Consider the following 259,046-nt stretch of genomic DNA (forward strand, 5'->3'; position numbering starts at 1 on the left):
TACCTGTTAAGAGATAAATATAACAACGTAGGCAGTATAATTTGATAAAAATTGACCATAAATAGGTTACATAAAATTTAATATATGATCTTATTATTAATAAGATAATACATTAAAAAATGTTTATTTTTTTTAAAAAGTAGACAACTGTAATAGTTTAATTTTTAACGTAAAAGAGTTACCAAAATAGAGAACGTTAATAATTTTAAGAGATGCAATTTATATTAAGTTCCTAAACGTTATTTATAATACCTAAGTGTATCATTAAGAACCTAAAATATTTTACATAAAAATAATATAAATATGAATACATTACGAGGGAATAGATTTATAGATGATAAATAAATAGAAAGTAAAAATAGACTTATATGAATAAGACGGTTAAAAATATGTTGAAACTGTAAGAACAGCGATAAGTCCGACTAGACTCTATACGATACAGTTCGATAACTGACCGAATGATAGCTGAAACAGTGATGCTAGTTATGACGATAAATAACATAGCAGTAAATAATAATAAAAAAAAAACAACATGTTTCCAACACACACAATTCATCGGGAAACAATCCAATATTTATAGCTTGCCTCCCGACGCGACATAAAAACAGCTATTGAAAAAATAACGTGATTAACCTTGAACAAAAAAAAAATGTAGTAGTGGGGTGGAAGAGGGTCGGGGGAATATAGGTGGAAAGGTGGTCGAGTCGTTTGATATGAAACGAATCAATAAATCGATAACTCGACTATTTACGTTAGGGTCGATTCATAACGTTATTAAGAGTCGATATTATTGTCGCTCCTTATTCGTTAACTCGTAAGGAAATCGTAAGAAAGACGCGTATAAGGAAACGGTCGGTGGTAGGAGGTACTCCCTTATCAAATCTTTACCCTTTTTTTTATCTGGACTCCCTTCTCTCGTAGCCGGCAGTAAAGGCGTAGAGAAGTGGGGGAGGAAGGGGGTGGTAAAAATAATGAAGGAGAATGGAGTGGGGGGAACGGCGAGGGCGCAGGTCTCCGGTTTTTTCGTGGCGCGTAGCGAGTTTCTCGGACACCACAACGTCTGCAGTACCCTCTGACCCGGCCACCATGCCTTACTGACTCCATGTTCCTTTTCTCCTCGCGCGATGCTTCGTGGCGGCGACCCGTCATGTAACCAAGGAGCACCGCTGGGATCGTCCTTCCCGCCTCGCACGGTAAGTTCTTAAAAAAAATCTCAATTGAATCTTCATGTGCTTCTACGACTACTATCTGCGATTTATTCGTTCTTCGGATCGACTGATAACAGTGATGTGATATGCGGTTATACGTTTTACATTATAACGTAGTGAACACGTGCGCTAGTGTGTGTTATTATTGTGAACGCCGGTAATGTATGCGACCTTCGGCAGGTACTAGTAACACTAGTTGCCTATACGTAACTTATCGGGCGGCAGCACCTGGCTGTTGATGCTAAAGATAGTACACCTGTCTGTTACATACGTGAATTTAAACCGTATATGTGCGTCAACAATAACATATCGTAATCCGAAAAATTAAAGTATTATTTAAGTAATTAAGTGAAAGTTGTTTTCTTAGTGATATATTAATTAATTTTTATTTTATTTATTTTTTTTACTCTTATTTTACAACCGATTAAATGTAATAAACACATCGAGCCTAAAAATAATATTTAATAATCAAAGAAAATTCTACTTACATACTTCTACTTACTTATTTATAAATCTTTTGTTACGTAAACACAAAATAAAATACACTGTCTACTTAATAAATTCATTATCTTAAGTTAATTGTTAAATAATAATGTACGCAAAGATGGAATTAAACAATTCAAAACAATAAACATCGTCACAAAAGATAATTTTCAAATAAAATATTTTTCCTAGAATAAAAATATATACAAATAAAACAAATTTCTTTTAAAAAACAGAAACAAATTTTTTTTTAATTTTAGAAAATATACGTCGTCTCTAGAACTAGAATTCATGAAATTAAATACACAAATAAAAATATTATTTTTCTTTAAAATAATCTTTAAAATTTTAAAGTTTAAAATTGAGCATTAAGACCGAAAAATTTACCTTTAAATTCAAATTTATTAGATAATTTGTAAACTAAGAAATTGCTTATTTCTAGTAATGTATAATGTAAATTTTAATAATTAAAAACAAACAATAATTAAACATATTTACAAGATGTATAAATAAAATAGCTCAACAAAACGTAAACTTTTTACTCGTTGTTCAATAATTTTCTAATAATAATTAATGATAATTCAATTAAACTACGTAAAAACAAACTAAGACAAATTTTTAATTAAATAAATAGTCATTAAATAAACAAAACTGTAATATGTGTAATTAAAAAACCTATATTACAAGGAAAGATTCAATTTTACTTTTAACAAATATTTCATATCTAAATCGTCGGGAATAATAATAAACAACTTTTCTCAAGTCCAAAAAATTACTAAAACATTTTAGTTTTGATTTAAGAGCGTATTTTCGTATATTTTTTAGTATCTAGTGGTAATTTTTTTCTTAAGATTGTAACTTTAAGAAATTTATATTTACTATTTATTGTTTTAATGAAACAAACTAAATATACCGAATTAAACGTATATTTTTTGTAATAAATTCGTAAATGAACTCTTTTTTGTTTTCTTTAATCTTAAGACACCTTTAAGATCAGTAGAATATATTTTTTTTTAAGTAACAGAACATGAAACTAAACCGGTTTTAATGATTATGTTTAGTTTGTTTTTGTAAATAATAAATTTTTTATAATAAATTCATTAAATGAATTAAACAATTTATAAATAGATTATTTTTTTTAACATTTAAGATTCGTAGAATAAAAAACACACGAATTCTATAAAACGAAATGCATTATAAAGAATATAAATTAGAAAATTTTCAATATTTATCTTATTCAAACAAAATAAAAAAAATAAAATAAAGACCTTACGGGAATCAGTACCTTCTTAAATGCCGTTTATCGCAAAGTTCAGTTCAACGGCAATATAACCAAAATTATTACTTTAAGAAATATTTTGAAAAAAAACAGAAATCTAAATATGCTATTTTATATAAAATTATTTAATACTAAGGATATTTAAAAAGTAAATCTACTTAAGAAATGTATTATATCCAAATAAAAATTACTAAATTTTTATTCATCCAGATATTTTTCGATTACACTCAAAATCTATAATTTAAATAATTTGTCAAATACGTAAAAAAACGACAAACTTTAAAAAGGTTAAATTAACAGTATAAACACTAAATTATTGTTTTATTTGTTTATCGTATTTATTTATTTTTTTGTTTATTGATTTTTTATTAAAAAGGTATCATAGTTTTAATAAAATTTATTGTACTTCTATAATTCTCTGTAAAAATAGATGATTGCATGGTTGTTTTGCACGCTATAATTTTCTTTCTAATGTTATTTATTTAAAACCGTATTATTACTTCATGATATGCTTAAAATTTTGTATTCGTAAATAAATATAAATATTACATTTATTATGATCGATGGAGACAGAATAAAACAAAAGGTAGTTTGAAATAAATTTAGGCCAAGATTGAAAAAAAAGCGGAAACAGAGAGATAAACTGATAGATGCTATAGAATTTATGTTAGTGTAACGTTTTCTTTCCGAATAAAATTTTTTAGCAATTAAAATAATCTACAGTAAATAACTATTTAAATATTTAAGAATATAATACATTTTTTACAGGTAAAATTATCATAATTTTTATATCAACGTAGTTTTCATCCGATGATAGATATTATTTATGTCTGTTATTTATTAAACTTACGTAAAAGCTATTCTTTATTTTTAGTATAATTTAATTTCTATCTATAACTATCTGTCGGTTTTTTTTAATGTTATTAGTTTGGCTGTATTTGTTTGTTTGTTTGTTTGTATACATATACATAATTATATATGTATGTACATTTCGCTTAAAAAAGACTAAAAAGAATAACTATTTTATATTATACTTTTATAGAAATAAAGCAAAGGAATTTTTGCCAGAACTTAAATTTTGTGAATTCTACTATCGCATATAATTCTACTATCAGGTATAAGCAATAGCTAATATAAACACTATCGATTAACGAAATACTTACACAAAAGATATTATAGTCTGGATTTTTAGATGGACACGAAGTAACTGTGTATCCACACACACATTTTACCAAAAATCGCGTTAAAACTTTAAAGAAAAAACCTTAATACAGAATAACTCATGAATATTTTTTTTTTTAATATCCAAAAGTTAATCATTGAAAAAATTTTAATAAAATTTATTTTTTGCGAAATTTATTTACTTAATATAATTTTACAAAGAATTTCAATTCTTAATACTACTTCTTCTGATATACTACGTACGATAATGCTACCCATATGTGCTAAATCGAAAGTCATTATTTTTTAAATCTATGGAATTATATTGTTCTGTAATTTATAAAAATAAACGTTTTACTAGAGCATGAAAAATAATTAATCACATTACACACTGAGATCACTTCCGATGTCACTTTGTAAAGCAACCGAACGGTAACCCTTCCATGATTTTCACAACTTTCGATTACAGAACTCAAAAACTATCAGTTATAAAAAAATATTTTTTTATACTTTTCAATTATTTGTATAAATTAAAAGTAGACTATCCCACCGGATTGGTCTAGTTGTAAACTCGTCATCGTAAATCACCTGATTTCGAAGTTGAAGTTCTCAGATTCAAATCCTAATAAAGGTAGTTATTTTTATTCGAATTTGAATACCAGACCGTGGAAAAGGGTGTTTTTTTGTGGTAGGGTTTCAATTAACCACACGTCTGAGTAGTCGACCTGAGTTTATTCAAGACTACAAATTTACCGATAAAATTACATAACACTGATAAATCGCTAATGACCTTAATTGTTGATGCGACTATAAATAAAAGTATTTTAAAAAAAACTACAGTACAATTATTAATTTACCTATTAAAAAATTACATTTTTTTATTTTTTAAGAAAAATCGAGGAAGTTACGAAGAAAATATTTACAATTTTAACAAATACTACCATAAATAACTTTTTTTATCTATTCAGCTTACATTTACGGACATAAAATAGAGAATTAATTAAAAATTTAAAAAATATATATATATACTTATATTTCATTCACATATACCTTATAAACAATATAAAACTAAATTATATATTATAAATATTACAATAAATAAAATTCATAAATATATCTTTGTTTATAAATTTATCGTTATTTTCGAGGTTGTTTTACAACAGAATTACTGAATTTTTTGTGATCGTATATTTCTAATAATTAAGAAGATTCAGTCACAAAATATTTTCGAATAATTTCAAGAATTCAAAAGGAAACAAATTAATTTCATACCTTTATGATTTTAACGCAATATATAATATCGTAAGAGGATATTATTTTTTTATTGATTTCACTTAATACCAATTCATACGCTGATTAATAAAAATCTAATAAATTTTTTTATAAAATATATAATAAAGGAAGTTACACAAATTTGAACATTGTAAAAATAATAATTTAATGATAAATTAAACAATTGTTTATTAACATAATATTAATTGACTTACTTAATGTACGTTGTAATTATCATAAATGCACCATTCATAAATAACCTTACTATTAATTTTAATAGTAATATTACTAATGTGAATACTCTGCTACATCACTATTTGTGTTTGTTTTATTTTCATAAAATGTTTAGTTAAATGTATTTACTACATTATACTCATTGAAAGTATCCTAGTGTATGCAGGCAAACATATTCTAACACTTACATCTGTGTATTCATAAAATTATTTCACTGAAAGCAAGATTCCTGTTTTAGTTTAAAAACATATAGAATTCTGAAGTTTATTTATTATTATTACTTTGATTTTTAATAAAGTGATTTAATAGAAAAATATACACACATTTAAACCTTATAATCTAGGAAAAATTTGTTTTAATCTTTTTTTAGGAGTGATTAAAGGATAAACCTTTAATTTCATATTAGGCGAGCTTGATTTCTCCACCAGGTCTACTGGTAGATTCCTTCCCCATAGATAGCAGATGGATATATGTATTTTTTTAATTTCCACTCATCGAAAATCAAAACCACGACCCTGATATAATAAAAAGTTAAGCGAACTATGTGTAAACTATAATATTATATATAAGAAAAATTCATTAACAGGTACTTTCTTTTGTAGTTCTTAATGAAAATGAAATTAAATTCTCGAAAATTAATAACAGGGTGTACATCCTGTAAATTAAAATTTATCTGATTTTGTCAGCTCAGTGCGGTAAATGAAAAGATACATCGCGTATATAAATTTCAACCTTAGTATTATAGTGGCCTTAATATTATAGTAAAGTAGCAATCACAGATGTTACACAAATATAATACACTCATAGCAATAGTGTAGATTAATAAATTGTTCATTCATAATTGTAAAATTATGTTTCTTATTCAATGAATTTTTACTAAGACGAATTAAAAGTCATTAATGATTTCCCGCATTAAAATTAACCATTTTTCGATGGATCTTCACTGTTTCCACACAGACATCTTCTCTTACTCTCATTAACTCCCTCACGCTAACTCACTCTCACTCTATCTCTCTCCCTCTCTCTATGTGTATATATTAATATGTATTGAAGAGACAGTACCGCACACACTCACATTCAAGTATGCAAATAAATATATATATTTATATACGTGTTATATAGATGTACTAATCATACATAAATACTGTATTCGATTTTGTCATCTTTTTTGTTCTTTTTTTATTTTTTTATTATTTGAATATTTTCTCATTAAAATAAGAAGAGAAAACATTTAGAGATAATTGAGTGGAAGAGAAGAGAAGGCAAGGAGGAAGAAATATAGATGGGGTGTTTTTAGGTGGGTAGTGTAGGAAGGGTTGGCTCGGGAAAATGATTGGTGGGGATGAACGCGGTCGGAGTGTGGCGCAGCCTAGCGAGTGGAGCGCCAGTTGGGGAGCGGACACCGCGCCAACTACAGCCCCCGGGACTGTCGGTTTTTCAATAATAGACGTCCTGCTTGTGGCCTCATACAAAATGCAACGGTGCGTTCATTACGCCACTCAGCCAAAGAATGCACTGTGAATTATGCCATGGCCTAGCTAACATCTCCCTGATGGAACCTGTTTTTATACCCTGGCAAATAGAATTCATCAATTAGTTATTCTTCGCGCGCTACACCCTTCATCCAAACCTCTCAATTTTCTCTCTTCTGTCCACATGTCCCGCTGTCATTGTAGTGTAACCCTACCCACCCGTAGCCTGACAGCTCAAACTTTATTTCACGTTTTGTGCTCCCGGTTCCACAGTGATCATTCGTTTTAAAACTTCCCCCGTATATATCAAACGACTCTCGAATAAAAAAGTTATATAAAGGCAGAATTGCAGCGTTTTAAAACATCCACGAAAAATCAATATACCTAAAAAATCATATTGTCATGAACAGAAGCGCAGAAAAACAGGTAAAAATTATCAAACAAAAATGATTGGATCGCACCAATACAAAACTGATATCGCTAGGAAATTACATTTTACGTAAAAAAAAGGGTTGAATTGTCTTAAATTTTTATACATACGGGAACAAAATACTTTCTCATTTTACATGAATTACATGACACGTTCATTACATTAAAATTACATTTAACGTATGGAAATAACATTTTACATAAAAAAAGAGTTGAATTGTCTTAAATTTTTATGCATAACAGGGATAAAATATTTTTATATATAAAAGAACTGGAGAGGGAAAAAATTATCAGAAACAATTTAAGATAAGCCTCGACTCGATATGAAAACGTTCTTGCACAATTATCATAACATAAATTGTGCAGTATGCTTAAAAATATTACAAGAAATAATAAAAAAATAAATAAATATTTTTTTGAAATAAATACGTCTATTCTAAATACGTCTTAGATGGGAAAAATGTCACATATTTATATGGTTTAAGTAATCTATCATAAATGGAAACAAAATTATTATTTCTTGTTAATTAAATAATTGTTAATGCATATTATAAATTTTCACCCTTCATATTTCTGTTACACTCCCTAGCAGAACATTGTTTTTATTGAAAACTTACCTTAGCAAGCAAAGACCTTACAAGGACCTTACATTTTCTAAGTATAAATTAAAACGGATAAAGAAAAATAGTTTTTTTACAGTAATTTAAAACGTATAAGCTATTTTATTTTATTTTAACGAGTATACAACATGAATGATTATCATCCGAAAAAACAAGTAACAGAAATCTTATTACAATTAAATCGAAAAAATATAACTTAAAATAAAAATTAATAAACAATCGCGATAAAATCTAGAACACGAACAAAGATCTCCTGTTAACAATCGATTAAATAACTTGCGATCGAGTTTATTAGCTTAAAACTAAATTTATAAAAATTAATTTTGTTTATTTTTAGAAAAATTAAGGGTAACACATTTTTTAGATAAATAATGGGTATACTGTTAATAAAAAAGAAAATCCTTATCTATCTTAACGTTACGATATATTTTAGAATTTTCTAAATAAGATTCAGCTCAAAAACCTGAAGTACAAAAAATTACAAGTAAAATAATTTATCTTTTTTTTTTTACCTTCTCCTCGAACCGGATCCTGCAGTACTACACAGCTATACAATTCTTGTCTAATATTTACTTACTTAGCTAATTCCTTGTACTATATGATGCGGTTAATTGAAAAGAAATTAACAGACGTTTTAAGGTTAAATTGTAGCTTATTTATTAAATTTCTATATTTAATATAAAAATGGTCGTCAGACAGTGTAGTTAACTCGTCGCAAATCAGTTGTTTATCAGATGAAGTCTAAGGTTCTGAGGTTCAAATCCTAATAAAAGTTAGTTATTTTTATATGGATTTGAATATTAGACTGTGGATAGCGGTTTACTTTGATGGTTGGGTTCAATTAACCACAGGTCTCAGGAATAGTCGGCCTGAGTCAGTACAAGATTATACCTCATTTACATATACTGTCATACGTATCATTCTCATCTCATTGGGCCGTAGAGCGGAGTTGCTTATTGTTCACTAGTTGAATATACTTCAACGTTCACATTAGGAAGATAGATTTAAGAAATATACATTTAATTATTTTTCTTATTAAAGATTGTACTATAATTTTACATTCTAATCATTTATAATTAATTATTGAAACATTATTTATGGCGATTGATTAAAGCTTTTTTAAGTTTATATAATTTAGGACGTTTCTCGTTTAATATTTCACAAAGACAGACAAAACAATATGTTCTTAAATAATAAGTATGTACATAAGGTTAACACGCATAAAAACCATTTGGCTGTTAACCTATTGGATAAAAGTAAAAATTTGAACGACTGGAAAGGTTGTATGTATTGGATCTTAATACTGTTGTGCGGTGAATATTATCCTTTCTTTATTTTATTAACTATTTAACTATTGTGTTGACCGTTTATCCTTTTTCTCTATTTTATTACTTGTTGATTTGTGAATATTTTGTTACGGACTTAGTGTGGATTATTAGGTATATTTTATTCGTTGTACTTTTAATTGTAATATTGTTTGTTCTGACTTTTATTGTATTGGATTATTAGGTATTTTTTATTCGTTGTACTTTTAATTGTAATATTGTTTGTTCTGACTTTTATTGTATTGTCTTTGGAGGTATAAATTAATACCTCTCTTTCACGACATTGCTGCTTTATTCGATTTACTTATAGATTTGTTATTTGGGAAACTCATTGTAGATAAAAAACGTTTAAAAAACAAATAATTGGATTCAAGAAGAATAAGAGAAGCGGCTTTGGATTTTACAAAACTATTTACATAAGAAAATAACATAATTGATTATACAATTATTATTATATATGTATTGATTATACATTTATAATAACATAATTGAACATACTGCCCGCCAAAAAATCAAGTGATATTTTTATATGTGTTTTTTATCGTGATATGTTTCAGTTACAGTTGAAAAATGTGTTTATAACCAATTCTTTAGTAGTAAAGTTTTGTAATTATCAAAATATTATTTAAATAATCTTGAACCGAATAATTACGTAGAATGTGTAGGCTTTGAAAAATACAATATTGAATTAGATAAGTGGATAGAATAAGTAAACCTATTAGCAACATATTAGTAAATGTATTAATAAATAACCTATTGTTTTTTTGAGAAAACAGGCATCGATTACTATGGTCATTTAGCCCTAATAAAAATGTTTAGCGTATGAAAACTTCCATGCCTGACCGGGATTCGAACCCGGGATAATATAATCTTGAATTGAAAAAATGCGTAGCAGAAGTAAGCCTCGAATAAATATAATCTTTAATTAAATAAGTACGTAGCAAATGTAAACCTTGAACGTATACCTTCTTCTTATACCTTGAACATATATCTTGTAGAAATGGATTTCTTAAATAAGTAATGGATAATTGTATAATTGGATATCTGCAATGGATCAGACGAAACCAGACAAGGATCTATCATACTAAACAGATACCCTTGAATAAAAAAACTGTTAATAAGTACTTATTCAATTCCATGAACTCGTAATTGGTAACAAACATTATGTATTCGTCTTCAAAGTATTTCGATTGGCGTTTTGAAAACCGCAATACGTACTAAATTGTCTGATCCTGTAAATTTTTTACTATTAAATTATGTTTCCGCAATAAAGGAGGAATATTTTCATCTGATGTTAAGTCTCCTTCACAAATGTTTCTTTTAGAAGTTTGTTATTTGTTACGTTGTTGTAATCGATTGAAGTAAGCTTTCGACCGATTATTCCAAATGGATTGTGTACATTTTTGCATTAATTGCCAATGACCTAACAATTACTAGAAATTTCAGTGAAGCAGGGTCAGGGCTTTTAATAAGAGCAGATCCAATAAGAAAGTGTCTGAGTGTTAAAGGTTGTGGATTTCTCGAATCAAAAGATACAGCATATAATGGGCGTGAATTTAAAGAATCTTTACTTTACGTGTGATGTATAATCTTGAAAATTAAGAATGTCCTACGAAACGGCAAAGATGAAAGTTGATACTCTTTATGCCGCTTTCCCATAACCCGTCGAAATGTATGGATGAAGGAAGAGGAATGATCAATCTATTCCTTGTAAAAAGGAAAAGGGCTGAACAGTGTACCGGAAATAATTTTATTTAAATAGCGAAAATAATTCATGGAGAATTTTGTTTTCAGCCTTAAAGTTTGTTTCGATATCGAAAAACTTGTGTTTTCGTAAACATTTAGCGAAATAAAACGCTTCAGTGCGGCAATGAAACCCTCCGAAGTTAAGTTGGATACTAATTCCAAATTTACACAGCCTTAGTTGAAACGCGTATGAATAGGAATATATAGATTTTTGATATGGTCTTTGATCTGTACCCGCTGTGCCGAGTGATTAATGGACCACCATAATTGACAGCGAAGAAGAGAACTATATAGACGGAGTAAATCGAAGAGATATTAATTAATCAAATTGTGATTTAACCTTTTAACACTAAAGCGAAAGCATTTTATACGTTCGAAAGTTGAATTTCCTTACGCTCTTCAATATAAAATTCAGGTGAAGGAGTAAAATCATTAGAGAAAAGATTATTATTGCCATAAAGTATTGCACCAAAAAGGACCATGCCACCATAAATTAAATTTTCGAAACCTTTCAGGGAAACAACCTCAGCGAGACAAAATATCAGGTGGATTGTCCGAAGAATTAATGTGATGCTATTTGGCATTAGATTAAACTGTTGAATTTCAGAAACTTGATTAGCAATAAATACTTTTAACCTTGATGATTCACCATGAACGAAATGAATTGCGATCATGGAATCGAAATATAAATAAATTTCATTGATGTGATAAAGATATAACTACTTGATCAGTCATTCGAGTCAATAATAAACAAGCTCATAATTCCAATCTTGGTAGTGAATTATGTTTGAGTGTTGGAACCCTAGACTTAAGTTCGATGAAATTTTTTCGTTAGAATAAATTATTCTAACATATATATAACTCGTATAACCTTTCAGTGATGCATCCGTAAATGCATGAATTTGAAAAGATTTAATAGAAATATTTTTCTTAATTAGTAATTTATATTAATCCTGTTTACCGTACTTGAAACTGAGTCTAAATCTCTCCATTGGGAGAATATATTATCAGGTAAGATTTCATCCCAGTAAAATTTAATTGACACAATTGTTACATAAAATGTTTTCACAAAATACTATCCGCCCAATTAAGCCTAATGCGTCATAAATACCAGCAACGACAAAGTATTCCGTTTAGACAGCATTTTCCGTTTAATGAATTTAAATTTCCATCTGTCTAAATGGTTGTTTCATAAGATACCTAATGCGGATACATTTTCATCTTTGTTACAATTATCATTTAATCTATTTATATTTCAATCATAAACCGTTTATGTAATGGAAACTCACGTTGGTTTAATGAATACTTACGTCTGTTTTTAACATTTTTAATACATCTAAATTTAATACATCTAAATTATCAAATCCTGTTATAAAATCAATCGACATAGTCATTTAATATAATTTGACAACAGGAAATTGTTATCCTTAGTACTCTGATTAAGGCATCTAGTAGACAGGAAGGAGGGACTATCTGTACTATAACTTACAGTAATTTACAGTACTTACAGTACAGTACATTTTCTATGTTTTAATTCTTTGTCAGGGGAGCCTAGCCATAGAATTCTTTGTAAATTTCTATCTTTAAGAGAGACCATAATTTGGCATTACATTGTTTATGTCAGCAGTAAGAACATAATTATCTAGTCAAAATCTGAGAATTTTTAAGAGATATTGCTGAATAACAGGACCAACTAGTAATGTGTCATTAAGAGATAAATTATTTGAAGATTTAGCGTAACCAACAAAAACGATTCGCAGTTGTTAAACCTGACTTTAAATACAGGATAATATGATAAATAAAAGTCTTAACATATGGAAAATGTGACCTGACTTGATTGATGAATTAGTGAAACTCTTCTTGAGAGACGGAGCTTGCGTGAAAATCTCTGCTTCGCATTGTTTAGAGATTCACCAAGGTTTATTTCTGGTTTGCGTGGGAGTTTCCTGGATTTCTGACATTTAAATCAAAATCTGATTTTTCGATTACAACAACCGTATATCGATAACAACCGTACGTTTACCCTTCAATATCGATAAATCTGATTTGAATCTTCTAAATTATTAGTCAAGTTAACAATAATAATAATAATAAATAATAGCAATTATCTCAAGAAAACTGTAATAATAAAATGTGTTGTGAAAAAATATTAATTTAATCATTACGTGTTGGGATGACGTTTAGATACGCGTTGAATGATAATTTACTAGTATTACTATAATTACTTCAAAATATTAAATATCACAAATACAGGAGTTTTTTTATTTTTTTTAAACAAAGATCCGGTCCTGAGGACCAATTTTCATGTTCAATTCTTGTTTAACACTTACTTGCTTAGCTAATTCCTTGTACAATATGGTGCCGGTTACTTAAAAAAAGAAAGTAAAATATGTTTTAAGGTTAAATTGTAATTTATTTATCATATTATTATATTTATTATTATTCTTTTAGTTATTTTGAAGATTTTTACTGTAATTTACATTCTAATTATTTTATACTTTATTAAAGATTACTCTCATTATTTATAATAACTGAGTAAATTTCATTCTTAAATCTACTTAATTAAAATTAATAGTACTTGTTTACTATTTTAATAACACTGATTTAAAACAATATGTTCTTAAATAATCGGCTTCATGAAGAATAAGAAGCGCTGTAGATATTACAAAACTATTCACATAAGAAAAAAAGTCTATACAATATGTTGAATAAACAATCTGGATTATTTAAATTAAACTGAATATTTTATTAGACGTAAACATAATAAAAATATAATAATATATTTATTACCGTAGCTAAGCAGAATTTTCACTTTTTTATTTGATAGATAAACCTACATATTTCCTAAATTAAAAAATGGTAATTTTTAATAAATAAAGAACTTTTATTTAATTAAGATAGCAGAATATAGTCTTTCTTTGGATTACTGTAAAAGGACTGATAGATAAGGCTTAATCTGAATAAGTCTAGTTGCCAAAGAAATCACGTTTTCACGATATTTTACAACAGTGTAATTTTAACCGTATAAAAATGTAAAAATGATAATTGAAGTTTTAATTCCTTTATGTAATTATGTAAGAGATTACATTTGTTTATAAAACAGGCTCGCATAAAGTAGTTTTATTCAAATGAACACAAAATAAAAGTATTATAATAATAATTGATATGTAAAGAGAGAGCGTGTGTGTGTGGGGGTGTGTGTGTGTGCGCATGTGTGTAAGAACTTCTGCGTCTAAATAAGCAGACAAGTAGAACATATGTTAAAGTAATTTTTTTCTTGCATTACATTAAATTCTAATACAACGATAAGTTTAAGCATGTATTACACAGTTGTAAAGAAATAAAAATATGTTTTTCTTGTATTACACTCTTGCCAAGTTGTTATAATTATGGAAACTAAACGCAGTTAAAGAGTCGAGTTTGTAGGAAGTGCTGCTGTTACTTGTACTAGTTATATTACTATTATAAAACTGTTATTGCTATTACTAGTAGCAGTAGTAGTATACTCGTATGCAAATCAGTACAGACAATCCATGGCAAGTTTTAAGAGCAACGCAACGCAGCCTTAAGTATGAGAAGAGGGAGAAAGAGAGCATGCCTTCCCTTACTAACTGCGCTACTCAAACGTGCCAATAAAATAAGACATTTTCCTCAATGTAAACTACCACAAACTCACACCATCAACGCCAACACTATTATGGGGTACTACTCCTGATAAATACACGGTTTCCCAACCTCCCCCCCCCCCCACGAGCCATAACTAAAATTCAGATATGAAATTACTTAATTTAATCTGTATAAGAAATATTTCCGTATTGTTACTTCCAAAACACACATTTATTATACGTATATATAATACACCCATCATATAAAATTCTCTTACATACTAGTATGCAAGAGAACTTTTGTAAGAGAACACATCATACTTTTTGTATGTGTATTTTTGTAATGTGTATTGTCACCTGAGGAAGCTTAGAGAATTCTAAATGAAACGTAGTGTATTTAATTAATAAGTTTGTACAGTTGATTGGTGAACCCAAGAGATTAATAAAGAAAATATTTTTAAGCAAAGATAAGTCTTTTTATATTTAATTCTATTCAATCAAGTGGAAAATAAAGTTAAATAAATTACATTTAAGTTAATATTTATAAAACGTGTAAAAAAATTACAAGAATTTGTTTTTCCGTATAAATATATAAGATTGGTAGACATAAATACTATTTTCACTCTTATAACAAAATTTTTCAAAAATAGAAAAAAATAACTTTCAAAATAAATTTTTCTTACAATTTACAGAATGTACCTGAAATATTATATCTAAATTCTAAGAGTACTTTTTCTTTAATCTTTTATTTATTTATTTTTATCTGGTAGGACTGTACATATATATATATACTTATTTATTTTTTGTTTATATATAATATTTATCCAACCAGTTTTCCAGCTACTGCTGGGTCTGGGTGTGATAGACAAATGCAATTACCGCTACGGGCTTGCCAGGTCTGATGTAGCTGCAATGTAAGTGTAAATGTACAGTAAACATCTAGTTTGGAACAGACCCAGATCGACCATTCCTGAGACGAGTGGTTAATTGAAACCCAAAGAAATCAAAGGAGGCAGTTTTCCACAGTCTACCATTCAAACCCATATAGAAGGAAATGCCTTTACAAGGACTTCAACCTTAGAACTATCGAATTTTGCGATGACGAGTTTATCCACTAGACTGACACGGCAGACAATATACATATATTCGGATATATATGTATATATATTACTAGATAACTAACGCAAATATGCATGAGTTTATATATATATAAATATATATATTTTTTTTTTAAATAGCTATATCGTGCCAGATATTCACAAAAATAAATTGCTACATCTATTGTTGATTTGTGTGGATGTGTGTCAAAAAATATAAATCTGTGACTTATGTATATTGTATGTATGTATGTACGTGTGAGTGTATTCGTATATGTGTGTCTGTATGTATATATCTTCTTCTAATCACAGTAAAAAAACTTCCAGCAGTAACATATATTTTATTTTTTAATTGAAATAAAAATATAACCTAATCGGTTAAAGAGTTTTTTGTTTTTTAAATATTAGTTCACTGCTTCAGTTATTTTTAACTTTTAATGATTTTTTAAGATGCAATTATTTATTTATAAATAAATAATTAGTTGTGGTGGAAGAAGTTTTCTTTTAAATTTAGATTATCATAATTGATCAAAAATGGACCGTAGAAATGTGGAGGTCCATAGAAATACATTGTTTTTTTTTTCGTAAAATATTCAGGTAAAAAATATCATATAACATAACTGCCAATGGCAATAGAAAAATATTTAGATAAGTGGTTAACTTTTGTTTTTAATCGAAACATAATTTTACTTAAATAATTCATAAAATGAAACCATTATAAGATATTTTGAAATTAAAATTATTATTACAAAAAAAAAAATTGTACTACTATTAAGTTACGTTATTCTATAAATTATATAATTATTAAAGAGATAAAAAAAATGTTTAAGCCAGTAAACGAAATATCGTAATTTATTTATAAGAACTATAAACCTAAACACCAATAATAGTCAACCGGTTTGAACTGACTCCCGTTAAAACACAACTATGATAACTTCGAATTGCTGTAATAGATGAAGGATTGTGGCCTCATCCAGAAAACGTCGCTGTTTTATAATTATTGCTAATATTATTCAGAAAAAATAAACGGAAAAATAATATAATTATTTAAAAGTTTTGATTAGATGCACTGCCTGTTGTTCTTGCTAAAGATGCAAATAAAAAGAAAACGCAGATAATCAGACAATTTTCCAATATATATATATATCTATGTATATAATTATAAAATTAAGAGATTGAAAGATAAACATTTAAATATCTGGGAAATTTTATAACTAATAATAATTACTTTGGAATACTTTTTTTAATTTTTATTATAAAAATATTAAATTAATTTCATTCATTAAACACTGGAAGTATTATTAAAATGGAATAGAAAACTTTTGAGCGAAGTAATACTTTTTTTTTCAAAACAATCTATAAGAACATAAAAAAATAAAGCAATAATTTTTAAATAAATTTAAATATAGCAATAATCTTTTAATCCAATAACCATATAATTTTTATAAATTAGATGTTTTATTTCATACATAATAAATACATTAATTTTTATTGAAAAAATAGATGTACAGGTATTTGAAAGAAACCTTTTTTTTTCAAATTAGATATTTTTTTTTTTTTAAATGATATGGGTTTATTTCCAATTAATACTCTTTTAATTAGTATGTAAAAAATTACATACTAGTTTTTTCAAGAAATTTAAATTGCAAAGTAGAAACGTTTTTAAATAAATAAATCTACTACGTTAGCAAGGTTCAACGAAATTGTAAAAAATAAAAGTATAAAAGAAATTTTTTCAATTAATTTAATAATTATACGTGAATAGTGATATTTAGTTTTCTTAAAACGTATAGTGTAGGATTACATTACAGTAATTAAACAATGGTTTCTAGAAGGGAAGATGTTAACTCGAACTGTCGGTCGAGACATGGCATAAGTAAACAGCCTACTTTGTAGGATACGTACAACTTAAAACAGTAGTGTCATATAAAGATGCGAGTTGTAAAATTAGGCTGTAGTATTATAACATTAGGAAAGCTGTTTAGTAGGATGAACATTGTCATCAACAGAAGTTCTCCAGCTAATATAAGATTATTTGTATTATTATTACTTTTATTACAACTGTTTTTACTGCCTGTAAGTCGTTGGAACACTTAACTGTAAGATGCAACTCGCTACGTGCTCCATTTGAACAACAGCACTTAAACAGATATATTCTGGTGGGTCGAAATTATTTCGTAATATAAGTTATCACATAGTAGAACAGTAAAACTTGTTTAACACAAATATTTTGTACGACAGAAGTATTTTTAAGCCGATTTCTAGAATTATATATTAAAAAAAATACATTAATAACAATAATAATTATATGGTATGCTCAGAATTCTTTAGGACAATACATATTGCAAAATTTAATTTTTAAAAAACAATTAGTTTCGGTGATAAAGCATATCGAAACAATCGATCATTAGTTAAAACGTTTATGCTTCTTATGAGAAAGAAACTGTTCAAGTATTTAACTATATTTGTCTTTTCAATACTATCTCGACATCATACATTTTAGTATTTTTACAAGGGTTTTTAGTATTTCTACGAAGATTTAACTGTTTATTTTTATTGAATGAAATTTTAATTTCTAACTGTAGACCTACAAATAAAGTTATATTATATTCATAACTAAGAAAAAATTATCTAAAATTACACTGCAACTTAGACCATGTAGTTACCAGTTGGTTTGAGTAAGTTGGCAGCTACAATAGGTTTCTACACTAATTTCCAATCATGGAAGGATTTTTTTTATATCTATAAAATATGTGGTCTATTTAGTAAACACTAAGTATTTCAAATGAAGTATATAAAAAATGGAATCCATACATTATCACTTGGATCGTAACATAAATTTCTAATAAGCTGCCTAAAGGTTGGAAAATTTATATAATAATTGATACACAAATTAAAATTATTGATTCATCTGAGTGTTTTAAATATGGTTAAACTTAAAAAATAAGTGACAGATAAAAGTTTGAAAATATCCAGAAGAAAAAGTAGACGGGTGCTTGAATAATTGGCAAATAATTTTTTTTTTAATTATCATTGTCAGATAGGAGAAGAACAAGTGAGCTGATTGAAATTCGTACAAAGAATTTTAAAAAAATTCTGATTTACCAGAAATAAATCAAGTAACTTACAAAAGTGAAAAAACGTTAACTTCAATACAACTATGCCTAACGTCGTGCTTACAGAAAAGAATGGTAATGGTAGGAGGTTCAAAACAAATCCACTGTACTAATAATTTTCAATTATTAAAAAAGAATTTTTGTTTTTGCAACTGAAATATATCACTACCGAAAAGTAAATTTATTGGATATTTTCAAACGTAGATTTATGAATTAATAAAATCATTCTTCAAACTAAAAAAAAATTAACATATTAAGCTTAAAATTATAAAATATTGCAGTAATTATAATAACTCCAAAATATTAAGAACACTTAAATTTATATATTTTTATTTTTCTGTTTACAGCGATAAAAGAAACTGGTTGGCGCCTTACTCCCATTCAACTTACTATAGAGCTTCAAACAAACGTAAGTAAAAAACAAAATTCTATATAGATTCTATTATATTTGAAAACTTTTATGAGAATTATTTTTTTCTCTAAAATTATTAGAATTTACCTGTTTATAATCCCGACTTCCGTGATGGAGTGATAGTATCCGGAAGATTCTCGGTTCAATCCCCGGTTAAGCTTGGCATTTTCTGCCACTGAAAAAATATTCAACTCATATTAACGGTACTGCAATATGTTAGTACTATACGTTGGTACTATAATGCGTTAAAATATTTAATTAATTGGACGAATATATGAATTATTAAATAGCTTCATTTATAAAACCGATTTTAAAACAAATTATTTCCCAGTAAATTATAAAATTTAAATATTACAAAATGTATACACTTAAATTAACTAAGTATTGTAAAATCCCCGTAGCGAAAGAATAATTTTTACATATGAATGAATTTTTTTAGCGCTAAGCCTAAAAGAAGTCTATTTCGTGAATTTATCAACATTACTTTCTTGAAAAGTAAAAAATTTACTTTAATATAAAAATAATAATATTTTAATTAAGAAAAATAAACTACGTAAATGAGTTTCCATATATTTAATATATAAATAAATACATTTATCGAAGCTATCTTTAAATAATACTTTGGACAACTATGTTTAAAATTTAAATCCCTTTAACATATTTTAAGATCATACATGGTATATAATATTCAACAAATGCTCTACATTTTGTCCTTTTAGAATCACCATAATCATGAAACAACCATACAAAATTTTCTTTTAAAAATTACTAATCGTCTAGATAACAGTATCAACAAAATTTTCGATTGCTTAATACGAGTATTTAATCGATATAAAACTTTTTAACTATATAAATATTGTCGAATTGATAACGGTACATAAAACAAATATAGTATTAAATTTACTATAATCTAAAGAAATCAGCATTATTTTTAGTTTCATAATTTCACCGCATAGAAATATTTAACTTGTTTTATTCATTGTTAAATTTTAGGCCATAAAAAAAATTTTAATAAATAAAATTCAACTAATCTACATAATAATCAGTAGTGATAGGAATACAAACACTTCCTTTTTTCCAAATATTTATGAATTTACCATCTTAAAAAAAAAAAAATAATTATTATATATACGAAAACAAAACATTCTCCATTATGTATGCAGGATTAATAAATGATTAGTTTTTAAAATAGATTAAATACACTTTCATAACTTCTACTTAAATTTTTACATAGTTTAATTTATCAATAATAATTCGTTCAGTTTTTATACACAGACTAATTAAAGTTATTAATAAAGAAATTGTTTTGGCATAATTTAATACAATATGAATTTAACAATTTAAAATAGAAAATATATGACCAAAGGTGTAACAACTATTAACCTGAAATAAAAGTTAAACACTACCAAATAGATTAAAAATTAAATAAATGTATCTTTTCTCGTTTATAAACAAGTATTAATTAATTTTTATTTCTACATTATGTAGGATTTTATTTTTATTATATGCCTTTGTACCTGAAAATTTGATAATTATCGATTGAGAGTAAAAAGTTAAGAAGAGGTATGCGAATATAATTTCAATTTGAAAAGTCTAAAGTTAACGTTTTTAAGAGTAGCAAGGCCTATGATAAAAAACTTGATTTTCAATCGAAAAAAGGTAGAATTAAATCACGATTTTAACTATATAAATTGTACACTGATCGTTTTTCTTTGTAAATTCTAAATACGGAAATTATATACGATATGTTTGTACGAGTATTTCAATATTTTAAAATATATTTCATAATTCAACTTTTTATCGATTTTTATTTCAAAAAAAGATTTTAAGTGTAGGACAAGTAATTGTTAGAAAAATAATCTTTCTTTTATGATACTTTCTTGTAATATTAGTTTCTAGCAATTTGGTTTCGAATTAACCAAATTTCTGTCTCCATAAGTTCATTAATATAGATTATAGATGTATGGCCAGTACGTTGCTTTGTGAACAGAGAATTCCAAAAGGGATTAGTGTATTAAGACATTGTATATTTTTTTAAATGAGTCTTTCTGAAGATCTATTTTTCCTTTATCTGTTCCAGCTCGTTTTCCTTATCCTTGATTTCGCCTTTCCCGTTCAAATACTACCATCGTGGTAGGCATTCTATAAATATCCCGAAGTCTAATTACTTCTATAGCTTAAATGACTGGCTACTGTGTAAAGGACTCCTGGTACTTTTTCATCTGCAATAAAAAGAAGCTAATCTAAAATTGTACTAAATTATGTTTCAAATAACTGTTTGTTAGATGTTTACCTAATTGGAACATAATCGAGTATTTTTATCTTTTTGTTTCTTATTATAAAATTTCATCTTTTTATTTAATTTAATTTTACAGTTATTAGATTCACGCTTGAGCGACCGTTATTATTTATTTATTTTTTTTTTTAATCATATATCGCTTTGTTTTAATATTACATCGTTTATTAAGTGTCTCTATCGTAATTTTATTCGCTCATAATGATACGCATCGATGATTCTTAGTTTTTTCTTTTTTATTAGAGAAAAAGAAGAATTGTGACGTAAAACATGATTAATATACCTATACATTCACTTTTCTCTCTTTCTTTATCTTTGAGAAGACCGTCTTTCTTACATTGGTGAATCAAGAGGGGATTGTAAGAAATAATCATGACGAGTTGTGGGGTGTAAGGTTAAGAATAAAGGAGGGAACGTTTTGAAGGATCCTTAGCAATACAACATACTCGTTCCTCATTCCTCATCTACGTATATATATATATATATAAAACCTACGTACAGATAATTCCACGTCTTGCTTTTTTTTCAAGGAAAACATAAAACAGTAAGGGGTCGCAACCCTTCTTCACTCGCAGCAGCATACTTAGACCTCCCACTATTAATTAAGAATCTACGTACTTCTTAATTTCTATGCACCATTGTGATCCTCTGTTTCTCTCCCCCTTCCTCCCTTTCCTCCTAACCCACTCTTCCATATTTCCATTCGTCGTCCCTGTACCCATATACCAGTCATACATAGCTTCCTTAACCGACATTGGATTCAGGCCTCTATAATTTTGTTCCACTTTTTGTTTTTTTCCATAATATTGGAATCCATTCATTGCTCATAATATATCATTCATCAGTCCCCATCTGAATGCAATTTTTTTTTACACTTAACTTCATTTTCAATCTCATGTTAGTAATTATTTTTTTAAATTTTTACTGACGGTATAGAAATTAAAAAAAGTTAATCTTTTCTTAAATAAAAGTAATATGAGATGTCTACTTATTTAACTTTAAATATGTTTTTACTTTTATTTTAGGCTAATAGTTATATTTTTCATTGACTTATTTAAAATTCTGAGTTATTAATTTCGTTTTATATTACACTGTAATAATATGAATTACAGTCAATATATAAACATTTAACTGAAATTTTACAAATTTCAGTTTAAAAAATTGTCGTTGACAATACTGTAAAACCACACTAACTGTTTAATGTTTAATAGATAATCAAATATGTATTTTACTTCAATAAACTAGACGGATGCTTAGATAGTATTATCATTGACTTAATAGTTAATTACACTTGTTTTTAGGTGCTGCAGAATCTTTTTGTTAAAAATTAATTTCAGCTGGATCTGAACCCTTAATTATCTAAAAATTAAAAGGCCTGTTCTGGACAAAAAGTACTAGTTAATTTTTGTTATGTATATATCCTGATGTATGATACTGTACACAACTAAAATTTAATTATTAAAAAAAAAAAGAAAAGTTTAACGCATAATTTATGTATTCCGTAAGAAGATGCTTATCAAAAACACCCTCGTGAATCTAAATCAAAAAATATATTTTAGGGTATATAAAATAACAAAAAATTAGAATTCTAAATAAAAGATACAAAACATATTACGTGACAAATATTAAGTTGTTATATTTATTTTAAAACTGATGAGTCATTTTAACACGTAGACTGTAATAATTAGTCATGTTCTGAATCCTAGTAGATGTAACCAGACTACTCTTGAGATAAAAATTAATAAAAAAAATTTGAAAAAATAGAAAAAATAAGGAAATATATTACTATTACATAAAAGTAGTATTAAACATCAGATAAATAAAAAATTAAATTTTATTTCAATGAAAAATTTGTATTTATATAATTTCATTTACTCATTACATATTTACTAAGTATATATTTTTATTTATAGTAAAGAATCCAATAATATGTAAATTCCATCGTAGTTAGAAACATTTTGATAGTACTATTAATACATTAATATTTCTAAAAGTAACTTTTCGTAGGAAAAAACTGGATTTAAAACTTTTTTTAAAAATATTTAATTATCTTAGAACCTTATCTTCATTATTATTAAACGGCAGTCAACTTAAAAAAAGTTCAGAATAAAAAAAAATTACGTTGTTAAAGAAAAACTTTTAAATGTTATTGTGTAAGAAAAAACAGGCATTAAGACAATCTTTCTTTTGTCAAGAAAAGATTCTGATTAAAGAAGGGGGTTTTATTCTCATCCTTAAAAAATTAAAAGATTTTTAAAAAGATGATAAAAAAATAGAAATTATCATTATTCTTTATAAATAAAACAGTTACGTATTTTTTAAAAAAAAATACTTTAAACACGTTTAATAATTGGATAATTTGCGCCTAAAAATTTTTTAACAATTAAAAAAGACAGCTAGTCAGTAATTTTTTTCAAGACTCCCGTTTGGAAGTCGAGTGATCTCCGACAAAAACCTAAGCGAAAAAAAAAATTAAAACGACAAAATAGGCTTTATTCTTAGTAATTGTATAGCTTGTTATGAAAAATCGCAAATTTTCGTTCACTAAAAGAACATGCACTAAGATGATAACCATTAATACCGCTTATTACGCATTTTTCTTTATACAAAAGTAATTTTCACTATTAAATATTCATTAATTGTCACGATTTTAATTATTTTAATCTTTTTCATCGACCAAAATGAATCTGCCATCTTTATTCTTCTCCAACAGTAAACCAACTTTGTAGACATTATAAAAAAATCAATTATGTTTCGACTTTATTAAATCAGATGGCAAAGGCTACAATTTTTTTTTTATCTCATCAAGAAAAATTGAAACGTCCATTTTTCAGTGTATCAGATGGCGCAGGCTGTCAGGATTCAGAAAATTCTAGGATTATCAAAAGTTTATTATTATTATTGACATAATAATGTATACGTTTCAACTAGTGAACAGTAAGCAACCTCCCTCCATGGACCACTGAGATGAGGATGATAGTATGACATGTAAATGAAATGTAGTCTTTACAGACTCAGGCCGACCGTTCCTGAGATGCGTGGTTAATTGAACCCCAATTACTAAAATCAACCGATATGAACTGTCTAATATTCAAATACGTATAGAAGTAACTAACATTTCTCAAAACCTTCGACTTCGAAAATCAGCTATTAAATAATAATTTGCGATGGCAGGTTTACAATTAGACTGGCACGGTAGGCTAAAGATTATTATGAAAAAAAACTCTTTAATAAATTAAACATATAAATAATAGAATATGAATTAAAAAATTACTAAAGTAAATTAAACATAAAAAATAAAATTAATATAAAACGAAATAAATCTGTATTCTTATATAAAGAGGAAGAAGGTTTTGTTTGTACGAGATAAACAAAAAAACTACTCGATCAACTGCAACCAAATTTTTACTCGTGTTTCTTGACATAACTGAGAAGGTTTTTAGATATATTTTGAACTGTGAGTCTCTACCATTGTGTGAACTGGGTTTAACTAAACGATTTGAATAAATAATATTACAAAAATAATAGAATTAAATTTACGTTAAATAAAACAATAATAAATATTTTTTTTTTTAAATTCTGTTTAACAATAATGTGGGCTTCCCGTGGGGACTACGTGTGAGGCTAGAGTGGTGAGGTGATGCGAGCACCTCGTGCGAGGCTAAACCAATCATCGCCATTAACTGGCAACAAACGGGATGCCCCTTGGGTGCTGTTTTGGGAAGTGCAATGTGGTGCTCTTATAATATCTCTGCAAACAATCGTCCGATTTTAAAAATTCAACGGGATATTTGTTAGTAGGTTTGAGGCTAACTTTTGCATGCATCAAATACATTCTCGATCTAACAGATCACGGTTATTCGGAAGTGTATATATATATATATATATATATAAAATTTTTCTTTGTTTGTTATCGCATAACGTGAGAACCAACCGACCGATTACTTCCACGTTTGCAGGACACATTCGTGTTATCCCAGGGAAGGGTTTTAAGCCATCGACCGAGGCCCTAGCTCCCTTGAAAGTTATGATATTAAAAATATTCATTATTTCTTCGCCCCCAAGCAGGGTGAAGATGTGAATTAAAAATATTCATTAAAATAAAATAGATTAATTCTTTTACTTCATTACTGTATTTCTGCCACCATGAAAAAGAAATAAGTTATGAATTTTTCATCGTCAAAGGTGTGTGTAGCGTAGTTACTATTATTCTATCTTTTGTAATTTGATTTCTTTTTTAGATTTCTATAAAGCCTGAATAGTATAATTATTATTTATCATTGTTATTCTCACAACCATGAGGATAACGTACAGTGCGGAAGTTCAGGGGATGGAGCCCTCTGGGCAGATGGGAGTGGCGACCGAAGAAAGCTGTGCGGGTGACCAGGGCTCCGATCCTCCTGGAAAATTTAGAATGGCGAGCAAAGCGAGCCCTTGGCTCCGAGGAGCCCCTGAGTTGGCTCCGGGATTCAACTGAGCTTACATGAGCCCTGAATGTCCATATTCTAGCTAGACAGGCCGGCTAGTCAATATAAACACATAAATTAAATATAAAATGAAATATAATTAATTTTAAATTAATTAAATTCTAATTTTAACTACATTAAATTTTAATTAATGAATAATTAATTATTGTTAATAGAAATAATAATAATAATAAAGGTCTTTACGCTATATTTTTTGTGTGTTATGATGAAGGGTAAACAGTAAAATTACAACTGAATTATGATCGGCTGATCTACGACAAGATTTAATTACAGCTACGAGTACATGAAACGCAAGAGACCTCCATTTCTTTATGAAGATAGAAATAAAATTATTCTTCAAATTAGATGTATGTAAATAAAATAAAAATAAAACAGTAGAAGAATTATTCATAAATTAAGCAATTAAAAAATTGAATATACAATTATGTCCCTTTTTAAAAAGATTGAAATAAAAACTAAATAATTTAATTTTATATTAAAAAATAACGTATTTCTTCAATTAACATTTAAATAAAGAAATATCATAAGAGGTAGCTTACAATGTTACATAAACATAATAAAAACAACAAATTAATAAAAATTCTAATATCAGTTTGGTTGTAATGAAATATTTTTAAAATAAACAAAAAAGCTTAAAAAAGCTTTATTCTTTTAAAAATCGCCATTGTTATTAAATTCTCACAGTCCTGTTACGCATGACAAGGGGAGACGTTTTTGACAATATTTCATTGCTGCTACTACTACTACCATCCTTATCCCGCCTTACAAACACTCAATCTCTTATCCTTTAACTCCCGCCTATTTTACCTAATTTTACTCTTTAACCCAAAGAAGGAAATTTTTTTTTCCTTTTAACAGACTTAAGCCTAGCTTTACTGATGCCATTGTATATTTTTAAAATAACATTTTAATCTTTAAATGTGGTACATTATCCAACCGATTTAATCGCCCTGAAATTTTATCAAAAGAAAATGTTTTTATAGGACTGAATAATTAATAACTCAATCGGTCAACGTGTAAAAGGATTCGATTAATCCAAAAATAAATAAGTAGGCAATATGTGTAAAAAAATAACATAACCTTAAGGTTTAAATGGCCTTAACCAGTTCAAAGTTAAAATTACAACACTAGATACTGTTTAAAATGTATTAACCAATAGAAAACACGCAGAATTACTAAAAAAGAAACAAACTGGTTAAGGTATGAAGGGTTCTGAATAGAACACATAAACACAGAAAAATTAAAAAATACACACAAATAAAAATTTATAAATAAAACAACTGGTACAAAATAATACACGAATGCATAAAAAATATATACATGAAAAGATAAAAAATTACGAAAAAAATTAATATTCTTATTTTACACTCAAATAATTTATGAGTTGAACAATGCTAAAAAAAAATCATATAAAAGCATAGACAGCAATCTCTATTATACAAAAATTTCTTAAATCCGCCGTCATTCTGCCGCTGACATCGCAAACCATTCTATCTTTCATAAACGTTTAATATGTATTTGACATTTTTGTATTTTATTTTTAATATGTCTTTTAATTTTTCGTTAGTCAGCACAAATTGGTTTATCTCTTACTGTAAGCACGATATAATATTGTGTCCAATTCGTAGTCTTATTAAAATGACTTGCTCTCTTCACATTATTGCGAAGTTAAAAGTATCTACTTTTTAGATAATTTTTTCACAGAATTGCGTTTAGTCGTTAATTCTCTTCGTCTTCCATGCCATTCTTATTTTATTCTCAACAAAGGTATCAGTTCTCTGTTATATGCAAATGCTATAATAAGTAAAACCTTTGAAGAATTTGCTAAAATTAGTAAACGGTTTAACATACAATTCCATCTTTAAAAAAAGTGTAAAACAAAAGTAATAAAGATCTACTTGAATGAGTAAAACGTTTAATTTTGAATATATTTATAATTAAAATCTTAAAAAATTATGTATAATCAAATTAAATAAATTTAGTAACTTATACGGCAAACCATCTACTAGTTATAGTTAATATATAAAAAACCGCTTACCAACAAATGAATTTCATGCGTTTAAACGCTTTCGAAATTAATTTCCAACCTCAGGAACTTACATTATCCGTCGTTAACTTACATATTAACTATAATATATATATATATAATATTAATATATATTAGCTTATTTATATATTAACTATAATTATTAATTACAGTAACGGGCCACGCTTAACAGAATCATCTACTAGTTTCAAAACCTTCATCATTTACAAAATTATTTGATTATTAAAAAAAACTAATAATAATAAAAGTATTAATCAACTTTCCGTAGTAAAATCGGTATTTATTTTATTTTTCTGATTAATTTAATCCAAACGCTGAAAATTTTTAAAAAGTTGAATAAGTAAAAAATGACAGCAACTTTACAATCTGTTCAGCAATATAATTGAAGTAAATAAGATCTATACTTGAACTAACATTAAGCAATCACAGATCCAGCGCTCACGACTTAACTATAACAACGAAATAAGTCACTTAATTGAAACGATAAGGCAAACCAAGAATATTGTTCCTTAGCAATCTTGAAAAATCCCTGATCGTATTATCCAGTAAATTGACCGCCAAATAATTCGGGTGCCGATCCAAACGACTATGATACCGTAGGCTGACCAGAGAGATTTCCTGCCGAGCGGTTTGCAACTCAAGATTGTTATACATGAGGCTATTGCTTATATACAAGGGTATGTTAAGCATTTTTCGCAATATTTTTATCTGGTAGCGTGCAAGTATGTTAATAATGGAGTTGCATGCTGTACCCCACAATTCAAGCCCGTAAGTCCAAACAGATTTCAAAACTGATTTATAAATCAATAATTTACTTTCTGCTGAAAGCCGAGATCTATGTCTAATACATGTTTTTATGGCTAATACATGTTTGTAAACTTGAGATCCAACTGCTTCCATTTAGATTTGATATTCTTAAAATAATAATTTAGAAAAGTTGAACGAATTAAAGAAAAATTTTGTTCTCAATAACTGAATATTTATTTATTTTTGTTTTAACAAAAACAATTAATAAACTATGTTTCTAAATTTATCATTATAAATAGATAAAATTTACAAGAAAATAGCTGTAATAAACAGTTAAAAACAGGGGGAAAAACCGTTTAGAAAAAAAATTAAGTTATAATCTAAAATTAGTTTGTCATTTCGATTATTAAACTATCAGTAAATACAGAGGAAGTGGTAATATGAAAGAAAAAATAAAATAAATATTAAGTATTAGTAACGAATAAACAAAATGTAAAACAATAATAATCAGTAAATCAACGATTATAGCTTCTTTGAATCAGAACTTCCCGTAAAAATCACGCCTTATACTTAAAAAAATAAAAAATAAAGTACGGTATAAACTTTACTTTCATGTGAAAAGAAAGGAATAAATAATAATGCAAGGGTGTAAAGATGGAAGAAATAAGTGAGAAGGGTGTGATATATACAATATAGGGTGAGTTAATGCCTCCCCCTCCTATCCTATACATTATCACATTAGATGAGTGCACCGATATTGCACTCGGGTGCAAGGGGGATGCAATTATGGCACGTGTTGTGTCGCCTGATGCTATCTGTATTTATGTTCATCGACACCCATAAACACATACGCGTAGTTTATGCATAATAATGTACCTCTTCTAAGTCTTCTTAAGATAAAAAATGATCAAACATCACAAATATTACCTTATAGATTATGTTTACATAGTAATTACCAAATTGTATACATATTAAGTTATACGCATTAATGCTAATAATAATTTTTTAATGTATTTATTTCCAAATAATAAAAGAAATGAATTATTAAACAATACGTTTCATGAATTAAATTTAATTTATTAATTCAACGTTTTAATTAACTGTAGTCCTTAATAATATTAGTGATTTTTTACTTCCTTGTACAAAGTAAAGGAAGTATTGTGATCGCGAAAAATTTCGGTTTTCAATTTCAACGGAAATATCCATTTTTATCATCCCTGAATTCATTTTGCCTAGTTTCGGCGTGACGTTTTACGTATGTACGTATGAAAACGATTAGCCGTAGGATGTTGAAATTTTGGATTTAGGGCATTTGTAACATCTAGTTGTGCACCTACCCTTTTGACTGCAATCTACTGAACCAAGTGCCCAAGAAAGCCCAAAATCCAAAATTTGGATTTTGAACTTTTTCTTAACTGCAGTAATAAGCCCTCCATGAGAGATTTTCAACGATATAACATAAGTGGTACTTATTTTCATTAGTTTTAGTTAAATCCAAATAAAATTTGAATTAATGATATATTTGGGCCTTACAAGGGGAAGGCACATCGGTTCGAATTCGACTTTATCTCCTTTTTTTAACTTTTTTTTATTTAAATACGGGTATATTGATTTATTAATAATTAATTATTAAACTCCGATTGTAAAAAAGGTTTTATAATAATTAATAATTCAATAATAACAATAAAAATTTTTAAAAAATATCAGAAGTTATTAATGAAATAAAATGTTACGTACGTTTCATTTTAAAAAAATGTGTGTATGTAATTTAATAGGCGTACAAGGAAGTCATGTAGTGTCCACATCAGATTTTTTTTAGTTGCATTTTATATTAGAATTTTGTAGTTAACTGGTTTGATGTGATTTTTCTCTCCTGTTTGTTATCTGCTATAATTTTAACTTCGACATATTTATTTAAGACATCTCACAAAATTTGTTTTCTGTGCATATACCAATCTTTATCTTTCGCATTTTCCTTTACACCACATAATTATTTAAATACACCAACTAATTAAAAGAATTTCTTTTCTCTTATTAATATTGAGATCCTTCGTTTTGAATTTTATCGACCCAATTGATTTTCTATAACCTTTTCTAAGATGTACGTTTCAAAGGTATATTCTACTCTTCCCCTTTCTGTTTTTCCTGTTGTCTATTTTTCAGTACCATAAAGCGTTGTGCTTCACACGAATACTTTCGAAAATTACTTTCTGATTCTTAAATACATATTTTACCTCTATATAACCATATATAGAGGGAAAAAATTGGATCGGTCATACCTTGAGAAGACACTGTCAGCTGAGGAATATTGTAGAGGATATGGTGAAAGGGCAAGAGGAAAAGGAAGAAGAAATACCAGATCCTAGATAACATCAGGCAAGGATAAGAAGGCTACAGTGAAATGAAGAGAATAACTGAAAATCGAGAGACGTGGAGGCAACTGCAACCGTGACTGGACCTGCCGTAAGGCAGAAGAGCTGATGATAAGATAATCATGTGGATATATATATATATTTATTTGTGTGTGTGTGCGCGCGCGCGCGCGCGTGCAGTTTCTATTATTTATTAATGACTAAAGTCATCTCTCCGTTCACTTATTCCTATATGCAGATGGCTTGAAGTTTTTCAGCCAATCTCCTCATTACAAGATTACGTTTTACTACAGAGGAACATCAACGCCGTTCTGACATGGTGTCGGGATAATTATACGCCGCTTAATAATTATAAAATCCAGGTGATTTATTTTTCAAGGAATACCAATATTTCATTGTTGGTCTTCTACTTGGATTCTCATATCATCTCCTCACAGTTTAAATCTTGAAGTTCTACTCGAGACAAAGTTGTATTTCGTAGATCACGTCGATAATATTGCGAAAAAAGACTAAATGCAATCTCGGCTAATTAAAATGGTTAGGGAGAAATTCTAAATATCTTTTTACCTGTCTGACACTATATAAAACTCATATAGTAGCTAGCCAGCTTAAGTGCGTAGTTAGCTTCATGCATTTCGAACAGAATGCGTATTTGCCCGTCCTGTTTTTCGGTAAAACAGTTATATATACTTTTTTTTTTCCATCACTCAAAACGTATGCTAAGATTACAACTTCGATTATATACACAAACAGTCTCACTCGATAATTAATTTACTTATGGGTGGTAAGTATACAAAATTTTAACTAATTATCATAATTTAATTTCTTCTTTAAAATTTAATTTTGGAGAGAAACATTTTCAGGATTCTTAAGGCAATATTTTTATAGAGTATCACTAATAATAGTTAGTGTAATATTATCATTAAAATTTCATGTAATTTATATGAGATACAATATACTCGTAGATACTAGGAATAACAGAATTAATTTTATATGAACGTATTTTATGAAATGTTAATGCATATAAATATATCAAAATTTAATATAAATTTCCGTAAGTATAACTGTAAAATTGTAAATTATAAAACAAAATAAAAACATGTATACGTAAACACAAATACTAAAAAAGGTAACAAGTTGAAATGTATATTTTCACAGTTTTCACTAGTATTAATAATAAAATTATAACAGTATTTTAAAGTTATTCAAACATGTATTTTAAATTGGAATCACGTATACCAACTGTAACTAATGCATGATCGATACCAAGTCAATATATTATAACGATATTTCATTTATTAATATTACATTTATTTTCATCCGTTTAATATTTATAATAAATAAAATAATAAATCAAAGTTACTCAAATTAAATATAAAACACATGTTGAGGTACAATCAATCGAAGCGTATATCAATCGTAACAATTCCGCTAAATAGAGATAATAATTATTATTATCATCATTATTATTATTATTGAAACAAAAGTTAATTATAATCTTTAAAGTTTATTAATAATCTTTAAAACAGTCGATTATAAATTGAACTTAAAATTTAATTTCTCCATTAACAATAATTCAAATAACATAAAATAATAATCAAGAATATAAGTAACTTTATTTTTATAACAGCTTACATATCAACTAATTCAAATGTTTGTCTATTAATTATTTTATTTCATATTAATTAACTAATTTTTCTGCATTGAAAAATTAAAAATCTTATTAATTTATAATAAATAAGTGATTAAATGAAATCCAGATAAGGAATCAATTCTAAAACTTCAAATGTTTTCACGAGAAAAGATCAAGCGGTAAGTAAAATGAACGGTTCCAAAAAAACATTCCTTTCAACAAAGTCATTATTAATAACTTTTTCTTTAATCGGAGAATAAAAAATTAATTTAGCTATTATACAATCGGGCTCTTTTATAAGATATAGTTTAAAAAAAATTTATTTTAAAATTCACGAATGTTAATCAAATTTTTTATGATTATAAATTCAGGATATAAAAGTAAAATAATAGAAAAGATAATGAAATTTTTTGGTATATAAAATAAATTTGTATTTCTTAAAAACTAACCCCCTCCCAAACCCTCCCCCGCACACACACACACACACACACACACACATATATATATATATATATATATATATATATATATATATTTAAGTAAATTTAATATTTTAACTTCATAAGATAATTGAAAGATTCTTTCTCGGCAAAGAAAAAATGTTAACGACACGGAGGAAAGTGGCAATTATATACAAAATATGTTAAAATACTTAATAGTCGATCTGCTTTTCATCAGAGAGATTCTCAATTCGAATCCCGTCTAGGTTTGATAACTTTCAAACGCTAAAAAAAAATCTATCATTTATTGTCATTAAAAACAGTGACTTCAGTCAAATAAATATGAAAAAGTAATAATTCTGTCAAAATACAGCCATTTAAAAAAATAAAAATGGGAAACACTGAACAAAAATGTTTAATAAAATATATTCTCGTTTTGTATAATCCAAACAGTTTGGATGCCGGCCTCCGTAGTGCCAGAGGTAGCATCTCGGCCTTTCATCCGGAGGTCCCGGGTTCGAATCTTGGTCGAGCATGGCATTTTCACACGCTACAACTCATTCGTCTCATCCTCTGAAGCAGTACCTAACGGTCCGGAGGTTAAAAAGAAAAAAATAGTTTGGATGGAATTTTATTCCGATAAATGCGAAAAATATTCAAAAATTGTTCATCAGAATTTAGCTAGTAGATTGCACGGTAAAAGCCTTTAAAAATGTATGGAAGCCACTGATGATTAAAGAGTAAACAAAATTCTATAATAATCCTTTAAGAATTAGTCGTTCTTGATGGTATTTTTATTACAATTCATTTTTTATTTTTTTATTTTGGAGTTACACTAATTAAATATGTACATACGGTAATTAAATCTTAGTTGGGTAATCATAAATATAAGTTAAAAATATATTAAACGATTTCTTTTTCACTTTTTCGAGGCTGTTTTTTTTTTCTTTTGACTAAAAAATAAAATTTTTTAAATAAGCTATATTAAGAATTAGAATTTAATAATTTTTTTATTCAAAATAAAAACACTTTTTTTATTAAAAATCTATATCAGTAAATTAATTAAAAAATTTTTTTAAATTATATTAAGTGAATATTTATGAATTTCATTAAAATTTCAGTCACGAATTTATTCAATTTAAAAATGATAACATATATTATTTTTTTAAATATATTTAAATAGTATAAAACATAAAAAACAAAAACATGTGAAGAAATGTACCACAAATTTAATATACGAAGAAAGTTCAGCATTAATTATAACGAAAATAATAAAGGCAGGAGTAAACGCGTTGTTTGAAGGTGTGTAGAATGCAATTTCAACCAGAGCAGCAATACTAATGAGGATGCACCCACTAAGATTTCTGCAGTTCAAAAAACACAAGAAGCATCTTCATAAAAAAAGGAAAAAAGAAAATTATTAAATGGAAAGAATCAAACAAACGATTGAGAATTGTAAAAAGATTTCCATTAACTAAGAATCTTTTAAAGTTTTGTAAAACTTAACAATTGCATTAAAATATTACAATTTCTTTTTTATTTGAATAAATTTATAATCTGATAGTAAGGGAAAAATAAAATAAATATATTACACATTATTGTTATAACTTATTATTAAGCATAGTAAGTAATAAAACCAAACATAAACACTTAAAACGTTTAATAAAAATATTTTACAAAATGAAAAACGTAATGTGTAATTAATAAATTCAAAAAAATTTCAATGAAAATGTAAACCGTACGGTAAGCCTCGCAGATATCATTTCTTCTGCTCAATAAACAAAAATTTTTGTAATATAAACAGAACTGTTTTTAACAAAACGATACTGACATCAAAAATTGTAAGACACTACATTTCCATTAACAAAATCTGTTATTAATTTACAATTTTCTTTAAAAAAAAAAAAAAATACATGTTAAATACATTTACTAGACAACAGATATACAATAGCAGTTAATAAACAAAATTTAAGCGTTCCATGTAATAAGAAAAAAATAAATAAAAATTTGTTACAAAACTTTTACCAGCCCGATTTCATTTATTAAACAATGAATAATCATAAGAATTGTATTATTTCTGTAAATGTGATATATATTACATGTAAATGAAATCGGGCCGGTAAGAGTTTTGTAACAAATTTTTCTTTTTTTACTTAAAAAATATATCATTCACTTCATATCATATTTTTGCTTTTTTAATAAAACCAGTATAATGACCTTTACGAATCGAAAACCCGTGATGTAATATTGCACTTACTTTGTAAGTGTAACCCTCGATTTTTATCGTTAAATTTGATTTTCCAACCGAATTTATTTCTATTTTGTTTATTCCTTTTTTTAATAAAACTAGTATTCTAGTAAACTAATCCTTGTATTGAATTTTTTCATCTTCAGTACTTTCATTTACATAACAGCATTTACTATTAAAACAAGCTGCAGTGCATTTTCTTTTAAATTTTATTTCATGTAGTGCATTATCAAGTTTTTGTATCCTAGTACTATCAAGTATTGCTATCTAGCGGTGCAATTCGTAAAAGTACATTTAAAAAAATGAATAAAATGACATATTCGAGTCCCGCGGTTCATCAAATGGGGAAAAAAGTATAACAAAATTCCAGGTATTTTTTGAAAGCATTCTTTATTACTAATCTAATTGAACTGAAATGTAATGTTTTCATGCTTATTTTTTCCCCCATTTTCATTTCACTGTTAGGTTAGGTCACATTTAGAACTGTAAACATAGTTCGTTGATTTCGTCCCCTCTTACCGATGAAGTTCTAACGAACTCCGTGATTATGAGATTTTTTTTCAGAACAATATTTCTTTTTTTAATCTACGATAATTCTCTTATATTTATTTCAATATTTCATAATCTATATTTCTTTTTAAATTAATAACAAATATTAAAATTATGAAATACTAGACAAATATACTCTTTTCAACAAAATATGTACTTCATTTAGAAGAAATCTTTAACCCTTAACCCCTTACAGGATCGGCAAAAGGGAGAAAGGTGCTGTGATAAAAATTGTCTACCTAAAATGTTAGACGGCGTACCTTAATAAGCATACCAGGTATATGTATTGAGCGTAACGGGTCCAGGTGTAGTTACCAACCACCCATTTCTCATTTTAATCGGATACAATTTTAAAATTTTTATTTAGTTTTTATGTAGCAAATACTGTAGATCTGAGAAATTTTTGTAATTATACTTATTTTTGTACTTTTAATTATAATTATTAATAAAATTCTAAACTGGTTAAATGTTAAAACGTAAAATATAATCAAAACCTTGAAAAAATAAATTTTCTATTCTTAAAAACCCAACATTCGTTGTTACGATCAATTTATTAAATTGATTTAGTAATTATATTCAGTGCTATTTACCATATTAAATAGTATATACAAAACGATTAATTATCTACCAGACCTTCTTACAACTTAAAATCAATCCTTCTCTAGTTCGATTCATAAACTTAACTATTTTAATCGCTTTAACGTAATAGTTATTTTATTGTTTTGTACAAATTATCACCTAATATATGAGAATATAAATCATTATCATAATCACATTATTTAACATATTTTTTTTAAGAATTTAGTCTGCACAGTATAATTTCAGGCTACTAACCTATCTTATAATCAAACAATATATTTCATTACCATAGTCTTATCTACAACAATTTGAGTGACTCCTAAGCATGAAGTTAAATCTGTAGCAGACTTATACAAATCCAATTACAAAAATCAATCATGCTGTTACATGAATCTTATTCTGGGTCCTGTAGCAATTAAGAACAGTTGTCATAGAAACTGGTACTAACCGATTTCACCCAGCGATGTTATTTTCTAAATCATTCTCGTTCTAAAATTATTAATATTGTTCTAAAGTACGACAAGCGTACCTCGATTAAGAAAAAATTAAAACGATTATGTTGGTTTACGAATAATATAATTTCAATTTATTAACCAAAATTTAAATTACCATATAATGAAGAATATATTTTGTAATGTGCTTGCAAAAATATCATTTCTCATAATTATATCTGTGATTGTATATAACGTCGATTTCGTTTTAATACAACACATAAAATACAGAATGAAATTTTTGTTGAAAACTTTCTCTTGACCGATGGGATTATATCAGGAAATTTGGACTTAGAAAGATTTATTAGACAGAAATACAGTAAAATAAAAAGCTAGCTGAAGATAATTTTTCTTTTAAATTATGAAAAAAGTGACAGAAATACGTACCTGCTTTCTTAATAGTTCTAGATTTTTTCGAATATTTGTTAATGATATTGTTAGCCATCGAAAAATGAAGTACGTGATAGATTTGATAAATTAATATTTTCTAGAAAACAGTTTCTTAATTCAGAAACCGAATTGCTTCTCTTACTAACTTTTTTAAACTTTAACCACAATTCATCGAGCAGGTCAATATGGTCACTTAATTAAATTTATCACAAAAAAAATTCCCTTCTTTTACATTATTTATATTATACTAAAGACAGTTATTCATCGTTTTTAAATCGATCCTAGCAGCTCTGATTACTTTTTAAAATAGCGCTAATAAATAAAAATGTATGTATACTTTTTAGTAGAGGAATATTTAGTAAAGGAAGTATTGTGATCGCGAAAAATTTCGGTTTTCAGATTTCAACGGAAATATTTTTTTTGACCATCCCTGAATCCATTTCGTTTAGTTTCAGCGTGACGTCTGAACGTACATCGTACATATTATCTCGCATAACTCAAAAACAATTAGCCATAGAATGTTGACATTTTGGATTTAGGACTGTTGTAGCATCTAGTTGTGCGCTTTCCCTTTTGATTGCAATCGACTGAACCAAAAGTGTCCAAAAAGTCCAATTTCCAATTTCCAATTTTTTTTTTTTACTTCTTTACTGCAGCAATAAGCCGTCATTGCGAAATTTTCAAGATATATTATAAGTGGTACTTATTTTTATTGGTTCGACAGTTGTAGCCAAATAAAATTTTAGTTAATAAAATATTTGGATCATACAAGGGGAAGGCACATCGGTTCGAATCCGACTTCATTTCCTTTTTTTTAATTTAAATATATTGATTTATTAATTAACCTGTAATTGTAAAAAAATGTTTATACGTAATTTAATAGGCGTACAAGGAAGTCATGTGGTGTCCATATCAGATTCTTTATGTCAATATTGCTAAACTTTCAATACTTGATTTTATTAGTAGTAAAATAAATATTAAAAAAAGGTAGCTGATAAATAAACTTGATTTATTATTATTTTTTTTTTAAACGTATTATTCTATTCTTTATAGTAAAAATAAAGTGAAAAACAATAAAACAACTTAAAATGACCTTCAATTAACCCACTCTCTGAACTTTCTTTGGATGCACCTCGACAAAACATAACTGCACTTAAAAAAATTAAAAAAACATTTAATAACAATGTAAATTATAAGTATTTCTAACTTTATTTGAGATTATGAAAGTTTAAGTATACAAAATAAAGTAACTCACTACTACTGAATGGCACTAAAATTTATAACAATTTTACTTAGGTGAAAAAGGCAGGGGAGAGACAAAAGTTAGAGAGAGAAAGAATATATCCGACATGAGTCTTAATGACGCACAGTACTCACCGTCTAAAAGATATTGTCCCTTGTGAGATTTATTCCGTAATGATTTATGCGTCGTTGAATTCCTTCAAAGCTGACAAGATTACATGTTCTTAAAATTAAAATAAAAGAGATCACACATATAACTTAGGCCTATGTTTGAATCGAAATAACTTTACAACGGACCAGCAATTTTTTTTTTATTTAATTTTTTTTTTTTTTTCATTTTTAGTATCCACGTCTAATTACTTTAATTATTTTAATAATTTTTAAAATTGTATAAGCTTTTAAAATGAAAATTTTACCATTTTTTATTAGGTCTAGTAAATGTATGTAAATAAAATATCCAATTAATTTCTTAATAAATAATTTATCTCTTTTTAAAATAAGAAACAATAAAATGCTTAAAACAGTTTTGCTTTAAACGATAAATTATCACGTACTTATGATAATTATTAAAAAAATATCGCTAAGGGTAATTTAGATGTAATTTTCACATAATTTTACTTAAAATACCGGAACGTGATAGTTATTGCACAAGAAATTTTAAAATTACATTCAACAACTACAAAAACCCACGATTTCTATGATACTCTCTTTCTCTCGCTATATTTGTGTGTGTACAGAGAAAAAAATCAGAAAGAGCTATGCTAAACGGTTACAGAAATAAAATCGCTTATAGAAAATATTCAAAAAGCGTTTAAAGAAAATAATTACAAATCGGTGATAGATGCACATTTCATATTGTTAATTACTCATCAAAAATAGATACAAAGGGAATTTGTAAAACTAGTTATTAAAGCAAAACTTTAAAAAAATAATAAATATCAAGTTTCTTTTCATTTAATAACTTTGAAATAATTTTATTTATAAAAATGTTCGTACAACTTATTTTTAATATTCTTCCAAATTATTTATTTTTAACCTCTTTTTGTTCTGAAATACAAACATTTAAATAATAATAAATTAATTAATAAATAAAAAAAGATCCTTTCACGGTTTGATCTGTCCAAATATGGATTCAACTGGTTTAAGTTGTAATTATGTTTTCAACTTTGACTTGACTATCTAAAATAATATTGTATCATTTTTATTTGACAATTTAGTTTATTTAAACGTGCACTATTTATTATTCCTTCTTTTATAAAAGTAGACAAAAATACTCCTTTACAGTGTTTGATAAATGTTTTTTAATAATTATTTATTTTTTACGTTTATAGATTTATTCTATTTTTTTCCTTATATAATTTTTTTTTATAGTTTTTATATGAATATAAATTCTTGTTCCAGATTTTAGAAAACAATATTAAACGTAAAAAAATAATTACAAGAACAATAGCAAAACTTATTGAAACAATTTAAAAATGTATTAATAGATTTCGTCGCTATTTATTCAGTTAAAAACAAAATATAAGGAAAAAACAAACGCAACAATATCAGTTGTAATAGACATCGTCCGTCGGATGCTATGACTTCTCCCATCTTGTGATAATGAATAAGCAAACAAGAGGGCCGGGATGTGGAAGAGGAAACTCTTATCAAAATGTTAGACAATACATTAAAATATACATATATATTATAATCAGCGGCCAAGGAAGACGACGAATAAAAAGATAAGTCTTGATAAAAACCGGACAATTCGCAAAATAATTTCTACATAGTATTTACGCTTAGTTTTCTACTTATCTTTAACTTTTACTAAAATAAATAACCATATTATCATATAAAACCCGTTTTAAATTTAAAATTCCATTTATTTGATTATTAATTAAAGAAAACCCAACTGTTCTTTTTTTTTTCATAATGAAAATTTCCAAAAGCTTATAAACTTTCTAACGATATTATTGATTTCTTCTGTAATGTATAATTTTACAAACTGCTTTTCTAAGCAAAGTAAAAACAGTGTAATCACTCAACTGCATTTATATATGAAAGATAAATTAACAAAAACTTGATTAATTTAAAGCTAAATTTTCATTTCAGTCTTAAATAAAAATTTCATTTATAAGATTTACATAAAAACTATTAAAAAATTCAACTACAGGAAGGAGAATTTTTTTTAAATTTCCTATTATAAAATAAATTTTTCTTTAATTAGGATTAAAATTTATTTTTTATCCTTGTAATTCTGTTCTATTATGTATTTTATATCTTCATAATTATTAGATAGATATTATTAATATATAAAAAAATCGGTTGAAAAAAAAATTTGATATTAACGGGTTAGATATTAAAAGAGGAGATATTCCAGAAATGAAAGTTTTCTGTTAGGAATTAATTTCTAATCCCTAAATAATTCGTTGAAAATTATTCGACTATTATTTACAATCAAACTACATTTATGGTTGTATTTATCTTTCTTTTATACATACCAACCATTTTTTGTGTGGAATAAAATGATAAAAAAGACACCGACCACCGATAAAGAAACCGGCTCACTTTTTACCGGTATGATTGTTGACTAATTTTCCTCTAAAGACTTCATTCTTTAAATTTTTAAAAAGTTTCAGAAATCTCACTATTGCACAAAGAGATGTATTTTAATTGGCTGCCGATCACCGCGAAAACTACTGAACCAATCATTACGAAATTTTTATTGTTGCTTACTTATGATCCCCGGAATTTTTACCAAATTTAAGCCTCACCAATTTCGTAAATAAGAACAATGTACAAAAAAGTAACCTAGAACTTCTTTTACTAAACTTAATGTCGTTGTGTATATAGATTGTCGTTGTCTTCATCGTTCGTTGTCTATATATACACAATATAGACTTCTTCAGACAGCTATGCGATTTCTAAATTTAATGTCATCGTCTATAAAAGATCAGTTTGTATTATTATCTTAATAAACTTAAAGCAAAACTAATTTGATAATAAAAATAAGGGAATGACGACTAATTACATATTTATCAACATTTTGATGGTTTGAGGAGTATTAATTTCGATATCGATATTGACTTCAGAAATTTATTATGCGCTTTCCTAAATTTAATGTCATTGTTTAATCTAGCAGTGACCCGCAAAAACACATCTCATCCGAGCAATGTAGTACTGTATAAATTTTTATATCCGGAACAAAAGGTTTCATCATGTTAAGCTGAACACATAATCGGCATACATTCGACTTTAAATTTGGTAGTAATATTTTCATACTGCCTAGGTCAGTGAGGTCACAGGAGGAAGAACTTCTTCGACTACTACAATTTATGATCGTAGACATTGTGAATCTACTCCAAACATTCTCAAAGGCTTCAAGAGCAACGTATACTCACCACTCAAAATCGAAGTTAAACTTCGAGGAATCAAATCATATTAACTTTCGACAATCAAATCCGTTTTTGATTATCAGTCTGAAATTGACTGTCTGAATTTAAATATATTCAAACAAGTTACAATTTGCTGCGCCGGAGGCAAAGTAATTCTTGATCAACTTCAATATTCTCCAGATTTCATTAAAAATTTGATTTTGGAAACATATTTTATTTTATTCGGTAGTTGTGAATAGACGTAACTTTGAGAGCAACAGTACACATATAATTTACTAAATAATATTTTTAGCATTTGAAGTTTTATACGCATGTAGCACGCACGAAGCCGGGATAAAAGTTTATTTATTTATTAATCGGCTGTTCTAATTTTTTGACAGAAAAAACATTGAATTAAATTAAACGGTCAATCTACAAGGGATAACTGCAATAATAGTAATAATAATAACAGTTCAACAAGGTATTAGGACTAACTTTAAAATATTTTCAAAAATTTTTAACAAATTTAGTCGGAGTCTTTGTGCGTGTATTTCCATTTACATAAACTCGCAAAACTGATGATAACTGAATTCTCGATTTAGAATAATTTTATCTCACATTTATAAACATTGAATTTATCCGAAGGTATAGTTTATTAACAAAAATAATAAGATTTTATTACGCTATTATTATTATTGAAACATTTTCTAAATCACAATCGCAACAATTAAGTTGCAATAAAATTTTAAGAAATATTCTACGAAAAACTAATATAATTTATTTTATCTTAGAATAGCAGCCTGGTATATATATTTAAAACAAATGCTTTTGTCGAAGACAAGAAAATATTTTAAACACTTAAAAGATCTTAGGGAGATTTTTTTATAAGTAATAAAGTTAAGCAGCGTTAAAGAAATGGTTGCAGTGTTGCGCTGGTCGATCTCAATGGACCATTCGGTCACGTGGAGTCAATAATATTCATATTATCAGATCAAATAAACGAGTGACTTCTGAAGAATTGTCTGACATCTGCCAAGTAGTTTTCAACTAAGCATTTAACATAAAAGTTAACTAAAATTATACGATGAGTAACAAACAAATTTTACAAATTACTATCTTTCTTATTTTTATTACTTAAACCAATAAATTTACAAGAAATATTACTTTTGAATGTACGTAAATCGTGTATGTAAAAAAATCAACAAAAAGTCTTAGACGATAAAGTTTTTAAATACATGAGTACAGAGATCACATAATTCTTTCTTTTTTTATAAGGCTTCTATTAAGTATAGTCATTTTTAATCTTATTAATTACAACAGACACATTCTACATAAAATAATTTCATATAAGTTACCAGATTTTACGTTTATAGACTTCCTTGTTATAATAAATTTGAATTATGAAAACTATTTATTGTATACAATCCTTTTAAATACTAATAAATATAAAATTCCTAAAAAAACTTCATGTTTTTAGTAGACAAAAACGTTAAATGTCATGTTTACGAATAAAAATGACACTTGACTACTCATAACAAATACATAAATTCCACAATTTAACCCAGATAAAATATTTTAGTCTCCCTTAGACCAACTGCTTAACCCGAATGACGTATATAAGGAAAACGAAACCAATTAAACCATAAGTATAAAACGTATTGAATATTCAACAAAAAATCAAATTGTTACTAAATAACAAATTACTACAAACAAAACAATCCTTAACCCTTTTGAACTAATGGCACACATTTCTGGATACATCAAATCACAGGCAACACTGATGTATTTCAAAAAATGTTTAATTCTTTGAGTCTCAAATTCGAGAAAAATTCACTTCATATTCAAACTGGATACGAAAAAAGAGCGGAAAATCATAAAAGTTTAAAAGCCGTAAACCTCTTTGATAATAGTGAAACACGAAAGAAAGCTGAAATTATTACACCCTACGGACGTATTTTAACGATTAATTACGCAACCACAATTCATTTATAAATAAAAACATTAAAGGAATATCAACCGCATCTTTTCAAAAAATAGCTTTAACTAATCAATATATCCATTTACTGCTCAACGAACAGATTATTAATATATTACCATGTAAAAAAAAAGTATGATGTCAAAAGAAATTAATTCAATTTTACACCGTCTTAATTTTAGAACAAAAACGTATATTATACTTTTAAAATTGACTGATATATATTTATAAATATAATAAATAAATTAGTTTATTTTCAATAAAATAAAATTTGAAAGTAAAAGTTTTTCATAAAATCCTTTCATAATTATAAAAAAAAAAACATTACAAATTAAATAAACAATAATGCAAATAGTATTTTCTTGACATTCATTTTTTTAATAAAAAGTAAATCAATAGAAATATTAAAACATAATTTAAAAAATTTTCATAACGTAATTTAAATAAAAAATGTAATTATATATCTAAATAGTAAATATGTTAGATTTAGAGTTTTAAAAATCATCTTACTAACATTCTTATAAGTACCTTAAATTATCACTAAAATAAAAAATTCAAAAAAGTTAAAACAATATTTTAAATCATTTTGATACCCAGTAGAATATATATATATATATATTTTATTTTTTTTTTGTTTCTACGCTAATAAATGACAGATTTCTTTCTGATTAAGAAATCAAGAATTTAATCTATATAAGCCTACATAAATTACATTTTAAAGAAATAATATTTTGCAAGAAAAAAAAACAATAATTATTATTACCAATACGCTAAACACAGTAAGAGTTATTAGGGTACGATTGACAATTGCCTAAGAATATTTACTTTATTCCAATGGAATATATTCCAAAATACATTTATAAATTAAATTAGATATATTATTCAAGTAATATAGTAGTAATATTTGTTCCTTTTAAGTATAAAATGGAAACCCACCGGTTGGTCTAGTAGTGAACGCGTCTTCGCGAATCAGCTGATAACGAAGTCGAGAATTCTAAGGTTCAAATCCTAGTAAAAGCAGTTACTTTTATACCCATTTGAATCCTAGATCGTGGATACCGGTGTTCTTTGGTAGTTGGGTTTCAATTAACCACACATTTCAGAAATGGTCGACCTGAGACTGTACAAGATTACACTTCATTTACACACGTACATATCCTCTTTCATCCTCTGAAGTAATACCTGACGGTGATTCCCGGAGGTAAAACAGGGAAAAAAGTATAAAAATGGAATCTTAAAAATTCTCTATTGAAAAGGATTTATCAAAATAAAATGTAATATTCAATTTTAACTTTAAAATTTTTGACACTGAAATGCTTTAATTTCAATAGTTGTAATTAGAAAAAAACCTTTGTCATAAAAAAATTAGGAACAGATAATCGAAATATGATACGGCCTACTTTTAACTTCATACAGCCTGTAATACTCTAAATATAATTCAAGTCCTTTATTAAATTTATCAATTTGACCGGGAAAATCTGAATCTAAAATTCTAGTACGTAACAAATATAAAAAAAAAACGGTCAACTGATTTATTAACTAGGAAAACATAATAGGAAATGTAATTTCCTGTTCAAATGCTGACAGCCTGTATCCAGATTAAGCTTGTTAAGAATAAAAATATTCTTAAATACAACCATTTAAAATTTTGTAAAGAAAATAAACCTAAAGTATGACATAGATTAAATTGACATTAAAAACAAACGATGAAACTTGTTGATTATTAAAATATATACATAAGAAAATATTTTTTTTTGGTGGGGGGAGGAAAAATAATAAAATTTAATAAACTACGAAATAAAAAAGAACGATTGATAATAGAACAGGGAAGCAGTATGGAAACAAGTTATTACAATTATATGCCTCAGTATTGTATACATTTAATTTTCCCCTAACCTTATTTCACACAATAGCCGGAAAATAATAACGATTTATAGATAACGATGATTAGATATTTACTGAAATTATTGCATTTTATTGTACTGAAGTGGGTTTATCAAAAGGTAATACAAGTATTGATTAAAAAATGAGAAAGAGACAGTGCGTGTAATTTTATGTACGCTAAAAAAAAGAAGGAAGTAAAGATCATTATGTATGATGTTACATAGAAAAACATACAGGACGGGAAAGTGACTGAAGTTGAGTAATTTTGTTCAAAATGGCGGAAGACAATTTCACCTTGAGTTTGTTTTTAAATAAAAAGTATATAAAAAAAAATCAACTCGCTTACAGAAGCGGCGTAGATCAAACGTAAAAAGAAGAGAAAGAGTTGGGCAAACGATAGCCAATCACAAGTTACCGTATATCCCCACCTGTTTCACCTGCCACAGCTTCCTGCACGTCGCGGTCACCTCCCACGAAACAAGTTCAACCTTCTTATCTTTTTTATATCTGAACTAACAATAGCATAGTATTACAATTTATAAAAGACTTATTCCTGTTTTTAAAACAAGGTCTATAATAAATGTTATTATAAAAAGGAAGTCGTGTTACTGATCCTTATTATTACCATATATATATATATATATATATATATGGTATGTATATATATATATATATATAGTAACGTACATTAAGTGATTAAAGAACATTAAGTTTTAATAATTTGAAATTTAATTTACAAACAATATAAATTTCATTAAAGCAAGCTCTCTACACCATTACAGAGAAATACAACAATCAATATCACTAAATGTTATAATATTTTATAAATTGTACCCCAAAAGAACTGTATACGTAGAAATTAGAAAAAAAATTAATTTTCCCATAAGATTATAAAAAACATGGTTTTCAAAAATAATTGTTTTTTAAATCCAATTTGTTTTAATTGTTAGATAATTTAAAATTTCTTATACGGATTACACATTTAAAGTTCAGTTGAAAACATATATTAATAAATCTAAATAATTAAGAAAAATGTAATTGAATAAGAAAAACGAAAACAAAGCTAAAAGATATATAATTGTAACCAAATATAGGCTGCAATAAAGTATAATTTGTTTTAAAATTAAGAATATGTTAGGTATATTTACTTCCTTGTATAAAGGAAGTATTGACATCGCGAAAAATTTTGGTTTTCAGATTTCAACGGAAATATCCATTTTAACCACCCCTGAATCCATTTTAACTAGTTTCGGCGTCACGTCTGTACGTACGTACGTACGTACGATCTCGCATAACTCAAAAACGATTAGCCGTAGGATGTTGAAATTTTGGATTTAGGGCTGTTGTAACATCTAGTTGTGCACCTCCCCTTTTGATTGCAATCGACCAAAGATGTCCAAAACAGTCCCAAATCCAAAAAAAAAAAATAGATTTTGGACTTTTTCTTAACTGCAGTAATAAGTCCTCATTGAGAGCTTATTAAGTGGTACTTATTTTCATCGGTTCGAGAGTTATAGCTAAATAAAATTTTAATTAATGAAATATTTGGATCTTACAAGGGGAAGGCACATCGGTTCGAATTCGACTTTATATCCTTTTTTTAAATTTAAATATATTGATTTATTAATAATTATTAACCTCTGATTGTAAAAAAACTTTACAATAATTAATAATTCAAAAATAGCAATAAAAATTTGAAAAAAATCGAAATTATTAATGGAATAGAATTTTATGTACTTTTTCATTTAAAAAAAATGTGTATACATAATTTAATAGTCGTAAAAGGAAGTCATGTGGGGTCCACATCAGAATTTTTGTTTAAAATTATTGAAAATAGTCAATTATGCTTCTAATAATTCTATTTTTTTTTTTTAAATCTATGCGTGAAAAAATTTAAAAACCGAAAATTTAGATAAAAAATTAAATCGCTAAAAACAACTAATGATTATTCCGTTAAAAACTATCATAAAAAAGTAAAAAAAAAATATTAAAGAAATGTGCTTAGCTAAATGGCGAAGTGGTAGTGTCTCGGTCTTTCATCCGAAAGTTCCGGATTCAAATCCCGGTAAGGCACGGCAATGGCATTTTTCATACGCTACAAATTTTTATTTCCACATCCCCACGTACATGCTTCTTTGTAAGCTTCTGTGGTGAATTAATCATATATTTAAAAATAAAATAATAATAGTAAGTGATAAGTGGGAGTTTACCATTCAGTGAAAACAATATTCAAATGTTGAAAAAATACCCGTGAAATAATACTTTTTTAAAAATTTTTACTCAGCACAAATTTTAAAACTTTAATTTTTGTCCAAGAGATAAAAGAAAAAGTAAATTGCCCCTTTCGAAGGAAATATATAAATATTTTCTTTTCATTATAAATATTTTGTCATATTTTTACATCGATCTACGTAATAGATCTTATATAAACATATTAGATACTAAACATTTTTTATAAAACATTAACAAATGTGCTTAAAAATTAATAAAATACTGACCAAGATAACAATTAATTTTGCCAGATAATAATAAAACACCGTTAATTTGGTTTCAGTTAAATTTATTTCTTTTTATTTATAATAAAAAAAATAACAGCTGTCACCGGATAATTAAAAAAAGGGCGTAAAAACAAGAAAGACAGTTGATATGGCAACTTAACTGACAACACCAGAATTATTTAAGTAACTTACAGACGGAATGAATCTCTTCAAGGTTTCGTGTAGCACGATCTTATTTGTAGCATAACAAGAAAATAGCGAAAGCAGGTGAAAAGTTTCAGTAACGAAAAAAATTTCCTATTAATTTAGAGTTAACACTTAGATTGACTGCACCATAAACAGACAAGAGTCAACACACTGTCAAGTTTCTGTAGTTACGATTTACTAATATAATAACATTAGACTAAATATTTAGTAACTGTATTGCATAACCCTTGACAGTTATTATACTACTGGAAATTTTTTATCAGATGCCTGTCTAATATTAGGCTATAAAATTTTATTATATATTTTACAAAAAGTTATGAAATTATACATTACTGTAAAACTTTCACTTGAGTTTTATCAACTATCTGTACATTATAACCAATAAAACAATGTCTAGACAGCTTAAAAAGTAATACGTTCCCTTTTAAACATTAAACATTAAAGTCATAAAATAATATTAATTACAAAAAAAAATAAATAGAGAAAATTTATTCTTTATAAAGAAAGAAAATAGAGACAGACAAAAATAAATAACTTTCAGAGATATACAATACAAATATAAAGTCCATAGTCCATATATATCACCGATGAACATAAATAACCGTTTGTTTAATTTAAAGAAAAGAATAATTACCGGTTTTAAATTTTCCTCTCCGGAAAAAAATCATCTGGAGAGTAAATCTACATTATTACAAGGTTTTTTATCCGATTTTAGGAAAAGAACGATGCGGTTCTCAATTCGACCAGGTTAATCGAAATAAGACTAATTCAGGTTAATCGACTACCAGGTTATTTATGTGCCGGCATCCATGGCGCAAGTGGTACCGTCTCGGCCTTTCATTCGGAGGTCCCGGGTTCGATCAGGCGTGGCATTTTCACACGCTATAAAAATTGTCATTCAAATTATCCTTAAAAAATATCATATATTAAAAAAAAGAAGAAAAAATTTATTTATGTACATTTAAACCTTTTTTATAAATACAACGATTTGTTTAATCCATGAACCACATGTTTTTTGGTTTTTTTTTTCATAAAATAGTGATAAACCAAGTAGATAAATGAACGAATGTAAATTAGCGTTAAAATAATAGTAGATATTAAAAAAAAAAATAGTAGCAAGAAATAATTCCCAAAAAATACACGAAAATAAAATATCCTCAACGACCATAACTAAGGTCCAGCACATGAACCCTTTTCAAACGTCTAATGTCATCACCTTTGTCTAGTAGGTTCAAATCAAGGGAATTTACATGTCTATCTAATCATCTATTTTGAACTAAAACGGATAATCTCAACCTGAACATACGAGATCCCTACGTATTTATGTATTTCAAAATTCCTGACAAACCAAGGCGGTTTAATTACTTTAACATACATAAAATTAATACTATTCCATTACTTATGTTTTAAACTCTATAATTAATAAATTAATTTGAATCTTAAATATTTGTAACCAGAAAACAGCATAAAATAAATAGATTCAGGAAGAAAATAAAATTATAAAACATTTTTTTTTTTCAATAATTATAATTTCACTCTTATTTAAACCTTGAGCCATACGATTGGCGAGTATAAGTTGTACCGTTAATCAGTGCACTCTCTCGCCGCCAGGTCGCCAATATGGCAGTTTTAATTGTTTTACATCTAATAATGCACTTTATTTTATTAAGTTAAACTAATCGTTTTATTAATTAAATAGGTTTTTTAAGATTATATAAAAAAAATTAAAAAATCACTTAAGTACACCTAAGGTAATTTACTTTATCAATTAAATTTCTTTGATAAAACACCAAGGGTTACATCTACATCTAAAATACGTAAAATCACTCATACAGAATTCTGCTGAATGTAAATAAAAACCTACGTAAAGCTTGTATAACACAAAAACTACGTAACACTGAAGAATAGAACTCGATCAAGAAATATATTATATGATCTTTAATATAGCAATAATATGCAACAGGATATGATTCTGTGGCACTACAGTCAAAGTGAATGAATAGTTTCAAGATGAATTTTCTACATGAAAAAATTTCAGAATAAGAAACGCAATGCAAATAAGTTTTAAATATAAGTAAGATAAGTGTAATAAAAGTATTAAAAAAGAAATTCAAGGTTGTTTTTTTTTTGCAAACGAGTATAGAAATAAGCAGATTTAACTTGTTCACCGATTAAAAGGAAGTATGAAACTATTCTGTTTGAATTTACCAGAATCCACTATTGTAATGTACGGTCAATTAAGGCAAAGTCCTTGTCTGACAGTGAGAGATATCACCTCATTCGGTTCGTTAATGTATTCATAGCTTGTTGTAGTTTATAGGAGGAGTTCGATCTGGATAGAGACCGGAAGTTGCAATCTGGAACGCGGCGGATGTGCAGACAATACATTCCTCAGGATCTACGGACCATAGCCTCGATACTTCCTGCGCGGACATTGCTCTCACAAAGGAATCATAATTACCGACACAATGGCCGCAACAAGACAGACCAAGGACGTCGGGACGCCACCTCTATGCTACAGATGAACAAGTCGGACGGCCCTTCCGCCAACGACGATATACCGGTTAACCGGCCTATCAAAAAGCCTTCCACCTATCACGTGGTCGAATTCTCATTGGTTAATAGAAAAACACCTGAACTCTTGAACGACTGCGTTTTATTTTCTTGTAACCAAATACATTTATTTCTACAGTCGGCAATAAAATTCAACGCATTCTCCATTTTTTATCTTAAAACAACAACAATCCTACCAAATCACTAAATAAACAATATAATGAACCTAACTTTTTTCAAAATTTCTAAAGTTACAAAGCTTCAAATTATCTAATTGTAAAATAAGAAAGTTATATTTTTCACGTCCTAAAATGATCAAAATGTTAATAGTTCTAAAAATATAGTAAAATATTAAACATATGCTTACATCAATAAAATTAAAAATACAATCGAATTAATGCAGTAATTAAATAATAAAATATTTTATGTGTGGGAGATCAAATAATGAAAGATTTCATTACAATCAAAAAATCAAGAAATAAAAAATCTAGCTAAATCAAAAAGTGATTATTTACCTACAATATCTTAATTTTTAATTTGACTGTTCTAATAAATAGTAAAAGAAAAAGCTTATTTTTCCCGATTTTTGGGTTGAAAACACTGAAAGGGAAGAACATAAATTTTTGTCGTACATTCAGTTCTGGGGATATATTACTTCCAGTTTTAATGTTATTACTCATTCGTGGCGAAGAGACTTTTACACTTTAACGTGAATAACGAATTAAGGCGCATGATTCAACTTCAACAGATTACAATTCCCCCTTAATCATTTTTTTAAAAATAACATAAGAAAATCTCACTTAATATTTCTTTTTTTTTTAAATATAGATAATTCTTAAAAATAACTTTCAAATTTCTAGGTCAAGTACACTTACTTCTAAAAATAAAGAAAGTGATTAATGTATCAAATCTTCAACAACCTTTTCAAAAATAATAATTATAATAGTAATACAAGGATACTAAGGAAAATCCTAGGGCTCAGAAAAACTAATGATGGTTAGAAATTAAGGGGTAATGAGTAAGTTTACCGGAAGTTAGATGGAATCACGGAAGCAATACGTAAGCGTAGACTGGCATTCTACGGCCATCTGAAAAAGAATGTCTTTAAATAGGCTTACCAAGAGATTTTTGACAATTGTAACTGTGACAAGACGAAGGTTAAATGGTTCAAACAAGTTAAATAGGACCTAAGCAAACACAGCGTGTCATAAAGTACCACACGTAAACGTGACAGATTTAAAAGAGAAAAGGATTCTTACGAAAAAATCTTAGAATTTAAAGGGATCCAGAAGGAGAAGAAATAAAAATGCGCTAACCTAATGTGGTCGGGGAAAAAAGGAAGCGGCACAGTGAAAGAATGAAGGAGTATGGGAGAGCTAAAACCTAGAATGAGAGCTAAAAAAACTAGCCAGAAGTTAAATATTCTATGTAGTCCTACTGTGATCGGTGTCGAAAAAAATATTAATACATTTCACATCAAACTGAAGAGACTGTTTCCAGCTAGCCTTGGAAAAATTGGTTTTATATCTGATTTTTTTAATTTTATTTTACTTAAATGTGATTTCATTTAATTTTATTTATTTATTCAACTTTTCTTCAAATAAAAAAATGGTAAGATATCAACATTTTATTTATTTATTCAAAACCTAAGAAAAATAAATTATTATTCTGAAATTACTTTATCACGGCTTAACCAAGCAAAATTTGTAAAACTTCATATCTATTAGATTGGTTTATATGTATATGTATATGTATATATATATGAATGTGTGTGTGGGAGTGGGAAGCGCGTGTTTATGTGTGTGCGCACGCGCGTGTATAGTTTTAATTGTTACGATTATAGCAACAAATTTATAACTTTTTAAATATTTAAACACTGACTGTAACATTTTTCATAAAATAATTATTATAAGATGAGCAAATGTTCTAATCAAGAACGTTCATCACTAAAACCACTAAATTGCAAAACTTTAATTTTTATCCGTTAAACGTAATGATTTCTGTAGTTCACATATATCATAATTATTATTAGTATGCAGTATATACTCGGTCTAGGCTTTTATAATAAAACGCATTTTAGATGATAAATAATTGTGTAACATAATTACCAAGAAACAAACCAGGAAAACTCGATTAAAAAGAAATAAGAGGTCCAGAAAAAGATTATCGCATAAAAATATTAGAAAAATGTGAATTTTCAACAATGAGGTATGAAATAATTACAAATATTAAGAATATAAATCAATACGTGTAACAAATGGAGAGGATAGCGAGAAGGGAGAGAGAGAGAGGAAGTGCGATGGAGAAAGTATATCCGAGAAGAGCCACAAAGCGTTTGAAGGTTAGAATAATATGTACTACTGCATGTAGCTTGTAGGTTTACTATATATGATAGCTTTATAAGCTGCAGTTCAATAATTACAAATGAAAACAACAGTCATTCAGTCATTACAATCGTTTTTTCCTTTCGACAATGTACGTATTATATATCAATTTCACTCTAACACAGGCAATTTTTTTGACATTTCATTTAATTCATATTACCACATTAGCGAAATAAAAGTCTCTAAAGAACAAGATTTTTTTTTTTATTTATAGGCCAAATATTTTTTTTTTTTTTTTTAAATAATTTTGTTATTTTAGACGGAATTTATAATAATTTTATAATCAAAGCTTGAAATAAAATTTTCTGGTAAAAAAATACACAGTTATATGAGTTGTACGAAAATTATTATATTGTTCAACACTAATTTACCGGATATCGATTTAAAAAAAGGTTGCTACATCTGTTGATGATACTGCAATTCCTGATACCGTAAAAATCACTACCATCAGAGACTTCACAGAATATTTCGACGTTTTTTGGAAATGATTAACAAGATGTGGAAAATAAAAATCAACGAAGGAAATCAAATCAACATATGTCACAGTCCATAAGAATTTTCTAAAAAGAAGGTAATTTAGCAAGCAAATATTGCAAGGTATCTCAGACATATATTGTTGGTTTGTATGGAAAACATAATAATAAATCCAAGCGCAAAGAGTTAATTAAAGCAATATAGGAATGTAAATCCAATTTATCCACATCATCAAATACGACGATCTACACGTGAATAAAATCGATTTGGTTTTAACGCTGAATGATTCCGGGTATCTATTGATTTTATTATCAAAATATTTTAACGTTTCCAATCCCAAGATCTTGTAAGTCCGTGATTCATCAATAACAGGTTTACAAATTTCTTTTCGTTCGTTCTCTATATTACGAAATATTAAGAAATAAAATAAGATATAACCAATTGAGTTGGTCTAACGAAAAACCCGTAGTTGTAAATCAGCTGATTTCAAAGACGAAGTTCTCAGGTTCGAATCCTAATAAAGGTAGCTGCTTTCAATCGGATTTGAATACGGTCTTCTTTGTTGATTGGGTTTCAATTAACCAAAAGTCTTAGGAATGATCGGTCTTAGTTTGTTTAAGACTACACATTTACCGGTAGTTACATTACACCGATAAGTCGCTAATAACTTTAATTGTTGATGCGACTATAAATAAAAGTATTTTCCCGTGTTTGCGGCTCGATCAGGAAATGTAGAGATTGACGATTTAGAATGTTTATATAATTATAGTTTATTGGTTTAAAAACTAAAAATAATGACAGTAGTAGTAATAATAATAAGCGACAATAATCAAACAATCCATAATACATAACATAATCAAAACAGAAAACAATCATAATATTACACATCAAATAGATATATATGTCAATAGTAATAATAAACAGAGACACAAGATAGTTTAAAATAAATGTCAGGTAGATAAATAGAAAACCAGAATTCCGACCCATTAACAAAGGATATAACATAACACTTTTAACCACTATTCTTGTATTAACAAAGAATAATACACTAGATAAGACAAATATAAAGTTAACTGCAAATACCTTCGCTGTCCACAAATGAAACTACCCTAACAGTTTATGAATGAAATTATTACATTATTTCTTTCGCTTAGTTTTACAGTAACCCACCAATAGTATTTCTTGTTTACTAGAATTACTCGTGACGTCACCTTAATCGTATCAAACTTAACTCACACTGGAAATTCGTTCCTTCACTGATCTCCCCATAGAATCCTCTTGCTGACTGATGTCTCGCACTTTCACCTCGCAGATTCACATTGCAAACTCTCATCGCTGGACTGACGTCGTAACGTCTCACAGACTCACATCTCGTAGAACTCCTCGCTGGATTGACGTCGTAACGTCTCGTCTCGCAGCCTCTCCAGCGGAACTGATTTCTGGTTTACCTCGTAGTATTTATACTTCTAGCCTCTTTACCTGTCGGATAGGACCCAACTCGAAGCGTGAGAACGATCGACCGAGGCTTTCGTTCCCATGAATTCCATAACCAGGTCCGGTAATTCTCCTCACGGTACTCATGTCATAAGACAGCATTACAAAGACGATTGTCAAGCGACCTGTTACCTTTACTAGAAGAGTTCCTTTTAGTTCCTTTCTGGATTTCTCCAAATATTATATTTTGTACTACTTTCATACTAATTGGTAGGAATCCGTTACTCAGTCCCGCTATATTGGTCTTGTTACAGTATTAAAAAAGAAAATAGAAAGTATTAAGAATCAGCAACAGATATAACGATGGTTCCATAATCTCAGTAAACAAACGTAATAACAATGTACTTTATTTACTTATGTACATATTTCGTAAGTTCATACAAAAATTTTTTTTAAGTCTGTGTGTGTATTTGCATTATTTACTCCAATAATTCGATCAGTAGATGATGACACCAAATATTATATATTTTTTATCTTTACGTTTATTTATTATGAAGTTGTTAGTAATTTAAAAAAAAAAGTGAAATAGTAACCGTTACAAGGGCTTAAAGCCGTATATTTATATAAACATTGACAGATGTATCTTACGTTAACATCTGCTCAAGTAGTATTAACAACTTTTAGCACCTGCTTCTTAAGTCGAATTTTACAGACTTATATTTGATTTTTATATAATTAATATTCTATTAAAAAAAACTCAATCATTAAATATATAATTAATTCATAAACATAAAATGTATATTTACAGTTGTTATACCAATTTAAAATCTTTCTGGTTTTAGACAAATTACCTCGTAAATAGCCTGTACCAAAATTATACAATTTATTCTTTTTTTTTTTTTTTTTTTTTTTTAATAAATGAGCAAGTTATTTCAGAAATAACACTTCTTATAACAGCTCTCAATTCAGTTACTACTGTTTGGGAAGCTTATTTTACAGATTATTTGATAAATTATTTTCATTAATTCAAAAAAGCATAATCAGTTGTTATCGATCTACGTCTTCCGAAATCTTCCTATTAGCCAAACCAAGAAGTTAGGTACATACCTAATTATTTATTATGAAAATTCAAATTAATTCTTTAATAATTAGTTCTGAGGAAGTCGAATGAACAATCTGTCAGATAGACGGTAAGGTCGCCAATCGATGAAAATATTAATAATTTTCTTACATAAAAGTCTCGCATAAAAAGTTAATTTGAAAAAATAACCATACAAATTCAACAGTACTTTCTTTGATTTTGATATTTATAATTATTATAATAATATTTTATGGATATGGAGTTTCGTAAATATAATATTACTTTTATTTTTTACTTCCTTGGACAAAGTAAAGGATGATATATTATAATCGCGAAAAATGTCGGTTTTCAGATTTCAACGGAAATATCCATTTTGATGATCTCTGAATCCATTTTGAATAGTTTTGGCGTGCCGTCTGTACGTACGTATGTATCTCGCACAACTCAATAACGATTAGCCGGAGAATGTTGATATTTTGGATTTAGGACTGTTGCAACAACTGGTTGTACACCTCCCCTTTTGATTTCAATCGACCAAAGATGTCCAAAACAGCCCAAAATCCAAAAAAAAAAATTAGATTTTGAACTTTTTCTTAACTGCAGTAATAAGACCTCATTGAGAGCTTTTCAACGATGTATAATAAATGGTACTTGTTTTCATTGGTTCTAGAGTTATGGCCACATACATTTTTAATTAACGAAATGTTTGGATCTCACAAGGGGAAGGCCGATATTCGAATCCGACTTTATTTCCTTTTATTTTCTGTAACTTTTTTTTTTAATTTAGTCATATTAATTTATTAATAATCATAAACGTTTGATTGTAAAAAAAAGTTTAGCAATAACTAGTAAGTCAGTAATAATAATTAAAAAAAAAGAGAGAAGTTATTAGTGAAATAAAATTTTATATACGTATTTTTGAAAATGTGTATATGTAATTTAATTGGCGTACATGAAAGTCATGTAGTGTCCACATCATATTTTTAAAAAAAATATATTAAAAAAAACAATAAGATCTTAGAAAACATAAAGTAAATTTCATAAAATAAACTTATTTCTGTAATTATGTTATTTTAAACTGAATAAAAAAAGAAACTGTTCGCGTTTTTGTATTATAATAAATAATGCTTACTGAGTGCTTACTGATTAGTAAATCACTCAAATTTTATCACATTTTTAAACGATGACATGAGGTAGAAGAGAACAATTATAGATAAAAATAAATAAATATAAACTGAAATAACGGTTTTTTGGGGATTTCAAAGGAGAAAATTTATTTTCAAACGTATTTTTCTATTTTCTTTAACTATTAGAAAGTTGAAAGTGACATTGATTTTATAAAAAAGTGACTTTTTATTCAGTTTTTAAAAAGTTTAAAAAGAATAACAATAAAACAGTAACGATCGGTTTCTGACATTAGAATAAGGCATATCGTCCAACCAACTGGAAGGAAGTACTTTCTTTGTACAGCTGCTTCGTATACATTTACAGACAAACATAAGTAGTCTCCTAGCCTAAATGCAATAAGAGTCTTGCACCAGGCACAGACGTTTATCTGTTTACATAATCGTAGAATACAACTGTGTCCTCAAAATCGACACCTTGAGTTCCAGTTGTTCTTTCGGGTGAATGATTGCTTAGGATTACTTCTTAAGGTTTCCTTTTTTTTAACAGCTGTAAATCAAACGGTACAAAAGTCAATGAACTCTTCAAATAATTCGAATAAATTTGATTTAAATAGTATAAAAACTAGTAAAATGTATAAATTGGGACTCAAAAAAATAAATTGATTGACGTGATATTTTATTAAAAATTAATAATAAAAAAATTCTTGTCTAAAAAAAATTATCACTTCTTAATGAAAAGTTTTATTAAATTAAATGATTTCATTAATTTTTTTAACGAAACCATAAATTTTAGATAAGAATTTTCAATGAAAAAATTGTCATTTAAAGTTCTTTCCAATAAACTGATACTTTAATTTGATAGGAAAAATAAAAATCAATTTTACTTTTTTTTAGTGAAACCACCATTTTTTTTTTGTATAGTTATCGAATATAACTGTTCGATCAAACAACATGTATTACAAAATCCTTAAAAATCTATTAGTAAGCTCAAAAACTATCTGATATAAATTTAATAACTTAAAACAAAAATGAACTCGCATAACAAACCAAATATCTACGGTCATTGATTTTTCGTGCACATCATGAAAATTTAGCACACTCAAATAATTCAAAAAGTCATCGTAGAAAACTTTTCATGATAAATATTTTTCTTACTTAGGTTTATAGTAAAGCAAATCATAAAGATAGTTAAAGCACTTGAAATATTTTTTCTTATTTACCGATTTTTTCAATTGATTTATAGATTTCCAGTGATTTATACAGTTAAATTTTACTTAATTTATCATCTAAATTTACATGCTTACAAAGTACTGCCTTTATTGAGTAGAGAAAATGGTATCTGTGCACCGTACACTCTCTCATTGTTGTTTTTATGACTGAAAAATATATAAAAGATCTGAGCTAAAGTATTACTTCCAGACCTGCTGAAAGATACCAGATGTTCAATCGGAATTGATTATTTTAAGGGTACTGATGTTTATTATACAATAAGCCTCGGCGGTGAGCAGAATAAATATCACTTACAGGACCGAATATCGTTTCCTTTCGGTGGGCTTAATATGCTAGTGTCCAAATGCTTCAGTGATAAAGGCAAAGTGAAACAATCATCGCTCTCCTTACTCACTCTGGCACAGGATGCTTCTTAACAATGGCTATGGATTTTTTTTTTTGGAAGCGACTTTGTATTGTTGTAGGTCACCTACAAATTTTCTAAATTTAATGTCTGTTTCTTTCAAATAAGTTAATGTTTTATCTTAAATTTTAGAGAAAGTTAACTTAACAAAACAAAAAACAAACACGTACACACAAATCAATGAAACAAATAAGTAACTCGATATATTTCATCGAAGTGGTTTTCTATCGCTAGTCCAGTCGTAACAAGTTCCGGAAGTAATCGGAAGGCAGTAATTAACATAACTGGAGGGAAGTAAAGTTACTTAAAGTTGTGCACGCATTCCTGGCGCGGTCGACTAATCTAAATTAATCGAAGGGGACGCGGACGGTCCGAAGTTATAATGAAGGCAACGCTAATGGAGCGGGGTCTACCGGCGCAACCACGCGCAAGCATTGATAGTGTTACAAGAAGCGGCATAGAACCAGACTGTACCCGATCGCTATATAGCCTACATCGCTTTCACTACTAAAGCACTACCGTAACTAAAACACACGTACGCATATCACCTAAGTTCAGTAACATCGACTGTATCAAACACAGTTTACACTGTTGTCTAACACCGATGAGCCAACCATTTCTATCGCTTCTGCATTTTAGTTAATAAACGGGTAAGCATTTAAATGCTTCGTACATAACACAATTAGACAGCATTTACACAATTTAACATTCACTACTAATCAATCCAACTGAAAAAAAAGATTATATATATTTATAAAGAATGTAACAATACGATACGAGTAGCCATAATTCTACTCTTAATTTTATTATGGCCATTATTTTGCCTACAAAATTTAATGTTAATGATGAACTTAAACAAAAATGCAAAATAGTATTTGAGGTAACCTCGCATAGATAAGTAAAACACTAATCCTTAAATGTTTGTATACAGATCCATAATTTTAAAAAAGATTACCTAAAATAAAAATGTACTAACAATCAATCAATAATTTAATATCAGTATTAATAAATAAATATTTTATGGAAAACAACCAAATATTCAAATAAATTTCATTGGTTTAGTAATTAAAACGTATCATTTAACAAATACATTGTATTGAAAAGATGATTATGAAGATGATGATGACGAATGAAGTTGATAATAATGAGAATAACAATTATAAAAGAAGAAAGATTCATTTTTTAAAATCTGCAGTAAGAACTGATGAAAGTACATACTAATTGCTTTATAGTTGGGGGAAAAAAAAGGAGGGAAAAAGGGAAGAATTATAAAGATGAAGAATCAATGATTAAGAGGAACAGAAAATCTGGTTACAATCAGTGACACGAGACTTACCGCTCTCTCGTTTTTCGGTTTTATCCGCAACATTACACGTTGACATTATCTCTTTCATATCTTTTTATAACTTATCAATACTACAACAATGATTATAATAATCGTATCATTATTGTTATTAGAATACAAAGAAAAAATAATAATCTTTAATAATCATAATTGTTAAATCATTCTTTCAGTTATCAATATAGTAAAATGTCGAATACAATATCAATTAAAGTCCATTATAATATCAATTTAATTTTTACTGGATACTTAAATCTTAAACCATCTGATTATAAATTTAGTGATATAGTATTGAATCACCGATTTCCTTGTAAATAATATAAAATAAATGAATAAATATTTAATAAGCAATTAGATAACCAGTTAAAAAATTTAATACCGGTTAAAATAACCAGTTTTAATTTTTTTTTCCTTTTTTTAAAAAAAAACGAGCTTATATTTAGGTTATAAAATGCTAGAATCTTCCCCAACTTGATTCAATCAAATAAACATTTATCACACCAACCTTATCTTCTTATATGCGTGATTGCGCAACAAATGCTGAACCTCGTAAACTATAACTAGTATAATTATTAATAAAAATATAAAACGTAACTGGATTACGATATTATTAATAATAGTAAATGATTAAAAAAAATTATATATTCTACAAGATTGGTTGTGAAATCGTTTTACTCAAAAAGTTGTTTAACATTAGATATTAGTCAGTTTTGATTAAATTTTTTCTGTAATTGTTACTCTAACAGGGTACTCGTAAGAGTGCTCAAGGGTACTCTAAGGTTCCATCCTTATCTTTAATTGCAAGCAATTCAATTTATGTTTATAATAAAGTTATTTATAAAATTAAATTTTGCATAAAATAGTAAGAATTATGCCAACCTAAGTAATGCGTAACAGAGAGATGTATATCTCTCTGTTACGCATAGAGAAATTTATATATGCAGAATGATTCAGAAGGAAAAGGAGATAATTTGGGAATAGATGAGCTTCAAATACCAAAAACGTTCATATAAACATACTTCCGAGAACGCTTTGTTATCGAGTTAGCTAGTGAAGATTTCGTCGGGATTTCAGTTTCCCCATGAAATGATGTCAAACTGAAACTTTTAAGGCGTTATATAAGAGGCAAACTTAATGGTTTCTTTTGATTTGTGACTTGAATAATCGAATAAAACAGGTCCCATATTGCATCTCCAGTAGTAATGATCCAACACAAAACAAAAAAATTCTGTGACGAAAAACACGTTTTTTAGGTTCGAAATACAACTTTGTTAAATGATTAACAAATGGGTAAATTTTATTATTAAAAATCGTAGAGAATTCAGTTCTATTAAAAGTAATGTAATAAGGTTTATGAAAAAAAAAAGTAAACTACTATTATAAAATCTTGATGTAGACACCACATGACTTCCTTGTACGCCTATTAAATTACATATACGCATTTTTGCTGCACTTCATTTAAACTTATTTCATTTGAAAGTGAGATACGATCCTCCAATTCTTTAATAAAGTAGACAGTTGCACAATTGCTGAAATATTAGTTTTTATTAACATCAAATATTTATACAATTATTAATTCAACAATCTTACATGAAATGTTATAATAGAGTAAAAGTTCATTTATTACTTGTACTACTAGATCAGTATTATTCGTATTTTCATGAGTTGCAGATTAACAAAACTTTCAGATTTCTGGTGTGTCGTATAAATAAAACTTACTAATAATTAAACTATTCCGTTTAGTAAACTCCTGTATACTGTTTACAAATGTTAATTTCGACCTTATGGTGCAAAATATTCAGTTTTTATTATTGGATTATTTTTGAATAATCAAAAATGAAAAAGAAACAATCATACAAGAATAAGAAACAAAAAGAAAAATATCTCAAAAAAAACAAGACGAATATTAAGAGGAAGAAAATGTTAAGAACAAGGAAACAATAAAAACATTAAGAGAAGATGATAAATATGAAGAGGAAGAAAATGTTAAGATCAAGGAAAAAAATAACAAGATTAAGAGAGGATGATGAATATAAAGAAAGAAAAAAATTTAAAACTAGAGAACGTGTACGCAAATTAAGATCAAAAGAATTATATCAAACCAAAGAAACAAATAACAAATTGTCACCAAAAAACAAATAAACGAAATGATGATCAACTCCGACTTACGGAAAATATTGTTTGTATCAGAGGTGTAATGAATTAAAAAATAATTTTTTTTGCAATTTATTAAAGATCGGGGGTGTATGCTTCAGTGTATATGTTGTTCTCGTGAGGGTCTATTTTTCAGTCACTGTGTAGTTAACTTTAATGTAGATAAAATTAAACAGAATTAAACTAGAAAATCCAAAAATAATACGATTCTAAATTATAATTTTCAATTAATATTAAATAATCAGATGTTTTACTAAATCTATTACATATACACATATGAAATAATGCCTATTGAATTACATATATATATTTTTAAAAGTACATAAAATTTTATTACACTAATAACTTCTGATATTTTATCATAAATATATATATATATATATATATATATATATATATATTATTGTTATTTATTGTAATATTTTTTACAATGACAGGTTAATAATTATTAATAAATCAATATATTTAAAACAAAAATAAATTTAAAAAAGCAGATGAAGTCTAATTAAAACTGATGTGCCTTCCCTTGTAAGATCCAAATATTTCATTAATTAAAATTTTATTTTGTATATCTCTGAAACCAATGAAAATAAGTACCACTGATGACGATGATGATGTATCGTTGAAAAGCTCTGAATGCGGGCTTATTACTGCACTTAAGAAAAAGTCCAAAATCCAAACATTTGGGGATTTTGAGCTTTTTGAACACTTTTAGTTCAGTCAATTGCAATCAAAACGGGAGATGCACAACTACATATTACAACAACCCTAAATCCAAAATTTCAACATCCTACGGCTAATCGTTTTTGAGTTATACGATATACGCACATACGTACGTGCAGGCGTCACGCCGAAACTAGCCAAAATGGATTCAAGGATGGTCAAAAAATATATTTACGTAGCAAAAACTGAAATTTTTCGCGATCACAATACATCTTTTACTTTATACAAGAAAGTAAAAACAAAACTTAATAGAAAAATTTCTAAAATCATGGTATGAAAAACAACTCTTTTTAATTTTTACAAACTCATAACAGTTTTCTGTTAAGTTCTCTTCCGAATTTTTCTTTTTTTTTTGTTGGACATCATGAAAATTACGGAAGATACAATACTGGAATCCTTTTTATTCAATTTTTCAGATCAAGAAACATAAGAAGTTATAATCAAGTTTATCCCTCAAATAACGCCTTAAAAGTTTCAGTATGACCTCATTTCACCGGGTAATTAAAATCCGGATGAAATTTTTCGCTACCCGTGACTCGATAATAAAACGTTTACGGACATGAACTTGTTTCCTTATTTCAAGCTCTAGAATCAGTTCCCAAATTATTTTCCTTTCCTTCTGAACCACTCTGTATATAATAATTTTTTGTAATTTTATATAATATCTCCACTTTATCTTAAGACTGCAACACATAGGTACACACCTAGGGACAAGTAATATTGTTCAGAATTGTATTATCTGTAAATAATAATCTTCATTACTGTATTGTAAAAAAAATTAAAAGAAAGTACCAGATTTTTTAATGGGCTCAGTTAGCTGATAAGCAACAATATATTCAGCATTACACTCTTCCCTTTTTTTTCTTTTTTTTTTTTGTAAGCCTACAAAAAAATTGTAATTGTCATTAATCAATTACATAACACAGCGATTATGAACTTATGTAGGAATCGGAATAATATATGTACTCATAACTTCGGTTACTTTTTTAAAACTCTAAAAGTGTAAAAAATAAGGTAATTAATGTTAATTTTTTGTAACATTTTTTTTTTACCATAGTTAAATGAAAAGTTTATTTTTATCAACCTTATATAATATGAATAAAAATTCTTAACCGTTGTACTTAATCCTTAACAAACGATTCCTTAGATTCCTCTTCTTGATATGAAATAGTAATAACGGTTTTACGTTAAGAAAAATTAAACTTACTGAAGATGTACGGTTTATTAACACCCCATCTGGGAGCGTTACGTTTCACAGTTTAAGCCATTCTGATGTAAATCGACCAAATAAAATTTTAAACAAATATTTTAAAAAACAGCATTCTTTAGATAAATTAACAATAACTAATGATACTATTTAAAACTGAATAAATTTCAAAATACATAAACGAACAATATTTTATTACAGATGATATTTTGATAAAAATATATATTATACCACTTAGCAATAATAATAATAATAATAATAGTGATAACAATTATTATATTAACCCTGTCATAAAATTGTAAGCGATTGCATTTACGGCAATAACAGGCAGGATACAGATGCGAGTGAAATTAATCAAATAAAATGTATAATATTAATCTGCAATAATTAATTTAACTATTACGTAATAATAACAATTCAGAAGATAGCCACGTTTAATAGACATACTTGACATAATCATAACTAATCACGAAACTGCTAGTTAAATTAATATTTCTAACTTACAATTACCTAAACATTATTTGTATTAAAATTAAAGTATGAATTTAAAAGTTTACTAAATTAGTTCACACTCTAAATTTCAATCTTACATTTTTTTTAATTCTCAAAAATAAAATCAATGACTTCACTGATTGATTCACGCGTTAATATATTTACCAGCAAAAGAAAAAATAAATAGGATGGTATTCATTATTTTGCAAATCGTATAGACCTAGTGGTGAACGCGTCTTCCCGAATCAGCACATTTGGAAATCGAGAGTTCCAGCATTCAGCCCTAGTAAAGTCAGTTATTTTTACACGGATTTGAATACTAGATCGTGGATACCGGTATTCTTTGGTGGTGGTTGGGTTTTAATTAACCACACATCTCGGAATAGTCGAACTGAGACTGTACAAGACTACACTTCCTTTACACTCATTCATCCTCTGAAGTATTATCTGAACGGTAATTACCGTAGGCTAAACAGAAAAAAGAAAAACCCATTAAACAGAAATCCAAACTTCAGAATATTTAAAACTGGAAAATTTTTGGTAATCAGCCTACTAGCTGTTTTATTATTTGATATTTTAAGTTGGAGTTGATTTAACTCTATCTGTGTACTATTCAAAGCTCTCATTTAGATTTCATATAAATACTTCGTTAATATCTTTCTTCATCTAATTTTTATCAAAATTGTACAAAGCCGGTTTCAAAATGTACTTTATTGCAAAATTTTCAATGATTATGTGTTTTTATTTATATTTTTTAATAGTATCTTTAAAATTAAACATTATTGAAGATGTCATTGATTTTTAATGTAAAAAATAAAAATGTAAATTTAGAATTTAAATTTTATTTAAAATTTAAATGTTTTGTTTTGGAGGAATTATTTTAGCAGACAACTCATTCAGATGTTAATTATGTATTTATAATCATTACAAAAATAATAAAATAACAAGTGTATGTAGATTTAAAACTAGTGTTTGATACATAAACTGGCGTGTTATTCTCAAAGAAATTATGAATGCAAAGAACTCATTATCGTGGTTACCGTAATTAATATTTCAAGCACAGGTTTAATAGTAACCGATTATAAAATATTAATTTGTTACCAGTTAATATCCGCAAATTCCACACCAAGCAATTCGGCAACAAAGATGGTCGTCCAATTTCATTACATGATTTTTTGAAGAATATTTTAATAAAACTAATTTAACAGATCAGATTTGTAGCTGGAATTAAATCTAGAGCCGAATTGCGAATATTTTGTAAAAACTCTATAAGAATTTGTGTACTTTAAGATTACTCTGTATTCTAATTATATAACTGATTTTAATTACGAAAAACGCCTACACATATAAATTTTTAACTTTCTATTTTTTTATTATCAGAAGATTACATACAATATTAAAAATAAAAACAATAGATTTATTGATTATCCATAAATCGTATGTATTCCTTAAGAATTCCACGTACCAACCGCAACAGACTAATTAATTAACTGTAAGGAAAGGAATGCGAAACTGACTTGAAGTGAATTACATTATAAACCACCTAAATGTAATAGAAACATAAAACCAATTATTGCGGGTTCTTGTCTGATATCTGTCTGTCTATATATATATATGTGTGTGTGTGTGTGTGTGTGTGTGTGTGTTTATTATAAGATGTTTAATATCAAACCCACTCGCTATAGAAATTCTCTGTCTTAAATTCATCATCGTTATGCCTAAAAGACAAACGTAAACAAATTCTAAAGAATCAGATATTTTCCTTTTTTTAATGACTTCGGTTTCAAAAATTAAAGTTAAATTACAGACTAACGAGTAGATAAAACATCATGAGTTTTTTTTTCAATTTATTTTCTTAAAGAATTTTTGCTAAAGATTTAAAATTAAAGACTACTATAAAAATATAGAAATAAATATAAAATATAGAAAAAAAAAATTAAATTTATTGTGATTAAAAAAGAAACATTACAGTTGAAGAATTTTTTAAAATAAAAAAATAGGTAAGAATAAATTAATAAACCGGTAAAAATATTTTCAAATATTCTACTCGATTAAAATTCTTAAAAATGCAATTTCAACTAATAAATCACGAAAGAAAGTTTTTTCGTAAAAATCCAGATAGTTCCAGTATCGAACTTAAATCCTTATTTATTGGTTTATACATTACGTTAATCTAACGTAATCATCTTCTCAAGGAATATTATAAAGATTTTCTAAGCTACAACTAGTTAAGTGATCAACAAGATATTTGTTTCCATATTTTTTTTCAAATTACAGGAACATTCTAATTTTAAGATTGTCTATCTTACATCACGTAAAATATTATGATTTTTTTTTATAAATGAAAATACATTCTTTTTAATCACTTTTGTCTAAAATAATACAAAGTAAAACTTGCTTTCAATGTTAGAATCTGAGATTGATTGTATGTAAAATACTTCAGAAGTAGCCCAGCAGCCTAAATTAGGTCCAATATAAAAAACGTTTTCCGTACTGATGAACAATAAAATCTGGAACTGTCATAACATAATACTATATGTGACGGCATCGCTCAAATAGTTATGTCGTGTAAGTGAGAACGTGTCGGTTCCGTAACCATGTACACATCGGTTGGAATATAACTTCACATACATACAGTTTTTTAACTTTTTTTTTAAATTTAAATACATTGATTGATTAATAATTATAGATCTTTGTAAAAAATTTGGAATTAAAATGAAAAGTACATAATATTTATTTCACTAATAACTTCTGATTTATTTTTTCATATTTTTTTTTTTCAATCCGAGGTTAATAATTATTAATAAATCAATATATTTAAATTAAAAAAAAAAGGAAATGAAGTCGGATTCGAACCGATGCGTCTTCTCCTTGCAAGATCAACATATTTCATTAATTAAAATTTTATTTGGCTATAACTCTGGAACCAATGAAAATAAGTACCACTAATGACATATCGTGGAAAAGCTTTATATATCGTGAATGACATATCGTGAAAAAAAATAAGTGCTTATTACTGCTGTTAAGAAAAAGTCCAAAATCAAAAAAAAATTGGATTTTGGGATATTTTGGATACTTTTGGTCCAGTCGATTGCAGTGAAAAAGGAAAGTCACAACTAAATGTAACAACAGTCCTAAATCCAAAATTTCAACATTCTACGGCTAATCGTTTTTTATTTATGCGAGATACATACGCATAAACGTACGCACGTACAGACGTCACCCCAAACTAGTCAAAATGGATTCAATTTTTTTTTTATTTAACCATTTTCAAAAAAATTTCATTTCTATTAAGCCCAGATTTTTATACCAAAAAAATATATTATGATATGTTTTATAATAAAATGTTTATATTAATCCAGAAATCATTAAAACTGGCCCAAAAAATTACAGAAATAATATTCTTTTTTATTAATTTAACAGCTGATTTTCGAAGTGGAAGGTTCTGGGATTAAAATCCTAACAAAAGCTAGTTGGTTTTATACAGATTTTAATATTAGACAGTTGATACCGGTGATTTTAGGTGTTTGGGCTTCAATTAACCACACGTCTCAGGAATGGTCGGCCATGGTCTGTACAAGACTCATTTACATGATACATATCATCTTCATTTGCTCGGTGAGGAAAGTTGCTTATTGTTCGATATTTGAGCAAATTGCAACATACATGTTAGGGGAAGAAGTTTGAAACACTTTAAAATGTTTAATACATTAACAAATATATACAAAAAAAATTAATTTTTAATAATAAAATCATATTTTTTATCCATTTCTGACTAAATTTATGAACATATATTTAATTAATGTTACAGAAAGTAATTGAAAAGCAATTATAATATTAATAAATACAATTTTGAGGATCATACATAGTACATACAGTATTTACGTTTATGTGGCGTTGTATTGATTGTTTGACATAATTGTGTGTGACCCACATACACACAGACAGACAGATAGTGAGGTAGAAAGCTAATGTGTATTACAGGTACACTATAACACGAGTACAAATGCCTGAAGCGATGTTTTATACCCGCAGGTGAACATCTGTGGTTAGGCAGTTATCTTCAGAATAAAGTGGCGCCCGCCTAGTTCAGCAATAGGTAATCCGAGACGGGTTTCTTTATTTCTTCCTTCGTTTCTTTCTATCCTACACATTTATATAATACCTAACCATTAAGGTAATATCAGTTTTACTGAATGATCCTTCGCAAAAACGAAAGAAAAAACTATTCATTGTTGTTTATCCACAAAAAAACAATAATAATAATAATAATAATGAAAGATATAAGTACAAAGTGACTCAAATAATGTAAATTAACATATTGTATAGTTGTTTACAACTTATTTAACTTTGCATAATGTACAAATAAGAGTCAAATAAAAAATAGTATAAATAAGAAAAATAAGATTAATGAAAATGAAGAACCATTCATTCAATTTCACAACGGACAAAAAAAAATCATAACCTTCATATTCTTTTTCATTTAAACAAATATTACACTAATATAGCCTATCGTAGCATCCTAAATCCTAATTCCTAAATCGCATCTATTCTTTTTTCTAATCTCTTCCTTAAGTACTCTATCCATTATAGTACAACCCCCTGATGAGCGAGAAATAACACGTTAATCAAAAGAATTCTGATCTCTTATACTTTGTTTATTATTCACGTTTCTCTTTGTATATAATAACTGTTATTTTCATCACCTGAAAGATTTTTAAATGAATATATTTCAAAGTTGAATTAACTAGTTATTTATTCGGAATACCACATCATGGATACTGCTGTTCTTTGTTTGTTGAGTTTCAATTAACCACAGGTCTCAGGTACGGTCTGCCTAAGTCTTTTTTTCCCGTTTAGCCTCCTAGAATAACCGTCCGATATTACTTCAGAGGATGAATGAGGATGATATGTATGAATGTAAGTGAAGTGTCTTGTAAAGTCTCAGGTCGACAATTTCTGAGATGTGTGGTTAATTGAACCCCAACCACCAAAGAACACCGGTATCCACGATCTAGTATACAAATCCGTATAAAAATAACTGCCTTTACTACGATTTGAACGTTGGAACTCTCGATTTCGGAATCAGCTGATTTACGAAGACGCGTTCACCATTAGACCAACCCGATGGGTTGGTCCGCTTGAGTCTGTACAAGACTCCCCTTACTCACACGTCACGAACAAGGGACGCGGCTGCCTACGGGCCTTGAATCCAAAAAGCTGCATGGGAAATCTGAATACTTATGGAATATTCATAACAGCATTCCAAAATTAAATTTTTAAATAGCAATTAACCGAATATTAACATTTATGTTCTTTAATTTCTTTGTCTTTTTCCAGAATATTTTCATCTACGAGTACTTAAAAATTTACTAATTTTCTTGTAAAACGACTTTTGATCGAACAGGTCATTAATGCAATAATTTTTGTTTTCTGTGAGGACAAGGTATTCATTTCAAGAGCTTTTCTAAATATTGTACTTTTTAAATTGTTAATTGCATTTTGTCTTCCGAGTTAAATAAAAATGGCGATGTGTTATCCGCATAAAGTATATGACAACTGTATCTTCTCCTATACGTAAGTTTGAGTCCTTAACAATTCTTCCTCAGGATTCTGACTCTTCTTTGAACTGACTATAACGGTTATAAGTATTTAAAACGAAAACGATTTTCTACGACAGCCGTTATTAACATAACAATCATTCTGCGTAAGGCTTACTAGGGGAAAATAAGGAGTGAAGTAAATGGTCTTCTGTAATAGTTTTCACTACGTCGAATGTCCTGTGAACGCCAGAAGACCAAGCTTACCTAAATACAAACGATGTAAAAGTGACAGTTCATTCTCTACACTACAGGAACTGACTTACTAGCAAAAAGGTTCATTCTCAGAGAAAGTTATTCTGATTGGTTCATCCTGTATCTCAAGAGAGATGATGGCTTTACATGAGTTATAATCATAAGAATCACTAGTTCAGATATTTTAAAACCAAAGGTTAGTGTATCCCCTTCTGTTATCAAAAATTCCATTATTCATCAGATCAATCATACATGTATTGTACATACATTGTAAGTATTCCTGATAAATTTATCTAGTTTGTTACCCTACCCTACTAAACGGAATACGTATGTGTGTTTGTGTATGCGTCCTCCTTAGCTTCCGGAATATACCGATTACTAGCGGAAAATCCCGATTCGTTAGTACATGAGTCGTGGTGGTCAGGTTTATAGTTGTTATATTATTATATATCGATATACCGTATATATATATTTGCGAAATATATATCGAAGTTTTGGGACAAATTAGTACTTTTTAGACGGATCCGTATTTTCGGAAGAAAATCGCAAATATCTCGAAAACGGTCGGTCTTAGCGCTCAGAAAATTTCTTTCAACCCCCTTCCACGATAAACCGATCTGCTCCCAGCGGTACCCGTCGGTAGATAATATTTTCAAGTTCCCCCGGGGCGCTGTTCGGAAATTGTGGAGGGAGTGCGATGAGGTGCAACCGTAATATCTCGGCAACCGTTCGTCCGATTTTCACGATTAAAACGGCGTATGTATCAGCAGGTCGAGCGCTAGCTATTTAACGCATCGGGTACACTATTGATTGACCGAATCTTGGTTATCCGGAAATTAAATCGTTTAGCCCTATGTTTTGATTGCACTCACCCACTGCAAAACGTACCGATCCGATCTTTTGCTAAGTATTCTCAAACCTGTGCGCCAGCGCAGCTGTAAAGTATAAACGTATGAAGACTAAAATCTAGAAAATAAAAAATATTTTAAAACATGACATTAAATTAAACGCACTAAAATGTAAAAAATAATTTTAGGACGGTAGCTCAGAATAGATTTGACAACAAGCTTTGATGGTAATATATACGATTATGTGAAAGTCATAGCTTCAAATTAAAAATGTTATGTTTTTGCCAATTTTTTCTTATGCGTGATGAATGGCCTAGGAGTGGGATGCAGACACGTTAATTTAAGAGTGATGTTTTAAAAATTTTTTTACATATTTTTTTATTTATTTATGTGATTGTTTTTCTTCATAAAATAATGAACTATAACCAAAAAGTGGGCACCGGAATGTACTGATCACTAGCGGAAAATCCCGATTCGTTAGTATTAACTTCTAGATTTAAATTTCTAATTTAAATTTCGTTATATCAATTGTCATCATTCAAAAAAAAATATATTTTTGCACAAAAGGTAATCAATTTCAAACACCTAATAATCCCATTCCGAGACGTCATCCGCCAGGCAAACTGCCAGGAGGACCTAGCTGCGGAGGCGTGCCGTAGGCGCGCCCAGCAGGTAGACCTATAAAAAAATAATATTTAAAAAATTGTTATATTCAATATATATTTATTTTTAATTATTATGTATATATTAAAGCATCATTACATATAATAAACTTCAGTTATAAAAACTAAAAAACAGATATTTCATAAGAGAGTAATTTTCATAAGTTAATTTCACCTGAAAATGAAATTTATAGAATAAACTTAAATAAAACGACCAAAATATATGTTTTAGAACATTTCTAAATTATTATTTCAAAGCGACTGCAAAACTAGAACTACAGATAAAATCAACTATAAACGTTTCATTTCAATTTTTAATAAAAATTTAAAAAAAATTGATTCCATTTAAAATGTAAAGTAAGTACATACACGTGTATCTATAACTTTTAATAAAATTACATACGGGGTAAAACGCAAACATTATCAGAGTATGCAAATCGGCTGGCTGTCAAGGTTCAAGCACTTCAAAAGAAGAAGGGTTGTCATAATATGTACACAAGAGTAGACCTCGCAATTTCCAAGCCATACAATTATTAATGAACCTAGGTATAATCTTTGTTTGTATTTATATTCTGACGAAAAAATAAAGATGCCGCTAAAAAATAGGGGAAGAAATGAGACAGGATGGTTATCAGTTTTTAAACAAGAAAACACTTCAACAGGATTTCTTGTTTCTTGAATGAGCTCGGATTCCTATCTCTAAATCCTTAGCCTTCAGGAGTACGATGCTATTACACAGGATGTTATAGTATCATCCGTACTACCGTACTACATTCTCCCCCTTGCTTTATACGTTCACAACGAACACATGAGATGGTTCTTCTTATCAGAAGGAAACTCATTATGTCGTATCTTATTATATCATTTCTGTTGAAACAACACTTGAAAAAAATGAATACTTTAGACATCGGTGAAGAAGCGATGTCATGAATATTTAACGAATCGATTCTCTTTTAAAATCGACAATGAACAATTTACCGACGTATCGGCCTAACCGCGTAGGTAAAAACTTTTCTGCGACATTAGAAATAATTTAAAGTAAACTCAACGCAAGCGCAAATACCGAGTAAAACATCTTTTACGTCAACGATTAAAGAATTTTTATGTTTTAAATCTAATTTTCCCTCGATTTTTTTTTAACTTTATGAGAAGTTAATGGCCGAATACCAAACCTCCAGGCAATAACGAGAAAATTGAAAAATATATAATGTAATTAAGTAAATTAACATTCACTATCCGACCATTAATCGTCCTTGAAGTTTTTTGGGGATAAAGTAAAAAATAGATAAATCTACTAAAACGTTTTCTTGAAGTATTTTTTTTATAAAAGCGAATTCGACAATTACATAATTTGTTTTACTTAAATATATTGAGAACTTAATTCTGGAGTTAACTTATAAATAAAAATATGGTATTTTTTACATTAAGTTTCACAGCAATTATAATTTTTTTATAAACATGGATTCAGTAGATAATCGGGAAGAAGGGAACATAAGCCAAAATAAGGGATCAAATGTTTCGATACAATTGTGTCTAAGTTTAAAATAACCTTCTTTAACATGTTACATTTTACAGTTAGCTTTACTCAATAATCAGTTCAGTTGATGATACTGTTTATTACTATTCTTATACACGTGTCTATCAGCTATAAGCTGAATTAACCGTGAAAATAAACTAAATTGAATTCATTATTTTCATAATGGCAGCAGTTTTAGGACCAACCAATAACGAATTTCATTAAAGAAGATAATCCGTTCAGAAATGAATAGACACACTTCCATTTGACAGTAAAAATTTACATGTATACAAATGAAATTAATAGATTATTAAAAAAAAAAAATTATACAGATAAAATTTTATTCGTATATATTTAATCAATACTTTTTAAAGGTAACAAAAAATCAAAGTAGTAGACTCATATTTTATTTTTGCTTTTTATCTCCATCGTTAGACCTCAATTACCACGGTAAAAAAATATTACCAATAAATAAATATATTTAGTCATAATAAATATATAGTAGTTATATACTATTAAATTGTTATTTATCATGTTATTACATAAGTTAGGTCATAATTCAATTCAATAACATCAAGAGGTATTTATTTATAATTTTTTTTTAAACAACTAATCTTAATACAATTAAACAAAGATATTAAATTATGTAATACATCCCACAAATATCATTCAAAAGAAGTCACATCTTTGGTACATCTTCATCTAACCAGTAAGGGTATTAGTTATATAAAAAAAAAAAAGGCAGGGTGGTTGACAAATGGACAATGACAAGAAGGTGTGCCATAAAACCCTCATCTAACAACAATCCAAACCTAAATAATGTCTTACCAGCCAGCCCACATTGTTTCTGATAATAGGCACAAAAAATAGCAATATATATAAAAACAAGACATTATGTCCTTTGTTCCGTTCAAACGGGGGTTGTAACGCACAACTCAGATCAAAACCACCCTCGCCAGGTGTAAGAGGGCTGCGATACGTTTAGGGCTTGGACGTACAGCTAAAGAGAAGCTGTCACGCGCCCTTCAAACGGACCTGAGGCTAGCTGTTCAATTTCTTTTCTACATATCAGCATGTGAGTGTGTGTGTGTGTGTGTGTTTATATATACATGAAAACCGGGGCACATACGCTCTCGGACACATAATTGTGTTGGCATAATAATAGTTTCTAGTCTTTTATCGGCCAAAGGTAGTTTACCTAACTTTTTGTTAACTTTTTGACCGTGAAATTGTATCGGATACGGTTACAAAGCGGAACCTATGTTTTCTTTATCAAGGGTCACTTTTTAAAAAATCCGACTACTGAAAAACAAACACATAAAGCTCGTTGAAATCTAAAGTAAAATCCGATAACGTAATATAAATACCTAATACGTAATTCTACTTGGATTCATAAGACTGATAATAAATTCAGTCAGAATTATGTTTATATATTACAATCAAAGTAAAATAAATGTTAGATTTGTAATTTCGTGAGTACTATCAAGTAATAGAACATGCGTGACAAATAAAATTAAGTAGTTAATAAAATAATTTGTACCAAACAAATTTACAGGAATTAGTTAATAAAAAAACAACACAAATAAATATAAAGCTTAAACAAAGTAATTCAATATCAGTACCGTTAAAGAGCATTGTTATTTTTTTTTTGAACCATTGCAAAAAAAAACATTTACAAAATAATAAAAAAATTAACATTCGTAATTATTTACAGGTTCATTAGAAACAAAAGATAATAGTACAATATTTTTAATTTTCAAGTTTTTTATACATAAGATTTAATCAATTACTGTTCGTTTTAACAGACAAATAATTACAATATAAAAATTGAAAGGTTTATAAATCCATTTATTCGTAATTTTTTGGAATCAAATAAAACAAATGGTTTTGAAACTTGCATACCTTTTTCACCCGTATTGGTAATATTTCAAAATAAAACAAAATTAGGGAAATCAGTAAAAAAAAAAAATTACTTTCAAAAATTTATGCAAAACTATTTCTAAAATCAATGATATTTCTTCTATAAATTACGTTAATTGTGAAGTGTCTCTGAACACGTCTCTGACACATCAGACGTTCTAGTCTATTATCTTAATCAGGTTTGGTATTTTTTTATACACTATTACAATCTATTTATATCAATAAAAAATAAATAAAAATGGAGGAAAAAGTATGTGTAATCGGACGTCAATCTTATAATTACCCTACTGAATAAATAGATATGACTATACAACACAAAATATTGTTTTTTTTTTTAATAAAACGTTTCTTCTTTCGAAACCTATACGTAAGATTCCTATGATTCCTATAAGAAACACAATTCAATACCTATTCCGTTGTTTTTTTTATTTAATAATGAATTTACTTGATTTAATCTTCAAAGATAGATTTAAAGTGGGATCTTCTTTAACCTGAGGATAACATTAATATTATTCGAAACATTTATTAAAGAATTAAAACTTAATGAGGCCTACCAGGCTGATCTAGTGGTTAACTTCTCATCGCAAATCAGCTGATTTCGAAATCGATAAGGTTCAAATTCTAGTAAAAAGCAGTTTACTTTTATATGGATTTAAATACTAGATCGTGGATACCGGTGTTCTTTGGAGGTTGGGTTTCAATTAATCACACTTCTCAGGAGTGGTCGACCTAAGACTGTACAAGGTTACACTTCATTCACATTCCTACATACCATCCTCATAAGTAATACCTTACGGTGCTTCTCTAGGCAGAAAAAGAAAAAACCTTAATGAAATCAATAAAAAAAAAACGAAATAAAAAAGAAGAAAATTCTTACGCTACTAAATAAATATAACATGTGTATCATGTGATAAATTATAATATTACTTGTGAAAACATTTATAATAAGTAGGCTTAAAAGAATAATTTTATATTTGGTTAACATTCAAGTTTAAAAAGAAAGAAGTTCAACGTAATTTATGTAGCTGTATATTTTAAGCAGTAATAATGATGATTTAATTTTTTTTTAAATTAAAATTAAAAAAAATATTCAACGACATTAAACATTAAAATAAATAAATATATATATATATTACGATGAATAGATGAAAGGAGAAGATATAAATTATACACAAGGGTTGCAGTAAATGACGCGACTGTTGAATAGGACTATACTTGTATAGAAAGTAAAATATTTCAAGTCATCCGTTAAGGTTGTAGCTAATTAAAAACAAAATGAAACATTTACATGTTGCATTCAAGAATTACGATTATAAAGAAAAAGAGACTAGTAACAAAAAAATAAAAAGTGCAACTAAAGGTGGTTTTTAAAGAAAATTGGCATCCGAGGAAAAAAAACTGCAGCAATTCTAATTACATTCTGAACAAATGAATATGTGTGCGAACAAAATGGGTCACATTCACTCACTAGTCATTGCAAACTATGCATTTCATACATCTTTATTCATCACGACTTGAGAAGCGTTTTTATGTTGGTTATTTGTAATGTATAAAAGAGTTATTCATCGCCGAGTTCAAGTCCCAATAGGCGTTTTTTATGAATCCGAAGAAAAGCCTTTACAAACATATATAATCCTCTTTTAATTGAAACGAACGCCATTAAAACATAATTAATTTCGTTTCTGTCCGTTAACAAATATAATCTAGAAGTCCGTTTTTGTTATACACAGTAGCCTAATACTAATAGTATGAGCATTACGTTTCTTGGTTTATTGATAAAAAGAATTTTAAATCGTTTGTATAATAAAAAAAAAGAGTGTCTGTTAGGGGTAGATAAAAATCTCCCTCAAGGAGAAAAATTCCTTAAATAAGCTGTTTCCTTAGGGGTGAGAGACCTGTTGCTCCCCTTTCGCTTCCCTATTACAGCGTCTTACAAGAAGTTATACGTCTTCTTAACCATTACTACCACTACTTAACTTTACTCATCCTCATTCCACCGAGATTAAATCGTTTGGAACTGATATTCCTTGACACTTGTTGACAACTTCAATCTAACATTAATCTTACCCTTTTTTTAACACCGATAAAAACCGTAACATTTTTTATTATTTCAAATAATTATCTTAAAAAAAAATGGGTATTAAAAGAAAATCTTCTTCTTTTGTAATTATATTAATACAAATTCAAATTTTAAAATGATTACAAAAGAATTTACTTTAACATGTTAAATAATAAGTAACTTGAAAACGGTTTCTTTTAAAGTTAAATTTCTCAAAAACAATTTAAGTGTTTTATAGAATTTTATGGTATTTATTATCACGAGTAATCAAAATTTGTTAAATTTATTTCAGACACCTTCAGATAATCTTTTAAAAATTATTGTATAAAAATATGTGTTTTTTTGCCTTAAATATCTTTGTAACGTAAAAACTGGGAAAAAAAACATGTTTTTAAAAGTATAATTGAATTTTCATCAGAAAAATCAATTTAAAAATCTGATTTATACATCACATGACTCCTTTGTACGCCTATTAAATTACATTACACATTTTTAAAAGTACATAAAATTTTATTTCACCAATAACTTCTGATTTTTTTCATATTTCTTTTTATTGTTATTATTAATTATTATGTATTGTAAAACTTTTCTACAGTCAGGGGTTAATAATTATTAATAAATTAATACATTTAAATTAAAAAAATAAAATTAAAAAAAGGAAATGAAGTCTGATTCAAACCGATGTTTCTTCCCCTTGTAAGATCAAATATTTCATTAATTAAAACTTTATTTGGCTGTAACCATTGAAAATAATAGATATAATAATATTGTTGAAAATAATAGATATATTGTTGAAAATTTCGCGATGAGGGTTTATTACAGCAGTTAAGAAAATGTCCAAAATCCAAAAAAAATTGGATTTTGGGCTTTTTGGACACTTTTGGTTCAGTCGATTGCAATCAAAAGAGAAACTGCACAACTAGATGTTACAACAATCCTAAATCAAAAATTTCAACATTCTACTGATCATTTTCGGCTAATCGTTTTTTAGTTATGCGAGATACATACGCACGTACTGACATCACGCCGAAACTATTCAAAATGGATTCAGGGATGGTCAAAATGGATATTCCCGTTGAAATCTGAAAACCGAAAAATTTTGCGATCTTCCTTTACTTCGTACAAGAAAGTAAAATATGTAATAAATTAAACCTTTAAAAGACTCTAAAAATTAATACTTTTAAAATCATTAATTTAATTGTAATTTTTTTCAAATCGGCCGCTAAGCTTAAAATAAATAATTACTATTAATTTATAAATCCTCAATTTGATACAACATACAAAAATTCAAAGAAAATTACACTTTTTTTTAATAACTCTATTACGATTACAACAGGACGATGGCTTACGCGCCATCGTCCTGCTTGGTGTGCAAACTGAACTAGTGATTCAAATATTTGGGCTCACTGGTCCAGGAGAAGAAAGGAACTATGGTGGAAATTCACAGTCGAATTGGTCAAACAACCGCAGCATTTGCTTCCCTGATGTGGTGCATGTGGAAACAAAGCACCATCTCGCTGAAGACCATTCTTTTCCGAACCCTGATCGCGTCGATTTTCTTAAGACAGATCTGAGCAATTTTGAAGTGTTCCAAATGCCATCCTACGCCAAATTATCAAAATCTCACTTCGCGATAACATACTGACCCTTGTAGGGGAAGACACCCTCCGCCACGCCCTCCGTTAGTAGCTCTTATGGACTTTACCGAAGGTCATCTACAAAATCTTGGCTTTTGACATATATCAGTCCGCCTCGGCCAACATGCCACCGATGCGAATGCCACGCACTCGTGGTATTCCCATCGGTGTACTACTATTTAATGAACTCAAACAAAACACATCTTACCGAGTCTTAAGAAAGACTGAAAGGACTTAACTAAACAAAGGAACTGAACTACCTGCCCGTAGAAGGTAAAAATGAGGTCAACACAAAACACGAAACATAAGAATATTACGCGGGACAATAACAACACAACAACATTGAAACAAAAGAAAGGACAAAAAGAACAAGAAAAACATAATTTATAAAAATAAATTAAGAAAAGTTATAAATAAAGAAAAAGAAAAAATCAAACATCCAACTGAAAATAAAAAAAATACAAAAACAGAATGCAACAGAAATCCAAGCGGGGCTGTAGACCACCTTTCCCTTGCCAAAGCAATCCTTTCCCTTGCCAAGTGCACTATAACTCTCCACTATTGCCAATTCGGCCTGGCTCCTCCAGTTTACATGAAGATCCAACGCCGACTCGTTAAGATCAAGCCAATAGATGGTCTCTGTGCGCATTAACTCGTACTTCGAGCACTCATAAAGAACACAGCAGGTATCATTCAATTGTCCACACTGAGGACACATCCCAGAATCTACCAGGCCGAATCTCTGCAGTCTGTCCCTAAAAGCACCATGGCCGGAAAAAAATTGTGTCACATATTTATTAGGGTGTACCCCCAAGAGGCGTCCCGAATTTGAAACGAGGATATCCACCATCGCTGCAAACAACAGCTAACACTGTAGGAACAGATTCAAAAACGAAGACTGCGATGGTTTGGCTATGCCTGCAGAATGAGTAGAAAGTCGTTCTGCATTCATGCAGAACCAAACAAACTCTTCTGGCATGAATTACCCACCCAACGGAGAGTCGAAAGAACAACTCCAAAGAAAACGTGGATCAAACAAATTAATGATATAGAAAACCGCAGGCTAATGTACGTACATACATCCTTCGTACAAGGAAGTAAAAAACCACTGTCCGCATGAAAACAACAGTTTGGAAAAACATTTAAAAAAAAATTAAGACACCTCCCTGTTAATAAAAAATAATCCCTTTCGGCACGCCGGAAGGCGGAGGTAGATTTTACCGGTGCTAAGTAGGGGATAAAAAAGATTTCCACCTTAAAGTTAAGAAAACTTCAAACATGCTCAATACAATAGTTGCATGCGAAAAAAATCACATTTTTAGCATACGATACGACACATCTTCTTACAATTCCAGAAAAATTTTTGTCATCCCTTGCGGTAAGGATTGGTCATATAAAAAATTGTTTCAGACAAAAATTTTAAGTGTTATTTAGACGACTAACGACCACTTTAAACCGATTCGATACTGTTCCTATTAAGGGAGATAAGATTTTTTTTTTGCCTTTGAAACCCCATTTTTTCCAGCTCCTGGGTCAATGGTTGGTAATTTCAAAAAACTTTATCTAGAATAAGTTTTAGGCCCTTATCCAAAGAATAGTACGAACTTTAAACGAATTCGATATTTTACTTAATAAGAAAGTTATAGCGATTACTTTGTTTTTAAACAAAACAATTCTAGAAGGTAAATATTCACAAATAAAAAATTTAAATAACTTTATTCGCGTAAAAATTAATGATTATTTTAATTTGGATAATTTATATGACAGATAACTCAATTAAATTTGTCAACAATCGTATGAACACTGCATAATAATCTGTTAATGAATATCTATAAAATATAGAATTCAATAATTAATGTATAATAATTCTGTACAGAAAAAGTTAAAAAGTAACACAACCGGAAAATTGGTTTATGTTTCAATAAGAGTAAAGAATAAACTACCTTTATTTACCTTATTTTTTTTTTTTTTGTTACAATCATTGTAGATTTTTTTTTAATGACAATTATCAATACAATAGAGAAATTTTAACAATACATTAGTGTAGATTATAATATACACAGCGTAATAATGCATTATTTCTTTATATGTTCAGCCTATGTACGTATTAACAAAAACATACTTAATTACAAAGAGCTAACAACAACGAAATAATAATAACAAAATTTATTATAAAATCCACATAGTAGAGATTATTGGAATTAATTGATTGATTAACTATAATTAGATAAATTAAGTCTGTTTCAATTTATATCGTGTAAATGTATTTAGGGATTAGACGGTTCCATTACATATCTGTAATGATGATTAATTTAATCAAAATGTTGTCGGTTGTTGCTTTTAAAGTGCCAACTTACGGGTACAAGCACCACCAGGACGATTAATACGCCTAAATAATTCATAATATTCAAAATCCTCATTTATAAATAAACAAATAAAAATTATCATATCAATCGATTTTTTTTTTTGTTTTATACACGCATATATATATATATACAACATAAATGTACAACGAGCAACACGATATTTTATTATATTCATTTAATGAATTCAACAGGTTGTTGATTAATTAATACAATATAAAAAATGGTATCTGCTTTTGATATTTTGTTTATATCCGAACAGTAAATAAAAGTAATTCTTAGGAATAATATCAAATAAAATAAACATTGAAATAATTTATTTTCCATTAAAATAAATTTATACTTTGTAAAAAAAAAAAAAAAACATTTTTAAAATTATTCTTTCGAACAAAACTTTTATTTCTCTAAAAGTAAAAATAATATATGGATCATTATACAGAATAAGCACACGAAATGACCCAACATTTGGTTTTGTTAAAAAATATTTATTTGAATCACAGTACAGAAACGTAAAATACAACGTGGTTACTACATACGTGGAAATTACGTTCTGCTTATCACATATTCAATATGACCACCATCACGTCTAGCAACTTTAACAAGAATTCCTATTTCTGTTTTTAATTCCTTTTTCTGCTTATCACATATTCAATATGACCACCATCACGTCTAGCAACTTTAACAAGAATTCCTATGTTGTTAACTCGACGACAAATATCCTCGGTTATCTCGTTGCACGCCTCAATGATCAGCTCTCGCAGTTTCATCACTGTACGAGGATGTTAGGGAAAATCTTTTCCTTTAGAAATCCCCAATGAAAAAAATCGCACGAATTCAAATTAGGATTGTTCGGTGGCCAGTTCTGTCCACGTACAAAACGATTAGGAAATCGGTTTGAAATGACATTTGCGTAAAAGGTTTCATGCAGAAAGTCTAAGACAACAAACATTAGCTGTGTGTAGTCTAGCTCCATCCATCATGAACCACTCATTTTCTAAAAGAAACCCTTTTGTAAGAAGCTAAGGAACAAAATTATTACGCAGCATGTTTAGATAAGTTCACTGTTCATTGTCCAAAAAAGAATAGCCCTATTACTCCATGACTTGAGATAACGACTCGTACCGTAATACTTGGAGCGTGATGCACCTTTTCATGAAGCACGTGTGGATTTTCGGGAGCCCAAAAACGCACACTTTGTTTATAAATAACCTTGTCAAGATAAAAATGTGCCTCATCTGAAAACCAACAAATGAAGAGGTCATCTAAGAGGACAAATGAAGAGGAGTTGAGGCAAATAGATGAAAAAAGAAGCATTTAGAAAAATATAGTTAAAAGAAGAGACAGACTTATAGGCCACATACTAAGGCATCCTGAAATAGTCGCTTTAATATTGGAAGGACAGGTAGAAGGAAAAAATTGTGTAGGCAGGCCGGTTTGGAATATGTAAAACAAATTGTTAGGGATGTAGGATGTAGGGGGTATACCGAAATGAAACGACTAGCACTAGATAAGGAATCTTGGAGAGCTGCATCAAACCAGTCAAATGACTGAAGGCAAAAAAAAACTGAAAACCAAATACGGTTCAACAATACGGCTTGGTATACGGCCCGTTCAGGGAATGCCTTTCTTTGATGTTTGTTGTCAACCATTAACTTAGGCGAAACTGTTACATTTTACGGATAAAAATGCAAAATCGGTTTTTAAAATTCACTGCAAAGATCGCCTAGAAATCCCAAGTCGTGCTGCTGCTTTTCTTGTTATTTGCCCGGGCTCCTCAGCAACGCTGCTCTGACAGTTTCGACATTCTGTGGAGAACGAAGATCGGCAGGTCGTTCGCGCATACTCTCAAATACTGAACCATCAGTATTAAATTTTTCGTAACATCAACGTATTGTTTTAAATGACGGTGACCACAGAGTTGGAAAAGGAGAACGAAACCGTGTTTATGTAAGCACCACGTTTTCGTTTCATTTAAAAACAACATAGTTTTTACACGCTGTTCAATAGTCAGTCTTTCTTTTTGCCAGCCATCTTAGAACGATACGCAAATAGTGCACTCGGAAAGAGAATAAATTAATATTCATGAACTGCTGTCACTTCTACCAATATAAAACACATTAATAATTGTTTATTAACCTAAAAAATTATTTCAAAAACAAATGTTGGATCATTTCGTGCGCCACCCTGAATAATAATAAAGATTACACTCCATATTATTCCAACTTCGTTCGATCTGAGTTCGTGTAGGAAAGTAAAATTTAAACAGTGTCACCTTCGTCTTACCAAAAACATAAAAGTATTTTTTAAATCTACTTTTTTTAATTTTTTTTCTTTTTTTGAAGGTCCGAAATATCCTAATGTTACATGCAAATAGTTATTTATTTAAGTAAGTACAACCTCATGTTCAATTATTATAATCAACTTACTCGATGATTCTAATAACAAGAAGAGATTAAAAAAAGTTTACCGTGTAAAGAATATCAAAACCAACCGAATTTGAGTACAACATTATCAATTTTCCAAGAAGTTTGGTTATTTTTTCGTATACGTATTTCTGTTTATATATATATAATTAATAAAACAAAAATATTCAGATGTTTTACCATTCTTGTTTATTTTTTTTTCAAAGTATTCGCGCCACTCATTAAAATAAAATTAATTTAATAGTTCTAATATCTAAAAAAATATTAAATATCTTACAATTAATCTAAACACCTGGTAAAAATCATTATTAAGAATTTTTTTTTATAACCAGTCAAAACTAAATCATCTATTTACACCTTTATGATCTTAACTTTTTTTTTTAAATGCACAAAAACTTATCTCCATCCGTTCTTTGATTTCAAAGTTATGTGAATAAATGGAAAAAGCCGCATTTTTAGAATTAATTTTAAAATAATTATTTTTAACAAAATACAGAGCTATAACTGGTAATAATATTTATATCCAACGCTATTTCATAATGATCAAATGGATATACGTTTTAGATCAGTAATTGATCGGGTTTTGCTTAAATTGAAGCTGAATTTATGGCAGTTAGATTTTTAATATACTTTGTTTCTTCCTTTTAAATGAAATTTTTTAACAATTGATTTTTCAATACCTTACAGTAAAATGTTATTTACGTGACTTTTAATAACCTAAAAATTACTGGATTATAAAAGATAAATAAAATAATTCTTACGAAATTATGTACAAGAAGACTGACTTTTTGTTAATTTATTTTGTATATCTTGTACAAGAAATATACAAAACGTAAATTAAATGTGAAAATTAAAAGAAATATTTTTTAAAAAAGGGTTTTCTTTTATTTACAATTAAAATATATTTTCTGTTTATAAGAAAATTAAATTATTATAAACGTAATTTGATGAAATAATAAAAAAATAAGATTAGAACCCGCACAAAAGCATAAAGTTTAAACTCAGTCTCCATTGTGACTCGCTGCATAAACGCGTATGAAAAATACACAAATCCAAAGTCAACATAACCTTAAATTGAGGTTATGATGCAAAAAACAAACAACGCTCAATTGAGCGTAACTGAAGAACGACTCAACCAATATTTATAAAACTTTCACGTACACGATTTCAGATACACTACTAAATACCAATGAAACAAGAACCCTGTGACGTAAATTTTAAGAAGAGTGGTGAATTGTAAATAATAAGAATAATTTAATTAAAACACAAAGAATTATTTTAAAAAAATGACAACAGTAATCATACAACTTAATTCAAATTTTTCTTAAATTTATTATTAATATTTATCACTTTATTAGTAGAAGATAATTTGGTTCTAAATCCAGATCTACTAAATCCATGTTAATTCCAAAAAAAAAGCTTCTCTTTAACCTTGTCCATCTGAATTGAATTTGACTATTTTTTTCTTTAACAATATATATTTTAAGATATCATTACACTTAATGTAATGACAAACCTTGTTGAAACCTAAAGAAATATTTTTGTGACCTTTTCGCTTAAAGAAACGATAAAATTGATTTTAATAAAAAATAAGGTATTAATCAGTTTTCTCCGTCTACCCCGTCGACTTAGATTAATATCTTATTTTCAGAACAAAATATTAAAAAAAAAAGGTTTTTTAACACGAAATATTTTTAATTTAAATATAGTTTATCAGCCTAATTAATATGGATTATCAGCTCACCGTGCTGATCTACTGCTTAAATCGTCGTCTCAAATCAATTGTTTATCAGCTGATTTTCAAAGCAGAAGTTTCTGAGGTTCAAATCCTTGTAAAGGTTAGTTGATTTTATACGGACTTAAATACTAGATAGTGGTACTTTGGTGGCTGGGGTTCAATTAATCACACGTCTCAGGAATGGTCGGGATGAGTCTACAAGACTACACCTTATTTACATGTCATATACATATCATCCTCATCTCATTAGACCGTGGGGGGGGGGGGTTGCTTATTGTTCACTAGTTAAACAGATTGTGACGTAGTTATTTTGAAAATAAAATAAAAATAGTGCCGCGTGTTTCGTGCGGCTCCATCAGGATATTGAGAGGTTGTTGGCAATTTAGAACGTTTATACAATTACAGTTTATTAATTTAAAATGTTCATAATTACAACCAAACAAATTAATAATAATAATAATGTGACAATAATAAAACAATTAATGAACAGAAATAGTAATATAGTGATTACAACCACCATAATAATCAGGCTAATAGTAGTAAACGATAATAATATTACATGCCAATAACAACAAATAAAACAACAACAAAGTACATGATATAATACATAATCAAAACAGTAAGAATGACAAAAACAGAGCAAAATACATAACGTAACAACTAAGAATAACAATTAAAATATTACACATCAAACAGTGATAGATTGTAAATAGTAAATACAGATTATACACACAAGACGGAGTTCAAAATAAATAATCGTTCGGAATTTATACCAAGTAGATAAATATAAAATAGACTCATTAACAAAAGATACTTTTCCAGTAAGTAATAGAATTTTTAACAACGGAATTGATATAAATTTTAGCAATTACAATTAAAATTCAAGATGATTTTGTTAAAAAAGAGATTATTAATCGAATAAATATTTTATAACGAACTAAATTTAATTATTTTATACATCCGTCCTCCGTGATAGTGAGGTAGTGTCTCAATCTTTATTCTGGGAAGACCCGAGTTCATATCCCGATCAAGCATGAATTTCATTTGCTGAAAAACACCAGTTCTCTCATGTGCAAGCTTTAATGTTATGTATGTAGATTAGTTATGTATGTTAGTATGTTTGTAGATTAATCAATTTACAAACAATAAAAATAATTACTAATAAGTACTTAAGAAATTCTGTTTTACATGAATATCATGTTTATTTATTTGTCCGTAAAGGTTTTTGTTGATATTATATTCTTTCAAACGAAGTTTTGCATTAAAAATTACACCTATTTTGTTAATTATTCTCTTCTTTATATAGTTAACGATAGAGTATTCGAGTATCGATAAATTACATTTCCCTTTTCCTCACGTTTTCTATTACATAGAAACTTAGGAATGAGCCTTTTTGGGGCATATTCATACATTTCTTTTTGCGATGTCAAACTTTAGTTGCAAATATTGAAAGGAGTTTCAATGTACCGCTAATCTAAAAATAAGAAGAAAAGTTAAGGATGTTTGACGAGGGTTAAAATTACTGCTTAGGGAGTTTAGCACCGAGCTATTACGAGAAGACGAAGTTTGTGTAAAGGATTTCTTCAAAGGGGATCTCTTGTTACCGAGAAATCTCAACCGATTCTGTAGATTCCGCTGTAACTATATGAAAGTAACCCTAGTACGTCTTATTTAAAATAGACGGAGAGAAGAGAGTGAGCAGAGTGAGTGAACGACGTGTGGGGGAAAGGAGGTAAAGAGAGAAACCGAGGAGAGAGCGAGAGAGATTGAGAGAGAACGATAGAGTAAGAGAGCTTTCCGTTTAGTATCAAGATATCTCAGTGTCTCAAATAAATGACGATCTAATTAAATTTCAGCCGCTTCAGTTGATGTTCAAGAGAAAGGTGTTAAATGAACCGGTAACATCTGATGCTAATAACGTAAAACATTTCTTATTATAAGCTAATCCTTTGTTATCATCTTCTGCATCTCTCCATTTTGATCGCTGCACCTGTAATGCTTTTTCCACATTTATGACCATCGGTTATACCTTTGTCATTTGTATTAAAATTGCACTAGACTAAGAAAATACAGCCGGCTTTTATAATTTTTTATTAAGTTTTTTATTTTAATTACCAAAATATGAAAATTTAGACTTATAGTAGCTGTAACTAAACAATTTCTACACGGAAATTTACTAATGAAGAAAAATTATGGTAAAAATTAAAACAAAAATACGCAGTATTTAGAGAAACATTTTTTTTAAATTTACAATAAGTAAAAGATGATAATTTAAAAACTGCTCCAAGCTAAATTCGTCGTATATGTACGTCTATGTCATGAAATTACATATGTTGAAAATATATACTTAAGTAAAATTCAACCTCTCACGAAAACAAAATAAAATTTTCTAACCTGCTCATGAAATTATTACTGAAAGAAACAAGATTTTTTTTTAATAATAACTGTAAATATGCACACACCCTTCAACAACATTTCTTACAATTAATTATTTCCCATTCTACTTTTTATTAAAAAAGATGTTATCCTTTCCGAATTTATAATTATTTCACTACTTTCAAAAGCATACTCCATTGTATTAAAAATAATTTCATATAATAATGATTTCCGATCTGTTCATCCTAAGTAGGTATTTTTTAAAGCTAGAGAAAGTCTGTTATAATTCTTTACTCGATAAATTTGGTAAAGATAAGAAATCATAAATTTATTCAATATAATAACTTAACTATCCTTTGAGTGTGGTTTCGATCGTTTTTACGATTAACTGGGAGATTAACTCGTAATCACGGGACTTATCATAATTAAAACTTTGATAAAATGTTATTCTATCCTTAAAAAAAACTCTATTATTCATTTGTAGATATTGTTATTTGTAACTTTTGACTTTCAAATTAAATAATAAAACAAATGTATTACGTACATAAACTTACATTAACATAATTTGTGAATCGAATGTTATAAAATTGAATGTTATGTAAAACAAATAAATTATACAAAAAAAAAATATTTACTTATAAAATTTTAATTTTAAATTATAGTTAGTCCAGGCAGTATCTGTTTTGGATTGGACTTTTTCTACATGATCGCTAATTTTTACTTTAATACCTCCGGAATATCATCAGCAAAGATTATTTTGCTATTCCCCAGTTGAAAAAAATATGCTTAAATTTTTATTAAAATGTAAAAAAATCGCAAAATTATCCATTTTTTGTTTTCTCCTATTTCCCTATATAACTCGATAACTGATCATTTTTAGAGAAAAAAGTTTTTCTTATTAAATGTTATTTAGAATATCAGTTGCACTGTCAAAAAAATGAGAAAAAAGAAAGATTTTTGGGAATTTTTTCGAGTACTTATTCATAGGACCTACAGAACTTGCCTCAAAGAACATTTTGATGTGATAAAGCAACACGCGAAATTTTAACAAGATCGGTCAGACAAATTTTGCATAATAATTATTGCAATCCAGATTTAAAAAAAAAATGGATTTTTCCAAACTAAACTGTGTAGAGCCTGAAAATAAAGTCTCTAGATGTTTGAAAATTAAATCACATATAAAAGAACACTCAAACTTTCAAATTCATTTTGAAAAATTTAAATCGGTTAATTAGGGGAATCTATGAAATTTTTCTGACCTACTTGAATTTTTTTTCTTTTAAACAAATTGAATATCTTCACGAATTTTTATCTAAATTAATTTTAGAAAGCACCGCTGAAAAGTACTCGGAATGGCGCTTCTTTAAAAAAAAAATTTTTCGATTGTTTAAATATCCTCGGAGCAATAACCGATCAAAGTTGACCGCCATTGCGCAACTTTTTAATAAATTATTATCAATAAATGGTATTTTTATACATTGTCTCTTTGGTAGTCAGGATATTAGATTTATAGGGGGTATTTCTAAGCAATGTCCTTATGTAAGTGTAATATTTTTTTGTTTCTTTGATTTGTTTGTGCGGATTTCCATTTTTTTTCTGGGTTTTATTCAAGAGATTTTATTCTGGAGTTTTTCTTTATTTTGATTATAGTTTTTTTTTTGTTTTTTTTGTGGGTGTTACTTTTATTTATAGTTTGCGTTTAATTTTCTTCTGATTCTTTTTTCCCTTACAGTAGTATTTCTAAACCGATATTTATCAATAATTCCGTTTGCTAGTATGATATTTGAGCTTTTTAGCTTACAAGACATCGATATAAAAAGAAAAACAATAATTTTAACAAGTATGTTTGTAAACTTTTTTCTCTTTCTTTTTTCTGAAATGAACAGTTATTGAGTTATCTAGGAAAATAGAGAGAAAAAATAGATATTTTTGCGATTTTTTTACGTTTTGTTTAATGAACATTTAGCACAGATTTTTCAACTGGCGCATTACGAAATAATCATTATGACGGTATCCGAAGGCATTAAACAAAAAATTCGCGATCATATAGAAAAAGTCCAAATATGCCTATTTTAAAACAGATATCGCGTGGACTATATGTATTATGATTATAAATAAACATATTTAATTTTGTCAAGTTATTTATAACTATATCAAATTTTCGTTGTTTATATGAGTGTCATAATAGTTTTTTGTATTATTTTAAAAAATGTTTAACCGGTTATCTTACACAAAAAAAAAATAGAAATACAAAAATATGCTTTCGTATTTATGAAATATTAAATATTTCGTGGAATTAAAACAAGCAAAATTCTAGTCTCTTTGAAATCTACGTAAACATCAGAGAAGCGATACCGGTACAATAAAACAAGAAAATCAAACATAAAAATTAAAAGCTAATTTATATATAAAATAAATAATGCAAATGCTTCAAATTTACTAAATGATAGTGTATTATTTCAAAATAACTAAAACCAGTGAGAGAAATCGTACGAAACCGATGATTTTAACATTCTACGAACGATTGTATCCAACAATGTAATGGAAATTTTAGTCAGGTTAAAATTCATACATATATATACATATATAACAACTAGGAAGAGTTTTTTTTATTGGTTGTATGAAAAGCCTCGTATTCTATTACGGTGAATGTAGCGCCACAAATTTGTGGCCGAAATGTAACAAATAGCTAAAAAGCGGATTAGGGTTTATAACCGCTATACCCGCGACTGCCAAATATACCACAGATAGAACCCCTCCACCGATCACCTCTCACAACGCCGACCCGTGTCATATTGACACCACAATTTTACCGACAGTAGGTAGTACCCTACGAGTTATTTGAAAATTTATTCTACTCTAAACATTATTAGCATTATATTTTAACAACTATTCGTATTTATTATATAGAATCAAATATTCCAAATAACATGTAACTTTAATTTCAATACATAACAGTCACCAATAAATAACTAAATCGCCTGCATGTATATCAACTAGATCTGTATCAATTTTCAGTCAGTCTGCCGTAAAATTAAGATATTTTAAGTAAAATACGTATAATATGAACGATTTCTACAAGACTAAACCATTTTAATATTGTTACAGAATGTACTTTGTAAATTTGAACAGATACATCTCAAATAAAAATAAAAAACATGTTACTCTTTCATCATTTCTGTTTCAGTTCTTAGTTATTTTTCAGTTAATTACAAATACTGGATCTAAAAAATAAACTAATTATTATTAATATTCTGGAAGTTTTTACTGCAACAAAATTCTATACATCGTGCAAATTTTAAAACAGCCAGTTAATTTTTTTTTCTATTTAAAAAAACAGCCTGGATTTAATATAAAATTATAAAAATGGAAAACAATTAATTAAATGAGAAAATCAATAATTTTCTAAATTATGATGTATAAAAAACCCCTTTTAATTTCTCCCGTTTAATATTTTTATTTGTAGTCGCATCAACAATTAAAGTCATTAACGACTTATTAGAGAAATGTAACTGTACCAGTGCATGTGTAGTCTTGAATAAATTCAGGCCGACCCTTCCTGAGACGTGTGGTTACTTGAAATCCAAGCACCAAAGAACACCGGTATCCACAAACTAATATTCAAATCCTAATAAAAGCAACTACCTTTATTAGGATTTGAACGAGATAACTTACGACTTTGAAATCAGCTGAATTACGACGACGAGTTTACCACCAAACTAACCCGGTGGGTTATTTAACATTTTTATTTATAATAATTCACAATTAAAACAACTTAAAAAATTTTAATGAAATATTAAATTTCTTTTTTCTTTCATATTAAAAGTTCTAGATTCGAATCCCCCGATTAGATTTGCTATTTTTTATACGCCGTGAAATTTATCTTTCATTTTCATCGGAAAATCTGAATTTGCGCTAAGTAAATAAATATGTAGTTAATACGAGAGATAATATGATTTTAATGAATAAAATATCTTAATGTTCCTTTCGACCAATTAACAATTTACGCGGTATAAAACTAGTCCAGAGAAAAAACCAGTCAAGAAAAAATTATAAAAAGTATGGAATTATAGAAAAAGAAAGGAAATGAATTCTTAAAAGGATAAAATAATAACTTTGAACAATTACCAACAAAAAATATAAATATAGTATTAAAAAATAAAGGATAACTTCTTTTTTAAAAGCAAATATATTTCTTATAAAAAATGCTTAGTAAATATATTAAAAAAATATTGATTTGTAATGCTTTTTTAAATGTTAAAATTAGGAGATATAAAAGTAAAATTATAATTTCTTATAATTAAGAAAATCACAAATCTTAAGTTATACCTGTATTCTTGCAAAGCTGTTTTCTTTAATAAATATACTGAATTTACGCGAGAAGATAGCGCTTAACCATCAATTATCAAAGTAACCATCCGAATGATCCATTTAAAAACACAACAGTAATCAAAAGTAATAAATCCATCAGTAATAGAAGAATGTTAATACAGAGATTAAAAATTCTTCATTATCAATAATAAATAAAATAGCAAGAGAATCGTTCGAGTAATATAGGTCTACCGATCAATCCTTTACCGATAAAAAAATAATAAGTACACGTCATTCATTCAACCCCTAACAAAGTTTTAGAGAAATAGGGGGAGGGAGAGGTCGAAGAGGTAAAGAAGGAGGAGGAGGTACAATTTTTAAAAGCAACCCTCCTTTTCTGGTTCCAATAACATATAACATCAACGTCCAGAAATGAATCACCCCCTTTTAATCTTTCAAGATTCTAATCACCCTCGATAAGAGCGAGAGAAGAATATAGAATATGGCCTATAGGCCTTTGACAAAAGGAAATGTAATAATAATCCTATAATTTTCCTCGGTACATCACTTATTGTACATAATATTATTAATCGTATTTCCGATCAAATAATTACTTCCTATTATTTTATTTTATCATATAAAATTAAATTTAAGAAATAAATCATAGGAAAATAGAAATAAACTGAAAGAAGTTAAAAAGACCATCATTTAAAAATACAACAGAAAAAGATGCTAAAAATAGACACCTTTAAATCAAAATTATGATATTAGAGGATTTCCAAAAAAAAAGATCAGGAATCAAAATCCGAAAATGAAATGGTCGGAAGAATACAAAAAGCAACATAATTAAAGAATGAAGAGGTACTGGGAAGACAGAAAAGCTGGCAAAGTATTGCATGACTTTCCGGGCTATTAATAATAAAAATTAAAAGAGTCCAAATAAAAAAACTGTATAGATACTTTTTAGAGATGGGGAACAAATCTTAAGAATTGTTTTCTTAAAATATTCGTAATATACATATTCATCTTTAAAGCTCATTTCTCTAAATTTAACACCCCTTTCAATAGATTTTAAAATAAGAAAAAACATCTTTTCAAGGAAACTTTTCAAAAGAATTTTTCCGAATTTTAACTCCGGGGTCTATAATTTTTTTTAAATGTAGACATTGCTTGATAGCGTTATATATGGAGAATAAACCTTCAAATAATTTTTTTAAATATTTAAATCGTAGGTAGATAAGCAAAAGAACAAAAGAAATATATTTTTATTTTATGAGATTGATTTTCTGAAATATTTTTTTTAGATTTTTTAATACATGAATTGTAGGTGACAATTTTGCTTTACTAAACTTTCCTCTAAAATGTCTGACGAAAATCCAAATAGATTTTTTCACGATATTCCCACCCACAAAAAGAATTCTGAAAAAAAATTTTATATGATCAATGCGCACCATATTCGAATCAAATTTGAAAAAGATCGGTTCGGTCAATCTTGAGATATAAGACCAAAAGCAGTGTGATACACAAATACGTTCATACGCGCACACATACTTGCATATGATTTTTTGGTAAAGATGAACTAGTTGGACCCTAAAAAGTAAACGTTTGCAAACAATTTCGATATCCCATTTTTGACGTGATTACGTACTTTCCCCTTTAATATAATTGCTATTCTAGCTATATTTTCTGGGAAAATAAAGGGATTGAAAGACGGTCCTAGAATAGCCAAAAATCGAAAAGAAAGAACGCATAATCTAAAAAATAAAAAGGGGTAGAAGTTGCCTTATTCGTCACGTTAATGTCCATAATTCCTTTCTTTTTCCTGTTTTGCCTTCGGTAATTACCGTTCAGATAATACTTCAGAGGATGATATGTATGAGTGTAAATGAAGTGTAGTCTTCTACAGTCTCAGTTCGATCATTCCTGAGACGTTAATTGAAACCCAACCACCAAATAACACCGGTATCCACGATCTAGTATTCAAATGCGTATAAAAATAACTGATTTTAGGGGACTTGGAACGTTGGAACTCTCGACTTCTAAATCAACTGATTTGGGAAAACGCGTTCACCACTAGATCAACTCGGTGGGTTTAATGTCCATACTTGACTTAAATAAACGATAATTTGACGTAAGAAAAAACGAAAATAATATATTTTATAAATTGTTAATACGTAATTTTTTATTATATAACGTATATTGTATGATTTCAATCAATTTAACTTTCAAAAATGTTTAGTTTAGAAAGCCTAATAACAAATTTAAATAACAAAAAAACTTTTTTTTTCTAAAATAATAGAGCTTCAATACATTAGTTAGCAATTTAAAACATTAAATATGACTAAGAACCGCACATCAGAATCTTAAGTCTATAATATAACAAATAACCACTAATAATTTTATAACCTCTAAAACTGTTTACGATTATAAATAATTTACCAAATGTAAGATAATTTTTTTCTCTGAAAACAATTATTTTATTTCTTTTTTACGTATGAGTTAATTTTTATTGTGAAATTAACAGGAAAAGGATATCAGCCATAATTTAATATTAGGAAAAGAGTTAACTTGTTATTCACAATGTTTCAAATCGTTCTGGAAACTGTAATTTATCTTTATTTTATCTAATTTCTTATTGTAATAGAATAATTTATCATATCTCATTCCATTTGTAATATTGTTGTTATCTACAGAATTACAAGGAATAATAATATAAAATGTATAATTATATTTTTTCAAACATTATAAAATGATCAACTAACGAATAGCGAGTGTTTTAAAAGTACTAGTAAATTTATTAAATTTTTCAAAAATATATATATTTTTTTAATTTAAATTGAAATACGTATTTGTTTTATTTTTTATTTTTAGTACAATGTATTTTTTTCATATATTTATCAATTCAATTCAAATTCAATATAATATATTCAATTTTTTCATAATAAAATTAGTAACAATGTATAAAAATCATTGTTTAATTAAATACAGCTATTGGAAACAATATTTTAACTAAAAACATAAATAATATGAATTTTTATTAAATTAATTTTTATTTTCATTAACCGGTTGATGATTTTGTTGAAGACCGAGGATAACAATGATTAAAATTAAAAAACGTATGTATCTTATGATTTATAATATGAGAGTATAAGTTATTTTAAAGAGTACAGGAATTTTTAAACGACTAAGTTTTACAAACATGAGAATGAAATTAAAATCATAATAATAACAAAAGTAAAAAAGTAAGCCCCATTACATTATTAAAACGTAATAAACTTTTACGATTATTATAAAATAAATAATTAAATAATCTGATAATAAATCGCAATTTGAAGCTAAATAATTTAATATTTTATAAAAAAAGAACAGATACGAGCGATTCAGATGATTAAGAAATAATTTTTCTTACAGACACTTTTTAATCTTTATCCATTTTTAACTACAGATGATATAATAAAAAATTTACGAGTAAAATTACGCATTAAACGAGCTCGTTTACTATTTTATAACAAATATATTTTATTCTATATAATTATTATTAGTGTTATAATTATTACATCGACAGTACATCAAAAATAATCAATAAATCACTAACTTTTTTCTGATAAAACAAAGAATTAATAACAGTGCCTCGAAGCAATATTAGACATTGCTTATTAATATAACAATTTTTTTTTAAAACATTGCTATAAAATTTACATTAAACATTTATATTCACAGATATTGCATTATTTTACTAACTATACAAATAAAATATCTTTTAGAATAATCACTAATTAACTATTTCAACAGGAAAACATCCGTATAAACACGAAATGCATCAATCATTACTGTTATTAAAAAAGAAACAAAAGGTAAGGTTTTTGTAGTTAAAAACCTATAACACATGAAAAATAAAACTCAATTGAAACAATCTCGCATAAAACATTTGAATTAAGATTATAAATGAAAAATCAACATAAAAATTGGTCACCTTAATTCAGTTTTATTTAAAAAATTTTTTTTTTTCATAATATGAAAAAAAAGAATTAAAGAAATTTTAAAAGGAATGAGTCTGTATATAAACTAATTATATTCACATTCATATTATATGAGCGTGTATATAATTAGTTTATATATACACTCATATCTCTGTATGGAAATAAAAAAATATATACATATATTAACGATTAGTTAAAAGCTAGTAAACTAGTTAGAACAAAATATTAAGCTCATATCTATAAATAAAATGAAATAATTTTATGTGCTACTGATAAAGAAATGGTAAGAAATAGAAAAAAGTTTTACGTAAAAAATTCAATTAAAAAAAATATAATTTGCCCGAATCAAAATATATATAAATTTTTATTATTAATAAATACTTTCTACAGAATAAATAGGAATATGCATCAAACGATGATTAATCATACATAAAAATCTATTGTATAACATATGGTTGTTAGTTAAGTATATAACATGAAATAAATTAAAAAAATCCCTTTCGGCACGCCGGAATACAGAGGTACATTTCACCGGTGCTAAGTAGGGAATTAAAAAGATTTCCACCTTAAAGTTAAGAAAACTTCAAATTTACTCATTACGACAACGGTTGCATGTGAAAAAATTTTCACATGTTTAGCATACGACAAGCTCCATCTTCTTACAATTCCAGTAACATTTTGGACCAACATTTTCGGGACCACCGTTAGGTATTGCTTCAGAGGATGAGATGAATGATTTGTAGCGCGTGTGAAAATGCCATGCCTGGCCGAGATTCGAACCTGGGACCTCCGTATGAAAGGCCGAGACGCAACCAATCGCGCCACCGAGGTCGGCTAATTCTTTAAATTACAATTTTCAAACATCTAAAAACTTACAAAAATTGAGAGATTACTAAAATTACAATTTTTTTTTTGCATAATTTGACTTCTTTATAATTCAAATTATTTAAATTTGTATATACGTAAAATCTTAGGGCTAAATTGCAACTACTGATTATCATAGATTAACTAAAAATACTAAAAATATATCTTACGTCTTTTCTCTCCAACAATTTCTACATAACGTCACATAATAACCACTTCTGTTACAAAAGAATACTACATAACAATACATAAGGTAATTTAAAATAATAAATTGTGTATTACCTTTAATTAATTTACAAATGGTTAAATCAATAAGATGATGATGAATAATAAAAAAAATCACTTAAATACTAAAATGGAAGAAACATAAATGTAGATAAAAAAATGCGATTAGAAGTCTTTGTCATAAAATAATGTACTACAGAGGGGAGATTACGTTGTTCATTATTTAATCTATTATTATTGAAGCAGTTCACTTGAGATTTTATTGTTTTCAAAAAAAATAAATATAGAATATGCTTGAGATTTTTTAGAGAAGACAAGAAAAACTATTGCTTAAGGTCCAGTAGTAATCAAGGGGAAGTCATTAATAGACCACTATAACCATATGGCGTTGTTCTCTCTGCGGGGTTGCTGATTGCTCACCTGGATAGATATAATTTATATATATATATATATATATATATAAAATTCTTATTTCTTCCTTTGAGGTAGCCAAAGTAAAATTTAGCACACCTGCTTTACATGAAATGAAATGAAACTAAACATAACTCGTGTACCTTCTTTAATGTGTCCGTTTTAATGCATTAAACCCTCAATTTAAGTTGAAAAGATTTGAGGTTCTGAAGACAGATGTAACCTTCCACTGTTCTTCATATATGTACCAAATAACAATGAGCACACTCCTACTAGTCGGCGATCGGTAAAACATCACTTCCGCTAATGTATCTTCTCTCTTATTCTTCATTTAAAGATCGCTACTGCTTTGTAATAACTAAAAGAAAGTTGTACCCCATACATCCTGATCCCAAAAACTGACACAAGTGGTAGCCCTCGGATAACAATAGTGACACTTACGTATCTATTGAAACGTGTAATCGGAGGGGAATAACAGGAATAGTACTGTTCTTTATATCATATACCTTTTAATAAATACTCCTACAACTTAACAAAAATACACAATGAACCTCCACGAAATGAGACAAGATGTATCACGCCCGTCTCGTAAATCTTAAGAACAAACCACGAGCTACGTATTAGTAAAGACGTATTCTCCGGGCGGCTTTTCCCGCAACAAACTTCCCTCTTCGTGGTCCTACATATAGTTTGCTTATTTTGTGACAAATTGCTATACATTTCTTACCTGCCAACAGCTCATTCGTTTATAATCCTCTTTCCGTTTCTGTTTGTTGCCTTTAGTTGTTGTCCTTTAAATTACCGTGCTAACTTCACTTGCATTCACCGCAATACCCTCGTCTATATATATATATACATAATAGGTTTGTTTGTTTAGGTTTTCTTGGGACATGAGAGAATTCAAAGTTTATAAGTCATATTACAGTTTACTATAACTGAACATCAAATAGCACAAACTAAAAATTTATTATAAATTTATTTACTTCCTATTGTTTCATTAAATCATTATTCATTTAGTATTTTAAAAGAAAAGATATCTTGCAAACTGGTAAAAAGCTTTAATATTTTTACTGGTTTTAATTTATTTAGCATTAACTTATTACTGGTGGTTGGGTTTTTCAATTAACCACACATCTCAGGAGTGGTCGAACTGATACTGTACAAGACTACACTCATACATATTATCCTCTGAAGTATTATCTAAAAGGTAATTACCGGAGACTAAACAGGAAAAACAAAAAAGAAATCAAGTATATAAGAGCCAAAATGGCGAAAAAAACCTAACTTTTTATTAATTGAAAAAAATATATGCCATAAAACCGCGAAATACGAGATAAATAAATAATATTAACTTAACGTAAATAAATAATATTAACTTAACGTAAGTAGAAATTAGAGATAACTCTGTTAAAAATGAATTAATAATGAGAACAGTAATAATAATGGTAATAAAAATATACGGTACTTACGTATTAACGCCACCACAGCTACAGCTTTATTTAAAAACAAAGTAGTCAATCGGATTTCGGTGGAAAATGAACAGTCTCTTTATTAATTATAATAAATGGTTTTATTTATTTTATAAATATAATTTAACCAAACTTAACCTACGCTTGCTTCGCTCGCTAACCTTGACTAATTTACACCGTAATTTTTTGAGTATTTATTTAATAAATTCAGTAATTATTGCAATTATTTATTATTTAAATAATCAAAACACTCCTGTTAATTAGCCAAGATTAACGAGCGAAGCGAGCGTATGTTAAGTTTGGTTAAATTATATTTATAACATAAATAAAACCATTTATTATAATTGATAAAGAGACTGTTCATTTTCTACCGAAATCCGATTGACAAATTTGTTTTTAAATAAAGCTCTAGCTGCGGTGGCGTTAATACGTAAGTACCAAATATACGTTCGGGAAAGTCTTACTAGACTATTTATTAATAGCACACCTGACTGGTCTAGTGGTATACTCGTCATCACAAATCAGCTGATTTCGAAGTTGGGAGTTCTGAGTTTCAAATCCTAGAAGGCAGTTGCTTTTATTCGGATTTGAATGGTAGATAGTGGATACCGGTGTTATTTGGTGGTTGGGTTTCAATTAACCACACCTCTCAGGAATCATCGATGAGACTGTACAAGACTACACTTCATTTACAAACGTAAGGTATTAACCTGACGGTGGTTCCGGAAGCTAAACAGAGAAATAATGAGAGACTGTTTATTGATAACTCGTTTATTTTGGTAATGTTCGGGAAAGGGTTCTTTTAACTTTGTTTTAATGACTAGAATTTGACGCTTACATCACAGATTCTATTCTAAAATATTATTCCTGAAAATTAAAAATTTATATTGGAGTCATCACTATATAAAAAAAATTATATTTTATAATTTTGTTCAAAATAATTTTTTTTTTTTAAGAGAAGCCTGACTTCAGTTATATAGTAAATTAAAATGACTGTCCTATTTCTTGGACAGTCATTCAACTGAAGAAAATGTTTAATTTTGAGGTTTTTTAAAACCATTTTTACTCGTAAAAATGTATTATATTATTAAACTTTAATAACTACGTAATTCAGTTTAATAATTTTGAAACAAGGAAATCAAGATATTATTCGAAATGGATTTACGTGACCTACTTCTTATATGATTGATTTCTAAAATCTACGTGACCTATATAGAGCACATCAATTTTTTTTGCGTAATAATTTTGACACCAAACAAAAACCAAATACAAATAGCATCTTGAAACTTTTCCATTCAGTAATTAAAAAGAGAGGAACACTTACTTAATATTAGTGAAACACTATACAAAAATAGAGTACTTATTTTAAAATGCTAAAATGTGAATACTGAAATATGAACAGTATTAATCGTGGTATGATTTAGAAAAAAAATTGGTAAGAACTCTGGAGGTGGAACAAGAATTAGAAATGGATACAAAGTTATTTTTATTTTGAAGGGCTCCCAGAGATAAATTCAACATTCAAACATCAAAAGGTCAACAGATTTCTTAAACGTAAAGTCCAGATAATCTACACAATATTTAAAAAGAATCGTTAATTTTCAAACTATAGTGATAATAATATCAGTTACGTAATAATAAAATTCATCACAGATATTAAAAAGAAAAATTATTCATTAACAGAAAAAAAATAATAAATCGAAAAAATAATGACAACTTATAAACATAAAACGATATTAAGTAAAAGAAAAAGTCAATTACATATAATATCGTTTTAAAATAAGAAACCGTTAAAGTTGACAGGTTATTTCATTCAAACGGCATTCTTTAATTATTTTTCCGCTAATAAATGTTACAAGAAATTGCTTTTGCCAGATGAGATAAGAATTTTTTCGTTAAGGGATGATAAGTAATAAAACATAACGAGACTATAACGCTGCACATATGTTTGACGAAGATAGTAAGTTACATAACTACTCTTAATAATAATAATAATAACAATAGGAAGAGTGCATCACAAAGGTTAGTTTTTAATAAAATGTCGAGTGGCACGCTTCACTCCTCATGGTATTTCATAACGGTCTGTCACGGATGTTAACTCCACGCGTGCGGTGATGTTTTGCGGCAGCAGCAGAAGCGGCGTCTTTAGGGTGAGTTATGGGGTGCTGCGCCCCGCTCGCTACACGTCTGTTCTTTTCGATATATCGAATTTGCGGTTCTAACTAATTTCCTTTTTCTTGAAAGGTCAAACTAATACGCTCAGTCACGATAGGATAGTTAAGTATCACCCGACCGCCTACACTATTCCATCTTACCTTAAACATCAGTCGTCTTGCAAAAATGATTCTACCTAATCTTTTCTCGCTTTTAAAAAATTTGATTAACGATATGGTTACATTGCAGTAAGGAAGTCGCCGCTTTTTACATCACGTTATTAATACCTTCCTATATATTGTAATTTAAAAAGTGAAATCATCCATTTTCCATTTCATTTAATACGTTAACTAAAAAATGAGAAGAATAAAGGTTCATTCGGTTATTATATCCGCAAATTATTTATTAATTTTGCATCGAGGAGGGAAAAGTAATTAAATCAATAACACACAAAAGACAACAAACCGTACCGAACTAATTAGTCGAAATAAAAAAGTATAACTATACTGACGACTGCAGCTTGATCGGAAAAATTTGAAAATGTTGTTTCCAGCAATCCAGTTAATAAAAATTTGATTTAAACAGCAGTTTTTTTTTTTTTAATAAAAATAATAAGTTCTTTAGTTTTACAGTAATCTCGTAAACTTTTGAATAAACCACCCGTCTGTATATGCAATAAAACTACAAAAAAACCAAAATAATTCAAATTTTTTTGCCATTTCATTTATTTAACTCTAAATAGTCATGACAATATTTCAATTATTTAACGTTCAATATAAGAAAAATTATCGTACATTTTTACCTCTACATAAAAACAACCAAATAAGAAAATAAATAGAAAAAATTGAAAATTTTCAATATTTTATCAAGAAAGTTTATTTCAATTTTACTAAGAGTAAATAAAATAATCCCCTACGCCAAGAGCTATTTATGAATAAAAAAAAACACATTTTCAGAAGATATAAATGAATTTTAATGTTTACACTTCAATTTTTAATAAACACACACACACACACACATACACACACACAACATACACATACCAACACATTTGTTTTATAAAGTTATTTTAATACAAAAGAAAAAAATTGTTTTAAAATCTGACCAACTCTAATCCCAAATAATAAAATTATTTTTTTTATATAATTTAGTGAAGAAAAATTGATATTAAAATTAATTTTATGATGGTTAACTAACATGATGTTTTTATCTGCTATTTTTAAATCGCACTATTAATATTTTAAAGTTGTTAGCTACCACAGTTGGATTGACTCTTTTCAAAGTTTTCAAATCCTACCCGGAAGTCAAACTCGAGCCCTTCAGTATAGAAGTGAAGCATACTAATCTCTGTGCCACCGAATAATGGTAAACACGATATTCTGATAGCTATTTATATTATTATTGATTTATTTAAAATCTAAATATTTCTGAAAAGCATAAGATTTAAATTTATTTCAGCCTAATCAACTGCGCTATTATGTATTTCATATACAGTTTACAGTAAAATCAGATGCGTAAATAATTTTTTACAATAAAATCATTGTAAATTTATCAGATTCTAATTTCATTATATGACTGCACCTGAAAATTTAATAATTATATGAAAGAAATAAACAATAAAATTAAACGAAAAACATTTTCAGAAAATAAAAAACATCACAAAATATAATTTTATTAATAAATCAGTTTTAGATAAAATATAATTATTTTAATTCTTAATTTAATGCCTGACTACTAAGTTATATCGTAACGATACATAATAGAAAATAAATTATTTTTACTTCCTTATACGAAGTAAAGGAATTATTGTGATCGCGAAAAATTTCGTTTTTCAGATTCCAACTGAAATATCCATTTTGACCGTCCCTTAATCCATTTTGACTAGTTTCGGCGTGACGTCTGTACATACGCATATATCTCACACGACTCAAAAACGATTAGCCGTAGGATGTTGAAATTTTGGATTTAGGACTGTTGTAACATTTAGTTGTGTTTACCGTTCACCGTTAATTTCAGTTTTGCGCTAACATTTAAATCAGAATTTTTTTTCTACAAATATAGCTTACATTTAAATATTTATAATGTTTTAATAATATTAAAATTTAAATTTTACGTTCATTTTCTGTCATTTCAAAATTTACTTACGATAATGACATATTCCTTAATAATCAACTGATCAACGAACTATATCTTCACTTGAGACAATTGCACAAGCATTCTTTATTTTCTGATCTTAAAAAAACAACATTAAAATATTCATAATTTTTAGCTCTTTGCTAAAACATTACACTTCAAATTTTTTTTATCCCGAAATTGTAAGGTCTCATTACAGATTATCTACCAAGTTATGGTTCCGCAGTGATCTGGTTTAGTCAAAAGTTTGGCAATTCCCTAAGAGAGATTCCCTAATTGAAAATCAACAGTCGATATACAGCACTGAAAATACTGGGATACCTCCATCCGATACCGTTAACCTTATCAATAATTTCAACGAATGGTTTCTTTGTTTTTTTGATTTTCCTGCAGTTTAATTTTCGTCAATTACGAAAATTGCCTTTTACAGTGTGTAAATGTTTTAATTATTTTTTTTATAAACTATTTACAATGTTTTAAAAAATATAAAAAATAGTTTATGAATAGATTTCAGTGTATTAATTTATTAAAAAAAGGAATAAAAACCACCAACTGGATTTCCATTTAAATAAAGCTTCCTCAGAAACTCATTGGAATTTTGATTTTAGTTTCAGAGCAACCTAGGATTCAAGTAAATTTTTAATAGCTTTGTTTAAATCTAAATTCAAATGTATGCAGTCGTCTTAAAAATAATTTTATAATCAAAAATGTATTTCTAGTTTCCATAATCCATATTTTATAATAGGACCGGAACTCTTCTCCTTATATTAAATCAACATTATTTAATCTACCTACTGCAAGCTTTAACTTCAAATAAATTATATCCAAAAAAATTACAATGAAATTGTAAACCGTACGGTTTACAATTTATTAAACAACGAATAATCATAAGAATTGTATTATTTCTATAAATGTGATATGTATTACACATAAATGAAATCGGGCCGGTAAGAGTTTTGAAACAAATTTTTCTTTTTTTTGCTTATTATATGGAACGCTTAAACATTGTTTATTAAATATTACTGTACATCTATTGTCATTTACATATATTAAAATGTGTTTTTTTAAGGAAAGTTCTAAATTAATAACAGATTTTCATAATAGAAATGTATTGTCTTACCCTTTTTGAAATCACTATCGTTTTGTTAAAAACAGTTTTATTTATATTACAAAAACTTTTATTTTTTGAGCGGAAGAATTGTTGCGAAACCCTTACCGTACGGTTTACAATTTCATTGTAATTTTTTCGAATATCACTGTGTTTTGTTAGATTATTCTTTTATTTAATTTATGAATAACTGATTTTTATCTTATGGATTTATTATTAAAATTTGTTATCTTAGAACAAACAAATTGAATTTCACGGCCAATTTTTTTTTTTTGCTGATAGTCATATCATTCACTTCATACCATAATTTTCCTCTTTTTAATAAAACTAGTATAATCTCTTGTAAACATTTATATTTTTTTAAAGAAGTGATGGGAATTAAAAAAAATTGTTTCATCTTCAGTATTTCATTTATATAACAGCATTTACGTTTAAAACAAGCTGTAGTATATTTTGTTTTAAATTTTATTATTTCAAGTACATTATCAATTTTTTGTACGCTAAGTAGTACTATCAAGTACTGCTATCTAGCGGCGCGATTCGTAAAGGTACATAAAAAAAATGAATAAAATTATACATTCGAATCCCGCGGTTCATCTAATGAAAAAAAACCATGTCTAACAAAATTCGAGATATTTTTTGAAAATTACAATAACAATAACAACATTAACCTCAATTACAATAATAATATCAAAAAATAAACAAAATTCACCATTCGAATGTGGATTTTCTAAAATACCATCAACACGAAAATCCTTCTCCACACACTTCTTTTTAGTTGCAACAATCTTCTTAATTTTTGATATCGAAATCTCAATAATTATACCAATATTCTCAACAAAAATAACAAACATAAATGAGTATTCTTTATTACTAATCTAACTGAATTGAAATATAATGTTTTCACGCTTATTTATTTTTTCCCTATTTTCATTTCACTGTTAGGTTAGATCATTTTTATAACTGTAAATGTAGTTTATAAATAAACGTAGTCGCCTCTTACCGACGAAGTTCTAACGACTCTGTGATTGTATTATCTCATGATTTTATTTACTAATATTTTCTTTTTGCCGCATTTCTCTATTATCATATATTTTGTTTTTATTTTTAAATTAAATTTCTTCCTAGGAATGAGCTAATTAAAATTTCGTACGCTGGGATTCTTTGAGTACACAAAATAGAAAGTATTATCATCTGTTGAATCTATGAAAAATGTTAGAGAATATTAATTTTTTTATCCTACAAAATAAACCAGTTGAAGGTATCAAATAATAATTTAAATATAACAGTAATATATGTATACCATTTTATTTTCGACTCGTTGAATTTTAAAAGAATAGTTGACGTAGAAATAGATCAAGAATCAATACAAATCAACAAAACACCAGGAAAGCACCCAACAGTAAAAAAAAAAGAAAGAAAGAATGAGTACACAAGAGTGGGCGCGTGTTGACTTGAGGTTGGCTTGCAGAAGCGCAAGTAAAACCAAGCAGCTGCCAATTTCTACTTCATCAGTTGAACCGACCGGTTGGATATAAAATGGTCTCACTTGTAATAAACATATAGCAGCTGTTCAACCCTTCTCGGTTCTTGACCCTTAAGTATAAACAACCCCTTCCTTTATCTTTTTCTAATATTTTTCTTTCATATGATCAAATGTACATCTGTAAGATTCGTGTGGTCTTCGCACCTCCAGATGCTACACATCTTTGATGGGTTATACAGAAAAGCGTATCAAAAAGATGTGACAAACAAAAATATCAGACAGTTGTTACTGCAAAATAGCGCCTTTAACGTTTTTGTTTCTTAAGAACCCTTTCATAACACGTTCAAGAAAACCGATCGAGCAAAATAAAATTCGATTTCTTTTATTCGCAAAGATCTTAAGAGTTATTATAAAAGGAAACATCTGCAAAATTTATTCATGATTTGGATGTTGACATCCGTTTTATAGAAAATAAAAAAACGAGGGAAAAATACTGAAGTTTACTTAATAACTTTATTATTTATAAAATTCATTGATTAAATTAATATATATCCACGAGGATGAAGTGTACTAGTTAAAAAATATTTACTCTTGTTTGTGAACTATTTTTAAAATATTTAAATTATCAGTTTAAAGCAAAAAAAAAACTACATTTAATTATGATAATATCACAACAGCCTAAGTCACAAGACTACAACGCAGTTTAAAAAAACTTTATAGACATTTAGACAGTCCGAAGAAAATCGATTAATCAAATATCTACCTACGTAGTTGTCTTTCCTGGTGACGTGGAAATATTGTATTTTCTATTATATTAAATATATCCTAACATCTCACAGAAATTATAAGCAAACTTATAGGATTTCAAAACCAATAATCTGTAGTAAGTAAAATAACACTTTTGAAGAGACCAGAATAGAATGAAAAGATTAAAATTTTAGGCATAAAATCAGATAAGATTATGAAGAACCACCATTCGAATTTTTAAATGATAAGCTATTATCCTTTTGGGTCAGTAGTTTTGAAATGGAAAGCGTGGTATAAATGATATCAAACCTGGATGGTTAACTGGATCGGGTTTAAAATATTTTATCTTTAAAAAACAGTTCAATTGCAATTTTAATAAAATAAGCGAAGTAATTTCAGGATGTTTTTTTTTTTACGAATGAAATATTTTTAATTTGCTATTATCCTAATAAAAAAATATAAATTGCCGTAAAGTCCATAAATAAGAAAGGATAAAATCATGCTATATTTCCACCTACAACAGATACACAGGCAAATGCGCGCGCTCAAACACACTCAATCTCTCTCTCTCCCTCTATAATTTTTTTATTAATGCCTATTCTTTGTATTACTGGATTTTTTATCTCATATTTTTTAATATTTACTTAATTTAATTTTTGAAAGTTTTAAATCGTCAAGTAAAAAAAATAAGACAAGTCTGTTAAAATTGTATCTCAAATGAAGCAATTTTTTTTTTCATTATTCATGTACAACCATTCCACTCTTTTATAGATACCTGTGTATGTGTGTGTACGAGGGTTATAAAGTAAAGAAACTGATTTATACGTATAACAATGAAATCATTAATTCATGTACTAAATTTGGCATAGTTAACAACCTATATGTCGCCTTCATTGCTCACAACAATTCTTCCTTCGAGCATATTAGAAAGCAAATGCATAATATAATCTAATTTACATCGCTATACAAGAAAGTTTAGGTGATGTATATACAAAAACGTTGTAAACAACACACAAGTGCACATTATACGTGTAAGTGTGCATATATTTGTCTAAGGAATATCGTACAAAGTAAGGTGTACTCAGGTGTGAGATGAAGTGTATATTTAACAAGACAATAATATACACAATGTCGTGGCGCTGGTACCACCGAATCACCCTGCAGAACATAGCACTTCCTTCCTAAGGCAGACCACGCACGGTAACAAAACACACCTACATATACATATAAACATGCATATATACACACTAAGCATTGTCTTCTAACATTTCTGTTCTTCTACTTCACGGAAGTCACTATCCATTCATTACAAGACACACCTTACAACTTCTACAGATATTACTACTAATTTTAATAGCAGTGACGCTAAGAACGGCTATAAACTTAATAATGGAATTTGTTAGTAATTATTCGTACGAACAAAGTTTAATATACATAACGTCAAATACTATTTCATATATTAAAAAATAATTTTTTTAAGACATTAATACATCGATATAAACCCATCTTGTGTTTGATCCCAGAGAGAGTCTCTCGAATCATATTATCACACACAAAACTAAAACCTGTATCTGTAAATGGATAATTACTTTTGTGATAGTTATAACATTAATAATTGTAAGTGAAGAAATCATTTTTTTTTTCGATAAAAAACTTAATCTTACTAGCTTTTCTAGTAAGAAAAAATTATCTATACCGACACTAATAAAAATGATTTTTTAATCATTTCTATTATGAAATGTCATGATAATTATTATTATATAAATAGTATTAAAGATGTTAATACACTGTCTTCTACTGATGTGAGGCAATGTGTTTAATTCACTGCTTTGCAATAAACAGAAACAAGAATATTTTTTTTTTTTCTTTTTGACCATATTACGAATAAGATACAAATGGATTTTAAATAAGATACAAATCATTTTCTACAAAAATATCGTCACTCAGACCCTGATGTGAACAGAGTACCGACAACATTTCTATTAAAAATTATTTATTTATATTATGGTTAAAGGCTTAATCATATGATTTTCTGTCTTGAAGCAGGTCCCTTGAATTATGTACCTTTCGACTCCTTTATTCGTAGTTATAGTTATAAGATCCTGGTAGCTCCAATTTTTTTTTAAATCGTCTATAATAATTCCTTTTTTACCGCTTTTCGCTTTCGTATCTTTCACTAATTCTTTTAGCCTTATTTTAATCAGATATTCTTCTCTTACAATTTACCCCAATCATTTAGGATTCTTAATCTGAATTTTTCTGATTAAGCCTCTACAATTCTCGTCCACCCTTCTCATTACTTTTTAACTTTTCACTTTACTTGTCCACTTAATTTTCTTTGTTCCCTCATTTTAAACATCTCCAAGTTTCTTTTTTCCTTTTTTTTGCTAGTCTCCATGTTTTATACCACTCCAAACATAACACTTTTCAAGATGCTTCTTTAACACTTTAACTCTAGTTTATAATATAATAGTTTTATTTTTCTGTTGAATGTTTCCTTAGCCTATCTTATTTTCATTTTTTTAATCTTCTGTTAATATCACATTTAAGTACTATACCGTTTTACTTTCTTTAATTTTTCTATTTTGTGCAAAAATTCAATAGATTATTGTTGTTCTAAGCTCATTACTTTTGTTTTTAAAATATATTTTTCATCTCGTATTCTGTACTATTTTTAGTACTTCTTCTAGTTTTTAAATCACCCGTTTAAAAATCCTTCATCTTCTAACAAAAAACTCTCTGACAACATTATATAATCCATTCTTCTTCTTCCTACAGTAATTTCTTCATCTACTTCTATAAAATTTTTTTATTATATCTTCAACATTCATAACAATTAAAGTTGTTAATAGGCATAACCCTTGCCTTACTTCTCTTTATATGTCAAACCTCTCAGTTTAAACATCCTTTACTTTCGTAGCCATTTTCTGATTCAACTACAATTCTGTAACTAATCAATCCAATGTACTTTTTGGCTTTTAATATTTCCATTAGTTGAGGTGATAAAGCTTAGGTTTTACGCAATTAGATAACATACGAGGTCTGTAAATAAAGTAATGAGACCGATTCAGAAAAACCTTTTATTTACAATCCAATTATACATGGACGAAATAGTTCCGTTGGGAAGCTACACAACGATTCAAACGGTTTTTCCACTCTTCATAGCAGTGTTGAAACTCAGAAACCGGAATATCTTTCAGATGGTCGGTTACATTTTTTTAATGTCTTCTATTGTTCCAAAATGGTGTCTTTTGAAGTGTTTTTTTAAAGTCGGGAGTAGGAAAAAGTTGCAGGAACTCAAGTCAGGTGAATAAGGTGGTCAAGGAACTACAGGAATATTTTTTTTTGTCAAAAACTCATTAATTGAGAGTGCAGTGTGACAAGGTGCATTGTCATGATACAGCATCATGAATCAAATCAAAACCATTGTAATTTGTTTCTTCAATAGTAATGGCATTGTCCATAAGGAGTTTTTGCCTACAGAACAGATTGTAAATCGATATGTTTTTCCGAGAAATTCTTGAGACTGCGGAAAAGAGTTGCCCGCGTGAGACCAGCCACCAAAGACAACTGGATGCTTCCAAATGGATTTTGAAATAATAGAAAACATAGAAAAAAATATAATCGACCATCTAAAGCATATTCCGGTTTCTAAGTTCCAACACCGCTATGAAGAGTGGAAAACCCGTTTGAAGCGTTGGGTGGCTTTCCAAGGGAACTACTTCAAAAGTGATAAGAGTCCATGTATAATTGGGCTGTAAATAAAGTTTTTTTCTGAACCACTCATTATTTTATTTAGAGACCTCGTATAACTCATTTTAAAATTAAATAAAATAAGATATTTTTCTTTAAAAGGGTAATTGAAAAAGTATATTTTATGTTACAGTATTTTAAATAAATTTACAATACAAAATGGATTGACTATACCAAGCAAATCATTGTAAATTACACTGTTAATTTTTATAGAAAATTTATTCCTAAATAAACTAATAAATCTCTTAACTTCTCAGCGAGTACTAGTTAACTGTCATTATATGTTACTTAAAGATATTATACCGCTACGGAAGTTTTAATAAATTAAACTAAGCGCGCTACTACTCGATATTTATACGTATAGAAATTATGATTATACGGGTTGTTGGTAATATTTAATATCGTAATTACTAGTTTAATTAACTTTTGACCAGATATCTTTTCCATAGGTTGTACAATTAGAAAATAGGTACAATGTTTTGTTTGAATTATTAATAACACTAAATTGAATCACAGCTACGATTATGTTAATTAATAGTTGAAACTCTAATTTACAATGAAATTAATTGTAATTAGCCTACTCTTAAATCTCCAATTAATTAGATTTATTATTTAATTATCTAATAAGGTACTTTAAATTCAGTACTTTTAAGCTTACTAGATTTTAAATTTTGTTTTATATAATCGTATTTTAAGAACAGTTAAAAATTAATTTCAAATACCATTTCATTAGATCATCTCAATTTGTACTCATCAATTAAATTATACAAAAAATTAAATATTCGTATATCACAAACATAAAATTTATGAAATATTAATTTCAGCAGAATAGTGAGAAAAATTGTTTTCGTAATTTTTATACAAAATATTCTTCTTCTTTCGTACAACTGTCCGATAACAAAAGATTATTGACTTTTCTTTGTTATCTGTATCTTTCGATATTTGTTCGTAAGTTTCTTTCTCCTTTTCATAATATCAACATTCAAATCCTTTCTTACGTCAACCTTCACATTTCATTTCATAACTTTATTTCATACGATATTATTTCAATTCATGTTATTTTATTTGTTATTATGATATTCTACAGACATTCGGTTATCGTATTCTCCTTTTTTTATCTCCCATTCTATTCCTGAATTTTATTTTTCTTCTTTCTTCTGTAACTTCATTTAAAAATATTCAGGTATTTCTCCTCTATTTCTCTTCATTCCAAACGAAACGTTTTGCGATCTTTCTTTTTAAATCCACTGGTATTTTTTCTATCAAATATTTTTTTACGCAACTTCTATTTAAATTAATTACTTTGTCATACACTTCTTTACCACTTCAACAGCATCACAACCATTTATTTTCTTTCACATCACAGAAGTGAATAGGTAGGTTTCTCACTGGAGAAGTGAGATAAGAAAAAATAATAATACATTATTAATAAAATAAACTTATTTCAAAAGACGTAAATGAAATTAAAGCTACAAATCTTTTTTTTTAATTTTATTTTTATTTTAAATCCGTTGGATAATTTTATAACTACAAAAAATCCCTTTCGGCACGCCGGAAGGCGGAGGTAGATTTCACCGGTACTAAGTAGGGAATAAAAAGATTTCCACCTTAAAGTTAAGAAAAACTTCGAATTTACTCAATACGAAAATGATTGCACATGAAGAAACGTTTCACATGTTTAGCATACGACAAGCCCCAACTTCTTACTATTCCAGCAACATTTTGGTCATCCCTTGACGTAAGGGTTGGTCATATCAAAAATTGTTTAAGACAAAGACATTAGGCAATGTTTAGAGGACTACGACTACTTTAAACCGATTCGACACTGTGCCTATTAAGGAAGGTATGATTCTTTTTTGTCTTTGAAACCCAATTTTTTCCACTCCCTGGGCCAATGGTTGGTAATATAAAAAAACTTTACTTAGATAAGTTTTAGGCCCTTATACAAAAATAGTAGGAAGTATAACAAAATTCGATATTTTACTTAATAAGGAAGTTGTAGCGATATTTTGTTTTTTCAGTTTTTTTTTTTGGTCATTCCTTGCCGTAAGGATTGGTCATATCAAAAAGTTGTTTACACAAAAATTTTAGGTAATGTTAAGAGGACTAACGACAACTTTAAACTGAATCGATACCGTGCCTATTAAGAAGGTATGATGTTTTTTGTCTTAAAAACCCAATCAAAAAACCTTACTTACATAAGTTTTAGGCCCTCATAACTTTACACTAATAATAATAATACTCAAACTTTAATCTAATTCGATATTTTATTTAATAAGAAAGTTATAGCGATTTTTTTTTTCGACAAAGCTCCCCCATTCCCACCCCCATGGTCCAATTTTTGCCGTTAATGAACTCGATCGAGATTTTGCAACGAATTATTTTTAAGAAACAATTTGAAAGTGATTGGCGCAAAATTACGGCAGTTATAGTATCCAAAAGAAATTGAAATATATATATAACGTTTAAGCTGGCGGTGGTTTTCGGATCTGGTGGATGTGAAACGCGAAGATATGTCGAAGTTTTCCGGAAGTCGAATCATAGTACCCATTGCAATAGGTAGCTTTCTTATGAAATCTACCTAAAAATTTGGGTTTAAAACAAAGAGATATATTTTTATAAATCCTGATTATTTAGACTTCATCCACTTCTTTATTATTTAAATTTGAGTAAAATATTTATTTATAAAATCACACAATCATTTTTTTTTCAAAAATTTGAAAATATTAAGCGAAATTTATGAAAGCGAATTAAATGGCACTATAGTAATACATACTATTGTACGTGTGAAGACCAACATTTCAGAATATTCTCTTTGGAATTAAATGAAATATAATAAAATACTGTAAATATTTTTCGGTTTTCTAATCTGGTTAATTTGTACTTTTTTGTAAAATAAAAATTTAATGCTGATTTTATCGAGTTTTATATCTATGACTTTTTTGGTGATGCTGTTGGTTTTTATACATATCTCAATTGTTTCGTCTTTTCATTTTACCTAACTAATGATTTAGAAAGGCAACATTAAAAAAAGTCTATCTAGATGGAACAGCGTTTAGGAAAACCAAAAGTGTAGTAAGCAGTGAAAAAGTATTTATAATTCTTTTTATGTCCGATTCAATAGTAAACAACGAAATCTATTTATTTTAGATTGAAAATCTATAAATAGATATTTTCCTTAACCATTTACAACAGATAAACAAGTAAGCCTACGCATTGTATATCGGCTATATTGTAGCATATTATTGATAGTATACATACTACAACGACACAATGTGACCATATCTAGAACGTAAATAAGATAGAGTGATACCGAGATCAATCATAAGTGGTCATTTTTTTTTCTTTAAAAGATACTATGAACGAAGAAAAGGATGTCCTTTATTTTGTTGAATGACATCAAGAATTGGGTGTGGGTAAGTGAGGCGTGACCAGAGAATAGAAAGTGCACGCACAAAACTACGAATAAAAGACAGGCTACAAGTTCTAAACCACGTGACACAACCTGGTATATGAATAAGAATGAATGAAATGAAGAAGGACGGAAGGAAGTAGGTAGATAGTACGGTAGTAAGAATAATAATAATAGTAGAATAGAAGTTAGTACAGAGAGTAGAATGCGGAAATAGTGACGTAAGACGACGGGAAGCACAACGACCTTGATGTAAGACGAAAAACCTCCTTCTCCCTTGCCCTGTTCCATGCTTTGGCCTCCTAATATATACGAGTATATATATATATATATATATATATATCCTTTTCTAGAAAGACCATTCAACGTCTCAGCTGGTGTCTGACGTAAGGAACCACCATTCACAACATAGAATACTAACCGACCGAAAAACATCTTTAAACTCATTGTATATAAACCATAGCGATAAATAAGTTCATCAGATGTCAAGATTATAAACGTCAAGCTACAAAAATAACAATCCATCATAGTATAAAGAAACCAAATATGATAAAATTATCATAATCATTAAAAAGGATTTATTTATTAGATACTCTGTATTAATAAATTCCATACGATGTATTATACCCCTTCTTGAAAATTTACTTAATTAATTTAATTTTTATATAATATAAATTTGTAAAAAAAATTAATATTTTTAAAAATATTAATGTAATTAGAAATATATATTTTTTTCTTTGAGTGCTTTATAATAAAGCTACTAAAAAAAAAAAAAAAAAAAAAAAAAAAAAAAAAACGGTAATTTTCCACTAATATAGTGCATTATTATTACAATATGACCTCAGCCACAGGATCAATAATTTTACTTCTAACAAACATAAAATTTTAAAAATCGGTTAAAAACTATTTGAATTTTTTATTAAATTCTTCAAATGTTTCTATAACGAATTCTAAAAATTAAATGTTACTAAAAAGACTGTATGCCGAAAAACACAATTGTAAACCAAGTATTAAAATAAAGCAATAAATGTGTTGGTCCTTACCAACACATTTATTACTTTATTTAGTCATTTTAATTAATTTATATCACAATTATAGACAATTTCAATTATATTAATTGAAAAAATAAATGTTTAAGTTAAAAACAAACGAAAATTTACGTTACTCAAAAACTGTTTATTTGATTAAAAGCTACATTAAAAAAAATTATGTAAAATAAGGAACATCTGTTTCCATTTTGTGTATTATCGATAACAATGTTGTTATTAAAGTAAAAAAAGGGCCGCCTTAGGATGACAACAGATAGTAGGGATATTACAATAAAAATTAAAAAAAAAATGTAAAGACTTAATGAGCGTACGTTAAGCAGTCGAGCAGCATATGACAGACAGATACGTAGATAGACAGAAGGACAAGGTCCAAAGGATACGATGAGGGTGCAACAACGCCGTCAGACTTACTCGCTTCTATCGCTGCCAGTTGTCCTGGCAGATGGTAAACCCTCCCTTCTAAGCTATTGCCACTATATTAGTAAAGAGAGTGAGTAGAACCCCTGGAAAGTTTGTTCGTTCCCGCTAATCCAATCCTCGATGCTACTTTTTCTTTATAAATAAAAACTGTAACTACGGAACTACTGTCCGATGGAGAAGGGTGTTTTAACCTTTGTTATCCTCTTTCAATGAAGGGAAGAACCCTATAGCTCTACAAGCCAAAGATAATACTTACGAACTTGATAAAAAAAAACACAGGATACAATCTTATCATTTCAGTAACAGTATAATTTTTTTAATAAAATTTATTGTTTTTAATTAGACATTAAAATATTCTTAAAGGAGAGATTTTTAAAGAATAGATAACATCTGTAACATTGTTATTTTTTATCAATTAATTATTATCTTTAAGGTATTCTTAAACTATCTTAGAACTCTTTGGGAAAATAACAAAAATACAATATTATTACATAATAATAATAATGGTATTAAAATTTTTTTTAATAAATAACTACTTTTTTTTAATCTTATTTCTTAATTGCTAAAAATTAAAAGTGCATTTTTCATGATCCGAAATATAGTTTGGTCTACTATTCTAAAAATGTAATCAAATATAATACATCAAATTTTCTATTTCTCTGGATTTTTAGGCCTCCTGAAATCAAATATTCATAAGATAAAGACTCCAAATTCTTTTTTACATATCAAGTAATATTTTCTTTTATATCACATAAACGATTATATTCCTGGTATCTTTTTTTAATGGATGAAAATGAAGGGGTGAAAAGATAATGAAGATGTATCTTATCTTGAACGGGGTTGAAACTACAGAAAATATTTTTACTGGTACATCAACATTCAAGTTAGCTGAAAATAATATCGTTCTTGAAAAAGGTACCCACACTTACAGCAATTTTCTTTATTTATTTCCACTATTATTTTTTAACGAGTTCAACCACTGGTCACGAATTTTTTATTATCATCTTAAAATAAAATTAGAAATAACTTTTAATCAGTTTTAGGGAGAAAATTGTTAATTCTTTTTCTATGAAAAGGAATACTATATATTCCTTTTATAATGAATACATAGTAAAAAATTTATTAATCTCATCTTTTATATTTTTACTTCCTGGTACAAAGTAAAGGAAGTATGTGATCGCGAAAAATTACGGTTTTCAGATTTCAACGGAAATATCCATTTGACTATCCTTGAATCCATTCTGACTAGTTTCGGCGTGACATCTGTACGTACGTACGAACGAATGTATCTCGCATAACTCAAAAACGATTATCCGTAGAATGTTGAAATTTTTTATGTAGGACTACTGTAACATCTAGTTGTGCACCTCCACTTCTGATCAATCGGCTTTTGAACGAAAAGTACCCAGAAAAGCCCAAAATCCAAAAAATTTTGATTTTGTACTTTTTCTTAACTCCAATAATAAGCCCCCATTGAGAGCTTTTCAACGATATATCTATACGTTGTACTTATTTTCATTGGTTCCAGTGTTATAGCCGAATAAAATTTTGATTAGTGAAAATTTGCATCTTACATGAGGAAGGAACATCGGTTCGAATCAGACTTCATCTCCTTTTTTTTAACTTTTTTTTAATTTAAATATATTGATTTATTAACAATTATAAACCGGCGATTGTAAAAAAATATTACGATAAATAATAATTCAAAAATAAAAAATAATATCAGAAGTTTAACGAAATAAGATTTTGTGTTTCATTTAGAAAAAAAAAGTGAATTAATTTAATTAATAGGCGTACAAGGAAATCATGTGATGTCCACATCAGATGTTTTTTTTTAAGAAAACTTTAGAATAGGAATAAATTTAAGTCAATTTTTCTCAAATTTTCCTGTGTTAAAAAAAATATCAAGTATTTTTTTATTAAAAAAAAATGTTAAACCGTAAATTTAAAACTAATTTTCAGATTTAACACTTCATAAAGGGGCTCAAATTTTAAAGCTATAAAAAAATGTTGAGAAAATTATTTAAAAGAAAAAAAAAAAAACAATTATCGTCATTTTTTTCCTTTGCGTAATTAAGCTACAAATCTAAAAATAAATGCAACACACTTAACTGTTATGAGTAAATAAATTAATATAGATTTATATAAGTTATAATTTATATTAATGAATACATGAGTTAGATTGAAACGAATGATAAATAACAAAGTAACCAACGACATATTACACATGTTATCTAGTATAATAGAGCAAAATTATAACTACAAAAGCTTTTTGTTTTCATTTAAAATGTTTATTACACAAATAAGTATAAAATTATACTTAAATTTCTCCACACAAAATTAAAATTTTATTATAATTTATTCTTTTAACATAAATACTTAAAAAATTATGGTAATAAACAGTAAGATCAATTAATAAAACTTTTAAAATGTATAATTATTAAGAAAGAAATATTAAAGAAAAAACTGTCAGAGTTGTAGGACTTTCTCGACACGCGGCTTTTTTCTGATGTACGGTTTACACACACAACTTAATTTATTTATAGTTTTATTTAAATATAATATTTTTTGTTTAATTCAAATATTCTAACTAAAGCGCACGCGCATACCGTATTTCATTCGCGCTAAACTAGCGCTCCTTGTGGTGACATAGGGGTACTATTGACGCAGTATACCAACATAGCCACCAGTTCAGAGCATTTTTCGAGTGGGGGTGCGATTTTGAAAATAATTTTTTTGCAAATATTATTACTTTTTAATTGTTAAAAAATATGCTTAAGAAAAATATGATCTTAATTAGGCGAAATCTCGAGATACTGAGAGTGATCTTGCTCTACAGCCTCACCCCCTTGACCATTTAAGTTGAAATTTTAATGTCATCAATGCCTCATATACAGAAGTAATCTGACCAAGTTTGCCCAAAATTGGACCAGTAGTTCTGGAGGTATAAGGTGTGAGAAACCAAACACACACACGTACGTTCCGGATGGAAAATTTCCATGCGGTTTTTTGGATTCCTTAGGTGTCGAAACATCAACGGGTGAAAACCGCATATGCTTAAATTGAACCGATTATAATACTTCTACAGTTATAGCACCAGACGGAAAAGTAAAAATTATGCGTATACCTTACAATGAGATATATCGTAAAAATTGTTGTAATCAGTCGGACCTAATTGTTTAATTTTTTAAAACATACACTTCAACAGTCTCCATTCTTAAACAGATTTTCAGATTAAGTTATACCATTTTTAGAGATTCTTTATTTTAATTAACAAAACTACGAATTGTTCAAAATTAAACGATGAGTATTGCTCAATAATAAGTACGAATAATAACGATAAGTATGGGTGAATAATAAGAAAAATATATGTAAACTTTACACATTAAGGAACGATTAAAAGTGGATAAGAATAGCGTTTAACAGACAATATAATTAAATTGTAAATCTCTAAAATAACATAACTAAAAATTATCATTAAATTATCGGCAATTTTTTGAACTAACCAAAAATAAATAAAACAATTAATTAATTGAACGATTTTATTTAAACAAGATGGTCTTATTTATCTCTTATTACTATTATTATTTAATAAAGATTTGACTTATGAAATTCAAATACATCCATCAATAACCAATATTTATACTAGATAGATTAATACTGATAAATCTATTGTAGTTGATCAGTTGATGTTGAGATTAATTTCTTTGTAACCAATATATGCGTCCTATCTTTATATCTACACACAAAATTTTGTATTTTTATAAGTCTTTATATCTTTATAAGTACACACAAAATTAAATAAAATGCTGTAATAAAGAAGGAAAATATTCAACAAAAAAAAAGTTGAACACCAAACATTGGGAAATAAACATTTGAAGTTAAAAAACAGTCTTTGTGACTGACTATGTTGAGATAAACCCTAATGCTAGCGTCCAGACGCCCTAAGGCCCGGTGTTCACAATACCAGTATATAGCAGTAGGGGTGTGTTTTTAAGAGGGATAGGGGTAGGGCGGGGGAATGGTGGTAAGTTCTGGTTCTTTATTCAAATATTATAATGTAAAGGAACAAGAATGAGTTTGTTTGAAAAGAAGGGAGGCAGGGAACCTATACGACTGTACTCGCACGCGCCAGTCACACTCCGCAGCTGCTTTTCTGATAACGGACAATGAAACGCGACTCACAGGATTATACGAAGACAAGACCCATTGAATATTATACAATATATATATATATATATTGTAAGTACATATTAAAAAAAGTATTGTATATGGACTTGTCATATATAACCTTTGTTGAAGAAAGTTACTAAAGTTAACGATTGAAAAATGTTTTAAATTTACCAATAGGTATCATTTTCTCCGTTTCAGGTATCTCATAAATTATTGAATTGTAATTTATTTAATCGTGGCTAAAATATTCGATCACTTATCCCAAAAGAAATATCAGCTACTCCAAACTTCGTTCAAATCCGTTCATTGAGTTATTTCAATAAGATTCGTAAATAACTTTTTGATGTTTGTGAATAAATACAACTATACAACAGCAATCTCTTCCTAATGCCAAACTACTATATGGAGTATAATGTGGAAATTTACATCGGGTGAAAAATTCCTTGCCCGAGCAGGAGTCAAATACTGAACATTCGGGTTAAAATCAAAGAAGCATTCGTTAAATGAAATCTTAAATTCCAGTGATTTAAGAAGTTACGTTAGCTGAAGAATATGCAAGATTCAGGAAAGCTAACTTATACAGGTTTCCTTTTCAAAACCATAAGGAGTTCTTCAAATAGGTACTTCTTTATTTTATGAATAAAAAATTTGTACATGGTGAAAACCAAATTACCTTCTACGAACCACTAGTTGTAATAAAAAGAAGGTTACAAATTTTCTTATAGCAGAAATTTTTAACAGAATGGAGATATCAGCTTAACAGATCATTTTAAGTTTGAATAATAATTGTACTAATGTTTTGTTTTTAACCTCCAGATCCACCGTTAGGCATTCTTCAGACGATGAAGATGAATGATTTGTAGCGTGTGTGAAAATGCCTGACCGGGATTCGAACCCGGGACCTCCGGATGAAAGGCCGAGACGCTAAATGTATTTATGTTATCAGTTATAACGCTAACGGTTGTAGACTACCTGGTTCATAAAACCAGACATTCCTGAAATTGTCATAATTACTGACGTAACAAGAATTTCATGATAGGCTTACTAGGAAAAGAAACAAGAGAAGTGGTTCACTGTTTGTTGTCTTCTTCTATTGAGCTGAATTTACCGTTAGATACCTCACAAAAATCCGTATGATGTTCATCCTTAACACTTTACCGTGTTCATTAAAGAGACTAGCTGTGTTATAGACAATATTACTGGCAGAGAAAGCAATTCTAATAGGTTTTTCTTGTAACCTATCAGAACGATTTCTATGAGTCATAGCGATAAAAAAGGCTAAGAAGATAGTGCAAAAAAACAGATTAAATGTATGCACATGTAATCCATATAATTATGCTGAAATTCATTACGTAATCTCCGGCAATAATAATAATAAGTTCAAATTTTATCGCCTCATTACAAATTTAAACAAAAAATTACTTGCTAAATATTACTATAAAGAAAAAAAATTGCTTTAATACTCCTTTCTAGTATTTTATTAAAAAGTATATTAATTCATTAAAGAATCCGTTTAAAATAAACATCGCATACACCCATAAAGAATAAAAAATTACAATTTATTTGTTAATGTATCATTATTTGTCATCACTATTTTAGTATATATATCCTCTTTTATTTCTTCAATGCAAAGAAAAAAAGAAGACGGGGTTTAAAATGGGCTTTTAAAGATTTAAGATATCGCAATAAAACCTGAAGAGGGAAATACCGTATTTAAACTATAAGAAATATAAGAAAAAAATATTGCCGGTATGTACTCGGTTTCTGAGATCAACTCGAAGGGGGAAATGAAACCAAGGTTTTTATATTAGGGGGAAAGGAAGAGTTTTAATCACACAAAATATCTCTTTTGTCTTTTTTCGCTCTCAACATTCCTTTAGAGTATTTTGAATGGAGAAGGATCACCTGAGAAAAAAATAAGAAAGAAGAATGCGGTGTGGGTTTGCTCGGTTGCTTGTTCATTGTTAATAGAAGGGAGAGAGAAAGAGCTAAAGAAAGGAAAAAAAGAGTTTTAAAAGGCATCAGTTTAAAGGGAAATGTAAAAGAAGAAGAATAAAAGAGAAGACATAAGCTACAAGGAGAAGGGAAGTTTCTTGACGTCAGAAAGTAGGGAACGTCATGGTTTCTTACGTCACAAGTAAGGGGAGGTGTTGAGCAAGGTCCCTCGAGTCAGGTGCTACACAACTCCCTCTTCTTATTAAAGAATTCTAAGGAGGGGTGTATGTCCTTCTCAGATTATGACGTAACCTATTCAACTAAGTTAAAGGAACCGAATCGAACAGCATTACCGCATAACATGCACACGAAGAACGAACGATTAAGTGGGCGTAGTTGGAAAGTACTTTCCAATTAAAAAATAACAAACCTACATCTTAATAGATTCGAATTTCACAAAGTTTCCGATATACGACTTCTTAATAAGAAACGTCAAGAAATAAATCATTAAAACAAAGAATTTCTTCAAACGAATATTTTGAATTACTGGTAAAACATGCATTATTATAAACTATAAAAAAATTACAATTAAAACTAACAAATAAGGTAATATTTATCTTAAGGAAAAGAAATTTACTTTAAAAAAATGTAATCTGAACCTGAAAAACGACTAGATATTTAGCTATTAAATAATGAAAAATAACAATCTAAACCCCCAAAAAATATCTCTAATAATGATAATTATATCCCCCAAATGTTTGAGTAAAATAATGAAACGAATTTGTTACAGTTATTTTTATAAGAACAAAATTTAGAGACAGTAAACACATTTAACTAAATTTTCTTTGCATATGTTCACACTTTTCGCACATCTAAATCCATTGACTTCGATGATACTTTTTCCATTTTGAACAAAAAGTTTCTCTGTTGTTTGTTGTTTTCCCCAATGAAATCAAGAGGAAAACTTTGAATGAAAAACTTTGTAGTCATTTACACAATTTTAAGATTTTTTTACTTGTAAATCATTCTTATTACTATGTATTGTGTATATATATTGTGTATGTGTATTACATATGGTTTTATCTCAATATTCAAACTATTCTTTTTTAAACAAACTTCAAGAAAATTAGTAGTAATAAAAATTGACGAAGATGTAAATATTTACTCGCACATTCCAGACCGTCTTAAATCATCCTCGATCGTAATTACATAATTATTTTTTCTTACTGTTATGAAGACAGTCTCTCGTTTCTCGCTTCTGTGTTTCTTTTAAAAATTTCTTTTTTCAATGCTGGCCGAATTTTTGGCTTTTCCTTTAATTTGAAACAAGAATACAACTACAAATCTTATAATAAAATAAATCGCGAATGGATTTCAATAAACACTACGGTAAGAAAGATAAAAATAATATTATTCAATTCTTCTTTAAATATTAATTGTTACAATTACTGGTTAGGAATTTCTACTGTTATAAATCAGCGGCAATTTCAAAAATTCAAAATCTATAGTATTTAATAGTATAAATTTTTACTTTATAATGGATTTTTGAAGAAAAAAAACGGTTTGATTATTATTAATTTTATCTAACTTATTGTCTAAAGAAAACTTTACTGCCGTGAAATTTAATTTACACACTAAAAAGACAATTATTGGGTATATAAGTTCAAACTAATAAAATCGTGTTTAATAAGATGATTTCTCAAATGCAAAGAATTATAAATCGATTTAAAATTTTGATAATGAATTTAGCTACTTCTGATCCATTATATATATTCGAAATCATTTTCTAATTTTGGCGGCTTCTTCTTTTGTAAGTGAACGAATACTTCCCTCAAATAAGTACTTTTAGTAACCCTAATAAAATTTAATTTAGTCAAGATTAATAGATGTAAGAGTTAGTGACAGAAGGACGACGTCGGCGTCGGATCAGCGAATCCAAAGAGGGGGGACTTCAACGGCTAAGGGGACTATCTGTGAATGTAAAAGAAGGGAACTAGGTCTGGGGTGCGTCTAGAGAGGGTGAACCTGGGTGCAGCTGCCGCCTCATAGGGACGCTGCTTAGAGTTGCCAATTGCCATCTTTGTTCTGACCCTACCCTACAGCAGCCGTTCATTCCCGTTACTTTCATCCTCCGATATCGATTCGGATAAGAAAGAAAGGACTACACTCATTGCATTATGACGTCATCACCTCGCCCTACTAACTTACATACTCTTCCCCTTTTGCTCACATCTGCCACGCTGTCCACCCTCCCAATTGTTGCATCCAGATAGATAGGAAAAGTAACCTTAAGTAAATTTTCAAGTCCTGAAGTATAAGGGTCAAAACAGCGATAAGAAAGAACTAAATACGTGTCTTCGTGCGACTGAAATTTCAAAACTTGACCCAGAACTTATTTTCAATCCATTTTTTATGTGACTGCAGGAAAGAATCTGGACATCAACAGGTAATCTGGTTACAAAAGAACTGTCAACAAAAGAAATCTTTTCAGAAAAGCAGAACTTCAAACGTTCGAAAAAAAGGTGATCAGTTTTATAATTAAAGCCTGATATATTTTTCTTCCGCTATTAGAAACTATTCTGGTTGATCAAGTGTTAACAATCTATGAATTTACCTTAACTATCGAAGTCCCCCCTCTTTGGATTCGTTGATACCTAGACCTAGATGATTGTACGGGCAGTTCGAAGTTCTTTTACGTTTGTGTTCTGTTCAGAATTATGTTCATGTTTACGTTTCGTTAAGTTTCTATGTTTTTGTTTTTGTTATTGTATGTTATCGTACTGCTCGTGTTGCTTCTGTTGGTGTTCTCTTGCCTGAATATTTTTATAGTTTTGTTATTTCGTTGTAGTTTCATTACTTTGTTTGGCTACTTATCTTCTTGTTAAGGTTTTGTTATTGTCTTTGTGTTTTGTTGTTTATTATTTCGTGTTTAGTTGTGTTATTGTTGTCTATGAATGTACAGATTGTTCTTGTTTCTCATTAGTGTCTTCTAATTATAGGTTTTATGTCTTTTGATTTATTACTTTGTTGTCTTGTTTAGTGTTTTATTATTCTGATTTCATGTGTAACTAGTTCTCGTTGATATTATGCGTTGAGTTAATTCTCCTCTCGGGTAAGTCGTGCAGCTTAATCGGTGTGATCTCGTTTGAGACTGATAAATGGTATCAGTTTAGGGTTGGTGTCCATGTTAGGCGACGTACACCGATGTGAATGTCACTTGTGGCATCTTGACAGCGATCAGACTGAAATATGTCATGAGGCTATTGAAGATGACCTCCGGTAAAGCCCCTAAAGACTAGGTACGAAAGGGGTGGCGTGGCGGTCGGGCCCGTCATATGGTAGGTGTTTTCCCCTCGGGGTCAAGAAGATCCGTTGTCGACATCGTCCTTTTGTCACTAACTCTTACATCTACCAATACTGACTAAATTAAATTTAATTAGGGTCAATAAAAGTACTTATTTGAGGGAATTACTCGTTCACTTACAAAAGAAGAAGCCAAGAAAATTAGAAAATGATTTCGAGTATATATAATAATCAAAGATTACCATAACTATCCAAGATGTTAGTGTTACAGTTAACCCACCAATTCCTTCAGAAACTAAAAAAGAAAATTAACGAATAACCAATAAAGTAAAGCATACAAAAAATATAGCAAAACAAAGTTCATCAATAGAAGTACAGTACTAACGAAATTTTCAAACACAAATTATGGTTTGTGTCCTTTATTAATCTTACCAGAATTCAAGATACAGAATTATTAGTAAATCCTTAACATCATATGTCTCCGAACACTAAACGTTTAGATTAATATGTAGTTAAAAAAAATAAATAAATAAATAAAAATAAAAATAGTACAGAAGCTATTTAAAGCTTGAACATATAGGTATCCTATTATTTATTAATACTTGATTCTGTAATTTAAAGCAAAAATAATTAATGTGTATGTTTAAATTAATACTATATATATGTATGTAATATATATATATATATATATATATATATAGAGAGAGAGAGAGAGAGAGAGAGAGAGACCGAGGAAAACAGTATTGTTAAAATGAAATATAATATATGTTTAAGTTATTTCATGCAATTAACTTCTCCCCTCTTTATAATATGTACTTACTATTGGGTACATATAATTATATAAGAAAAACACAAAAATGACGTGTTTGGTTTTCAGGTACGCCCTTAATAAACCTATACCAACCAAGTAAAAGAATTTTTGAAAATAATTTTATGATTAAAAAACCAAATAGTAAGTGATGATAGTTTTGTTTATCTTTATTCGAACTATTGACTCTAAATCACTTATAAAAATTTTGTAACATCCTTTTCTATTAGATCACACACCTCCCACCCCTCCTATGAAAGATATATGAACGGAAAATAAAGTGAGATACGAACATCCTGCTTTAAAATAATAATAATAATAACCCACGTGCCTTTTAGTTTTGATAATGCTGCTGATTTACCAAACCGGCGTCGTCGTAGTCATGGGGTTATATTCTTTTCTCTATTGTATAACAACACCTTTTGTAAATAGAAAAAAAATAAAAGATTTATCACCATTCTACCAGTAAACGAAACTACTGTATAATAAAAATATATTATTAATATTCTCTCAAAACCTTGTCGTAACTTATAGATTATGATATTCCACTTTACTAAATAAAAAAATTCTACCCGATTCAGTTCTTTGAAATTACTGTTCTGCAATCCAAAATCTTATTCAATTCCACTCGTATTTTTATACAAAGAAAAATTTATTATTTTTCTTATCTGAATAACAATGAATATGTGTGAGTATTTTTTTTTTATGCCTACAATAATAAGATAATTTAAATCCTTAGCAAAATTTATTACCATTTCTACCTTTGCTCTTATAAAACAACGAACAACGCAAGATAGTCAATTCATAGCTAAAAAATCTCCCGAGTTTTATAATTATATAAATAAATACATCAGTTAAAAAAAAAATTGTTTTATTACTTCAAGTAATTTAAATCATCATCTTCCTATGAAGAGGCATCTCTCCCTATTCGGTATTCAATTTTTCTTCGCCCTCTTAATGTCTTTCTCTTCGCCCAGCTGGATTGTACATCCGTTCTAAAAATTTACAATCAACTTTCTGGTAGATATTACATTAATTTTTATTTAAAAAACCAATTTCTGTCCGAAAATCCTTATTTTTCAATCTGTCTAAACGGGTACGTCACTTTTTTGACCGACGAAATTTCATCTCTTAGGCCTATTTTACTTTTCTGTACTCCTGTTAAGTAATAACAATTTATAATAAAATTACCAATAATAGATCTATGATCATTGGTTAATAATGTTCCTAGCAAATAAGCGCTGAGAAAATTTACCTGAACTTAGTTTTATTTAAAATAAGTAAGTTAATTAAAGTGAGTAACTCTGCCAAAAAAATAAATATCAGATTAAAATTTTCAGGAAACTATATTACTTTCTACTTCCCCTGAGATTTATTACAATCAACGAGAACGGTCCGAATTCCCGATTTTGCATTGTGAAACCTAATAAATAACACAAGCTGGAGATAATAGTCAAATTAATAATATCAGGAAAGGATTTTCAAAAAAGTTAAAAAACTATAAAACAGTTTTAGCTTATTAAAAATTACTTCAAATTTTTATAAATAATTATTTAATATATATATATATATATATATAATTTTATATGTCAATATAAAATTAATTGCTTTTCATTTTAGCGTAAAATGTTTACACTATTAATTAACATGTAAATTAAAAAAATACTAAACAAGTATATCAAATTTGGAAGGATATTGTAATTCTAATGTAACAAACAGAGTTTCATCAAAATCGGTTAACTGGTTCATAAATGTTACGTGAACGTACGTATAAAACAGATGAATACATCTTAAACAAAGAATTCCATTGTTTTAAATCGGCTGGTAGATTTAAATTTTTTAAAAATCTGGGGATAAAATTCGTTGTTCAGATCAATCAAACATAAATATCCAGTCGTTCCATAAATATATGAAATTTTATTGCAGAAGAAAACCTAGTAACTTATAAAACTAATAATAATTATTACGTTGAGATCCGTAGCAGAGAAGTAGTTTTTCCGCCTTTCAACTCAGTTCAAATTCCAATAAATTGTTTTTTAATGCTAAAACAATTTTCATTTACTTAAGAGAGGTAGTTGCTGTATTTCGATTTAAATTTGTGTTTACCGAACGACTAAAAAATAAATATAATTGCTTATGTTATAATTAAATAGTATGTTCTTATATCACTTCTTTTTTCTTCCTTGTACGAAATAAAGAAAGTATTGTGATCGCGAAAAATTTCGGTTTCCAGATTTCAACGGAAATATCCATTTTGAACATCCCTGAATCCATTTTGGCTAGTTTCGGCGTGACGTCTGTACGTACGTACGTATGTATCTCGCATAATTCAAAAACGATTAGCCATAGGATGTTGAAATTTTGGATTTAGGACTGTTGTAAAATTTAGTTGTGCACCTCCTCTTTTGATTGCAATCGACTGGACCAAAACTGTCCTAAAAAGCCCAAAATCCAAAAAAATTTGATTTTCTACTTTTTCTTAATTGCAGTAATAAGCCCTCATTGAGAGCTTTTCAACGGTATATCAGAAGTGGTACTTATTTTCATTGGTTCCAGAGTTACAGCCAAATACAAATTGTAATTAATGAAATATTTGGATCTTACAAGGGCATATCTGATCGAATCAGACTTCATCTCCTTCATTTTTAACTTTTAATTTTTTAATTTAAATATTTTTATTTATTAATAATTATTAACCTCTGATTGTAAAAAAAATTTACGATAAATAATAATGCAATAATAACAATAAAAAAAATATCAGAAGTTATTAATGAAATAAAATTTTATGTACTTTTCATTTTAAAAATATGTGTATATGTAATTTAATAGGTGTACAAGGAAGTCATGAGGTGTCCACAGCAGATTTTTTTTTAAATAATAGAATTGTAGATAGGAAAATTCACTTTAATTTCAAAACCTATTACGGATATTTTGATACGACTCATCACTTCAAAAAAATATATATATATAATTTAAATAAGTTAAATTTTGAAAAGTCAAAGGGATTTTGTTTTGACAGAAAATTAGTTTACGTTGGGATTATACTAGCTCACGATATGAAATAAGCCCAGCAAATCCCAAAGAATGTCAGCTGATTGTAAATGTCCTAATCCAAAAATTATCAGGTCGATAAAAATCAACGATTCAGATCTGAATAAAAGTAAAAATGCAACAGTTTTTAAAAGTGATTTGAACTTATGTAGAGAGTATAACAGAATAGTTGATTGATAATGATATTATAACTAATGATATTAGGATTTTTTTATGGAAGAGTAAGAAATTTTTTAATAAATTATGGAAAATATATGTGCATATAAATTTGAGTAATTATTATGTTAATATAAAAGAAAAAATCTATTTTAACACGAAATAAATTAAAACAAGAAAAAAATCACTAAAGCGTTAACAAATTCAATTTCTTAACGCATTATTAGCTTAAATATAGACCAAAATATACACTTGTTAGACTACTAAATGACAGTAGCGTGGAAATATAAACCCTTAGATTAAGTATAAGCTTATCGTTTAATACAAAATAAAACAGAAATAGAGTATAGGTAATTACTGAATATCGAGATAGGTCGATCGTAGATAATAAAACATTGTGTTGTTCGTTGTTCATATGATGTTACTCTATGATCGATATCAATTAGTACAGCGACAAATAGACCGGTTAGACGGTCGCGGGGAAAAGTGCTGTTGCAGTTTAGGGTTGTAGGAAGGCGGGTCAGAGGCCATGTAGGCCGAGGTATATAGATCTGTATATGTGTTCGTGTATTTATAGGATATATACGCATACATATAAAGTTATATTTATGTAAGTGTGTTTGTTGGAGTATGTAGCGGGAGTAAGTTCGGTGTCCAGGGATTGTACAAATGTATTGTTAATTAATATCAGACAGAATTGTTTCGGAACCCGGTTAACGTAACGTTACGTTATATAACGTTACATTTTTATTCAATTTCATAACTGACGTGTGCTTTTCGCTGACAATGTCGGAAGTAATCGTATTAACCAGTCGGTACAGAGTAGGTACAGGCAGAATCAATCGGATGTACCCTAACTAATAATACCTAGTCACTCTTTCTCTCTCTTTCGCTCTATCGCACGCGTAATTCTCTTTCTCTATCGTTCTCTTTTCCCCTTTTCACTTTGCCTGCCGGTCTATTTATCTCCTATACCTATATCCACCTCTTCCCAACGTAACTTGTGTTTGACTGCAGTGCATTGCAATGCATTTTCCAACTCGCATTTATATATATATGCTATACATTTTGTATTTATAAGGCCTGTACAGCCTATACAGATAGAACGCTGGTCAAGCTGAACTCTATATCTATGCGTAGTTATTCAGTCATTTCAACCCTGCTTACTACTGCTTCTGTTTCTGCTTGATATAAATGAACCAACTTTTGCTGTTCGTAAGGGAGGAAGTTGAGTGTAAACCTCCTCCTCCTCCACCACCTCGTATCCCTTAACCCTTCTCATCCCTTTACCGCCCCCTCACCTCTTCATCACTCTTACCCATACCTACAACTCGCAATCCACCCACCGCCTACCACCTCCCCGACATCTAACCTACCCGTCATTTCTGTATTGCGAATGGTTAATTAGAGAAAATATGCGTCGCCTCTAACTTGACCGCAACCCTTTCTGTTTTTTTTCTCCCCCTGGCCTGAGTCCATCCTTTCCGTCCGCATCTCGATCCTTTTCTCTTACCCTTAAAAAAAAAATTAATAATCAACATTTGCTTACTTCAACTCTTACCCCTCCTGTACACTTCAACCCTGTCTGCCGCCTTATATCCTCCATCATTTAAAATAAAATATCTTTTCATTTAATATTAAAAACCTTTGAATTTAATATGTTAACCGTCCATAGCTGAATAATTTTTTTTTTAACTTTTCAAAAAAACTACTATAATGAGGTAAATAAAATAATATTTTCATTCTATACGATTAAATAACTATAGAATAACTTTAAATTTCCTTTTGATACAGTCAATGTATACATATAGATAATACAAACAACATAAATAATTACAAGTTAACAAAAAGGCAGTAATAATGATGTAACCTTAATAAATAAAGTCTGATTTATACGTTTACGTTATAAAACAGAGAATCGGCATAGCGTGTTATTAAACGCTACACCGGTTTTTCTTTTTAATTTAAAATGAAACAGACTAAAAATTTTGAATAATAATGAGAAATTCCATTCCTGTACAACAAAATAAATTGAAACTAAGACAATTTTAGATGCTACTGGTAGTACCGTCTTAAGAATAAAACAATTTTATTGTTTGCATATTAAATTTAGTTTTAAAACTTATAATCTTTATTGAACAATGTTATAATGCCAAAAGTTATACTTCAAACTCAATCTAATATGCCAAAAATAATATTTCATAAACAGATTCATAAAATGCCTAATAATTTTGGGAATAAGCACTCTTTTTATAGATAGTTGAACGATTCAAAAGATAACAAGTAAAATAACAAAGTAATAGATACAAGAAGGAAACCGCAGACTTCCATTCATAATATCTGTGACGTTTCTTTCCGTGACGGTCGATGATGGAAATTTTTAAACTATTTTTGGTGATATACCCCGAAATAAACTTATTTTAATATAAATTTTATTTAGGTCATAATTTTGGTATCTTTTGCAGCCAATTACAGCTAATTATTTTTATGTTTTGTTTTTTTTTGTACCCTGGATTAATCTGATATATCTGTGAATTGTAATTTTTTTTCTCTTTCTGGAGTTTAAACAAGGTATATTTAGAGTTTATAGGTATATTTATCCTAGCTTAAAAAAAAACTATCATCACTTGATGTTAGTTTAAAAAGTTATATTAAACTTGATTTAGTTTTTCGTTAAAAAATACATATTTACTATGAATTAATACAACTTTAATTAATAAGACTAGCATAAATATTATCACATAAATGTAAACTACTAACTTCTCAAATTGATTTAAAAAACTTCTTTTCTCGACTTCTAGCATGAATCATAGATTATATTTTTTAAATTCCCGGATTCGTTTAAATATTATAAGTTTACTACTAGTTTTATTACTTGTAGAAATGTGATGTAGGAAATATTACTTCATGGCAAGAATATTTTCTTTCTTCAGTATTTAGTTCATTTTAGCATCTTATACGTTAATTTCAAAAATATTGTAGTAAAAAAATACAGTATTCATTTACAATATTTATAACTAAGTAATTTTTTTGACACAGTATGCAATTTACAATCCATCCAATTTACCGAAACTATAAGTAAATTTGAATACAAAAAAATTATAAAATGATGTGTAGAGAGTTGGTTGGTTCCCATTGAAATCCCTCAAATAAAGTTAAATGGATAATGTACACATATGTGTATAAATATGTTTGTTGTTTGCATATGTTTGTTCAAAGTGAGATTGAGCAAATATGTGAAATGGCTCGTGGTTAACCTCCTCGATAACAGCGAGGAGGTTAGGCGCCTAAAGCGACTGTATATATTAGGTCTGTAAGTACTTGGTAATGTGAGGTGAATCAGTTACCTATAATGTCAAAATTCTTAATTTCGTTTCGCCACTTAAGTAAAAGTTTGAAAAAATAAAATATTTATATTTATTTGGCCTATGTTAACGATTATTATAACTCTGTTATGAATCATTAGTTACTCCCTGCTGAGTTGAAACAATGTATATAACACATAATATATTTCAGATTTTCTTACGGCAGTGATACATGTAAACCACCTGAGGTACAAACGGCATCAATAAAGAACGTTTTCTCTGAGAATAAAGATATTCACTATACAGTCAGTCCTACAGGTGAACAGAATGAAAAAGTCACTTGTATGAAAAATATTACCTATATTTTGTGAGCTTAACTTACCAATATGCAATCATATACTTGCTTCAGTAAAAAAATAAACAAGAAACATTTCACTCCTCATTATTTCTAATAAACCTAGCAGAAAATTTGTTATTCTTCATTTGTTATTTAAATCAATATTTTAACCAAACATTATACTTTATGTAAGTAAATAAAAAGAAATTAGTCCAGTATTACCAGATAGATCTTCAATATAAAATAAATTAATATCTACGAAAATTAAACTAACGCTCAATTATTTCCACACAGACCCAATTATTTTTTAACTCCAACACACACTCATGTAATAATAAAGCTGTTTTTTTTAGAATCAAATTATCTAAAACAGAAAATATATACATATATCTGTCTTTATATAACGTAAAAACAACATGGAAGAGAAGTAATTTCATTTTTGTTGATACATTAAATTCTGCGGAATTAATGTTAAGTTAATTTAACACAATAAAATAAATATGATGTTTAATCTGTAGTAAAAAAAAATTATCCATAAATACATATACATATATATGCCACATAAAAAAGTGTAACTGTACTATTTCAATTTTAAATACAATTTCCTAGAAATTTTACCGACAAAATATTAATTTAATGTAACATAAATAACAATAATAATAATAAGCGATATTATAAAGAGTATTTAAAAAATTTTATTAAAAAAATATAAAATAATAAAGTAGTTATAATAAAAATCACAAACGTAAAGAAATTAAGTAAAAGTTATTAAAAATTATATATTTTCAGCATTAATTTATATCTATACATGAATTAGAATGATTTTTTAATCAAATTAACAATTATTTATCAACGATTAATTCACAAAACCTTGTAGCTTACTGTAATCCCTTTTTTGAGTAGTAATTTCTTCCTTTTTTTGAATCTTAGGTGAATCATTATTTTACAATCTTTTCTTTTGTTTGTTAAAAAAAAAGAACAACCAACAACAAAATGAAGATAAAAAAAGAAACATGAAGTAAATCTGAAGTAATCGCAAAGGCATACGACGAAGAAGATGTCGCCTGAAGACAAGTCTCTCATCGGCAGAAAAGAAGGAGAAAATCTCCTTCCTATCATATGCATTTTTAATCATCCTGTCATGAAAAGATCAATATAGAAGAGGACGACGAGGAGGATGCTTAGAGAGAACGATTGAGAGAGAGAGAGCATTAGCGAGTATAGGAAGGACGAAGGGATGAATGCTATGGTATTTCCGTGCTTTTCGAAACAACCCCTCCCTTTTGAAACTTCAACTAACTAAACATTAGCCCATTCTGAATGCATATCAGCTAGACGGACAGACATATAGGCAGATATGGCAGTAGTAATCATTGCACTCACTATGCAGTTACCGACCAACTAATAGCGCGCCAGATGGACCAATATGAGTAGAAATAAAAAAAAGTGGAATTTTCAAAAATGAACAAAAAAATAGTAAAATTTTAAGTTAAACCAATAATAAATTAATGAATTATTTTTACTTTATCGGTAAACTGTTTCGTATAGAAGTATTAAAATTTGTTAAAACCATATTTTCATAAGATACATATTAATAAAGATATTTACTAAATCATTAAAAAAAATATCGCAATTCACTTAAAAAAAAAAAATGTTTACTAAAACTAAAGCAAGATTTATTTTTAAATAAATTTAAATCAGATTTGCTTATTATAATTACGTAAAACTACCTCTACATGCATTGCTTGACAGAAAATCAATATATGTATAAACGATTTCATGAGAAATATATAAAAGCATTGTATGTATCATAATGTTTAATTACTTTGAAAAAAGGTTCACCGCCTCATCAATAAAAATATATTAATAATAAATACAATTTACGCTTCATAAAAATACAAATATTTAATATTAACAGAATTAACTGATTTTTCCCCATAAACTAGTGAAGATATATAGCTTTTTATTTGTCGTAGTTATAGATTATTTTTATTGAACGATAAAAAGATGCATTTAATAAAAATTATAGTAGAATGAAAGAGATTCTATATTGATGTAATCATATTACCAGTCCCTGTGATTGCAGGTTTTTTTTTCACTACTTGTGTAATTATCGAAGCTGATTATAAAACCTTTGCTAGCTTGAAAGTTCATTAATCGTTCTCATATGGCGTATTTCGTATGACACAAACTCTTTTTTTCCAACTCAAACTTCTTTTTTATCACAATTTAAATATATTCCAATCAAAAATAAAAAAACAAAAATTTAATGTTAGATGGTTATACACGTAACGTATTACAAATTGAAATACATTGTAACAAATCTCTCATTAAAAATTGTCACATATAATTTTGTTCTTGAAATACAATTAACTAGTTCTAATTTTTGGTCTTCCATTGAAGACAAAAAATAAAAAATAAAAAATAGATTAAATTCTCCGTTTTTTGGGGTTTTACTATACTACTATTTTATGGAAACATACCTATTTTATTTCATGCGTTCCCAATTTCCTTCTTCATATATTTTAACTGTTATCTTTTCAAAATTATTACCATTAACATTTCTTATCATTATCAAATTAACTAACCATAATTGCTTAACATATTTTCACCGGATTTAATTTTTTTTTTCACTATTCGTCTAAAAACTTTAGATTTTATATTTTTAAATTTTTAGGAAACATCTTTCTTGTCAAGCTTACTACAAAAAACAGCTGGTTTTGTCAAAAAAAAAATTATATAATCTGTATAAATATTATAAAACAAACTATTTTGTAATCCTTTTATGTTTTTACTTCCTTGTACAAAGTAAAAGAAGTATTGTGATCGCGAAAAATTTCGGTTTTCAGATTTCAACGGAAATATCCATTTCAACCATCCCTGAATGCATTCTGACTAGTTTCGGCGAGAGGTCTATACGTAAATACGTATATATCTCTCGTAAATCAAAAACGATTAGCCGTAGGATGTTGAAAAATTTTGGATTTAGGACTTTTGTAAAATCTAGTTGTGCACCCCCCCCCCCATTTTGATTGCAAACGACTGGACCAAAAGTGTCCTAAAAAGCCCAAAATCCAAAAATTTTGATTTTGTACTTTTTCTTAATTGCAGTAATAAGCTCTCTTTGAGAGATTTTCAACGCTATATCATAAGTGGTACTTATTTTCATCGGTTCCAGAGTTATAGCAAATAAAATTTTAATTAATGAAATATTTGGATCTTACTATGGCATATATGATCGAATCAGACTTCATCTCCTTTATTTTTAACTTTTATTTTTTAATTTAAATATTTTTATTTATTAATAATTATTAACCTACGATTGTAAAAAAAATGTACGATAAATAATAATGCAATAATAACAATAAAAAGAAAATATGAAAAAATATCAGAAGTTATTAATGAAATAAAATTTTATGTACTTTTCATTTTTTTTAAATGTGAATACGTAATTTATTAGGCGTACAAAAAAGTCATGTAGTATTTACATCAGATTTTTAAATGATTTAATTACAACAGACTTTTTTCTGAAAACATTTTTTTTTCTGTTGTGTTAGATTATAAATATTTCCATTACTCAATCAAAATCGATTTATAGCTTAAAAAATAATAATATTAATAAAGCACTATGATAAATTTGAAATTAATATATATTTTTTAAATCTGGTAAATTTTTTTCATTAAAAAATTTAATTATTTTTGTCTTTAACTTAATTAGAATAAATAATAAAACTTTTTTATTACTATATTTGTATAATCCATATTATCTGTAAATCAGCTTTATATTAATAAAACTAAAATAAGTATCCGGAGATTCCTGGTTCGAATCCTGGTCAGACATGGCATTTTTAAACGCTACGAAATTGATTATCATTCTTCGTAGTAGCTGTTATCGGGGAAGTTTTCTGGAAACTTATGAAAGTTTATTCGTGTAAAATGTCTTTATTTATTTACGATATGTTTAGGATAAGAACGATCGAACAATAAAAAAATATCACGTATAACTGTTTCACTTATAACATTTTTAACAATTTATTTCTCTGTAATAAAGCATATAATTGTATATTATGTTTAAAATATAATAAATAACGTATTTTCTATTTTTAATTTTGCTTAATGATATCGCCACATAAGCTTGAAGCTTGTGCGTGGAATATGGAAATGGAATGTTTTAAGCGTATGAAAAATGTCATGCCTGACAGGGATTCGAACCCGGAATATCCGGATGAAAGGCAGAGACGCTACCACTCCGCCAAGGAGATCGGCATATGCTACCTAATATTTATGGCGACTTGTACCTTACAACAATTTTCAATAGAATAGTTCTCATGTTGAACGCTGTAGAATTAATTATTAATTTAACGGTTGTATTAAAGCCTTATCTCAACCACAGGAGTTTTCAATTTTTCGATATAATAAACTTCGACCCACCGGGTTGATCTAGTGGTGAACGCGTCTTCCCAAATCAACTGATTTGGAAGTCGAAAGTTCCAGCGTTCAAGTCCTAGTAAAGGCAACTGTCTTTACTAGGACTTGAACGCTGGGTTAAAGTCCTTAAACTATACGTTGAAATCCTTTACTAGGACTTTGAACGTGTGAAAGTAACTACTTTTATACGGATTTGAATATTAGATCGTGGATGCCGGTGTTCTTTGTGGTTGGGTTTCAATTAACCACACACCTCAAGAACGATCGAACTGAGACTGTACAAGACTACACTTCACTTACACATCATCCTCATTCATCCTCTGAAGTAATACCTGAAAGGAAATTCCCGGAGGCTAAACAAGAAAAAGGATATAGTAAATTTCGAGCTATTTCAATTTTACCTAATGATAACATTAGGTAATGTTTACCAGCTAAAAATTGGAGAGTAATTTTGTGAATACATTTTTTCAACTTTCTGATTTACCAAATCTATAATTTATTTCAATTTTTTTTACAAAGCTGAAGTAATTTTTTTCCCCCTCCTTAAGGGATTAAAAGTAAAACAAAGCAAGAGTAAAAAATATATATTTGATAACTGCCAAAAAAAATTCAAAATTGAAGATACGATTAAATTTTAAATCAGGATTTTTCAATAATTGTCCAAGGGACATTTTTGGAAAATTAATTTCTCTAGAAGAATTTTATTTATTTAGTTTCAAATAGTAAAAAAGGTTACTTAAAATTTAGGTTTCATTTTTAAATGGTATATACTACGTAGATACAGAAATTGTTCTATTCATCGCTAATACATAAAGCTATTTAAATTCTACAAAAATATTTTCTTTTTTACGTCAATTACTTTCAGCAGTGTATGATATTACCTACTCTTTAAGTAACTTTGTTTTTGTTGGGCGCCGTAAAACTGATGGTGGTAGGTAACTTAAATAAGACGCACAATTCTTTTCCAAAAATAGCACAGCCATCCTCGTAACCATCATACGGTGTACAATGCCGACAGCGTATCCTAGGCACAGTAAGACAATTGAGGAATGAAGCAATTTCGACTTTCATGCTTCCATACATCCCATCTTCTTCATGGTGGTAAAAAAAAATTATAATACTAATGAATTTTATTAACCGCTGCAGAAATACGATTCTAAAACAATTTCACATTTAATTAGGTGTACGGTCTTTGATCTCCTTTTTGAGTCATTGTTTAATTATTTATGTTTTGGCGCCGCGCCCTGAACTTAATAATATTAATAATAGAATAAGAGAATGAGGAAACTAACAATTAACGTAGAATACGTATATGAATATAAACTGACTTCAGCGTAATAAAAATGACAAGAGAGAATTGTCTACATGGCAGCATCTGACAAACTACGTGTTCCGCACTGACGGCTTTACTTCACATGACGAAGGATACTGCTGTTTTTGTAGCAGTAATAGTGGTTAGTAACGGTCAAACATCTGCACACAATTTCTCTGCTTCTGTGTTGATTATATATAAGTTGTACAAACTATATTTCCTCTACAACCGTAATATTAAGACCGAATGAGAAACGAAAAAGTAACGAAGCGAAACATTCCCAGTCAGCTGTTCTTAGTAAACACCTATCAACCCCCCTATGTACTTATCTATATGCGTATCAAACCCCACGACAATAGTGTACAAAATTATTAACTTATTGTACGGTCACGATGCTCAAGAATTCATGGGAAATTACGGTCGAGTTGACGCAAATAATAATATTAATATATTATAATTTTTTTAATCCATAAAAAAAAACTTAAAGAAAATAAATAATTTAAACATTTCTAACAATAAAAAAATATTCGTCTATCTAAGAAAACATAATCCTGTATGTATCATACATTTCAAAAATAAAAAAAGATATAAATTTTATCTTAACCTATTTAAAATGATAATGTAATCTTGAGTAAAATTAAAAAAATTAAATTACAATAAAAAATAACTTAAAAGTAAAACAATATCATAAGCTATATAATTTTGTGCAATATACCTTTTCACTTACCAATAATATTTATTTGTTTTTTTTTTTTTAAAGACAGCTTTCAGTATGTTTCATGTAAACATATAGGTACAATAAAGTGATATATATATGATTATACGAAAAATATTTAAAAAATATTGTTTTACAGTTAAACTCACCCAGGATGAAGAAAAAATCAGCCATCAAATCTCCCTATTAAGAAAAGTGGAAATGATTAGTATGATACAAAACAATTATATAAAATTTAAAAATCAGTTATAAAGTAATAATTCCGATCTCGGTAGCGTCTCGGCCTTTCATCCAGAAGTCCCGGGTTCGAATCCCGGTCAGGCATAGCATTTTTCATACGCTACAAAATTCCATTTCCATATCGTACGGATAAGCTTTAAGCTTACGTGGTGATATCATCAATCCAAAAAAAAAGATACTGATAAAAGTTTTATCTACAGAAAAATTTACAACTAGCAGTGATGTACAACACAATCATTAAACAACAAAATGACTGCAAATAAAAATTACAAACATGAATGAATTAACAAGCTGTAGAAGTAAAAATCTGATGTGGACACCACATTACTTCCTTGTACGCCTAATTAATTACATATACACATTTTTTGCCTAATTCAGTTAAACTTTCATTTAAGTGAGACACGATCCTCCAATTCTTTAATAAAGTGGACGGTTGCATAATAGCATTGTGGTGGACACCACATTCCACCAAATGGTATCACTTTTTTTTTGTGGTTTCCGAATGAGCATTTAATATTAGTTTATATACTAGTTTTGTTTCACATCGCTCAAGTAATTATCTGGTGAAGTAAGAACGTGTCGGATTCGTAACCATGTACACCTCGGTTCGAATCGGATGTCTATATATTTTTTTTATAATTCTTTTTTAATTTAAATATATTTATAATTATTAACCTCCGTGAATTTTTTTAATTAAAATGAAAATTACATAAAATTTTAATTCACTAATGACTTCAGATTGTTTTTCATATATATATTTTTTTTTTATTGTTATTATTGAATTATTTATTGTAAAAGTTTTTTTTTTGCAATCGGAGGTTAATTAAAAATATATCAATATATTTAAATTAAAAAAGAATTATAAAAAAAATTTTTTGTACATGAAGTCGGGTTCGAACCAATGTGTTTCTTCGTGTAAGATCCATATATTTCATTAATTAAAATTTTATTTGATTATGCTCTGGAACCAATGAAAATAAGTACCACTTATGATATATCGTTGAAAATCTATCAATAAGAGCTTATTACTGTAGTTAGAAAAATTCCAAAATAAAAATTCTTTGGATTTTGGGCTTTTTTGGACACTTTTGGTCCAGTCGATTGCAAACAGAAGGAGAGGTGCACAAATAGATGTTACAACAGTCCTAAATCCAAAAATTTCAACATCCTATGGCTAATCATTTTTGAGTTACGCGAGATACATACATACGTACGTACGTACAGACGAAACGCGGAAACTAGTCGAAATGAATTCAGGGATAGTCAAAATGGATATTTCCGTTAAAATCTGAAAACCAAAATTTTTCGCGATCACAATACTTCTTTTACTTCGTACAAGGAAATAAATAAAGTTAATTATTAAATATAGAAATATATAACCGGTTAATATCATAAACTACAAAATTAAAAATTAAATTAATTATGAGGTGGATGTAATTTACAAGCCTGCAAGTGTATGCTGAGAGTGTATTAAGATTCTTTCCAACCTTACACACACTTTAAATTCATTTTTAAATTATTAAAAAATGTGTACAGATTTTTTCATGTTTATTTTATACTGTAGTACTAAATAATCTACTTCTTGTTTTTTTCATTCAAACTTATACTAAATAATGATAATATACACATTATAAGATATCGAGTGAATTTTATAAATATATAATTTACAATAAAGATATAGGGTACAAAGTATCACATCATTTAGGTTTAATAATGTATTAAAAGAAAAATATGGAAAATTTACAGTGCAATTTAAAATAAATACATGTTAACTCATGAATTGAAGAGATTTTTCTTCTGTTGATATCTTACCATTACTTCAACTATCTTAAAGGTATGAAAAAATTATTAAACAAAGATAATGTTTTGAAAAAGCAAGAATCGACCTTTAATTATCATGTAAGCGTCCGTTCCGTATTATTAACTTTTATACAGTAAAGTTAACAATGACTATTTTTTTTTGTTTATTTTTATAAAAAATATTACATTAACAAGGACAATAAAATGTAACGATATTTGATAACATGACAACCCATATGTTGAAAATGTAGATAAACAACCGATAGATAATTAGGTCACATTTGTGATAACAATATAACAATTATTAAGTTCTGTTTTTCTTCAGCATTTTGAAACACATACTCTAAAAATGCTTTATTGATAAAAAAAAATTATCAATGATGGTTTTCACATTTTATTAAAAGTTTATTTGGTGTACTATGCTTTCCAAGTTCAATTTCTTTTTCTTTAAAAAAAAAATTGTATTATGTTTTGTTATTAACAATAAAACTGATTTTTTTCCTGTTTTTACTACCTCCCTTCTATTCATTGTAACACCTGTCCTTATGTATTAACATTCCAAATATTTTTCTTCATTTTTCCGCTTTTCCCTTCTCTAACTTTTCATCAATTCATTTCTCTCTTCAGTAGGATTTTTCTTTTCTTTTATATTTTTTCACAATAGTTTAGAGCTTATCGAGTACTCCTCTTTTTTATTTATAAGTCTCTAGGTTTAAAATTTATAACTTACAAGTAATACAAGTAATCAGATGTGGACATCGCATGACTTCCTTGTACTATTAGATTACATATAGACTTTTTTTTTTTTAAAATGGAACTTACATAAAATTTTATTTCACTATTTATTAACTTCTGATTTTTCATATTTTTTTTAATTTTATTGATATTATTGAATTAAAATTTATTTTATTTTTTTTTTTTACAATCAGAGGTTAATAATAATTAATATATTTTAATTTAAAAAAATATATAAAAAAAAGGAAATAAAATCGGATTAAACCGATGTGCCCTTGTAAGATCCAAAAATTTCATTAATTAAAATTTTATTTGGCTATAACTCTGAAACCGATGAAAATGAGTATCACTTATGAATATTGTTGAAAAGCTCTCAATGAGGCGTATTACTGCAGTTAGAAAAAATCCAAAATCAATTTTTTTTTTTTTGATTTTGGGCTTTTTTTAACAATTTTGGTCTAGTCAATTGTAATCAAAAAGGGAGGTGCACAACTAGATGTTGCAACATCCTAAATCCAAAATTGCAACATCCTACCTCTTAATTATTATTTTTTTTTTTTTGAGTTATGCGAGATACATACGTACGTACAGACGTCACGCCGAAACTAGTCAGAATGGATTCAGGGATGGTCAAAATGGATATTTCCGTTGAAATCTGAAAACTGTAATTTTCGCGATCACAATACTTCCTTTACTTCGTACAAGGAAGTAAAAAACGCTTAAAATTTAATAATATTTTAGTTTTAAAAATTGAAAAACAAATGGCAATCTAAAGAATTTATTGAGTTCCTAGTATGTTGTCAATATCTACAATATATCCTGTTTTTTCGTTAGAGGTCCTTTGGAATGTTGATTAAAGATCTACAAAAAAAAGATAATAAAAAAAAAGAAAAAAAGATATTTGGAAGTTATAATATAAATTTCATTCATATTTAATTAATCATTTTAGAAATAATTATATAAACAACATCGAGTATTTTTATAGGATATACAATATTTATTCTTCAGTGATAAGTTGATAAATAAAAATAGAAAATAATAAATAGATAACTTTATAAATGAGGGATGAGTTGTATAATGACGATGGACAATCGGTACAAGAGACATTTGATGTAGAAATAGGTGGGTGGGTGGTAGGTTAGAGCGGTTAGGTGGAAGGGAAGCAAAAGAAAAAGATGAAGAATAAGAATAAAAAGAAAAAGAATAAGGTTGTGGGAGGAGGATGTTAAAGGTTGGAATGAGGAGAGGATGTTGGTCGGCCACTTGGAGGGATGATGATGATGATGATGATGAGTTGATATAGAGAGGGGCTGACCGCTCGGGCTGGGGCTGTGCGCACTGGTATAAACATTGATCGACCGGCTGGATTAAAGAAGAAAAAGTCTATGTATGGTGGAATATCAAAGCAATTGCAATAATCCCCCGTTCCTCCTTGCCTCCGTTCCTCTAACTCTTCCACCTCGTCCGCGCGCCGACGGTAACCCACCTCCCGCGTCTCGCGCCTGCCCTTAACGATTCTCGTTAGTAAGATTGCATATAAGAGAATGGAGGGTTCTACGATTTAGCATAATACACTACTTTTCTTTCCTGCTTTCTTTTCACTCATAACTTTATTCAATATTTCTAATGTTTATATTCTGACGAAGTCGACGGCGACGACGACAACTACTCTACAAATACGTGTGCATTCCTTAGAGTCGGTCGCAAACCACCGACGAACGGTATTTCCATAAATATGATTAAAAACAGCAATTTCTAGATATTGAAATTAAGACCGGTTATCCCATTATAATTTTTCTCATTCCTGTTTTCCCCCTCATTTTTACACACACAATCTACCAACAGTAAAAAGAACGAATAAAAAGTATAATAACACATAAAAAAAAAAAAATATATATATATATATACCCTCAAAATTTCTATAATGTAGATTTCATATCTTTTTATATTCATCATTTACAAATAAAAATGTATTTATTTATTTTTTGATTTACATTGTAGGCTTTCAAATAATTTTTTTTTTAATAAATTTGATAATTTATTTTCGTAAAAAAAAATCCGTTGATTTCATTCCATTTAAATTACAAAATATATAACCAAAACGTTTAAAAGTAAATGCTTGATTATAATTATTAAAATCTCAAAATTTTACAATAAAATTTATTGTTTATTTAAATAATAATATATAAAATATTATTTATTTTTTTCTCTCAAAATAAGCCAAATTTTATTAAATAATTTTTGTTTTTAAATCTAAAATTTACGTAACACGAACATGAACCATTTTTCGAAATATCTAAAAAAAAAATGTATTCTTAAATTTAAAAAAGTTGTTGAGCTCCGAAGACTGTGCAGTTAATTAATATTTTTCCTTTTTTATATTTTTCAATTCATATATATTAAATCTTCGTAAAGGAACGGTTCTGCTGTAAAGTCAAAACAATAGATAAATACTTACTACGTATATAAAACAATGTTCAACATAAATTATTATATCTGACATCGTATCGTTACTTTTATAATTGTTTTTAATAATTTCGAATTTTATTTTCAGAAAGGAATTTTTTGTAATTAATTTCTTAAATAATAATGGATTAGTTTCTGCATAACAAGATTAGAAATTCGATTGAATCATAAAAAAGTTTTATGATAACATCTTCTGTAAGTAGCATTTGTAAATACATTTTTTTATAGTTTTTTCTGTGTTCTATCCTCTCTCTTTCTTTCTTTTAATTTTTTTATCATCTTCTACAATTACGAACGGATGATGATTTTCGAAGTGGAGTGTTCTAAGAATTAAGTCCTTGTAAAGCTTTTGTATGGATTTGAATGCTACGCTGTGGCTACCGGTGTTCTTTGGTGGTTGGGATTCAATTAACCGCTCATCTCAGGAGCTGTCGACCTATTCCAGACTACATGTTTACCGGTACATTTACCCTTCCATTGCACTTACGTCGTGCCTTCCAACCCGTAGCGGTAATTGAATGTGCCTACAACCACGGCAGTAGCTGGAAAACTGGTTGGAAAAAACAAAACAAATTAAAGTATGACTTTTTCTTCAACTATTATGCTTAACGGATGGTTTGTATAATGCGATATAAAAAGAGAAAATTATGTAATATTAATCCAAATATCGGGCTATGGTAAAGGTACACCAGCATTTCGATAAAAATTATCTCAATTTTTGTTCACTGAAATTGTTGAATACATATTTTCAATCACTCTTATCTAAATTAAATGAAAACCGATTGAAAAATAATGTTACAAACTTTAATAAGAAAAAGAATTAAAAGGAGTACACATTTTTCCAAAACTTGTAAAAAATGAAACATTAAGAAAACTGTTTTTAAAAATGTACATTTTACTAAACTGCTTTGTTTCGACACACAAAAATCCGAAATAAAACGTCAAATAAATGTTCTAGCATTTTTTAGACAGATCACAAACGCTTAAACGTGATTTTTTTAAAATTAAGACACCATTTAATTCTAATTTTTTTCGATTTTCCCCATTTACCACGAATATACATTTAGGAATAAATATACGTAAAACATTTACAATATTTTTATATCATTCTTAATTTAGCTGAACCAGATTCACTAATAAAAAGATAGTCGATAGCAACATCCTTATAAGGTCTGGCAAGATAATAAAAATTATACAGTGTATTAGTCTGTAATTAATGAGCAATAATAAAAAAATGTAGTAAGTATTTTAGTAATTATTACGAGCATATCAGTAAATTAAATTTTGTCACTTCACGAACAAAAAGGAAAAGAAACAAACGTATTAATTCTAAGAATACTTAACTTTATTTTTAAAAGCCATTAAAACAAGTAGAATAATAAGCACTGTATTCAAATAATTTGTAAAAATTATCATTTACCGAAAAACATACCAAATCATAATCTATATGTTTATTTCACTTTTTTTAAATCGATTTAAAATGCATCAGCTCCAAAACATTTTCTGAACCGTTTATTGAAAAATATCGTTTCGTTTAAAAGCGCATAAAATTTAATCGTTTAATATTAAATTATAGATACAAAGATAAAAAATGTATAGAGATATAGATATCTAAATTCATTAAATTTATTATTACGTTTACAGTTAGTAAATAATAATATCTCATCACATATTGAAATTGTAATCCGAACCCCTCCTATCTGAATTCAAAACCCTTATTTTTGTCAAACTTTGAAATGTACAAAACAACACGAACCGTCAACCAAACAAAACAACGTAGGATTTGAATCCTACGGGACCATATCGGTTTGAACGAGAGAGCGAAAGAGAAAGAGGGATTTCACTCGGACCCTCATTTCCCGTTTGGAGCGATGGACGAGTTAAAACGAAACGCCAAAATGCGGGTGAGTGCAGCGAGATATAGAGGTGTAATAGAGTAAAGCGAGAGCGCGAAAGAGAGTCAGGGAAAAGCGGGAGAACAAGAGAGAAAGAAAGGGTAAAACGAGATGGAGCGGGAGAAAGTGATGTCGGCTTAAAGAGAGGTGTGGTAGGGGTATAAGGGAGGGTAAACTGTCCGGTGTCCGGTGATGTGAAGAGTACGCGATGTGACAGCAAAACACAGAGTCCGATCAAATTCAAGCTGCACAAGGGGCCCACCGTATTGACCCTTTCGAAAACCCGGTCGCATAGATAACAATGTGCGCGAGGTGGACTCGTTAATTATACACCGCGGCTAATGTACACCGACATGTACATCGCGGCTCTTCAAACAGAAATCATAATCTACAGTACGAAACGATGACGTCACCATCATTTTTAATGCATTTCTGTATGCAAAACTGCATCCCTCTCTAGCGGAATACGGCCCGAGGGTCGCAACCGTACAACGAAACGCGCGACTTGTGTCATTTCTGCAAACCGACGTTAAATTACATCCATCTCTCGTACATACCTACCCTGTATATAATGCTTGTGTTCATATATTTTATCCACCGACGAGTCTCACTTTAACACATAATTACTGGGGCTTGTTACAAATATAAATTACTTTGTTTAACTTGCGTAAATTATATACCGTGCTGCATTTTGTGAGCACAATATAACCTCCGGAAATTAAACTACAAATGCATTATGATATCATTTCAATTTTTTTTTTTTTGTTATATAAAAACACAATTTAAAATTCATTTAAAATTTTTTTCAGTCATATTTTATAATTGACAGTAATGATTATCTCAATTTTATTCCGGTTACCGTTATTAAATTGGAACGTTTTATATAAATAATTTAAATTATGATATCGCTCAAAACACCTTTATTATTCACACCGTTATTTACATAAAATAACAATGTTTTTAAATTCTTTTAAACCAACGTGTAATATGGTCATTCTATCACACAAAAATTACAACAAAATGATATTAATTACACTGAATTTTGAAAGCGTCATCTAAATTTAACGCGGTACAGTAGTACAGCGTAATAATTGTAATTAAATCGTTAATAATATCCTGATAGTTTTAAATTATAGATTGAAGAAAGTAAAATTATAGAATAATGCGAGATATATGATTAATGATTATTATAAATGAAATGATTATTATAATTTTTACGTTATTTTAGCTAAAAAGAAAATTTTAGTCTAAAGAATATTTAAATATATTAGAAATGGTGCGAAATAAAAGCAATTACAAGTTCCATATTTTAAATTCATATAAAAAAATAACATATAACTTATTCCAAAAAATTACTTACTCCACGCAAAAAACTAATGTCACTTACACTTAACTTTTCTCAATTTTTTTTAATTTTTAAGCCTTCTTAGGAATATAACATTAAAGATATTTCCTAAGAGGCAACAGCTTTTTTTTTTTATTTCATCTAGGCCCAAATCTGTTTCTTATTAAAAAAAAATCTGTTTTCTTCTTTTTTGTTAATAAGATTTTTTTTTTGTTAATAAGTAATTACTCTCTTGATTAACTTAATTCATAAATCAATTATTTTTATTTGTTAACTTTAATTAAATCATTAAAAAAATAATAATTTCTTGGAAAATATATTATTTCTGTGTGAGAAAAATAATTAAAATCCTTAATACTAAATTCTGGGATATTAATAATCACACAGATGTATAACCTTCTTTAAATTTTTAATTTGTAAACAGTATATTGATATAATTTTTTTTTTAAATAACAACTTTTATTAAAATATTTTTAAATGATAAATTTCTGATCAATTCAGTTCACAATCGGTTAACTTTATATTATTAAATCATTGATAAAAGATGACTTTCTATCGAATTGATATGATATACAGTCGAGTTAATTAATGACATTTTGAGCAGTTCATTACATTCTTCCTCTTCTTTCTATTCTACATTTATATCAACTTACCTCTTACAATTAACATTATCAAACATTATTTTACACACTCTTAGTATCTTTTTCTTACTTTAATATATTTTTTATCTTCTGTCCTTCAGTTTACAACAAAAAATTTACTTATACTTGAGATGCCTTAATCCATCGACCTTACTCATTTACAAATTAATATATTTTCGTCTCAAAACTTCTTCACTTCATAGATCTTCCCAATTTTCTTCCATAATACTGCACTTCAAATAATTTTTTGTTTCTTATTTTTTCTATGTTTCACATTTCTGCCATAAAAAATTGCAATCGGTGAGTTTTTTTTTAACTTTGGACCACCGTTACGTATTACTTTAGAGGATAAGATGAATGACAATATTTGTAACGTTTGAAAATGCCATGCCTGACCGGGATTCGAACCCAGGACCTACGGAAGAAAGGCCGAGACGCTACCACTTGCGTCCGTGTTAAGCATCGTGTTAATTTCATGAATTATTTAGATTCTCAGTGAATCGATAATCCGACTCCTGGTTAACCGTATTTATAATTTAACTTAAGATGGATAATATTTAATTTCCTATTTAAATCAGCGTAAAATAATCTGTTTAAATATTATAATTCATTATGAGAAATATGAAAATTAATAGAAAACAGATAAAACCTGGAAAACGGAATAACTACCGGTATCACTTCTGACAGAAAACAATCGATAGTTACTTCAGTTGAACGAAGGCGCATTTAATAATGTTGCCCTGAGGAAGACACAACAGCACAGCAACATTTGAACTCATACGTCACTAAAAGGGCAAATAAAAAAAAAAAATGGCTTCTCCCAGGGTTTGTAGATGCATTTTGTTTATCTGTGCAGTATGCAACGAGCCCGCTGATTCTGCTGCTGCCACCACCTCTTCTACCAGTGCATGTGCAGTATATGCATTGAAGAGAGGGGCGCAGATAGGTTAGGAGATATATAGCAAAAGGGGTGGTCGGGTGGATTAATATGGGGGTGAAAAGGGGCAGAGAATTTCACGGTGAATCGGATAGTGTGCGGTGTAATAGATGAATAGATTCTGTTTGATATCCTAAAAACTGAAATAGGCTACTATAATCAACTATTCAACTCCACAAAAAAGATATTTAAACACACACACACACACACACACACATATACACACACACATATATATATATATATATATATATATATGCGCTTACACGGTATTTACATAATCATAAAACAAACCATACTTTAACGTAATTATGTTATACATTTTTATATATATCATTCTATAAATTGTCAAAGATTAATAAAACAAATTAAAGCAGAATAATAAACAAATATTTATTGCTTAAAAAATTATATATATATATATATATATATATATATAAAATTAATAAAAAATAAGTAGTAATAAATCTAACCATTATCAGATACCTGTAAGTAGATATTCTTGACCTCCAGATAATGAATTTACCTTTAAAAAAAGTGTAATGTAACTAGCAAATGATTTTTCTTTTCAAAGAAATTGATAAAAAAACAAATAATTTCCATTCTAATTTTTCCCAAAAGTCATTACCAAAAATATAATATAACCATCCTTAAAAATAACAAGAATCCTTTATCAGGTTTAATAAGGAAAAAATAAATATTAAATTACAACAAACTTAAAAGCTCCACACAAGTCTATTTATTCGAATCTTTTTAAGAATACGAAATCATTTTGCAGAAAACAAACAAGTTTTAAATAGTGTAGTAAAATAATAAAACTACTGTTGGTGGATGTCTTTTTTTTACTTGTCGCCAAGTTAAAGTGTTTATTTCGTTAAGAATACTATAAACAGTATCGTGTTCCAGGATATTCTAAGAAAACCTTTACATTGCGTAGTTAAACGTAGATGACTAAGAGGGATATTCGTTTCTATCTACACTACACAATGCACCACCATATTTCAATATAAAAGTGTAGAATTTCATCAATCATTCCTCAGGTCGATAAATATAGTCAAATTACAAAGCCACCTCATTTCTGTATTTGAACCCACTCGGTATTTTTATGGAGTTTCATTAAAAATTAACCCTTTTTTACATCCTTACTTAGCAATTTTACTGAACTCAAAAATCGAATCACCGCTCAGTTATAGAGCAACGTCAGATGTGCTAAATCGAAGATAGCCGCCGTATCACCAAAGGTGATCGCACTGATAAAAATACCTATTTAAGGTAAAATTGTGTTTTAGAATAGAAATACACGGTGTTGTAAGCATTGTAAATAAACTCCTTTATTCCTTCAGAGTTGTAAAGTAATTAAATCATTCTGTGTATTGTTACAACAGCAGCTGAGCCCTTTCTTTTTCTGTTTAGCCTCCCTAACCACCATATGGAATTACTTCACAGGATCGATGAGAATAATATATATGAATGTAAATGAAGTGTAGTCTTGTACAGTCTCAGGGTAGGTCATTCGTGAGATGAGTGATTAATTGAAACCAACCACCAAAGAACACCGGTATCCACGATCTAGTATTCAAATCCGTATAAAAATAACTTCCATTACTAGGATTTGAACCTTAGAAGACTCGACTTCGAAATCAAGTGATTTGCGATGACAAGTTTACCACTAGACCAAACCGGTGGGTTAGTCTAATGGGCAGCCGAGTTCAGTGAAATGTAGATTGTATACAACTCGACAAATGGCACCATTACTCAGTTCGCCATTGAGATTGAGAAGGTAATTTTCTATCTACAGTTGTTTCTACCTATCACAGCCATAACAAAAACTGCGACAACTAATGTAAAATAATAAAAATTGTATTTCTATCTTAAAATTCATGTTATTTTTATTTGATAATAAATTTTGCTATAAAGCGCTCAGATTATAAATCCGGACAACGATCGGGATATAAAGTGGAAATGTATACCTTAGAAATTCATTCCTTAGATTGGTAAACGGTAAGTCAAGCATGTTAACATATTATACGAGTATTTAATGAATATATTTCTAGCGTTGGAAAAAGCAAATCGTAAATCAAAAATTTGAAATAAAACCTTTTTTTGCCAGAAAATAAACTTTTTATAAATAAATTTACAAAAATCCTTTGTTTTTAAGTTACAACTGATATTTACAGTTAACTTAATTAAACTTAGGTTAATAATATTGCCGACCTCCGTGGCGCGAGTGGTAGCGTCTCGGACTTTCATCCGGAGATCCCGGGTTCGAATCCCGGTTAGACACTGCATTTTCACAAGCTACCTGTCATTCATCTCATTCGCTGAAACAGTGCTTATAAAAAGAAAGTTAAAAAATAAAAGGTTAATAAGATCTCATTAAACAATAAAAATATATAGATTACGTTGAAAATACATTTCAAAACGTTTTTCAGTATACCTTATTGTCATCCATTAAACATTTCATTAGAGTTTTAGGATTGCAGTTTATCGTTAACTCAATTTAAATTTGTTTCCACTATCAAGATACATCTTTTTTTGGAGGGTCCTGTTAAGTCTCAAAATTGTTGAGCGGATTCTCTTAAATGTAATTAAAAATTAATGAAACAACAGAACGTCAAAAAAACTAAATATTGGACTTTTTTCAAAAAATGAAAATAAAAAAAATACCAACGTTAAATAATTTTAAAAAGTAAAAATAATAACAAAATAAATATTATTTTATTAAATTACATAAAAAGATAGTGGTAATAAACAATATATTACTAATTTTAAAGATTGATGTTTTAAGTAATAATTTTGTAATAGAAAATTATTTATTTACTTTTTTTAATGTTTAGCATTGACCTAGTTTAACTACTTATTTCATTTACATCAATTTAAATTATAACATGAAATTATAAATATAAGTTTTTTATTATTAAATAATAAACCAATTAAAAAATATAAATAGTATACTACTATTAATTGTAATATTAATGAGCCAAAAATTTATTAATATTTCTTTACACCACACGTTTTTGGCTAAAAAAAAATAATGTCATCGAAATGTCTTTCTTTCGTTGTGTCTTATAATATAGAAAGATTATATATAATTTCAAGTAAAAAAAAAGTAAAAATGTCAGAACTGAATCAGAGACCAGGGTGGAACTCAGCCAAGACGAGACACTGGAGCCTTCCAACCCGTACAGCATCCCCTCAAGATCATCCCCTCTCACTCACAATTTCAACCCTTTTTTTACCCTAGCTGCTTGTTCTTAACTGCTTTATGTGGAGGAAGGGGCAGACTTGAGACCAAGCAGTGTGTGCATTGATTCATCATGGAAGACGTTAAAAATCAATACCATGTTAGCTTATACACGGTGGTTGAGAATATATATATATGAATGTGTGTGAATATTTTATTGTTTGTGTGTAACTAAGAATTAAAAAAAAAAATTCCCTATAATATTAAGAAAATAATAATTTAATCGGTATTAAAAAAAAGTATAAAGATCAGGTGTAAAAATGTAAATATATGGAATCTCTAGCAATACATGATAGGAAAAAATACAGTTCATGTTAAGAACAACAGTATAACAAATAAATAGGTGTAAAATTTAGATTTAAAAAAAAAATTCGTAGTAATTTTTTCAATTGTATCAAGAAGTAGTACCCTCAAGATGTGAATAATAGCGCAACAAAAATATTAAATGTGTTTATATTATGTGTTCCTTTTAATATTTAAATTATAATAAATGAATGTATATTTTAAGTTATAAATATATGAAAAATTTCATATTTTATCATATGGTAACACTATTCAGGAAGCTAACAAACGAGTACTATCAAAATACGACAAAACTGATCCTTTCCACAATTAATTCATGACAAGAGTAATTAAAATCAAAACACTTATTACTTGCGTTACCAAAGAGATAAACAAAACCGATGTGTTTAAAAATTACAAGTAAATAAACAGAATAGTAATCGTACTACAAATAACCTAAATATGCTCCCTACCGAGTTGAAAGTATATAACGCATTATTATCAGCAGAAAGGGGTACAATTATTTATTGCTTTACACAATCTTTAATAGTTATATTTTCTGTTGTGACGTATTTAAATCATCTGGGATCTAAGAGAAATCGGAGTTGCGCTTTTTTTAATAGAAATTATTACTATGACAGAGCTAGTCCCTACGGTAAACAGAGTGAAAGTGTCCCTAATACAGCTGAATATCGCTTAGCTTAACATGCTCATTTGCAACCGTAAATTTTGGTTCAGTAAAAACCTCATTGGAAAACCACTTCATTCTTTATTTTACTTAGTAATCCTGGCATGGTATGATTGTTATTCTTGAAAATTATGAAAATTTCGGAAGCGATTTGTGAAACGTGTAAAATCATCTACAACCATTACGGTTACGGGAATTTAACAAACAATACAAATTTTAAGTAACATTTGATAAGGTTTACTGATTTATATCAAAACCAGAATAAAAACTTGATATAACGGACGTAGTAAAAAACCATGAAAAAAATTATTAACAAAACATTATTTGAATGTTATAAAAATTAAAAAAAAAAAAGATTAAATGAAAAAATGCAAAAACGTTTTTCTTTTTCATAACATTTATAAATCATTCAGTTTACCTTTAGGCTAATAAAAGAACAAAGCTTAATGATACCATTATGTAAATAGTATAATAATGTATAATCCAAATGGTTTTTAATTCTTGCTACTGCACTCCATAATTAATTGTTACTAATATATGTAAATAACAGTAATTAGTACTAGCTTAATATTTAATTAATTAATTATTATAATTTTCAAAGATTTATATTCCGTAATATTTCATTTGAAATATTTTACTAACATATAAAAAGTATTTGTTTTTTTCTCTATTTTTCAGACTAGTCACACATAACAAGAGGCGGGTCAACTTTTATTCATTTACAAGAATAGAAATACAGGTAGATATCAAACATAGAAAAATAATATTTAAAAAAACATTAAAATTAATGTGATAAAATAAAAAGCAAGAATCTCTTAACTTAATTTTATAATTTAAATTATAATATAATTAGTAATTCAATATTTTATGTATAATAATAATCTATTTAATCTACGTTGTATTATTTGAAAATGAACCTATTTGTTCTTAATGCGTTTATATGTTTTTACATTTCTATTAATATTTCAATGTAATTATTTGTTTACAGATTACTGGATATAAATATTATTATGTAATTTTTGTCATATTTTTTATCTACTTGTTTTTTAATCTTGTACAATTATGGAAACTTTCAAGTCAATTCAATTCAATCGAAAAATTTGAAATAAATAAGCATTATTGTTACTAAGAAAACTAACAATATTATAATTAGTATAATGATAAGCAATTAATACATCAAGCTTAAATAGAAGAAAAAACATGTTAACAGTCAAATAACAAAGTATATGTTGTGCAAGAAAGATAATTTCAAATCAAAAAAAACAAAAAATTTTAGTTGAAGAATTCTGAACGAGTTCTTGTACATATATATTATATTTAAATTAGATAATATATTAATTTTTTTGAAAATATCAGAAGATGGGATGACAAATATCAATCACAGCTGGAACAGCAGATAGGGTTCGACTTACAACAAATTTAACTTATATGTATACTTTAGCTATTATAAATCAAAAATTCTTTCGAAATTACCTATAAAAATAATCACCAAATAATTTTGAAAAAAGAAGTACAATCATCCTTAAAATTATTATTTTTTATCTTTTTATTCTTCTAACTAATGGCTTTTTTCTATTGACAAGTGATACGTATCCGATCAATAAATAAAAGAAAATCCAATCCATAAATAGAAGAACGTATTTTTTTTACTTTTTACAATTTCTTTCTTCTTTTTAAGAAATATTATGATGATTGGAATAGTAATTAACCTTTACCACAAGAAATGGGGATAAATTTTAATCCTTACAAAAAAATTTAGTGACGGTTTTTTTCAATTTGACATTTTTTTCTTTTTGGAACACTAAATGGAAAATTTTCCATATAAAATTATTATTTCTATACGTTCACTTTTCTCACAAAAATACGATTGTAAAAAAAAAATTTATTTGAATCATGATAATTAAAGAAATAAAAATTTAAGAACGGAATTAAAATTCTAATTACTGAAAATTTTTTAATTATAAAGAGATTCTTTTTTAATTTACCAGCCAAAATGAACGTTTTTATAGTATTTTTATTGGTTTTTTTTTCTTACTTACAAACTAAATTATAAATATGCATGTACAACAGTTGTAAATTATTTGTTTTCATATAGTTATATTGTATAACCTAACACTTGAATTTACTAAATTAATTAAATAAAAATATCAAATCGTATGTTTCGAAATAGGTGTCACCGTATCTGATTACAAATTTGCATGATTTTTTTTTTATTATAACAATTAAATTTTACAAAGCTGTTTAATCGTTATATAATTAAGATTAAGGATTAAATATAAATTATTATAAATGTGTTTTATAAATAGTAATTAAAGCATTTAAATAATTTAAAAGCGTGAAATATTTTAAAACAATTAATCGATTAAACGTAAAGTAAAGAAAGAAATTTCAGAATATTATTTTCTGAAGTCGTCCCTCATTTGTAAGACAAAGTTCCGTGTCCGGAACTTCACATTTAAGAGGGTGCAAAGAGGCTTGGGTTGAAGAAAAGAATGAAGTCATACAGGGGGAGAAAAATGTCTTTTCACAAGGGTGTAGTATGGGGGAGTAATGCATATTACAAGAGACTGCAAAGAACAAGGGGGGTGGTGGTGAAGGAGGGTTTTCTTGCCAATAACTCAGCACCGCTAAAATACATAATCCCGTGTTTTACAACTTTCCCAGGCGACACGTTAATTTCTATCACTTATTAACACTCCTGATAAGCCATACACTGCCTTCGTGAAAAAATAATAATAATAATAAAAAAAAAATGTTAATCTACCGTAATGGCTTAAACAAGCTTTACCCACGGGGGCTTAAAAAATCCTACCGTAGTGTTTATTTTCCTATCCTCAATGAATTCAACAACACTTAGAGTGCTAACATATTATTTCGTTACCAACCCTTCCGTATAGAGACAGCTACTGTGTTCTAAATACCCATCGTATCACCATATCGTATTTTAAATTGATAACAATCAATTCAGATCCCTTCCTGCCTTTAATATTTCTATACATTTCCCTTATGTTTTGAGCAAAAACTTAAAAATATAAATAAAAAAAAATAGATAACATGGATACCAGTTGAATCAAACATTTATTTATAAAAAAAATCTTTTTAATTTCACATTAAAATTATTCATCATCAACACCTAAAATTTATTTCCTATAAAAGATCGATTAGAGTCATCTCATCTTCAAAACAATATCTTTGTTTACTTCCAACTTTTGACTAATGAAACAATAACACGTGTACCATATAAAAATAGTAATACCTTAAGGATTTTAAAGCAATTCTTGTGAGAAAAATATAAATAAATAATACAAAAAAAAGAAATAGAAATAATAAATCTACCACATTTAAAATAATTTCTTCATAAAAAAAAAAGACTATAATTTAAATTAAAAAAAAGAAGATAATTTAAGTATAATTTATTTTAATTACAGCTTAAATAAAAGGTTAAAATTAAATTAAAAATTTAAATAAAGTCCATGAACTTAATTCTAAAACTCTTAAATTCAATTAAATTTGAAGAGGCAAAAATTTTAATACTGTTTTTAATATCGAGTGATGGAATTGGTGGGAGTTTGTTAACAAGATTCATTATATTAATAAACAAAATATATTTATTTAGTTGCAAGGTACACAGATTGTTCATATTGTTCCATTTTGTCGACAATTTGTTTTTTTTAATATGGTTCACTGATTAATTTTAAGAAGTAAAAATTTACATTAATATAAAAGTTTTAACTTTTCAGGAAAACTAAATGGTTAACTTTAAAGGTATTCCAATTATGAGAAAACGATTTTAAAATTACAAGATTGTTTATATGCTGCACCTATAAATATAATAAACTGCTCACAAAGTTTTATATTTTCAATACATTTGAAAATCATTGTTTTTACCTTAAATAAACCAAAATTTTATAAATTTTTTTCATATTTCAATAGTAATTTAAATATCTTAATAAGAGAAAAGAATTTTTCTAATTTGGTTCAGATTCAAAATTGAAGATTAAAAGTACAAAATAAACTCTGTTCTACATATGAAATAAATGACGTAATGGAAATAAGATAATAAAAATGAGATATCTAAAATCTAATGAAAGGAAAATTATTTTAAAATAATTTTACATATTTTATTAAGTACGTTAGTACTTAATAATTGTGTAGTTAAACAATACTTTTTAACCGTATTGGAGTTATTTTTGCAAAATATTTCATCGATTTTTTAAACAATCTCATAATTATTACAAAGATAACGGTTTAATTCATGAGAAATAAGACTTAAACTTGGGAGTAGGAATACAGTATGTAAATTTTGTAGTCTATAAAAAATTTCAACCTTAACGGCATTCTAATTCAGAACCTTCTGATGATTGACCCTAGGCCCTATTTTAAGTAGAAAGTTTAAAAAGTAACATATTTACAATAAACTATAAAAATGTAATCGTTTAATTACTTACAAATGTATATTTTGTAATTGTATTGTTTTTTTTTATTTAATTAATTTTTCCTAAATGTAATTTTACTTACTTATTCGTATTGTAACAAGTTGATTCCCAATTACATTTATTTTTTCATGACGGGTGAAAAATTAACTTTGTAGCGAGTAAAAAATATGATGAGGGTGAAAGGGATTCAGATTCGGAGCAACCTGGATGAAAGAAGAGACCATTCCGCCATGTAGACAAATTACTGATGATGGTTTTTTTCACATGATTTATTAACCATAAAAACTTCTTTTTTTAATATTTCTCGCTCTTAAAATTGTATAAAAATCAGCTTTTATGGTTAGTAAAAACAAAAAACAAAAACAATTAAAATGATCTGTCATTGATTTAAGTTTAATATTATAAATTAAAATTTAACTTAATTGGTTGAAGGAAGCAGATCATATCCAATGTATTTTATATTTTTTTATAAAAACCTTTGAGTATTGATTAATCTGCTGATGATATTTTAACATAGAACTGTGTACGTCGAAGTAAAAGATCATTGTGAAAGTATAAAAAGAAATAAACAACTTAAGAAAAACATAAATAAAGAATTGAAAACATTAATTAAATAATGCACAAAAACACGATGGCATCGGTAAAACATTAACGATACCCCACGTCCTACGTACCATAAGATTAATGTTTTTTTTTCTTTTTATTACTCCAAAAGAACCTTTTGATCACATTTACGGCGATTAAATGTTACTTTATCTACTCTAACAGCTAATAAGATGTTAAAACCAAAGACGAATAAAAAAGAAGTATTAATGAAAGAATAAACTTAAGAATTGGTAAAGTGGAAATGTCCAAACTTGTTGACAAAAAAGGCAAACAGTCCAGCTCATTTAATATAAAGGAAAAGAGGGTTTCCGCCCTAGCAATTACCCTTAAATTAATTCAATCAAACGTGCTTTCCAAACTAATAAAAGTTACCCTCTTTCTTTATAAAACCACAAGAAAGTTGAACGAATTTACAAGAATATATGTTATCCTTTCTCTGCTTTTAAATTAACTAATCCATAATTTAAAATTTCTTTCAAAAATAAATGTGATTATTAATAACCAATAAGGGAATACTCGTTTTAATTACATAAATCTTAAAAAAAAATAAAACGTATTAAAGATTTCATCAATTTCTTTTAATTAATGTTTATTTAAACAATTTGAAAATATTTACTACTTTTCATTACAGAAGAAATGCTTGTAATAGAAAAATTTAATAATTAAAAATAAATTTAAAAATATTCGTTATCAGTTTCTTTTCTTTTTTTTTCATTTATTCTACATTTTTCTTTTATTTACATTTACTCGACTAAAAAAATAACAATAAAATAAAATAAAAGTTACGTAAACTTTTTTCGCCTTTCATAGATTAATTTAACAAAGAACTTTTAGAAATGTTATGTAATTATATTATTGAACGCATAGAATCTCAAATAATTGACGGCGGAAAGAGTAAGTAAGGAACAAAGACTGTTGATAAAATATATGTAAAAAGGAAGATAGAAGAATTGAAGAATAAAAAGGAAGGAAAAGGACATTAAGGATCTCAACAATCAAAACGGCGTTTTAAATAAAAGTTTTATTAGTGAATAAAGGATGTCTTAACTCCTAACGTATGAAAATACTAAACAATCCGTTGATCACAGACTTAATTGTGTAACTTTTTTTTCAATTTGAAACCAATTTAATGTTAATAATAAAATTCAAAAACTATATAAATTTATTAAAAAAAAATTATTCCAATTTTATCTCAGTTAAATCTGTGATAAGCAAGTGAATTCGGTCAGAAGTGGTTAACACGTGAATTTCTCAAACATTAAGTAATAAAATTATTTTACTTCAGTCTTCAAGTTTCCTCAGCCATCATTATTTTATAATATATCAGAAGATCGTTGCTAGTAATTTCTAATTTTAGAGCGAGAAAGAGAAATTATCCAAAAAAAAACAAAAATCAAACCAGACATATTGCTGTTATATGTTCATTTAAATAGACCATTTTTTAATTGAATTTTATAAAATTTACTATCTTAACCAAAGAATTTCATTTTTAACTTTCCTTGAATTTTCAAGGAATTTAAATAATTATTTAATTTATTGTTACTTTATATTTAAATTTATGTTCAAATAAAATTAATAAGATCTTCTTGTGAATATCTTTCTTATGATTTCATAAGAAAGCTACCTATTGTAATGGGTTACCATGATTCGACTTCCGGAAATTTCAACATATCTTCGCGTTTCACATCCCCCAGACCCGAAAACCACCGTCAGCTCAAACATTTATGAGCAAAATCTAAAAGTTCTAAATAAAATTGAAATAATTAAACAATAATATATTTCAATATTAAGCTTGATATATATATATATATATATATACGTAGGTATATATCAAGCTTACACTTATAAAACAATTCATTCCAGTTAAAGACTCGTTAGTTATTATTATTATTTCATCTCAGTTTCTAATATTTTATGTCAAAATACTTCCATTTTCTTCGAAATAGATTTGTAAAAACTAAATAACTGAGAGCAAAAATATTAAGAATTTAACCGATAAGAAAATTAAAAAAAAAATATTTTTATGCACTAAATTCGAGGTAATAAGATGAATGAATTTACGACAAAAGAAAATTTGTAATACAGTAAAGAAGGTATGCTTAAAACATTTGTCCCGGTTAGAAATGAGTAACTAACGCAGTTTTTAAAGTAAATTTGTAACATACTTTAAAATTTAATATAAAAAACGAATATTACATTACTAATCTACTGCAGCATAAAGAACGTACTCCAAAGATTTTTACGAATAATGTTTCTCCCTAGTGCGTAATTAAACATGATAAAGGTCAATGACACTATTCAACGTGTATAATACGATTTAAATGTTAGATACATTATTAAGATGGACCAGCAGTCAGTCCATTGTATCGATAGGAAATGATATCTAAAGTGAAACACCTGAGCGGCTAACCGGAAGCGGCCAGATTTGCTCATGACTCATGGGCAGTGGGCCCTGTCTCCTCGCGGGTTCCCACACAATGAATCCAGGAATAGGACTTGCCCACACCTCGACTACTCCCGTCACCGTGATCCTCCGCCCTTTACTGTGTCCCCAAGGCCGCTTCCGTCGGTCGGCAACGGCGGCACCTAACCGGCACCCATAGTGTTCAATCCATCCTCCAGAACGCTTTCCTTCACCGTGTCTCCACTTCCTAACCGGATACAGTAGTAACTACAATGATTTCGTCATTTCCTTCGATCTAATTAATTATTATCTTCAAACTATCTCATTTCCTATAAACAGTAGTAAACCGAAATAAACTACGCTTCCCGTTTAAAGGTAAGGTTTATTACAACGAGCAGAAACTACAGTCTTTAATTTTAAAATCCCCTTTTATAATGTAACAATACATTTATTGAAATTTACTCATGCATGCATATGAATTTTAACATAAACGCACACACAAACATATACTAACGGTCCATACAACAATCGAATGTTAAATTTACTCATTAAATGATAAACTGACCGAAACTAATCGACGGTACTATGATTAGATTATAGATATTTCTTAACACAGAAAATACGTAAACAAAATATTTTCTAACTAAAAAACGCAATATTTATCTTCTTCTAAACGGGTAGAATTTTATCACTTTTTGAATCTCGTTAGTGTAAAACATTTTAAGAAAGAAATCAACCAATTATATTATTCATCGTAAGATAAGAAACAAAGTAATTATAAAATATTGCGTAATTTTCATGTTTAAATCAACAAAATTATAATATCTTAAAATTTCAATGGTTTAATTTCAATCAAAAATGTAGTCATTCAGAATATTAGCAAGATAAAATGCAAATGCTAATTTGTAAAACTAAATCCCATACAGTATACAATTTCAATACAATTGAATCTGTTTAAATTGCAGAATACAAGTTTAAACTTCTCAAAAATTTTTTTTTTTTAATTTCTATTTTAGCATGCTTCTTTTTCCGGTCATTATTATTTTATTTTTATTACAAGTAAAATTTTAAAACAATAACATATAAAATACAAAAAATTCATAACTTAGAACAAACCAAGTCTATTAAGCTCCTTATCATCGATAAGTCCTAAAAAAATAGAAAAAAAATCTTCCAGGACGTAAGACAATTATAAGATAAACAATATTACTACCTAAGATTTGAATAAATAGACCTTTTTAATCAATACTAGAAAACTAATAAGAAAAGTCGTGTAAAATAAATAATCAACATTAGTATTTGAAATAAATAAAATCAGATAATTAGGCTATATATAGAGTCAGATGCCATTTGGTCAATATTTGTAATAAATATTAATTAAATATGATTATTTACAAAATGTTTATTATTTTTAATTATTAATTCTAAATTAAATTAGATTCTTTGTAATGAAATAAAAGCCTTATACAAAAACATATTAGAATTGGTCAATAGAAAAGGTTAACCACACTACGAAAAGCTCTGATGAGAAATTCTAGTTGGAAATAGACCAGATGGCCTGTCAGTGAACCATATATTACTACATCCTATTGTACTACTGATAACCTATTCTAGAAAAAAAAAAGAACGGACATTGTGTAAAACATATAAAGAAATTTTTCATTAAATAACTAATATTCTAAGCTATTTGGGTTTTTTTTTTAATTAAAAAGTGGCATAATTTGAAAAAATACTTATTTCAACCAAAAGGTTTATTAATTAATTTTATTATTTGTACCAAAATATTAACAAACTTTTCATTTTGTAATTAAATTATTTTATTTTATTTCTAAAAGGATGTTATAAGATTTAAAACAAAATTTGAGATAAAAACAACTATTTATTTCCCTTTTTCATAAATTTCTACGTTTGCTATGACGGTTAAAATATTTCTTAAGCTATGAAGTTGGCCCAAATAATTTTTTTTTCAAAAATAATTAAGCCTGTGCTATCAAAAATTTAAATTGACGATTTTTGTATTTTATTTTAAGTGAACTTAAAGAGGTTTCCTTTAACCCGTTAGTCACTTAACCTACTAGGCATATTATACAATTATCAGCCAGAAAATAGAATAAACTGATCTTTTGAAAGGGAGTAACAAATCACACCGAAAATGCATTGACTCAGCATCTTCAGCAAGGCTTTATCAAGAACCAACAACCCACAGAATCCAAAAAAAGAAAGAAGAGATTAAGGATAAATGGTTAAAAACGACTGAGTACCCGTGGAACATCAGTTATTTATCAAGAATTTTCGGTTGATCAGTTTAAATATAAACTGCAAAAAAATTCGTTTCCTTTACAAATTAGAGAGCTATCCAGGAACGTAACAAAGTTCCTAGAGTAAATACCTTGCCCGTTCCCGGATTTATATGGTGTGTGGAAGTGTCCAACTGTAACATGAACAACCAGTCCTCGTAAGCAATAATATGAAAAAAACTAGTTGCATCAAAGGTTTGAAAATCAGTCATTCAAAAAAAAAAAAAATAGGTTGGATGACTTAGTAAAATAAATTTTGTAAGATTCTGAAGTGGAAAGGAACCGGTTACTATTCCATGTAAAATAACCTTTTTTTATGTATTAAGTAATTAATTTTTTTTTTAATGTATTAAGTAATTAATACATAATACAATACTGTACATACTACAATGCTACCAAATCTTTATATAGTAGTAAATTATATCAATTATAACCGTTCATCAATGTGCCCTTAAATTGATTTTTTTAATAATTATATAGCTTCATAAATAGCTACAGATAAATCACTTAAATTGTTTTCATATAGAATTATGAATTAAATACATATAAAATTATAAATTATAATAAAATTTATACATACGTTTATAAATTATATAGGTTGTAAAGCCATGTGAAAATACCGGTAATAAAGAACATAAAGAAAAAGTTTTTTTCAAGAAGACGAAACTGGTGAGAACTATAAGAAAGTAAGAGGTTAAGAGACTTTAAAAAAAAAATAGAGAGCAGTATAGAATGTCATCAAAGGAGCAAAGAAATTGATATTGCACGATCTCACGAGTTAACCCCCGGATCCCGCCGGAAACCGCAAATTCACCTTCTCAAGAAATCCAACTCCCCTATTGCAGCTACTATGTACAGTAGACTACACAGCTTCTTAAACAATATCTCAGTCTCCTTCACATTTTGTATTTTTTATAACTTGCTCTTGAATGCCACACACACACACGCACGCACACACAAACGCATGAACAAACACTACCACAATCATGTATACATGTAGCACTGAATTAACCGACATAAAAATTAAATTAAATATTCCCCCTTTCAATACACAAACAAAAACTCAACCATTTTTTTTAATTTATTTATTTTAATTCTGTTTTTTGACTGATTCATCTGCTATAAAATTGATTAAATATTTAAATATAGCTTATACATCCATAAAGATATAAAAATTAAAGACTTCCGTACTTTGTGAAAGGTCTAAATATTTAAACCTTATTTTTCTTTTCAAATACTTTTCCTGGAAAAACGACTTCTTATTTTCATACTGATATTAATTTCTGAATATTCTTTTATCTTCGCGTGAATTTCGCGAAGTATTTATAAGTTACCATAATAAACAAAAAACTTCTTAAACTTTCATAACCCAAAGCACTTATATAACATTTAAATAAATTACATGCTGTACAAAAATTACGCTACGAAATCATGATTCATATATTTTTTTCAAAAACCACACGCGTGCATGAAAACACATCAAAGGTACCAAGGGCTATAGAGGAGGTTGAAAACTTGACTTTAAGAGGTGGTAGTTTGTGGACTATCCGTAATAGTTAACATTTTAATCAGATTGGTCCCTCGTTTATGTCTTTACTAAATAATTTGTTTTTGGATTCAAATTAATAACAAATCTTGGTCAAACGCTCATAATGTCATATCCACAACTGAACTCGTCATCTAACAAGAAAGAAATATACAACTGCTCCTCAGTAGATAAAGTTATATCATAGTATAATCTGAATATACGTATATATTACAATTTCAAAACAAAAACGTATGCTCCACAATAAATAATAAAATTAATTAAGTTGAATATTGTTTTTCTTTGACTATAATAAAGCATTCTGACTTCCACATTGATATTTTTTTAAATATACTAAGATTAATCCGGTATTTCAATTAATATTATTGTATACGTGTCAATTATAAATTTTCCAATTTCAAATCTTTCAGTAACCTGGCTCTTTTTTTCATTTTATTACAATCAGCAATTTTGCATTTCACTATAAGAATATTACACGTACAGAAGTTCCAGATTAGAAAATTGTTTCAAGATCTAGTGTAAAAGAGTAAAAAAATACTGAATAGCTGAAGAGGGAAGGAATAAAAGATATAATCTCATCGTAGTTAATACTAAATAAAATTTCATAATTTTTTAACCATTAATTTAATACTTTCCCGTCCCTTTATAAGGCATTATTATATAAAAACCAATACTAAGCTTTAATGGAACTCAAAAAGTAAAATTTGAAAACTTATATATATATATATATATAAAATGTATTTTAATAAATAATAACCGATACTAAAATTTTGATACAATGCACCATTTAAACTTATAACTGAAAATAATACTTTTTTTAAATTGCAGATTAATTAACTTTCATGAAAACTTTTAATAATTTTACACAATAACAATGCATCTATTTTTCAATTCAAAATACATTATTAAAAGAAGTATTCAAACAAAATCCAAGAACAATAAAATAAAAAACTGGGTATTCAGTTTAAACATTAATTTAAATGCAGAGAATGAATTTTTTTTAAAAATTACATCTTTTAAAAATTGTCTTTATTTGGTAGTTTTATAGATTGCTTTATATAAATTACAGTTGTTTTTTTGTAATTTCAAACGAAAAATTTAACGATTTTCGTAAGAAGTAGACTATGCAATTAAAATCTTTAAAATACAACCATTAAAAATGTATAATTTAAAAAAAATAATAATAATAACAATGGGGAGATAAAAGAAAACCCACCTTCATTAAAAAAAAATTTAACATGGTCTATGAAATACGTAACTAATAGTCGTCATTCTTATTTTATTAATTTTATCATTAATTAAATAAATTAAAAATACGCTTGATTAAAAGCAATGAGGTGAAAAAAAATAAATTTTAACAGATTCTAAACGTATTTAAAAAACCTTATAATACCGAATTGAAATATCTGCAACTCAAATATTTACACGGTTAGATCTGTCATATCGTTACCATCTAAGTTTATCTTTTCCTCTTTCACTCTCCTACCTATTGTTCTCTTTCTCTCCAACTTGCGCAGTTATGTGGGTAGCGTCTCGGCGTTTCATGCGGAGGTTTCGGGTTCGAATCCCGGTCAGGCGTGGCATTTTTTTATATGCTACCGAATTCCACCGGGCTAATGGCCGTAACTGTTGATTCACGCTCTTTCGTAAAACTGAATTAAAATCCTTAATTGTGTCTACAAGATATAACAAGAATCTATAGAAAAGGTTTTTTTTTTTAATTTTTTCAACCAAATATAACATCAGTGTTCAGTCTGATATTCAGAAGTATACGTAATCGCCTTCTGATTTAAAAAAAAAAATTTTTTCTAGTCAAACAATTACATAAGAACAAAAAATTACATTTGAATACTAGATCGTTGATACTGATGTTCTTTGGCGGTTGGGTTTCAATTAACCACACGTCTCAGGAGTAGTCGACCTGAGTTTGTTCAAGATTACAAATTTACCGGTACAGTTTTAGACCAAAGACGAAAGTGGACCATAACTAATGGTGGACAAAAATACTGGTGGACGTTAAAAAGAAATAGACAAACAAAACAGTGGACATTAGATTTTTTGTGGACCTCAGTGTAAGTGGACTTTACCGTGTGGACCAAACGTCCGTTAATCTGTTACACTAATAACTCGCTAATGACTCTAATTGCGACTATAAATAAAAGTATTAAAAAAATAAAAATTACAGGCATTCTGTTTTTAATCGTAATAGATAGCAATTTTACTAAAGGGGACATTTGATATTTATTATCGGTAAAACAAATAGAATAAATTATATAAAAATTAGAATTTTTAGTATAAAATATTCATAACGACTCTAAATCTAATGCGTTCAACAATTGGGAAAATTAAACGTAAATCAAATTAATGTAGTAATTTACCTAATAATTAGTAAGAAAAAGCTCTTTAGAATCGTTTACAAACAATTAAAATCAGAATTACATGTACGTTTCGATTGTTAAAGTATAATTAATCGATATAAAAGAATTAATAATAAAACGTAAAGAAAGAAAATAAAAAGACCAACCAAATCAATAAACAAAAAGGCCAACATTTATGAAGCATTATAAAAAAATGTATTTGTACCGTTTTATTCTTACGTTATATGTATATAAAATAGTTGTTAATAAATACATATTGTTTATACGTATAAAAATAGTTGTTTAGATTACACCTAAGACAGTTTTAAGGAATGTAAAAAATAAAGTTGTATGTATTCTTACCAATAATAATACAAATATATCAAATAAGATTTTAAATTAATAATATATTAACAGTGAAAATTTTATCTTTATGTACACAAACCTTTTTAATTAGCCTATGATAAAATAATACAATACAAATTGTACAACATGCTTTATAAATAAAACATCACAATAACTTTAACAAATTTCCATAATTTAACTTGAAAATAGGAAAACCATAAACAAAATCACTAATGGTTTTTGATCATAAATTTTTCTACATATATATAGCAATATTTTAATATAAAATGAATCTCTACAATTACGAATATTTTTAACGACTCCACTTTGTTTTTTAATAATATAAAGTATTTTTTTAATGATAAAAATTAAATATAATTTGACTGAAGAAAGTTAACTATAAAAATCAATTAACGTTAAATATCGAGCTAAATTTTTCAGTTATATTCTTGATTATTTATGGGAAAATACGTAATAAAAGTTGTAATTATCACTAAATATAAAAAATTTGAATATTTTACAAACGTAGAGAATGATTTGACAACATCGCTTAGCGTCTTAAAAAAGGGAGTGTAGCGCAAAAGGAGGGTAATACAAAGAAATCAAACTTCGAGGGGGGTAAAAACCGGAAGGAAGAAAAGAAGGAACTTGCTTACAATGCACCCCTATAAACTATAAGATGTTTAGTTGTAACGGTCGTACTACGTTTAATTCTCACAGGTAACAATCGATGCTTTTCGCTCTCCCTTATAAGAATTCTGACTACCTAGCTACCCGCTTACAAATCAACCGAAGGAGACCCTTTTCTATAATGCCAAGAAGTCTTCAACGACCAACCGGTTCCGTATCAAAAGAGCGTCTTGAGAAACGACCGTTGAAGTCTTAAGTCAGTACAGATTTTTTGTTCGGCTGAGCTTAAGAAGGGGAAGAAACGAACGTTCTCCTTTACGCACGCGTCTTTCAAAGCACTGGGTGTGTCATGGGGGTTGGTTCTACAATTCCAAGTCAGTTAAACGTTGGAAAACATTTTTTAAGAAAGTAACGTACAAAAATCTTTTCTTCTTCAAACCTATATATATATTATATTTTTTTAAATACAAATAAAAATCTAAAAGACCAGATAGGAAAAAAATATTAAAAAAAACAAGATATTTGCCTAAAATCGATTAGATGTACACAAAATATAATATATTTTTTCTAATAACTGTAACAATAAAATAAATAATTTTTAATAAAAGTAATCATTGTTGTCATTAATAATAATTAAAGCACTTAATAAAATGTTCATTATTTTGTCTACAAATAAATTCACCGAATTAAATATAATGGAAAGAAATACACAAAATCTGTAACCCATTTACTCGGGGAAAAATTAATTTTTTTTACACATTTTCAGAAATATAATAGTTCTCCGTTTCGAATCTCGATCAGGCATTGCATCTTTTCATATACTACCAACTTCCACCGGGCTAATAAACATGGCTGTTTATGCCCGCTCTTTCATAAAATATATATATCTATATAATCTATAACAAAAAAGTTATATTCTGTTGTATATAAAGCAAAACAAAATAGTTATAATAGTTCGAATAACATTATAATTAGAATTCAAAACAATCTGAAATTACAAAACACGAATTTTTTGTAATGAATTCCTTTTTAAAATAACTCTTTATCAATTTCAACAATTTACTATTTTTTAATAATTAGTAAGATTTTATTTAAGTTTACCAATTTATTATTTTAATTCTTCTGATGTATTCTAAAATATTTCTTCCTAACAGAATTCCTGAATATCTTCTAAAAACTTTAATATATTTTTTTACGTAATGCAACTAACTGAACAAACCAAATCAATATTATTTGATTGGATTACATTACTAAAACCAAAGATCTGATGTAGACACCATATGATTTACATGTACGCCTATTAAATTACATATATTTTTTATTACATTTTTTTTTTTTATTGAATTATTATTATTTATTGCAAAATCTTTTTTTACAATCAGAGGTTAATTAAAATGAATATATTTAAATTTAAAAAAAAGGAAATGAAGTCGGATTCGAGCCGATGTGCCTTTCCTTTGTAAGATCCAAACATTTCATTAAATAAAAATTTTACTGGGCTATAACTCTGGAACCAAAAAAATAAGTACCACTTTTGATATATCGCTGAAAAACTCTCAATGAGAGCTTATTATTGCAGTAAAGAAAAAGTCCAAAATTAATTTTTTTGGATTTTGGGCTTTTTTGGACAATTTTGATCCATTCGATTGAAATAAAAAGAGGAGGTGCACACTTAGATGTTACAGCAGTCCGAAATCCAAAATTTCAACATCCTACAACTAATCGTTTTTGAGTTATACGAGATGCATACGTACGTACAGACCTCATGCCGAAACTAGTTAAAATGGATATTTCCGTTGAAATATAAAAACCGAAATTTTTCGCGATCACAATACTTCCTTTACTTCGTACAAGGAAGTAATAATATATAAAAAATTTTAATTAATAAGAAATTTATATAAGTCCACGATTAGTAGAAGAGAATGCATTAATGTCTAAATAAAAACATTTTTTTATTCGATAATTTATGAATTTCATTGAATAGGGATAAAAATTTTAAAAGAATAATTATTATTATTATTAAATAATAATTATTATTATTAATAAATAATAATAACAATAAACTGTACTAAATTTAAAATATTACAAAAGGAATATTATTTATTATGGTTCAAAACATTTTTTGTTGTAGGTATGGAAATTATTTTCGGTGAAAAATTTTCTATAATTTTATGTTAGTAACTAAAAATATTGATATTTAAAATTTTCTTAAGTTAATCATAAATTAAAAATTATTTTAAATTCAGAAATAAAAAGATACATAATAAAAACAATAAGAAAAAACATAAAACTTTCCTCACATTCAAGCGCTCGAGATTGACCTGATTTAAATTGTTATTTTTCTAGCCGTTATTATCATATTTACTTCGTAATATGAAAATATGGATCGCATTAAATGATAGCAAATAATATTTTTAGAAAAAAGTGATTTCATAAATAAATTACAACGTAAAATTAAAGAGAGACAACGGTAAGTGTTTCAGTGAATTTTTTCTTTTTTTTACGAAGAGATATATGATAAATGAGACAAGCAATAAATCAACTTAGCGGTAAACTTGTTTAATATAAGGCTCGTAGCACTAAAAGGCTATAACCACTCGTAGCAACTAAACTGACGAAATATAAACATCAATTGATTAAGGTGAATAGCTTTGAATATTTCACGATGACGACTAACTTAAAAATAGATACACTTGGGAGATAAACTTTGACGACACCCACTGATGATCGTCGAATCCCGGATGGGAACCGACACTCGGCTCAGGACGCGGGTGACGTCTCTCCCTTCAGCTAATGAGGAAACGGAAAGAACCGGACCTGAACAAGGGACGGATCAGACCGGACAAGGCTTGTTGAATTCATATTAATTACCTCCTTACGGCCTAACTATGTTGGAACACAATTTGCTCTCTCTCCCGCCAGTTGAGGACAACTCCGCGTATCGCATTTCACACAAACAAACGACGCCAAACTGCCGCTGTTATTCTGCACAATATAAAGCGTGTATAAGTACAGCGTAATTAATTAAATATTGCCGTAGAAATGCATTTAAATCAACTATTTCCTGCTTTAATTCGAAATGGACCTATTTATACTTAAGTACCAAGACGTAGTATTAATATAATGCAGAATAAATTATATGTAAACTATCAGAATTAAAACACAACAAAGATCTATTTAAATATAACAATTTAAATTACTATTAGCTTTAAATTCACGCAACAAGATAACAACAGATCCTTAAATTAATTTTTACACTTCGTCGTACTTAATAAAAATTATTATAATAAAAAGTACTTAATAAAAATTATTTCAACATTTATTCGGAAAAAAATTTGTTTATATATATATTTATTCTATACTTCTACACTTTTAGGTAAATTTCAAAAAGATTCTACCTATTGTAATGGGTACCATGATTCGACTTCTGGAAAATGTCGACATATCTTCGCGTTTCACATCCCCAGACCCCAAAACCACCGTTCGCTCAAAATTTTATATATACATATACATTTCACTTCCTCGTGGACACGATAAGTGTCGTAATTTTGCGCCAATCACTTTCAAATTGTCCCTTAAAAATAACTCGTCCTAAAATCTCGGTCGAGTTCGTTAAGGCCAATACTGGACCACGGGGATGGAAATGGAGGGTGAAGTTTTTGAAAAAACAAAATATCGCTATAGCTTTCTTATTAAATAAAATATCAAATTCGTTTAAAGTTACTACTATTTTTTTGGAAAAGGACTTAAAACTTATGTAAGTAAAGGTTTTTGATATCACCTACCATTAGCTCAGGGGTTGGTAAAAATGGGGTTTTGAAGATAAAAAAAATTCATAGCTTCCTTAATAGGAACAGAATCGAATCGGTTTAAAGTGGTCGTTTGTCCTCTAAAATTTTAGTTTGAAACAATTTTTGATATGACCAACCCTTACGGCAAGGGATGACCAAAATGTAGCTGGAATTGTAAGAAAAGTGGGGCTAGTATACGAAACATGTGAAACTTTTTTCACACGCAATTATTGTCGTATTGAGTAAATTTTGAAGTTTTTCTTAACTTTAAGGTGAAAATCTTTCTTATTCCCTACTTAGCACCTGTGAAATCTACCTCCGTCTTCCGGCGTGCCGAAAGGAATTTTTTTAAATATTAGTAAGAATTTCTATTAAAAAATTCCAAGTACGTAATCAGCTAATACTTAATATAATATAATTATCATTTTGTCACGGAAAAAAGACAACTACATTTACGGAAAAATGAAAACATGTTTTTTTGTTAAAACTTATATTAAAGAAAAATAAAACAGCCAGTTGTAATTAACAATTACTAAATAAATTCAACTTCTCAAAAAAGGAGATACAGTTGGATACATTTTTTATTTTATTATACATTTTTCTTAAACATGCCGAAGAAATGGCATTAAAAGGTACCAAATTTGTTAGAAAAGCTTACATTTTTTTATCAAAACTCGACTGATGTGAAGAACTTTTCACTTTATATGCTATGTTTTATTCTATGCTAATCATTTATTTCCAAACATATATCAATTTTTTTTTAAACTTATTTATAGATTTTTTTAAAATTATTTTTACTAAAAACGTAGGAGGTTTTATCGAATTTATTTTTCAGTTTTTTTTTTTTTTAAATCAGAGTAAAAGCTTCGAAATGATCATTAGAAATAATAATTTTACCTATTTAAAAAGCGAGTCGCTTTTTAATTTTTTTTATCCATGTAATTACATTTTGTCCGTTAATCAACATTTTTTCTTATTATTTTCCGTCTTCTCTTCCAATGTAATATTATCTACTATATTTTCATCAATTATTAAATTAGCTAAATCGAAATGCCTCACGTAATATATCACCTACCACTTTTTAAATTCTTCTTGCGGTAAGAATTTTCTCAAAATTTCACAATTTTTGTATAATATTGATTTTAGATCCGTTCTGGCTTAAATTTTTCAATAAACCTTTTTACATGAACCCTACAGAATTTTAAGCTACCTTTGGCGACAGTAAAAAACAAAATTATTCTTATTTATTAAGTCAAATATTATTTTACATTGTAAAAGAAAAGTTTGAATTATTTTCTTGTTATATTATCCTATATTACACTAATAAACTCGAAAAGAGACTATTTATTATATCCGATTAAAATCCTTTCCAGTTCCCAAAGTTTCATTTTCATGTCATTAAAAATCAATGCCATATATAAACTGTATTTAAATAATTTTTTTTCATTTTTTTTTTTTCAATTTAAATGTTGACGAATGCAAATAACTTTTAAAAAGTTTAGTTACATCGTTTTTACTTCCTGGTTCGAGTACAAGAAAGTTCTGTTATCGCGAAAAAATTCGGTTTTCAGATTTAAACGAAAAATATCCATTTTGACCATTCCTGAATCCATTTTAATTAGTTTCGGCGTGACGTTTGTATGTAAGTATTTATGTATATGCGTACGTATTTATCTCGCATAACTCACAAACGATTAGCCGTAGAGTGTTGAAATTTTGGATTTATGACTGTTGTAACATCTAGTTGTACACCTTCTTTTTTTATTACAATCGACTGGACCAAAGATGTCCAAAAACGCTCAAATTCCAAAAAATTTCAATTTTGGACTTTTTCTTATTTGCAGGTATAAGCCCTCATCGACAGCTTTTCAACGATACATCATAAGTGATACTTATTTTCATTGGTTCCACAGTTACAGCCAAATAAAATTTTTATTAATGAAATATTTAGATCTTACAAGGAAAAGGCACATCGGTTCGAATCCGACTTCATTTCCTTTTTTTTAATTTTTTTTTTTTTTGTAATTTAAATATATGGTTTATTAATAATTATTAACCTCTGATTTAAAAAAAAAAAAAAACGATAAATAATAATTCAATAATAACAATAAAATAAAACATATGAAAAATAATCAGAAGTTATTAGTGAAATAAAATTTTATGTAGTTTTCTAAATGTGTATATGTAATTTAATAGGCGCACAAGGAAGTCATGTGGTGTCCATATCAGATTTTTTTCATTTGGTAAATCAAAATGTCATCCATTGGATTAGTATTTGGACACAATGGCCGAATTCACTAGTTATATGAATCTTCATGTATATATTTTATCCCTATATACTAGCAACATTATAAAATACAGTGATTTAGTATATAATTTATTTTTTGTCATGTAAAAAAAAAAAATCATTCAGAACTAAAATTAAATATATCTTATTAATTTTGTTTGACCACAAAATGTCAAACAGTTATTATATTACACTATAAATGTAAACGTACATACGTGTGCGTGCTAAAACACACACACACATATATATATATATATATATATATATATATATATACACACACACACACATACGTAAGTTTGTACACCGTTTAAACTACCGGCAAAGAACAAAAGTATGAAAAGAAAAACTTTAGATAATCCTTGAGACGACAAGAGTGGTTCGTATTATTTATTGATAAATATTTATCATTCCTTCATAATAAATATTTTTATTTATTTTTTCCTGTATAGCCTCCGGAAATCACAGTCAGGTTTTAACTTCAGAGGATGATATGCATGAGTGTAAGTGAAGTGTAGTCTTCTACAGTCTCAGGCCAACCATTTCTGAGATGTGTGGTTAATTGAACCCAACCAAAGAAAACCGGTATCCGCGATCTAATATTCAGATCCGTATAAAAGTAACTAACCGCCTTTAATAGGATTTGAACGTTGGAAACTCTTGACTTCGAAGTCAGCTGATTTCGAAACTAGACCAACTCGGTGGGTCAATTTATTATTTCTGAATAAACATTTTGAAGCGATGAAGATATCATTAAAACGGTTTTTTCGCAGTCACGTGTTTTTAATGATAAAATCATAGAATAAATAAAATGAATTATGAAATGGAAATATAACCATAAAAGCAGCCTATAAAAATAAATAAATAATTAAAAGGTACATAAAATGCGTTTATCTTTATAATAAAAACCAATTTTAATCTAAAGAATTCTATAAAAAATTCACTTTCACAAGTTTATTTCGTTTGAATGAACGAAAGTGAAATTACATCGTATATACTAATATGACAGTAACACTGATGGAATGATTTATGTTTAGATTAAATTAATAATATAGAAACAAAGAGAAATAAAGGGGAATGAAACAAGAGAGAATGAGCGAGTATCAGTCATCACTCGTGAATTCCTTCTATACTATCAAATAATATACATTTTCATAGTATGTATACGGATGTACTACGTATGAGAGAAAGCATTATAGATGACGGGAGTAAATATGTTGACACTGATACCTGATACTGCAATTAGAATGTCAATAAACAGTACCAAGTAACAGCCAGCCATATAACCTTGGGCATACTCATGCTCACAATAATCACAATGTCTCATGTCCTCCTGCCCTTTCCTGACGATATATTTGGTTTACATATAGAGATCGAGAGCATTACTCTGCAACTTGGGTAATAGGGACAGCAAACTAAAGGGAGGTACGAAACGAAAGGGATGTAATACATTTGAATTCGGTCGAGGTAAGGTGGGCGTGCATAAATCTAAGGCGTGAGGGTATGGGTTAAGTTGTTTACAACAATTCGGTTAGGCAATACGTCATTTTGCAAAGAGAATCAAGAAGAAGAAGAACAACAAGTGTAAAATTTACTACGATATTTTTGGGACTGTGCCAAACCGAACACTTTTCTTACTACATCCTAAATTTTCCTAACTCGCGAAGAAAATATAATAGAACCTAAAAGGAAAATCCTGAATTTAATACTAAATATGATTATTAATTAAACAAGTATGAACGAGTAAAAAATTATTGTCTATATACTCAATTACCATAATGTAATTAAATTACCATATATTTTATTATTACGTGTTTTACACTAACATGATAATTTTCTAAAATATTATTTAAAAAACCTGTAAATCTCTTATCTTTGCCTATTAAGGAATTAATAAATGAGAATTTGGAAGACCTGAATGTAGCTAGAACTTAATCATAAAAATCCTGTATAAGTTAGGAATCTTAGATAATCTTATACGAAAAATACATGCCTACACAGAATTACACGTTAAATTATAGATGTTGGAATGGTGAGAAAAATACCAGAAGTCATTAACAGGATAAAATCCCAAGTATATTATTTTCAAGGTAACTACTATACCTTCGAGGCATTACGTCAAACCACCAAGAAGTTTATTTTTCACCGTTAGAACTTAAAACTATACTCTGGATACTTAGAAATTAAGTTAAAATGTTCATATTTGAATAAGAAATACATTTTAAAACCTTAAATAAAAGGAAAAACTTGCTGATATAAGCTATCTATTTTCGTTACTTAATTTTTTAACATGGGAAATATATAACTAAATTTTTTAAGCACATACACACATACATATAATATGAAAGTATAGTAAGGTCCTTTTCTGTAATTTTTGATTTCTGATTTTTTTAGACAAAAAAATTCCTTGAATGTTGAAAATAACCCATTATTATTTTATATATATTTTTCCCCTAACGTGTAAGTTGCAATCTGTTGAACTAGTGAACAATAAGCAACCCCCCCCCTTGACAAATGAAAAAAAAACTACGGAACCAAAAAAATGAAAAATATGACTTGAAAAGCCAAGAAAATTGGCTTCAACAAAGACATAAAAGTTATATATGTATTCACAAACCAAAAAATTATAAATTGTATTTTATAAAAATTTTATTATAAACAAGATTTTTCTTACTTTCTTTGTCTTTTTTACCAGCACATTTATACACTCAAACATGTTCATACATAAAACTACGCAAATATTCATTCACTTAAATATTTTAAATGTAGGAAATTCAATGCGTAATGTGTTACGCATTACGTAATATTGTTACGACCTAATTAATATAATTAGTAAAGGGAGATATTATTAATTATTATAACAAGGAAGAAGAGTAGCAAAGAATGAATGAATGAGTAAAAATGAAATTAGAGATGGGTAAAAGGAGTATAGATTGGTTGACGGTGAAGGGGAAGGGAGATTGCGGCGTGAACGAGTGAAGAGTGACTGATGAACGGCTGTGTATAATTTTCAGCCCACAATACCATAACAGCAACAACAACAAGGAGACGGAAACACATATGAAATCACCCGTAGCAAACCAGTTAAAGACAATTTATTATAAGTTTTTATAATTGAAAGATGTGTGACATCCTCTAAGTTATATATTGTTTATAATTTAATAAAATAATAAAACTAACTTTATACTTTAATAGAGTCGTGTATGTTACATATTTATTTACAAGCGGGACAATTCATGTTATTTATAATAACCGTAATCCCTGATCGTGCAGTAATGTATTTTTTAATCAACATTAGACGGTTCATTTTTTTTACTATTTTATAGTTAAAAATTCTTCACTACTTTAATATATAAAAAATAAATCTATAAAAATTTCTTTTATTTCACCCGTTTAGTCCTTCAACAAGAGTCGTAAATTATCTTTGATGATTTGTTACGAAAGCCATTCTTTTTCCTCTTTAGCCTCCGACAATTACCGTCAGGTATTACTTCAAAGGATGATATGTACGAGTGTAAATGAAGTGCAGTCTTATACAGTCTCAGTTCGACCATTTCTGACATGTGTGCTTACTTGAAACTCAACCATCAAAGAACACCGGTTCCACCATCTAGTATTCAAATCCATATAAAATAATTGCCTTTACTAGGACTTGAACGCTGGAACTGTCGACTTCCAAATCAGCTGATTTGGGAAGACGCATTCACCACTAGACCAACCGGGTGAATATGAAAGCCATTCTGCTGTAACATGAAAGTAATTCTGCTGGATAGATTCTCCATTAAAAGAACTGGTTTATAGTTCGGTTAACTAATTCCACGTTCCACACAAACCCGGGAATGATAAGGATTTTTCTTCAGTAATCCTCATTATTTTCTCAATAGCTCATTCATTTCAGGAATAAATAAAATGATTTTTTTCAACGTTTATTTACCCTTCTGTACGAAGTCGGTTTCGGAGTTAAATTCTTTATGTTTGTTTTATGCCTCGATTATATCACCTTATCTCTTTTCACTTGTCTCTTATCTCTTCTCACTTATCAATTATCTCTTTTGTTATTTTCCGACTTCTTTCCCGAAATAGATTTTTGACCTGTCCTATTTACTAACCGTTGGCTTTACATAAATGTAATTTTATGTAAAGCACTTCGATCCTAAAACCGCATCAATTATACAAATCTAAATATTTGAAATTATATAAGAACGTTATCGCCTAAGCTGAATTTTGTTTACAGATACGTTGTTACATGGTTAAACTGATTTTTCAATTTATTTATGTTGATGTAAAGTAATGCAGAGTTAAATCAGATATATACTTTTATCATCGATTTAAGAAATTCGATAATTAAACACAATACAGATTTTTTTTTCAATTATTAATATATATTTTTTTTTTAATTAAGTAACTTATTCTAAAAATGTTTATTCTAATTTTGAATAGTATTTTTGCTTTTAATTTTATAAGCAAATGTGAGAAAATAAAGTTGTAAAATGTCACATACAAACAATTACAATAAATTTTCTTTAAAACAGTGTAATTAAAATACGTTTTTGATATTCTCAGGTAACATTATTAGTATGACGAAATCATAATAAATGTATCTTTATCGCCATAACAGAATAATAACAAAGACAATGAAGTAATAGATAAAATAAATATAATTACAATCAAAGAAAACATATGTAAACTAACAGAAATTCATTTCTCATAAAACATATGTTACATAAATCATTAAAAACTTGACTAATGTTTCAAAAGAATAAATGAGAACAAAAGAGATAAGTAAATAAAATATAGGTAAGAGCATGTGGTAAATTATATCAATGTACGGTTTCAGAATGAATATATAAAGAAATTATTATTTTTTAATTCTTTTTAGCATAAATATTATTTTCAAGTAAACACCGTTACTTTGCAATTATTCTTTAATGATTTGCAATAAAAATTTTTTAAAATAAATGGAGCAATTTTTATCTCGAATATTTTCTTTCGGTAAGATAAAAAAAATATATTTGAAATAAATTACACTATATCATTATATATTACGAAAAGATAAGATCTTATTTTTTTCCAATCTTTATACTTCGTATTAAAATCTTAATTCTTCCAATTTTATACTTTATGATAAAATCTAATAAGAATTCTAAAATAAGTAATTAATCAAATTATAAATAACAAATATAAAATCAAATAATAAATAAATATTATTAGCCTGTGACTGGAAAAAAAAACCTTTTACAATAAACAATAATAAAATAACAAAAGAAATTATGAAAAAAATCAGAAGTTATTGGTGAAATAAAATGTTATGTAATTTTTAAAAATAACAAAAGAAATTATGAAAAAAATCAGAAGTTATTGGTGAAATAAAATGTTATGTAATTTTTAAAATGTGTATATGCAATGAGTTGATAATACAACTGATTATTTAATATTATTGAAAATTATAATTTAGAATCGTATTATTTTTGGATTTTCTAGTTTAATTTTATTTAATTATTCTGGAATTTCTGTTTAATTTTTTCTACGTTAAAGTTAACTACATAGTGATTGAAAAATAGACCGTAAAATTAGAATTCAATAAATTATTAATGAACTAAAATTTTATGTACTTTTCATTTTTTTAAATGTGTATATGTAATTTAATAGCCGTACAAGGAAGTCATGTGGTTCCATATCAGATTTTTTTACTTTAATACCTTTCTCTCCTTAAGTACACGACATATCAATTCCTGGAGGATTGATTATCACTTTTCATAAGTTTTTGAGAATACACGATTTAGCAATACATAATGTATGGATAAGTCATATTATTTACTTAGATTATTTTGTGAGATTATTATTTTTTTTTTTTTGGAGCCTTTCTAAGATTGATCCAATAGCAATCTTGTAACTAATATGATTTAGCGGTTACATGAAAAACTTTATATGATTTTCATATCATACAATTCGATTCTAGGTTCTTGAGTTCTCTGATCGTCATGCTGGAAATAATTACGTATCAGTAGCCTCTCCAAGCAATAGTAACCGAAAAATAAATCTCTGCAGGACAACAATTAAGAAATAAAAGTAGAACCTGACGGTTCAGTTCCAACTCACCAGCCGTTGTTGAACATAAAGGGGCGTGATGTAAATTAAGAAACATTCAACCATATCAAATTACAAACATCTTTAATAAAATTTACTTCAAGAAAATATTTATTATGCGTTATCGATGTAGAAATAAATCGATACATTCAGATAACATACAATAATAATATTAAATTGTCAGCAATAAAGAAATCACAGACCGTATAATTATTAAAATATTAACAATTAATCAAGAGAATTGAAATTTAAACGGAAACTTGACACTTTTCGACATTTCAAATTTTTCTACCTATTTGTCAAACAATAGATTTCAAACGGAGCAGATAATTTCCAATAACATGTTTCAACAACACTACCATAATTAAACATTGAAATCTGGGAGGTGAAAAATTTCTTTGTCGAGATTAATTTGGACAAATTTTGACCAACAAACCGATATCGTGAAGATATCACGTAATTTCTTCATAAATCTTTCTTTCTTTTTTTCTACAGTATCTTCATCCTATTCATTTTCTAATAAAGCCGTTTAATATTTTGTGTTTTGCACAGGAACCAAAGAAACATTTTTTCAAAATACTTCTCAACATTTGTAACCTAATTTCTTAATCATTTTGACAATAAGTTGATACCAACGAGGAGCTAAAATATTTGTCACTTTAAATTCGATATAATATATCTGTCGTATTCTCGTATTGTATATCTTTTTTAAAGGAAGCAAAAGAGGTTAAATAAAGATTGTTTACAAAATTAAACTAATGTTTATTTAATTTTATCGATTAAACAGATGTTGTGGTTAAGAATGTCATAGAAAATACACACACACAAAACCACAGATGTATCTAGATATGTCGGGTGATATAGTCGGGACTATCTATCGATACGCGCACATGTTGCATAGTCCCACGGTCCCATAAGGCTCACTAGCACCTACACATTCAATTACACATTTCCTCCAAATACATACATACACACACTCAACTTAACTCATATAGAGAATGACGCGTTCACCTCACCTGGTAGGAGCAAAGTCTCTGTACCGTGACTGGCGGAAGTGATCAATGCATACCGAGTACAGGAAGTCCAGTTTCCGCAAGTTTCTTTCACATCCCCGTCTAACCCGGTCTACAGCTTTTAAAATTACGCGATATCAATTTAATTATTGTATTAAGTTTAGAGTCATAGTGAATAATTTATATTTAAGCTTTTACAGGAACTGAGGTATTCTTATTTTGATAGTTCGTAATAAGCATTCGTTCTCAACATTTCAACAACGATATTAAATTAACAAATACGAATAAAGATCCTGTAATTCATTCTTTTACTAGCATTATACGTCTTTATTTTTAAATATGTGAGTAATACAATACCGCCAAATAGTTCCAACAGGAAACAAGGTCGTAAAGATTACCATCAAATCGTAAAGAGATTTTATTTTTAGATTTAGATTGCACCCCGATCCAAATAATTCATTTAGGGGGAAAAAATTGTTCCCTGGACTCTTATAAGTGGAAATGATAAAAGGGTTTATAATAAACGTAAAAAAATAAATGCGTGAGGGGGGGTTGGAGGGTTAAAAAGGTGTGAAAAATGGTATTACTGCGATTTCTGGCAAAAGTTGACGTCAACTTTGGTTATTTAAGACACAGAAAGGTATATTTTGACCATGTTTTGTAAAAATTAGATTAATATTGCGGAAATGAAAAATTAAAACAAAAAAAAAGAAGATTTTTCTCGGAAATTTTGAAGTTAAGTTAAAAAATTACCTCTAAAAAAGTTGTTGATTTTTGCATGATCTACAACTTTTGTATTGGAAAATTTTTTTTCAACCCCCATCCCTCCATTACACCTCTCATGCATTTATTTTTTTACGTTTATTTTATTCCCCTTTACCATTTCCACTTATAAAAGTCCAGGTAACAATTTTTTTTCTTAGTGTAATTTGGTAGGACTTGTACAATTATCAATATTTGAATAGTAACAAATGTTAATGGAATCAGTATTGTAAAAGACTGGTTATTGTATATGTATATATATATATGTATTTTAATCTTAGAAAATATCTATTCCATCATTGTCGGTTTAGTCGTCTTGTAAGATTGTGGGTCACTACTAACACCTAATTAGCGGATTGAGTAAATTCCTTTACGTTAAAGATCTGTCTTTAAACCCCATTAGTATAATTTAAAGTAAACATTCGATGTACTGTATTTATAGATCATAGTGTAGAATTTTGAATTAGTAATACGATTATTTATTAGCATTCATTTATTACGATTTTTTAATCAAATTTATACGAAGAATTTCAAACAATAATAAGAGATAATTTTAACAAGCTGACACTACAAAAATAGATTATAAAAATAACAGGTAATTATTATCGATAGGAATTAATTATGATTATAAATGAATAAATATTCCTAAATGTTGATTTCTATATCATATACAGTAAGAATAGTCAGTACATTGACTACATCAGTTAATAAAATAAATCCCAAAAGGTAGTGTAAAATAAACATAAATTACATTATATATTACATATTATATAATAGATTAATTTATAAATAGATAAACTAACTAAACATAACTCGTATAAATTATTTAATAATGGACATACATATAAATTAAAACTGATAAAATGAAAATAAAAAAATTATAAAGTAAATGGAAAATATATTATTTTTAAATCGTTAAAAAATTTGTGAAAATGTCAACAAATTAAAGTCTTCTCAATCCGCTTATTCGATAATCAAAAAGACTTTAAATACTTTTTTTATAAATAAATACATAATATTAAAAATAGATTTATAAAATAATAATTTTTAGTTGCGTATGTGATAATATGTGAGTCGAACAAGAGCTGTTTTGTTTATTTTAACGATGTTGAAAGTTTTTGCACATGATACAAACCCAATTAATTATAAAAAGAAAAGAATTGAATTGAATTGAACTGAAATAATAATTAATAAAAAAAGATTAATTTTATAACTGAGGATTTATCGTTTCATTTCACGTAGTTATTTTTTTTTAAAACCAATTTAGTTACAAAAACAACGGTGTTAAAATTATTTTCTGACTGCAAGAGACATCTCAAAGAACTTAATTTAGGCTTTTACAAAATTTAATTAAAACAATATACGCACTAAAATATCTCAATAGACAGCACGCTGTCTTCCAATCAGAAGCTGCTGGGAATTACTCTACAACGGTTGTAAGATGAAGCGGATAGAATTAAATTAACTTATATTAATTAGGTAATCGCTTGATTCAAAACAGTATCTGTACATTAAATACCATAATGAAAAGGCTTAATACCATTTAACACTATATTTATATATATAAAAATAGAGTATCCACTTACCATCAATTGTGAATATTGACTATCCAAGCGCTTTCGCATTATTCCTCCACCATCAGCGATTACTGATTAATTATGAATTTTATAGTCGTGCATATAAATTTTTATAAATGGGAATTAAAATGAAAATAAAATTTGAAATTATTATGTACATAACTGTTTATTGTCAATAGTTAAAATAAGTCAACGTTGAAAGAAAAACGTCTTGTCAGTAAGATTTTTACAACTGTTATTTAGTATTAATTGTATTGGAATAATCCGAAAGCGCTTGGATAGTTAATACACACAACTGTTGGTAAGTGGATACTCATTTTTATATAAATTATATAATACCAACTGTGCCAAATGTTACGAAAATTACATTTAATACTAATCAATCTCTCCCGGAAAACTTATACTTTTGGGTAAAATAGGTTTTCCATGTTTACTAGAAAAAGTATGGATAAAACCTTATTCCATAACCTTCTTCTTCACCGAACCGAAAATACTACTCCATCAAAATGCCAAACTCACTAAAATCCATATGATACTCTACCTTGTAAATGATACCTTACTGCAAGGACTAGTTATTTAATATACAACGCTACTCTTAGAAAAAGACACTGACAGACACTGAATGAGACAGTTAGTGTAAAGCAGCAAATTAATAAAGTATTTCTATTCCAAAACATTGGATAGTACATAGATCAAATCTGTAAGGTAAAGCAATACAAAAACACGATAAGATTTCGTCATAAGGTTTCGTAAAAACCTGTACTTAATTAAAGTCCTAATAAAGGAAAAAACCAAATTTCTTTAATTAAAAAAAAAATTAATTTGATTAATTATAGATCAATAATTATTTAATTATTAACCTTTGTTTAAAAAAAACAATTTCTTTTAAAATAAAAAAGGAATTCTCCAAAAATAATTTAAATCTAAATAATCTAAGAATTTAAATAAATTATCATATACGTCCAAACTAAAAAATAAATAGTTTATTCCCAAATAAAAAACGGGGAGAGAAAATAGAATCGTGTAATAAAATCCGCTTCATTTGATTACTGTATGAATAAATCTAACCGAATAAAGGTCAATGTTTCTGATCATAAACGGCTGATAAATTCCGGTTGAAGACCCAGACTGAATTAAAATCAAAGAATAATCTTATATAATGTTTCATATGATAACCGATTAAATACACACATTATGTTCAACATTGATTGATAATCCAAATTTACATATATTTTAAAATAAGATATTTCTTCCTTTCTCCAAAATAATCAGAAATTGACATTATTTTCGATGGATTTTACTCACCGACGGAAATATATATATGTTTAATTGTTTATTAAGGTAACCGATAAAAAATATTTAAATAGGATACTATTTATAAATATTATTTTCTGAAATTTATAAATTTTCAAGTAAAATGTCAACAATATTATTAAAAATTAATTTTTTTATCTATTTTTATATGTAGTAAATTTAATTTTATTATGAAATTTCAGTTTCAGGTACTGGAATAAAATGATCAGCTTCATTGGTATTTCGTGGAAGATAATCTAATCTAACCGAGTGAACACAATCTAATTTATATTTTGATTTACAGGAATATCATCACAATATAAACCACATATATTTTTGTTTTTTGTTATGTTATTTTTATATAACGTAATTATATTATTTAACCTCTCTCTAACAGAAAATTCTATTATCAATCTGCTGTATTATTTTACTACTATAACTATTATTATTATTTAATAAATAATAAAAAACAGCGTAAAAATAAAGAAAAATGTTTATTTTGTTACTTTTATGTAGAAATCTACATTTCAAATACATATACAAACAACATTTGATCGAGATAAAACAATCTAGCAAGTTTCAAAAGTTGGTTCCACTTACTAATATTACTTATTTAATTAAATCGCTAGAAGAAGGTTAATTGCTCTGGAGAAGGGTAAACTAAGCATTAACTTTCTCTCTACTCTGTGACGCTTCAGAAATGTGTTTCAAATTTCAGAGAAAAAAAACAGCACACTTTATAAAAGAGGTACCTTGAAACTTTGTCATTAATTTTCTTCCTTTTTTTATGAAAAAAAATATTTAAAAAAAATGTGAAGTTTACTACAATTAATTTTAAAACACTAAATATAATTTCTGTTAAGTTTACATGTAAAGAGCTTTTTTCTTTTATAGAGAAGAATCAGTCCGTAATACTCATATTAGACCCTATTTAACTTATCATTCAAAACGTGAAATATAATAAAAAAGTCTACTGAATATATTTTATTGTTCAATTTACTTGCCTATTAACCGTTTTTATTTTTAATAATTTAAATAAAAAATATTCTTTTATTCCGTGAAATAAAATGAAATTCATATATCATTCTAAAAATTGAATATTTTTTTTTAATCCTTGCAATATATGTTATTTTTATTTTAGGTGTAGATAGTGGTTTTGTTGAATTTTTTATACCATTAATACGTAAAATTAATCTACTGCAAAAAGTCTGCTTTATTAAATTCTAATTATGAAATCGATACGAAAACTTCAATCATATGTAAAATAATATTGGCTTCCCTCCCTCCTTACACGTATATTATAAGACAGTGAATAAAATTAAACAAATTTAAAAGATATCAAAAGAATTTCATATTTATTTTTATAAATTATTTTTTTTTTTTTTGTAGAAACAGAGCGAGTACTTTCCACATTTTTAATAAGAATTGTTCATTGAAATCTTTTTTGAACTTAAGATGCAATTAAAATTGCAAGTAATTTTAATTGATGTAATATATTTTATTAAAAAATATCAACTATAATAGTATCGACTATTATAGCATTAACTAATAGTATTGATAACTTCATATATATAGCTTTCTTTACTGTAAAAGTTACCTTCACGTTGTTCAATAAATAAATTGATTAAAAAAATGTTTCTGTTTAATTTCCGGCGCACGTGTCGTTCTACCGTTGTCTTATTAAATTGGTAGCGAGTGACTAAGCAAAAATACCTAAACTTAATCATTTGATAGGGGGGGCACTGTCACACAACACTCTTTTTAAGTGCTGTTATACAATACTAAAACAATCTAAAGCATTACATATTTGGATGTACTTTTGGAATTTTTTTTTTTTTTTTACCGCTTTACTTATTAAATGAAATTATATACAAACAGCAACAAGTACGTAGTAACAATCTTCTATGTTTAAACTTTTAGTTTATATTTATGTATTACTAAAACAGATTAGTAGTAGGATAACACGGCAGAGGGATAGAGAGAGTAAGAACGATTGAGTGTGTGAAAGGGAATGATAGCGTAGAAGGAGAGCAGCCAGCAGATCGAGATGAGGGGAGCGAGGCAGCTGTTCTGGAGGGGCAGGTGTGCATTGAACGGCACGAGCCTCTCATACTGCACACAATAGCTGACAGTCGGGTCTTGTTTTGCACCTTGCAGGTCCCACCATGGCCGAGTAGAGGGGGATCTACGTCACCCCCTTCCATAAGCCAAGGGGACGAAGCCCTCGGCCAATCACAGGCGGTCTTTCTTATGATGTCATCAGAAGAGGAAGCCGACTGTTTCGGATTGTACGGAGACAAACTATTGAAGAAGGTGAAGCGGTCGAGACAACGTGTCGACGCGGGTGAACCGCGGAACAGTTATTCTTCTATTCCGAACTTTAGTTCTCGTCCGAGTTTTCTTAGCGGGAGTTTATACGGTGCTTTTTTCAGTCAGAATCACCAGCATTTTGGATTGTTCGGGCAGGGCTTCGGGCCCGCCAAAATGCTTAACGAGTTATTCGGCCGGCAGGTGAAACAAGCAGCGGACGCCGCGACACCGGCCGACACGATGATGGCCATGGATGCAGCAGGATCCGACGGCGCCGTCAACTTTGAGTGTTTAAATGCGACTTCCGTCATTCGTCGAGGACTAGATGAGGACGGCGGCAGTCCACCTCCTGGAGACATGGCTCACCACATGCTGAGAGACATCCTTCAAGGACGCAAGAAAGAACTTCTGGCCTTGGAACAGGAACTAAGAGGGGTAAGTGTCAGTGGAGGACAAGAGCCCCCATCACCCGATAATAATAATAGTATCAGTAGTAATAATAATAACAATAACAATAATAATAATAACAATAACAACGATTTAAAGACGACAAACGGTTCGGTTACAAACGGTGAAGGTGGAAACGGTGGTGGTAGTGATACGGACGGTACTAATGAACCGGTCAGAAAAAATTCAGTGAATGTGAACGGTATAGCCGAAGTGGAAGATGAAACGATGGTCCAGGACGAGGAATTAAGTCAATCGGGGAAGACGCAACAACAAGACCTTCTAGAAGACATGGCGACAGAAGACAGCGAACCTTCGTGCGTGTCACCGGCTTCCGCATCCGCGTCGGATCACAAAGAAGACTTAGACGATAATCCGGGTAGCAAGGACTCTCCTACTAAAACTGAAACGATAGAATTAAAACGCGCTAGGGTTGAAAATATAGTTTCGTCGATGCGCTCGAGCCCATCCCTTCCGACTCAGGTTAACGGTTGCAAGAAAAGAAAATTATATCATCCTCAACAGCACGACAACAGTGCGGCCGAACGATACGCTGCGGGACTCGGCATAGGAGTAAACAGCATGGGAATGCTGATCGAAGAGGACGACGATGAAGAAATCGAACCGCAAGAAATCAGACAAAAACGTGTAGAGAAGGACGCGTTAAAAAATCAACTTCGCACCATGCAAGAACAACTCGCTGAAATGCAACAGAAATACGTTCAATTATGTACAAGAATGGATCAAGATATGTCCGAATGTCAAGATACTGAAGAAGTAGGAAGCGACCTGGAGCCGGACGGAAATAGTTTATCGTTACCAGAGAAGCCGCCGTCGAGTAATCCTCCTTCTACTCCCGTCAAGGACACCGCCCCCTTACCTTCCGTAACACCTCCAGTGGCACAACCTATCATGTCCCCGGCAGTATCCAAGATGATGTCAACGAAGTTACATCCTGGATCCCATCATCTTCCTCCTGGTCATCCTTCTTTACCCCTTCCACCTAATTTCAACGGCGCCCTCTCTCTGTTGCAGCAGCAGGTTCTGCAAGAACAGCACGGCCAGGCACCCATACCGCCGCCTCCACATCATCATCATCATCCGCATCACCATCCTCAAATGCCGCATCACGCCCTGACCAATGCGGCAGCCGCTATGTACTTGGGAGTCAGCCACAAACTGTACTTAGAACAAGAAGTGAGAATGGCAAAGGAAGCAGCGTTAGCAGCAGAACAACATCAACAACATCTAAGTCAACAACACGGAAGTCATCATCCACAACAACAACAACCACCTCCCCAACAGCAGCAACCGCAGCAACAACCACAACAAGCACCTCAACAACCATCACAACAACAAATTTTAGGACACCATCAACAACAGCCACAATCACAACAGCAGCAGCAGCAGCAGCAGCAACCTCAGCCGCAAACGCCTCAACAATCTGAACAACGGCAGTCGCAACAGCCCCCGTCAGGAACTCAAACACCGCACAGTCAAACACCTACATCCGTGCAGCCTCCTACACAAAATACACCCCAGCCTAATCAACCTATCTCCCATCAACAATCACCTCCACAAGTAACTCCTCACTCGAAATCAGCGACCGATTATTCAGAACGGTTATCGATGTTAAGAAGCTCGGCTTTATCGGCTCCGGTGTCCGGATCAGACCTCGAAGGACTAGCGGACGTTCTTAAATCGGAAATAACGTCATCACTTAGCGGCCTCATAGATTCGATCATGGCTCGGTTCGTACAACAGCGACGGATTTACGGAAAACAGTCGGAAGCAGCGGCCGAACAACTAAATAAGGATTTATTATTAGCGTCTCAGTTATTAGACAGAAAATCACCTCGATCTAAAGTTGTCGATCGGGGTAGCAACGGGTCAGCGGAACGACTTAACGGACCTACAGGAGTAAACGGGATATCCGTTCCACAGGGACCACCGCGAGTGAACGGCACCGCCTTCCCTCCGTTAACTAACAGTGTAAACAGTAATAACAATAATAATAGTAATTGTAATAGCAACAATAACAGTAACAATAATAATAACAGTAATAACAATAATAACCCGGAAAATAACATTAACACGATGAACTTACCGCACGTGAGACCGTCTCCGAATGCAGCGATGTTTCAACCGCCTAAACCCCCGGTATCGCAAATAAATTCGGCTGCCGCGGCCGCGTTATATTCATCGATGAGCGGGATAGCAACTCATCCTGTTGTTAATCCGTTTCATCTGGCCGAGGGGAGGGAAGGTGTTCCTGAACAAAATGAAGCGTTAAGTTTAGTCGTCGCGCCGAAAAAGAAGAGACACAAGGTGACAGATACAAGGATAACGCCGAAGACGGTCTGCAGGATACTCGCCCAAGACGGTATGACCGGTCAACCGCAAGAAGCCGGACCAGGTGTGCAAAAAATGTGCGGTATCATTCCGTCGACGAGCAATTCGAACGGCACGGAATCACCGCCTCCACCTAGACCCTATCATCCTCCACCCCCGCCTATGCTACCCGTTTCTTTACCTACATCCGTTGCGATTCCTAACCCCAGCCTACACGAATCCCAAGTGTTCTCACCCTATTCGCCGTTCTATCATCAACAAGCACCTCATATGCCGTCGGCAAGTCCTCCGGGTATAGCAGATTTACGCGACAGCCCGCCTTTGCATCCTCCGACGCTACTACACCCGGCTCTTCTAGCGGCAGCACAACACGGTGGATCACCGGATTACGCCAATATGCGTTCCAGTTCAGGCCTCGGAGGTGCTACTGACTCCGTCGACCGAGGGTCCGACTGCAACTCCGGCGATGGCCCCTACGATGGCATCACACCTACAATATCCTTTTCTGGCTATCAAAAATGTGAGTTTATATATATATATATATTTTTTTTTTATTAGTTTAAAAGTGTGTTTTTTTAATAAAATAATAATATTTTTATAAAATCTAGCGATTCAATTTTAATAATTTCATTTGAGTTATACCGTAAAACATTTAATAAGTCGGGTAGAACATGAAAACATCACGCTTAAATATTTTAAAAATTGTAAAATCAAGTGCTAAAGACTAGAATCGTACAATCATTTAACAATTATTCACTTTAGTTAATCACACTACGCAAAATAATTACAATAACCGCCAAAAATCAATTATATGTACGTATATATATATATAACATAACGCTATCGTAAAACATATTCAATTCAATAATAATATAATCATAAAATAAATAACTGTAAGTAAATTAAAGGAAAAATCCTATAAATAAAAAGATACATACAGTTTATGATAAAAGAATATCCAATTTTATATTAATAAGTAAAGAAAAGCCTACTTATGAAAATTGCTGTCATCAAAGGTTTTTTGTACGTTTTTTTTTTTAACAATTCAAATGAGCAAACCAGGTGCGTCTGAGACTTTTTAATAATTCAGCAGTGAGTATCCTTTACTTCCCTTAAACCAAAAGATAATCTTGAGTAGTTAGCGTGTTGTCAAGAAATTCTCTTTGAAAAATCATTTTTATAATCGTATCTAATAAGAATACTTTGTTTAAAAAGTAATAATAATGATCATAGAATAATTCTGACAATTTATTTCTTTAGGAATGAAAAAAACATATTTTGGAAAAAAGTAGTAAAAAAAAAAAAATAAAATACATTGAAGTATAGTAACAGTTAAACATGATTTCGTTTAATAAGAAAAATAAAAAATAAATAAAAAAGACTATCTAAGAGAGATATGTTAATTTTACATTTTTATTTATTAATAAAACCAAACTGGTAAGCGTAAATAATGAATAATCGGGTCTTAAAAATAATAATAAAAAAATAACTTACAAAATAAAATAAATCCAAAAAATATTAATTATAATAATAAATTATAAATATATATAAAAATTATAATATTAATAATAAATATAAATTCTGTTAACATAAAATGAGTGGAAAGAATATAGAAATTTTTTATTGAGACGGCAAATGATTTTCTTGCATGATTTTAATTTAATATACTTACTATGACGAGAAATACTTAAACACATTATTATTCTATGTCAATTCTTTAAAAAAGATATGTTTTCCAATTCCGTTTTTCTATTCATAAGTAATATTTTTTTTTTTTTTTTAATAAAAAAGTGATAACGTAAAACCGTATTACTAAAATTAGTAAATTATTTCGTAAATTTTTCTGCAGTACTTAAATTTAAATATAAATATTAACAACATTAAAGCAGAAGATTTCAGAAACTAAAATTTTATGTATAAAAATTTTATGTAAAATACATTAAATGTATATTAAATTATAAAATTTAATATTAATCTATAACCTCTAACTCACAAATGAAAACAAATTAAATCAACAGATTGAGGCAATGTTTTACAAAAAAAATTTTAAATGCGTTCAATTAAATCAATATTACGAACCGTATTCTATTTGTAAATAACTTTTTATTTTTGATCTATTATAAATATTAGTCTGTTTATATCGATCAATTAATGACATATTTAGTTGTATGAACTAAAGTAAAATAATTAATTTCGTTACTAAATTTCAAACTATTACTTATTAAAATTTATGGAACAGCTTTTTTTAAAACAAACTTTCCTTAAATTAACGATTTATTATTCTTTTTAAAAAAATTAATCGGCAAACTAATTTATAAAATTATTTTTGAGAAAGTTTAAACGTCAATTTGTATAAAATTAATAATTTTTTGTTATTAAATTGAGCTCGATAAATGAACCTAAGATCCACTTCGTTTTCCTACAAACCAATATTTTGTACGAACTAAGACATCGGCGCTATCTTACTTCTTATCTTCAAACTAAGATGGAAAACAAAAAAAAAACTCCCGCCAAATTTAATTTGTCGCTCTCTTAACTAAAGAACTATTTGAAAAATAAATAATTAATTAAAATTATAAATTAATAATGTAAACCATAATATAATTTATCATAAAACAATTAGATTTAATAATTAATTTTAAAATGTCACATATTAGCAAGCTAACAAAAAAAAAATATATATATATATATATATATATTTATGTTTTATACTAAAATAATTACTTTAACAAATAAAAACATAAAAAAAAGATAAATATTAAAAATTAAAAAAATCACTGCCAAATTACAAACAAATATTGCTCTATAATATAGAATAATTAAAGAGTGTGCGGGTGACAATTTTGTAGATTGTATAATTTTTTCAAACCTATTAAATTTATTTAAACATATATATTTATGAACGTAAAGATTCCAGCGCAGGGTCATACATCTAAATCGGTTCGATCGTTCAGCTGCTACGGTGAAACAAGCAAACTAATAAACATACATACATGCCCCTAAATAAGATAACATTCCTTTTTGGCCAGTCGTGTAACAAATAAATAGCTTTATTAGGTTTGAATACGGTTTTTCTTTACGTCTATAAATTAATTACTAATATATTTCCTCTTCTATGAATGTAAAGATTATTTCGAATAGTCATAAATAACATAAAATTAAATTATAATAATTATTTTAACTTACGTTAAACGTAAATAGGTTTATTGAGATGAGCCTGAAGCAGCTAAATAAATGAATAATAAAATTGTAGAAATAATTATTAACATTGATAAATAAATATTTATCTAAAATATCTTCAGATAGTGTTAATTTATTGATTTATTATTATTTTTCTAATAGATTTTATTGTTTCGATAACAATAAAAAAAATAATCTTTTTAGTGAAAAAATAATAGTGATTAGTTATCATAAAGATTTCAATAGGCAAAAAATAATAATAATAATAAATAATTATTTAACAAAATATTATAATAATAAATTACTAGAAATGAGTACATATAATATTAATGAACCTTTGTAGGCCTGCTACATTTGTATAAATTTCTTGCCTAAAATATTTTCCCTCCAAAAAAAAAATTATATATTGGATGAGTTATTACGTAAATTTGAATTTGAAACTTTAATTATTATTAATAAGAAAAATGCTAATTTTGTGGTCAGTAGATAGTTACACCTTTATCAGAAAATTATTATTATTTTGTTTTTTAAATAATATTTACTACCTTTAAAATCCAGTCTAATACAGTTGAGAACAGTTAACATTATATAAGGTTGAATATTTTCCCTGGTTATTTATTAGAAATTTCATTATGAAATAATAAATAAATAATGTACTCATAATTTAATTATCTCAAACATTTTAAATAGTAATTCATAATTTTAACCGAAATAATTAATTAAAAGGTAATTCATTTTAAAACTATTTTAGTTTTTCTTTTTTAATAAAAGTAATTAAATAAATTTACATAATTTATTTTAATAATAAAAACAAAAATTATTGTTTTACTTTTATTATAATTTATTTAAAATATTTAAAGAAATTGTAATACTTTAGAATCATATTATTAAAAGAATAAGACTGTAATAGTATCATTATGCTATAATATAATGACAAACGGATAATGTCAGAAGCCTTATAACATAAAAGACAACCGAATCTCGGTTGGAGAGAAATGGAAGACCTAGAAAAACTACTTGACCTCACTCTGCTCTACTCGTTTGTATTATAAACGGATTTCGTTTCTTCCGTAGTTTTCTCTAACAAGAATCTATATACCTATGCTATACCTGCTATACCCACATTAGTAATGTGTTTATACTGTATAAATTAGGGGGCTTCTTCCTTCTACTAACCAACCCTTTCTTTTATTTGAGTTCATTTAAAACTTCTCGTTTGAATTCTATTGAAAAAAAAAAACAGCACTTTTTTCTAAAAAGAAAAAACCGTTATTTATTTCATATGTTTTTCATACTACAATATAAAATTTAACCTTTGTGTCATTTTCTTTATGCGAAATATAAAAAGGAATAGAATTATTGTGAAGTTGCATAACAAATCTATTCTGTTTATAGTCGGTTTTTTATATATCTCAATATTTTTAAAATGACTAAAGTTAGAAAAAAACAAGTTTAAAATTACATTTTTTATCTTTGGATCTGAAACTTGGGATTTGATTCTAACAAGAGAAGTTTTCTTTAGATTCTAAAAAACTAAACTTGATTCTATTCAAATTTTATATTTTCAATAAGATGGACGCATATTTCGCATATTTCCTGATTTTTATAGACCTATCTTCAAAATATAGTATTTAGAAAAATAAATGTTAAAAAAATAAATTTTTCTTGAAAAAATGCTTACAGTTAACTTTATTTTATTAAATTTCTTGACTTATTAAAATAACAGTCCGTAGAGATTCTTAGTAGATAGTATATTTAGGAAATTACATCTGGTTTAACCTTTACTATTATTATTGAAAATCGGTTTTTTAGTATATAAGTTTAAGAAAAAATTTCTATAATAAGCTGAACACATTTTTAAACATTTCTTCCAATTTGTATGTTTTATTTTTTTAAATCATATTAATTTGTGTGCGTTTTTAAAAAGAATTTCTTATAACATATTTCATATTAACTTATGTATTTATGATGATATTTATTTATGATATAACATATTTCATATTAACTTATGTATTTATGATCTAAATGTTTACGAAAACGCTTTTCCATAAATTTGTTAAGACCTTTCGTTATCAACAGTTGATAGTTTTATTCAATTAATAATAATCATTAATTTTAGGTTACATTTATTAATTATTGATCAGCTTAATTAATTTAAAAGCAATATTATATTATTTTATAAAATTATGATTTTTCAATAACAAAAGTTAATGATTTTCTTTTTTATGTTGGAGGAAATTTCGATGTATAATGTATTCGCACCTTCTCAGAATATTATTAAAATGTCAAATATACTTAGGATAAAATATTTCTTTAGATTAGTCAATTTTGTTAAAAATTAAGATAAAATAATCGGGTCATTAATACTTATCGTATAGTCTATCTCAACACTAATTTGTTAACTATATAATAAAAAATAAAGCATACCTATGGAAAAGAGTAAAGACCGATTAACAGCAACGAAATCGTGTTTTAATTAAAATATATTTACATTCAAAAACATGATATCAGATTTCTATGCTAACAAATATAAATTAGGAAAAAAAACGATAAAGGTATATGCAGCAATCATCATAAATATATACATAAAATATCAATACCTCATAAAAACACAAATGAGCATACGAATATAAACAAGCCTTCACGCAAAATTCTATTTCACACACTCGCTACATTACACGATAATAAAATAGACAGAAAATTAACTTTCATTCCATTTTTAATACACAATATTTCACAAATAATGGAAAAAAAATTATTTTTTTCTTACTTTTATTAATTTATACTTTCATTACGTTTTAAAATAAAATCTGCGAGTCTGCTTGTCATTACACAGAAACAGTTGTAGACGTCTTGATGCAAGACAGAAGTCACAACTAAAACTGGCGTTACCATGTTCAAGGATAACAAACACTCCGTGCCGGGCATAGGCTACATAAAGTTATTTTTTTAGGAAAGTATTTATCTATTATTTCTAAATCAGTTATACAAAATATATTATTTGGGGAATATATATATATATATATATATATATATTTAGTAGCTAATACTAAACTATATGTCTACTCAATCAATTATGTAAACATATATATATATATATATATATATATATATAGAGTGTGTGTGTGTGTGTGTACATTTAATTAAGTTCAGCATACAGTTGTTCAACTGTACGAATATGTTCAGCATACAGTTGTATTCAACTGTATGCTGAACAACTGTTTGCCGTATCTTTTTATGTGATTAGTAAGTAATGCTTCACTTTTTCGGAGTTTTTCAAAGAAAATTATTAAAAATAAAGTTATATTTTTTTTTAAATTGAAAATTTTTTTAACATAACTTATCTATAGCAAATTCATATATTTTTCGTCTTTTATACAAACTTCCGACTGAATTCAGTTTTTAATTCAAGTTCTGACTACGATATTTTTAAATTTTTATTAAATTATAAAAAAAAATAATAATAATAGTACAGAAACTGATCAACATAAGAAAACACAAAAATTATAGCTCATTGTAGAAAAATAAAAAAAAGAATATTTTTCTCAAGTTTCACAGTATTAATCTATGCCCGCCATTAGATTGTTATAAATCATATATGTTACAGATCATTAGTGACTCATAAATTGACTTTCATTGTACGTTTTTAATAATTATTTACCAAATAAATTTTTCACCAGAGTAATTTTGTTTATTATAATATCCCCACACATCACGAATTAATGAAGTTTTACTTTATTTAGTTTATAAACAGAATATTATTTTCTTGTAACTATTTCTTTATTATTAATTTTATTATTACTTTAAGATTATAATTGTACTGTATCTAGTTGTTAAAAACATAAGACTGTTGTTTAATAAAAGGTGATTATTCCTTAACCGCTCTGCAATCGTCGACGCTGACACCTATGCACCTAAGAAAAGCTAAACTGATGTTCTTCTGGGTACGATATCCCAGTTCAGCAGTGCTCAAGATGTACTTTCCTGATATAAAGTTTAATAAGAATAACACTGCCCAACTTGTCAAGTGGTTCTCCAATTTCAGGTAAAACTTATTTTTCTTTCTTTTTTTTTAATAAAAATTTATAAATTTTATTTTTTAATTTACTAAATTAGAAAAATATAGATGAAATATAATAAGTTGCTTTAGGATATATCATTTTGTTAGGGGTTGGACTAAAACATAACGTGACATTTTATATTTTAATAGACACGACATAATTAATTATTCAGCAGAAATTAATCCACTAATTGATGTGAATATATGTTAACTCATTTTCGTAAAATTAAATTTACTCTAAAATCAGCAACCGTGTTATCATTACAAATGTCAGTTCATTTACTTTCATGCTGAAACGTTTCAAATTGAAACGAAAAAAATTTTAACAATCGATTTATAGTGGAAATAGTATTTACTTGCTTTTACTAAAATATTAACAGTATGTGCTAAACTAAATATGGTTATATCATTAAAATGACGCTCGTAATTTATATATAATTGTATATATCCTTTAAAATCGAGTTATTTTTAATGAAACATATCGACATTACATTTTTTTATATCTCAATCTATTATCATTAAATTGTACGTTAAATGTATTTTTAACGTACAATTTAATGATTTTTATAATAATTCTCAAGGAAATAAAAAGTAATAATATTGCCAATCAAAATATTTTTTAAAATTTTTATTCTACTATATGATTTTAAAATAGCAGATTTCTTTCTTTAGTAATGTACTATTTAGAAATACCGTATCTTCGAAACATGATATTTGCATGATTGCATGGTAGATTTAATTATATTTTACTCTTTCTTTTGAAAGAAAAAAGAAAAAAATGATGATAGCAGCTACGTATTAATATAAAAGAAATCGGTTATAAACATAAAAACACTTCACATATTTATAGCTTAGTTAAATGTTAAAGAGATCTCTTCTTTCTGGAATATCAAATAATTCAGGATCACTTAACCGTATCAAAGTTAAAACATATATAATTTTTGGGGGAAAAACTTTGTGCGTGAGCTGCCATAGGATTAATCAATCTGAAAAAAATACGTTTCCACAAAATATATTATCACTTACGAAAATTGGGAATTATACAACAGATTCTCACAAAACAAAACTTAAAATATATTTTTCTAACCCCAATTAATGCCCGAATTGTATTAATTTGTTATAACTACGAAACAAATAAATCGGTAGACAGATTTTTCATACACTTTTGAACCACATCCATTAATTTTTTACGGTAAGAGAAATTCCTTAAAATCTGTTGATCATCAAAACAGAAAATTTCCTTAGTTGTCAATTTTCAAAAAATAAAAATTATTTTTGATTAATCCGAAATCTTCCCGCAATGTTCTGTGCAATACATGGTGTTCAATCGCTTAACAATTTTTAAAAGATTTATTTTGATAATATTTATCGTAAATAATAAAAAGTAAATGAAAATCTCGACTTTACAATCAATATAATTTCTTCCTTGCAATATTTCTAAAATTTCAATATGGTGAATACAACAATTTCTTTTTCAAAATTTTGTTGCTTCAGTAGATTTATGGAAATTCCGCCTGAAGAAACTAAAATTGTTATAGTATTTTACATAAATATAAAATTATGGCTATGAAAAAATTTATTAAAATTGTTCATACTGTTTTTAAAATATACAATTTGATAAGTCAGCAAAATTGGTCGTATTTATTAATGCAACAGCAGTAATAATTTTTCTAATTATTACATCGGTAAGCATATAACAAAAAGCATAATCAACCGTTATTAACTACGAACTATTGCTAATAGTTTATATCCTTTTTTTATTTTTCCTTAGACGTGCTTGCTTTGTTTTACAATGATCTGTCGAAAATATTCTAGTGAATATAATAAAATTCATATTTTTAAAAAGAGAAAGTAAATATATAACGTAAAATTTTTTAGTGCGTAGAATAAGTTTTTTTTTTCATATGAAAAGTACAAACATATTATTTTCAGAAAGAAAAAAAATCTGCCTGTTTACGATTCGCAGACGTAAGATTCATAATAGCATTCGGAATATTAGAAAAGTAAAAGAAAAACTTAATATTTTTTTAAAATAAATTTCATAAAACAGAAATACAGGAGATATTTTTCTAATAAAACATAAGTCAAATATTAAAATAATATTAATATTTAAAATATGTATAAATATATTTTTAAGACTTTTTTCAGATGACCTTTGTTTGTATATAAAAAGATATTTTGTTATTCTATATTAAAACTATGGAACTGTTTTAATGAACGTTTGAGTGGAAGAAAGAAAACGAGCTCACCAAGTAAAACAGTGGAATTATAATACATATATATATATATATATATATATACACGTAAAATATATATACAAAATAAATTGCATTTTGCAAACACATCAACTGTTGCTATGGTAACGTTGGGGGTTGAAAATTGTGAAAAGTTGAAGCGAAAAAGAGAGTACGAAAAGGGATATAGAATCGCGGCGGGGTAAACAGCGGGAAGGGTGGTATTGCATCGCAAAGCAACTTGCGCTTTGTGACGAGTGGCGGCGCCATGTAGGCCGGCGGATATGCGAGCTTTGGCTTCGAATCGTGTATTAAATACATGTACACCGCGGAGTACATTTACACAAAAACCAGCCTGCCCCGGGCACGGGTCAAACTTTATCCCAACCTACTCTCTTCTCTCTCCCTAACTCTCTCTCTCTCTCGCACGCATTCTCTCTCCTATATATCTCTCTCTGTTTCTCCTATTTCATTTCCAACTTACCTTTTATTTTGTTCCTTTCATCCCGGTTTGCACTCACTAAATTCTGCCCGTTAATACTCGTTTAGTTTTATCTACTCCATGGTAAATGTAAATTTTTTACTCCTACGTATGCATTTATAATGTATGACGCAATAAAATATTAACAGAGAAAACCAAAAAAAATTTAAATATTCATCGATTTGGCATTTAGAAAATAAATCGAAAAGTGCTGAAAGTAGTTGATACAAATATTAAGACATGATTTTTCGAAGTAAGGTTTATAAGATTAACATTCTGCCGTTTTAATCTAAAAATTTATCAATTACATCAGTGATTTTCTAACTGTGCGCCGCGGCCCCCCGGGGAGCCGCGGCCTCTTCACGGGGGTGCCGCGAAATATTGGAAAAGCTTCATAATTAATTGAACCAAGACATTTTATTAATGTAATGTTAATAAAGTAAAAAAAATAATGAAGATACACGAGTTTTATTTATTTTCATCTCTTACTTACTAGTAGTCATACTTTTACTTAGGGTAGGGCGCTATGGAAAAATGTTAATTGAAAAAGGACGCCGCGACTCGGAAAGGGTGCTACAACTCGGAAAAGTTTGGGAACCACTGAATTACATTATTATTAATACTCATTTAGGATTAATAAATGTATTTATTTATCTTTATAAAAATATCTACTCGATGAAAATAGAAAGTTCTATTTCCTTGGTAAAACAACAAAGACTTTAATTTGTTCATAAAACTGTAAATTAAAATAAAAATACCTCTTACTCGAAAAAATAAAATTTTCTGAATACTGAAAAATAAAACAACAAAAATGTACTATTTGACTGAACATAAATGATATGAAAAGAAGTAAAAGTGAAAATTCCACAGATTTAAAAGAATAATAATAATTTAATAGACCAGTTTTTCATCAATTATGCTAATTTGAGACATTATTTCATTCTGTTCTCTTCTCCACCAATCGCCTACAATTATTTTCTTTATATTTTTACTATTAGTTTCCTGCTACTATATAATCACCTTCAATTTTATTATACAAATGTAAAATTTCCTGAAAACTTTTTTTTATCCAATATTCCACAAAACTTCTTCATTTTGAACTTATAGCTCAATCCATCTAATATTTAAATTCATTTGCAATAGCAAATTTTAAAAACTTGCATTTTTCATTTTTAACTTTCCTCTAAAATACTATCAGTAGATTAATATTAATTACATTTATTCTACAACAAATTATTGGCTCAATTCCTTCTTTTTATCTGAAATCGTACTGAGGCTTATAAGATAACCCACTTATTAATGAGAGAGATTTCTTTCATATATTACTGTGCTGTTAAAATTTCTACGTTTATGTAGTGTTGTATCAACAACAAACTTAAACATTGAATTATTATTGGAATTAAATACTTTTTTTATTAAAAAAGGATTACCGCATTATTTTAAAAGTAATTAGAAAGAATGATATTAACGGTGAAGAAATTTCTTAATGAATAAGAACAGTGTTACGTACGTCAGTTAGAAAATGTGATTCGCTGTCAGAACTTAAATTAATTTTTGATAAATCAGTATCAACATAGAGAGAGAGAAATGAAAACTTAGAAGCGGAATGTAAGAGGTAATTTTAAGGCGAGGGTGGTTTTCCGGCCGGAAAGTGTTAGTCACACGCAATCAGAGCACGCAAACAAACAAAACGCTCGCCCCCCCCCCCCGCCATAATACCTTCTTTACACTCTTAGACGATGTTAATTTAACTGTATAAAGTCGTTCATTATTTGGATATTTGTTTAAATTCATTTATTATTTAACGCAAAATTTAAAATGTTAATTTTAAATGTCAGAAAGATAACACGTTAACAAAACCCGAATAACGAATTTTTATTTTGGGTTTAATGGAACAGATGAGATTATTTTAAACTAATTGTCGACTTAAATATTTGTATAATTAAATTTTTTTTTCAATTTATTTATGTAAAAAGTCCTTTTGTTAGTATTTAGTTATTGTAAATTAACACAAAATTATCTCTTATATTACAAAGATAAAACAAATACAAGTTACAAAATATTTTATGCCATAATTACATCTTTTTTTAAAAAAAAATAAAAATCATATTTAGAGTAACAATTCAAGATTCAGTTAATTTTATTTAAAGTATACCCGTACATTTACAAAATTATTAAACCAACCGTTGCTAAAAATTAGAAAAGTAACATTTAAAACTAATATTAATTATTAAAAATTGGTTATAATTTTATATCGACATTAAAAATACTGATACCATTAGTATTACCTATTAAATTATTAGATTCTACCCTACTAAAAGGCATTTGTATGTGTGTCTGTCTGTGTGTGCGTCCCCCGTCAAAATCGGGGGAACGTCTACATAATTGAACATACTGCCCGTCAAAAAATCATAAAATTTCTTCTCAAATGTTTATAACAATAAATAATAGTAATAACAATTATAAAATAAATTAATAAATTTTACTACCGTAATTCATTCATTCAACATCGTCGCAGATCTTAAAACAAAACTAATTCCGATAAAAATAAATCGATTCTGAAAATACTATCGATTATCCATTTAGAATCCATTAATATTTTGTCGGAAGGTTAACTTCGTATTACGATAATTTGTTTCGTAAATCGAATATAATATATAAATTCAATTTATATTAATATAAATAATTTAATAATAATTAATAATATAATTTATATTATAAATTAATAATAATTTAATTATTATTTTACATTTAATAGTTTAATTTATATTTAAGCTTCCAGCTCTCGTAGCGAATTAATTTTCATATGGATATTATGGATCTGAACAAAGTATTTTCAGTATAAGGGTGCTCCCCGCCTCCCGAAGCCGGAATTACGCATAAACTCAGCTCCGAGGGGTGCCTTCGCCTCAAACTATCTCGGTAGGGCGCTATGCTCCATTCAGGTAGCCAGAACTCGGGTCTTTCGTAGCATACCATGCACCTAGCGGAAGGTAACCCCAAGGGATTCCCACGCCGGGACTCCGGTCTTGACACCCAGCCTCTAATGGAGAACTCCCTGAGGGATCCCCCACCAGGACTACGGTCTTGCATTCACCTCGCACCCGGAGATGTAGGTCCCCCTCTGCCCTTTTCATACGGAGAGGACCCCGACCTCACCCGGCGACACTGCCCCCTTGAATGATAGAAGGAGGTCAGCATAGATCTGCCATAACCACCACCGTTGTGATAGTGAGGGCATTGAATGACTTGAGATAATTTAAGATTACGGTAAGCATTCTTAAATTTATATTTTCATTCTGCCATTTTTCATGTCCTAACTTCCTTCCGTTTTAATAACGTGTAATACTAAACTCTTTATGAAGATACTACTAAAAATCTAAAAAAAAAGTAACCGTATTCTATTTTATGGTCTATTTTATGAAAAATGAATTAGTCGAGTATTAGAAAATATTTTTTTTAATTTTATGAAAATCAAAAGATTAATTTTGATAAGATTTTTATAAGACGTCTAAAAGATCTTTAAGATGACATCATTATTCAGTGAACCTATGAGCCTCGCACATTCAAAATATTTTCCAAAGTTTCTAAAATTCTGTTGCCTGTTGATTGAAAGCAGATATACAAAACACATAAATCGACGTATACCCTTAAACGCGTCAAAAATGCATTAGCAATCCTATAAAATGATTTCCTATTTCAAATTTTCTTAATAATAAATTTCTTATATGATTAAAACATACGTACATACATTTTGTAGAAGAAGAGAACTTCCATCGGAAAATACTTAAAAAGAAGACACACAATTTGAGCCCTATTGTACGGTTGTATTACGAACGAATAATGTTTACTTTCATAAAACAGGTTCTTTTTATCATAGAAATATAAAAATGAACATTGTAAAATTCTATTATGACTGTGTGGAGTTATTTAAATTAATCTACCGGAAAATTGGTTAACACCTTTAGAAGTGAAAGAACTAAATTCCGGCTAAACAGACAACAGAAATCCAAATGTGATCCAAAAACTTTTCACTGTTTAAAAGTACTTTCAAAAAATTACACTAAACTAGGATACAGTTAAACAGGTTAACCAATAAATAAAATATATTTGCGTTTCAAATGTAGTTGATTACGAATTTGGGTTTGTTTCAAATTTTTTATATTACTGGATTTCCATTTCTCTCGGTAATTATAACTTAAACTATAGCGACAAAATAATTTTTTATAAAAATTTTACAGTTTACCATATATATATATATATATATATATAATATTACTTAAAAAAATATAATTTAAAACAAAATTGTAGGCTTGTACGAGCAATTAAATGAAAAAGTAGCTTCTAATAAACGTTCTAGACGAAAAAAGAATAAAGTAACAAAGAAATAGATCGAAATAAGGTTAGAAGTTGTAAATAGAAAGTCAAAACGGTTTTCATTTATGCGCTTTACAGATATATAAAGAAATGACATGAAAAAAAAACCACACGGGAGAAAATATCTTTTTTGTTATATTTAGAGAACCATCTACAAGGAATCTGCTGTTTCATTGATTAAATGCATATGAAGCTAATTTTCGTGTTTTCTTTTTCTTTTTTTTTTTTGATTTTTTAAAAGTTGAATTGAAAGCGAACAGAAGAAGAAGTGCACCAAACAAGACTTGCATTAAAATGACAATGGGTAGGATTATAAAATGGAAATTATTTGCTTAAGCCGCCTTTGCGGTCGCTTAGAGGCAAGTCAGCATACATACGCACAACAACGCACATCCGTATCGATTCTACTCCCTTTTTAAACAACCGGAGGATTGTCTAGTTGGAGTCACTTCATTAAAAATTACTTAATTATGCTTTTGGTTCTAATTAGCAAACGTACCTTTTTCTCTTTCTCCCACTCCTCTGACCTCTCAATTTCTCTCTTTCTCTCTCTCTATATCTCTCACTCTCAGCTTTTCTAGATTTTTTACCTTTCCGTGTTTCCTTCGTGACTTCATGCTAAATGTATATATTGAAATATTATATGTAAAAATTCAACACAATTTAAAATTTAAGTAGCTTATTATCAAATGCGCAAAAGTAATTTTCAAAAATGCAATAAATATGGGTAAATTTTATGAAAGATATTTAACGTATCAGTAAGAAAAAAAATTAAATTACCTTACATAAAAGTTTATTACATTTGTAAAACATTATTTTTTCGAAACACTTGGACCATTTCAGATAATTGATTCCTGGAAAAATCTAGGGTAGAAAATAAAACGCTTTATTTTATATTATATCCAAAGTCATATTTAAGTTATTTGTTTCCCAAGAAAAACGAAATTTAATGAACAAAGGTGCATTTTCTCTAAATGTAAACAATTAGTGTCACTCTAAATTAAGTTGATGTCACTTAAAATTAAAAAAAAAAGAATAATAAAAATTATTAAATAAAAACAAAAGTAGTGTAAAACAAAGTATGCTGTAAAAAAAATCTGCATATTTTAATAGTTTTTACAAGATTCTTACTCGCACAAAAATTAAAATGACAAAATGAAAACAAGCTCAACTTTACAAAAATGTGTTTTTAAAAAATAAATCATTAATTAAATAATAATAATTATTATATAGTTTTGTATCCTCTTTCTTAGAAAGGATATTTTATTTTGCTTAAATATAAGTTACGCCTCATATATTTATTTAAATAAATAATGTAAATTGAATATTGTATTAACTATTATCTAAATAAACAACTTTAACCTTACGATTTTTAAAAGGGAACATACCTAACACGTAAAATATTTAAATTTAATTAACATTTTTATGTTAAAAATTAAACTAAATCAATCCCTCTAAGATTTCTCTTAGTTAATAATTCATCTTAGCTCGACTGAAATTCTAATAGTAGAATTTATCGACCTATAAAAAAATGTTAACTTGTTTAAACTATGATTTACGTGAATTAAAATTAATCTCATCTACAAAAATAAGTAAGAAAGGTCATATACCTCAAAGATATTTTTTCTAAAAATGATAATTTCTTTGAACTAATCCCCAAAGAATTAATTCATAACGATTAGCGTGATTTTTTTTAAATCAACAGGTCTCGTTTTAGATACCCCAAAAAACGACCGTTTTTATACATTTCATCTATAATTACTTATTTATCCTGTAATTTAAAAAATATAAACAAAAATAGATATTCTAGGTAAAGAAATTAAATAAAGTAAAATATAACAGTTTAAATTATAAATATTATACATTTAAAAATATTTTTATTTAAACTGAGTTTCTTGTAATATATAGAAACATTTTTAAATATATAATAAATCTGATTAAACCTCTTTTTTACGACATGTTTCGTATAAGTAATAATTAATATTACAGGGAAATTATTATTTTCCAACATCGGGAAACTATTTTAATATACAAGTTCTATACAAAAATAATATGACATTTCTAATTATTTAACGAGTGAAATCTTTATGTAGAAAGTAGGTAGCTATAAAATAATACTACATATATATATATATATATATATATATATATATATATATATATATATATACAGAAAGGTAAGACGCAAATGAACCAGCATAATCCTAAAGTGAAACGCCGTTTACCGACGTTGCTGATATGGGGAGGGAAATCTGGGACAGGTGGTACACCAATAAATATCACTATGTATATACAGGCGTATGTCACCCGCATCAAACTAAAGAAATAGACCAGAGAATATACCTACTCAAACCTCCTGCTGGGTCCTTAACCCTTGATTAAGCCCACATTACTCATACATTCCGTATTTTAAATAGTATATCCGTTCATTGCTCTTATTCTTGGGAACTTTCTTTTAAATCGATTTTTTCTATTTCAAGTGAAATTCAAAAAGAAAATTAACAACAATCATTATAAAATGATAGAGTATTATTTATTTGTAAATATCTTTTGAAGAACAAAATATTCATGGCAAATATAAATTAAATGTATTTAAATTAATAAACAGTAAAGTAACTAAACTAAATTACGCATATTTATTAAATTAATTTACAAAATATTGCCTTTTTCTATTATAATTTCTTATTTTCCTTTTGCTTTTTTGACCAACAGTATCAAACAATATTTTTAAAGAACTTCTAATCCCATGCAGACACAAACGATCTAAATTACGATTACTTTTATTGATTTTTTAATGGCCTTCATATTTATTTTAATTATTTGCGGTATTATTTAAAAGACTTCTTAGAGATGATACTTATTTTTACCTTTTATAAAAAACATGTTCTATAGAAAAAAAATTTGTTACGAAACCCTATAAAGATAAACATACAGTTGTGTCTGTATCATATCCATTTCGTTTACAATCGTCTGTTTCCAACGAGATACGTTTCTTCAACCCGTATAATTCTTATTTCTTTAATCGTATCATTTTTTATTATCGCTTTTAATAGAAAAATTAACCTAAATAATTTATTACATATTTCTGAGATTTCATTTTCAAAAATCTTTAATTATTATTCCCTTTGTTAGCATTTATTTACTTATTTATTTCCAAGAAAATCGGTACAGCCGATCTATAGTAGCACGAGACAAAAACAGACGTAACGGTTGAGAATATTATTTTTAACCTGAGATAGTCTGTTATAAAAAAAATATATAAAAATTATAAAAAATATTTTTATCACTTAAGAATTAACAGAGTAGTTTATTTTAAATATTTACGAAAAGAGGGGGAAAAAATAAAAATTATCACATGTAAACTAACAAAATTAGACATTAAAAATAGGTAGTGAAATCAAGCAATAGCTATTTTCGTTTTATTTTTACTTTTTATTTTCATAATTTTTTTTCTTGTTTTGTTTCATACCTCTAAGTGGTTCGTTTGCATTGAATCGTATATTGTTTATGTTTAATGAAAAGAGAGTGGTAGAAAAACAACCAAAGACAAAAAAAAGAAAATAAAGAAAGAAGCAGTATACACTTCTCATATAAACATACATAAATATAACATTTTATACACAGGAATCCGTGACTAGTCAATAGGTGTGAAATCAAGGGGATATCTACAGTTTGAGAATGGGCTTATTAGCGGAGAGATGTATTCAACGTTTTCAATGTACCAGATCATGAAAAGTTCTGATCGTATTCACGCTTTTCGAGCACAGAATGACAGAGAAAGAGCATCACAGCTAATTATTAAAAAAAAAGAAAGAAAAGAAACACAAGTGGCTGCATGACAGCACATCGTAGCGGTAAGCTATCAATCGTACGTACCTACATAAAACAACAGAAATATATATATATATATATATACATATCACTCTATATTCCTAACGTGTTCCAATTGGTTCAAGAAACAACTTCGCCTGATAACACAGCAATATAATTGTGAACAGAGTATCTTCAAACTTATCATCATTTTTTTCGATTTTCTATAATAATTTTCATAATTCACTCAGGAGTTATTATTCAAAATTATGAAGTAAATTAATGCGAGAAAGTATATAAAAGGTATTTTTCATAAAACAGAAACATGAATGTACAAAGACAAAACTGATGTAAATTAATAAGTTTGTTACAACAAAATTAAAAAAAGAATAGTAATAATGAGAAAATAGCTTTTTTTTAGATAAAAATATTTTTATATTACTACTTTTCTGTCATGAATCAAGTCCTATAATAATTTTAAATAAAATACGTGGAAGTATATGTTTTGGCGTGAAAATAATCTTGCTTATACTCCAGCTATTCAATTAAAGTTTTTTTTAATCGGAAAAGAAATAAGTAATAATACACTTAATATTGTACATTTAAAACTTCTCTCTCTAATTTCTCATTAGAGAAATCAAACCACTCTTATCTGAGTCCCCGTATAAAAAAATCTTTTACTGCGTTTCTACTTAGCGCAAACACAGTTCGAATATCCAATCCTATTTTTTATAAGCTTTTAATAACTAAAAATTCCTCTAAAGACCCCGAGATCATTTTGTCGGGTTTAAATAAGACAATTATGATATTACTACTTCAGGTCTAGAAATAGACCTTATGATTTTTTTCACAGAACCGGTTCCTACCTTTTTTAGTTCTTTCTTTTGTTAGAAATAAATTTATCCTCCGCTTCCAATATGATTGATCGGTTTACATGTCTAAATTAAGTAAGAAACCGCATTACTGAGTGCTACAAACCAGAGCAGATTTTTATTGTTTACAAGGATTTTATTCCTTCAGTTCAGCAATTCCCCATATTGTATGATACCACTGAATTGGAACGGATTTAGTAGTATTTAAATTTGGAAGGATAATTTCTTATTTTTTTAATTAGGTTGAAATAAGATAAATTTAATTTGTTATCAAGGAATTATAAACAAAGTAGAATAAAAAGGTGAAACCGGTAAAATGACAGGTTTTTAGACCTAATCCACGGAGAATAGTAAGGAAAATAGGTGTACAACGATAGTCGATTTATTAGACCCAAAGGAGTTTTTTTTTAAATGTAATTTCTACTTCCATCTAACAAAATTTGCAGTTCAATTTAAGATTATTTTTAAAAATTGTCGGACATGTAAGAAATTAGTAACTATGTAAACGAAATTCGATAATACTCTGCAATATTATTTCGTAGGATAAAGGTGAATGTAATGTATTTCAACCGTATTAATTACAATACGTTATTTTACAATAATGTAAAAAATTCAAAGAAAGAAGGCTTTTTTAAAAATTAATTAGTCAAAAATTTCGGAAAATTCTTACAAAATTGGTGATTTATTTTTTTGTATTTATTTATTTTTTTTTTTCATGAGGCTAATACAACGATGAAAAGTTCTCATTTAAACCTATACTATATGCTAATATATACTATATTTAAGCCTATACTCGTGATTTTAAAGTAATATAAAAATTTTCAATAAATTAATGAAAACCTTTCAAGAGTTTGAAATTTTTACTTCCTAGTACAGAACTAATATGATTGCGAAAAATTTCGGTTTTCAGATTTTAACGGAAATATCCATTTTGACAATCCCTGAATCCATTTTGACTAGTTTCGGCGTGACGTCTGTACGTACGTATATATGTATGTAATTATGTACCTCGCGTAACTCAGAAACCATTAGCCGTAGGATGTTGAAATTTTGGATTTAGGACTGTTGAAACATCTAATTGTGGACCTCCCCTTTTGATTGCAATCGACTGAACCAAAAGTGTCCAAAAAAGCCCAAATTCCAAATTTTGGACTTTTCCTTAACTGCAGTAATAAGCCCTCATCGAGAGCTTTTCGACGATATATCACAAATGGTACTTATTTTCATTGGTTCCAGATTCCAGAGTTATAGCCAAATAAAATTTTAATTAATGAAATATTTGGATCTTACAAGTGGAAGGCACATCGGTTCAATCCGACTTCATCTCCCTTTTTTTAATTTAAATACATTGCTTTATTAATATATGATTGTAAAACAATCTTTACAATAAATAGTAACTCAATAACAATAAAAAAAATATATCAGAAGTTATCAATGAAATAAAATTTTATGTACTTTTCATTTTAAAAAAATCTGTATATTAATTTAATGGGCGTATAAGAAATTCGTGTGGTGTCCACATCAGATTTTTTCTATCGTAACTCAAAATCCGATTATTATTGTTTTTAAGAAGACATTATAAATTTGTTTTTTTGTGGGTAAAATTTCATATTAATGGGATCTGTATAATGTAGTTTAATCTTTAAATTTTTATTTAATAAAATAATCATTAAATGTATTCACATAAAACTACACAGAAACGTGATATATTTAATCCATTACGAGATTTTATACGCTAAATTCGAATAAATAAAGCATACGCTTATAATGTAAATGAATTAAACACAAGTCAACACATTATATATAATAAAATAAAAATATTTCTTACAGAATTTGGCGTTCCCTGGCATAATTTCCGTATCTGTGATGCGAGGTAAGAGAAGCGGATTCACTGTACTTCAACCTATTGCAACAAAATGATATAATGTTATTTATTTAATAACAACGTAAAACAAATTATAATAAAACTTCAAAGAAAGAAGGTTTTTTAAAAATTAATTTAAATGTCAATAATTTCAGGAGACTTAGAAAATTTGAGTTGGTGACTTATTAATCTAAGAATTAAATTCTTCTACCGTACTTAAAAAAATATAAGTTTTCAACTAAAATAAATTATTAATTGTTTTAAATCAGTTTCTTTAATTATTATAATAATGGAAAAAAATTCGATTTTCTTTTGCAACTAAAATATATACTTCCCACTTCTCTTCTATTCTCTTTACATAGTATTCCGCTTAATTCAGCTTTGTATTGCATATATAGATAGGTATTTATGATTTGCATAAGAAATGACTCTCTAGTCATAATACTTTCATATTTTAAATAGATCTATAATGTAAAACAATATAAAACTAAGGTACGGCATTGGGTGTGTGTTATTGGAGGACAAAATAGACAATCGAAATCCCTCCAAGATAGCAGAATATACAGGATAGATCAAAATTCTAATATACATCTCACGGTGTAATTTGTAATTGTTTTATGTCATTATCGGTATATTTATGTGCATTTTTTTATCTATTACTCGAAAGAATTTCCATTCCCATTATTCAGAAAATTATATCTACTTCAACAGAACGTGATAATAAAGTCTAATAGTTTTAATATATTTTAGATCGTAAACCGTAGATTAAATTGATATCGTCCGAACGAAGCCGATTTGAGAAAAAACAATATTTATTTATTTATGAAATATCGTCATGGCAAATCGACTGTTTAAGAATCTGATTTTGGAAGTCGAAGATTCTGAATTCAAATCCTAGTAAATACTCGTATAAGTTACTTTAATATTGATTTGAATACTAGATGGTGGATATAGATCTACTTTGTGGTTAAATTAACCACAAATCTCAGGAACGGTCGGCTTAATTTTGTACAAGACTATATCTCACTTACGTGTCATACATATCTTTCTCATCTCATAGGCCCGGGGGGGGGGGGTTTGCTTATTGTTCACATGTTGAACAGATTGCAACGTATACATTAGGAACAGAAAATAAATAATTTTATATATATTAAAAAATAGCATTCTAACAAGAAAATATAATTTGTGTTAAATTGTCTAAAATTATCTTTTAGACATCTTTTTATCTCCTTTTTAGAGCCTCGCATAGATTCGTTCTAAAAATCACGATATCTGTGAAGTCGATAAATGGGTTAAAAAAAAATTAGAAATTTAAACAATTTTAAAAAAATAATAATTACGTGTATAAAAGTTACAAAAAAAATAATAAAATTTATTTCTATAATTCATATGAAAAATTTAAAATAAAAAAGGTAGGCCTCGTAAATAAATAATTTTGTAATTTGTTTATAAATTTTCAATTCGGTTTCTGATCGATATGTTAAATAATACTGAACAACAATATTCCATATTTAGTGAATGTATTTTTATCGCTTAATAATTCAAATTTAAAATGATTGGAGTAAATTTTAATAAATTTCTTATATTTATGAAAAAAACAACGGTTCTACAGATTGTCCCATATGTTTCCATATATAAAAAATTAATTTTTTTTTTATCAGTATTTTGAAAATAAATTTCGACGCGTGTCCTCCACTGCCGAATAACACCCCATATGATTCCATTCATAGTAAAAATATTTATTTTTGTTATGAAGGCCATCAGGAAGCATTTAGAAGCATAACTGTGTTAAACACAACGGTTATGCTTTTATATCTTTTTTTGCTACGTTTTGTATCTTTTCTGATATACCATGGCCTTCATAAAAATGATTATTTTTCCTATGGAACTTGGAAACTTTTTTAATTTCCAGGGTGCCTGGAAATTAAAAATAAAAATCTCTTTCTTATGTTCATTTATCTTACCGGAAAAAAATTAAAAAAAAAATTAAACTTAATAATTGAACTTAATGAATTTAACGATATTGTAAGCACTTTTAAATTAATTAGAAGTTACATTAATTTTATTTATATACTTATAAAATAAGCAACAAAGTCGATAGTGTAAATAAGTAATATAATTAAATCGGTGCGGAGAAATTATTTACGACTTTATTATAACAAAATGTAAATAAATAACTTAACAATGCGGTAAACAAAGGTGCCAGTTTTTGGCATGACAAAACGTCTTACGTAGCGCGCATTACTTCTACGTTTAAAACAATAACTACTGTTGTGAGAGGAAAATTAAGAGTTAAAGCGAGATAAAAAATATACAAGTATGAAAGAGGAAGAGAGAGGCACGAAAAAGTTAGGGGAAAAAAGAGAGAGAGAGAAAGAGCAGCACTCGAGTTAACTCCACCTTTTCTCTTTCATATAAATACAGCAGAGTGCCAATTAAAGCAGCAGCTCTTTCCCGACCATTCCTGCGTTAAAACATCTTTGAAATTGCATTTTCTATTTCAGAAATATGCATATATACAGTACTGTAAGAGGTAAACAACCCTCTCCATCCGTTTCTCAGATCAGGTGTCACAACCTCACACGACAAGCCTGGTTTCATTTGCTTCGATACACTTCTATAAAGTTCCTGAAATAGGTTGCCCCTATTACCATCTATATATTTTTTTCGAATAGTAGCTCCTTCAGCACTTTTTTTACATCGACTTTGAAAATTCACGCTTCACTCACGGCAATAACTTTAACGCACGTCTTTATTCAATTTTTTTATTATTATTACTATTATCATATTGTTCTAATAATTTCCAATATTGGTTATTTGAATCGGAAATAATTTTTATGCAATTATAAAACAGAAATTAAAAAACATAATAATGAATGGTACTGCCGGAAATTTTTATTTTATAAGCAAGCTATTGTGATATTTTTTCTTCATTTAAATTAAGTTCAGTTAATAATAATAATAACAATAATAATGTTCTACAAATCAAATTTTAATTACTCATCTAAAACAAATATAATAATAATAATAATAATAAATCCATATTGATTAACACACTTAATAAACAGTATTTATACATTTACTTTAGAATTTATTTATAAAAGAAAAATACTTATCATTCTAATAAAAATAAAATGTTTAGATCAATTATCCACTCCATTCTTACTGAAATAGGCTCCAATCTAAAATAATTTAAAAAACAAAGCCATCTAAATATTAAAAAAAATAATGCTAATAAAAAAAATAGCTAATACATTGAAAGTTTGATTCGCCTTGTATTCAAATAATAAATAATTTGTTTTAAAACATAAAAAATATCTAATACGATCGTTTTATTCTGACTTTACATGATCTGAACATTAATCTGAAATCTCATTAATCTGTACCCGCATTAAAAATATTAGATACTGGTAATAAATATTAATCACATTTTGGTACTACCACTTACAATTAACAGGACTACCAAATAAGCTTTGGATACAAAAAATTAAACTAATAAGAATAGTCAAATGAATTGTTCCGAATGCTAAATATATATTGTATGTAAAAATTTACTATCGCACAACAGTAAGACTAGTAAAACTTTAATCATTTTGGATAGTTCTCAGTTTAACCCCTAGGTATGTATATATTGAATCCTTACTTTTCAACAAATGGACTGGTTTTGATAAGTAAATTTTTCTAGTAGTCTCGTTGAAAAACATTTTATTATAATTTATAGCATGTTTTTTTTTAAATGAAAGATTACATTTCTATAGGATTTTTCTGTCATTATTATTAAATATTTTTAAAACCAAAATATCATTGTTTATTAACTCTAATACTCAAGATATTTGCTATGAAAAAATTCCAGAAAATTAGTTTGAAAATAGGATAATGCAACTATCCAGGAGACAAATTTCTCGTCTTTGAATTTTTTACATACATTTTTTTCTCATTCAGTTAGAAGTACTAAAAAAAACGAAATTATAAAACGCCTAAATAATAATAAATCTAACTTAAAACCAAGACCCACCGGGTTGGTTTAAGGCTAAACTTGTCATCGTAAATCAGCTAATTTTCAATTATAAACAATAATAAACGAAACAAACTAAAAAAAAATGTATATATAGCGACTGATTTTTTCTTTAAATGACGTTATAGAAATTATCACTAAATTCCAGATTTAAACCGCAATAACTGCGATTATATTTCAGAAATTTTATGAAAATTGCTTTAAAGTTCTAAAATTCATGAAAATATAATTTGCAATATAAATAAAAATAAACTAATTATAAATTATTAAAATCATAAAAACTGTTTTTTTAGAAATCCTACATTCAAGTTTAAAAAAATTGTGTTTATGCCGTATGTGAAAAGTAATGTCTTATACATTTAGCTTAGTGAATTATATTTAGATAAAATCCGTGAATCCGTGATAGTTTCCTTTATTGAGTCTCTACGAGAAAAGTATATCGGTAAAAAATAGGCATCCAAATCAATCGGTTTAACAGTAAATGAAAATTTAACCCGATAAAAAAATTAGAATGAAAATTATTTTAATCCAAAATAATAATATATTTTTTAATTGAAATTTACCCGTGAACTTAATAACTAAAAATTAATATTCCAACAATAAAAATAAATTATTCTAATAAAATTTAAATAAAGTATAAAGTTTTTTTTTTATATTTTCCTTCCATGTATAAAAAAATGAAATGAAAAGGAAATGAAAAATATTAATTTTATACTTAAAAAAATAAACAAAGCGATTAAAAGAAGTTAATTTCTTTTTTTTCTTTAAAAAAATATAATAATATTTTCTTATAAATATATACATTCATAGACTAAATGTTGTATCAAATTATAAATTATGGTAGACTAATAAAATGAAAAAGATACAGACTTCACCTTAATTTTAAAACATTTTATTTCTTTATAAAAATATGTAAGTAATACTAATAATAATAATTTAATTAAAACTTATGAATAAATACGAAACTTAATTATTAAACGTCTTCTTTATTCATTATACATGTACTTATACGACGTAACTGTGAAAATAAAAATAAAAAAATTAAATTGCATAAAAAAAAGAAAAATATAACGCTGTAATTTACGTTTTTATTATTTTAAATTATGAAAGAAACTGACATTAAGCTTCAGTAATTTTTCTCAAGAGCATTAAGTAACTAATTCAAAAACGGTGTTAGATCAGTTAAGGTTAGTAGCTTTATTGCGTTAATTCATAAATATTAAACCGATTTTTTTTTTTTTAAATTGAAAGAAGATGAGAGAAGTGGTGATGATTATGAAAAAAAGAGATAGTATTTATATGCTCCTGGTTTTTCTTTTATTTCTTTATTTTGAGTTCTAACCAGAATACTAATTGCAGGGAGAAACCGTTTGAGAGTTTAAAATGTTAAACAGCCTATTAACACCGTATGACACCTGATGATTATTGACAAAGATAATTACATTTAATGAATAAAGTTCACACCTTCTGATTAAACAAAATGATGTAAAGCCGTCAAGACAATATAGGGAGCGCGTTCTTCCATCACAAAAAGAGAGACGACGTTTCCTTCAACGTCGTCGACTATTCTGAATATGAAATATACCTAGCGGAATTACATACAGTATCTCGATTCTCTACCGGTTTATGAATAAACTCTTCATCTCTCGAAATCATAAAGACAGGCCGCGCGCGCTCTAATGGCTCAGCGACGTCATATACATCGGGTGCCTGCTGCCTACGGTCTTTGTTGCTCGACTTTCCGCTTATTGCAGAGAAAAGTATTACAGGAAGTACAAGCTATACAGATCGTGAAAAGATTTATAAACTGAAAATTTTTTACAGTATTCAAGGCATTTGTTCTAACGCCTTGGCTTACTTGTTTTAACTTACTCCGTAAATATATATAATGCGAGCTGTTTTACAGGTGAAGTTCAGCTTAGCAAATCTTTATTTATTACTTCCTTCCATATTTAAAAAAAAAAAAATAAGTACTTTCTTTTGAAATAACCAAGTCTGATGTAAGTATTTTTACAATGAACTCCGGATTATCTATATCTACACCATTCCATTTATTATTATTCCTTATAAAAAAAAAAAGACTTTCTCATTCCCTTTACAGAAATTCTATTCAAACAAATACATCTTTATTTAGCTACCCAGTTAAAGAATTAGAAGGAGCATTATAATAATAAAAATGAAATGACAATAGAACATATTTTAGTAATTAAATGCTAAAATTACAACAAAAATATCATTTCAGCAAAACATAATCTACCGATTAATTCATTAACAAGTTTATGATTTCAGCAATTAAAGTAAGGTAAAAGAAATAAAAAAAAACTTCATCAAAAACGTTTTACCCGATATACCTCTGCCACTAAGCACACTGAGCAAAACATTTGTGTGCCTTCTACGAACGTAATTATATTTTTTATTCTTAGTGTATTAATAAGTACCACATATGGCTGAAAGACTTGGATAAAATGTTTAATAAAACGAGAAATATAAAAAAAAGTTACAACTTTTGATAAACTGTTGTGCTTTTTTAGTGATATTTATTAAAACTTTTGTACAATCAGTGTAGATTATGTTTGTTTTATCTGTTAATTATTTACGGTTTTATTTTTACAGGGAGTTCTACTATATTCAAATGGAAAAATATGCCAGACAGGCAGTTAGTGAAGGAGTTAAAAATGCTGATGATCTACATGTCAGTGCAGACTGTGAGATCTACAGAGTTCTCAATTTACATTATAACAGAAACAACCACATAGAGGTATGCGGACCTCAGGTGCGCCTTAGTCTAGTAATTTAGTACAATACCCGATTCTTAATAATTATTCTAATATTAACAAAATGCTATTAATCATATAAGACTCATATTAATATAAAATAAACTACAAAACACTTAAGTAGATTCTGTAATTTAGTGTGGCCTATTTAATACACATACATTCTATTATAAATCAATTTTTTTGGAGGTAACAGTATTTTCAGATAAGCACGAATTAATCAAACTTTACAACTCGGCTTGCAGAACGATAAAGAAAACCGGCAGAATTAACATTTTTAAATTAAAAAATGTTAATTGGTTTGTTACGAATCTTAAAATACAGTGTTGTCAAATAAACAAAGATAAATCTTTTTCATACTGATTTTTGTTGGTCGTCATTCATGTAATGACAAAATTTTCAAATGTCTTTTTTCTCATTACTTATACCTCTGAAAATGTACAATTTTTATTTGGAATTACATGTGTGAAGGATAAAAAAGTTTACTGCTTTAGCGGATTTCATGTATATATGTATTTTTTGAATTTTTTTCAGCTAATTTTTAATAATTAAACAAAAAAATCACGGTTAATCTAAAGTGCGAGTAATTTCTCATATAATGTATTTTTTTAAAGTCCTACACATATTCCGTCACAGAAAACACAAAATATATGTATATTGTGTATGTATGTACACACTTGTGTAAACATTTACATATACGTAAACCCTTACTCGCATTAACAGTTACAAAATGGATAGCATAATGGATGTAACAATTTTTTCTGTAAATAATATAATAAATCATCAGAAAAAAACATAAAATTATTATTTTACGGACATAACTAAGCTTAACTGTACAGCTATAATAATAACAAACTTAGCTCATTCAAAAGTACATATATCTCATACACACATGCATATATATATATATATATATATATATGACCTCATAATTAATATATATATATATATATACATTCATCATGTGGTCGAGTATATAAAAATGATGATAAAGAAAAGCATTACATCTAGGTATATCTGTATTGGATATGTTACAAATACAGTACACAGAAATGAGATAATTAATGTATGTTATTCCTTTCTGTAGAACCGAGTTAGAATATTTAATTCAAGCTTGCCATAATATTCCGCTTTGATCCAGACAAGCTCTATAGCAATCCCAGTGCAACGCAAACATTCTACTCTCATGATTTCTCCTTCAGATTGCCCTCTTTCTCTTACATATACATACACACTAGCATACATAACACTATTACTACCAGCACATACATAAATACATACATACATATATATAAACCATCTTATTTCTTGTTCTCTCCACTTTCAGTTCTCTTCATTAACCTTAACAGAACTATTGCTGCACACTTTAAATATTTTTATATCTTTATTAGAAAAAATTTTAATAAAAAAATCACATTTCTAGAAATACATATGATGAAAATAATAAGTTATTAGATTATGTCAACTGACATTATGTACGTATTTATATATATACATATAAAAAGATCACATTATCTAACCAGCTGTACCGTGTAATGGTTATCACTGCAGACTGTTCTAGTATGATTTTCTTTTAGTGGTAATGTTTATCAATAAAGTTCTTTCCAGACATACCTGTAGACATCTCTATGTACTAAATAAATTAATAAGAGATAATGTGAAATTTCTCAATAAATTACGAGGTCTGTTCATAAAGTAACCCAACATTTTTAATGACGCGCCAGCGGAGATATTTAGTGACGTACGGTTGGCAGCGTTATGTTCGGATAACCTCCTCTGTTCTTGGATTGCTGATATTTCGTTTAATTTTCGTGTTATTGTTATTTGACTGCAATCTGCTTAAGTGTTAATGCAATTTTTGTAATCTGCGATTTTCGGGAGCAGCGATACAACAAAACCTTTCCCTGAAACTGGAGAAAACCTTGACAGAAACGTTTCAACTTTTTAAAACACGCTTACAAAGATCATGCTCCGGGTCGTACGCAATGTTACGAATGGTTTTCACGATTTAAAAGTGGTCGTCTGTCGATTGAAGATGACCTTCGACCAGGAAGGCCTTCGACTTCAATTGATAATACTCGCGTTAAGAAAATCAACGATCTGATGGGGTGTAAATCGCCTATTGACTGTCAGAGAACTCGCAGAAGCGGTTAGCATCTCGACTGGATCATGCTGTGACATTTTGACTGAAAAATTGCAGCAAAGTTTTTTTTTAGTTTGATGACCGAAAAGAAAAAAGAACAACAAACCGATGACGATGAAACATTCATGGAAGGATCATAACGAGAGACGAAAGCCGTGTTTACGGCTACAAAATCGAGACAAAAGTTCAATCATCACAATGGATCGGCAAAGGATCTCCACGTCCCAAGAAAGCACGTCAGCCTCGATCCGATGTCAAAGTGATGCTCTCTGTTTTTTCGATTTTAATGGAACTGTGCATTTTGAATTCTTGCCTCGAAGTGAAACAGGGAGCCGTGGGTACTATCAAGGCGTTTTACAACGGTTACCTGAAAAAATCCGCAGAAAGAGACCAAAGTTGAAGCGGACATTTCATGGTTCTTTCACCACGACAGCGCCCGCACACTCAACTATGTCAATTCGTCAGTTCTGTGACAAAAAATCAAATGACTGCCTTCTCTCAGCCTCCCTACTCGCCAGACCTGGTTCCTTGCGTTTTTTTTCTCTTATTGTCAAAATTATTATCAGTGATGAAAGGACGCCGTTCTGAGACTATTGATGACATTAACAAATTCGTCACGGACCTTAAAGGCCATTTCAATTAAAGCTATCCAGGACTGCTTCGCGAAGTGGAAACACCGCTGGGAAAAGTGTGTGAATAAGGTAGGAGAATAATTTGAAGGGGACAAGGACCAATAATTTGTAAAATCAATAATAAAGATTAAAAAAATAAAGTTCGGTTATTTTCTGAACAGAATTAGTACACAAATTTTTAAATTAAACTTTTAATTTAAATTATTCAATTAAATTAAAAACTAAAATCTACTGATACTTATATAGGCCTGTTACTAAAGTTGTAGATTATACCTAGTGTGTGAATTTTACAAGTAAGCTGCTCTATACTTAAATATTACCAAAAAGAGAAATTCCTAGTCAAGAAATTGAAAAAAATCTTAAAACAACCTTACTTTTCTAATACTAAAAGAAAGCAGATTACCATGCTAATTTTGTTCTGTTTTTATGTTAAATTTAAATAAAAGTGCATATAAATATGAGTAAACATGTTTAAATTCATGAAGATTTTATCTAAATTTTAAAAAGATAATGCAAATCTATATCATAAAAAGTTTCATCGATTCATAAGTCTATTAACAGGATAGTAACTTCCATGCAAATGCACTTTATATATTTTGCATTTACATATATACATATATGTGTGTGTGTGTGTGTGTGTGTGTGTGTGTGTGTGTGTGTTATATGACTTAAAATAATATTATTCATTTAAATAATTTATATAAATTATAAATGATGTTAGTTTGATTTTTCAATAATACACATGCTGTGTTGGTACATACAGCAAAATTTTCATTCACTGTTGCACAAGTTATGGATAAGATATAGGCTTGATATTACCACAAATATATATTATGACATAATTTATTTAATTGTATATTGTCACATACTTAAATCATTGCCTTCGGTGTTTTATTATATTTAAAATCAAATAGACCTATCAGAAGTTTAAAGATATTATAACTTATATAATAATAATAAAAACTTTATAATAATAAAAAGAAAAGGGACAACTGAAATTAGAAATTGAAATACAAAATTCTGCTTACTTAGATCTGAAACATCTCAAGGTGTAGTATCCAAAGAATAAAGAATAAAATTATAACAGTTAAATTTAATATATCCATTTCCATTTACATTTAATATGCGGTTACCCTTCACACGGTTAGCTGTGTTCTTGGGATTTATTTATTTGTATTTTAGTTTATGACTTAAGTAAACAGAATAAATAGATAATCAATTTAAAACCTTTTTAACAGAACACGAATTGAAATAATCCAATACGATTCAAACATAAATAATTGAAAAGAAAGGCGAATCTAAGTAATAATAATGTATAAATTTGTTACAGGTTCCATCAAACTTTAGGTACGTAGTCGAACAGACATTAAGAGAATTCTTCAAGGCTATACAAACCGGAAAAGATACAGAGCAATCGTGGAAGAAATCGATATACAAAATAATATCAAGGCTGGATGATCCTGTTCCAGAATATTTTAAATCCCCAAACTTCTTAGAACAACTAGAATAAGAAGACTCGACAAACCTTAGAGCGGATTCTGTACCACTTTCATTTTACTACCGATAAACCCCCCGCCCTGTTATCATCTTAAAAGAAAAAATTCTTCCGTACAAGACGATGAACTATGTTCCTGTTTTAAATGAAAAATCAGTTTTATACTGAAAAACCAAAAATAAAAATCTGTAAACTGTTTTGTGTGACGTACGATCGTACGATCGAGTGTGAACTGTAGCGTACGCTCGTTATAATTATAAAATTTATAATTATCACTATTATTATTATTACTAATATAATTATTACTTTTTTTTAAGCTCATGGACGACTAGAGTCGAGTTGCATGGGTCCATTAAAAGTACTATGCATTCACTCATGTACAGTGGTTGAGTTCATATATAATGTGCATCGTGTCAACTAAAACTAATCCTATTATTACTAATATTATAACTATTACTACTCCTAACTATGAAAACCTGTTTGTATATATAAACACATGATTATTATTATTAATACTATAATATAAATATAAGTTAATTGTTTTATTAATCGATTAGCGGCGAGAGATAAAAACGGCATTGAGATTTGATAATATTGTAAATTTTTAACTATAGTCGTCTATCAAATAGACAATATCTTAAGGTTGTAAAAATTTATAAATAAAATTTTCTTATTAAAAAAATTATTTATCACGAGTTATTACATAATAAAAAAATTATATACTAATTTATTCGGCTTAAATTTTTCATGTTGGCTATTTTAAATTTGAAAAATATTTATTACTAAAAGAAATTTTAAATAAATTATTAAAAGTTATTTTTTGGAAGTTTAGAAATTGTACAGTACCCAGATAATTAAATAAAATCTCTCCGCCATGTTTTTTACTCCTTACCTTTTGTACAAATTTTATTTCTTAGTATTAAATAATATAAAATAAATTATAATTATCATACCAAAAATTTATTATTGTATATTAATTTAAGAATCATTATATTATTATAATTTTTATATTGAATAGTGTTCAGAATTATTTTATTTTAATTCACTTGTTACCATGATATGGTACAAAAAAAGTGAAAAGAATTACTATTATATTAATTGTTTTAATTTTTAGGAAAAAAATATATTTTTGATTGTTTAGTTTTTTTAGATAATATTTTATTATTATTATTATACACAGTGTTTTCTTAGGAGTATAATCACAGATTTATGTATGAATGTTTTTTTAATTTTTTTATTAAATCAAAAGAATTGTTTTTATCACAACAAAATTTATATCGGTAATAATAGAATAAAAGTATTAACAATTAAACACTATTAATATTTTTTAAAACAAAAATACAACTTTAATTATTACAATTATTATTAATTTTCAAAAATAATATAATGTGATTATGCTCCTAGATGTGTACACTAGTCCAAAAAAAAATGAGTAAAGACTGTATTTTTTTTTCTTTACCAAAAAAATATGATAAATAATATGTAATATAGTTCACATCAGAATAATTTTTTTTTTTTATATTTTTCAAATATAAAAATGCTACATCATAGTTTTCCATCAAACTTAAACAGCATCCTGTTATATTAAATTAAAATATACGGTAAAGATTTGATTACTAGAAAAATTACTAATATTTTAAGATATCAAAAAACATCATTTCACATTTTAAAATCTCTTTAAAATATAAATGCAAAATTTAATTCTAAGATTATCAAAATAAAAATAAAAATGTTTACACTACGTAACATTTATTTTTACATGGCTGGTATCAGGCTCAATAACTGATAATTTTATTATTTATGTTAAAATCCAAGATTTTTTCCATTTCTTGAACTGAATTCTTTTATTACTAAAATTATCTCTTCGTTTCATTAAAAATAATTACTTTTAGCAGAAAACTTTACTATTTATGAATATTGATTTCATGTTCCATGTTCTTGAAGAGAATACGGTAACAGAAACACAAGATTATTTGTGAATTGACTTCTTTTTTTATAGATTTCTTTGGTATTTCTATATCTTCAATCGAAGATAGCTGAAAATCAGTAAAAAAGGAATGTAAAAATTATAATGACATGAAAAATAACAAAAATTTCTACTATTAAAAAGTTAATTTTTTCATAACATTATAAAATAAAGCCTCAATAATAGATATTTGAATATTATACAAAGAGTTTATTTTTTATTTTCTTTAAAAATTACTTATAAATGATGATTAAATATTTTATGATTTTTCATTATTTTCAAGTTGTAAATAAATCATATTAAATTTACATTCTGTTGACTAATACTCAGGTACTTGAGTTTTAAGTTTATCAGGTGATTTTTAAATGTTCTCTGAAGCACAATTAAAATCTTTTCTTTAATATCAAAACGATAATTTTAATAATAAAACTCAATAAATTTTTTATTAAATTAATAAAAAGCTTAAATGCAATGTTAAAAGCAGATGAAATTAGTTTATAATAAAGATTCAATATTTAAAAAAAATTAAGTAATAATTTAATCATTACTTTACAATAAATTAAAATAAACCATAATTTAATTAATTCAAGTTTGCATATATAGGCATCATCAGTTATACATGTCAACTTTTTGTTTAATCCTTAGACGTATCTCGGTACTAAAAATTCTCCTATTGAGATTGGTCTAGATGTTAAACATAAAGCTTGAATATATATGTAAATAATAATCATAAAAAAATATTTAATAATATTATATTTTATTGCATATAACAATTCTGCAATATAATCATGCTTGTATGATTTCAACTCTAGATGATTAATGAAAATCAAATTCCTAATTTAAAATAATACAAGCTGTTTAAGAAATGGGAGAAATTTCATAAAATAAGATATAAAAAGTGATCAAGATTTACAATTCATCCACCAATTCAAAAAAATTTACTACCTTAGTATAAATGCAAATACTGTAACAATTACAACAAATACAATATATACAATAAAATAGGAATACAATAAAATTCTCAATATAGCAGCACGCATAAACCTGATGTAATTATTATTGATTCACTTTTCTTTCCACTAACCTTCATCTCTTTCAAAACTACACAGTTTTACTATTACTTGTGCATTGTTCCTGATTTTTCATGTTTACTAAAAAACATTTCCCGACTGTTTTTCCATCTTTCTGATACTATATTATTTTATTATTATATTTCAATCTCAAATCATTTTATTAAAAAATATTGTGATTTTAAATACTTAACAATTATTTTCTTGCAATAGACAGTGAAAAAAAAAATCATCAAACCCAGATAGCCTTAAATTATGCGTATTAAGTTGCGTGTCTTTTCAATCACTTTATATTTATATGTTTACAAGTAATATTTCTTCTATGGTTCTTTCATATTTAAAATATCTCTGCCCTACACATATGCAGATTACTGTCATCATCATAATTATTGTAATTGCCAGTAATAAATACGGTCAAATAATCACTAAGACCCCTTTTTAAAAAATTCCCTTCCTAGAACCTAAGAAAGCCCAAATCTTTCATTAATTTTGAAAACCTAAAAACCTTTCTCGCAGAATAAATTATTCAGATTATTTAAAAATACTTATCCATTAATTAATTAATTATAAATTTATATTAATACATATAAATTTAATTTATATCGCGTTAATTATAAATACTTCTCCATATATTGTTGTTACTAAACTGAAAACTGTAATTTCATTAAATTAAAATTTTCAAATTGAAGTAAGCATAATTAGTACTAAAATTAAGTATTTTAGTGCTTACTTCAATTTGATATTATTTATTTATTCAGACACATTGACAAAATAACAACAACCTATGAAAAGGTATTGAACAAAACATCTGATTAGTTTTACATGTAAAATACATATAACACTATTATATTATAAGTATAATACTGTGTATATATTTAAAACAGTTTAAATACACCTAACTCTTAAAATAACAACTGGACACAATACGATGACAGTAGTTTTTCCATTATTCTGCTACATTAAAACAAACACCAGCAAAGAATCATCCTTTACAATGTTTAATAAACAATTTTAAGTTGGATTTAAAGTAAAAATTTAATTTTGGAATAAGGAAGAATAAATTTTGAAATTCTTTTCAAAAAGTAATACAGTAAATATGATGTTTCAACATCATCTAATCGGTTAGAAATAGTATTTTAAAGAACTATGTAATTAAACAAACTCAACTTATATACTAAATTTTAAGCTAATCTAGTACAAGGATTCTAAAAAAAAATGCTTCATAATTAACTACATTTAACATGAAAGACAAAATACTAGATCTTAGAAAGTGATTATTTACATTATTTTCTAAGAACCTTTTTAAAAAATAACGTATGTTTCTGTTCATTTATAGAGAAAAACAATAGATAAGTGGTTAATTTTTTTTATTAATTAAAGATTAATTTAATTTCCTTTCATATACAGTAGACATATATTTCTTTCATCATATGTTTCAGTAGTAAGCAAAACAACAGTGATTGCTAAATTTAACTATAAACTCCTTTCTTTTAAAACATTTTAACTCATAACCTGCTAACCTTTCTTTAACACAAACTATTCATTTTTTCTTCCTATCTCTTTTTCCATTCAATATCTTCCAATACAATTAAAAATAATTCTCGTCTTCTCAAGACATCATTACATGTGCCTTTTTTATAATTATTTAACGTTGTCCTTTCTTCATATTTATTTATACACATTATTATTGCAAAAATTTGAATTCTAATAAAATAATATTAAAAAAAAACCATTACATTAAATACATATTTAGTGTTTTCATTATTAAAATATGCATTTGCTTTAAAAAAAAAAAAGAATTGGTATCGCTAAATAGCTTGAATTCATTGATTTTAAGTTAGGTTAGATTAATTTTATGGCATGAGATAAGTGGAAAAAATGATGTAGCAATCAAAACAAATAAATACTGTTTAAGATTTAAATGTTAAGTATGTGAAATGTCATTAAAAAAAAGTGTATTTATATAAATTTTCTGTACAGTATATTATTTTTTTTAAATTATTAATAGTTTAATTAAATTTATAAATTGTTATTATATTGTGGTATATATTACAAATATACTTTGTTTCACCTTAATTCACATTTATTGCACCACTTTTTTTTATTTTTTTTTTTTATTTTTTTTATTTTTTTTTATTTTAAATATTATATTTATTCACGTGATCTCACATAATGCAAATATTATTTAATATTTTATTTATCATTATTATTATGATTATGATTAAACATAGAATATTATATTATTTTATTTTAATAATTGTTTATAGTTAATTATTTTTATTAGAATTATTTATGTAACCACATTATTTTTAATTTTATTTTATTATCACTTACAATTATTATTAATTTAATTAATGATTTAGTTTATGTTATTATTATGTTCATGTATAATTTTTTTAATGGTGTGGTGAGTTATAACTAGTCAAAAATGCAAATTTGTTATAATAACAAAAGAAAAAAAATTTATCTGATGATTACTATGTGTGTTATTTAAAACCAGTCGTACAGTACATTTCCAATTTTTATAACCTGTTTAAAAAAAATTAATATATACACACAAAATATAACTTGTCTCAATGTAAGGGAGAAAATACAGAAAATGATATGAATACATCAGTTATCTCATATAAATAAAACAAGTAAATTGTTTATTTAAAAAAAAAAAATCATCATATTTCTTCTTTGAACAGTTGTGATAAAAATTAATTTTTTTTTAAATTACATATAATACATTTTACACTATTAATATTAATTAACGTTAAATGACGTATAAACATTTTGATACCTGCATTTCATGTTAGGCTATAATAATAATAATTTCATAATTGTTATTATTATATTTAAATATAATTATCTGATAACTTTTTTGTAAAAAAAATTTAAATGTAGAAGCTTCATAATTAAGATGAATAATAATGAGAAAGATTTGATGATATTTTCACACATCGTAATAATAATAAACATTCTTATTTAATAACAAAAATAAAAAAAAAATAAAAATTAGTGTCAAATTGTGAACATTTTGTACAGTTAAATTTAGGAGATAATATTTAAAAAATTATTGAATTTAATATTTAAATATAATGATGCATATGTGTTTATATATTATAAGATAAAAATAATTTAATAATATGATATATATATTATATATTATAGATTATTATTATTAATTATTATTATTAATAATATTGAAGTGTGTGTGTGTGCTTTGGTTCCAATTGAAAGTGCTAGACGCTAGACAGTGGACAGAATATTGGGACCCCTCCTCCATCAACATCAACGGCGAAAACATAATATTCAGCTCCACAAAGAACATCTTTATCGCCGGAGCTAAAAAATAAAAATAAGTAAGTGATGTGGTAAAAGTTTTTGTACCAGCGATATGCTGATGCATAATATACAACCACGAAGGGAAGTTCACACTGAGATCCCCCCCTGACAAAATAGCTAGTTGTCCGTAAATAAACAAACAAAACTACCCCAATTTTGTACAGCCCAACAAAATACAAATAATAACTATACTACAAAAAAAAAATAATAATACTAACAGCAGTGAAAACAGTTTACAGATCTCTGTCATATTGTCATCATCATAATCTTAGTTTCTTCAAATATAATAACATGTTTACGTAAATGTTTTCCGCTTTGTAAAGAATCCATCATTACTTTATTAATCCGCCGGTGTTGTTAGCATTTACAACATTTCATGACTCAAATCTTAAAATTCTGAACCAAGATTGATTCAAATCCTATGTTTTGTTTTTTAAATTAAATTTTAAATATATAATTATACATATACATATAGAAATAATCAACTTAGTTACTGTAAAAACAATAAATAAATTTAAAAAATCAATCACTTCAATTTATTATTGCTGTGATGTTGTTTATTCTATTCTTAAGTTATTTTGTAATAAGTATAATTAAACAATAATTATAGTATTAATAGTAATAGTAATAATAATAATCATAATACAAAGTAGTACGGATGATAAATAACTTGAATCAATCTTGTGAACAGAATTAATTAACAGTACTACATTAATTACAATTTAAAAAAAAAAAAGGTTTCAAATAAAATAGCACCAAATGCAGTTCATAATAGCAGGTTATTTATCATAATTGTCAAATAAACAAATAATAGAAAGACAAGAGATCAAACTCCATAACGACTCGAATATCTGTCTCGTAATTGAACTCAACAGTGTGAGATTAAATAAAATTAGTTTGACAACAGCTCTAAAAACGACACAATACGTATCTGTAAACCGGATGAAGAAAAATGAAGATTAACAACAATATAATAATTATCTACAAAATTTTTTTATATACTATAAAATCATATAACAGATCGATCATATACCAAAGTGACCTTTCTGTTCAGAATATAGAAATATATCTAACAATAATATTATCCTATACTGAACAAATAAAGAGTCATAATGCACAATAAAATAAAATTAGAAAAAATTATAAATGTACACGTATGTGCTCAGTTCTTCCATGACATATCATACATGTCATATACATTTGATTGAATAAACTCATGCATCTCTACAGATAGTTAATATGAGTAATATATAAAATAACATTCAGGTATATCAAACAATATCAACATGTGTCGAATATAAATATAAATGACAGGGAGATACTCTCACACTGAGTTCAAACAAACAACTAATAAATATATTAACTCTATGATTTGCCTCAATTCATAATATAATAATAGTATTAATAACAATGAAAAGGTAAAAATGGAAATAAATAAAATAAAATTTTATATAGACTGCAGTATTAATATTTATGAATAATTATTTTAAGAAATGAAAGATTTACAAATATTGCAGAAATAGCAGCTACTTGGATTGTGTTATGTTTCAAATTTCCTTCAAAGAAATAAAATTATATATAAAAATAACAGAAATAATAATATTCATTATAAAAATGGATAATATGTAAAAGAAAACAGCAAAAAAAAACAAAACAATAAAATTATATTACAATTTTTTTTTATAAATTTGTTTCTAATTTAGTAATTTACAATCAAGTTACAAAACAAAATATCTAGAACCATATTTTTAGTAAAATGTCTTCAAGTCAAGTCATTTTTTTGGAAAATGATTCATGCAAAAAAGGCATTTTTTAAATTATGTTACCTGCTATAGTCATTAACCACCAATAAATCCTAATAAAATATCAAAGAATTGTATCCAGAATTGTTTAACTTTCATGATTTACAGAAATCTGTTTATTAAGTGTGGCTTCGGCCATTACAGTTTCATATTTTATTTCACACCTTTCAATTTCCAGAATGCTACTAGATATTTCAGGAAATGAAAATCATCAAAATATAAGGAATGTAATTTATTGTCTTATCCAGTGACAGTGATCTGTTTACAACTTTTTTCATTAATTTAAAAAAATTACAGTAAAATTTAAATGTAATAATTAATTCTGTTAATGAAAAACATTTTGAATATTACTTTTGTCAAATAACATTTAATTCAGTCGTTACATGTACATTACCTTCCATATTACTTATGAGCTTTGGTTTCCTTTAATAAACTGTTATCAAGAAAACCATCAGATATTTAATTTACCAAAACTTCCTTTACGCAATAGAAAAAACTAAGCAAAGTAGATATAAAAGAAAGCAATTACAATTTTGTTAAATGATTAAATAGTACAATAATTAATATTAATAACAAAGAGATAGTACATTCTCCACTAATTGTTAACATTGTTTACTAAAAGCCAATGTATGGCTTCAAGTAGATGTTATATTAAATATTAAAAATCTGGATTATCATATATACCTATAAAAGCACTTAAATAAAATTGTCACTACCTATCTGAATATCAGTCGCATAATATTGCCAAAAAATCAGCAGTTAAGTATTACTTATAATAATAATAATAATAATAATAATAACAAATAAATTTGAATTTTATATATATATTATTTAATACAATATAAGCAATGTGTTTTGCTATATTTTAATTATAACTTCTTGATTAGCAACATTTTGATCACCCAATAACAATCTGATAAAAAATTCAAAAACAATTAATATACTTAATAAAAATATACAAAAAAAAATGAATATACCTTCTCACAAAAGAATAAAACAATAAATCTTTTTACTAAAGAATAAAAAATATATCAAAGAGATAAGTATTTTAGAAAAGGGTGATTACAACATTAATAAAGATGACCAAAAAAAGTTGTAACTAACAAAATTACATATGCAATAAAAATATTGATAACATTTACAATTGAACATACATAAAATAATAACACCTAAACATTTAAATAATATATTATATTAGCTTAAGCTAATGTAATCTTTCTTTTAGGAATAAATATATAAATTCCAAATATTATAACATTTATTAAAAATAATGAAATTTAACAAATGTAAGATACACAACAGAAGAGAAATAAAGACTGAGATAACATGAAAATGTGATAAATTATGACTTAACTTCTTGTTCACATGAAGGAAAAATGAAGAAAAAATTAGAATATACCAAATAAAGGCCTATATACATGTAAATATACAACAAAAGAAATTTTAAAAGGATTATTACAAAATCAAGAAAAGAATGTTATTTTTAATAGGTTGACAAAACGAAAAGTTTTATTAAAATTAGAAATAGAAACAAAAAATTAAAATGACTGAAATTATGAATTGAGAGCAAGTCATCGAAAAAACCACTCAGCGCATGACATAAAAATACAAAATATATACATCCCTCTGCCCGGTTTATTCAGGGAAAGGTGGGTAATCATTTGTATACGTAATTAATTAAACATTTAATTATTGATTGTAATTTATAAAAATAATTCTAGTTATTGGTTTTTAGTTGACCTAATCAAGTTTCTGGACATGTTTATTGGTACTTCTGGACATGTCTTTGTTTTTGTTCCTGATCCTACAACATAATACCTTTGTTCTATTGTTAACCATTGTAATTGTTACCCTTGTAGTTTTACCGTTTCTTATCATTATGGTTGTTGTATAGCGAATTGGAGGGAATTGTAATACCCTTCGTTTCTTACAAAAGACGGCATTGGCATTGCTAAGGAAGTAATGTTTCAGTGGGTGGTTTGTTCCATATTATAATTATTATTATTAATTATTATCTGTACAAATCGTACAAATGGTTGTCACAATATTTTTAAGTTACAATTATATTATTGGCAGTCATTTATTTCTAATTTTATTATATAATATTACAATATAATAATAGTTAATATTTATAAAAATTCAGGTACGTTTAAATTTTCAGTTCATTTGCACACAAACCATTAATTTGGAGCCGCTGTTTACAACTTCCGGTCATCAAAGGGTGCTGCTTTTATTGATTTCAATACCTCTTTATAATCCATTTAATTTTTACATATATAAACTAATCCCCTCCCTTCTTTCTGATTTATTTAGTCCTAAAAACGTTTTTTTATAATTTACAGATAATATATTAACATCAATGTCTCGGCAATGTTTAGGAATTCCCTTATTCAAAAAAATGATGAAAAAAAGGTCCCTGTTCACACAAGAGTACAAGCTTATTAAAAAAAGCACCTTCGCGCCTTATCTTATTAAAATATCGTTAAGCCAAAAGTGAAAATTGTGTGTAATTTTTAACCAAAATCTGCCTTAAATTCTATATTTTCTTATATATGACGAAAAAAAAAGAAAAATTTTTAACTACTTAGTATTAATAAGTTGCTGTAGAAGAAAAAAGAATCACGTGTTTTGGAAAGCATATTATATTATGTTTATATTTTTTTAATATTTCAGTTAAATAAGTATTATATAAATGTATTCCAATTATTTAATTTCTTATTGCAACCACCATACTACAATATTTATAAGATATATAACAGATTATAGCCATGAGCTCAGTATTAGTAATGTTACAAACATACAGGATGTTTTTGTTTCGCATAAACTTCTAGTCCGTATTTTAATATAGTCAGTTCATTTTTGAGTGTTGAAGATGTAGTATATGTTCCCTGTTGGTCCAAGCCATGTACGCGTTGTGAGTCAACTCCCGGCCTAAGTTACCTCGTTAAGGCAGAATTTGGCACCTCTGAGGACTTCATATCAATAACAGTCTGGTATAATATATGTCCTGAGTATTATTTTTAAAATAACGAATAATAAGATATATCATAACTCGATTATTATCTTCATAAAAGTTTATTTTTAAAATTGATAAACAAGTACACTTTAAAATAAAAGTTTCTTTTTTATACATTTTAAACAATATATATGCATTACTACCTCTTAATTGTAGTTATTAAAAAATTAATAATAAAAATAAGTTGGCAAAAAATAAAAATCTTCTTTTTGAAAGGAAGACATATGTATTATTATAAGACGAAAACAGCCTATTATTATTGTGAGGCCAAAACCTTCATTTCTAAAGGGTTTTCTCTAACTAATTAACTTATTGTTTACATAAAGAAGCCAAATTATTATTCTAATAATCAATTTTGTTATGTAGTATTGATTGATTTATTAATATCACTACATAAGTTCACAATCAAAGGTATAAGATTACCACCAATTTTTTTATAAAAATAAAAATTGATTTATCTGTTTAAGAACAAAATATAACTTATGAATTTATAATTTTTAGATAAAACCTAATCTAAAATTTAATACTTGCCAAACCAGAAGTTATAAAATAAAAGAAAGAAATCATAGATATGATCTAATTTCATTTTAACATAATTTATTTTTTTTGTACAGAAATTTGTGGAGAGGTTATCTAAAATATTGGTTTAACATGATACCATCAATGTCAAATCATATTGAAGTATTATTAAATATGTGCAATATTATTAATTGTTTAAATTTCTGTTTTAATGAATAAAAAATGATAAATTGTGTTAAAAAAAATTATACCATACACGTTATTGATATGAGGGACTATTATACTATGTAGTTAAACTAAACAAATTGTTTATTTTTTGTAAGTTTAGTTGAATGCTTCAGGGGTGCCAACTATTGTATTATATATTTCCCATTACGTTGTTAAGTTATCTTGTTAAAACTATTGATGCAAACAAAATCAATAAAAAAAAAAATAATTGTGGGTCATTGCCAAATTCCTTTTGAATGTTCTCAAATAACTGAAATAGCCAGTAAATTTTTGTTTAAATTTCGCATTAAAAAATGGACATATTACACATACAGGTCTGCAATAGTATGAAGGCAACTCAAAATCTTAAATATTACAGGTATTAAAAAAATTGTGATACGAAATCCAGTTTGATTTTCGAAAAATCCATTCATTCCAAAAATACACTCAAAGGGCCATCTCGTCCGATCTAAAGTGCCTTCAATCACAAAAATTGATTTTTTTAGAAATTGATAAATCGGCCCTACATAGACCATTCTCGCATAACCAAAACATTTGAAAAGAATTTGACAATCTTACAATATATTTAGCATTTGCATTGACCACAACGCTTCCCAGTTATTTATTATTATTAATTAATTAATTATTATTATATTATTATTAAGATTGTTACTCTGCTGACGGTTATTCGTTTACTGGTATTTACAAGGATTTTTATTAAATATTATTATTGTTTTTAATTTAATTTGTTTTGAAATAATATTAAGAACATTGTACTTCATGTATTTACAACATTACAGTTTGCTGATGTCTTGCATGCTTCATTGGTATATTAGTCACATCTCTGGATTGTAGGAATACATTATCAAATATGATTCTAAAACAATCATAAAAAACTTTTGTTTCTTTTTTATTATCATTAGAAATATAATTAAAATTTGGCAGTATATATAAAATTTTTTAATTGATAATGTAGATATAAAGAATTAATATAATTAATAATAATTTAATATTTGTTGTAATACAAACTCTTTCATTAATAAAAAAATGATGTGGGTTTTTCATATGTTGTCTATTTTTCTTTCAACAATTTTTTTATTGTTTACAACACAAACTATTTATTGATAGAAATGACATATTATCAATTACTTTTAAAATCATTCTAGTAATGATTAAGGAAAGATAATTAGTACAACAAAAGTTACTAATAAAAATTTAAAGATAACATATATATATTATATATATCCACAATATATTTTATAGATACTGCTAGGTTTTAATACCTTTCCTTTTACAAAATTTTCCTTTAAACCTCCCCCCCCCCCCCAAACAAAAAGCAGGGAATGTGCCATATACATCTGCATGCTACCAGATAGCTGCGAATATATGGACGGACAACCTTGATGTAAATGATTTGTTTTTAAATATAATCAATCAAAAAAGAAAAGTAACACAAAATTTTAGAAAAATGATTTCATCAAATGATTTAAAAATGTTGCTAACATAACTTGTAACACATATGCACATGAAACATGTATACATAATTAAATAAAAATAAACCTGAAAAATTGCATAACATTATATCTGAAATCATCATAACATCAGTAGTTAAATAAAAACAATTAACATTACAACAATTGTGTTCATGTAATTGTTATACTTAAATTTCCAACCAATATGGAAGAGATTGTTGGTCTTGATTCTACATCCATTCATTGATTTTTATGTCCCTATGTAGCAGCTAAATGGATGCATCAATTTTATGGCAACAGTCCTTAATAACATTATATAACAAATGCGCTGGAGATTCACCTGTCATTTTCGATCCAGTACACTACTTTTTCTAAAAGTTGGGCAACTCAGAATGAAACAGAAAATATAATCTTATTTTTATTTATTTATTTATTTTTTTTTTTTAATTAGAAAAACTTTTATAGCATCTTAATAATGGAGATATTGTATTTTTGAAATATAAAATTCAAATAAAAAATAGACCAGATTTTGACACAAATCAGTGTCAAAGTTATTTATTTATTATTTATTTCTTCAAATCTGAAGAAATAATCGTCCATTACAAACAGCAAGGTGGGCCCACCCATTTTTTGTACATTAGTTTAATAGAATAACTAATTCAACTAAGTACAGAATTTAAACTTTCAGTTTAGATATTTTATCAATTTCGCCTTACCCTTGTAAAGTCTGATCATGTCAATCTTAATGACTTAATAGTGCAATTAAGCATAATACAATTCAGTTGTCATTTCCAGTATTGTTTAAAAAATATATATATTTATATAATGAGTGATTTAGATTTGGTTGGATGTATAACATATTTTGAAAAAAAACCAAATATGTACTGTATAAAAAGCTACCCCAAACTCCAACTATATTAATTAATACTTTAAAAAAAGAAAAGGGTCAAACAAATAGAATAAAATAATTCTAAACCTAAGCACAATTACTAAATAAAGGATTTCCTAATCCTTTATTTAGGACTAGATTCCTTTATTTTTGAATCCTGATTCGTTTATTTAGGAACCCTTTTTTATTTTAGGATGAGACCTAATTTATGGTGTGAATAAAAAAATCCTCACTAAAAAAATGGCAAAAATAGTCGATGGGATGAACATTATACAAATATATTAACAAGATAATAGTATTTGTATAGAATAATCATAAAAATTTTAGATCAAAAGAAAAAAATTAAAAAATAAACTTTATAACTGAATTACATAATATAAGAAAAAATAAGATTAACAAAAATAAAGGTTTGAAAAATTAAGTATATTTATTTTGGGAATATGAATCAGAATGTGAGTGAGATAGGAGAAGAAACATAATAATAAAACCAAACATTGAATTAGATCAAAAAAAAAATTTATTAATTTAACCACTATATTAAACCAAATTTGGAAGTACAAACATCAAGCAATTTAAATAATTCTATTTTTTGGTAAACTGACAAATTGATGGTGTGTTGAACTTAAGGATCAAAATTACATGGAATAATTCATCAGCAATGATCAATGTAACAATAAAATTAATGGGCAAAATTTACCATAAAATTAATTTTTAAGCACTTGATCATTTATGCACATAGATGTTAAATTTATTAAGAACATTCATACCACCTATATCTCCAGAAATAAGTTTTAATAATGGGTAATGAATCAACCTTCATATTACTGACATTCACTGTACTAATTTGTTTAATATAAACAAAGGAGATACATTTATTTGTACAGTCCCATATAGCAGCTAAGTGGATTGGTAGATTTGAATAAGGTTTTCTTCATAAAATAGTAAACATTATGATTATTTTAGCTCAGTTTGATTATGACCATAATTACATAAAATGTATTAATTTTTTTTAAAAAATGGACTATTAAGATGGATTTGTTTTAATATATAATTTTATCTTGTTCCTTCAAAAGAGGTTTGTAGTTTTCACTGGTAAGCATAGTTATAATGAAAAGGACTGAATAAAAATATTTATTAATATAAACACAGTTCCAATCTTTGACTGAAAACCATTTGGATTCTCAAATTTCTTTTATATATTTAGTTCCTTTTTATAAATAAGAGAAAAAAGGACAGAATGAAAGAAAATAAAGATTAGTACAAAATAATATACTGTAGCATAATACAATGCTATTTAAAAAAAATAAACGTAAAATGTCTATAATGTTTTTATATTACAAAAGCATTAACTATGTCAAGTTCAGCAAGATGAAAGGCAACATATAACGTTTTCATAATTTAAAACTATTCAGTTTCAAAACAAAAATAAAATTGTATTCCCAATAATAAATATTCAATTGAAAGTATTCAAATTGCATAATGTTGTTATAAAAGTAGAAAAACTAACCAATGGGAAGTAGGAGCAATTTCAACAAAAAAAAATCCTATGTGAAATATTAACATTTTTATTTAAAGTTGCCTAAAATAAAAACAGTAGTAAATTTTAATTAAAGCCAATTGACTTTAATAGAAGATAAATCTGGACAATGGGCACTTGCAGTACGCACAAAATCACATTACAGATTTAATAACAGTGGCAAACAATTAATAACGAATAAAAAAGAAAAGCCAACAAAGAACAAAATTTTGCCTCCAAAACCCTTCTGTTATTAATTCAGTAATGATTCAATTCCTCAACAGTTAATGGTAATGAAATATGTCTCAACATGACATAGTCATGTAAAAGGAGTTGATATATTAACATGGTTCTTGTACCCAGATAGGGAATGATTAGGGCCAACAATATCTGACCAGAATGCTCATCTAACAATGCAGTGATTTTTTTTTACTTGTAGCACTAAAAGATAGCAATTTTTCAGTTACAATGAATAGCTATTTTGGTAGGCCAGCTGTAGCAGAGGCCCATATGAATGAAAGTTATTCCAGGGCTTGGTAAGGGACAAAAGTTCCTCATTGTTCATTCTTTTATTCAACAGCCAATCATAATATAAGTTTCATCATCTACCTTTTTTTTTGTAATATATACAGCTAGGTTGATAAATTAAGTACAAGTAAATGAATCTGGCTATAATATTCAGTAACTTTTACTAATTAACAATCAAATTACACAAGCTATTATACTGGCCAAAAAAGACTAGGACAATTATGTTGAGATTAATAAAAGAAACAAAACATTAAGAAAAACTAAGGAATTTAATATGAAATAAATGGTAACATAAAATATATAAATCATTTTATAATTCATTGCAACAAACTTCAGCTTATCAAAAACAAATTGAAACATTTCTTTTTTTGTTACACTCTTTTGGATATTTGAAAATGTGTATTTATTAGTTTCTTATTTTTGCACTGTTAGCAGCAATTTAGATACTTTTACATTAAATTAAGTTGTGATCATCTGAGATGCTCAGAATTTTTAACAGGTACATCAAAGAAACAGACATTACAAGGATGCAATTTAGAAATCTTGAAATTTACACACTAAGTTAAAACAATTTGAATTAACATATCCATATAAGAAATTTTTTCATTTGAGTTATAATTAAATATTTTATTTTGATCAGTAGAACACATCAGGAATGGGTAGATATGCTACTTAAGATATAAATAAGACAAAGGAACTCCTCCAGCAATTGCCTTGATGGACCAAGGAAAGCCGTGGTAAAACTGCCTTATTCAGAGCAGTATAAAAAATATTTATTTAATTACATAATAAAAATATAGTTAAAAGTTCAGCAATAATAAATTAAAGTGAATACTAATAACTTAAAATATAAATACTTGAAATAACAATAAATAAAATAACTACAAAGTGAATAAAAATTCAGAAGGTATTAATGAAAATTATCTGGATATGTAGTTTTGTAAACATAGAGATGCAGAAAAAGAGGTTTTTTAATTTTTTAATTAGTATTATTTAAAAACTCAATACAGAGTTTCTGTAAAAGAAAATGGAAAAATCTTTTAATTTTATATTAAATACATTGGTAAGATCTTTTGGATTGATCGATAATTTATTAAAAAGGAACAGAAGCATAACAAGTCCCTTTATGGCAATCCAAAGTATTGCACTGAGTTGCATAAAATTTATTTTGTGTTATCTGCTTTGATAAAGGTGGATATTATTATAATTTTAAAAATAAGTTACTGCTATTTTTAGCAAAAGTTGCACATTAATAAAAATTGAACTTGAATGTGGTATAAGTATTATTAAATTGAAAATTTTTTGTTTAATTTGTCCACTAAAACACTAACATTGATTGAAAAATATGCAACTATTAGAGGATTTTCCATTAATGGATCATACATCAAATAATTATCAGCAAAATCAATCCTTTGTTTGTTTTATTCATTAATAAATAATAAAAAAGCAAGGGACTTAGAACATTTCTGAGACATTATGCATTTGACATCCTGAAGTCAGGAAATAGATTTTAAATATACAAGTATATTCTTATCAAAGGATGAAATTTAATATATTTGTTTACAGTTGAAAGTATGACTTTAACAATAAGCAGCTCCTCTGATATCATAGCTGCTAAGTTGTTCATCATCAGTAAAAATGTCGAACTAAATCAAATGCTTTTTGCAACTGACGTTGCAAAAAATTGAAAAAGGAATCTTTTTGTTATAAACAGAATTTAGAATATTATCCAAAAATAGGAAAATTGTTATGTCAGTAGACAATTTTTTCCTAAAACCAAGCTAAAAGTTTGTTAATATGCTTTTTAAGAAATGTTAAAAGTTGATTTTTCATAATTTCATAACTTTAGAAAATATAGACAATAATGTAATCGACCTATAATTTTGTAAATTAAGTGACACACCTTTCTAAAAGAGTGGAATAACAACAAAAGTTTTAAGGCAGCTACAAAATACTCCACTGCTTAAAGATTCATTAATTAAATTTATAACAGGATAAAACTAGCACTTATGACTTTTATTAAAACACTAGCAGGAATATCATTAATACCCACAGAATATCTACTCTTTGTATTTAAAATTCAGTTTTTAACTTCCTGGGTATCAATAGAAAATAAAAACACAGATTCATCAACAGGACTAATCCAGGGCTTTGTTTGAAATGGATCAATATTATTTTAGTTTGAAATACTGGAACAGAAATTATCATATTCCTCTGTTATTTGAATAGATGAGATGAGATAATGGAAATTGAGTCCTGCATTTTCTTATAACTGTAATTTTTGATAACTATTCACATGATTTTAGATTTATTGTTTTAATTAGATATTAAATTATATAATATAATCTTTTAGCATTACAAATAACTTAGTGTAAATTAGTTTGTAGTTTTTCAAATAATTCTGGAAGTTAACAGACAAATTATATTTAGAGATTTCACAGAGATTTCTTGGCGTAAAGCTACATTTTACAATTCCTTTAGTAATCTAAATATGAAAATAACATTAATAACTGTTAAATGCAAAATAATTAACAAAACTGTCAAAAATGTTTACTTTTTTTAAATCGATATAATAATATATATATATATATATATAAGATTTAGGATCAGAGTTTTTAGTTTTTCTCTAAAATAAAACTCTAACAAAAGTCAGATTGAGCCTACAAGAGATGCACCTGGATATATCTGGACAAATAGGAGAAATTTGTCTGATGAACTGAATCTAAACAAATTTCATCTATCATCAAGTCACACCCCACTATCATCTCACTAAATCACACCTACAATTGTAACTCAGGACCAAGTCCCACCACAGGCGACCCCTTGACAGAATACATGAAACTCTTTTAAGGAATACTCCACTGGCTGAACCAAGCAACACCAGAGTTCGGAGAAGGTAGCACTTGGACATGGTCAGCTGCCACTTAGAAGATAACATGTGATCAGAAGCATGGAATGCCCTAACATTGCACACACAAACAAGAAAAATACAAAATCCAAAATCAAACCAAAGCTAATCACCTACATTTCCATACACAATGTAAATTCACTCGTGCAAACTGGTAAACTAAAAATAATAACCAACCTAATGGACTAACAAAAAAAAAAATTCTCATCATGGGGCTTCAGGAAATAAGAAACACCGACCAGGACACCATGGAGTCTTAAGGTTATAGACTCTGCAAAGGTATACCTGGGAAAAGAAGGATGAAAAACATCCCACAGTTTGGAACAGGCTTTTGGTCAGCCTCAAAATAATAAATGCCATTCAAGAATTCAAGTCACAATCCCCAAGAATCTCAATACTTATCCTAAAGGTATCTAATAATTCTACACCATAATAAGTGACCATACCTCCAATAATAATAAAAACAAATTCCTGAAAGACCACAAAGAAGTACAAAAGTTTTAGGACTATTTGACCAGACCATAAATAACATCCCACAAAATCATGTTAAACAACTAATCGAAGACTTCTACACTCAACTAGGCAGAGAAAGAAGAAATTGCAACATCATCGGAAAATGGTTTACCCAAAAGAGAACAAATCAAAAGAGGCAAGATTCATCTATCTCTGTAGAAACCACAACCTAATCTCAAAATCCACATAATTCAACTGGAAACCTGAAAAACTAAAAACCTGGAAACAACCCAACTTCACTAAAGGAGAATGGCATCTAGATTATGTCTTCATGGACAAGCACCACCAGAAAGAGATCTACAGTGCAAACGTCCTCCTCCGAGAAGACACATGCTCAGATCACAACGTAGTCAAAATTAAAATTAAATTCACTCCCTAAAGGAAGAAACAAAACCAAGCTTCTAAAACCAAAATAAAAATAAACCCTACTCAACTAATCAAGAATATAAATGACCAAAAAGCAATGAAAAAAATAACAATCATGAATAAACTCAAATACCTAATCAACAACCTTAAACAAATTACAGAAGAATTCGCCCCAATTAAACCCTGTAAAAAATATCAATGGTGGAACAGCAGATGCAACGAAACAATGCAGAAGGGAAATCAAGCATGACTATTACACCAATCAAAACATCAGAAACATTCTTCCAAAATCTAATAAAACAGAGAAAAGAAACCACCTTAACCCTAACGAAAATCAAAAGACAATACCATAAAGACACATTGAAATCAACAGAAAAAAAATTCAGCAAAACGCAGTCAAGAGACTACCACTAAACCTTCAAAAAACAACTCCAGAAATACAAACACCCAACCCTAAAAATGAAGGATGAAAACCATAATTTGGCCCATAACAATAAAGACAATGCAGAAATCCTAATTAAATATTTCAACAAACTTATAATTTCAATAAAAGACTTTCTTTGCTTGGTAGACTTTCAATAAAAGAAGTCTACCAAGCACTGGGTAAGATGACGAATTACAAAGAGGTGGGAGAAGATCAAACCTTCATAGAAACCTGGAAACACGCAGGGGAAGACCAGCAAAAATCACTCTTCATCAATAGCTTATCAACATCTGGATCAAAGAACAAACTTCTAAGTACAAACTTAGAAATAAAAGGAATGTATATGTCCCCAGAGCAAATAAAACGAGTTATATGAAGTTCTTTTCAAGTACTGCTCCTAGATTGTATAACATACTTCCTAATCATATAAAGACCAGTAGGAACCTAAACACTTTCTTAAAGCTACTAAGACGATGGCTAATTAATATTGATGACGCTGAAAGTATGTTCCACATAATTACATGATTTATGATTACATATATAATTAATTATAATGCTTTATACTATTAGTCTTAACATAGTAATAAATTTTTACTTATATAACTTAGCGGGTAGCACTGGATGAAAGATTTATTAGTAAACATAAATATCTGACGACGATTGATCTTCTCTATACTTAACTGCAGAAAAGATAAGTTTCCACCAGAGTAAATCATGAATTGAACCAAAACTAATCCTTCTATATAAGATAAAACTGTTTACTTTTTCCCCTTACTCTAACTAAAAAGATTAATAGAAAAGGGATGATGCCACAAAACGGGCAAGACCCTTGTGGACAACTAATCTTTCATCTTTTACAAATAATATAAATTAAGTATAATTAAGTTGAGTTAAGTAATAAATATTAAACTTTATTATAAAACAATGTTAAATTAAGTATGATTAAGTTAAGTAATATTATAATTAGTATTAGGATTACTCCATTAATTATTAATTCTGTAAAAGTGAAAGAAATAAAGAAGTACTACCAGAACAGTGAACGACAGCCTTCATCCACTCACTACACAAAAAAGCAGACAAAACAGACCCTAACAACTACAAGAGAATCTCACATCTAGACACAACATACAAAATTTGTTCAAGAATCACCCTTAACAGGATTGGTTTACAACTTGAGAAAGTACTAGAATACCAGGTAGGTTTCAAACCCTGGAGGGGCTGTCCAGACCATATCATGTGTCTCAAGCTAACTAACAATGGATTACAACAGAAAAAGAGGCAGAAACATGGTGATACAACATTTGTAGACTTGAAGAAAGCATACGATTGCATCCAGAGAGAATTCCTACTAAAACACCTCAGACTACATCTCAAATTAATAAACATGATAAAATTGACCCTCACAAACAGTATGTCAAAAGTGAAATTCAGAGGTAAACTCTCGGAACCATTTGAGATCAAAACAGGACTGTGCCAAGAGAATGGACTTTCACTGCTACTACTCAACTGCACTCTAGAAATGGTAATGAGGGAATGGCTCAAAAAATAACCCCAAAAATAAAAATAAGCCAAAAAATCAAAGCAAACTGCCTTGGTTTCATGACAACTCGGCACTGCAACCAAATAACACAGACGAAGCTAAAACACAGATATTAGAACTTCAAAACAATACAAATAAAACTGCCCTCAAAATAACATTCAAAAAAGAGAAATTATGCCCTAAAAACTAACACAATAACACGATTAAAAGAAGTAAACATAAACGGTAATAAAGCCAAAATAGTAATCCAATTTAAATACCTCTGAGAAATAATAACAAACAAAAAACCTCAATCCAAACAAGAACAAACAAACTAGCTAAAGAACAAAAATTAACCTGGTACACCTACAGTAAAAAAAGTCTATCCATAATGGAAAATTAAGACACTACAACACAGTTATAAAATCGAAAACCACATATATAGCAGAAACACTCTTCCACCTGAACAAACAATCAAAGACCAACAGACTCCAGAAAATCAAAAGAAGAATTGGAAGAACCTGCATCAACAAAAAGTACCAGAAAGACAGGCAGTGGTGGATCATGCCAAACAAAGTTATGTACAAAGAGTAAGAACCCATCACTGATACCATATGTAAGAGATGACTAGGATTCTTTGGACTCATCATGAGGATGCAAAATGCATAACTTCTGAAACAGCTATATATCTATAATACAGATGCAGATAGATCAGAGAAATAAGAAAAGATCTGAAGGAAACTGACCTTATATGCAGAAGACACCACAGACAAAACAAATTGAAACAAAAAAATCTAGGACAAAAACACTCGCTTCACACTCACAAGAAAACTCACAACACAAACATTTTTATCACCAGAAAGAGCGCAGAGATCGGAACGTATGAAAAACTACTGGGAGAACTGTAGCACCAAACAGTTCATTCGAAGAGACTTAGATCCCATGTGGTCATAAAAGATGAAAAAAAAATATATATATATATTTAAATAAAGCTAATAAGCTGAAATGCACGTGTACACAAAAAAGAAAAATAAGCCTCGTATTCAACAACATACTTGAATGTGGGTGCATGGAAGCAGTATATTGCTTGAGAAACTAAGGTTAAGGCATAGTTATTTTAGGCTATTCACAATTCACTTAAGTATAGAAATAAACAATAACAGAGTAGAAGGATGAAATTTGAGATTAATCACAGTCGTAGAGACTATTAAAAGCCAAAAAGACTTATTGATCATGCAGATAGTTTTTGGTTAAACCATATAAATAAGTAAGAAAGAATATATACTAATTTTGATGTATTTATTTATGAAAAATACATATTTTATTGAACAACAGGGCGGATACGGGAACACTCAATAAATTGAACAAAACTAAACGGGCAGTAAAATTATGCGAAATGTGAGACATCAAATCAGCTAGAATAAATAGGTAGAATTTAAATGCTAAAAAGTAATTAATGAATATCAAAATATAAATTCAGTAATTGGAATAAAATTAATTATATTAATCCGATCAACCTAAGTACAGAATAACAAAGTAAAATAACATAGGATGACACCTACCTTATTCCATAATTCAAGCATTTTTTTTAAATTTTGAATTTAAAAATTTTTAATTTTAATTTTTGTTTTGATTTTAATTTGATAAAGGATCTTTTAACAATTTTAAAATTTAAATCTTATGTATAGTAAAGGATTTTTAATTTCAATTTTAATGTGTAATTTGGTATGAATGATTTGAAAAATTGTATAGAGCAACTGATGATGTGAGGGACTCGAAAAGCACTCTTGCTTGAATTATGGAATAAGGTAGGTGTCATCCTATTTTATCTTATTATTCTGTATTTAGGTTGATCGGATTAGATTAATATAATATATATATATATATATATACATATATATATATATATATATAGATGTATAACTTTTCAGCAGTTAAACACAGACAATAGGAAATTCATGAAAGCAATCAGAACAGTTTTTGATATATATCATTCAGATGTTAGAGACAAAATTGACTATTTTGTTTTCATTAACTCAGTCTAAGGAGCTCAGTAATACTCAATCTAAACTAGGTTTTGAGATATCTTAAATTAATTATTTGGGGTTTATCAGACCCTCCTATCAACACATATTTCCCAGAAAAACCAAATGCAGTAATCCACTCATTCTGCATTTTTATTCAAATTTTCTTCCATATTGTACTTACAATATCAGCATTTTTCTTCTTATCAACATCTAAGTATTCTTAACAAGGTCGTCAATAAAGCATGAGCATTTTTAGTTTTCCAGCATAAATTTCTGATTACAAACCAAATATTTAATAAAAGTTATCCTAACGTTTCCATATTTCTTATTTTCAGTGATTCTACTGATAAAGTGTGATGACAAAGTCAGAAAACTTGCTGACTCTGAATTGCATGATCACTATTGTTAAGCAAAAAGATTCCATATTATAATCTTGAAATAACCATGAATTTGCTGTACAAAAAAACAACACATACATCCATCTACTTGCATTTGAAATTTAATATTTAATTTTACCAAGTAAACAGAGCAAATTTGCAGCCCCATATGCAACCTGCATAACAAATGAGGTTCATTTATACATCTCTAAGCCAAAATCCCTATTTTCTGCTTCTAAGACTTAGAGAATTATTATATATAATAGAGATATGGTAAGAATTATACTCCTTGCAAAATGTTGCTTCAATGGACAGAGTAGCAAGTGGGTAACCTAGCAATCCAGAAATCATATATTTTAAAAAAAATCAATTTTTGTGAATATTAAGAATATTCCTAAAATGTTTCCTGTAGCATTATATTATAAAATTCTATATCATTCTATAAACTTGTAACCTGTTGTTTTTAAATGCATGCCTAATTTAAGTATTAAGTATGTATGTATTAAGTAATAAGTATTTAAGTATTAAGTATCTAAGTAATCTTAGATAAACCGCTTTTAAGCTCATTAAACAATTTAATCTAATTATGTAAAAATATGTACTACAAAACATTACTCACTAAAATAAATTATATTACATAGCATGTTGTTTAATGATTTCAAACTTCTTTAAGAGAAAAAATTTGAATATAAACGAAACCTAACTGTTTTAAATTAGAGAGACAATTAAATTTATTATGTATATCAGCATGTTGTAGTAGCTCTTCTTTCTCAGTACAACATTGGGGTATTAAGATCAAGCTGCACTGTAGTATGCATCACCATAAAAGATGAAAATCTTTGAATAGTTATATCTTATAAACCAATCGATGTAGAAAACTTCAGTGTTGTACTAAATTAAAATTTCTTATATTCTGTTTAATTTAAATTAGCATCAATTTATCTGATGAAAACCTGTAAGACTTATAAAAAAAATACAATAAAAAGGAAGTAAAACATTATTTGCCTCTTACACTGGTCAACATATAATTTGGAACTGAAAAGGGAGTAGGTGTTCTATGTGGTACTTTGTATGCTGAATCTGAATGTGTACTCCAAAACAACCCGTCACATAATGTTCTTAAGTTACAACCCATTAAATTTATTTGTTCCATCATTCGTGGAATAAACAATACAGATAAGTTAGTACTTCTGTATGTTTGCTTATTCACATCTGATTTATATTGTGATGCATCCTGCACCCTAAATTTGATACGTAACGGTCAAAAAATATTTCATGTCAAGCCAGATATGTATAGATATGTCAGTGATTCAACATCATGAAATTTTCTTCAGTATGGATTTAGCTCTTGGTATGACTTGCTATGTTCTTTGATTTTATCATACACATATTATAAAGATTGTTTCAAAAGTGATGCCATAAATTTAGTGAAAGATTTTTATGACAGAACAACTTTTGGTATTATTTTATTGAACATCAATACTTGTTAAGGTGTATGTGAATGCGCATGTGTGTGTGTGTGTGTGTGTGCACACATATGCATGCATGCAAGTAGTATTTTAAGTAATTAATAATTTATAAATTAAAACTTAATTATTTTTATATATAATTAAGTACTTCTGTAATATTTCATTTTACTTTCATTCATTAAAACATTGTGAATTTTACATTGATTGAAAATCAGGCTTGTAAAAATTCTCCAAATACTTTTTGTTTTGTTTGTGGAGAATTTACCACAAAAAGTCAAAGAAAACCAGTATTGAATCTGCTGAAAACTGCTTACAAACATTACTTTGACTGTCCCTTGGGAAAGCAAGATAAATCCTGGGCTCCCCATACAGCATGCATCAAGTGCAATGTTAAACTATCCCAGTGGTTAGTTTAAAATAAAATTTGCCTTTTGGCCTACCTATGAATTGGCAAAAGCCTACTAACCATTATGATGACTGCTAGTTTTGCTTAACAAATGTTACTGGTTTCATTTGAGACAATAAAATCAGTGTATTGCATACCCAAATGTTCATTCAGCTATGAGAATGATACTTCATGGTGTTGATTTACAAATTCTGATTGCTCCAAGTTCTTGGAAAGAAATCTCTAATTCCCCAGAAAGGTCAACCGATGAATCCTCAATTTCAATAGATAATAATTACATTCCAAAAGAATCAAATACTGAACCTCATCTTATCAAACAAAACTGAGCGACCTAATTTGTGACTTGTATTTGTCGAAACAACATTCAGAACTCCTAGGTTCACATCTTAAAGAATGGAATTTATTAAAGGATACTAAAATTTCAGTACATAGAAATTGAAATTAAAATTTACTGAAATACTTTAGAAGAGATGGTTTAATTTGTTCCTGCCATGATGTTAAGGGACTAATGTCCGAAATAGACATTGAATATGTTATTCATGACTGACGTTTATTTATAGACTCATCAAAAAGAAGCTTAAAGACAGTGTTGTTGCACACTTGAATAATTTTTCTTCTATACCGGTAGCACATGCTGTAGGAATGAAAGAAACATATGAAAGTATATCAAAAATTTTAAAAGCTATTAAGAATGATGAAAACTCATGGCAAATCACTGCTGACCTGAAAGCGATAGGGCTTCTTCTTGGTCTCCAGAGTGGCTCTACAAAATATATGTATTTCTAGTGTTTGTTGGATAGTCGAGCTACAGATAAACAATACACAGTCAAAGAGACTGGCCAAAAAGAAATCAGTTTACCCCAGGAAAGGAAAATGTCAACCATTCCCCTTGTCGAAGCATATTATATTATTTTACCTCCTCTACACATAAAACTAGGCCTGATGAAGAATTTTGTAAAAGCATCAGATAAAGATGGAGATGACTTTAAGTATTTAGTTGAGGTTTTTTAACAATTAAGTGAAGCCAAATTAAAAGAAGGACTGGGACACAAATAAGAAAATTAATTTGTGAAAATATATTTGACAGCAAACTGAATCCTAAAGAACTGGCAGCATGAAAGTCAATCAAAGATGTTATTACTGGTTTTCTTGGAAACAAAAAAGCTGAATATCATGATCAGCATATAAATGAACTCTTTGTGAACTACAAAAATTTAGGCTGCAGAATGTCCTTGAAAATTCATTTTTTACATTCTCATTTCGACTTTTTCCCTTTAAACTTGGGTGACATCATCAACAAGCAAGGAGAAAGGTTCCACCAAGATATATTGCAGATGGAACAACGTTATCAAGGAAGGTGGGATGAATTTATGATGAGTGACTACTGCTGGATGGTAAAAAGAGAAGACGACTTAACTGAACACAAAAGGAAGATAAGAAAAAAGAAATTAAGATGAACATAAATGTCTGAAAAATAAGGGTAGGAATTTTAATTGAAATTATTATTATTATAACTTTTTTATTTTATTATTTAAGAAGTTTCTCAATATTTTAAAGGGTCATAACTAAAAATCTGAGGGTGATGAAGAAAAACTGATTTCATTTTAAGATTCAGCATAAAAAATACATTTTAATTCACCTACTTTTATCTCTGTTCCTTTTTTTTTTTTTTTTTACCTGTGTTATCTTTGAAGTACAATCTCAATATTCCATAAATTTGCTCTGACATTATATAATAGTAACAATAATTTATTTCTCAAATTTTGTTTTACATAATATATAACAAATTTAAAAAAAAAATTATGTTTAAATGTCTTTAAAAACTGAGCTTTTGTAAAGTATTCAAAGTAATTTTTCTGATGGTTAATTTCAACATGACAGCCATTAAAAACAAAGCTGTTATAGCTCTTAGTAAGTATAAGAAATTTTGTTTGCACTTAAATATGTTTTAACTACAACTATTTATGTATATATTTTGTTTTTTTTTTTGCTTTTTTCTATTTTGCTTTAACTACAACTTTTCAACACGTACATAGTTTCATAGTATCAACTTAAAATAGCATGAAAAAAATTTTTAGAGTAGATAATTTCCTTAACTGATGATAATGTTGGCTGTATGTTAGAAAAGATGATTGTTGCATCATATAATTATAGAATGTACTATAGACCTGATACTCTCAATGTTTGATATTTCGCTACACAGTACTGATTCCTAATTTATTTTTTGTATAACTTCATAAAGAGGTTATGAAACATGAAAAATTTCCTATAATTTCTACATATTTTCTTCAAATAAATTTCAACACATAATGATGTTGCAGAACTAGCAAGTTTTAATATAGAATATAACTCAAAAACCAGTGTTTTCTTTTATGATGCATACTATAGTTAAATTTTAAGGCATTATTTACTTTATAATTTCCTCTAAGCAACATATTTGTTGACCTCTAAATAAAAACACATCCTGATAAAGTAAGCATAGGATATCATAACCAAGCTTCAGTAAACATAAAATTTATCATATTATAAACAACCTCCTGTGAAACCAACTGCCATGAGTGTCACGTTGATTCTTATTTTTTAGATAAAGATTTCAAAGAAACATTATATAAAGATTGTCTACATGATAACATTTATGACACTTTTTGTCATACTATATCAGTTTGTTTATAACATGACAGGACTGAAAATAATAAACATATATTTTGTCTTCAAGAACAAGAGATGTGGCAACTTATCCATTCTGCATTTCAACTTTTGTAAGCCAGGCCCAGAAAAAATTATTTTGGCCCTCTCCATCATTGCTTTCCAAATTATTTATATAAATTACAAAAGTGATCAGTTTATTATACTACAGATAGGCTGTTGTATTGCTAAAAATTTTATACATTTACATTGCATATCCTAGGTCTTCACTACAATTGCTGATAAAATGGAAATATATCAAGAAACATTTACAGAACAAAGCCACGCCACTGGTCACACGAGCTACCATACCCCGGCAACATGGCCAGCCTCGCCATCAGTGGTAGCTCCAAATCAAATCACAAACAATACCAATATAACCCTGCGCCTATCTCCAACCAATCCAATGCCTGGACTGGAACCCTAGCCACCCAGGATCCTACCACGATCAAGTACCTTGATTAAACTCCCTCTTCAGATATAGACACCGCAAGAATGCTAAAAAAACCAGCCGCTATAGACCACTCCTCACAGATTATCCAGTTAATACAGAGATCCAGAAACGAATGTATTCTCTCAAGTTCCCTAACAGCTCATGAACGTTTGGGGAAGTCTACCTCAAAGGAGAGGAAAGTTAGTGTGTGAGGAACTAGTTATGGCAATCGCGTGGCTGCTACTTCATATGTGCATACATACATGTGCATTGGAAGTATTCTCTTCCACTAGATACTCATGAACAGAACAAACACTTCAGGTTGTCCCCATTCATGGTAGACAATCCACTCTGTATTGTAGACATTTAAAAAGTCCTATAAAATATCACCCAGGAATAGGACTCCCTCATTCTCAGAACCGTCCATATTGCAGGGTCTGTGGGAATGTATAAATTAGGTCTCTACATGGATTCCAACTACATGAAGCTGAACCAAGGAACATCCTGATTACAATACATGAATTCATTCTGTATTATATTATAAGTGAATTCATTTTAATCCAAAAAGAAAACGAGATTATTTCCTTATAAAAGTATAACAAGCAATTATTATTAAAAACTATGGTACACCTAAAACTTAAAAAAAATATATATGCATATATGTAAATAAAATTCATATGAAATCAGAAAAATCTCAAATAAAAATAATAAAACTTTAAAACATCTAATGAGGAATTAGAATTAATCCAGTTTACTGCAAGACAAAAAATTAAATTCTAAGGAGCAAAAAACCATAATCATGGAAATTATTGTACATAAAACATAATTCACATGATGTGAACTATAAATTAAATTTAAGACTGGTTTGAACTTCATTACTGATATCATCAGGTGTTACAAATGTGGTAGAAAACAATGAAATTTCTAAGGTAGACTGACACCCTTTCTATAAAGCACATAAACAAACACCACAAGATAATATCTGAACATCACCAAATGAAAACAGCAAAATTAGTAAGTTTCCATTATATACTTACTTACCTTATTAATTAATCAACTAATAGCATAGTCTAAGGAAACAAAAATCCATATTTAATAAATACTTAAAATATAAAATAATAAATATATCCATATTAATAAAATATAAAATACACATTTCTAATGCATACAAGTTGTTTTTTTTTTTGTTTTGTCTTCACAATAGAGTTCATCTAAGTTTTTTCTAACCATTTTGAAGTACCAGATGCTAGTACATAACAGCCAATTACAAAGTAGAACCTAATGTTGACCATTGAAACCTGACTGTTGATGTTAGCTATGTGTTTACAAAACACTTTAGACAATTTTTGAAATCTAGGAAACAAAAAACTTCTCAATATGTAATATATTTGAATATTATTTTCCCAAATTAAGGAATACTTCTAAAGTGAATACAGTTCGGTTGAACTGTTCAAGCCTATACTGATACCATAACCAAATCGGTTAGTATAATTTGGTCAGTTTTCTACCTCAAATGGTTGAGGTATTGGTACATTGATAAAGTTAAGATACTGCCTCAAAGTTTTAGTTTCAGTAGTTATTATTAGCACTATATTACGTATAAAATAAATGTTCTGCATTTTTAAGCTAAGTATAAACTTTTTTAATACTTTTTAAGCTTCAGTATAAATACTGAAGCATGTATACTTGAATTATTTATGCTATAAATACATGCACGCGCTAATTTAAATACGAAATTGTTTATAAGACACATTTACATCATTGCAATAATAACTCAATCGTAAATAAATGTTAAACATTTAGCGGTAAAGCAACTGACTGTAAGTTATAATGTTATAGTTGTAATGTCAAGCATTTAGCGGTAAAGCATTATTACTTATAACAAAATTACTATAACAAGAGTATAAATACGTACCTTATACGAAATTATCGTTAAGAAGTTGGAATAACAAACGTTGATATCAACTGACTTAAACGCATCATATGATACATCGTAAAGAAAGAGTTTTACGCGTTTCCTAACACAACGATATGACAACCACACACAAGTACCAACGTGACTTCGTTAATTTCCGCGTACTGTTATCGGTTACCTTCGGATCCAAAATTGTTTAATTTACTGCATGTTGTTTGCGTAGTTTTTAAAAGAATTAACAAACAAAAATTTTTATAAGTGTTAATTAATAATTTAAAACTACTTAAATAGCTTAAAAAAATAAAAATTTATAAAAGACTGTTACGTAAAAATTTAAAACGTCTACTTTATACCGAGGAGGACTATAATACGTTATACGCAGAAGCAAACAAGATACAGAAATTGTTTATCTAGAGTAATATAATACGCAAATAAACCAGACTGATTCTCGGTAATCTACCTTTGTCGATCTGAACTCATTTGGAACTACTGAACCGATTTGATAAATCTCCTAATTGTTTAAAAGCTTACTTCTTACAAAGTGAAAAAGCTATTTAGCAATAATTCATACATTTATTCAACCAAATTTCCCCCAACTTATTTTATACCTGCTTTAAGATAATACGATTTATAGTATAAAATAAGTAATAAAGCCTGATTTGAAAAACTGATTATTTCACATTAGAAAACAAGACTTTGGAATTTAATTTTTGGGTGGAGAAGACCAACAAATTTTTTACGAGTCCAAATCAAAGGCTACAGAACTGAATAATTCCACCATCATGTTGGTAATACTAGTGGTCATACTCTATTAACAGCAAGTCGCTTTAAAAGTTTGATGTTCATTCAAGAGTAAACAGAGTGAAAGTGTCAATTGTGTCTTCTTTATTTAACAATTCGCAATGAATTTGTAGAAGAATTAATCAAATTAAAAGATTGTTTCCAGGAATTAAAATTGTTTATAAGTTTCTTCAATTTATTAAAAAAAAAATTGTACAAGATGTTAATTGTAATGACATATGTTTTGATGATGTATTTATTCAAGAATGTTAATTCAGATTAAATAAATTGTTAGAAAATAATCTTATACGTCAATCTTATAAAAATAATTTTTATGTAATGGAAGTTGATTATCTTTATGTAATTAGCACCTAAACAAGTAGTTTCACAAGTAAATTTCCTGTAAAATTAAAACTGTTACTGAAACTTCCAGATCTGTTAATAATCATACTATAGTTTGAAAGTTTCTAAGAATTCTAAGTATTAAGTAAAATATTTAGATAATTCTTTAATCTTATTAAGGTAGAATTTTTAACACACTGGGATGTTAAATTTTTTTTCAGAAAGTTAATAAAATATCTAACAATGCTGATTCTACTAATATTATCATCTGATGGAATTCCCTATGGATTATCTGGAATGCTTTTACATTATGATTGTTTCCAGCTAAATGTAAACAATTAGTGATAATACTACTATTTCCAAATCTGGAATGCTTTCAAATTTTGATCGTTTCCAGCTAAACAATTAGTGCTAATGCTACTAATTCCAATTTATCAGAATTACCATCATTTTACAACAGAAATTAAATTTGTCAAACTATTGCTGCTGGTAAATCATAAATTAATGCAAAAGTATTGTCAAATACTGAAGAACACCTTAAAATGTATGAAAACTGAAAAAGGTTCCATATATTAAGTTAAATGAGTTTTTATTCTAGTAACAGGCTGTGCTGTTATATATATGTTTTATGTCTTGCTGGATCATGACTGCACATAAACTTTAAACAAAGTTGAACATTTTGAGGTTGTAGAAGGATATACCTTCAAACTGATTTCATAATCAACCATCAATTACATAATTCTTTCATCTAGGAGATTAGATTATAATTCATGTATTATTCAAATTCTCAATTATGGAAGTTTTTGTATGATTGTGTGGATGAGGTTGGGTTGATTACATTAGAGTTAAATTTGATGATGGTTGTCATTACATTTACCAATTACTACTGTGAAGTCAACTAACAAACTTTAAAAATTAAATACATCAAGTACCATAAAACATTTGAATTAAAAAAAATCATTGATAAACTGAATAAAAAGTAACTACTGTTATCTTCATATTAATGGAAAAAAATTCACTCTAACACTAATTGTCTTCTTAAAATTCCTGCAACAGTTATTCATAACTTTCTTAGAAAACAGCAACATTCCAACAATAACAGCACCAGGTTCAACTGTAATCAACAGTTCAATGACAACAGCTTAAAAAACAAGTGTGTATAAAATCAAGGTATCTTCAAAATATGGACCTTAAGTCTTTGTTTAAAGATCAGGGTTCCTACAAGTATATTTAATTTGTAAACAAAAAAAACTTTAGTTTCTATTCTATCCTTTATAAAGTTCTATTCTTATATAAGTCTTTATGTTTCAGTTTTGTTATTGTTATTTTAAACTAAGAAGGAAATATTGTATCTTTTTTTTAACACTTTTATTTATAACTGCATCAATAATTAAAGTCATTAACGACTTACCAGTGTAACGTAACTTAACTGTACCAATAAATTTGTAGTCTTGAACAAACTCAGGTCGACTACTCTCGAGACATGTGGTTAATGAAACCCAACCACCAAAGAACACCAGTATCCACAATCTAGTATTCAAATTTGAATAAAAGTAACTCCTTTATTAGGATTTGAACCTGAGAACTTCGACTTTGAAATCAGCTGATTTACAATGATGAGTGTACCTCTAGACCATAAAATTACATTTTGTGACTATAAAATTACATGCACAAATGTTATGTTCTGTTCATTATTTAAATTTATATAATTCTATTCTAATTCACAAGGTTCTCATCTGTCAGCCTCATAAAAAAATCTAAATAGTAATAATAATAATCCTGTATTATAACTGTTTTGAGGGGTCATCCTGAAGTTACAAGTAGTATTAAAAAACTGAAAAAATTGATTTTTAAAACAAAACGGAAGCAGATTCAAACATATGAAATCAAGAAATAAAGAAAGAAATCAGACTTTATAATGGTCATGTAAAGTTTTCTAAATAAATGCCTACTGATAGAGGCAGTGTATAAAATTATTTTTTTTTTACAGAATAGGATACATTCATATGGTGCTGATTGCAGTTAATTCATTGTTGAGAGCAATTTACCAATATGTGCAAAATCATGAAAAACTAAACTTTAAGTTCATCAAAAATTCACAATACATTCCAAGGGTAAAAAAAATTTCAGTAAAAGAATAAAATGATAAATTTTAAATGTTTTAATTTACATAAAAAAAAATACTAAAAAAAAAAACATGGATATTACGAGAATGTCCATCAGTGGGTACAGTCAGTACCATTGTGTTTTTTTTTTATATAATGCAGTATGAACTAATATATCATGATATTTAACTTTCTAAATAATAATCAATTTAAATGTCACATTACATTACGTCAAATTATTTTTTTAAAAAAAACTGAAAGTATTATATTTAATAATGTCTTAATGAAATTTTTAACAGACTTGAAAAAAAGGTTATGTATTTGACCCATATATTTATTTATGTTTGCATATAACATTTTTCCTATTAATCCAATTCAAATAAATCTTGTTGCAATCAACACAGCTGCTTTTCGCGGTGGTACCATGTTAAAATATTTCTTTAGACACAAAAAATCAGTCTGAAAATTGGTAAAAAAAAAGTTTTTGCCATTAGGCAGGTAGGTAAGGACAGTGGTAATCTTGATAATCTATAAGTATGCGTCACATTAGATGATATGGTCTTCTGAAAGGCAAGTAATGTGAGTTTGTGCACAAGTTATGTAGCACTGTTAATAAAATCATCAAACGCCAAGATATCTCATCTTAAACATTTCAGACTCAATATACATTATATATATATATATATATATATATATATGAAATATCCTGTAAAACCTGACTCCAAATTTCTTAAATATATGGACACCAAAATAAATATATAATTTCCTGCAAACACAGTACGGCAAAATCTCACAAGCACCCCACTACAAGTACTTGGGAGAAACCATCCAACCCGCAGGACTGAATACAATATCCAACACAAAAAGAATACTCAAATTGCAAAAGACAGTTTGGCTTACAAGGAATCATTATAACAATAGGGCAGTCTCGCAATGTGAAACTGTGATATTACGACACAGTTGTATTGCCGGAGGCCTTGTATACAGCAGAAACTACAGTAATCAGAGGAATGACAAAAATTCATGAAATCAAAAAGCAAGAATGGAAAATTCTCAGAAAAATCCGCAGTGCAGTCCTCAGAGACAGAACCTGGATCAAGCAACCCACAAAGGAATTATATGAAAGCACAGACTCCATCACTAACATGTTTACGAAAAGGTGTCTACAATCCTACCAATGCTTTTGCAGGATGGGTGAAGGTAAACTTGTTAAGAAAATTTTCAACATCGACAAGGCAAGTAAGTTAAAGTCCATTTAGATGAAAGAAACACAAGATGACCTGGAACAACTGAACATCTCAGAAGAAGAAATCATGGACAGAAGGAAGTTTACGGATGAATTAACAATGTGATGAATAAACAAGACCAAAAAAGAGAAACGATAGGAAAAAAATGGATGGAGGAGGGGAAGAAGAAACATAGTAAATGGATGAAGAGGTTTTGGGAAGAAAAAAAGAGAGAAGTAAAGCCATAATTGGCTCAAGTTCATACACCTCCTGAAGGGAATAATTGGAAACAATAATAATAATGATATACAACATCAGTAGGAACAGTGGAAATTTTATAATTCTATATAAGCGCATAACATTACATGGTGTTTTGCAAGGTCGGACAATTAAATTTCTTCATACTTTTTTTTTTTATTTAACCTCCGGGTCCACCACCGTTAGGCATGCTTCAGAGTTTGAGATAAATGATTTGTAGTGTGTGTGAAAATGCCATGCCTGACCGTGATTTGAACCTGGGACCTCTGGATGAAAGGCCAAGACGCTTCCACTCATGCCACGGAGGCTGGCATAATACTTGTAACACTATTGATATCATTA

The 259,046-nt window shown here is 27.8% G+C and overlaps 1 protein-coding gene across 1 annotated transcript; it reads left to right on the plus strand.

The window, feature by feature from the left end:
* Positions 1-1,060: 1,060 nt before the first annotated feature.
* pros (homeobox protein prospero) lies at positions 1,061-223,311 on the plus strand. Its single transcript, XM_075366895.1, has 7 exons — positions 1,061-1,193; positions 19,395-19,456; positions 154,838-154,898; positions 187,748-191,219; positions 197,744-197,924; positions 218,206-218,350; positions 222,472-223,311. The coding sequence occupies exons 4-7, from the start codon at positions 187,841-187,843 to the stop codon at positions 222,649-222,651; spliced, it is 3,885 nt and encodes a 1,294-aa protein (XP_075223010.1). The 5' UTR covers positions 1,061-1,193; positions 19,395-19,456; positions 154,838-154,898; positions 187,748-187,840; the 3' UTR covers positions 222,652-223,311.
* Positions 223,312-259,046: the final 35,735 nt, after the last annotated feature.

This window comes from Lycorma delicatula, chromosome 5, assembly GCF_047948215.1.
Source record: "Lycorma delicatula isolate Av1 chromosome 5, ASM4794821v1, whole genome shotgun sequence".
Taxonomy (NCBI): domain Eukaryota; kingdom Metazoa; phylum Arthropoda; class Insecta; order Hemiptera; family Fulgoridae; genus Lycorma; species Lycorma delicatula.

Bases quoted from the DNA above. Each gene is read 5' to 3' on its own strand.
- pros (XM_075366895.1), top strand. From the start codon at position 187,841: ATGATGTCATCAGAAGAGGAAGCCGACTGTTTCGGATTGTACGGAGAC. The intron at 197,925-218,205 runs GTAAAACTTATT...TTATTTTTACAG, and splicing joins AAGTGGTTCTCCAATTTCAG to GGAGTTCTACTATATTCAAA. The intron at 218,351-222,471 runs GTATGCGGACCT...AATTTGTTACAG, and splicing joins ACAGAAACAACCACATAGAG to GTTCCATCAAACTTTAGGTA.